The 284582-nt window shown below is 39.7% G+C and overlaps 11 protein-coding genes, 3 long non-coding RNA genes and 3 pseudogenes across 21 annotated transcripts; 2 read left to right on the top strand and 15 right to left on the bottom strand.

Moving 5' to 3' along the window:
• Positions 1 to 16156: 16156 nt before the first annotated feature.
• Positions 16157 to 22054, bottom strand: LOC143742046 (scavenger receptor cysteine-rich type 1 protein M130-like). Its single transcript, XM_077234679.1, has 14 exons — positions 21569 to 22054; positions 20956 to 21264; positions 20529 to 20840; positions 20115 to 20429; positions 19710 to 20033; positions 19316 to 19633; positions 18844 to 19146; positions 18624 to 18695; positions 18182 to 18496; positions 17881 to 18084; positions 17687 to 17782; positions 17071 to 17127; positions 16913 to 16957; positions 16157 to 16575 (listed from the first exon to the last, which is right to left on the bottom strand). Exons 1-14 carry the CDS (start codon positions 21624 to 21626, stop codon positions 16532 to 16534), a joined length of 2772 nt encoding a protein of 923 aa, XP_077090794.1. The 5' UTR covers positions 21627 to 22054; the 3' UTR covers positions 16157 to 16531.
• A 4810-nt stretch (positions 22055 to 26864) lies between these two features.
• Positions 26865 to 27764, bottom strand: LOC143742064 (uncharacterized). The gene is made up of 3 exons (XR_013205338.1): positions 27721 to 27764; positions 27416 to 27619; positions 26865 to 27317 (listed from the first exon to the last, which is right to left on the bottom strand). It is a non-coding gene; the product is annotated as an uncharacterized LOC143742064 (long non-coding RNA).
• A 251-nt stretch (positions 27765 to 28015) lies between these two features.
• LOC143742059 (CD5 antigen-like) lies at positions 28016 to 29504 on the bottom strand (annotated as a pseudogene). The gene is made up of 2 exons (XR_013205335.1): positions 29262 to 29504; positions 28016 to 29094 (listed from the first exon to the last, which is right to left on the bottom strand). The product of XR_013205335.1 is annotated as a CD5 antigen-like (transcript).
• Positions 29505 to 30086: 582 nt separating this feature from the next.
• LOC143741436 (scavenger receptor cysteine-rich type 1 protein M130-like) lies at positions 30087 to 40577 on the bottom strand. The gene is made up of 5 exons (XM_077233784.1): positions 40460 to 40577; positions 39791 to 39874; positions 30794 to 30922; positions 30350 to 30652; positions 30087 to 30211 (listed from the first exon to the last, which is right to left on the bottom strand). The coding sequence occupies exons 1-5, from the start codon at positions 40515 to 40517 to the stop codon at positions 30087 to 30089; spliced, it is 699 nt and encodes a 232-aa protein (XP_077089899.1). The 5' UTR covers positions 40518 to 40577.
• Positions 40578 to 52506: 11929 nt separating this feature from the next.
• On the bottom strand, positions 52507 to 148450 carry LOC143742041 (scavenger receptor cysteine-rich type 1 protein M130-like). 2 transcript variants are annotated; one of them, XM_077234668.1, is made up of 23 exons: positions 148288 to 148450; positions 144179 to 144493; positions 143650 to 143952; positions 143246 to 143560; positions 142452 to 142754; positions 141973 to 142287; positions 141289 to 141588; positions 140310 to 140624; positions 139852 to 140166; positions 139435 to 139749; positions 139027 to 139350; positions 138633 to 138950; positions 135825 to 136127; positions 135635 to 135706; positions 135132 to 135446; positions 134824 to 135027; positions 134630 to 134725; positions 131561 to 131620; positions 131282 to 131335; positions 131111 to 131179; positions 130985 to 131038; positions 130797 to 130859; positions 52507 to 52811 (listed from the first exon to the last, which is right to left on the bottom strand). In XM_077234668.1, the coding sequence occupies exons 1-23, from the start codon at positions 148343 to 148345 to the stop codon at positions 52762 to 52764; spliced, it is 4836 nt and encodes a 1611-aa protein (XP_077090783.1). In that variant the 5' UTR covers positions 148346 to 148450; the 3' UTR covers positions 52507 to 52761. The 2 variants fall into 2 exon arrangements, with proteins under 2 accessions (XP_077090783.1, XP_077090784.1); XM_077234669.1 differs by lacking the exon at positions 52507 to 52811 and adding an exon at positions 129951 to 130609 and having other exon boundaries at positions 130985 to 131035.
• LOC143742405 (scavenger receptor cysteine-rich type 1 protein M130-like) lies at positions 69751 to 74071 on the bottom strand (the record flags this gene model as incomplete). The annotated part of the gene is made up of 7 exons (XM_077235257.1): positions 69751 to 70243; positions 70347 to 70661; positions 70806 to 71120; positions 71799 to 72092; positions 72479 to 72793; positions 72948 to 73250; positions 73744 to 74071. Coding segments are annotated over 7 exons (2199 nt in total), but the record flags the coding sequence as incomplete, so codon positions are not given.
• LOC143742058 (soluble scavenger receptor cysteine-rich domain-containing protein SSC5D) lies at positions 74067 to 77683 on the bottom strand. The gene is made up of 4 exons (XM_077234695.1): positions 77626 to 77683; positions 77152 to 77342; positions 74660 to 74974; positions 74067 to 74450 (listed from the first exon to the last, which is right to left on the bottom strand). The coding sequence occupies exons 2-4, from the start codon at positions 77207 to 77209 to the stop codon at positions 74080 to 74082; spliced, it is 744 nt and encodes a 247-aa protein (XP_077090810.1). The 5' UTR covers positions 77210 to 77342; positions 77626 to 77683; the 3' UTR covers positions 74067 to 74079.
• LOC143742404 (scavenger receptor cysteine-rich type 1 protein M130-like) lies at positions 87158 to 91575 on the bottom strand (annotated as a pseudogene).
• On the bottom strand, positions 108780 to 116711 carry LOC143742065 (uncharacterized). The gene is made up of 2 exons (XR_013205339.1): positions 116637 to 116711; positions 108780 to 115132 (listed from the first exon to the last, which is right to left on the bottom strand). It is a non-coding gene; the product is annotated as an uncharacterized LOC143742065 (long non-coding RNA).
• Positions 148451 to 161480: 13030 nt separating the features above from the next.
• LOC143742061 (uncharacterized) lies at positions 161481 to 164825 on the bottom strand. Its single transcript, XM_077234696.1, has 7 exons — positions 164787 to 164825; positions 164625 to 164681; positions 164152 to 164226; positions 163993 to 164052; positions 162129 to 162191; positions 161862 to 161921; positions 161481 to 161754 (listed from the first exon to the last, which is right to left on the bottom strand). The coding sequence occupies exons 3-7, from the start codon at positions 164222 to 164224 to the stop codon at positions 161708 to 161710; spliced, it is 303 nt and encodes a 100-aa protein (XP_077090811.1). The 5' UTR covers positions 164225 to 164226; positions 164625 to 164681; positions 164787 to 164825; the 3' UTR covers positions 161481 to 161707.
• A 350-nt stretch (positions 164826 to 165175) lies between these two features.
• LOC143741435 (scavenger receptor cysteine-rich type 1 protein M130-like) lies at positions 165176 to 172419 on the bottom strand (annotated as a pseudogene). Its single transcript, XR_013205037.1, has 13 exons — positions 172236 to 172419; positions 171799 to 172111; positions 170908 to 171216; positions 170538 to 170843; positions 168215 to 168529; positions 167821 to 168135; positions 167282 to 167605; positions 166888 to 167205; positions 166436 to 166735; positions 166173 to 166247; positions 165689 to 165988; positions 165367 to 165579; positions 165176 to 165270 (listed from the first exon to the last, which is right to left on the bottom strand). The product of XR_013205037.1 is annotated as a scavenger receptor cysteine-rich type 1 protein M130-like (transcript).
• Positions 172420 to 185755: 13336 nt separating this feature from the next.
• Positions 185756 to 260919, bottom strand: LOC143742040 (scavenger receptor cysteine-rich type 1 protein M130-like). The gene is made up of 25 exons (XM_077234667.1): positions 260773 to 260919; positions 260503 to 260565; positions 206858 to 206903; positions 206369 to 206707; positions 205363 to 205665; positions 204835 to 205149; positions 198903 to 199205; positions 198480 to 198794; positions 198031 to 198330; positions 197571 to 197885; positions 197054 to 197368; positions 196652 to 196966; positions 196248 to 196571; positions 195854 to 196171; positions 189742 to 190044; positions 189563 to 189634; positions 189050 to 189364; positions 188740 to 188943; positions 188549 to 188641; positions 188021 to 188083; positions 187682 to 187756; positions 187522 to 187560; positions 187030 to 187092; positions 186801 to 186863; positions 185756 to 186477 (listed from the first exon to the last, which is right to left on the bottom strand). The coding sequence occupies exons 2-25, from the start codon at positions 260524 to 260526 to the stop codon at positions 186428 to 186430; spliced, it is 4872 nt and encodes a 1623-aa protein (XP_077090782.1). The 5' UTR covers positions 260527 to 260565; positions 260773 to 260919; the 3' UTR covers positions 185756 to 186427.
• On the bottom strand, positions 208946 to 239852 carry tmtc2a (transmembrane O-mannosyltransferase targeting cadherins 2a). Of its 4 annotated transcripts, none has more exons than XR_013205331.1 (13): positions 239462 to 239852; positions 220859 to 221450; positions 216130 to 216961; positions 215930 to 216044; positions 215192 to 215277; positions 214284 to 214468; positions 214050 to 214128; positions 213210 to 213331; positions 211223 to 211304; positions 210489 to 210603; positions 209929 to 209992; positions 209419 to 209722; positions 208946 to 209297 (listed from the first exon to the last, which is right to left on the bottom strand). XR_013205331.1 is itself a non-coding variant. In XM_077234683.1 (13 exons), exons 2-13 carry the CDS (start codon positions 239542 to 239544, stop codon positions 209543 to 209545), a joined length of 2535 nt encoding a protein of 844 aa, XP_077090798.1. In that variant the 5' UTR covers positions 239545 to 239638; positions 239738 to 239848; the 3' UTR covers positions 208946 to 209542. The 4 variants fall into 4 exon arrangements, 2 of the variants coding, with proteins under 2 accessions (XP_077090798.1, XP_077090797.1); XM_077234683.1 differs by having other exon boundaries at positions 208946 to 209722; positions 239462 to 239638; positions 239738 to 239848; XM_077234682.1 differs by having other exon boundaries at positions 208946 to 209722.
• Positions 244979 to 256963, bottom strand: mettl25 (methyltransferase like 25). 2 transcript variants are annotated; one of them, XM_077234686.1, is made up of 12 exons: positions 256635 to 256963; positions 255601 to 255768; positions 255347 to 255465; positions 254667 to 255266; positions 253428 to 253575; positions 250388 to 250482; positions 250095 to 250124; positions 249496 to 249569; positions 247977 to 248070; positions 246980 to 247054; positions 246807 to 246878; positions 244979 to 245240 (listed from the first exon to the last, which is right to left on the bottom strand). In XM_077234686.1, the coding sequence occupies exons 1-12, from the start codon at positions 256837 to 256839 to the stop codon at positions 245145 to 245147; spliced, it is 1776 nt and encodes a 591-aa protein (XP_077090801.1). In that variant the 5' UTR covers positions 256840 to 256963; the 3' UTR covers positions 244979 to 245144. The 2 variants fall into 2 exon arrangements, with proteins under 2 accessions (XP_077090801.1, XP_077090802.1); XM_077234687.1 differs by having other exon boundaries at positions 255347 to 255462.
• Positions 257005 to 260501, top strand: ccdc59 (coiled-coil domain containing 59). The gene is made up of 4 exons (XM_077234694.1): positions 257005 to 257291; positions 257637 to 257982; positions 258106 to 258211; positions 259534 to 260501. Exons 1-4 carry the CDS (start codon positions 257051 to 257053, stop codon positions 259696 to 259698), a joined length of 858 nt encoding a protein of 285 aa, XP_077090809.1. The 5' UTR covers positions 257005 to 257050; the 3' UTR covers positions 259699 to 260501.
• Positions 260920 to 262220: 1301 nt separating the features above from the next.
• LOC143742050 (scavenger receptor cysteine-rich type 1 protein M130-like) lies at positions 262221 to 274592 on the bottom strand. Its single transcript, XM_077234684.1, has 11 exons — positions 274334 to 274592; positions 273449 to 273748; positions 273047 to 273361; positions 272477 to 272800; positions 272083 to 272400; positions 265025 to 265321; positions 264848 to 264919; positions 264329 to 264643; positions 264010 to 264222; positions 263828 to 263911; positions 262221 to 262270 (listed from the first exon to the last, which is right to left on the bottom strand). The coding sequence occupies exons 1-11, from the start codon at positions 274539 to 274541 to the stop codon at positions 262248 to 262250; spliced, it is 2469 nt and encodes an 822-aa protein (XP_077090799.1). The 5' UTR covers positions 274542 to 274592; the 3' UTR covers positions 262221 to 262247.
• Positions 274593 to 280294: 5702 nt separating this feature from the next.
• Positions 280295 to 281150, top strand: LOC143742066 (uncharacterized). The gene is made up of 3 exons (XR_013205340.1): positions 280295 to 280370; positions 280476 to 280709; positions 280824 to 281150. It is a non-coding gene; the product is annotated as an uncharacterized LOC143742066 (long non-coding RNA).
• Positions 281151 to 284582: the final 3432 nt, after the last annotated feature.

Here is a 284582-nt window from a genome sequence, read left to right as displayed (position 1 = left end):
AGGGGGTCTGATTGTTGAAAGACCCGAAACCCCCCGTGATCCTAGGTTACATCACCGATGATATGTCCAGGTGCACCAGACGGTGTATCAAAAAACCTTCTTTCTGGAACAACCAGTGACTACCAGGAACAGTCTGGTTGACCACCAAGTACAGAATGGTGACAGCTGGAGAGACAGCGGACAGCCCGGAGAGACGGCATCGGGGCAGTGAGGGGTAGCATCCCAAGCTGCACCTTCTGAGAAGAAGGAACCCACAAAAGCTACGAATCGACCTACAGGAGATATACCCCTAGGGATTCCCGAGAGGGGGGGCGGAAGAGAATCCCACAGGACGGATCAAAGGATGACGACACATGGCAATGAAAATACGACAACGATAATGGAATGCATATGTGGCAAGATATGCAAGAACCGACATGGCCTGCGGATCCACCAGGCCAAGATGAAGTGTATGCAGAAGGGGGTAGAGTCACAGCGCACAGGAACTACGCCTGGTGAGACGCAGGAGGAGCCAGGCCCGGAGTCACCCCACAGCGCCCGGAGCCTCCAGGTGATGCAATCACCTGATGCACACAGGACATCAGAACATCGTCGGGTGAAGTGGCCCCAAGCTAGCAAGGAGAAGGAGTGGCGCCAGTTTGATCTAGATGCAGATACCATCTTGGAGGCAACTGCCAAAGGGAGAGCTGATCGACGCCTCAAAACGATGACTACAATCATTATCAGCTTAGCTGCAGAGAGATTTGGACTTGTGGAGAAGCGAGCAACGAAGCCCCCCTATACCATGAACAACAGAGCAAGTAAGATCAATCAGCTCAGGCAGGAGCTGAAGAACTTGAGGCAGCAGTTCAAGGCTGCAAGCGAAGAGGACAGGGGACCGCTTGCGGAGCTACGCAGCATAATCCGCAAAAAGCTGATGACCCTGAGGAGAGCTGAGTGGCATAGGAGGAGGAGGAAGGAGAGGTCCAGGAGGAGAGCTGCCTTTCTAGTGAACCCATTTGGATTTACGAAACAGCTGCTAGGACAGAAGCGCAGCGGCCAATTCACCTGCTCTAAAGCTGAGGTTGACCTCCACCTCAAGCAATCCTACAGTGATGAGTACAGAGAGCAAGACCTAGGCCCCTGCAGGTTCCTGATTAATCCACCTGCACCGGCTATGGACTTTGACGGGAAAGAGCCAGGCTGGAAGGAGATCCAGGAGGTGGTCAGAAGGGCAAGGGCAAACTCCGCTCCAGGGCCCAGTGGAGTACCGTATAAGGTTTATAAAAACTGTCCAAGACTACTCCACAGACTCTGGAAGATCCTGAAGGTGATTTGGAGGAGGGGAAAGGTAGTAGACCAGTGGAGACAGGCAGAGGGTGTTTGGATCCCGAAGGAGGAGAAGTCTCAGAAGATCGAGCAGTTCCGGACCATCTCACTGCTGAGCGTTGAAGGAAAGATTTTCTTCAGCCTCATTTCCAGGCGACTGACAGACTACCTCCTGAAGAATTCCTACATCGATACAGCAGTCCAGAAGGGAGGAATCCCAGAGGTACCTGGATGTCTGGAGCATACAGGGGTGGTCACTCAGCTTATCAGGGAAGCCAGGGAGAACAAGGGGGACCTGGCTGTGCTGTGGCTGGACCTCGCAAATGCCTATGGATCCATACCCCATAAACTGGTCGAAGAGGCACTGAACCGGCATCATATCCCGAAGAAGTTCAGAGACCTCATCCTGGACTACTATACCAACTTCCATGTGAGAGTCTCCTCCGGAACAACAACTTCAGACTGGCACAAGCTTGAGAAGGGAATCATCACTGGCTGTACAATCTCAGTCATCCTTTTTGCACTCGCCATGAACATGCTGGTGAAATCTGCGGAGATGCAGTGTAGGGGGCCCCTCTCGAAGTCTGGAGTTAGACAGCCACCCATCCGAGCCTTCATGGATGACCTGACAGTGACCACAACATCTGTCCCAGGCTGCAGGTGGATCCTGAATGGCCTTCAGGAGCTGATGTCCTGGGCTCGCATGAAGTTCAAGCCGGCCAAGTCAAGGTCCCTCGTGCTGAAGAAAGGGAAGGTCACTGATAAGTTCCACTTCTCACTTGGCACCATCAAGATACCATCACTGACAGAGGAACCTGTGAAGAGCCTGGGGAAGGTGTTCAATTGTAGCCTGAGAGACGCAGCTTCCACAAAAGCGACCAACCAAGACCTGGAGACCTGGCTGGCCGCGGTGGACAAGTCTGGCCTTCCTGGCAAGTTCAAGGCCTGGATTTACCAGCACGGCATCCTCCCTAGGATCCTCTGGCCCCTCCTGGTATATGAAGTCCCCATTTCAACGGTGGAAGGCTTTGAGATGAGGATTAGCAGGTTTCTGCGCAGGTGGTTGGGACTGCCTCGAAGCCTGAGCAGCATCGCACTATATGGGCAGAACAACAAGCTGAAGCTTCCCATGAGCAGCCTGAGCGAGGAGTTCATGGTGACACGGTCCAGGGAGGTCCTACAGTATCGGGATTCCAGTGATCCAAAGGTTGCCCAGGCTGGGATTGAGGTCAGGACAGGGCGGAAGTGGAGGGCTGCCGTGGCAGTGGACGACGCAGAGTCAAGGCTACGGCAAAGGGTGTTGGTGGGTGCAGTGGCACATGGGAGAGCTGGCCTGGGAAGCAGAAGAACTCCTCGTTACGACAAGGCAGAAGGGAAAGAGAGGAGGTCCCTGATCCTGGAGGAAGTGCGTGCAGGAGTTGAGGAGAAGCGAGCTTGCCAGATGGCTGGGATGCGTCAACAGGGCGCCTGGACAAGATGGGAGCGAACAGTGGAGCGCAAAGTCACATGGACTGAGCTTTGGAAGGCTGAACCCCACAGGATAAAATTCCTGATCCAGGCGGTCTATGACGTGTTGCCAAGTCCATCCAACCTCTTCTCCTGGGGAAAAGTGGAGACACCAGCATGCCCCCTCTGCCAGAGGAGAGGAACGTTGGAACACATCCTGAGCTGCTGTCCAAAAGCCCTGGGTGAAGGGCGTTACCGCTGGCGGCATGACCAGGTCCTAAAAGCCGTAGCGGATTCTATCTGCAGTGGAATTAGCCACAGCAAGAGCCTTCGCCCAGTGAAGACCACAGCCTTTGTCAGAGCTGGGGAGAAGTCAACACCAGCTGCCCGGGGCACCTCCTCTGGCCTGTTGGCAACAGCGCGCGACTGGGAGCTGGCAGTTGATCTGGGTAAGCAGCTGAAGTTTCCTGAAGCAGTTGCCATAACAACATTAAGGCCTGACATTATACTCACCTCAGAGGCCTCCAAGCAGGTAATCCTCTTAGAGTTAACAGTGCCTTGGGAGGACCGTATGGAGGAGGCCAATGAAAGAAAAAGGGCAAAGTACTCCCAGCTTGTGGAGGGTTGCCGGAGCAATGGGTGGCGGGCAATATGCCAACCTGTCGAAGTGGGATGTCGAGGGTTTGTGGGCCATTCCCTCTGCAGGGCCTACAAAATGCTTGGCATCACAGGGGCGAGTCAGCGAAGGGCCATCAAGTTGGCCACTGATGCTGCAGAAGTAGCATCAAGGTGGCTGTGGATCAGGAGAGGAGAGGCATGGCGTGTAGGGTAGTAGCGCTACCTGGACATAAGCTGGGACTTGATCACCCCGGCTGGGTCGCCTAGGGGAGGGGGTCTGATTGTTGAAAGACCCGAAACCCCCCGTGATCCTAGGTTACATCACCGATGATATGTCCAGGTGCACCAGACGGTGTATCAAAAACCTTGACTTTTGGTATATTTCACCAACAAAAATAGTTCCAAAAAATCCACAGTAGAGCCATTGCGCATCTCAACACATTTCAGTTTTTGAACAAATTTGTCTAATGATCGATTCATAGACTCACTCATAAAAACACTTGTTTTGTCCCCATTCAATGACTCTCCTGTTAAGACAATGGTGTCTCCGAAATCATCTTAGTAGGCACTACATTGGAATTTTAATTAACTTCAAAACCTTTAATATGGGTAGTATAAATGAAATTTGCAAGTAATACATCCACCATGTTGTTTCTGTTATGTGACCTAGTAGATATTAAAGTAATTGCAGTCGCATTGCACACAATGTTTTTTGCCTGTCTTTTTTGTTTCTTTGAAACGGGCCTCTGAATTCCAAATGTAGAAAGCGGTCCATTATGATACTGTATCTTCAGAGAGATGGTGAAAAAAGCTCTGTATGCTGCGCTGTACCAATTTTTCAGACAATTTACTTAATGGCGTCACACTGTTCAGATGTAATTAGGCTTTCTCAGATATTTAATAATTAATGACACAGACAGAGTGGGAAAGAGAAAGAGAGCATGAGAAAGAAAGACCTCAGAGCCAATTAAGGAGATGAAAGGTAAGATGTTTGTCAAAGTGCCTCATATTCCTTCGACAATATGATGATACAGCCCTATTCTGTTTAATGGATTTACTATATTTTTTATATACTATATATAAAAATCTCAACATTTAATGGCTGTGAAGGAGACGTTGTGAACAATTCATGTTCAGATACATGTATTTGACCCACATCAAGGCCCCATTTAACAAGAGACCAGAGCCAAATGGCTAAAAGAGAAGCACCAGTCAAATGTTGCACGTATTGAAGAGTAAAACACAAAAGGAGATGTTGCTGAAAGAGGCAATGCTTTCTATCTTACCTTTGAGCCTCAGACTGCTAAAAGGTGCTTCATCAAAAGCCTGGCGCACCTAAGAAAACCTTGATCTGGCTCAACTGCCATTTCCTTCATCTCTGTGGATATCAAAGAGTCGTCTGCCTCATCGGTCTGCATCCATTCGGTCTGATGGGGAAAGAGAAAAAAACATTTGTTCCTAATGTTGAGCTTACATCTTTGTTTCCATGCATGAGAAATGAACTGTGAAGACCCTACAGTCCCAAGGCAAGTTTATTTAACACATTTCGGTTGTTGATTGTCCCATTAAAATAGAAGGAATGGCATAAAATCAGCCGGTCATTATCGTAAAATAAACCCTGACAGAGCGAGCAAGTAGGGTTTATTATGTTATGCGACAATGTTCTTGATTACAAAATGGATTTGAGCTTAAAGTATTTTTATACAAGAATAAAATGGCATAAGATTGACCACCTGGGTCAAATTTTAGCACCATTCTAAAACAATTTAAACACAGAATGCCACATCTGACCAATCACAATCAAGTATCATTTTAAATTCTAAGAAAAGACAGTAAAAAAGGGTCCAATATAGCGTGTTAATATGAAGGAATTTTCCATATTGATTTTTCACAGGTATTTTGAAATGTCCATAAACTTAATGTCTTTGCATGACCAACCCCTTTTCTTTTATGGAGTTTTTCTTACAATGTAATAATAATGCATGATAATCCAGTGTTTTGTATCTTCTGTTACAAGACACCATCAGATTGTGCAATATTTGGTTCCGATTGTATATGCTTTACGGTCAGTTTGAGCTCATTACTTGCATGACAGAGCCCACATAATGCAAGCTTTTAGCTCAAAGAACATCCTAAGCTACAGTACAAAATGTGAGAAATCTCGGTTTTCATTTTTTCCTCTATAATACAACGCCTCTCTTCCAGCAGGTTTGGAAAGGTGGACACATGATATATCTGATTTTGGCCTACAAACTGATTGAAAAAAAAAAAAAACACACACAAAAACATCTCCATTAACTTCTAGACCTCTCCAGACTGAAAATAGCATGATATCGTTCTGCTAAAAAACAACAACAATGACCGAAAAACAAGTAATGTTGAATTCATGCTAGCATTCTACTCTTACTATTTTTGCTAAAGCTATGGTTCAAGTAGTAAGAGAATAGTATACTAGTATGCGATTGCAAATTCAGTATAAGTCTCCATCAATTATTCTAAGAAGCAATCAAGAATAAAGTATTAGAGGAAGAGTTTCAGGGCACTGTCATTACAATGCACTCTTGGCTCCCATTATAGGAATGATTGGACATCTGTGTGGAAAAAGCCTGCATGCTGTTTGCATCTTGTAAAATCTACATTGCATTTAGTCTCCTAAGATAGAGGCTGCAGGGCCAGCGTGTGTGAATGTGTTCACCTTGTCAGTTTAATTGTTGAACTGTCACTCAACAAGGCAACAAGGGTCCATTTGTATCCCCTTAGGCTGAAGTCTGACATGTTCTTCATTCTAGCCATTTCTGGAAACTAATGCAAGATGTAGCCGATGATTGTGTACTTGTGCCTTTCTGGTGTCTGAGAAACTGGTTTAGAGTGAGAGTGAAAGTGTTAAAATGAATTTTCATCATAAGTCCTAAACTTTATTCTTATATTTCTCAATTCTTCAAGGTTACATAATTCTAAAATGAAATATCATATCAAAAGAAGATATCTTAAAGAATGATAATTAATAATGTTTAACACTTTATTATTATATTATCCATTTTATTGTAATTTTAGTTTAAGTTTAGTTTTTGTTTCTATTTCTTTTTAGCTTTCATTTTTTTAATTTAAATTTCAGTTTTAGCGATTTCAGACATTTATTTCAAGTTTTTTTCATTTCAAGATTTTTTATTTATTTAATTTTGTCATCTAATATTTAGCTTATGTTATACTTTATTTCAGCTTTATTTAAATTACCAAAAATGATTTTTAATAGTTGTAGTTAACAATAACAACACTGAAGTGCCCCATAAATTTCAACTGTATATGGACAAAACACTTCAGCAAACATTCTTCAAAATATCTTCTTTTGTGTTCTACAGAAGAAAGTCAGTAAACAATTCACTGTAAAAAATGGTTTCAACCTAAAAAAGTAAGTGTTTGTGCTGCCTTAAATTCTTGTATGAGGTTGTGAAGTTGTACTAGGTGACAACTTGGATATTTGAGTTGACAAAACTTAAAATATTAAGGCAGCACAAACACTTACTTTTAAAGGGACATTGTGTAGGAATTTCTACCATCTAGCGGTGAATTGTATTTTGCATTCAAACGAATTGTGCTCTCCAGTGCTTCGCTTTTTCAAATGCTTGTTGCATCTACGGTAGCTGTTATGTACCATAAAGCTATTACAGGATGTCTTCTAATAGCACTTCGTTGAGTTTTCCTTCAGGTGAACAGGTTTGTTATTTCAAACAAACTGCAACTTGACACAACGAACAAACGAATGTTACAGTATGAATAATAACAGTGCAAGTCAGCCTTTTTAACTTGCCGGGGCAGTGACAAGCTCCTCACACTGCTCTGCTCCCCCGTTTCTATTGCTTTCAGTTACCCTGATGATTTCACAGTTACTCTGAACGAAAACGCGTTGTGGAAATGCGTTGGCCTAGTACTTTTTGACCCTCCCTGCTATTATAGTTTTTCAAGATGGCGGAACGACATGGAAGCCTCCATGGACCTACCCGTCACATGTATATAAAGATAATAAATTCTTCGTTTACGAGGATAAGTCAGATAATTGGCAGAGGTATTTGTACACCATTGAGGACATATTTATGAATAAAAATAATGATTTTAGATAATAAAATACCTAAAGAAACTATATATAGTCCCTTTAACACGAGGGTGATTAAATGACAGAATTTCCTTTTTTAGGAAAACAATCTCTTTAAACTCAATATAACAATGTTGTTTAGAAGAGAGTCACATAAAATAGTTGAATTCACTCTACATCATCAGTCTGAAGAACAGTTTGATTAGTCCACTTAAACACTGAGTGATGACCTTTGGAAAATCTTTAATTTCTTTTAAAATGAGACATTTACTGTGTTTAGGTAGCACTAGAACACAGTCAAGACCTATTTAAATGAGTATCGGGCCTGCAATTATGCTTCTATTGCATCTAATAACACATCAGGTGGTGGTAATCAGCTGCACTGGTTTGCTGTAGGTATAATGAGGACTTCTCACCAATAAGGTCAAAATAAAGAACACTTTCTAATGTGCATATCTGAACAATTTGTTTGTCAGACTGTACATTTTCAGAGCAAGAAAGAACTGCTTCGGTCCTAATTGATATGATTAGCTGAGCAAGTCACAAAGACCTTGCACAAACTTCAACTGTAACGTTTTGTCTCATATGGTTTGAGTTTCTAATGCTTGTCATATTTATACTCCAATTTGCATTTATCCTTTTCACTTTCACATTTAAACTTGTAGCCTCTTTCTACAAACATTTAGAGCTTGTTTTTGTTGAGTGAAGTAATCCCTGCTCAGGATTTGAGCGGACAGCATTTTAGCTCAGCTGTAAACCTATCCTGTGTTGAATCTGTCATGCTGCCCTGTCTTTGATTTTGCATTAGCGCTGTCCTGATCAGTGTGAGCCAGAGGTTATTCTGTGATATATGAGTGTTGTCATGTTGAGGGTACGTAGTGGACAGGGAGCTCATCTCTCATTATGAGGGTCGTTGCAGTCACCCTGTAACGCTTCACAGATATTGTGGTTCATGGATCAATCATGGAGCTGCAGATGATTTTACTGCTGAAAACGTGTGGATGGAATAATAAGCGGGAAGATAGATAGCAATGCTCTACTCATAACACCCCTGGAGAAAATGTGAACACAATGCTTCCATATGCATGTGACTCAAACACCGCATGTCACCTTATGTAATCATCAGCTAAGAGCTGTCATGTCATTTGAAGGTTTAATTATTAGAGGGCATCACACTTCTGCTTCGTATATTTCACACATTCTGGTTGAGTAGTCACTGTCAACGTGCCTATTCTGACTGCTTTCCTGCACTGACATTATCCTTAAAAAATGCATTGAATACCTCAGGATAAACTGCACATCCTATCTATAAACTTCAATACATATTTATAAGCATGAAATGACTAAATAACAGGCATGAAAATGCTATACATTCGGCCAAATAATAGTTTAGAGCAGATAAAAAAGTGTTCTATATAATATATATATATATATATATATATATATATATATATATATATATAGACTCAGTGTGTATACACACACACAAATACAGTATAATTGATATGTGCCTGGAGTCAATTGTTTTATTTATAATAATGCAATAAAACATGCCAAATTGTGCAGGCAACATTTTTGGCCAGGCAGTCATACAAAGAAATTATGCATGATACATGCGCAAAACTTATTGAGTAATGCCAAGGAGAACTGCTGCTGTAATCAAAAATAAGGGGAAACCAACAAAATAATAATAACTAATTATACCGTAATCAATGCATGCAAATGTTCGCATAGTTAAATAAAAACCATATTCCATTAGATTTAGTTATCCTTGTTTGTTTTTTTGCCAAATCGTTTTGTCAGATAAATACTTTAAGTTAAGTGTTTTGTTCTTACCAATTTGACATACTCATCATATTTTGATGGTTTAATAAAACTTGTAGGGTCATTAAAAACAAATATCCCAAATATATCCTCTGGACATAACCTTTCACCATCTGTATACACATACTCTTCATATATTTTATACATAATATACTGAATATACTGTATATACAATATATTGAATATATACTAAGCTAATTTTCAATTATTAAAACTACTAACTCTATTTTCAAGTATCATTTTTCACTACAAGTTTGTGACTGCTCAGAGAATCTCTATCACTGTTCTCAATGAACATTCTGCTGCTTGTTGTAAACAACTTAATCCATTACCGTCTTTATTTCTTGAAACTCTGGCTCTCGGACACATAAAATGCAGCGCCTACTTTCCAAGCCACTGACAGAGGTGCCGGAGGTGAATGTGTATTGATATGAGGAACCAGAAATAGACATTTTGCCCCTTGGATCAGAGTGCAGAAATCATCTTTCATTAGAGCTCTCTTGGCTGATGTCCTTTGACACACACAACGCACACATACAAACTCATGAATAAACAAGACAGATTCATTTGTGTGTGTGTGTATAAGGAGGGGGGAAACAGTTCAAATAGGGATGCAGTGCAAACAAAGGGCGTGATCAAATATACTGTATAATGGAATCATCATCCAGCTTTTTGAAAATGATCCACAAATCAAAAAGCAAACTTTTTAAAAACCGTTTTCATGTAACACTGAACCTTAACTAAGGCACGTTTTGTAGCAACACCTTGTTCAGATCTTATAGTTTGTGTAGATTGGGGCAATGGGTTTAATGCTGAAGTGTCTTTTTTTAACTATTGAAATATTCAATATCTTATCTTATCCCTGCATGCAAAGACAACAATAAGTAACCAGTTGTAGGCTGATTTCGCTGCAAAAAAAGGGTAAACTGTGGCTCCGTGTTTGTTTGAGCATCCCAACAAGCCTTTTTTTAATTACATTCAGTGACACACTTCAGCTTTAATGATGTTCTAGTAAAGCAGCTAAATTTTTCAAGACATCTCCAAATTTATTTAGCATGTGCCCTATCCAGGCTACTTCTCCGGGATTTGTGAAGGCATCCACCGTATGTGTTATGACAGCATCCCTATCACTTACAGAGTTCCAGCTCTAATTCCCCGGAATTATACATTTGACTTTGACTCGCAATCACTTCACGTCGGCAGCACTAAAACCATTTTTTAATCCAAACACACTGCATTCAGTCAGTCAGCATAGTCTTGGATTGGTTGTCTATTCCCATCACTGAGTCTAATCTGAGAATGCTATGTCGTAAATCGCTAGCAAGAACAAAGAAACGTGATGGTGAATTTTAATGATGGCATTCATTATGTGATCGATGAAGAGTAAGCCATCATGGTAAATACAGCCCCATGTTTCTCTCCTGCTGTCTGCACACACTGTCCTGCTCTCAGAAGCACATAAATGGGCTATTTGTAATACTAAATTGTAGTGGTTTAACGATACCCTCATGTCATGATTCGATACATATCACGATAATGAACTCACCATACGATATTATTGTGATACCATAGGGATGGATATTGACAGAATGACAGACAGAACAACAGACAGAACAAAAGACAGACAGATTCTAATGGTAAAAAAACAGATTATTAAATATTACAATCCCCTTTTCCCCGTGTGAATTGCCCAGTGGCACTCAGTATAAGCTCTGACCATTGGAAATGGTATTTCTATGAATGAATGTTCGGACGCCCACTCCACACATCATGAGTCATTGACTGGGACTTGATGTTCTCAGAGTCAGTGTGGGAGCAGCCAACTGTGCACAGTTAGATCACTGTTAGACACACAACCCAAGTTTGCTCTCACAGGCATGCACACCAAAACACACACACCATTACACAGCTGTACCAGAATTTGAATCAATCTTAATATTTGGCTGTTTAATACTCCTTCACTAAAACTTCCAATCCATTTGGTTTAGAAAAATTGGATAAAGCCCACAGCAAATGTCTGAAATTATTCATTACATATTTAACTTAACCTTTTTTCCACATTTCAATATATATATATACTCTCATCCATCGGTACATGTGACCCATTGCAACAGCACTACAGGCCATCACTTTACCTACTCTGCAAACTCCTTATTTTAACTCTCTAATCTCTTCTAAATAAAAAAGCGGGTGATTCTGGGGCCTTGAAGTATTTAGCAAATATCTTTAGCATAATATGCCCTAAAGTGAGACTGCTAACCATCTGGCACATAATCATCAGGCTTTTAACAGCATGCAAAACATCTGTGGTCAGAGTCTGATGTCCATTACGGGAAGGCAAAGCTCTACAAATGGCTTGAATGGTGACAGGCTGGAAATCTGAGAATAAGGACCATCAAGGGGGAGGTAGATTGATTCCCGCATGGTCAGGCTAAAGCTGTTTGATACTGTCGGCTAGACACAGGTCCCATCTCAATTTGGTGATCAGCGGAGATAAGCCTGTCAGTGGCGTGTGCTGAGCCGGTCCATCCGTAGGTGCCAAATAGAACGATAGGAAGGCCAGTGTGAGCTGGAGGATTACAGGCATATCTTGCCTGCACTGTAAATTTGAGTATGGAAGCAATGTGCAAAAAGACCTTCCAATATAAGACGGCACAACGACCTCCATATCCAACTGATACAAACATAGACACACTATTAAGTCTCTCTGCAAATCACTTTGAACTTTGAAAGGTCATGAAATGAACAGCTGTTTATAAATCCTCCATCCATCCATCTATTATTTCATTACAGGCTGGGAATTTTAATGGAATGTTTAAGCCACGGGGTGTAAAGATAGTTTTGGAGTTGCTTATTGTGGATTTGGCCTCCTGCGGTCTCTATGGAAACCCCCGTCTGCTTCTGCAGTCTCTGTAAGAATTTAATAGGTATACCTGCGTTCCCAGGGTGACCAGACGGCAGATAAAGCTGGTGTCAGTCACAGCTGTTCTTTGAGAACACATCCTTTATTGCCGGAGAACACTCATGATTTAATTGTTTGTGAGTAACACTTCACATTACAATATCATCCAGACCATCACTGATGTTGTAATAATTTGAGCACAATATCTGAATTGCTGTGGTCTATTGACCATAGCAGAGCAACAATGCCCTAGTTCTGAACTTCTTTGGCTATTTTATAGGACAGCAATTGGAGGAATGTGTAGAATTCAATATTATTATTATTTTTTTTAGTGTGTTTTATTTATACAGGATGATGAAGGATGGATAGAGAGAAAAGAGAATATAGACATTACAATCACACATATGTTTGTAGTTTTGATCTGCTCAGTCAGTCACATGTTTCCACCTTGTGATCAAAACATGAATTGCAGCTGAAATTGTGCTGCTGTGACCCAGGGCTCCCTTAAGTCACTTTCAAGCATACAGTACAGGTCAAAAGTTTGGAAAAATTACTGTATTTAATGTTTTGAAGGAAGTCTCTTATGCTCATCAAGCCTGCATTTATTTGATCAAAAATACAGGGGGAAAAAATACTATTGTGAAAAATTATTGAAATTTAAAATAATGGTTTTCTATTTTAATATACTTTCAAATGTAATTTATTTATCTGATGCAAAGCTGAATTTTTTCCCCCAGTATCATTACTCCAGTGTTCCGTGTCACGTGATCCTTCAGAAATCATTCTAATATGTTGATTTGGTACTCAGTTATTATCAATGTTGGAAACGTTTTGTGCTGCTTGCTTAATATTATTTTGGAACCTATAATACTTTTTATTCTAGTTAAAAAGAACAGCGTTTATTCAAAATAGAAATCTTTTCTAACAATATTAACCTTTACTATCACTTTTTTATCAATTTAACACATCCTTGCTTAATAAAAGTATTAATCTCTTTCAAAAAAGAAATAAAAAATGTACAGACCCCGAAATGGTAGAGTATATTTAATCCAAACAAAATATTTATATTTTAAATAAATGCTGTTCTTTTATATATACAGACAAACACACACACACACACACACACACACACACACACACATATATATATATATATAATTCATCAAAGAATCCTGAAAGTATCGCAGGTTATAAAAAAAATATTAAGCAGCACAAATGTTTCCAAGATTGATAATAAATCAGCATATAAGAATGATTTCTGAAGGATCATGTTACACTTAAGACTGGAGTAATGATGCTGAAAATTCAGCTTTGCATCACAGAAATAAATAATATTTTACAGCATATTCAAAAAGAAAACAATTATTTTAAATCGTAATAATATTTCAAAATATTACTGGTTTTTTCCCCCTAAATTTTTGATCAAATAAATGCAGGCTTGATGGGCATAAGACAGATATCTCAAAAACATTAAAAATATTAGGCTAATGCATGGTTCCAAACTTTTGACCGGTACTGTATAATACTTAGTATATATTTAAAAATTAAGGTAAGATTAGATGGGGGAGCAAATTTAGTATTAGTTATTAACAGAACACAAGTAGGCCTACAATAATACAACATTCATTGTGTGATAATGACATTTAAGAAAGACAGGCAACTACATGTTGCAGTTGAACAGCTTGAAACTGAAATCAGAGTAAAGCAGCATCAATCGAAGGGATTTAACAAACCTAAGGCAGTAATGACAAAATAAATGAGAAGTTCTCAAACCTGTAAGATCCATAGGCTGTATATTCATATCTGGAGAACTTTCCTTCAGAGACAATACTTGCGCTGAAACAGGGCAACAAAGGCAGTTATAACAATTTCATTCGCAACTCTAGTCGCAAAACACAAACATTTAACGTTAGATTTCAAACTCTGAAATCTTAGTCTAGGAAAGTCCTTCCCTCATTCTTGTTTACTCTGTTGTAGGTTAGTTTAAAAAAGAGCAGAACACTAACTATTTACGTTAAACTTATAATTGATTAACTTAGCCTAATGAAACTCCAGTGTGGTCACGGTCATAGCCTAATGCGGTAATTTTGCCTCGTCAACTCTTAAAATGTTTTGTTTTTAGACAGGATAATTTAATATAAATTAAATTATTAAAGAGCATAATGATGTTATAAATCGTTAGACTATTTTTATTTTGCTAAACACCTAACTTACTGTTTTCCGTCGGACTCGTCTGCAAACTTAACTCGACAAATCAAATACGCCACATGCGTATCAGCGATTAAAGGGACCGCAGTCATTTTGATCAAAACCATACACTCGTTAATAATTAACTATATATTTTGTTAGTTCGAATACATTCTATTAAAAGTTTGCCGCATCTGTATTGCTAATATGCTATTGCTAATTCAGACTCAATTCAGGGTTTTTCTCCTCTGCAAATGTTAGATGCTCGTAGCTAATTTGTGAAACTTGCGGGGAAATATGTTATCATCATTATATGAAAAATTATAATGGAAACTCAATCATGGACACACATAAATATGCTTTAATCAATTATCATTACATTTTAAATATTACAATTGAAGGAACACTTTTTTGCATCAAGCACTGCCGTTGTATACCAGAAGATGGCAGTAAAGAAAAGAAGATGTGCATAGATAATCTTTATTTGTGGAGGGTTTTTTTAAAGGGGAATTTCTTTAGGAAATTATGCCTAGACCTCAACACACATGTATATACTGTAATATTCCACTTTACTATTTACTTCACTGAAATGATTTACAGAACATGATCAAGCTAGGTATTCATTTCACAATTGATACTCGATACAGAAGCTCTTACATTTCATCTTTTGTTGTTGTTGGCTAGACAATTTCTACATTATGCAATCATATAGCCTATACTTTATGGTTTAAGCAATAGCCCATCGTATGAGCAACTTTATTGATATAATTTGATATTTTTTTTTAGTCGGGGCACTATGCACAACCAAATATTGTAATTAAATAAAATAATCAATTTTATTGATTACAGTTGGAATGTTGGCTATTGGATATGACGTTGCTATTTAAATACTACATCAAGCTCAACATATTCTCTGGTAGGTTCTTTATTTTTGGTTCGTCTCATTGGTCACTTATTTCCACGAAAACTGCATTAATTAGCCGCACTACATTGTGGACCAAAGCGCGGAGACACCTCTCCTCCAGGACCACGGACAGCGACCGCTACAATTCAGAGCAATGTAAAGCGGCTTCCGGGAGGAATGAAGCGAAACTCTCTCCACTGGAAGGTAGGCCTACTCAAAATACGACAAAATTAATCATAAAAAAAAAGATATTTCATAAACTTTCGAGACATGAAATCGACACAAGGAGTCTTCTACATTATTCCTGGTTGTATAAAAATGTTTTGGCAGTATACAAAAATAAAATAAAATAAAAGGATTAATATAAAACATGTTGATTATACACTCCTGGCGGGAAAAATGGCCTAAGCCCAAAATGGCTAAACACATAAGCTTTAAATTGTTAAGGAAATTAGCACATTTTTAAGCAAATACATGACTTAAAGAGCCATTGCTGTCTCAGAAAAACATCAAATACAGAATTAAGTTTTTCGCTGAATAAGGGAAGTTGTGTGAAGTGGTGATGCTCCGTCTTCGAAAATCTGCTGAGAAATATAGGCTACTAATAAATCTCTACCACAGTGAAGCACGGAGGAAGAGACTGTCATTGTGTGGGGAGTCTTTTTAGCTTTTGGTATTGGTTAGCTGCTTCACTTTAAAAAGTAATTTAATGCTTTGAAGTACAGGAGAATATTGCAGAATGCCTTGCTTCCCACAAATGAAGATTTGTTATTTAAAGAGGAATGATCATATTTTATTTTTCAACAAGACAATCCCCCTGCCCAAATTGCAAAGACAACCAAGAAGTGGCTTGAGAACAAGTCGATCAGGATCAAAGTCCAGATTTGATCCCTATAAATGAATATTTGGTCTCGCATTACACTCAAATGAACTCAAAACATTTTTCAACTACTCATGAACAGTTTGAAGCCAATTACATTGAGTTAAACAACACTGAATCTCCATGTAAAAACAAGCTGTCTGCAAGTTGGTGAAGGCTATTGTGATGCCAAGTTACTTTCATCTAAATTATTTGTGCAATTCTTGCTAATTTCCTGGGTTAAAAGACCACTAAATATTTTGCCATTTTTGACTTGGACCTTTTTTTTTCTCAGAAGAGTGTATATTACCTGATATAAAAAGCATCAGGAAGCAAATAATAATGATACAATTATTAAAAGAAGAAACCGTAGAAGCAGTAATTGTAGGCAGTTCACACACTCTCTTTCTGTTCATTTGGCTCCTCTTCAACATTCTCTGTTAATTAAAAAAGATGAAAAAAGAGCAAATGATTTTGCAATATCATCAGAATTTACAGTCTAGACATGCACCAGCCAGTGACTACTTGAGCTGAAAGCAAATGACAATAAGTAAGATGGTGAACAAATTATTTGTTTTAGATGAAAATGGGGTGAACGTTATAAGACGCATCTGACTGAAACCCCCTCAGAGACTCTTCCCTTACAGTTCCAACATTTCGTTCACAAGATATGACATCATCATAATTCTTCAGCATTTCCTCTAAAGATTTACAGCAGATGTCAATATTTGTCATGCCAAAACAAACAGTGAAAAACTAGACTGTAAAAATCACCTTCTCCCATGGGTGTGACATCATCATAGGTCTCATTCATGCGATCTGTGTCAAAATACAGAGATAACATCACTGTCTCTAAACAAGCACTTAAGTGATATCTAATCTCTTACTTCATATTTATTTTGAAGTAATAATTTTTTACGGAAAATTCTCACAATTGGGTATATCGGTGATGGCATCATAGTCCTCTGGAGCCTCTTTATCCATGTTGTCTGCGTCAATTAAAAATAAAGCATACCAATAAAGCATCCACTAAGAAAAGTCAGTTAAAAAGTCAGTTAAAACAGTTAAGGTCAATTAAAAGACTAAGAAAACTCAGTTAAAACAATGTACTGTGTTAATATGAAGGAATTTTCAGTAACCGAAAATTCAGAAAATTACCAGCCCCTTTTCCGTTTTTCTACATTTTTTTCTACATTTTTCTTACAGTCTTAGAACCAGTATAACAACCAAAAAGTTGTTAAATGATAAACTGCATTCAGAAATGCTGACATGGATGTCTTCCCTCACACCTGTGTGCGCTCTCACTGACTGCAGTACAAACACAGCGCTGTGGTTTTCACTGCTGAATTCAGTGGTTAACAGCAGGAAGCCTAACAGGATAAACATTTCTTAACTTTAACTGTCAAAAAGACCTGTAGAATCATTAAATGTCAGGATGGTAAAATAAATAAAATTAACAAATACTTTCATCGCTTTGACTATTCACATATACAGTATAAACAGTTTTGTCATTATTATTAATAATGGTGATCATTTCAGCAGCCTCACCCCTCTGAGTGATGAGACAGTGTCTGTTAACGGGTCTGTGATGAATCTCCTCATAAACGGCCTCAGTCGTCGTCCTGTGTCTCCTCTTAGAGAGAGCTGTGAGTGTAGACAGACAAACTTGCTGTCAGTTCACAACACATGACTGATCACACACTGAATAAGACACAATATGACAGTCTCTGGATCTCTCCTACCTCTCCTCATCACTCTGTTCTGCTGAATCAGTATAAGCAGTGGCACTAAGAGCAGTAAGAGCAAAACTCCCAGTACAACCACAAGCACAGAGAGAGACGCTGCTGGAGGAGTTTGTGGAGGAGTGACTGATGTTGAGCGCACTGTCTGAGAAACTGGACGAGAAGATGATGTTGTTGTGGCAGGAGTAGTGGACACTGACAAATCTGGCAAAACAGACACAAACACATTAAAAATCATGCAAATACACAAATAATATTAGCACCAAAAAGTATGTAAAAAACTAATACTATTTGCTGTGACCTGCACATGTGAGTCCAGCGAGCTCTTTGTGAGAACAGTCAGTTTGGTTCTTCAGGGAGAGAGGACAGTCCCACAGGTGAATCTCATTCCCTCTGCACTCGACTCTGTTCAGCCACACAACACCTTCACCAGCACCAAAGACTGAATTCCCATCAGCCCTCAGTGCGTCTCCACAACCCAGCTGTCTGCAGACCACCTGAGCATCGCTGATGTCCCACAGATCATCACAGACTGAACCCCACACAGCGTTATGATACACCTCCAGCCTCCCAGAGCACCGGCCCAAACCTCCACTCAGTCTGAGAGGAACATGATCTAAAATATATACATATATTTGGAGAATCAGTTATCTCATACCAGATAGATAATTCACAAGTATATGTTTGCAGCAAGTAGGCAAGCATATATTGTTGCTCACATTAACAGAAAATAACCTACTCACTTGAACACTGTCTCTGGTGAGGAGATGCTGAACATGTCAGACACCTCTGTGGTGACTCGGGACTCTGTTTCTCTGAGATTACAAAGTGAAATTCAACAATTATCCAATTTAGATGAAAACTAAACTCTAAACTATAACTTTAACAACTTATGATTATAGATTACTGTAATAATCACTCTAAAATCAATAAATTATTACATTTGGTTACATTAAGTCTTACCAAAGCAAGTGATATTGGCCACCTCATTATCATAACAGTTGTTCTGGCCCCAGGGTAAAGATGGACACTGCCACAATGTTTTGTCATGTTTTCGACATTTAAGATGATCTAACCAATTAGGAGCAGATCTCAGACCCACTGAATAACTGGGTTCACTGCCAGATCTTCCACAGTTCAGCTCTTGACAGATCAGACTCGCTGTTTCTCTGTCCATCTGGTTTATACACACATTACCCCAGGATCCATTGTAGAAAACCTCGACATTCCCTGAACAGCCCTCAGTTAACCTGATCTCTTTAAACTCTAGATAAAAAAAATGTTAAATTCAATTCATTTATTTTTATTTTTGTAAATTAACAAAAATATTATTTGATTCGAAATACTACATTAATATTACTTTATTGTTATATATTGAAAGTAGCAGCTGCTGGTAAATTATTTGCAAGTATTCCTAAAATGTGTTAAATTTTACCTGAGCACACGACTCCTACATCCTCCTTGTGTTGACAGTCATGTTTCCCCCAGCCTGGAGAAGAGCAGTTCCACAGGGACGTCTCATTCCCCTCACACTCCACCTCATCCAGCCATATGGGTCCAGAACCAGGACCAAACCAGGCTGGTACCTGCTGGTTACTGAGGGCCACTCCACACTGCAGCTGTCTGCACACCACATGGGCATCTTTAATATCCCAGGAGTCATCACACACTGTCCCCCATGAGCCGCTGTGAAAAACCTCCAGCCTCCCTGCACAGTCTCCCCCAGAACCCACCAGCCTGATGGACCCGCGACCTGATATTCAGAGAGAGAAAAACACATTATTGATCACTAACAACTGAAGAATCTGCCCAGATGTTGTTGTTCTCACCAAGGCAGGTGATTGACAGCTGTTGTGTGGAGCTGCAGTTGAGAGTTTGTGGAGAGCTGCAGTTCCCCAGATGAGCTTCACTCCCAGAGCACTGGAAGCCCGTCACACACTCATGACTGTGTTCAGGACTGGATGAAGAGGAGCCGGAGAAGTTCAGCACAGAGCCACAGCCCAGCTGTCTGCAGACCACAGAGGATTCAGTGAGACTCCAGGAGTTCAGCATAACTCTCCTCCAGACCTGATGGATGGAAACTTCCAGCTCCCCCTCACACTGTCTCTCTCCAGACAACCGCACCAGACCGTCATGAACAGCCAGATAGGAACCTGAGTGAAAGATGTGGCATTTTAATCAAGGTTGCGTGGTAATTTATGTATTTAATTTTTTTTTCAATAAAATCCCCTCACCAGAGCAGACGACTCCAACATCACGTCTATGAGAACATTCAGCTCGACTCCATGAAGAGACGGAACATTCTGAGAGTTTTGTTTCATTCCCGTCACAATCAAACACATCAGCCCAGATTTCATCACTTCCCTCTCCAAACCAGTCTGATCCCACAACAGACACAGCAATCCCACAATCCAGCTGTCTACAGAGGACACTGGCAGCTCTCATATCCCAGCATGCATCACACACTGTGCCCCACTTATTGAGGAACTGAAGCTCCACTCTTCCAGAACAAGAGTCTGAGCCGTTTACCAGTCTGAGATCTGTGTAACCTGCACAAAGGTTATTGAAACAAAACAAAAGTTTAACGACACTTTATTGATCTCTTTGTGTGTGCAATATAAGTAAAGAGAGGTAAAATATGACTTAACCAGAGCATATTAGGCCTACAGCATTATCATGAGAACAGTGTGTATTTGAAGATGTGGACGTAGGACAGAACACAAAGTGTGACTCATTTCCTCTGCACTGAATCTCTTGTGTCCACATCTGAGCGTATCCTTTTCCAAAACCATCTTCTCCCAGCACCTGTACAGGAGCCCCACAGTCCAGCTCTCTACACACAACCTCTGCATCCTGCTGGTCAAAGGCAGCATCACACACTGAAACCCACGTCTTTACTTTAAGTATCTCTAATCTCCCAGCACACAGATGAGATCCATTGATGAGTCTGGGGAGGCGACCTGTGTGTTTACATTATATAGATAAACAGCATTATAACTGCATTTCATTATTTAGATAAGGACATCAATTCTGTTCAGTTTCTTATGCTAACAAAACATTTAGGAAGATTCGTACCTAAGCAAATGACTCCAGCATCTTCAGCGTGATCACAGTTATGTTCATCCCATTGTTCTGATTTACAGTTATTCAGTGTAGATTCTGATCCAGTACACTTCACTTCATCCATCCATATTGGTCCTGATCCTTGTCCAAAGTGAGCAAGACTAACTGCACGTAATGCTTTACCACAGTCCAGCTCTCTACACACCACTCCAGCATCAGTCAAATCCCAGCCATCATCACACACTGTTCCCCACTGACCTCTATGAAGAACCTCCACTCTACCAGCACAGGGACCGTGACCACCAACCAGCCTCACGTTACCTGCACAAGAATCATTTAGCTATAAAAGTCTAAAAAACTTAATGTATAATAATATAACACATCAAACCACAAGACCATTTGATGCAATTACAACAACAAAAAAGATTCACTGAGAATCTAAACTTTTGCTTCCAGAAGCATTTTTAAAATTGTATTAAATAAATAAATATCAGTAAGGATATATAAACAATCATCTATATAAATCATCTATGCTACACAGGAAGATCCCTATGTTAAATATTAAACTACATTCATTTAATATGTTGAAAGGAACTGTTTGGCCCTTTAACTGAAGGTAAAATACCTGCACTGGTGAGTGTGATGACTGAGGACATCAGAAAGATTGTCAGACAGCTCTTCATCTTCCTCTGATCTGCACTTCAGTACAAACTTTTCATCAGCTCTCTTAACTCTGAAGAAAAAGAGACTCTTGTCTGTTCTGGTGAGAAAGATAAAGGTAGAGAGAGGGGAGGGGCTTCGGACGACTACCAATCACACTCAGAGTTAATCTTAGAGAACATACAACGACAAATCAGCCAATATATCTCCATATCAAGCGAACGCCTCTGTTGATGAACGGTACTCCTCCACCTTACAGACAATTTACTGAGGAGATGATGAACACACATGATAAAGTGCTGACAAAGTCACCCAGCTGTCATGAGAGTGAATGTGGGAAACACTTCAGTGTACATACAGCGGCAAATTCTGACACCTGCAGAAGAGATACAAGCACTGATAACTAACTGTTGACAACAAACACTGATAAGACAGAGAGACTTATCAAAGTTCTAGTCCAGAATAACAATGTACAATATTTCAGAATTTTTATTGAATTTTGCATTTTGTTTGCAAAAAAACATTTGAAACAAAATGTGTTGCAACATTCCCCAATTTCACAATGATAATAATTATAATGACTTAATCCAAGGACAAGGTCAATCTGATTTTAATTGCTGAACAGAAAACGTTCAAATCAATTCAAAACAATACAATTGGACAGAAATATATGCATGATATGTATGACTGTCAAAAAACCCTCTGTAGGACATAATGTGAACAACATGCTCTTCTACTCAGTTCAAAGAGTTATTACATTCTTTTGAGGGAAAGATCCTTGATCACAGCTGCTGTTTGTAAACTTATTTCCCAAAGTGCAAATGTTTTTTTTTTTCTTTTAGCAAAATACACATTATATGTTCACCATCAGTGGGTCTACATTCAATAGGAAAATAATATTTTTATAAGTTGCTGTGAAAATGTTAAAGACTGGAAGCAGTGAAAGTTTAATGGTGAAGCATCTGAAATCATATCAAATTATTCAATTCAATTCAATTCAAATTTATTTGTATTGCGCTTTTCACAATACATATTGTTTCAAAGCAGCTTTACAGAAAGTGCATTTCAGAAAAGTACATAGAAAAAAATACAGTTGGTTAATCATGTAGTAATTTAGGGCATAACATATCGCCGGCGTTGAGTCGTCTCTTCACAGGTGTCGAGTCATCTCTTCACAGGCGTTTAGTCAACTCATCGCAGGTGTTGGGAACTCTGAAGTCTCCGTGAGAGGCTGGATACAAACTGGAGCTGACGAACACCATTTACCTCGGGACTAGCGTCCCGAGATAACAGCAGAAAAGCAAATGGGAAATAATTAGCATAGCTGCTGTTCATAATATTAATGCATTCGATCTGATTCAACAGTAGTATAAAAGGTAAGCATTATGTGAATGCTTGGCTAAAGAGATGCGTCTTTAATCTAGTTTTAAACTGGGATGGCGAGTCTGAACCTCGAACAATATCAGGAAGGCTGTTCCAGAGTTTAGGAGCTAAATGCGAGAACGCCCTCCCTCCTTTAGTGGACTTAGATATCCAAGGAATGACCAGAAGCCTTGAATTTAGTGATCTTAAAGAACGCGATGGATTGTAGGGCAATAGAAGGTCCATTAAATACACAGGAGCTAAACCATTTAGGGCTTTATAGGTCAGTAGTAGTACTTTGTAATTGATACGGAACTTAATAGGTAACCAGTGTAGAGATGATAAAATTGGTGTTATATGATAATATTTTCTTGACCTAGTAAGAACTCTAGCGGCTGCATTTTGCACTAACTTTAGCTTGTTTATTGAGGATGCAGGACAACCAGCTAATAAAGCATTACAGTAATCTAGTCTTGAGGTCATGAATGCATGAATTAACTTTTCTGCATCAGAAACATGTTACGTAGCTTAGCAATATTTCTAAGGTGGAAAAAGGCTGTTCTTGTAACATACCAAGTTGCGGTCTAGTATAACACCCAGGTCTTTTACTGTAGTGGATAAAGTAACAGGACATCCTTCTAAATTATAGTTGTATTGTACGAGGTTTTGTGGGTAGTTTTTTGGACCAATAAGTAATACCTCCGTTTTATCTGAATTTAATAGCAGGAAATTACACGTCATCCAGCATTTTATATCTTTAAGACACTCTTAAGCACGTATGTATATTTAATTATATACAAACGGATTGAATATTTATTTATTACTTTTTTCTCCTTAAATTGCCATGTCTTCATCAAATAAATGTTTCAGTGCAATGGGATCACAAAAACGTGTTTTTTAGTCATATTTTAGTCATCTGAATTTTTTTTATTTTTGGTCGACCCAAACCCATTTAAATTCTAATGGGTTTGGTAAAATTGCAATGCATCAATTAAGCATCTCTAAAATTTCCACACTCATTATAATATTCCTGGAGAAAACATATTAATCTGTTCAAATTAATGATATTAAGGTTTGAACATGCAATACAGACACAGATTTAACTACTGTGACATAACATGTCTTTATTTGTCTTCAAATTAAATAAAACCACTTCTCATAAAGAAACAAGAACAGTCTTCTTTTTAATTAATGATGCATTCTTTATAGTCAAGTCAAGTCATCCTTATTTATATAGCTCTTTTAACAATGTAGATTGTTTCAAAGCAGCTTTACAGAGATAAAGATATAATTTAAGGTAACAGAGATTGGTTTGGTTTTATAGTGGCTCTTGAAAAATGTTTTTTTCCAGCTAAAGTTAGTTTTGATTGATTCACTTCCGTCTAAATGATCATTTGTTATTAAACTAGGGGCCGCTAAGATGACACCGTTCTCTCTAAACAGACTTTAAACGTGAACCTGTGATAGACGCTGATGGCGTTCACATGCGCATTAAGAATTGATTCTATAGTTATGTGCGTTTCAATATATGTGCGCAGGTTTGTAATTCCTTACAAACCATGCCTAAACAAACTACTTGTCTATGAATTTTGATGCAGAATTTTTTTTTTTTATCTTATCACTTTGGGTAGGTACGCGAACCGAAAAATTCCACAATGCTTTATATGTAGAGTGGTATAGGGATACTCCATAGGGAGAGGCTAGTTGGCACTTCAGCACTGCATTGTCATCAGGTCCAGGCGAAAGTCCTTCGTCAGATCTGGAAACGGCCTGGATCCAGCAGGCTGCGGGAAAACCTCGGGATAAACAAAGACACTAAAATTAGCGTAGATGCCATTCTTCTTATGATGTAACGAGTACATCAGGATTTGAGGGAAGTGTTCCCAGTTCCGGCTGACCTAATCTAAGCAGCCTAATATTGAATTATAGAAATCTATAGAGTGTTATGTGAATGCTAGGTCAAAGAGATGTGTTTTTAGTCTAGCTTTGAACTGACAGACTGTGTCTGCTTCCCGGACAATGTTAGTAAGATTGTTCCAAAGTTTTGGTGCTAAATAGGAAAAGGATCTACCGCCAGCAGTCGATTTATATATTCTAGGTATTATCAACTGGCCGGAGTTTTGAGATCGCAATAGATGTGAAGGACTATAATGCGTTAAGAGCTCGCTCAAGTACTGGGGAGCTAAACCATTTAGTGCTTTGTAAGTAATCAGCAATATTTTAAAATTTATACGATGTTTAATAGGGAGCCAATGCAGTGTTGACAGAACCGGGCTACTATGGTCGTATATAACAACTTGCATACAACATACTTTCTTTCAAGTAGACATATTTATTTGTATAAATGAAATATAGATTGATCCTTATTAATGCTAACGTTATTCAGTCAAGAGCATTGAGTGATTTTCTCTTTTTCTTTTGTTGTTTGATTAACATTAATGACGGACAACAGCAGCAGGTTATTAGGCTGCTGTCACTTTAAGGCTGAATGCATGAATCCAATACACTGATACACAGCCGATATTCTCAGAACATTTTATGTTGACTTAAGACATACCCGACTGTGTTTACTTGAATACTCAAAACGGACATTTTGACATAATTTTGTGTGTATTTGTCCCCTCAAGCGCAAAAAGACGCGAAAGAAAGCACAATTCTCAATACTCGAGCTCTGTGTCTGAGAGGCACTTTCGGTGAATGCACAGAAAACCGGACCGAACTGAGCTCACTTTCACATCGTCCCAACTGATCTATTCACTGCTTGCTTGAGTTTAGAGCGCAATGAATAATCCAGTCATTTATATAGATCAGTGGTCATCACGCTTTTGTAGAGTTATCCATATGTCTGGCCTGCTCTTTCTCCAAAAAGTTTACATTTTTGAACATTTTATGAGACGTTTAAGTGTATGCAAACTTATGTCCCGCCAGATCAGCACGTTACAATTCAAATGTGCACATCTACCACACGACATAAGTTCTGTAAAGCTGTAAGTCAAAGTAAAGCTGCTTTGAAACAATCCATACTGTTAAAAGCGCTTTATAAATGAAGGTGACTTATGACTGGATCTCTTCCCAAATTGTCCCTCCATAACATTTTCGTCTATATTTATTCACTGACATAATGTCAATAGATTTTCGTAACAGTTTTTGTGATTCAAAACTGCCACAAATGGATCCGTTTGATTTTCATTTTCACCTCATGATAATGGTAAGCAGGTTCAAAAAATACGGTGGTTTGGGGCAAAAATGCCACAATAAAAATGCCCCCAAAATTCAAGATATGGGTGCAAAAAATGCCCCTGAGTGAATTGTTTAAAAATATCATTTATATTTTTCCGTCATTTCATATTTCTATATTCAATACATAATCTATATGTATACATTATTTTAAACATGTGACATTTTATTGTTTTGCCTTAATTTTTTTTTTTTTCAAAGTTAGGACCATAAATTATTCATTAAAACACAGAGACGGATTAATTTTACTGTTAGTCTCTTATCTTCTTTCATGATTTTTCCAAACATCACACATCATCACACCATGCATCACAAACCAAATTTATCTAGCTCTGCTAAATATTATATATGCTATTTAAATGTATAGTTTTAAACTATTATGTATCCCTACGAGCCCATGGGTCCCCTGTTTTTTCTTGCATAATTGAGAAAAATAACAAAGGACATAAGTCTCTCAAGATGATCAAGTCTCCGTCTAAACTGGCATCAAATCATGAATTTCGTTTTGGTGGCTTATCCTGCGAGGACTCATTTCACACAAGACAAACCTGAGTATGTTTGTTTTATTTGCTCGCCAAAGCAGATTTATTGACACATTCGGTACTTGTGCTGTGTTAATTTTGCTGCACAGTGAAATTGTTTAAAGAAAAAATTACGGATATATTTGTTGTGTTATCTCCTCCCCGCTAATGTCTCTGATCGTGTTGTCGACTCTCTACTCTGAGGATTCTGAGGAAATAACGGTAGCATAGCGTGGAAGAGTTCAATGCTTCATAAGCTCGTATCTTCTAGCAATGCACACTCAAAGCAAAGCATCAATAACAAAAATATAACAGCATAGCCAAAACTTTATAAAATGCGTAAAAATATATAGATTTTAAATTATATATTTTTCCAGCATCATTGGGGCCCTCGCCCAGCCTGGGCCCAGGTAAGCCCGTGCACTAATGTGGCCCTGCCAATGAATAAAGTGATTACACTTTTTGATCTCCACAAATCAGACATACACATTTACTCACCCCTCTGAGTGGAGAAACTCTGTCTATTAGTGGGTCTGTGATGAATCTCCTCATAAACGGCCTCAGTCGTCGCCCTGTGTCTCCTCTTAGAGAGAGCTGTGAGTGTAGACAGACAAACCTGCTGTCAGTTCACAACACATGACTGATCACACACTGAATAAGACACAATATGACAGTCTCTGGATCTCTCCTACCTCTCCTCATCACTCTGTTCTGCTGAATCAGTATAAGCATTGGCACTAAGAGCAGTGAGAGCAAAACTCCCAGTACAACCACAAGCACAGAGAGAGACCCTGCTGGAGGAGTTTGTGGAGGAGTGACTGATGTTGAGCGCACTGTCTGAGAAACTGGACGAGAAGATGATGTTGTTGTGGCAGGAGTAGTGGACACTGACAAATCTGGCAAAACAGACACATTAAAAATCATGCAAATACACAAATAATATTAGCACCAAAAAGGATGTAAAAATGAATACTATTCTTAAGTGAGTTGCAGTGACCTGCACATGTGAGTCCAGCGAGCTCTTTGTGAGAACAGTCAGTGTCAGTGAGGACAGTCAGTGAGGACAGTCCCACAGGTGAATCTCATTCCCTCTGCACTCGACTCTGTTCAGCCACACAACACCTTCACCAGCACCAAAGACTGAATTCCCATCAGCCCTCAGTGCCTCTCCACAACCCAGCTGTCTGCAGACCACCTGAGCATCGCTGATGTCCCACAGATCATCACAGACAGAGTTTCCGATAAGCCTGACGCCTGAAGTAGCAAGAGATAAATAACCGTTTTTTTGTTTGTTATCTAAATGTCATTCATTTCTACCACACAGAACCATTCTCATTAATGTAAAAATGAATAAATGGAAATTAATTAAATGCTTTATGAAAGGTTTATTTAAATAGATAGTTCATTTAAAAATGAAAACTGTCATTATTTACTAATCCATCCATCCGCCAAACTGCTTGTCCTATGTAAGGGTTGAAGGGATGCGGGAGCGTATCGCGTCTCAAGGCAAAGGTAGGGAAATAATACCAATGATGAATAGCCAGCCCATCACATGACTAACACACACAGACATTCACATGATCATTAATACCTACAGACAATTTACTGTCTCCAATTTACCTATCCTGCATGTCAATCCAAATTCATATGACTTTCTTTTCTTCCATGGAACACAAATGGCAAATTTTTGAAGAATATCCTGGCCAGTGGCCACTCTTTTGAACATAATGGAAGCGAGTTAAGGCAGGCTGTCGAAGCACACAAATGACAAAGAATAATAATACAATTTGTTCTGTTGCTCACAAAAAAGCTACTGAATGTCATTTTATAAAACACTCCACAAACCTCATTTACCACTTTATGGTGTTTCTTATTTTGGATCCTGAAAAAAAAAACAAACATCTTTTGTGCTCCACAGAAGAAAGTGATTCTGATTTGTCCTGACTTGAGGGTGAGTAAGATAAGGAAATAATTTTCATTTTGGGGTGAACTATTCCTTTAAGTCAGGTGGATCATGAGTAATATAAAAACAGGATTGGGGTTTGGAGCAGCTTACCTGAACAAATGACTCCCGCATCATTAGTATGATCACACTGATATAAACCCCATTGTACTGATCCACAGTTCTTCAGTGTAGATTCTGATCCAGTACATAACTTGCGATTTGGCCAGATTGGTCCGGATCCAGATCCAAAATAAGCATCATCCAGAACATCTACAGGTTCTCCACAGTCCAGCTCTCTACACACCACTGCAGCATCAGCCATCTCCCAGTCAACACCACACACTGTTCCCCACTGACCTCTATGAAGAACCTCCACTCTACCAGCACAGCGACTGTGACCACCAACCAGCCGTACTCACATAATGTCTTTAAAATGAATAATGAAAATAGTATGAGATAAGATAAAGATACAAACAAATAGAAAGAAAAAAGTATCACACAAATAGGAAAAATATATTATGGAACTAATATGTATTCTAGATTTAGTGGACATTAAATTTAATTTCAGTTTATTAAAAAAATAATCCTCTAACCTGCACACACCAGATCAACACTGGTGTTATCAGAACAGTTGTTTTCAAGTGATAGTGATGTTGGACAGAAGTGAATCTGAGACTCATTTCCTCTGCACTGAATCTCTTGTGTCCACATCAGAGCGTCTCCTTTTCCAAAAGCATCTTCTCCCAGCACCTGTACAGGAGCCCCACAGTCCAGCTCTCTACACACAACCTCTGCATCCTGCTGGTCAAAGGCAGCGTCACACACTGAAAGACAACACAGATCAACAAAATGATGGCTTATTTTAAAGGTATGTAGCAGGACATATTTCCACCTACAAAGCGAATGTCCCGAATGGAGCACTTGAGGTGCATTTGGGGTCTTGCAGAATAGCAATGGCTGCTGCTTGTGAATGTCTGTGAGTTCCAGAGGTCTATCTGGACACAACCTCGGATTTTCATAAGTGTACACTGTATTTAGTTTCCTCTTTAACTGTATGTGTACGTATATGTAAGTATGTGCTACAGTAAGCAAATGTAGGAAATGTTGTGACAGATCAAATTAAAATTGTACAATTATAATTAATTTACTATATCTATTTTATATTAAATTAATTTTAACAGAAGAGAAAGGTAGAAAATAATCATGGAAAATAAAAATCATGACTGCTTCTGACAAGTGTTTTGTATAATAATGTGGAACTTTTAACTTACCTGAACAAATGGCTTGAGCGCTCTTATGAAGACACTCGTCATGAACATTCAATTTTATGGATCCACATTTTTTAAGTGTAGACTCTGATCCACTACAAATTGCAATTTTCATTAAGACTGGCCTTGATCCCAGTCCAAAATGAGCATCTACAGGTTCTCCACAGTCCAGCTCTCTACACACCACTGCAGCATCAGCCAAATCCCAGCCAACATCACACACTGTTCCCCACTGACCTCTATGAAGAACCTCCACTGTACCAGCACAGCGACTGCTACCATTTACCAGTCTCACATTTCTTATGTCTTGGAATGAAAGAAAGAGAGAAAGGCAAAAGGAAAAAAGTGAGTTGAAATGTAAATTGTCAAAATACAATTAAATAAAACTGCTCTGTTGCATTTTGAACTCTTACTAGTACACAGCAAAACAATGTTGTGCTCATGTGAACAGTTGTTTTCCTCTAATGGTGATGTTGGACAGAAGTGAATCTGAGATTCATTTCCTCTGCCGAGAATCTCTTGTGTCCACATCAGAGCGTCTCCTTTTCCAAAAGCATCTTCTCCCAGCACCTGTACAGGAGCCCCACAGTCCAGCTCTCTACACACAACCTCTGCATCCTGCTGGTCAAAGGCAGCGTTACACACTGAAACCCACGACTGATCATCAAGTATCTCTAACCTCCCAGAGCAGCGAGAACCTCCAACCAACCGGACTTCTAAATAAAACAACATATATCAACAAAATGATTTGTTTATTTGCTTTTGAATGACTGAATAATTAAACATTTTAACAATTAAAATCAACTTAAGTATCAGAAACCAATAAGAAACCACAAAACCTTATACACATATATTACCTGAGCAGATGACTCCAGCATCTTTACTATGATCACAGATGTGTTTTTCCCATCCTCCTGATCCACACTTCTCCACTGTTGACTCTGATCCTTTACACATGACATAACTCATCCAGATTGGTCCTGATCCTGGTCCAAAATAAGCATCACCAGGGCCGTTAAGACCAGGGCTTCCGAGGGAGTGTGTGTCAGTGTGTGTGTGTGTGTGTGTGCATCGCTCTTACTGCTGAAGTCATCTGTGACCAATATGATGGCGCCGCAGATTGCTGCCTCGGTGTGGAGCTCTCCAGCTATTGTGTTGTTTTTGTTCGTTTGTCCTGTGTTTAGTCATTATTTTCCTATCAGTTTCACCAAAGATGAACTACTGGACATTAGGAAACACATACCAGAAAACTTCTATACAGTTTTTGACTATTCAGACGTTTTGCTGGACATTCTCGTTGGAGGGGCAGCATTGTTGTTCAAACGCGCGGTCAGACGCAAATGCGGGAAGCGTGCAGGCGCGCTGGTTAAACTCCGCGAGCGCGGCCTGCGCACTGCACTCCCCAGCATTCATCTTGCGAATCTCCGATCCCTTCCTAACAAAATGGACGAACTACTTCTCCTCACAAGGATTAACAAGGATTTTTCTAACTCTGCTGCTCTGTGCTTCACTGAAACCTGGCTGAGTGAAGCCATACCGGACAACGCAATACATCTGCCGGGCTTCCAGCTGTTCCGAGCGGATCGCATCGCGGAGCTAACGGGGAAAACGAGAGGTGGTGGATTGTGTTTCTACATTAACGAAAATTGGTGTTCAGATGTAACAACACTGAACAAGATATGCTCTCCTAACTAGAGACCCATTCCATTAATTGCAAACCTTTCTACTCGCCACGGGAGTTTTCCTCTTTCATTCTCGTGAATATTTACATCCCTCCAGACGCGTGCGTGAGCGCGGCGCTACAACAGCTGGCTGAAGAAATATCTGAAACGGAACAAAGGCACCCGGACTCCTTTCTAATAATTATTGGGGATTTTAACAAAGCAAATCTTTCCCGTGAACTACCAAAATACAGACAGCACGTTACATGTCCCACCAGAGACAGTAATATACTGGACCACTGTTACACTACAATAAGGAATGCGTATCTGTCACGGTTCATTGATTCACTGACTCTTTCTCGCGCTGTGTTTGTGCTGCTCGTTAGTAGGGGCGTGGTCGCTGATCAGCCACTGATTGTCATCAGCGCCAGCTGATCCTGATCAGCGATCTCTATTTATACCCTGGTCTTTCGTCTTGTGTTTGTCAGATCGTTGTTGGATGTATCCTGTGCTGTTTGTTCTTCGTCTGGTGTTCCCGTTCCTGTTTTGGAGTCGTGTTGAGTTTACTGTCTGCCTGCCGTCGTGTTGAGTTCCTGTCTGCCTGCCGTCATCGGAGGATTCTGTCTCATCTCTTCACTTCACGGATTATCGGGTGGCTCTCTTCACTTCACGGATTATCAGGTGGCTCTCTTCACTTCACGGATCATCGGGTGTCATCGCATCACGGACTGTCGGGTTGCTCATCTGCCCCTGCGCTACCATTGTGCTCTGGACTGTGTTTTCTCACCACCTTCATTCTGTGTTCAATAAATCTGGTTTTCTGCACTTGCATCTTCTGTCATCATTCCCCCCGTTACAGAACGATCTGACCCACCATGGATGCAGCGAGAACCCCGGAGCTCAGCGAATTCCTTTCTAGGAAAGCCACAAGGATGGACCAGCAGGAAGAAAATCTAGCCCTGACTGGTCGGGCCGTGCAAGCCTTGGTAGCGCAGGTGACCGAGCTCACCCAGCGCTTCCAACAACTAGCGACTCCCACTGCGCCACCCACACCGCCGACTCTCCCCACGCCCTCTCCTACCAACCATCCACCGGAGCCTCGATTACCTGCCCCTGAGAGGTATAATGGTGAGCCACAGTTTTGCAGGGCATTCCTAACGAAGTGTTCCATGTTTTTTGCCCTGCAGCCCCAGACGTTTGCCACTGAGGAAACCAAGATGGCTCTGGTACTCACCCTGCTGTCCGGACGGGCAGCCCTGTGGGGAACGGCGGTGTGGGAGAATAACGATCCATGCTGTTCCTCGTTCCAAACACTCTCGGCTGAGATGAAGAGGGTGTTTGATCGGGCGGTGGCTGGAAGAGAGGCTGCACGCCGTTTAGCTGATCTTCGCCAGGAGAACCAATCAGTCGCCGACTACTCGATCGAGTTCCATACCCTCGCCGTAGAGTGTCACTGGAACGAGGAAGCGCAGTGGGACATGTTCCTGCATGGGCTGGCTGACCGTATCCAGAAGGAGATCTACGCCCTGGATCTCCCGAAGGATCTCAACGGACTGATCGAGCTGGCCCTGCGGGTGGATGCCCGCTTACAGCGGGTGGAACAGCATTCCCACAGGACCCTGACTCCGGAGACCTTCGGACCCTCTCGAGCCAGTGGCGGGGATACGGTCAGCCCCACCTTCGATCACGAGCCCATGCAGGTGGGTAGAGCTCGGCTCTCCCAGGAGGAGAAGGAAAGACGGAGATCCTGGGGGTTATGCCTTTACTGCGGAGGTACCGGTCACTTCATTAACACCTGCCCCGTAAAAGATCGGGCCCGGCAGTAAGCAGGAGGCTACTGTCGGGCGGGATCTCCACCAGCAAGACCTCCTCTACTTTCCTCCCGGTGAGACTGCAATGGGCAACCCGATTCTACAACTGTCAAGCACTTCTGGATTCTGGGGCCGAGGGGAATTTCATGGATTTGTCGTTAGCACGTAAGCTGCAAATTCCCATCACACCACTCACGAATCCCATCTCTGTCAACGCACTCAATGGACAAGAACTTCCAGTCATAACACTCACCACTGATCATCTGACACTCATAACCTCAGGCAACCACGCAGAGAAACTTTCATTTCTACTCCTGGACTGTCCTCACACTCCAGTGGTCCTCGGTCATCCCTGGCTCACCCAGCACAATCCCAGGGTTGACTGGGGCCATAACTCTGTGTCTGCTTGGAGCACCCAATGTTATGCGTCTTGTTTAATGTCTGCTTGTTCTTCGGTGTCCAGTTCTGTCTTGCAGGAGGAGTCGGTGAATCTGTCTAACGTGCCCGCGGAGTATCTCGACCTGAAGGGAGTGTTCAGTAAGTCTCGGGCTGCTTCTCTTCCTCCGCATCGTCCCTATGACTGTGCTATAGATCTTATACCAGGTACGTCTCCGCCTAAGGGCAAGTTATACTCGCTTTCTGTCCCAGAAAGGGAGGCCATGGAGAAATACATTTCTGATTCTCTAGCTTCCGAATTCATTCGTCCTTCCTCTTCTCCGGCGGGGGCGGGGTTCTTTTTTGTTGGTAAGAAGGACGGGTCTCTGCGACCGTGTATTGATTACCGAGGGTTGAACAACATCACGGTAAAGAATACTTATCCTTTGCCGTTGATGTCTTCAGCCTTCGAGCGGTTGCAGGGAGCCTCCATCTTCACAAAATTGGACTTACGTAACGCATATCATTTGGTTCGCATTAGGAAGGGGGATGAATGGAAAACCGCTTTTAACACCCCTAGGGGCCATTTTGAATACTTGGTCATGCCGTTCGGGCTGTCCAACTCCCCAGCGGTTTTCCAGGCACTCGTCAATGACGTGCTGAGAGATATGGTAGACCAGTTCATATATGTCTACCTGGATGACATATTGATTTTTTCTTCTTCTCTCCAGGAACACGTTCAGCACGTCAGACGAGTGCTTCAGAGGTTGCTAGAGAATGGGCTTTTTGTCAAGGCGGAGAAATGCGCTTTTCATGCACAGTCTGTTCCTTTCTTAAGTTACATCATCTCGTCTGAGGGAGTGCGCATGGATCCTGACAAGGTTAAGGCTGTGATGGATTGGCCAAGCCCAGATTCCCGTAAGGCCCTACAGAGGTTTCTGGGGTTCGCCAATTTCTATCGGCGTTTTATTCGCAATTTCAGCCAACTAGCCGCTCCTCTGACTGCCTTGACCTCCCCCAGAACGACGTTCAGGTGGTCCGATACAGCCGAGGCCGTATTCGCTAAACTCAAGAGCCGCTTCAGTTCAGCTCCCATCTTGATTGCCCCTGATTCATCACGTCAGTTTGTGGTGGAGGTCGACGCATCAGAGGTGGGGGTAGGTGCAGTTCTTTCCCAGCGCTCTTCCACAGACGACAAGATGCACCCTTGCGCGTTTTTGTCCCATCGTTTATCGCCTGCTGAACGTAACTTTGACATTGGTAACAGAGAGTTGTTGGCAGTCAAGTTAGCGCTGGAGGAGTGGCGTCATTGGTTAGAAGGGTCGGGGGTACCTTTTATCGTTTGGACTGATCATAAGAACCTGGAATATATTAGATCTGCTAAAAGACTCAACTCCAGGCAGGCTCGTTGGGCACTTTTTTTCGGTCGTTTTGATTTTTCATTCTCGTACCGCCCGGGGTCTAAAAACATCAAACCCGATTCTTTATCTCGTATTTTTGACCAATCCGAACGCCCGGTTACTCCCGAGTGCATTTTACCTGAGACACTATTTATCTCCACACTCACATGGGAGGTCGAATCGAAGGTCAGGACTCCCTTAGAAGGGGTAATGCCTCCGCCCGGTTGCCCACCGAGTCGATTGTTTGTGCCAGAGGGGGTTCGGTCCGACGTTATTCGATGGGGTCACTGTTCCAGCATAGCATGTCATCCAGGGGTAAACCGCACCAGTTTTTTGGTCAAGCAACGGTTCTGGTGGCCATTAATGGCTCGCGACATTCGGAGTTTTGTTTTGGCTTGCTCGGTTTGTGCCACTGGTAAGACTTCTAATCGACCCCCAGATGGGTTACTCCAACCGCTGTCTGTCCCTTCGAGACCCTGGTCCCATATAGCGCTAGATTTTATCACCGCCCTCCCACCCTCCCAGGGCAAAACGGTCGTTTTGACCGTAGTGGACCGGTTCTCGAAGGCGGCTCATTTTATCCCCTTGCCCAAATTACCTTCTGCCAAGGAGACAGCGGTGGCTGTCTTAGATCACGTTTTTCGTCTACATGGCCTCCCGACTGACGTGGTCTCTGACAGGGGTTCCCAATTCGTGTCCAAATTTTGGCAGGAGTTTTGTAGGTTACTGGGAGCGACTGTCAGTCTATCTTCGGGTTACCATCCCCAAAGCAATGGGCAAACCGAGAGAGCCAACCAAAATTTGGAAAGAGTGTTGCGATGTTTGGTGTCTAAGAATCCTTCCTCCTGGAGTCAGCAACTCTCAGTGGTGGAGTACGCACACAACTCGTTACCAGTGTCATCTACGGGCCTATCTCCGTTTGAGTGTAGCTTAGGGTATCAGCCACCAGTTTTTTCTAGCCTGGAATCCGAAGTCGCGGTCCCCTCCGCTCACGCCTTCGTCCAGAGGTGCCACCGCACATGGACCAGAGCCCGTGAGACTCTGCTCCAGGTGGGGGCACGCACCAAGGCTAAAGCCGATCGCCACCGGTCTAGGCCTCCCGTATACGTCGTAGGTCAAAAAGTGTGGCTTTCTACCAAGAACATTCCGCTCCGCTCCGTGTCTAATAAACTAGCTCCCAAATTCATTGGCCCATTTACTGTCACCAAGATCATTAGTCCGGTGACAGTCCGCCTTAAACTTCCTCCTGCGTACAGGAGAATTCACCCCGCCTTTCATGTTTCCAAATTAAAGCCTGTTTTTCGTTCTCATCTTAATCCGCCGGTCCCGGTTCCCCCACCGCCGCGACTCGTAGACGGGGAACCTACATATTCGGTCAATCGTATTCTGGACTCGAGACGGAGGGGACGCGGATACCAGTATCTGGTGGACTGGGAAGGTTACGGTCCGGAGGAGAGAAGTTGGGTACCTGCCAGGGACATTCTGGATCAATCCCTTATTGATGATTACAATCAACAGGTAGGTCCTCCTGGGAGCGCCAGGAGGCGCTCCTAGGGGGATGGGTAATGTCACGGATCATTGATTCACTGACTCTTTCTCGCGCTGTGTTTGTGCTGCTCGTTAGTAGGGGCGTGGTCGCTGATCAGCCACTGATTGTCATCAGCGCCAGCTGATCCTGATCAGCGATCTCTATTTATACCCTGGTCTTTCGTCTTGTGTTTGTCAGATCGTTGATGGATGTATCCTGTGCTGTTTGTTCTTCGTCTGGTGTTCCCGTTCCTGTTTTGGAGTCGTGTTGAGTTTACTGTCTGCCTGCCGTCGTGTTGAGTTCCTGTCTGCCTGCCGTCATCGGAGGATTCTGTCTCATCTCTTCACTTCACGGATTATCGGGTGGCTCTCTTCACTTCACGGATTATCAGGCGGCTCTCTTCACTTCACGGATCATCGGGTGTCATCGCATCATGGACTGTCGGGTTGCTCATCTGCCCCTGCGCTACCATTGTGCTCTGGACTGTGTTTTCTCACCACCTTCATTCTGTGTTCAATAAATCTGGTTTTCTGCACTTGCATCTTCTGTCATCATTCCCCCCGTTACAGTATCACTCCGTCCCACGGGCAGCTTTGGGGCTCTCTGATCACTGTTTGGTTCATCTTATTCCGACCTACAGGCAGAAACTGAAATCAGCTAAACCGGTGTTAAGGACTGTTAAAAGATGGACTAATGAAGCAGAGCAGAATCTACAGGCCTGCTTTGATTGCACTGATTGGACTGTTTTTGAAGCTGCTACCAACGATCTGGATGAGCTCACAGATACTGTAACATCATATAAGTTTCTGTGAGGATACATGCATTCCTACCAGGACATTCTTATCATTTACTAATGATAAACCATGGTTTACTGGGAAACTCAAACACCTTCGTCATGCCAAAGAGGATGCTTACAGAAGTGGGGATAAAATCTTGTATAACCAGGCCAGAAACAGACTGACAAAGGAGATCAGAGTTGCTAAAAGGAACTACTCTGAAAAACTGAAAAACCAGTTTTCAGCCAACGACCCATCATCAGTCTGGAATGGCCTGAGGAACATCACCAACTACAAGTCACCATCCCCCTGATCTGTGGACAATCAACACCTGGCTGACGATTTAAATTCATTTTATTGCAGGTTTGAAAAGCCCTCATTCACACCACACACCGGCTCAGACCTGCACTTCACACATTCACCATCTCCTCCTGCACTCCCATTACTCCCCCCTCCTGGCATCCAACCTGAGCTTAAGGTCTGTGTGGAGGACGTGAGCCGAGTCTTCAAAAAACAGAAGACTAGGAAAGCCTCAGGCCCAGACGGCATCTCATCTGCTTGTTTAAAAGCCTGCGCTGACCAACTGGCCCCGGTCTTCACACAGATCTTCAATAGATCATTGGAGCAGTGTGAAGTTCCCTGCTGCTTCAAACGCTCCACTATCATTCCTGTCCCCAAAAAAACCCAAATCACTGGACTTAATGACTACAGACCTGTCGCTCTCACGTCTGTGGTCATGAAATCGTTTGAAAGACTGGTGTTGGCCCACCTGAAGGACATCACTGGACCCCTGCTGGATCCCTTTCAGTTTGCTTACAGAGCAAACAGGTCTGTGGATGATGCAGTCAACATGGGACTGCATTATATCCTGCAACATCTCGACAGACCTGGGACTTATGCAAGGATCCTCTTTGTGGACTTCAGTTCGGCCTTCAATACCATCATGCCTGGTCTTCTCACAGCCAAACTGACCCAGCTCTCCATACCATCCTCGATCTGTCAGTGGATCTCCAGCTTCCTGACGGACCGGCAGCAGCGAGTGAGACTGGGGAAACACACATCCAGGACTCTCACCACCAGCACTGGCGCCCCTCAAGGGTGCGTTCTCTCCCCACTGCTCTTCTCCCTGTACATTAATGACTGCACTTCTAAAGACCCCACTGTCAAGCTCCTGAAATTTGCAGACGACACCACTGTCATCGGCCTCATCTGGAACGGTGACGAGTCTGCTTACAGACTGGAGGTTGAACAGCTGGCTGTCTGGTGCAGTTACAACAACCTTGAGCTGAACACGCTCAAAACAGTGGAGATGATCGTGGACTTCAGGAGGAACAGCTCAGCACTCCCCCCACTCACCATCATGAACAGCACTGTGGAAGCAGTGGAGTCATTCAGGTTCCTGGGCACTAACATCTCTCAGGACCTGAAGTGGGACAATCACATTGACTCCATTGTGAAAAAAGCCCAGCAGAGACTGTACTTCCTTCGCCAGCTGAGGAAGTTCAACTTGCCACAGGAGCTGCTGATTCAGTTCTACTCAGCCGTCATTGAGTCTATCTTATGCACATCCATCACTGTCTGGTTTGGTTCAGCTACCAAATCAGACATCAGGAGACTACAACGGACAGTCCGGACTGCGGAGAGGATCATTGGTGCCCCCCTGCCATCCCTCCAGGACCTGTACTCTTCCAGAGTGAGGAAGAGAGCAGGTAAAATCATCACAGACTCCACTCACCCTGGACACCTCCTGTTTGAACTGTTACCGTCAAGACGGCGACTCAGATCACTGGCCACAAGAACATCTCGGCACAGGAACAGTTTCTTCCCACAGGCCATTTCCCTTCTGAACAGTTAACACACCTCCCAAGGGATACGCCTTTAAGTGCAATACTCCCACTGTTAAGTGCAATATCCTACAACTCAGGTGATACTTATATGTAGATTTATTTATTTATAATATTCAAAACACTGTAAATATTTTCATAATCTGTAAATCTGGAAATGTCTATTCTGACTAAACCCAACTGTGATACTTTTATTCTCATATATTTATATTTTTATTCTTTATTCTTATAATTTGTTGTATTATGTTTCATGTTTCTTGTTGTATTTGTATAGTCCACTGGAAGCCTCAGCACCAAAACAAATTCCTTGTGTGTGCAAGCACACTTGGCAATAAAGCTCTTTCTGATTCTGATTCTGATCACGCAGAGCATCTACAGGTTCTCCACAGTCCAGCTCTCTACACACCACTGCAGCATCAGCCATATCCCAGTCAACCCCACACACTGTTCCCCACTGACCTCTATGAAGAACCTCCACTCTACCAGCACAGTGACTGTGACCACCAACCAATCTCACATTCACATAGACTGATGCTGAGAGAGCTAACACAATGAGAGAAAGATAAAGGGATTAGAAATAATGGAAGAGAGGAAAAGAGGAAGAGAAAAAATACATACATAGGGTAAAAAAGTGGGACAACAAAGTTTTCTCTGTATGGTGCAGTGGACCATTAGCTATTGAAATGGCAATGGTGAATATGGAAGCCATAAGACGCCATGTATTAATCTTTTTTCTTTTTAGGTTTTTCATAAAAATGTTTGATCACAGCTTAATTTTCTTTAGGATGTCAAACTAACAAAAGTTACATTTTTTGGTATGGATGTAACAAAAGCCATTTCTATACTGTATATATATACATTGCTTAATCATGGGTAAGTAGATAGTTTTAGCTTTTGTAAAATTATGTTTGACAAATGCAATTAAATAATTTGCAGCTGACAAGAGAACTTGTGTAGTTTTTTGTCATGTGACAAAATTAAGCAGAAATCTAATAATCTGATGATCTGTAAATAACAAATGCATTATTGATTATTATTATACTATCATCGGAGGCACCACATTACAGTCAAACATAATTTTAAGTTTTTGAATAATACAATTTTCTGAAAATAACGTCACTTACTTACCAGCTGTGATGAATATTATAATTGAAGAAAGTAAAATGAGTGTCAGGCATCTCTCCATCTCTCTCTCTGCTTGATTAATTCAACATACAGTATAAGATTCTCCGCACTGATGATACAGTACAGTACAGGCGTCCTCACAGCCCCCTTAATGAGAGAGAAAGAGGTTCAAAACCCTCTAGTCACATTCGCTTTTACCTACGGAGCCCCTAAAGGGACGTGGGGAGAAATTTTTATTTTTAAATCTTTTGCGTTCCCTCGCAAAACTGTTGCGTTCCCCCGAGAAACTTTGCGTTCCCTCGCAAAGATATTTGCGTTCCCACGCAAAAGTTTTGCGTTCCCTCGTGTGTTATTTTAGTGTATTACGCGCTGCTCTCACAGGAGTACTCAATGGATTCAAATCGCTGTTATTTCAGTGTATTGAGCTGCTCTCAGGGCAGGAGTACTCAATAGAATCAAATCGCTGTTATTTCAGTGCATTACGAGCTGCTCTCAGGGCAGGATTGCTCAATGGATTCGAATCGCTGTTATTTTAGTGTACTGAGCTGCTCTCAGGGCAGGAGTACTCAATAGAATCAAATTGCAGTTATTTTAGTGTATTACGCGCTGCTCTCAGGGCAGGATTGCTCAATGGATTCGAATCGCTGTTATTTTAGTGTACTACACGCTGCTCTCAGGGCAGGAGTACTCAATAGATTAAAATCGCTCTTATTTTAGTGTAAGGGCAGGAGTACTCAATAGATTCAAATCGCTGTTATTTTAGTGTATTACTTGCTGCTCTCAGGGCAGGAGTACTCAATAGATTCAAATCGCTGTTATTTTAGTGTACTACACGCTGCTCTCAGGGCAGGAGTACTCAATAGATTAAAATCGCTCTTATTTTAGTGTAAGGGCAGGAGTACTCAATAGATTCAAATCGCTGTTATTTTACTATACTACACGCTGCTCTCAGGGCAGGAGTACTCAATAGATTAAAATTGCTCTTATTTTACTTTATTACGCGCTGCTCTCAGGGCAGGATTCCTCAATGGATTCGAATCGCTGTTATTTTAGTGTACTACACGCTGCTCTCAGGGCAGGAGTACTCAATAGATTAAAATCGCTGTTATTTTAGTGTATTACTTGCTGCTCTTAGGGCAGGAGTACTCAATAGATTCAAATCACTGTTATTTTAGTGTATTACGCACTGCTCTCAGGTTAGGAGTACTCAATATATAGGTTCAAATTGATGTTATTTTTAGTGTATTTTTGCTGTCCAGGCGCACCAAACTTACGTGTGAAGCATGTAACAATATAACTGTAACCTTAGTGCTATTTTGTTGTATGACTTGTCAAAGAAATTGTCTGTTTTAGGGGCGTTATAAATGTCTTTTAGCTTAAAGATCTTAAGGTTTCTACTAGTAATTCTATTTGTTTATATTGCTGCATTGGTAACACTTTACAATAAGGTTTCATTTACATTCCTGGCACCAAGTTTACTCCACAAAAGAAAGTATTCCAGGAAATATTTGATAATGAGGATTTTCATTGTTTAATATCCAACCAAAACTGAAGTTTGCAGTTGAAATACATTTTCCGTTGTTTTTTAATGACTGTCAGTGTACATTGAAACCAAAATCTTTATGCATTTCAATTGCAGGAAGACGTGCACTTCGGGTATTAAGGAGGAACTGGCAGACATTTCGCAAGGTGACCCATGGCATTTGGCCTGGTTTAATGGGAAGCACATTCAAGTTCAACAACATTTTACACGGGATAGTTTTGTAAACTTTTGTCGGAACCAAGTTGGATTCACTGATAATCCACTGTTACTGGTGAATGGGGCCGAACCGACTATCTCCTGCCTCGGCCTTCATCCTCCCTTCACGCCGACAACTGGTGCCATCATCGGTAGTTTGTGCCCACCAATGAGTGTAAGTTGCCTTGTGTGCTTAAGTTATAATTATAGTAGGTAGTCCACAGTAACTCTACTAAATTCATCCATTTCAGCTGTAGCGGGGACAGTTGAGTGTGGCGACGGCAGCTTTCCCGTGAGTGGGCGTAGTTTCAGCGCAGCCAGTGTTTGAGAGCAGAGACTACTGCTCATTTTTTCAGGATTTTGAAAGCTTATTTTATGTACTTGTGGCTTTTTTTATCATTAAAATTTGGCTGGGTGGCTAATAACACCTTTTTCTGTGGTGTGACAAACTCAGAACACATACTTCATTTTGATTTTACAGGGACTTTAATGATACATCTTTCCTCTGCATTTTTTGTGATATGTTGCTGTTTTGTAAATTTATTCACTGGAAATATTTTGTAATAGTTTAAAAGAAGGAAAGGAAATTATATGTGAATTGATTATTTTATTGTAACATTGGACTAATATTAAAAGACCATTCAATAAAAAATATAATTAGTGAAATTATTATTTACAATCAACGTTTGTTCTTTCATTTTGTTCTTAAACAAAGAATCTCCACAACAGTCATTGAATGAAAAGACAGTAAAAGCAAGGTAAAACAGGTGTCCTATGCATTTTCCATTTCAAAATTCCATTATTTTCTAAGGGTGGATTAGGGTTCAGGCTGCAGGATTGCCGATGACTAAAGGAACGTTTCTGTCAGGACCACTGACGCTACGCTTGATTATTAGTAAGATAATAGAAAATGGTATTCTTGTCTATTACCACCCACTTCTACTTGGGGTGGTGATGGCGTAATGGATAAGACACATACCTTTGGTGTGAGAGACCCGGGTTCGAATCCACTGAGAGACACCAATGTGTCCCTGAGCAAGACACTTAACCCCTAGTGGCTCCAGAGGCGTGCAACCTCTGATATATCTAGCAATTGTAAGTCGCTTTGGATAAAAGCGTCAGGTAAATGAATAAATGTAATTTACTTATACCAAAGACGGAAATAAGCGCAGTTACAATAGCTAAATATGTGGGAAGGCGTCGATATATGTGATGATATTGTATTGCAATAGGTAGCCCTTCAAAATCAATACCAAATCAAAACTAGTTAGCAAATTTTTTGTAATGGAAAGGGTTTAATGACAATATGTGGTTTTGGTTACACTTGAAATAGTTATAAAATAGATGAGATGATAACTTCTACCAGGCGCGTCGTTAGACATGAGCATGGGATGTTTTTTTGGTAACACTTTAGAATACGGTTCCTTCGTTAATGAATAACTACACAAGAACCAATGAGTAACACAATATTCACAATCTAGTAACTATTATTAACTAACAAGAAACTCTGATTAACAAACTAGTAAGTAATAGCACACAGATGAAAGTGGTAGTTCACTATTAACTAATCAATAACTACTATTTTTGAATGCTTCCCAGAGAACTACTGAAAAAGATTATTAACAATCTAGTAACTACTATTAACTAAAAAGAAACTCTGATTAACAAAGTAGGAAGTAATAGTGCACATATGAAAGGGGTACTTCAATAACTACTATATTTTTTATACTTCCCAGAGAACTACTGAAAAATTTCATAATTCATACAAAACTAATCAATAACCAATGCAGGATAAATGACTAGCACTACATTAACATTTGAACTGCTACTTTAAACGAATACACAATGTTGTTTACATTATCAATATGTAATAGCACAGCAGACTGTTAATAATTAGCCTATGCTGTCTATTTATCAACTGAATAATTTTAAAGAAATGGATTTTTAAATACAGTAGTCTGGACCTTACTTGTCCTGTGGCCAATTTTCCGGCATTCCTCTGGACTGACATTGAATCACTAGAGTCACGGTGACGACTGGAACATATTGAGTTATCAGCCATCCAAATACCATATAGAGTGAATTTATTATTTAACTTACCTCACAAAAAATGTTTTTATGTATGTCTCCTAGCTCATATATATACAGTATATATATATACATATATATATATGTGTGTGTGTGTGTGTGTGTGTGTGTGTGTGTGTGTGTGTGTGTGTGTGTGTGTGTGTGTGTGTGTGTGTGTGTGTGTGTGTGTGTGTGTGTGTGTGTGTGTGTGTGTGTGTGTGTGTGTGTGTGTGTGTGTCTTGTGAGTGAGAAGATTCTACACTTTATTGGCTTTTCATTAGTAACTACTGTAAGAATCAAGGGAACAAACTAGTAATGACTCAAGTGTTACTACATACTTCTATGGGAATTACTAATTATTTGGATCCGTATTCTAAAGTGAAGATCATGGGAACTAACTAGTAATGACACAAGTGTTACTATACTTCTAAAGAAATTTTCTAAAAGTATACTAAAGTTCACCAAAAATCTCAAACGCTTGAAATGACTTTTGTGTTTGGTTGCACAAATCATGACTAGATCATGTAGTAACACTTGAGTCATTTCTAGTAAGTTCCCATGATCTTCACTTTAGAATATGGATCCGAATAATTAGTAATTCCCATAGAAGTATGAAGTACCACTTTCATCTGTGTAGCCTACTATTACTTCCTAATTCGTTAATCAGAGTTTATTTGTAGTTACTAGATTGTTAATAAACTTTTTCAGTAGTTCTCTGGGAAGCATTAAAAAAATAGTAGTTATTGATTAGTTAATAGTGAACTACCACTTTCATCTGTGTGCTATTACTTACTAGTTCGTTAATCAGAGTTTATTGTTAGTTAATATTAGTTACTAGATTTATAATATTGTGTTACTCATTGGTTCTTGTGTAGTATTCATTAACGAAGGAACCGTATTCTAAAGTATTACCGTTTTTTTTATAGCCCCGGATCTCAAAAAAATTAAATTAATTGATAATTATTATTATTTTTTTTAATAAATTTGTATTTATTTAAAAAAATGACCGGTTCTTTTAATCTATCATTCGGAATCATGTATTAAAGACGATTAAAACGTATTCAAGCAGATCAAAGTTACTGTGGTTACATTTAGAGTGCGCACCAGAGGAGAGAGAGAGAGAGAGAGAGAGAGAGAGAGAGAGAGAGAGAGAGAGAGAGAGAGAGAGAGAGAGAGAGAGAGAGAGAGAGAGAGCCATCGGTTAACTTACAGCTTTAGGGCTTGACTGTCATTGTTATTTGTGGCTTCTAGTGGTAGCTGGACATTAGAGGGGGAAGGTATACTATATACTATATGAAGCGATACTATAGTATAATGTGAGATTATTCAAGATCACGTAAAGGTTTCCCTTCTCTGTGGCTGTCAGTCATTCTCCATTTATGAGCATTTATCTCCTTCAGAGCACTATAATTGTTCTTCACGCACACAGTAACTGAAATTTAAAACTGTTAAAAGAAAAGGCTCAATAAACTATTGCATAGACAAATACTGTAAATACACTATGCATCGACATGCCTTTCCCTTGTGCTTTGAACTTTTCTGCGCGCTGTGACTCCTTGTTGCTTCAAGCGCATCATTCTGCGCTCGGGATGCGCATACGCGCTTTGTGCCTCACTGTATGAGTCTTTCATAATTAAATCATAATACTTCTGCGCAATGAAAGATTATTAATAGCCTTTTTTGTTCTGTTCTGTCCTATCTATCATATGTTGCTGTCTCGTTAAACAGCTGTGCTATACATTTAAAAATGTCTTCATTTTATAGTCGACTATATATAATTGATCTTTCTGATTTTTATCTTGTTTTTCATGAATGTATTTTACAACAATACAAAGAGCAATGTGTAACGTTTTACCAGATTTAGTGCTACACTTATTGTCTCTTTGTTCTCCACTAAATAATGTTTTTTTCTCTAAATGTTCATATTTTATACAATTATTGTTTTTCTAGACTAAATTTTACTGAGTTATCCACTAATCTAGTTTATAATATAATTTTTGTCATAGGTTATTATCATATGTTTTTTGATTTGTTGTTTTTATTTATAATGAAGTTGTCTGTATTAAGTAGATTGTGTTTAACACACAAAAGAACGATTATCAGTTCAACACAGAGTTATAGAAATTCTACTTGATTTACAAAAAAAATGCGTGTGTGTGTGTGTGTGTCTATAAATAGATAAATAGATATAGATAAATATAGATAGATAAATATCTATATACACAGTATATATTCATGTATTATTTAATAGCTGTTACAGTTCTACAAATAAAGCATTGTATCTTTTTACCTATCATTTAAAATGCTACAAAAAATGCACCTGAATGCAGGAAATGAAGTGTTTAATGCCCAACGTTCCCGGGGGGAGGTCCCCCAGACCCCCCATTTATATTATTATTGCGTATTATTATGTGCCTCTGAGTAGAAGTAGTAGTTACCAAAAGCGGGGGTGGGTGGGTGGTGGCGACTGGGCTAAGCCCCCAATGTATCAAGACCCTAGCAACGACCCTGCCCAGCAAAGAAGTAAGTAAATAAATAAAACCAGTAAGAATCTAAAAGGAGGAAGGAATCAAGTTAAACACTGAACTTAAATATTTTGACAGAAACTGTTTGGCCCTTTAACTGAACCGGAATCCTCCTGTACCTTGCAGAGACACTTTACTGAGGAGACACACACATGATAAAGTGCTGACAAAGTCACCCAGCTGTCATGAGAATGAATGTGGGAAACACAAAGTCTGACACCAGCAGAGAAGAGATGACAAACACTGACAACCACCCTGGCTTGAGGAGCACTGGGTGTTAATAATATTCTAAGAAAGAGAGACATAGCAAGTGACAATTTGTGAATAAAAAAACAGAAATATTTCACAAAAAGATTTGTTTTGTTTTTTTCGTACAAAAGATATAATGTGTTGAAATAAAAAATATGTTCAGCCTTCCCGAGTCACCACAGTGCGGTCCCCCCATGACAACCGCCTGGATTGAGCTGAGTAGGGGACATCTCTAGGGTCTTCAAGTGGGCACCTTCCGTCCTCAGTGTTTCGTCGACTAGCCCACGACACCTCAAGAGGGCTCGACAGTGACTCTGGCGTCCCAGATTCACCCCCCTCCGTCCCCCACTCAACTCAGCCCAGCTTACTGACCTCTACATCCCTCTTGCTGCTGAGACCTAATCACAATCTCACAATCTCTCCGCAACCCAACCATACGCGCCAACCCGTTTGACCAAGGCTGTCGAGCCCCACTGGTGCGTTGATATGCAGTTTCAGTGGCAACGGTTCCATATGGCATACCACCTACCGCAAAACACAATATCTGCCACACCACCCGTCATTCACGCAATATACACAGGAACGTAATGACTGTAAATCCTATACAGCCTATACAAATAAACCAACAGACTCTTCAAGTTTTCAAGAATTCTACGAAACCGTAGCATGGAGGCCTGTACACAGCCAGCTAGAATCTTTCCGTCTCAACCACAGCCAGTTGCTGCTCCTTTCTGCTGCTTCAGATAAGTTCTTTACTGTGCGACGCAACTCTTGGCCACTGAATCCGACGTCTCTGAGGAACCGGGTTGTAGAGTGTGCCACAAAACCTCGACAACCCACTTCCACTGGATAAACCTGGACTCTCCATCCTCGCTGTTCTGCTTCAGTGGCCAGATGAGCATACCGCAGTTTCTTCCTCTCATATGCCTCATCTACCGCATCCTCCCATGGCACTGTTAACTCTATCAGTTGAACAATGCCTGCTGATCCAGACCACAAAACAATATCTGGTCGTAGGTTAGTGGGGACAACCTCAGGTGGAAAAATAAGCCGTTGATCAAGATCAGCCAGCATCTTCCAGTCCCTAGCAGCTTCCAGTTGTGCTGGGCGAGAATTGGTGTAAGCACATTTTCTTGGTGGTTGCTCGCCTGGGCGGAGGAATATTGTCTTCTGCGTGTAATGTTTTGCTTGAACAGGCGGCAACTTATTGGTCATACGCTTGCCTTCCAATGCTAAAGCCAAACATCGCAATACTTGGTCATGTCGCCAAGTAAACCGACCTTGGCTAAGAGCCACCTTACATCCTGTCAAAATGTGCCTTAATGTGGCAGGTGATGAACACAAAGGACAAGAGGGATCCTCTCCTACCCAGAGGTTCAGGTTCTGCGGTGATGGGAGAACATCATATGTTGACCTAATAAGGAAACTGATCCTACTCTCTTCCATTGACCAAAGGTCTTGCCAGCCCATTTTGCGTTGTTCCACACTCTCCCATCTCATCCACTCTCCCTGCTTGCCCTGGGAAATGGCCTTTATACATCTCATCCTCTCCTCTTGCTTTCGTACCTCATTGCCTCCCTTACACATTTGTCGCGTGACTCTGCTAAAGTCATTTCCAGTCTGACCTTGGCACACTTAAACTCCTGGGTTAAAGCAGAGACTGTCAGCTGCAATACTCCTTTACTATAAAGTCCCACTCTGCTGAGGCAGCGTGGAACTCCCAACCATTTCCTGATGTATGAACTTATTAACGCTCCCAGCTTATCCACTGTTGTCAAAGAAACCTCGTCACAGTCAGTGGCCACAGCAACCTTGGCAGTAGAGCAAACTGAAAGCACCAGAGTTTTAGTTTGCCTGGTAGAGCACAGCTGTTTATGCTCTTCAACCCTTCCACTGCTTGTCGTCTAACTTCTCCCACTCGAACTCTGTCCTTTAGATCCCCATCATACCATCTCCCAAGACTCTTCACTGGGTTCTCAGAAACTTTTGGTATTGCCTCACCATTAATGAAGAATGTTTTATCTACTACCTTTCCTTTAACTATCGAGATGCTCCTTGATTTAGAGGGCTTAAATTGCATTCGTGCCCATTCGATATTATCTGTTAACTTCCCCAATAACCGATTAGTGCAGGCTACTGTTGTAGTCATGGTTGTCATGTCATCCATGTATGCTCTGATTGGTGGTAGTCGCATCCTAGAAGCCAAGCGCTCTCCTCCTACTACCCATCTTGATGCCCTAATGATTACTTCCATTGCCATGGTAAAAGCCAGTGGAGAAATGGTGCATCCTGCCATTATTCCAACCTCTAAGCATTGCCATGCGGTGCTGAATTTTGGAGTTGAGAAACTAAATTGCAAATCTCCAAAATAGGCTTTCACTAAATTTGTTATTGACATTGGCACTCTAAAAAAATCAAATGCTGCCCAAAGAAGCTCATGTGGCACTGAACCATATGCATTAGCCAAATCCAGGAATGTCACATGGAGCTCCTTCCTCTCCTTTTTAGCTGATTGAATTCGTTGCCAGATAACATTGATGTGTTCTAAGCATCCTGAGAGCCCTGGAATGCCCGCTTTTTGAACTGAAGTGTCAATGAAGCCATTCTTTAATAGGTAGGTTGACAATCTCTGCTCAATAATGCTGAAGAAAATCTTATCTTCTACGTTTAATAGTGAAATAGGATGAAACTGACTGATGCTTGTAGCATCTTTTTCTTTAGGTATAAAGACTCCACCTGCTCGACGCCATGCTCTGGGTACAACCTGCTTTTCCCATGCCACTTTTATCAATTTCCACAGAATTCGTAGAACTCCTGAAGCACTCTTGTACACTCTGTACGGAACTCCATTAGGCCCTGAAGATGATGAAGCCCTTGCCTTTCTCACAACCTGCTCTATCTCTTTCCACTTAGGTGCACAGACCTCCATTTGGTATTCTGGTGGATTGATAGGTGGGATATCTGACGGAATTGACATAGGCTCATGCCTTTTTGCATCTGTATGCGTTTCTTCCAAATATCTCTCTAGCTCAACCCTAGATGCTTTTAAAATGCCATTCTTCTCACTCTAGTGAATAACTTGTTTACGAATTTGAATGGGTCTTTATAGAAATTAGCCCTCGCATGCTCCTTCTTTTTGTAGCATTTCCGTAGGCGCTCAGCTCTGCGTAATGTTGCAAGCTCTTTTATGGCCCTTTGTAAGAGATTGAGTCCCTCCTTCTGACTTTGTTCTGCTTTTTTCCATTGCTTCCTCAGCTGCCTCCTTTCTCTAACTAACCCTTCAATTTTGTCTAGATACAACAGGAGTAGTTTGTACTTTTTCCTTACTTTTTTCCACACCAAACCTCTCACTTCCATATGCGTAAATGACGTCCCCAAATTCCGCTTCTTTTCAACTGTACCAGTTAATCTTTCCAATGCAAAGCATAGATCTGTGTTTACCGTGTCCCATGCAGTTTTCTCACAAGCTCTTGGCCATCTAACTCCAGGCCTATGCCCGTTGAGGTTCATTTCTCTCTTATGCTGGTTAGTCTGACCGGGTTCACAAGAATCAATGTGTTCATCACTAACTGTGCAAACCCTCATCTCCTCTATGACAGGGGTGCTGATATCCTGCGAACTGTGGTTTGCTTCCTGTCGCTGGATTTCATTCGACTGACTTGACTGACTTCGTAGGAAATACTGATCAATGCGAGGCTCTTGACCCTTCTCCCTCAAGCATTTCATTTTCCCTTGATGAATCTTCATAAAAGACCCAGATTTCTAACTTTTATTCATGGGGATAATATGGATAATTTTTCATGGTTTAATGTAAGATTTTTTTGAAAATGTAGTTTAAAAAAAAAATCACTTTAACCACTAGATGGCTATAGAGCTCCACTATATGCTACTTGCTATTTGACTAACCGAAATATATCTTTTCACAAGTTGGATTCATATCTTAATATTTTGAAATCACAATTATAACAAAAAACTTTTTGTCAAAGTTTAGCATTTGCTGTACTGAAACAAGTTTTTCAATAATGTTACATTATGATTATATTCAAACCTGAACATGATGCTACAAAGAGAAATGTTGGAGTCTTTAGATTTTATCATTTATTTCAACCATCTGTTTTTAATATAATTCTATCATTTTAATCAACATTTCAGTTACTAATTGTAACAGAAAAAAAATTAACAGAAATGAACAGTTATATTACATTTTGAGTAAAAATACATGACATGAACATCAAAATGCAATGAACTGAACAGCAATAACAAATGAGCAAATAAAGCAGTAAAAAAATAAAATTTAGTTAAAAAAACAGTGAATGGGGGAAAAAAATCGAACAACTAGGAACAATAATTGGTGGTCTCATCATCTCGTACAGTCTTGTTTACAGTGCACTGCAGGCATTATGCATGGTAAACTGCCTGACTTCAGCAGACAGGGTTGGATCAGTTTTGGTTGTGTGTGTTTGTGTGCGTGTGTTTGTGTGCGTGTGTGTGTGTGTGTGTGTGTGTGTGTGTGTGTGTGTGTGTGTGTGTGTGTGTGTGTGTGTGTGTGTGTGTGTGTGTGTGTGTGTGTGTGTGTGTGTGTGTGTGTGTGTGTGTGTGTGCGCGCATGCTAAATATTTTTTCTCTCATCTTTTCATCTCTCTTGCACTCTCTCGCACTCCCTCTGTGTGTGTGTCTGTATGTGCACATGTGTCAGTGTAACCAATTTATTTTGTGGTGGATCTGTGTGTGTGTGTGTGTGTGTGTGTGTGTGTGTGTGTGTGTGTGTGTGTGTGTGTGTGTGTGTGTGTGTGTGTGTGTGTGTGTGTGTGTGTGTGTGTGTGTGTGTGTGTGTGTGTGTGTGTGTGTGTGTGAGAGATAATTTTGCATTGTGGATGTTTTTTGCATTGTTGAATGTGTGCCACTTTATTTCTGTCTATGTGTTCTGTATTGTTTCTGATTTTCATGATGAATTTTCTATATTTACCATGCGGGGTCTCCAAGGACCCCGAAGACAACTAGTGTCACACTTTTTTCATGCTTACATAAAAACAGATATCATTCCATTTTTAAATTTTTTTTTTTTTTTTTTTGATCTAGAAAGTGTTGAGAGCCGTAGAAAGTTTCATACCATTTGGACAAAGAGAACATTTTTTAAAAATTGAGCAAAAGTCATTTGCGGGTTAAAAAGACCCCGAAGATTTTGTTATAAACACTGAAGATTTCAGCTCAGAGTGCATGACATGTGTTACTTTCTGACGGTCAGAAACTCCTTCTGCAGGACATTAAGTGAACATGATTTTCTGATAATTGCTCACAGCTGCTGTTTGTTAACGTATTTCACAAAGTAAATTCCAACAACTTTTAGCAAAATATAAAAGTCTACCTGCAGTGGTTCTGCATTCAAGTTGAAGGTGCTGTGAAATGTTAAAAACTGTTTAAAAAAAAAGTCCCCCTACAATTTCTAAGGCTACATGATAGACATGTATCAATTCAGAGAAATAGCAAAAAAAAAAAAAAAAAAAAAAAAAATAGATCTGCAAAAACTAAAAAATCTAATATTTTGAAAGCAATGCATTTTTTTCTCAGAAATTATAGCTGAATTAGAAGATTTGAATACAAAGTGCACCATATTAAACATTGCTGGACTGCAGCTAAAACATACACTATATAGGATCTTAAACACCTAAACTCTGTAGAACACTTAAAAACTGAAAATTGATTTACTGCAGGGGGTGTGGTTTGAGTTATAAAGCCCCTCCCTGTTTTCCTGGCTCCTCCTCCACATCATCATAGTCTGTAATTAAAAAACAAGAGCAAATTCATGTATCAACAGGATTTAAAAATGTATTATAATGAACACAATGTTTTCAGTCCATTTAAATTAGCTATTGAGACAACAGAACAAGATAAATTTATAATATAAAGCTATTATAAGGACTACACCAAAATTATTTAGTAAAAAAGTGTCAATAACGTACCAGATATGTATTCCCCGACATTCTTCACATCATCATACTCCTCCTGAACACCCTCTGATATAAATGTGTCTATCATTAATTACATGCAAAAAGTCTTCATACTTCACATGCTACTATAATTTGACAAAAAATAAGTAAAAAAAACATGTTCTAATGCATAACTGTATAATTTGAAACCCACACCTGCTTTATCATTGGAGAACTGTCGTACGATGACGACATCATCATAGTTTTCTGCTAAACAAAATAATGAAAAATTATATATATGTACTGTGTTAAAACCTATCATAATAATTAAAAGAAATAAACCTGTATTATGATGTCCCCGTTCAGCATCGATTACATCATCATAATTCTCTGATGTGATTTGTTGCTTTTCTAGATAATTTAAAGCTCTAGTAGGTAGCTTTCGTAAACAAATATTTGTTAAAACTGTCATTATGTCCTGAAAGTAGAATATGAGAAGGATAATCTGTGAAAAAAATCAAGCTCCTCTGGCTCCTCCCAGTGGTCCTACTGCCATTTGCAGAAATACACCGCTCCCGGTCAGAAACAACCAATCAGAGTCAGGAGGAATGTCTTAGCAGTGTCAATCACGCTCGTGTACGCGCTGATCACCCCTCTCTTGCACAGCGCGAGCGCTTCCCGTCGTTCGTGACTCTCCTGTTCAAACTCGTTCATCCAAATGAACGAATATTTTTTCGAGTCATTTCGTTCATTCAACGAACGAAATGACTCGAAAAAAGATTTGTTCATTTTGAACGAGTCTTTTTCGGGAGTCATTTCGTTCATTCAACGAACGAAATGATTCGAAAAAAGATTTGTTCATTTGGATGAACGGGTTCGAACAGGATCACGAATGTGCATCACAGAACAGAGCAAGGCGAGCATTTGTGCTTATAAAACTTAAAGTTTTTTATTTATTTTTGAAATGACCGATCATTTTACTAGATAAGACCCTTATTCATCGCCTGGTATCGTTTAAAGCCCTTTGAAGCTGCACTGAAACTGTCATTTGGTCCTCGAAACGTTTGTGTCCTATTGAAGTCCATTGATTGGAGAAAAAGCCTGGAATGTTTTCATCAAAAAACTTAATTTCTTTTCGATTGAAGAAAGAAAGACATGGACATCTTGGATGACATGGGGGTGAGTAAATTATCAACAAAAGTTTTTTTTTAAAGTGAACTAATCCTTTAACGTTATCTTAGTAGCTATTTATAACTTATAGAAAGAGTGCAACCTTATAAAGTTACATGTATTGCAAAATACATAATGATTTGAGGACCAAGTTTGTAGTCAAAGTATGGGCAGGCCATAGTCAATGTAAAGCATATTGTTGATGTTTCGTCCCTATTAGTGAATGTTCCATAACTGTTTATAATCGTCATCGGTGGTCCTGCTTACTAGCCTGCGCGTTCACGGCAGGCTCTGCTGTGGGGGAGGAGCTGTGAAGGGAGGGCTGTAGCGTAGCAGAGAGCAAGGGGGACCTGTAAGTTGTGCTTGTTCAAATTTTCAGGCTAAGTCAACATTTTCTGAACACTTCAACATTTCAGAAACTAATTCACAGGCCAAATAGGTAATTAAATTAAGTGAATTTCTGTGATCAGTTAAAGTCACTGACCTGTTGGCGCTTCAGTGGTGGTGACGTCATCATGGGAGTCAGCTGTGACTCCTACTGCAGAATTTGCAGAATTTGAAAAAAGAAAATACACACATACATAAATACCAACATACATACAGTATATACTATTATTACTATACAGTATACATATTATTGCATATTATTGCATATTATTATTAAAAGCTGCTAAGATAACTTTTTTTATCTTAATGTTTTTAATTTAACAAACATACATAGTTTTCTGTATGTATCAGGTAACATTATTATATTTCAGTCCACTAACCTGAAAGAAGCTCATCAGCATCTTCATACCCAGAATACTGTTCGGTAGAACGGACACTTCCTGCTAGGAAGGAGCAGAACTATCAGATACATGTTCACAATCACAAATCAGCCAAAACCTCCATATGCTTTGGATCATATCAGAATCAGAATTCAGAAAAGCTTAATTGCCATGTTTGCTTGCACATGCACACACAAGGAATTTTTCTTGGTAAATAAAGCTTCCAGGGCACACATATAAATACAACAACAAGACACATAATTATAAATTGAAGAATAAAAATATGAAAAGTATAAGACACAGATTAGGTATATTTACAGATATTAACATATTTACAGTTAACAGTATTATGGTTAATTAATAAATATTTCACTAAACAGTGGGGGTATTGCACTTAGAAAGGCCTTATGAGGCATTTGACTGTTCAGGAGGGAGATGGCCTGTGGGAAGAAGCTGCTCCTAAGCCTAGATTGTTCTGAATCGCCATCCGGATAGCAACAGTGCAAAGAGGTTATGGCCAGGGTATGTGGAGTCTGTGATGATTTTATCTGCCCTCTTCCTCACTCTGGAAGAGTACAGGTCCTGGAGGGCGGGAAATCATCATTACAGCAGTCCGGACTGTCCATTGTAGTCTTCTGATGGCTTCTGATTTGGTAGCTGAACTAAACCAGACAACTACTGAAGTGCATAGAACAGACGGCTGAATAAAACTGGCTAAGCAGCTCCTGTGGAAAGTTGAACTTCCTCAGCTGGCAAAGCATTTTTCTCGATGGAGTTTATCTGGAGCTCCCACTTCAGGTCCTGAGAGATGGTAGAGGCCAGGAACCACAAGGCCAGAGTGCTGTTCATGATGGTAAGGGAGGGGAGAGCTGGGATGTTCCTAATGAAGTCCACTATTATCTCCACTGTTTTGAGCATGTTCTGGTCAAGGTTGTTGTGTCTTACCAGACAGCCAGCTGTTAAAGCTGTGTCTCTTCTATATGCAGATTCATCACCATCCTGGATGAGGCTGATGACTGTGGTGGCGTCTGCAAACTTCAGGAGCTTAATAGAGGGATCAGTAGAGGTGCAGTCATTTGTGTAGAGAGGAAAGAGTAGTGAGGAGAGCACACATCCTTGTGGAGCATCAGTGGTGAGTGAGCAAATGTTGGATGTGAATTTTCCCAGCCTCACTAGCTGCTGCCTGTCCGTCAGGAAGTTGGAGATAGACTGATAGATGGAGGTGGGCACAGAGAGCCGAATTCATTTGGACAGGTGGAGGTTCGAAATGATGTTGTTGAAGGCCGAACTAATGGCGCTTTTCCACTGCATGGTACGGCTCGGTACGGCTCAGTACGGTTCGGCTAGCCGCGGCACGGTTCGGCTCGCTTCGCTTTTCCATTGCGTGTTACGACTCGGCGCGGCACGGCGCGGCTTGGTTTGCTTTAGCTCGGCTGCTTTTCCACTGCAGTTAGTACCGCTTCAAAGTGGGTGGGATTATGACTGATCGTTATCATCCGCTCCTCGGCAACCAACAAGAGGAACGTCTGCACTTCTCGTCCACTGACCACGATTCAGCCATTTCTTTTATGGAAGTTTTTTTTCTTCAAGCAAGTAGTTTTAAAACAGGTGCTACAGCGGTGGCTGTTACTGGCTATTTAAATCTAGCGTGTTTGATGTCTCGCAAATACAATGATGATGGTAGTGACGATTCTGTCTGTCTGACCAATCAGTGATCTGCAGTGTTTTCACGTCACATTTTAGTATTGGTACGGTACGCTTGGAACCTCAACAGAGGTGGTACCATTTAAAGCAAGCCAAAGCGAGCCGTACTGTACCGTACCATGCAGTGGAAAAGCGCCACAAGTGAACCGTACCGACCCGAGCCGTACCGTACCATGCAGTGGAAAAGGGCCAAAGCGTGCCGTACCGAACCGAACCGTACCGTACCATGCAGTTGAAAAGCGCCATAAAGTCGCCAAACAGGATACTAGCATACTGTAGTTCCCTGGCTTGTCCAGATGTTGCAGGATGTAGAGCAGTCCCACAGTGACTGCGTCATCCATGGACCTGTTAGCTTGATAAGCAAAATGAAGGGGGTTTAGCAATGATCCTAGGTTGTCATTCAGGTGGGCAAGCACTAGTCTCTCAAATGACTTCATAACCACAGACTTTAAAGCAACAGGTCTGTATTCACTCAGTCCTGTGTTCTTGGGATTATTCGGGATGGGGATGATGGTGGAGCATTTGAAGCAAGAAGGGACTTCACAAAGCTCCAGAGATTTGTTGAAGATCTAGGTGAAGATGGGTGACAACTGGTCAGCACAGACTTTCAGACAGGTGGGTGAAACTTTGTTTGGGCCTGATGCTTTCCTAAACTTCTGTTTCTGAAAGAGCCAACACACATCCTCTACACAGATTTTAAGTGCAGGATGAGTACTAGGAGAAGGGAGAGGGTGTTTTGCAGTAGGTGTTTATGGTTGTGCGGAGAGAAGGTCAGACTGGTTATGGGGTGTGACACAGCCTTTGCCAAAACGACAATAGAACTCATTCAGATAGTCAGCCAGTTGTTGATTCCCAGCGGATTGAGGTGACAATGGCTTGTAATTAGTGATGTCTTTGAGGCCTTTCCACACAAATGCAGGATAGTTTTCTCAGCTTCTCAGACTAGCTTCTCTTAGAAACTCTTATCTATATTTGTGGCTCTTTAATGTGGCATTACAGGTCGCTTTCCTTCAAGCAAAGTGGAAGTGCTGATCATCTCTTCCTTTTTACTACTAGTTACACCATGACATAAACATGAATAAACATCATAGTCCCCAGAATAATAATGATTGAGTTCGGGTGATTTTGCTGCACGTCTGTAATCTGATCAGCCAGATTTTGCACTTGAGGAGTGATCTAAACATTGACCAAAAGGAACAAGGAAATCTCTAGCAGTGAATAAAAATGCTTGCCGTTAATGAAGAGGGTTTCTAAAGGACAACACATCTTTTTTTATCATTGTTATATCCATTCACCAACCTTTTGTTTAAGTAAAACATAATGTACAACATAATCCGCCGCCTGTCGTTTTCCCAGATGACTCTGCAATGCAATCCGCTTTGAACAGCTGGAAACCCAGCAGATGTAACGTGCTGTCCAGGATAGATTTGTTCAGCCAGGTTTAGCCAAACACAGAGCAGCAGAGCTGGAATAGTCCTTGTTGGTCCGAATGAGTTAAGATTTTCATTTGTTTTGTTGGCAAGAGAACTTATACTCGAACTTATACAAACTTATTATAAAATACTCGGCAGCGGGGTTTCTGAACGTTACGAGCGTGCTTCCCTCATTTGCGTCTTTTGGAGCATCTGTATAGAACTGTCGCTGAGTAGAACTCCTCTGACTAAAATGTCCAAAAAGATTGGGGGATGTGCATTGTCTAATGTCCAGCAGTTCGTCCATCATAAATGTTATAGGTAAAAGTTGACTGAAGACAAATCATCAATAAAAGACAAACAATCAATAAAAACAAACACTGAGGAGCCCCAAACCAAGGCAGCCATATGTGGTGCCATCTTCAAGTTCAGCTCATACTAATCTAAGGAAATCCATTCCTAACATTGACTCACATCTGAATATGATACCAACCCTTAATCATCACACAAACAAGGTCACACAGATGAATTTGTGATTTACTCCACTTACCCCTCTGAATTCAGTGATAAGTCTATTGAGCACAACAAATCAAGCACTATGACATTTACTCACCCCTCTGAGTGAGAACACTCTGTCTATTAGTGGGTCTGTGATGAAGTTCCTCATAAACGGCCTCAGTCGTCATCTTGTGTCTCCTCTTAGAGAGAGCTGTGAGTGTAGACAGACAAACCTGCTGTCAGTTCACAACACATGACTGATAGCACACTGAATAAGACACAATATGACAGTCTCTGGATCTCTCCTACCTCTCCTCATCACTCTGTTCTGCTGAATCAGTATAAGAAGTGGCACTAAGAGCAGTGAGAGCAAAACTCCCAGTACAACCACAAGCACAGAGAGAGACGTTGCTGGAGGAGTTTGTGGAGGAGTGACTGATGTTGAGCGCACTGTCTGAGAAACTGGATGAGAAGATGATGTTGTTGTGGCAGGAGTAGTGGACACTGACAAATCTGGCAAAACAGACACAAAGACATTGAAAAAAGTAAATACACAAATATTTTTACCATTTAAATTATTTAAAAATTAATAATATTAGTCATTGTATTGCTGTGACCTGCACATGTGAGTCCAGCGAGCTCTTTGTGAGAACAGTCAGTGTGGTTCTTCAGGGAGAGAGGACAGTTCCACAGGTGAATCTCATTCCCTCTGCACTCGACTCTGCTCAGCCACACAACACCTTCACCAGCACCAAGGACTAAATTCCCATCAGCCCTCAGTGCGTCTCCACAACCCAGCTGCCTGCAGACCACTTGAGCATCGCTGATGTCCCACAGATCATCACAGACTGAACCCCACACAGCGTTATGATACACCTCCAGCCTCCCAGAGCACCGGCCCAAACCTCCACTCAGTCTGAGAGGAACATTATCTAAAATCACAGCCAAGTGGATACATTATTGGCCAACAGAGTTCTGTCAAGCATACAACATATATGACTGTTATGATTTTTATGTTCTTCTAAATTAAATGTACTTACATGAACACTGTCTCTGATGTGGAGATGTGGAGCATGACAGATAGCTTCTAGGGGACTCATGACTCTCCTGTTCTGTAATCACAAGTAAATTCATTAATATATATACACATTTTGTTTATATATTCTAGAATGTTAACTGATTATTGTTGTATTTTTAGAGATGGAAATTGCAATGGAAATCAAGTCTTACCTGAGCAGGTGACATTGGCCACTTCATCTCTGTCACAGTAATTCTGTCCCCAGGGTGAAGATGGACACTGCCACAGATTTGAATCATGTGGTCTACATTTCATTTCATCCAGCCAGTTACGAGCTGATTCCAGTCTTGGTATAGAATTGGAAAAAGCACCAGATCTTCCACAGTTCAGCTCTTGACAGATCAGACTCGCCGTGTCTCTGTTCATCTGGTTCCAGCACACATTACCCCAGGATCCATTGTAGAAAACCTCCACATTCCCTTCACAGCCCTCAGTTAACCTGATCTCTTTAAACTCTAGATGGAAACATGAACACAACCTCTGAGTTCATTCAAACCCATTAATTTCAACCACAAACACATAAAGGTAACATATCATCAGTGTTGGGGAGTAACGGAATACATGTACCGGCGTTACGTATTCAGAATACAAATTATGAGTAACTGTATTCCGTTACAGTTACAATTGAAATAGTTGGTATTTAGAATACAGTTACATTGTTGAGATCAATGGATTACATGACGATAATTTTCTGTTTCATGAGTTTATTCACTCTCCAAATAAATTAAGGCAACTCCATGCATTTCCCAGAAGCCCCAATATGAAAACGAAAAAATGAGCGGTTTGCGTGATCAGTCACAATGGAGTCTGAAGAGGAGAAGTGGGAGCTAGAGGTAGAGATTGAGCTGGGACAACAGAGCCAGGGCAAGAATGCGTTTCTATCTTGGAAATTCAAACAGCATTTCACATTAAAGAAAGAGAAAGGAGAACAAATGTAACTGTTTATAAGTTATTAGTTTTTAATAGTTATTAAATATACGTTTTTTTTATTAGCCAGGGGTAGTCGTCTGCTTTAGTTTTACTAGTCACCTTGCTATTTTGTCGTTGTATCAGGTAGGATACTAGCTACAGGGCTGTAACGATATGCGATATGAAACCGAAATCGCGACACTCAGATCCATGAACCTGTGTCTCGTGTGAGAAGGCAGAATCGCGACACACTCCTTCCAACTCCCAGAGTTATCCTTCCCGTCCAGAACCAATGCTAACACATCTTTAAATTACTATTAGTAATATTTGAAGTTAACATTAGGCTATAAAATACGTAGACCTACACCACAAAACTAGTTGCGGAATAATTATTTAAAATTTAGCAATTGCGTTGGACGTGACATTTGCAGTCAAAACTTGAAATATAAATTCTCAGAAAATGCATTTAATACGAATATATCGAAACGTCTGTTTGTGTATCCATACTCCCTTAATAAAGGAGTCCAGACATTAGAAAAAATCTGTCTACACATGTGTTTTATATTTAATATGAGGGAAATAAACATGCGTGACACAAAAAATATTTAACTTTTAGGCCAAATATTTTTTAGTAGGCTACTTCTGTGAATTAGGCTACTGCGCAAAGCAAAAGTAATACCCACCGGATGAAGAAGGGTTGGCTCTCCACAGAACATAAAATATTTATTTTATTTTATTTTTCTTGTTAGCATTTATGAGGAAAAAACAATGTTACGGACGTGACCACTCTGAAAAGCGGCACCAAGAGACTGCTTTAAAACTTTCACAGAGACATCAAACAGATGCACAAAGCCTTTCTTTAAAGTGAATTTCCATTTGTATTAATTGTATGTTAATTTTAATCAATGTTTCATCAACCAATTGCCTGGAATAAATAAATAAGTTGTAAATATAGCAGACAATAGATATAATGGCACGGAGGCGCCGGTGCGTGAACTGGGGCTAGTCTCATCGATTAACCGAAACTTAGCGTATAAGGTAGGCTATAGCCTACTTGCCTCACAGACATGTCTACTTTTAAACAGAACAATTCAAAACGAAAGAAAAAAGACTGCTCTCTGTTTATGTAATCCGTATGAAATGTGCATTTCTCTCCGGCGCGTTCACTAGGGTGCAGCAAAGATCGCGAGTCAGCATCGTCAACTTCATCTTTGCAGCCGACACTAACATATTCAGTCATTAGGCTACTTTTGCCGGTTCTTTGTGACAGCTTTTAGGGTGCTTTATTGGCAGCGCCACCTTTACATGTTACATGAACGTGTCACCACCTCATCACCGCACCGGTGACCGCAACATACATAGTCTTTGTTCTTCTATAGCAAATTATAATATATTGCACTTTCAGGGAGACATGGGCCTAACACATTCAGCCAGTTGGAACAGAAAAACACACCAGAATAGGTCTGTGGCCTGATGGCCGCATTCCTACACTTATAAAATGCAATTCAATGTGGAAATAATCCAAGTATTCAGAATACGTTACTCAGATTGAGTAACGTAACGGAATACGTTACAAATTACATTTTTGGGCATGTATTCTGTATTCTGTAACGAAATACGTTTTGAAAGTATCCTTCCCAACACTGCATATCATATATACAGGGGTTGGACAATGAAACTGAAACACTGGCCAATAAAGTGTTGGAGGTTTAATGCCTATATATGCCTATATGTATATATATCTGGTGGTTAATCTTCACTGATTTTACATTCCATCAGCAAGAGCAGAATGAGAGAAGGTTGAATTACCAGAGCAACAGCACAGCTGTACATAAAATATTGCAATCTACACACAACATAATGGGTATATCAGACTTCAAAAGAGGACAAATTGTTGGTGTGCATCTTGCTGGCTCATCTGTGATTAGAACAAGAAGTCTTTGTAGTGTATCAAGAGCTATGGTATCCAGGGTAATGTCGGCATACCACACCGTAGGAAGAACCGCATCCAACAGGAGTAACTGTCGATAAATGAGGAAGCTACTAGGATGAGGATATCCAGGTACTAACCTGGATTGTATCCAAAAAACATAAAACCACAGCTGCCCAACTCACTGCAGAATTAAATCCCCCCCTCAACTCTCCTGTTTCCACCAAAACTGTTCGTCGGGAGGTCCACATGAGAAACATGGTCGGGCAGCTATAGCCTTTGGTCACTCGTGACAATGCCAAAAGTCGGTTTCATTGGACTGTGGACAATGTGAAACATGTATTGTCAGTTCACTGTCCATATTCATAGCTCAAATTCTTACCAGAACCAGGACGTATGACCATATTAGTCCGGTTCTGTCAACACTGCATTGGCTCCCTATTAAACATTGTATACATTTTTAAAAGATTGGTGATTACATACAAAGCACTTGTTGTAAACTTCTTCCTTCTTCAGTCTAGAAAAACTCAGAAGCGAAAACCAGGAGACTTAGGGGTATCTTTTAAGCAGGATTTTTTATTTGCTGTAGTCTGCTTCGTCCAAAATCTTACCCAACTCAAGTCTAACTAAGGGAACTTTACATTGTAGTTTATATACATTTCAAGGGGGAGGGATTACATTGTGATGAACAAAGCATGTAAATGAGCTGATACATGAGAACAGAACGGTACAGGACTTCTCGCACTGAGACAAGAAACTCCAAGACAAACAGTCTCAGTAATAAAATAGCAGGTGTTCAAACTTGCTCAGCATGAGTCTTCACCCGGTGAGAAAGGCATGGCCTTCTCGTACTGAGAAGGGACAGTCAGGAATATCCCGCTGGGAACCCCTACCGTTTGCAGAGATTTCCTGGTCTCATCATTTATAAACTTTCTCAATATAAAATACTATTGTATTGGAAATCTAAATTAAACATTTAAATAAAATTTCTAATCCTACACACTATATGGTTTAGCTCCCCAATACTTGAGTGAGCTCTTAACGCATTATAGTCCTTCAGTACTATTGCGATCTCAAAATTCCGGCCAGTTGACAATACCTAGAATATCAAAATCGACTGCTGGCGGTCTTCCTAACATTGTCCAGGAAGCAGACACAATCTGTCAGTCTAAATCAAGATTAAAAGCACATCTCTTCAATCTGGCATACACATAGAACACTATAAATTCCTATTATTCAAATCAGTTAAATGATACATTAGGTTGCATAAATTAGGTCAGCCAGAACCGGGAACACTTCATATAACACATCATCAACAACACATCAAAGAATGAAACAGTCTTTCTATTTATTCCAAGGTTAACTGTAATCAGCCGGACACGGGCCGTATCCAGATCAGATGGTGGACTTGCGCCTGGACACAACCACAACGCATCCCTGAAGTGCCAGCCTCATCAGCCCTGTAAAGGCCTCATGAACACCTCCACAAACTCGTCTCCATACCGGCGTGATGACTCCTGCCCCCAACCAGATCGAACTGGATAAATAATGTGAATGTTCCGATCCAATCTGACTTCTGACCTACAATGCTGCCTGAATCATAATCATACACTGTTCATTCGTTGGCCATACAACTGACCCCCTGACTGAGCCTGGGTTCTCCCAAGGTTTTTTTCCTCCATTCTGTCACCTGATGGAGTTTTGGTTCCTTGCCAATGTCGCCTTTCTCGTCATTGGCTTTTGGCTTGCTTAGTTGGGGACATTTAAATTTATATTTAACAAAATTATTACAACATTATTTTCCTGTTATCTCTGTAAAGTGTGTATCAGCATTATATTGTGTAGCGTATGTAAGGAACTCAGCTTTTTGGAAATATTAATAATCAATAATATCTTGTTATTATTAATTATAAATATTTGGGTCAGTTAATTGGATTAACTTGATGTGGCTGAATTAATATTACAATCAATTAATCAGTTCTTCCAACGAACTCTTTTGATTATTAATTTATTCTAAGAAAAGGGTATCTTCCATGACCACAGAAGAATAATTATTTCTTCGCCTGTACAGTACTTTGAGCCAGTAGCAAAAACCGTGATCATAAAGTGACTTGTATTGCAAACAAAACAGAACCAAATACATATTATGTACAAGTTTTATTAACTAAATGTAGATATTTATATGAATATAAATAAACTAAACAACATACACAAATGAATACATAAATAGGTTAGTGATAGGATGAAATTGGAAACCGGAAGAGGGTCTATGAGAAGAACCATCCGAATTTCATTTTCACATTGAATTGAATACTTGCATTTGTAATGGGAACAATTCTTGAAGTTGTTGAAAATTGAAGTCGTTGATGGTTCCGGCAGTGTCAAGTGGAAGTTGGTTGAGCGTTCTCTTTCTCCAGGAACGCATGGCTGGTTTGGGCAAGGCCTGGGACTCTGTTGAGGCCACGCCGAGCACCCAGGAGAAGTGAGGAAGTCGGAAGGATGGGTGATTGGAGTCGTTGTTGGTTGGAGTCTTTGTTCCAAAACTCTTGAGATTGTCCTTGGTTCTTTGTGAGAGAGTCATCTCTCTCCTGCCTGAGCCCATATCTGGTTGGAATCGAGGCCTGCTGGGCCCTGGGGCCCCCGTGGAGGGGGAGGGGACTCCCCAGTATCACCAGAACAGTGTTGCGGCTGGATGAAAGAACTAAGAGAGGGAGGTCACATGTGGACTGTCTCTAATAAGGCCTGAAGAAGATCCTCCCCTAAGGGTTGAACTCGACCAATCAGAAAGGGGACATGTCTGAGAGGGAAAGTGGCTCTAAGTTGATTTACGGATCTTTGTCCCTAGCATGATTATACCTTCATTAATGCTAAAATAGCTATAACACATCCACACTGCATTCTAGAAGAAGGTGATGTACATCAAAGTGTGAGTCATTAAATGAGGATTAATTAGGTAGGAGGCATGATACAGGTGAGGTTACATTGATCGTTAGTTGGTTGTATACCAGGATACATACCATAATAAATACCTAATAGTACACGAGACAGTAAACCGTTTACACTGTTTCTTTCACAGTTTTATGCATGTTCATTTATAGATCAGTTAGTCTATGATTAATGCAGCAAAGTCTGTTTTAAAGAGGGTTTCTGTTTCATAGTCTCTCTCTTGAGTATGTGGCCACATTCCTCGGAGGTCGTAAAATCTCCTTATCATGCCCTGTAACGTGATACTGTTTCTGCCCTTGTGTTTGTTCATTTGGGCTGTGTGAGGAGTTTCATAAACCTTTGTATATAATGAATAATTAGTATGTTTCTGATTGGTCCATACCCTACACGTATGAACAAGAATCATGATTCTTTCATTCTGAACGCAATGAACACATTTGTGCTAAGATTCCTAAAGCTCGCAACCTGTGACTCATCCAATCTAAATCACCAGCTTAGCGCCAGAAATTCTGGGGTAGATTGCCTTTTTCGACACCTTTTATGGGCCCTTAGAGCATCACCAGAACACAATACACATTCCCCAGCCATGGGTCCAAGCTTCAAATAGATCCTAATCAGCTCTCCTATGTCCAGGAAGGGAGAATAAGAGACCTCTTCATGTCGAAGACATGACGCACACACACACACACACACACACACACACACACACACACACACACACACACACACACACACACACACACACACACACAGACTTTTAGATTAAACTCAGAATATGATCCATTGCCAACTGTATACGATATATTCCTGTGTGTTTGCATGTTTCCCAGTTCATATTCGTCTAGTTATGATTTCCTAGTATATCAGTGGAACTCTAAGTGCCTATATTCATGCATATGAATGCAACTTTGTATTCCTATCCTTTTTACATGTCTTTCTTGGTACCATTGTAATCCTCTCGGTCTAACTGAGTTGGTCAAGGAGATTACAGTAAAAGGTATGATTCTATGTGCACCAGCTTTCTGAAGTAGAAATGACTAATTTTAAACGCCGTCTTAACTTATGCAGATGAACCGTCCTGACAGGACAAAGAAAGACTTTTCCCGCTCACAGAACCCCAAGTCGATTGGTCAGTTCACCCCGGGAGGTGTGAACTCGGACCCCCTTTAAAGTCAGGACCAGCGGTTTCGTCTCTGTCTTCAGTCTTTTTCAGTCTGTCTTCAGTCTGTCTTCAAGTGTGTCCTCTTTAGTCTTCAGTTTTTAGTTTTTGTTTTCCCTTTTCGTATTCTCCTTTGTTAATTTCCACCGATGAGTGAAATTAACTTAGCCTGAACTATTTCTTTGGTAACTTCACTTCCAAGGGACTTTTACTTGCCGCGATTCCGTTCGCCCCGGAAGAACAGAAGAGAACGCTAAGCTCTGTTGAACGACACCACACTTCCTTTTCTCAGCCACTAAAGGAACCATATGCAAGTATTTTATTTCCTATCGAGATCTAAAAGCTGTTACGGTTGTTTGCCCCCATTTAGGGTGATTTTGATTCCTTGTTGGGGACCATTTCCTCCCTCTTTCTATCACTCTCTTATTCTCATTCTCTTTCATTGTTTGTTGCTTTATTTTGTTGTATATTGATTATTGATTATTGATACATACAATTGATCTATTTTTGCCTACCTGTATGGATAATTGATTATAATCTGTTGTATTTAGTTGTCCATATAGATACATTGGCAACGTATCCCCTTTACGGGTAATTCAATCTATGTATGCGATTCATGATCATATTCATGATCAGCTATTAAAATTATATTCCTTTATTTGAGCTAGAATCGTTACAATTGCTACACACAGCAAGACTTTTGACAGAATTAATTGATGAACATGAAAGTGAAGTTGATCAAGGCCTGAACAGTCGCCAGATCTAAATGTGACCCGTCACAGAAACCAGGGACACAAGTCGGCAGCACAACTTTCGAGCAAAATGAGAAAGAAGAGTTTTTTTTCAAAATTGGTGATTTTAAATTTTTTGGAGAATCTGTTAATTGAAATCACGAAGAAGCCTCTCCATGTTTGAGATAGCAGTATTGGTATATTTAAAAGCTTACATTTTGAGGTTGAAATCGGCTTGTTTTCGGAGATTCTAGCATGCAGTAGGGGCGTGGCGTGTCATTGTCTGTGTGTATTTCCATACTGAATAACCCGGCGCTTTTGCCCCCGCCCTCCAAGTGAACCACATGGCTACTTATTATGCTGTGCTCTGGCCGGCTCTCTCTGATATCAAAATTCAATGAAGATGGATGCCGCAAAGATTGTCGCAGACGAGCTGAACCGTCTGGCAGTTACACCGAAAATGTTTTCGCCGCACTTCGTGGGCTCTGGAAACTGAACCGGAAGTATGGGCGCGGCGCGTGCGCCCTCAGTGCTTGAATACGGCGGCTCGGCTCGCTGACAGCGGTGGCTGGCTGTTTCATATGTGACGGAGAATCTAAATAAAGGATGCAGTTAAGACCTTTGCTGCGATGAAGGCCTGCCGTGCGTGTTTCTGAAATGTAAGTTAAGCTTCATTTGCTCTTTAGTCGTTATTTAAGATGCTGAACCTGCTGATGATATAATGTGCTTGCGGACATTTCATTTGTGTGTGTATACGCACATAAGAAAGTGGTGTAAAGAGATTTGCAACAGTAATTTGAGGAGGTGAAATGTGATTATTTGGAAAATTCCAGAAATGACTGCTTAAAGAAAAATGCCAGCAGGCATTTGCCTCCTGCATAAACTTTAATATTGTTGACATTTTGGGCACACGAGCGTTGCGCACTATTTGCGTTATATGTAGGCCTATGGCTTATTGGTCTTTGTGTGTTGTTGCTGGTTTTGCGTTATATGTATATGGCATATTGGTCTTTGTGTGTTGTTGCTGGTTTTGCGTTATATGTATATGGCATATTGGACTTTGTGTGTTGTTGCTGGTTTTGCGTTATATGCAGGCTATATGGCATATTGGTCTTTGTGTGTTGTTGCTGGTAAGTTGCAAATAGAGGGGCAGCACAATTGTTTTTCGCCTAGTGCGGCAGAAGTGCACTCATTCAAAGTGCAAAAAAAGCTGTAAAGCACATGGAGGAGCTTTACAGGGGGTATGGCTTATCTAAATGAGATGTAAATGAGCCCTATTGTCACCCCCAGCAGCAGAGACAGGTGAGAACTGCACAATCTTTAGAGCTCGTTTTCTCCTCTTTGAGCTTTTTTAAGTGCCTACTTTAAAATGGCCACAACTTCTCCAAATATTATCAGATTTCCACATGTTACACATCGTTGGAAAGCTTGGAGATTACACTTTCAGAATCTATGAATAACTCAAAATGCCCCAGAACCGACTTGTGTCCCTAGTTTCCGTGACTGGTCACAAATATCTTTGAGCCACATTTTGGAGGAGCAAGTCAGAAAACGTTTTCCTCCACCAGCATCACATAGTGACCTGGCCACTGTTCTGGAAGAGGAATGGCTCAAAATTCCTCTGGCCACAATGAAGGACTTACTTCTGTCATTCCCAAGACGAATTGATGCTGCAAAAGGAGTCTATTAATAAACTAAACCATACTAATAAATTATATAGATCTTAAACCACAGTTTCAGTTTCACTGTAGAACCCATGTGTGTGTAACTGAGAAATTTTAGATATTCCCCGAAGATATTTTAGATTTTAAATGTTACTGAATACATTTTTTTTCACAAAGCTGAAATGTTTACCTGAGCACACGACTCCTACATCCTCCTTGTGTTGACAGTCATGATTTCCCCAGCCAGGAGAAGAGCAGTTCCACAGGGACGTCTCATTGCCCTCACACTCCACATCATCCAGCCATATGGGTCCAGAACCAGGACCAAACCAGGCTGGTACCTGCTGGTTACTGAGGGCCACTCCACACTTCAGCTGTCTGCACACCACATGGGCATCTTTAATATCCCAAGAGTCATCACACACTGTCCCCCATGAGGCGCTGTGAAAAACCTCCAGCCTCCCTGCACAGTCTCCCCCAGAACCCACCAGCCTGATGGACCCGCGACCTTATATTCAGAGAGAGAAAAACACATTATTGATCACTAACAACTGAAGAATCTGACCAGATGTTGTTGTTCTCACCAAGGCAGGTGATTGACAGCTGTTGTGTGGAGCTGCAGTTGAGAGTTTGTGGAGAGCTGCAGTTCCCCAGATGAGCTTCACTCCCAGAGCACTGGAAGCCCGTCACACACTCATGACTGTGTTCAGGACTGGATGAAGAGGAGCCGGAGAAGTTCAGCACAGAGCCACAGCCCAGCTGTCTGCAGACAACAGAGGATTCAGTGAGACTCCAGGAGTTCAGCATAACTCTCCTCCAGACCTGATGGATGGAAACTTCCAGCTCCCCCTCACACTGTCTCTCTCCAGAAAACCGCACCAGACGGTCATGAACAGCCAGAGATGAACCTGAGGAGAAGATATCGTTTGACTAAAATAAGAATACTGTTATAACATGGTGAAAAAGTGCATAATGCTCTCAGTGTCAAATAAGTGTACCTGAGCAGATGACTCCAACATCTCGTCTATGAGAACATTCAGCTCGACTCCATGAAGAGACGGAACATTCTGAGAGTTTTGTTTCATTCCCGTCACAATCAAACACATCAGCCCAGATTTCACCACTTCCCTCTCCAAACCAGTCTGATCCCACAACAGACACAGCAATCCCACAATTCAGCTGTCTACAGAGGACACTGGCAGCTCTCATATCCCAGCATGCATCACACACTGTGCCCCATTCATTGAGAAACCGAAGAGCTACTCTTCCAGAACAGAAGTCTGAACCGTTCATCAGTTTAGCATCTGTGTAACCTGAATAAAGAACGTAGAGCTTAAAATAAAGTATATTGCAGCTGACAGAGAACATATGGTGTTTTAAATACAAACAAAGAGACAACGAATATCTATAATTTACCAGAACAGATCAGACCCACATTATAGTCACTGGTACAGCTTTGTTTGTGTGATAATGAAATTGAGCAAAATGAAATCTGAGACTCATTTCCTCTGCACTGAATCTCTTGTGTCCACATCTGAGCGTCTCCTTTGCCAAAAGCATCTTCTCCCAGCACCTGTACAGGAGCCCCACAGTCCAGCTCTCTACACACAACCTCTGCATCCTGCTGGTCAAAGGCAGCGTCACACACTGAAACCCACGACTGATCATCAAGTATCTCTAACCTCCCAGAGCAGAGGTGAGATCCATTAACGAGTCTGGAAGCTTGATGACCTGTTAATATTACAGGAATGATAGTGCACAGTAGACAAAAACAAATGCTTGATATTTAAATACAATAAACATACAAACATTTTTCCAAAACAAAATATTCTTTATTTCACAACAGATTAATGGGCAATCAGTTAAATTATTCACCCGAACAGATGACACCGGCATCTGAATTGTGATTACAGGCATGTAGGCTCCATCCTGATGTCCCACAGTTCTTCAGTGTAGACTCCGATCCAGCACAAAGTGTAGCACTCATCCAGATTGGTCCTGATCCTTGACCAAAATGAGCATCACCCAGAGCATCTACAGGTTCTCCACAGTCCAGCTCTCTACACACCACTGCAGCATCAGCCAAATCCCAGTCAAAATCACACACTGTTCCCCACTGACCTCTATGAAGAACCTCCACTCTACCAGCACAGCCACTATGACCACCAACCAGCCTCACATACTTTTTATCTAAGTGACAGAAAAATACAGATATAGACTGTGGGTGCATATAGACACGTGAGCACACAAGTTTGCGTATCACTATATTGTGTACACAAATTTAGAACTGGTAAAGCACACTGGCTCACTACATATTTGGACACTGATTTTTCAATTCCCGGTGATGTGACTAGGTGCTTGTGTCATAAAACCTCACCACTGCTATTTATCAACAACACACATATCATATTTCTGAATTTTTTTATGCTGTTTAAAGAATTCTATGAAATATACTTTGATTGTTGTTATATATATCTGCAACATTTTAGCCAAATATTAATTGTAAATATTTACTAAACTGTTCACCATCTATTGATGTTTATACTGACATATAATTAAATAACGGTTTGTCTTTTCAAATCTTCTATCGCATGTCATGATGATATTGTGTTGATATTGTTTTGGTTTGTGCGATTTGTTTTGCACGTAACAATTTCCATTAGGGTGAACTTAGTGTGCATCTGGTTTTTGGAGTGCATTGTGGGATTTTTAGGGAGCAAACATTCCAGTGAACTTGAAGGATTTTTTGATTGAGACAGACTTTAAAATGGCTGCTCCTTGGTCAGTGTTCGGACTGTAAAACATGAAGCTGACTGAGATGCACCCTATTAGTAAAAGGTATGATATCACTATATTATTTTCACTCACCAGCACAGATCAGCCCCAGGTAATTATAACAGCTGTTTTTGTATAAGGATGTTGGACAGAAGTGAATCTGAGACTCATTTCCTCTGCACTGAATCTCTTGTGTCCACATCTGAGTGTCTCCTTTTCCAAAAGCATCTTCTCCCAGCACCTGTACAGGAGCCCCACAGTCCAGCTCTCTACACACAACCTCTGCATCCTGCTGGTCAAAGGCAGCGTCACACACTGAAACCCACGACTGATCATCAAGTATCTCTAACCTTCCAGAGCAACTCGAGTTTCCAATAAGCCTGACACCTGAAGTAGCAAGAGATAAGAAACGTTTCAATTTTGTTTATCTAAAGGTGTGTAATTCTTGTCATTGTTCTACCACAAAGCACCATTTATTAATGTGAAAGGAGTAAAGTAGTAAAATTACTCAATCTCTCATGTCAATCCATATCATCTGACTTTCTTTTTTATGGAACATAAAAGGGGGATTTTACAGAATATCCTGGTATTCTTTTCAATATAATGAAAGTAAAATAAGAAAAAAAACATTTTGTGCGCTACAGAACAAAGTCAGAGGTTTGAAAATACACAAAGTAAATGATGACTGAATTTTCATTTTTGGTTGAACTTTCCCTTTAAGGCAGTTGAAATATCAGTGATGTAAAAACAGTGCAGGGTTTGGAGCAGTTTACCTGAGCAGATTACTCCTGCATCTTTAGTATGATCACAGTCATAAAAATCCCAATTTATTGTTCCACATTTCTTCAGTGTAGATTCTGATCCCGAACATAACTTAAGATTTGTCCAGATGGGTCCTGATCCTGGTCCAAAATGAGCACCACCCAGAGCATCAACAGGTTCCCCACAGTCCAGCTCTCTACACACCACTGCAGCTTCAGTCATATCCCAGTCAAAATCACACACTGTTCCCCACTCTCCTCTGTGAAGAACCTCCACTCTACCAGCACAGCGACTGTGACCACCAACCAGCCTTACTCTCAAATTGTCTATAAAATAAATAAAGAGGGAGTAAAGACATATGGACAAAGAAAAAGAATGACTAAAAAAGTATAACAATAAGAGAAAAAACTATGATAAAATTTATATTTAGTGTAGATTTTGGCAACATTTGATTTCAGTTTATTTAAAAAAGGCTCAAACCTGCACACACCAGTCCAACATCATTTTCATATGAACAGTTGTTTTCATGTGATAGTGATGTTGGACAGAGGTGAATCTGAGACTCATTTCCTCTGCACTGAATCTCTTGTGTCCACATCTGAGTGTCTCCTTTTCCAAAAGCATCTTCTCCCAGCACCTGTACAGGAGCCCCACAGTCCAGCTCTCTACACACAACCTCTGCATCCTGCTGGTCAAAGGCAGCGTCACACACTGAAACCCACGACTGATCATCAAGTATCTCTAACCTTCCAGAGCAGCGAGAACCTCCAACCAGCCGGACTCCTGAAAGAACAACACAGGAAAAAAAACTAAATTTAAAGTTAGAGAACTTCAATAATGAGTCAGTCATATAATCAATACACCAATCAACGAGAAATCATATTTTCCTTTATCTTCTGAAATAAAAGATATTTATTATGAAAACATATTATACATGTCAGCAAAACTTTTTTCCCAGTCCAAAAGGACTTGAAAGTAACCTACAAAAACAGCTCATTCAAAACAGTGTATAGTTATTGTTACTGTAAAAATACAAATGCATTACATGACTGCCCATATTTCGACATTTTTATGTCAACAATGTCTATGAATGAATGTAGAGTTGAAACCAGCTTCTAAATTTTTTTTTTTAACAAGGTCTCTGATTATTACAGTCTGACCTTAACAGTTTGTGCTGTCAAAAAGAAGCTAGAAAATGGTCACAAAAAATTAAATTATGACTGCTTTTGGAGCAATTGTTTTGTACATTAAGACAGGATTTGTAGCTTTTGCTTACCTGAACAAATGACTTGAGCGCTCTTATCAAGACACACATCAAGATCAGTTAGTTGTACGAATCCACATTTCTTAAGCGTAGACTCTGATCCAGTACACATTGCATTTTTCATCCAAAACAGTTTTGATCCCGGTCCAAAATGAAAATCATACAGAGCATCTACAGGTTCTCCACAGTCCAGCTCTCTACACACCACTGCAGCATCAGCCAAATCCCAGCCAGCACCACACACTGTTCCCCACTGACCTCTATGAAGAACCTCCACTCTACCAGCACAGCGACTGCTACCATTTACCAGTCTCACATTTATTATGTCTATGAAGGTAAGAGAAAATGCTATTGTAAATTTAAATTTTTATAATAAAATGACATGAAATTTGCTTTTTTGGACTTTGAACCGTTACCAGTACAGAGCAAACCAATGCGGTGCTCATTTGAACAGTTGTTTTCATCCAATGGTGATGTTGGACAGAAGTGAATCTGAGTCTCATTTCCTCTGCATTGAATCTCTTGTGTCCACATCTGAGCGTCTCCTTTTCCAAAAGCATCTTCTCCCAGCACCTGTACAGGAGCCCCACAGTCCAGCTCTCTACACACAACCTCTGCATCCTGCTGGTCAAAGGCAGCGTCACACACTGAAACCCACGACTGATCATCAAGTATCTCTAACCTCCCAGAGCAGCGAGAACCTCCAACCAGCCGGACTCCTGAATAAGACAACATAGATCAACAAAAGCATTGCTTATTTATGGGGCTTCAAGTGAATGATTTGTACATCAAAGCAATTTATATCTTATAATAGATAAATACAGTAAAAACAAAAAGGAAACCACAAAAAAATATAACATTTTAAAACTTTAAAAATTAGAAGCCGATCTGGAAGAACATATTAATTTTAATATGTAAAATACTTTACCTGAGCAGATGACTCCAGCATCTTGACTGTGATCACAGTTGCTTTTACCCCATCCTAATATCCCACAGCTCTTTAGTGTAGACTCTGATCCAGCACACATGACAATACTCATCCAGATGGGTCCTGATCCTGGTCCAAAATGAGCATCACTCAGAGCATCTACAGGTTCTCCACAGTCCAGCTCTCTACACACCACTGCAGCATCAGCCAAATCCCAGTCAACACCACACACTGTTCCCCACTGACCTCTATGAAGAACCTCCACTCTACCAGCACAGCGACTGTGACCACCAACCAACCGCACATTCACACAGTCTAAATATTAAGCAGTAACAATGAGAGATGAAATATGAATGGATGAGAGTCCAATTTATAGCATTACTGAGGGACAGCTGGGAAAATGTGATACATACGTCTGAGTATTTAAAATGAATATTCAGACTTCAATACATGTTTAGCTCAAGTAACATCATAGTTATGTTGATTAACAAAAAATGTAGGGTTTAAAGACAGAAATGTGAAGCTTACAATTTTATAAAAGCACTTACATCAATTATCCAAAAATGCATTATTGATTCAGCTGTAAATAGGTCAAAACAATTGCAGGGTTTTTTTTAACCATTATGCTGTCATTTAAAACTGGAAATAACTTTGCACAGAAAACTAACTTTGTTAGTAAGCAATTTGTTCCACACTACGTATAATCATGTTAACACATATTTGTTCACGTCTTGTTTCTACATTATTAAAACAGTGAGTATTTTAACCCTTTCATGAATAGAGGTCACTATATTGGACAGCTATTAAAAAATCATTTTCTTGAATTTGCACCGGTTTTGATAGCATAATTGCACATCAATCTCTACAGTGGATCCTGGTGCATCATCCTATACATTGCCACCAGGTTGCAGGTCGATCAAAAAAGTAATCTGATTGCGTTATGCATGCTATTTGTAATGTGTTACCACCAACACTGCTCATTTCAGATGAGATTAAAAACACCTGATCACTAGGTTTTCTCAGTGGAGGGCTATGTTAGAAATGTGTCCATCTTGAATATAATCAGAATTATCAGCTATAAGGGTAGATTGGCATACTCTACTACACTGGAAGGAGCATCTCAGTGGTTTCCACAGTTGTACCTTGACAGGCTGTGGAGATTTCTGATGGAATCACATCCTCATGTTCTGATATCAAAGATATGCGAAGTTCAACTTGTATGAAGATCAATTGCCTTTGCAATGTTTCGCATTTGTATTTTTGGTATATACTTTATAGTTTTCACATGATTTTACAATATTTTATTGATTGGTTTGTTAAATACACACAATATTGCTGTGTTATTAATTTTATTATGTTTAATATATCTCTTCAGTTTAAACCATAAACGCATGCTGAAAATCTCTTTGAAAAATGTGTAAAAAGAAAAAGAAAAAAAAATTAAAATCTTGTTTTTCATGCCTAAGAGCAATAAAAACACAGGAATAAAAATCATGACTGGTTATCATAATTCATGCATGAAAGGGTTAAAGTTTACAGAACCCCCCCCCCCCCCCCCCCTTTTTTTTTAAAGGGGGAACGAGTAGAAATGTATAATTTAGGTTAAAAAAATGATGCCACAAATTATGTTGATTGAGCTTAAACTATATTAAACCTGGTGTATTATTTTAATATATTTGTTCTCTCTATATAGTTATTCTGTAGCTGAGGTCTTGGTATTGTTTAAGAGACTAACATTGTAACGCTATAAAAAGCCTTTAGGTTTTTTTTTTTTTTGTCTTGTTTGTCATGATCACAAGTTCTTGACATAACATAATACTGCATTTATCCTGCTGGATTATGAATGAGTGATTATTTTTCTTTTTCTTTTTAATAAAAATGCTCATGGCACAAGCTAACATATCTGTCACTAATATTTCCAAATCAATGTTTATCAAATCAGAACTCCAAATGTGTAATCAATTTTACGGCCACCCAACTCGAGGGACAGAGAAGCCTGCATGGTTATAGAATAATATTTGACACATGGCGATTACATCATTTTCAACCAGAGAAAAGGTGATCATTGTATGATGTTTTAATTTTTTTTAGATAACAGAAGATTGAGACAACATTTACAATGTTGATATCACATGAAAAATTAAATTGCAATCACAAGACAAGAAGACAAAAAAACTACAATAATGACCTCTTAGGGTTTCAGCAAATAAATATTAATATTATTTTGATAACGATATATTATAATGAATAAAAAGAAGACATGCAAATCTTAGTTGTAGCTCTTTATAAATTGGAGAGACAGAGAGAGAAAGAGAAATAGAAAAACTGCCTGTTAAACACAGGAGCACATTCAAAATACTGTGACAATACACATGCATCTAAAAAACACTTTACAGAATAGTTTAATTTTAAGATCTTAAATAACATGAAACCCCTCATTTCTAAAAAATAATAATAATAATAATCTTCAAATAAATTTCATGTCTACTTACCAGCTGTTATGAATATTATAATTGAAGAAAGTAAAATGAGTGTCAGGTATCTCTCCATCTCTCTCTGCTTGATTAATTCAACATCCAGTACAAGCTTCTCCGCACTGATGATACAGAAGTACAGGCGTCCTCACAGCCCCCTTAATGAGAGAGAAAGAGGTTCATAACCCACCAATCACACTCGCTGTTACCTTATTAGACAGAACAGAGGAAATCATCAAACAACTTCAGTGACAAATCAGATGAGGCTTTTATGATTATCTCCAAATATATCTAACAGTCTGTGCTGATGAACTCCTCCTCCCCACCCAACACCCTAACACCCTAACACACACACACACACACACACACACACACACACACACACACACACACACACACACACACACACACACACACACACACACACACACACACACACACACACACACACACACACACACACACACACACACACACACACACTTGACTTACAGGAGACAGGAAACTCTCCAGTTTATTTACAGCATCAAAGCCCAACACCTGCAGAGAAGAGAAAAAAGCACTGATAACTAACTAATGTCCTACATGCTGTCTATTAATGTATATATGTTAGCATGATATTCAAATGAAATAAACTTAAGTCTGTGAAATGAATGATATTGTAAAATGGCCTTTAAAAAAAGTAAAAAAATACATTTTGTATTTCTTTCCATTCAGTCAAATAATTGCTTTGCTTAATGTGAAATTGGCCTAATTCCACAGAAGTGGTTTTAGAAGCCCCACACAAACTATAGTAAATATAACCATGTTGTTCACCTTGTGACCAGCAGAGAGAGCAAGCACTACAGTACATATCTGCCAAAGCAACCTGAACTGCACCTTCCTATTTAGTGTTTTTTCTCAGTGTGGATGAGAGCTTTATAAACACTTTTTTTTTTCTTGTGAAATGTCAAGAATAAAATAAAATATTACCAACAAAAAGTTTGGAAGTATCATGCGAGTAATGCCATGAGATTTATAAGCCATTTCCTCATGGGGACTAAAAAAATGTCCCCACAAGGACAAAGATACAAAGGATATTGCATAGACGCATACTTTCATATTCATGTATCTCCCCATCACAGACCGTACTTGAGATTCGCATCCGAAGGGGTGGCTTGCCAACCTACTGTTCCACCATTTGGACTGACCCTAGCTCCGTGTACCTTCACAAAATGCGTGAATCCCTGAGACGGATGGGAGCACTTATCCTGAATTAACTCAATGATTGTTTGCTCTTAGCCCGAACGAAGGAGGAACTATGCGCGCACAGTTCTCTGCTCCTCAGCCGGTTGGAGAGTCTGGGGTTCTGGATCAAGCTGAGCAAAAGCTCGCTGTTCCCCAGCCAGCGCATCTCATTCCTGGGGGCAGTATTTGATTTGTCCCAAACGCAGGTCTGGATTTCACTGGAACGTTCCCTGAAAATTCAGAGACTAGTGGCATCATTCAAAGTTGAGGACAACCTCCCCTTGAAAATATTTCAGAAGCTACTGGGCCTCATGGCAACAGCCCCCTCAGTAGTTCCTTGGGCCTGTTACATATGCGGCCACTACAACACTGGTTATAGGCAGAGGCTCAGCTTTATTCGTTGCACCACACTGGCAGGATCAGCAATGGTTCCCGGAAATAGTTCAGCTTCTATCAGCAGCTCCATAGCCAGTGCCGCTGAGGAGGAACCTTCTTTCCCAAGCGAAGGAGTCAATTCGGCATCTCCAACCCAAGTTGTGGAGCCTCCATCTGTGGCCTCTCGACGGGAGCCTTCACATCTCTCCTGGGAGGTCCTGAACACAATTTCTGAGCGTACCACACTGCTATAGCTGGCCAGTCGACTGGGAACCACGATGTAACAGCAAGCAGATGGTCAGTTCTGCCATCTGATTAAATTACTGGTTTCTAATTTGCAGACACAGCTCCACTCTTCGAGGACTGTGACACAAAGCAAATGGTGTTTGGACTTGATTAAGTTACTGATACTGATTCGCACACGCAGCGTTTCTCTCTAGTGAGTAAACAAAGGAATGCCTTGTTTTACCGACATGTGACCAAAAGGCGCCACTCTGGCTGGAGATCCCGCAGGGATCTGACACCTCACAAACAAGACGAACATTGTGTAACCAGATGTTCAACCACTATTCCGATGTTAAACTCATCAATTCAAAGAATACATACGCACATATAATTCCCCAGAGGGGGGTGGTGAGCAAGAGTTCAAGAGTTCAAACGCTGAATGACCCTGCTACACACACACACATACACACACAGGAACACTGTTTTGTGACCACTGTGGTCAAAATACCTTTCTAAATGTATGAAATGTTTCTCTTGTGTGTTTCACGATCCCCATGTGACCAATTGCTATAACTATAAGCTTTGTGGTGTATAATCAAACTTGATATGCGTTTAATCACGAATAATCATGTATCTTTATCTTACTAGCTCACAGGAATACCTTGTGTGCTATTATTGTGATCAGAGAGACCGAATGGTATGGAATCCTTAACCCAAAGTGCAACATGATGCATTATTTTATTTATATCAGTTTATAAGTGTATTATGACCCAGTTCTGTCTCCTCTGTACATTGCCCGGAGGGGGTGTACTTCGCGAGCAAAGAAGTTTGCCGCCCGGCCTCCTCCCATACGATTGTATCAGGCACGTAAGAAAGGAGTGCCTCTGACTCCTTCAAAACTCGGAGCGCCACGTCTGTTCTTTGCAGTTTCTACGCCAGAGAGAGGTCCACACTTTCCACGATGAACTCCAGCCGGAGTTCTTCGTCGTTTTCTAATTTTGTTTTAATCTAAGTTTCTTTCTATTGATCTACCTCAGTGATGGTTTTCCTTATTTCAGTGTATTCACGAACGAAACGAATTTAAGATTAATCATCTCTCGTACGGGCTGCAGCTGAGCGATCGCAACATCTACCTCCGCCCGGAAGAAACTTAGGACACTCAGCTTCTTTTCAAACCAGCTGCACAAAAGGGGCCATATCAAAGCAAGTACAATCTAAAAGAAATGCTGTTTTAAGGTTGTCAAGATTAACGTTAACTTCCTAGAAAGCCTTTGGGGTCTCATTTTGAAGTAACTATTTGAACTGTTCTGTCCTGAAAAGATCTCTCCCCCTCTCCCTCTCTCTCTCTCTCTCTCTCTCTCTCTCTCTCTCTCTCTCTCTCTCTCTCTCACCCTCCAACTTTCTCTCTCCAATATTTCGTATTGCAATCATTTTGGTAATTGTTTGTTTTTGCTATGCATATTTACTCCTGCGTGATTTAGGTAGTCTATGTAATCCTTATTAAATTCCATAATCCTTTGAATTTAATCTGTCTCATTGTTCGATAAACTTGAAGTCCCTGAAAATGTCGATTTAAGCTACAAGCTCTACTTGGTTTAACTATTGAAATATCGAAAGTGCCTTACACGAAAATATCATTCTTATGGCCACAGGAAAGTTATTGTCGCTGTTACAGGCCGGTAAATTGTTGTGATAAGGAAGTTTTTGCCTCCAGTCCACCGGACGGACAGATTGCGTGATAAACTAAATTTGAATCACATTAAAATTTACCTTGATAATTGAACTGATTTTACTAAACAATATTAATAATTACTACGAGCAATCGTGTTAATGATTCATATATGGTGAGGTTTAGCCTTTTCCCTATTTGGGATAATCTAATTTGTGTATGTGATAATGCATATTCATTATCTTGTGAATAGTATTCCCCCTTTGAGTTAATAATTTCCCCAAAACAAGTCATTGTCGCTCCAACGACCTAGTGGTCAGATTTCTCAGAGAGGCCAGGAGGCTAAATCTGCTTCGCCCCAAAACGGTTTCTTTCTGGGACCTGCCCATTGTCCTTAAGGCACTTTGTGGAATCGTGGCTCCATGTTTGAGCCACTCACGACACCCGAACTTCGGGCTCTTTCGCTAAAGACGGCCCTCCTGCTGGCTCTGGCATTGGTCAAGCTAGTTGGTGATCTCCAGGGTCTTTCAGTGGACGCCTCCGGTCTCGAGTTTGAGTCCAACAACAGGAAAGTCGTCCTTAGGCCCAGACGTGGCTATGTGCCTAATGTGCTTTCCATGGCCTTTAGAGCACAAGTCATTTCAGTCTCTACTCTCCCCTCTGATGAGGGCGAGCAGATGCTACATCCACTTTGGCCTGTTCGGGTGTACATCAACCACTCTAGCCAGTTCAGGCAGTCAGAGCAGCTGTTTGTGTGCTTCGGAGGCCGCTCAAAGTGGCTGCACATTACTAAGCAGAGACTATCCCACTGGATAGTGGACGCAAAAGTGCTAGCTAACAGGTCCTTGGACTTGCAGTGCCCTATTGGGGTGAGGGCCCACTGCACCAGGGCAATGGTTTGGGCTTAGTCTAGCGGAGTGTCTATTGCTGATATCTTTTTACAGCTCACACCTCACACCTCGCTTTGACAATCTCCACATTCTCCTCCTCACCTGAAACTCACTGAAAACCCATGAAATGTTAAGTGTGTACAAAAAAGTAACTATACATGTTTGGTATCATGTGAAGTGTCTCAGTTCGCCTGGTAAAATGGTCTCATTCTTCCAACCATAATGAAAAGCTAAAAGAAGTTATAAAACATGAGAAAAGTGATCTGTCCTTTAAAGGTGTTCCCTCCCCCAGATCCTCCATTCTGATCTCACAGTTGTGAGCCCCTAGGGGACCAAAATCTAATTATAATGACAGACACCACCATTTGGTAAGAAAATGTAATTATCTGGGTTTATAAGGAAAATGGGCCAAAAGGTTTGAGGAGTCGGTAGGTAGACTTCCCACACGATCGCTGTGTGTAGTTTTTCGTTGCCAGGTAAAGGTTTCTTGAATTCCTCAATTTCCGAATTGTTGTTATTATATTTGATTGATGAATTGGATTTGGAATTATTGTTCTAGGACCTGGTCAATAAATTGTAAACATTTGATTTTATTCTGACTGACTCTAAAATTGTTCTCCCAAGTAGATTAACTGGATTCGTATGTTCCCGCAAGTTTGTGTCAGATTAGTGACGACTAATATTTGGCACTAATTAAAGTGTACTTGTTTTGCAGAGACGAGTTTTTTCCATTTAGGGCAGCAAACGCGCTGCTTGACCAACCTAAGTCTGGGTGCGTCTGTTTTACCTCTGTTTTAATTTAATGTTACTTTAGATAAGTGTATGTGGGAAACCACGGGATGGCAAATCCAAAGCTATTGTAAGATAAGTAAAGTTGGTTAATTTACATATAATAGTGGCCATAACTCTGCCTGAAGTAAACGTTACTTTGAATTGAAGAGTATGCAAATTCAAGGGGGCTATATAAAAGTATCTTTGATTGTGTAAGGGTGAATCCGACCGTCTAAGATATTAGCCAATTACCTCTGTTTGGTGACCGAAACTGGCGAGATTGCGAGAGACCCGCTTAAAACGCGAAGACCTCTAAGCGGCATAGCTTCCTAATCTGAACGGGTAAAAACATAATTAAAGAGAAAAAAAGAATGATCAAATATTCTGTCACTCTTAATGATGCCCAGATATCATTAAAACCCTTTTCATTTATGGAGTCAGATGAAATAACAACTTGATACATATGAGAAAATGTATTCCATTTAATCTTGAGTGTTGCGGAAAAGGAAAGACTGTAACACGCAGAGACCTTCACCCACTGATCGGAAGACATTGGCCTGATTGAGGCCGTATTCTTTTTGCCGTATAGAAAACGTACCGAACCGTGACACCACTGTATCGTATCGAACCGAACCATGTATTTTGTGAACCATTACACCCCTTATATATATATATATATATATATATAGGCGACTCACCTTCCTTTTCTGCATTCCTCTGCAGTTCCTATTATAATACTAAAGTAATTAATCAGTTTATTCATTCATAAATATTAATCTTGGGAATTTTTGCCTTAGGACAGTGGGTTGAAAGCGAAGTGGCAGAGAGGGGGAAGGGATTGGGAAAGGTCCAGGAGCCAAAACTCGAAGAACTCGAACTCAGGTCACCGAAATGCCCAGAAGGCTAATGGTGCAGATGATGGGACATTATTTTCAACTTGACTGCATTGTTTTATTCTCCATCATCCAATGCATATTGCCAAATGAACCTTTATGTCATCTATAAATTAAAAATATTTATTGCATTTATGAACAAAAGGCTCTATTGCCTATTGCTTCAATGCTGTACAGTGTCTTTGGGCAGATTGCAGAGGCAGAATGCAAGCAACAGCCATTTTATGATTGTTTGTGATTTTGTCTTAGTGACTTAGAAGTCCTTTTGACTACTAACATTTCAAAGATTTAGGAGCTGGTTTTAGTGCTATTTTTTATTTTTTTTTATTTACTCTCTAAAATGTTGTCCTATAATTATGACTAACATGCTAATTATTTTTAAGAGTTTCTCCTAAATGGGCAAGATAGGACGTATTTTCCGCCTTAAGATGTTTTGTGAATACTGCCCCTAATCTCTTTAAACTCTAGAATTAGATAAAAGATAATCAATTCAATTCAGTTATTTTTATTTGAGTAAATTAACTAAAAAACTATTTGATTACAAAATACTATATTTCTTTCTTGTTGAAAGTTGCAGCTGCTGGTCAATTATTCGCAATGATTCCTAAAATGTGTGAGACTTTACTTAACTGTGGTGAACCTCCACTCTACCAGCACAGGGAACGTCGCCCCCAACCAGCCTCACTTTGCCTGTACACAAGAGTCGTTTATCTACAGTATGAAAGATAAATTATGAAAAAAATAAGTTATAAAATCTGCATGTATAATATTATAACACATCAAACCACAAGATAATTTTATGCAATTACAAAAAAAAAGAAGAAAAAAAAGAATCAGTGTAAATTTTTTTGGTACCATAAGCTATTTGTTTAATAAAATACAAGGAAATACAAACAATAGTCTATAAAAATAAAACTAAGAGAAAATGTATATTACACAAGTCATTGATGGTACGCTGTAAGATCCTTATGTTAAATAGTAAACTACTTTCATTTAATATGTTGAAAGGAACTGTTTGGCCCTTTAACTGAAGGTAAAATACCTGCACTGGTGAGTGTGATGACTGTGGACATCAGAAAGATTGTCAGACAGCTCTTCATCTTCCTCTGATCTGCACTTCAGTACAAACTTTTCATCAGCTCTCTTAACTCTGAAGAAAAAGAGACTCTTGTCTGTTCTGGTGAGAAAGATAAAGGTAGAGAGAGGGGAGGGGCTTCGGACGACTACCAATCACACTCAGAGTTAATCTTAGAGAACATACAACGACAAATCAGCCAATATATCTCCATATCAAGCGAACGCCTCTGTTGATGAACGGTACTCCTCCACCTTACAGACAATTTACTGAGGAGATGATGAACACACATGATAAAGTAACCCAGCTGTCATGACAGTGAATGGGAAACACTTCATACAGCGGCAAAGTCTGACACCTGTCCTGCAGAGAAGAGATGCAAGCACTGATAACTAACTGCTAACAACAAACACTGAGAAGACAGAGACATATCAAAGCTTTTTTCCTGAATAAAAGTATATAACATTACATAGAATTGTATTGAACTTTTGCATTTTGTGTGCAGAAAACAGTTTTCATTCTCCAATTTCACAATAATGATAATAATAATAATGACATAATATCCATGCATATTAGTCAGTCTGATTTTAATTACTAAACAGAAAACTAAATACAAAACAATAAAATTTGACAGGAATATGAAACAAGTAGATAAAATGCATGCTATAGGAACGCCGTGTACTGTATGTCAAAAAACCCTTTTCAGGACATAAAGTGAACAACATGCTCTTCTACTCAGTTCAAAGAGTCATTGCATTCTTTTAACGGAAAGATCCTTGATCACAGCTGCTGTTTGTAAACTTATTTCCCAAAGTACATTCCAACGTTCTTTAACAAAATATATATTTCCACCATCAGTGGGTCTACATTCAAAAGGAACATGATATTTTTTATAAGTTGAATATGCTGTGAAATATTAAAGACTGGAGCAGAGGAAGTTAAAGCATCTGATATTATAACAATCATATACAAATTGATAGAAATGTTTCAGTGCAATTGAATAAAAAAAAAGGATGAGATTTGTAAAAACCTTTGGAAAGAGAAATTTAAACTTTTTGAAAAAGCCATGAAAGCAAAGCATTTTTCTGTCAAAAACTGATTAAATGTAATTGATTTAGTAGATTTCAATACAAAATGTTACATAAAAGATTGGTAGACAGCAGTTGAAACTTAGCATCTGTAGTGGAAATTTTAATAGCCATTGATCCCAAACAGGTATCACAAGAGAAAGAACCTATTCAATGTATAAAAGTATATGTGTGTACGTGCTTGTGCGTGACGTTTCAGGAACATATGGGACAGGACCTCTGACCTTAGGGACGGTCAGTTTGGCCAGTTTATTTCAGTACCAGTTTGTGTCTTTTAGTAGAAACTGAACAGCAGTAAGGACCTTATCTGGGTCTGTGAAAGGTACAGCGGGTGAGGAGGAACCTTGAAAACAGTATAAAGGCTGTCTCATATCTTCCTGTTGGGTGTCACTCTCTTGCACAGCGTAACTTCTGTGTACTAGACTGAACCTATTCTTGCAAGAATAAATACTCATCTTTTTATTAATTTGACTCTGAGTGTCTCTTACGCAGTGATGATGTTTAACAGAATTTTGCCACAACAGCATCAAAGACACTTAAACTCAGCAGAAAACTTAAAAACTTTGAAAGGATTTGAGGCAGTGGGTGTCGTTTCAGTTATAAAGTCCCTCCCTGTTTTCCTGGCTCCTCTTCCACATCATCATAGTCTGTAATTAGAAAACAAGAGAAAATTAATTGATCAATATATGCCTTAAAGAGTATTATAAATGAACTCATCAATATTATCTATCATGATCACAGAAATTGATATTATAAAACGATTATAAAAAAAAAACGAAACGTAAATTAAGTGTAAGGCAAAAAGGTGTCAGTAACGTACCAAACATGTCACTCATATATTCCCTGATATTCTTCACATCATCGAACCCCCTCTAATATAAATTTTATTATTATTCATTACATGAGTTTATATGGCACTAAAATTTGAAGACAAACAAATAAACAAAGAAAAAATTGAGAGAGTAATTTGAATCCCACACCTGCTTTATCATTGGAGAATTGTTGTACAATGATGACATCATCATAGATTTATGGCAAGTCAAAAGAGACATAAATTAAATGAAAAACTAAATGCATCCATTAAATGTGCAAAATTTGGCATTTTGAACAGTGCATATGTATAATTAACATACATATAAATCTATATTGTTAAAACCTGTAGAAATGATAAGAAATAAAGCTGTTAGTCCAACAGTGATTATATCATCTTAATTCTCAGGTGTGATTTGCTGCTCTTCTAAATGAATTAACAGCTAGAAGGAAATAAACAAAAACTGCTTTTACTATTCAGAGGCGCAATAGTTATTTTAATTTAGTGAAATCAGTTAAAGTCAATCCCCTTTATTTGACTCTTCAATGGTGGTGATGTCATTATAGTAGTCAGGTGCGGCTCCAACTGCAGAATTCGATTTTTTTTTTTTTAAAGAGTAGATGAAAGAAAAAAAAGATTGTATAAATCCGTATCTGAATTATTACGTGCTAAATGGTTTGTATCATTTAAACTCAGTTAAGATAACCTGCTAAGTGAATGTTTTTAATTCATTTAACATCCATTCATTTCTGGATGTAGCAGATAAGATATGAGTTATATTGATTTATATTTGAGTCCTCTAACCTGAAAGAAGCTCATCAGCATCTTCATACCCAGAATGCTGTTCTTCTGAAAGTCCCCAGTTCCTTTGAATCTCAACACTAACAATTTATCATTTCAGACAACACACAAAAGTCCCACAACTGGATCTATGTGATTTATTCTACACTCCCCTATGAATAAAGGGATTATGATCTCGACAAATCAGATTATATGAAATTTACTCATCCACCTGAATAAAGAAACTCTGTCTATCAGTGGGTCTGTGATGAATCTCCTCATAAACGGCCTCAGTCGTCGTCCTGTGTCTCCTCTTAGAGAGAGCTGTGAGTGTAGACAGACAAACCTGCTGTCAGTTCACAACACATGACTGATCACACACTGAATAAGACACAATATGACAGTCTCTGGATCTCTCCTACCTCTCCTCATCACTCTGTTCTGCTGAATCAGTATAAGCAGTGGCACTAAGAGCAGTGAGAGCAAAACTCCCAGTACAACCACAAGCACAGAGAGAGACGTTGCTGGAGGAGTTTGTGGAGGAGTGACTGATGTTGAGCGCACTGTCTGAGAAACTGGACGAGAAGAGGATGTTGTGTGGCAGGAGTAGTGGACACTGACAAATCTGGCAAAACACACACAAACACATTAAAAATCATGCAAATACACAAATAATATTAGCACCAAAAAGTATGTAAAAAAACGAATACTATTTGTTGTGACCTGCACATGTGAGTCCAGCGAGCTCTTTGTGAGAACAGTCAGTGTGGTTCTTCAGGGAGAGAGGACAGTCCCACAGGTGAATCTCATTCCCTCTGCACTCGACTCTGCTCAGCCACACAACACCTTCACCAGCACCAAAGACTGAATTCCCATCAGCCTTCAGTGCGTCTCCACAACCCAGCTGTCTGCAGACCACCTGAGCATCGCTGATGTCCCACAGATCATCACAGACTGAACCCCACACAGCGTTATGATACACCTCCAGCCTCCCAGAGCACTGGCCCAAACCTCCACTCAGTCTGAGAGGAACAAATGTCTAAATCACACACAGCAACATCACTGACCAGCTTCTGCTCAACATTTACAACAAAACACACACTGAAACTGATCCAAGAGGTCTATGATTAGATTTATGAAATTGATTGATCCATCCATCCTTCAAAGTGCTTATCATCTGTAGGGTCACAGAGATGCTGGAGCCTATCCAAGCATCTCGGACCGCAGATGGGGAACACCCTGGACAGATGGCCAGTCCATCACAGGGCTCACATACACATACAGTACACATTCACATACTCACTCAAACTTGAGATAATTTTTTGCAAAATTGTCAAAAAAAAAAATTACTTAAACACTGTCTCTGGTGAGGAGATGGTGAGGTAGAACAGGTCAGACAACTCTGAAGAGGACTCTCCTCCACTAAGATTAAAACATGATAAAATGAAGAAAACTGAAGTGAAAATTAGGATATAAAAGCCATAATATCTGTTAAACATATCAAGAATGCCACTTGGGAGTCATGTGGTCGACATGATACTATATCCAGCCAGTTAGGTGGGGTTTCCACCCTTGGTGTAGAAGAGGATTCAACACCAGTTTTTCACACAGTTCAGCTCTTGACAGATCAGACTCGCTGTGTCTCTGTCCATCTGGTTCCAGCACACATTACCCCAGGATCCATTGTAGAAAACCTCCACATTCCCTTCACAGCCCTCAGTTAACCTGATCTCTTTAAAGTCTAGATAGAAAAGGATGTGAATTAAAATAACTGGAATTTCAGGTTTGTGCGAAAATAACTGGTTAAAATCAGCCTAATAATAGTGTATTAAAATGTAGGATGATTTCATGAAAGGATTTCATAAAATTTTTATGAAAAAAACAGTAAATACATCCATGATAAACATTTCCACTAGTACGGTTTACCTGAGCACACGACTCCTACATCCTCCTTGTGTTGACAGTCATGTTTCCCCCAGCCTGGAGAAGAGCAGTTCCACAGGGACGTCTCATTCCCCTCACACTCCACCTCATCCAGCCATATGGGTCCAGAACCAGGACCAAACCAGGCTGGTACTTGCTGGTTACTGAGGGCCACTCCACACTGCAGCTGTCTGCACACCACATGGGCATCTTTAATATCCCAGGAGTCATCACACACTGTCCCCCATGAGCCGCTGTGAAAAACCTCCAGCCTCCCTGCACAGTCTCCCCCAGAATCCACCAGCCTGATGGACCCGCGACCTGATATTCAGAGAGAGAAAAACACATTATTGATCACTAACAACTGAAGAATCTGCCCAGATGTTTTTGTTTCTCACCAAGGCAGGCGATTGACAGCTGTTTTGTGGAGCTGCAGTTGAGAGTTTGTGGAGAGCTGCAGTTCCCCAGATGAGCTTCACTCCCAGAGCACTGGAAGCCCGTCACACACTCATGACTGTGTTCAGGACTGGATGAAGAGGAGCCGGAGAAGTTCAGCACAGAGCCACAGCCCAGCTGTCTGCAGACCACGGAGGATTCAGTGAGACTCCAGGAGTTCAGCATAACTCTCCTCCAGACCTGATGGATGGAAACTTCCAGCTCCCCCTCACACTGTCTCTCTCCAGAAAACCGCACCAGACCGTCATGAACAGCCAGAGAGGAATCTGAGGAGAAGATCTGAGTTTTATCCGGGTTGGAGCTGAACTCTGCAGGACTGATGCTCTCCAGGACTGGAGTTTGCCACTTCTGATATATTCTTTATTTCAATTTTACATAATAAACTAATTTAGAACTTAAATGACACAAGCATTACTATTCAACCTGGAATGTGCATGTACAAGGAATAAATGTTGTGTACTGTATAAGACTTATTTGAGTAGCACAATATCATTGAATCTCACACTAATATAAACTCAATAGAGCAGATGACTCCAACATCTCGTCTATGAGAACATTCAGCTCGACTCCATGAAGAGACGGAACATTCTCAGAGTTTTGTTTCAGTTTTTGTCCCGTCACAATCAAACACATCAGCCCAGATTTCACCACTTCCCTCTCCAAAACAGTCTGATCCCACAACAGACACAGCAATCCCACAATTCAGCTGTCTACAGAGGACACTACCAGCTCTCATATCCCAGCATGCATCACACACTGTGCCCCACTCATTAAGGAACCGAAGCCCTACTCTTCCAGAACAGAAGTCTGAACCGTTCATCAGTTTAGCATCTTTGTAACCTGAATAAAGAACATAGAGGTTAAAATAAAGTATAACGCAGATGACAGAGAACATATAGGGCCCAATCTTGCACCCAGCGCAATTGACTTTGTACACGACGCATGTATCATCGTATTTTGCACCCGCGCAAAGCGGACTTTTTCCTCCACAGACGCACGCCGGCAAACTAGGGAATGAACTTGCGCTCCCTGGGCGGTTCAGCGCAAAAAAGGAGGCGTGTTCCAGCGCAAACAATCCCTAGTGCTATTTTGCAGCTCCAGAAAACAATTGCGCCACTGACCAGAAAAAAACCTAATCTAAAGTCAGTGGCGCGTTGCACGTACATTTAGATGCTATTTTAAGCGAGCATGCTTGGCCATAGTGAAGTGTAGTCCATATGCTTGGAGTGTGAACAACGCGCAAACACTGCAGATGATTCTCTCATCTACACAGATGCATTTTCCTTTTTGCAAATGATACATTATTATAAGGAAAAAATATTAAAACACGAGGGAAATCATTGTTGTGTCCATGACGATGGGAAAAATAGGCATAAAGCTTACGCATTTACCCAAATTATTATATGCATGTTTAACCGAAGCTAATTTGGGTGGGTTTGTCCCATACCCAATGTCACTTCTCTTTCTTTTACGGCCCTGACGAGAACAACGATCTCCTCGGATGTGAACCGATTCAGAAGCGCGCCTGGTAAATGCGCTGTTATAATAGTATTGCGCCATGAAACAAGCGCACCTCGTTCATCATGCTCTTAAAGGGAATGTGATATAAAGCTCTTATCGGTTTGTTTCCCGTTACGCCCAAACCACACCTATGAATAATGAAGCTACTTCAGACCAACCCCTTTTAGATTTGCATCGAGCGCAAGAGTCATTTATCCCGCCGGTTAAATAGCAACAGCGCCAAGATCCACCCACAAAGTTACTTGCGCTTTGCGCTTGACACTTGCGTTTTAGATCGTTAAAATAGGGCCCATAGTGTTTTAAATACAAACAAAGAGACACTGAATATTTATAATTTACCGGAGCAGATCAGACCCACATTATAGTCACTGGTACAGCTTGCTTTGTGTGCAGGGGCGTGTCTAGAAGGGGGGCACGGGGTGGCATGTAGATTTAATTTAAAATAAATTGTAGATTTAAGTATTCTTTACCATTTAATCAGAGATAATAGACATTAAAAAATACTATTTTGTATTTTACACAATTTTAATTGATGTATGCATTCAATGTAATCATGTCCTCAGTGCACAGTAATCAACTTCTGCAAGAAATATAAACCATGAAATGACAAAAACCTCAAAATATTTTTAAATTATGTGATAGACTAGGCTAAATTGCCTCTAATCATACATATAAATCATGTGGAAATATAGGTCTTTTTCTTAAAATTTTCTTCAATTACTCCGTACCTGAAGTCATCTTCCACCCTGTTAGTATGTACTCTTTTGCCTTCCAAATCCAACTGCAATTTCCTTGAGACCATTTTCAAGAAGTGAAATATCTTTTCTTTTACCTGCTGGAATTCAACTGTACAAACGTATGCTTCAGCTCTCACTCCTAATTTTTTTTTAGTTTTTGAAATGTTATCCTGCTTGTCCCACCCTTAAAGTTCCACCCTGTTACGCTATGTTATGGAGAATGTTTGTCCTATCAAAAAAATGTAAAAACAAATATGACATAGTTATAAAAGTTCTGTTCATTTGTAGAAGGTTAGCTAGCTAAAAATGTTGATCACTCAAAGAGCTATGGCTAACTTAGCTCACAATTTTCCACCCTGTTAGATCTATAAACCTAACAGGGTGGAATGTTAAACATATTCGATTCATCAAAAATTGTTTTGCTTGTTTCAAGAAGAAGAAAAATCTAAGATGGCATTAGGGACATATACTATGCAAGAATCTTCTTAAACCAACTAAGGCAACTGTTCATTGCTCTGTTGACCAGTGTAATAAGTTTCTACATTATTTCTCTGCAAAGATTGAGGGCATATACAGCTCTTTAATCACTATCTCTCCTGTTGAGCTAGTTGATATTCGGCCTTTAAATCCTCCGAACACTTCTTTTTCGAACTTCGACTTAGTTGGAGTTGATTGTATTATAAGTACAGTTAAGTCCATGAACTCAACCACTAGTATTTTAGATCCGGTTCCCTGCTCGGTTATTATGAACTGCCTTGCATCAATCTGCCCTCACATGACATCAATTGTAAATGTATCATTGAGTTCTGGAATTATTCCTCCAGATTTAAAAATTGCTGCAATTACACCAGTCCTTAAGAAGCCTGGTTGTGATGTTTCTGATACGTCCAATTACAGGCCTATTTCAAACCTACCATTCTTGGCTAAAGTTCTGGAGCGTGTTGTGGCTACTCAGTTAATTCGTCATCTAGCACTGAACAGTCTTTTTGAACCTTTTCAATCTGGGTTCAGAAAAGGGCATAGTACTGAGACAGCTCTAGTGAGGGTTGTAAATGATCTTCTTATTGCTGCAGATTCAGGTGCATGCAGTATTTTGGTCTTATTAGACCTTAGTGCTGCATTTGATACTATTTGTCACTCTATTCTGCTAGATCGTCTGGAAAATTGGCTGGGTCTTTCTGGTGCAGTATTCAGTTGGTTTCGGTCTTATTTAACAAACCGTGCCCAGTTTGTAAGATTGGGGAATTACAAATCTGATACCGTGCCTGTTCGACAGGGAGTTCCTCAGGGTTCAGTGTTGGGTCCAATTTTATTTAACATCTACATGCTTCCACTTGGGCAGATCATCAAGAAACACGGTCTTGGATATCATTGCTACGCTGATGATACACAGATTTACATTACCACCAGTCCTGATGTTCACTGCTCATTAATAGCCTTACGTAGTTGTCTAGCAGAGATCAGTGTATGGATGCAGAATAACTTCCTGAAGCTGAATGGCTCAAAAACTGAATTGATGCAGATTGGTACAGTGGCGGCTACTCGTAAGGCAGAGCAGATTAGTTTAATTGTTGATTCTAGCATGGTAATTCCCACTTCACAGGTGCGGAATCTTGGAGTCATTTTTGATTCACAGCTAACTTTTGAAGCACATATAAAAAACATCTCAAAAACTGCTTTTTACCATCTGAGAAATGTTGCTCGACTTAGACCTTTTCTCTCTTTTGCAGACACAGAAAGGCTTATACACGCCTTTATTACAACAGGGTAGATTATTGTAATGCCTTGTTCTCTGGCCTTCCAGCTAAATCTCTCAGAAGGCTACAGTATATTCAAAACTCTGCCGCCCGTGTGCTCACTCGTACTTCTCCTCGTGAGCACATTACACCGGTGCTTTCACAGTTGCACTGGCTTCCTATAAACGTGAGAATTGATTTTAAAATTCTTATTTTAACTTACAAGGCACTACATGGGACTGCTCCAGAGTATCTTTGTGAACTCATTAGCCCCTATACTCCATCACGTTCTCTCTGTTCTGTCAATTCTCTCTTGCTACATCAGCCTTCATGTAAACTCAAGACTATGGGGGAACGAGCCTTTTCATATAAAGCCCCGAAGATATGGAATGTGCTTCCTCTTAGCCTCAGAAATGCACCAACGTTGGAACATTTTAAAAAGTTGATTAAGACACATTTATTTAAGACTGTTTTTTAATTGTTGTTTTGCCTTGCTGTTTTTGTGTCTATTACTGTAGCGCTTTGGGTTTAAGAAAAGCGCATTTAGAAATAAAATGTATTATTATTATTATTATAAGAAAAGCTCATTATTGTTTAACATTTACATTATTAACATGTTGTGATATACGTTTATGTCCCTAACAGGGTGGAATATTTTTATGGACAGTGTCTGAACAATCTACCAATAATTATTATTATAGTGTCCCCGAGCTTGATCTATATGTCAAACATCAAACCTATATGTTAAACATGTCACTATTTTGATAGAATGCTAAAAACATGAAAATCATGCCCTTTTTTCCCCAACATTTATGAAGCCAAAATGTCATCGCATACCAGGAATGACCCACATATTACTTTATCTTTTGTTTTATAGACTAAAGGCACTATAATTACAACTCTGTGTAATTTATACTGAATGGGTTTTTGTTCATTTTTACACCGCAACTGGACATCCAAGGTTTCTTTAAGAAGAAACCATGTCAGAGACAGATTTCATGCAGAGAACGTTCACCAACACACACACACATTCAGTGTTTGTGTTGAGAAGAAAGCATGTTAAATGACTAAATAATGCCTAGGTGATGTTTTTTATTTATTAGAACAAAATGTGGTCCAATCCATGTAAAATACAAATTGATTTTCAGGCTCTTGTTCAGTGCCACATTGAACACTTGTTTTCATCTGATGGTGATTTTGGACAGAAGTGAATCGGAGACTCATTTCCTCTGCACTGAATCTCTTGTGTCCACATCTGAGTGTCTCCTTTTCCAAAAGCATCTTCTCCCAGCACCTGTACAGGAGCCCCACAGTCCAGCTCTCTACACACAACCTCTGCATCCTGCTGGTCAAAGGCAGCGTCACACACTGAAACCCACGACTGATCATCAAGTATCTCTAACCTCCCAGAGCAGCGAGAACCTCCAACCAGCCGGACTTCTGAAAGAACAACACAGGAAAGAAGAAAAGAAACTAATTTTGAAGTAAGAGAACTTAAATAATGAGTCAGTCATATAATCAATACATCAATCAATGAGAAATCATATTTTCCTTTATCTTCTGAAATAGGCAAGGCAAGGCAAGTTTATTTATATAGCACATTTCATACACAATGGTAATTCAAAGTGCTTTACATAGAAGAAATTAAAATAATCAAAAGAAATCAGAATAATTAAAACAGTTTAGAATAAAAGATAAAATACAAAAATAATCAAATGAAATCAGAAAAATAAAAACATAAAATAAAATACAGTGCAAACAGTCGGACGAACAGTGGCACAGTGCTCATTCAGTAAATGCACAGCTAAACAGATGTGTTTTGAGTCTGGATTTGAATGTGACTACTGTAGGAGCACATCTGATCTCTTCTGGAAGCTGGTTCCAGCTGCGGCTGGCATAGTAGCTAAAAGCAGACTCGCCATGCTTAGAGTGAACCCTTGGTATTTCTAGCCGATGTGATCCTAATGATCTGAGTGATCTGTTGGGTTTATATTCACTGAGCATATCTGCAATGTATCGAGGTCCTAGGCCATTGAATGATTTATATACCAGTAATAATACTTTAAAATCAATCCTAAATGTAACTGGCACCCAGTGTAAAGACCTGAGGACTGGTGTGATGTGTTCATATTTTCTGGTTCTGCTCAGAATCCTAGCAGCAGCGTTCTGTATGAGCTGCAACTGTCTTATGGTCTTTTTGGGAAGGCCAGTGAGAAGTCCATTACAATAATCCACCCTACTGGTGATGAAAGCATGCACAAGTTTTTCTAAGTCTTGACTGGAAACAAAGCATCTAATTCTTGCAATATTTTTCAGGTGATAATATGCTGATTTAGTTATTGCTTTGACATGACTACTGAAACTAAGGTCTGACTCCAGAGACACACCCAGATTCCTGACTTGATTTTTAGTTGTTTGACCCCTAGACTGAAGGTATGCGTTCACCTTGAGAACTTCATCTTTGTTTCCAAACGCAATGACTTCAGTTTTGTCTTTGTTTAACTGAAGAAAGTTTTGGCACATCCAATTGTTTACTTCATCAATGCATTGGCAAAGGGAGTCAATGGGGCTGTAGTCGTTAGGCGATAGGGCTAAGTAGAGCTGTGTTTCGTCTGCAAAGCTATGGTAAGCAATTTGCTTCTTTCTCATTATTTGGCTCATTGGGAGCATGTACAGGTTGAATAGGAGTGGCGCAAGAATTGAGCCTTGAGGGACTCCGCATGTCATGGATGTCCACTCAGACTTATGGTCTCCTATACTCACATAATAACCTCTGCCTCCTAAGTATGACCTGAACCATTTTAGGACTATCCCAGAAAGCCCGACCCAGTTTTCCAGCCTGTCAAGAAGTATTTTGTGATCGACAGTGTCAAATGCAGCACTGAGGTCGAGTAGTACCAGCACTGATAATTTGCCTGTATCAGTATTTAAGCGAATATCATTTATTATCTTTATGAGCGCGGTCTCTGTACTGTGGTGCAGTCGGAAACCAGATTGAAAATGGTCAAAGTATTCATTCGAGCTTAAGAATTTGTTCAGCTGATTGAAGACAACTTTTTCAATGATCTTGCCTATGAAAGGAAGATTTGAGATCGGTCTATAGTTGTTTAATATGGTCTTATCCAGATTGCTCTTTTTCAGGAGGGGCTTGACAACAGCAGTTTTCAGGGAGGTCGGAAAACTCCCAGAGAGAAGTGAGGCATTTACCACTTCTAGGAGATCTGCTTCTAAGCTGTGTAACACATTTTTGAAAAAAGATGTGGGAAGTGCGTCAAGGGCGCAGGTTGATGTTTTTAGTTGCTGTACGGTTTCTTCCAAAATTTTGCCATCAATTTCTTCGAAATCAGACATAGTGACTACTTTCTCGTGCTGTTGTCTGATCTGCCTGACCCCAGCGCAACTCAAGGATGAGCTGATCACCTTTCTGATATTATTGATTTTCTCAGAGAAGAAAGAACCAAACTCACAGCACTTTCTCACTGAGAGCATTTCACTGCGAATCTGGCTTGGGGGGTTTGTCAGTCTCTCTACAGTATCAAAAAGAGTGCGCATGTTGTTTATATTGCTGTTTATAATATTCGAGAAAAAAGTCTGTCTAGCTTTGCTTAGTTCCTTATTGAAAGCATGGATGCTGTCTTTGTAGATGTTATAATGGACTACAAGTTTTGTCTTCCGCCACATGCGCTCTGCTTTTCTGCATTGTCTTTTCATATTTTGCACTGCTGTTGAGTTTCTCCAAGGTGCTTTTTGTCTGCCACTCTTCTTCCTGACTTTCACAGGAGCAATATCATCAATTACACTCTTAACTTTTGAGTTAAAAGAATCAAGGAGAAAATCAACAGAGTCAGCAGATATGCTTGGTGTTAAAGATATAGCATTCATAAATAGTATACTAGTGTTCTCATTTAAGCATCTCTTCTTGACAGACACAGATCTAGCTTCAATGGTAGGAGAGATCAATATATCAAAGAAAATACAAAAATGATCAGACAGTGCTACATCCTTAATAACAATCGATGAAATGTTTAGACCCTTACTGATAAGTAAATCTAGAGTGTGTCCACGATTATGTGTGGGTCCATGTATATGCTGAGTCAGATCAAAAGTTTTTAAAACAGTTTTGATTTCTTTTGCCATATTGGTTTCTGCATTATCTATGTGAATGTTAAAATCTCCAGCAATGGCAAAGCAGTCAAACTCTGAGGAAATTGTTGATAACAGTTCTGTTAAGTTTTCAGCAAAAGCTGGAGAGTATTTTGGAGGCCTGTAAACAATGATAAGTAAAATGCATGGAGCACCTTTTAACACAATACCCAGATATTCGAAAGACGGGTAATTCCCAAATGATATTTGCTTACATTGATAGACATCTTTATAAAGAGCAGCTAAACCTCCGCCTCTTCTGACAGCTCTGCAGACACTCATAAAAGTAAAGCTAGGAGGGGCTGTTTCATTGAGGACTGTTGCACTGCAACTTTCTTCTAGCCAAGTTTCATTTAGCAACATAAAATCCAGGTTGTATGTGGTTATTAAGTCGTTGACTAAAAGTGATTTATTTTTAAGTGAACGGATGTTTAAAAGTGCTAACTTAACAGTCTTACTTTTTGTCCCCACAGCAATCTTGGTATGTCGTGTAATAGGCACCAGATTAGATGGGTTTGCTGTACGGCTTTTGAAGGCCTTAGACTTTCTATCATGTAATCGAACAGCAATAGAAAAAGATACAGGCACACTGGGTTCCCGCTTGTTCTGTAAACATTTGAGAAAGTTATTGTTATCATAGCGGGGACCCGACACATATCACTGAGAGCTGGTATCAGTTGTTTTTGGTTCACCTCGAGCCGCTGGAGGGGGGTGTGGGCCCTGGCGCTGTGGCAGAGGCCGAAGAGCTCTCACAGGAGGAGGGGGAGGGCGAGCTGGGCCCGCAGGCTTTGGTGGTTGTGGGGCCTGGCGTTTTTTGGTTGGTATCTGGGGGCTCGCAGCAAAAGAGTGGGATAGTCTAGTGCCAGCATGCACCAGTTGTTCCATTTTCTCTGAGAAGCACAGAAGTGGAGATGCTGGAGAGAGTGATAATGTTTCCGGTGAGAGTGAATTTTGCTATGGTGTTATTGGAGGCTGTAATATGCTGTCCTGGTTTCCCTGGCTGTTTTCCAGAAAGTCGTCCTTGGGTGCTGTATCTTGGAGCATTGCTGGTATGTCACAGTCTGTCTGTGGTGAGCTCTGTGGGCAGGGCTCAGCTGAGATTGTGTCCGTGAGCAGAGGTTGTTGTAGCTGAGTGGTGTTATCACTGTCCTTGTCTGATGTGTCAACCGCATGTCCATTCAGGGGCTGAAGTGAAAACCTGTGGTCATTCATACTGTATCCAGGTGTGCGTGTGCCATTCAGGTTGAGTGGATTGGCACACATTGCAGAAGGATGACGGAGGGAGAAGTAGATATTGTCCTTTAGCACTCTTGAACCAAGTTTGTTTGGGTGGTGGCCATCCTGTTGAAACAGTTGCCTCTGACTCCAGAAAAGATTGAAGTTGTCAATAAAGTTCACTCCTTTTATATTGCAGGTTTTTTGCAGCCATGTATTAAGCCCAAGCAACCGTGAAAACCTGTTTGTTCCTCTTGCTGGGAGTGGTCCATTGATGAATGTTTGAACTTTCAGTCTTTTGAGTATTTCAAAAAGTTCATTGAAATCCTTTTTAAGAAGTTCCGACTGCTCTTTATGAATATCATTCTTCCCCACATGAATGATGAGTCGATTAGCAGTCTTATGTTTCATCAGAATGTTCTGAAGTTCCCTGTTTACATCAGATGTTGTTGCTTGTGGAAGGCAGCACGTTGTTGTATCCCTGCTATTAATGTTTCTGATTACGGAGTCGCCCACTATCAGAGTCCTGGGCTCGGCTGCACTGTGAGCTGAGTGCCGCTGTCTGCTCGACATTGAGCCCCAGTTAGCATCAGTGTTAGCTACTGGCTGATTCTGTCTGTGTGCGATCACATTCATCAAATTTGGGGATTCCTCATTCATTAATACTTCAAATCTGTTCTCAAGATGTATAGGCGGTGGTAGGAGACCAGTGTTTGCAGTCCTTGTCAGAGCCGTATCTGGGGTAGAGGATGCTACTGCAGTAATATGTGATGCTCGTGACAATCTGATGTCTCGAGAGCCTTTGGGTCTCGCACCCTGTTTGTGCCATCGATTAGTATAACGATCGGCTTGTTTCTCTACACTCAGTATGGCCTGTCGAGAAGCACTAGATTCATGGGACTCACCGGCTGTATGCTGAGGACGTCCATGACGAAGATCTGTTGTGTGTTCCGTCTGGTTTGGTGGTCCCGCAATTAACTTTGTTTCAAGAATTGCAATCCTTTGTAAAAGTCTGTGGCAGTTGGAGCAGCAAGTAGATTCCAGAGGAGGCATTTTCTTATCCTTATGAATGTAGGCAGTTGTGTTTTCTCTTCCCCGGAATGTAAGCTTTCAGTGGGAGGCTGGTCGAATAAAATAATTCTGCTTTTTTGTAGTAATCCAAGCGTTTGAGCACTGTGCTGATTTGCTGAGGTTAAAATTAGGTGATAAAAGGAGATAAAATATAGAAATATAAAAGCGATAGAGCAAAGCGCGGAGCAGTAAGCGAGAGCGTCCGAACAGTAGCTGAGCAGGAAGTGCAAGTGTCTTTAATAAATAAAAGATATTTATTATGAAAACATATTATACATGTCAGCAAAACTGTTGCCCAGTCCAAAAGGACTTGAAAGTAACCTACAAACACAGCTCATATACAAAACAGTGTTTAGTTATTGTTACTGTAAAAATCCAAATGCATTACATGACTGCCCACATTTCAACATTTTTATGTCAACAATGTCTATGAATGAATGTAGAGTTAGAAACCAGCTTCTAAATTTGATTTTTAACGAGGTCTCTGATTATTACAGTCTGACCTTAACAGTTTGTGCTGTCAAAAAGAAGCTGGAAAATGGTCCCAAAAAATGAAATTATGACTGATTTTGGAGCAATTGTTTTGTACATTAAGACAGGTTTTGTAGCTTTAGCTTAAATGAAAAAATGACTTGAGCGCTCTTATCAAGACACACATCAAGATCAGTTGGTTGTAGAACATTTCTTATCAAGACACACATCAAGATCAGTTGGTTGTAGAACATTTCTTAAGTGTAGACTCTGATCCAGTACATACTGCATTTTTCATCCAAAATGGTTTTGACCCCAGTCCAAAATGAGCATCACCCAGAGCATCTACAGGTTCTCCACAGTCCAGCTCTCTACACACCACTGCAGCATCAGCCAAATCCCAGTCATCTCCACACACTGTTCCCCACTGACCTCTATGAAGAACCTCCACTCTACCAGCACAGCGACTGTGACCACCAACCAACCTCACATTCACACTATCTATTAGTGCAACAGATGAATAGCAAACCAAGAGAAAGAGGGAAAAACTAGATTTAAAATAATCTCTGATAAATATTACTAAATGCACAAAATATAGATTATATGGCATATATATATATATATATATATATATATATATATATATATATATATATATATATATATATATATATATTATTTTCCTCCTCGGCTTGACTTATAAATCTACCAGTGGTGATGAGTTTTAGCAGAAATATCATCATCAAACATCTCCCCATAATCTCTTTCAGCTCTATTTCATCATCTCAGAACGCAACGAAGTTTATCCTCTGCTCCCTCAAACACACTGAAGAAACTGGCTCCTGTCAGTCCCCTAAAGAGAGAGAGACTCTCACAGCTGCCAATGACACTCACTGTTACCTTATTAGACACAACAGAGGAAATCATCAAACATAATCACTGACAAATCAGAGGAGGCTTTTCTGATGTTCACCATATATATCGAAAAGAAAGTCAGTGCTGAAAAGAACTCCTCCTCCATATTGAGACACTTCAGAATGGACGCACACACACACACACACACACACACACACACACACACACACACACACACAAATTTGTGTCAATTTTACCCATTCTGGTATAGTTTTTATTATTTGTATTATTCATTTTATAAATCCTCAATTTAATATGATGTTTATTCTAAGAAAATAAGTTTTTAAACTGTTAAAACATGTTCACTATAGCATATCATTCACTACAGCAAATTACCAGCCACGGGCATGTGCACTAAATGTAGCACACACAAGATGGCAGCAAAACATTACTTATTTTAAAGACCTGCGGACAATGTGCATTTAATACTGCAATAATAGATGGCAGCAAAACACATATTCCAGAAACGAGATGATAAGCGTTTTGTTCTGGTTTTACGGCAGGAGAGAGCATCTTTAAATTTGAACTCTTTCTGGAACCGAAATTGTTCAGTTTTTTCTCTTAATAAAATTCTGTTTGATTGTTTTCGGTCGAACAGAAATTTGGTAAGCCTGATATTAAACAATTTATGTCCTACAACAGTCACCAATATGATTGATAGATTGATTGATTGAGGGCTGAGTGATGGGGAAATTGAGAATTTAAGTTAACAACCATTCTAAGTGACAAAACGTGGATTTATCAACAATAAATTAAGATAAGGCAATAATGACATGATTTTAGACTAAGTAATTAAAGAAAAATTAAAGAAAAAAACTGATTCAAGTTAGATACATATTTGGCCTTCTGTAAGGCAATTAAAACAGATGTCCATCTGCAATCCACCAGAAGCAAAATCGTGCAGATGTAGCATGTGAACACACACACACACCTACACACACACCTGAGCATATGAGCAGCGATCTGCTGCTTTAGGATATAGTAAGATTACCGATTCATCTCAGTGATAAAGGATGTGGTTTGTAAGAGATGAGAATGACACAATAATGAAGCGCCACGTATAGGATTTACATCAAACTTCGCTTATCAATACATACATAACACACGTGCATATACACCTATAAATTACTCGCATATCCATGCAGGCCCGGGGTGGGTAATCGAGAGAATCGGGAGAATTCCATAGACTGTAAAAAAACCTGCATTGCTGCAGTAATTCAGGCAAAAGGAGTCCCAACTAAGTATTGAGTGCTGTACATGCTCATACTTTTCATGTTCATACTTTTCCGTTGGCCAACATTTCTAAAAATCCTTTCTTTGCATTGCTCTTAAGTAATATTGTAATTATCGGAGATACTGAATTTGGGATTTTCATTAGTTGTCAGTTTTAATCATCACAATTCAATGAAATAAACATTTGAAGTATATCAGTCTGTGTGTAATGAATGAATATAATATTCAAGTTTCACTTTTTGAAAGGAATTACTGAAATAAATCAACTTGATGATATTCTAATTATATGACAGCACCTGTATGTGCGAGTGTTTATAGGTGTGTGTCTGCGTGCAGCGAGTGTATATGTATGTCCGAGTGTTTATAGGTGTTTATATGCATAGAAGTTTATATGCGAGTATTCTTTGCAGTTCACTGGTTCTGCAATATGACATTATTTTTTCTATTTTTCCTCAATTAATATGAGGTAATTAAAAATTCATGTATAATAATTATGCAAAAAAATAGATCATATGAAAGCACATTAAAGGATAAAATAAAATGGTGCCAGCAGCATCTTGAATATTATTTTTATGTGAACAACTTTACAATTGAATAATTAACTCAAAACAAAGATATAAGTACAGAGGAAATAGTAAACAAAAACAAACTAAACCTAGTAAAGCTTTAGACCCAGCAAATAAATAAATAAAACCAGTAAGAAATCTGAAAGGAGAAGGAATCAAGTTAAACACTGAACTCTACTTACATTAAATATTTTGACAGAAACTGTTTGGTCCTTTAACTGAACGGGAATCCTCATCTACCTTACAGAGACGCAGGCACGTGCACAGGTAGGGCTCAACCTGTGCAGAGCACATGCCCTTTTTGCTCTTAAAGTGCCCTTTTTTGTTTTAGTGGTGGTGGTGTTTTTTTTCTTCTTCAATAAATCAATGCTATTTGTCACGCTTTACGTCTGTCTGTCTGTTTTTAAAAATATTTAGCCAAAAGTTCTTAAAAAGAGCTTGTGTAAATCTTGTTCGATCCTCAAACTGTCAGTAAACCTGATAACTCCGCCCCCTCTATCGTGACTGAATGAACTGAAGCTCCGCAGCAGCCGCACCGCAGACAGCAGTTGAACGAAGTGTTGCAAGGGTAAATAAAGATCTTGTTGTTTGAATAAGTACTGAACAAAGTACTTTGTCTATAAAAGCTCATATTTTATTTATTTGATGTCTGACTGAGACATGTGGGACCTGAGAGAGAGGTCTAGGCTAGAATTTGCCATCTAGTAATAGCCAATACATAGCCTACACTTAAATAGCCTGTGCATACAGTAGCATTTCATCTTTTATAAAATGCAATTTTGGCCAAATGTATTTTACAACAGGAAAAACTGAGCGCCTATATAGCTACAACAAACTTAAGCCGTTGATGAAAATGTAATGTGATGCCGCCGGCACCGTTTTAATGACGGACAAAATGCACATTTGCACACATTCGCTGGTCAAAACCCCGTAACTGTATTTGAGTTTGACTTTTGTAAAATATTAACAATATATGCATAAGTAATCAGTGGCGGATCTAGAAAATTTTACATGCGGGGGCAAAGGGGTGGCAAGAGGTCTTGGCAGGGTGGCAGGGGCAGACGGTGGGAATCCCTATATGTGAATTGCTTTACCAAAACAAACACAAATACAACGTATTATTGTTTAATCATGCCCTTACACACTACAAAGGTTTTTAATTCACAACAGGAATATGCCCAGTGCAGTGTTCAAACAAAACAAAACCGTGCATCTTTTAAAAAGTAAAATTATAACAAGCAAAATGAAAATATAAAAAAAAAATGTACAATAATTGTGTCCAGGGACTTTTAGCCTTAATGGTTAAGCTCCAGCTACTTTCTTCAACTACTCTAGCCTGCAAAAGTCCATATGTGAAAACCTCTGGTTATCCTTGTATTAGGGGTGGAACGGTACACAGAAGTCACGGTTCGGTTCATACCTCGGTTCAGACACCACGGTTCGGTACGAATTCGGTACAATGGAGTGAAAAGCAAAACAAAAATGCAGAAGGCATTTTTATAAATGTCTTAAGCCTTGTATTTGTTAAATAAGTTTTATTAATAAAGGCATAGAACCAGTTTATTTGTAGTGCACTGACAATAGTTTTATATAATTTAATTAGTTTATTAATTAAATTAATAAAAAGACAAAGACCTTGCAATATGTTTGGTATGTTTGAATGAATTTAAAATTAATTTGCCATATTTCAGATCAATATATTTTTCTTAATTTTAATTAACCCTAACTTTATTCTCATCTGAATTATAAATAATTGATTTCTGTATAAAATAATACTAGGCTACCATTAAAAACCACATTTGATTTTCTTTTTTTAATCAATGTAGAATGTGTAATTTAAAAGTAAAACTGTGTGTGTGTGTGTGTGTGTGTGTGTGTGTGTGTGTGTGTGTGTGTGTGTGTGTGTGTGTGTGTGTGTGTGCGATTTTGGTTGGGTGACAGTTGTAGGTTACAGTTTGACAAGAGAGTGTGACAAAAGCACAATGTTGTGTTTTATTGCGAGTGTACACAAATATATGTAAACACTTTGCAGTTTGCATTATATGTTTACGGAGTATGTTTTTGTTTCTACTGTTCGATCGCGCCCGCGCCTCTCTCTCTCTCTCTCTCTCTCACACACACACACACACACACAGTTTGATCGCGCCCGCACCTCTCTCTCTCTCTCTCTCTCTCTCTCTCTCTCTCTCTCTCTCTCTCTCTCTCACGCACACAGTTCGATCGCGCCCGCGCTTCTCCCTCTCTCGCGCGCGTACACACACAGTCCAGCATTGCAATATTGACATTGCAGTCTGTTCAATATGCTGCGTTCATACCAAACGCGAATTGAGCGAATTTTATCGCTATTTAGAGTTTTATTTATTTGTATACCGTGTATTCTACGTGTAAATTCGTGCACCGAACCGTGACGCCCGTACCAATACGAATAGGCTACTGCCCACATAGCAATTTTTCTCTGGCCCAGCTCCGGCCCACACAACCAGCTTTTGCTTGGCCCACATACCGCAATGAATGACGGTCCTAGTGTGGACCAGGTCTGGATTCCAGACAAGGGCCACACATGGGCCATAACTAGGGGTGTAACGAGATCTCGTTTTACGAGATCTCGCGAGACTAAAACGCCACGAGATTTCTCGTCGAGGTGAAAAGTTGTCTCGTGAGTTGTCAGTGTGATGGAGCCTGAGGGTGAACTTCGTATTGAAGATCCCCCTGCCACTTTTAGATCATTTGTGTGGCAACATTTTGGTTTTCCTGTGGAAATAAGAAACGGCAAAAAAGTGACAGACAAGACGAACACAATATGTAAACATTGTAAGAAAACAATGCCGTACACCGCGGCTAACAGGAGCACTATGCAAAAACACATACAGAACCACCACAGCGCTCTACTAAAACTAGCGACACCTGTGACGAAAACATTAAAAGGGCAAACAACTCTAAATGCCTTTTCATCTCTGCCACCGTCAAGTGCAAAAGCCACGGCAATAACGAGAGACATCGGAGTTTTCATTGCAGCTGATTTGAGGCCATTTTCTGTGGTGGAAAATCTGGGATTTCGGCGACTACTCCACACACTGGAACCGAGGTACACAATCCCATCACGCACGCATTTTTCTCACACTGTGGTCCCAAACCTCTACAAAGAAGCCAAAGTCAATGTTGTACAGATTCTGAAAGAGGCAGAAAGCATCGCCATTACGACTGATGGTTGGACTTCTAGGTGTACGCAGAGTTATATCACAATTACAGCCCATATAATCAACAGCGACTGGGAAATAGTCAATTTTGTACTGCAGACTCGCCCACTTTTTGAGTCACATACAGGGGCAAACATTGCTGAAGTTTTACAAGCAGCTGTCGCTGACTGGGAGATTAATAAACCAAACCATAGCATTGCAGTTGTGACTGACAATGCCCGTAATATGGAAGTGGCTGTGCGTGAGGCAGGATTAGAGCCGCACATCAAGTGCTTTGCACACACGCTAAACCTCGCTACCCAGGCTGGCCTCGGTGTTGCGCGCGTCACTCGGTTGCTTGGGCGAGTAAGACGAGTAACAGCTTTTTTTCACCGGAGTTCAACGGCTGCCGCGTTATTCATCTCAAAACAGAAGCTGCTACAACTGCCACCGCACAAATTAATCATGGACGTTACCACCCGATGGAATAGCACTTTAGATATGCTGGTTCGTTACCTGGAGCAGCAAGCTGCCATATCAGCAGCTCTTACCAGCCCTGAGATGAGACAAAGTGCCCGTAACATTGATACTCTGGACAGCAGCGATATTTTGAATGCCGAAGACCTTGTGAAGCTGCTGAACCCTTTAAAGACAGCCACCACAGTCGTATGTGAGGAGAAGAGCCCCACAGTGTCTCTCATTGTGCCACTGAAGAGCATGATTGAACAGAACATGGCGCCAAATGACGGCGATTCCCCCACCGTGGCAGACACAAAAAGAGCAATCCTCAGTAATATTTCTGGGAGATACAGCGGAGATGCATACAATTTTCTGTTAGAGAGCACTGCGCTGGACCCTAGATTCCATACTCTACCGCAGCTAGACCACGACCAACGCGAGTCTGTCTTCCTGAGGGTGCAGAAAAAGGCAGAACAATTGCAGCAAAATCAGGTACATCAATTTGAATTGCTTTACTCCGTTTGTAAGTGTGGAAGTGTGTGTGATTTTTTTTTCCTACTAGATTTATGTTCCCAGTACCAACTGAAAATGTTTAATGATATTTGCAAAGTGTGTGTGTGTGTGTGTGTGTGTGTGTGCGCGCGCGTGTGTGTGTGTATTAGAAACATGACAGCATCAGACTTGGGTGTGTTTGTGTTTAGAGGGAGAGGGGGGACTGATTTGCTGCTTAAGCTTAAAGCCAGTGTTTCTGCTGTTTAAAGACCACAGGTGAGAAGAGTACAGAGAGGAGAGAAGAGGCAGCAGCTCACTGTTCCACACATGGAGGAGAGGAGGCTCTGGGAGTCGAGTCAGAAGAGGGAGAACCTGCTTCCAAGAAGACAGCGCTTGAGGTTCTACTAGGGGACTCTTTCTCTAAGACAGACAAGTCCAGCAGAGGGACTGAGAAGGAAATTGATCTCTACAGAAGAGAGGCCACTATCCCTCTCAGTTGCTGCCCTCTGAAGTGGTGGAGAGAAAACAGATTTAAATTTCCTTTGCTGTCTCCACTTGCCAAAGCATACCTTTCAATCCCTGCTACCTCTGTTCCAAGTGAGCGTGTTTTTTCTTCTGCAGGAGACATAGTTACTGCCCAAAGGTCTCAACTGCTGCCAGAAAAGGTCGACATGCTTGTATTCTTGAAAAAGAACATGACCATATCTTAGGCTGTTCTGTGTAGTTAATTTATCTCTTTTTCATGCTTGAAGGAAAATTTTGTTTCTGTTTGCACTTGTAGCTTTGAGAGAGCAGTACTTTGATTATGGATACACTTACTGTTTGCATTTAAAGTGTATTTCTGTTACTATATATTTATTTTATTTATACTGTTTTATATTTTTTTCATTTTATTTTTTTATATAATTATTTTTTATGTTCGATTTGTGGAAAGGAGTTAGATTTCTCATGTGGAATCGCACAAGGGAGAAGCCAGTTGTTAGAGTTTATAGCAAAATATTTTGCAGTGTTTGCATGTCCTTTTGCTGCATAGAATTCATTAAAATAGAATTCATTAAAATATAAGTAAAATAACATTCATTACAAGTTGATTTCAAAATGCACCTAAATTGTTTTGCATTTTGTGATTTTCAGTTGAATAAAAGACTATTTTCTATTCATATATTTCATCATTGAGGATTTCTTAAAATTGTGTAAAAATCTCGTCTTGTCTCGTTCTCGTGAACCCAATCTCGTGATGTGTCTCGTCTCGTGGAGTAAGCGTCTCGTTACACCCCTAGCCATAACTGGACCAAGTCTCAGCCAAGTTAATTACCCATAACTGGCCCAGATCAAAATGTAACATTTGAACCAAAACATAACCTTAAGTAAACCATATCAACACCAGTATTTAAGCAGAAAGGCCAGAACTGAGCCACACCGGAGACTGAAACACAGGTGAACTAAACCTGGCAGCCACAATATGGGCCACAGGTGGGCCATGACAGATCCACAATATGGGCCACAGATGGGGCATGACAGATCCACAATATGGGCCACAGGTGGGCCATGACAGATCCACAATATGGGCCACAGGTGGGCCATGACAGATCCATATCTCAGCCACCTGTATGACCATAGCTGGCCCTTTTATGGTCTGGACCAGATGAGTTCCATGTAAGCCTCAACACCACCATAACCAAGCCACTTACACACCCCTCCCAGATAAATAGTAACAACAAGACAGTATTCTGAACAAATATTTATTTTTGTTAAACATCAAAGCATTGGCATCTGACATTTTTCAGTTGTACAAACAACTATCTAAAATTGCTCTCCTCTCTAAGTTCAGCAAAAAATTAATAAAAACAAAAATAAAACAAGTGCCGTTTTTTTTTAAGTTTTCCATGACGTTTCACTTTAAATGTTACTTGATCATCCATGTTTCTTGTCATCAAGTTTCATTGCTTTGCCTAATGCTAGAACGTCCATGTTTCTGGTCACGAACAAGATTCACTAAACATTTAACACTAGAACATGATTCTAGTCATCAACAAGTTTCACTTCACAAAACACTTCGTCCACGTTTATGGCAAGGAACAAGTAGCACTCTTCAAATGACTCTGAAACAGTCATGATTCTGTCACTGAACAAGTTGAACTTCTTGTTCAGCATACGCAACCAGGACGTTCCCTTTCAGTCGAGAACGTCAGACGTAGTCGACGGTCGACTGAATTGGGATCACCCTTTGAACACGCCACTAACGCTGCCACCTTCCAGTGCCTAAACCAAAGCCTCCTGATGCCCCCGCAAACTTAAGGCGGGGAAGGACAGGGCTTAGGCCAGGGAAGTCACTGCTGTTCCTACAGGACCACTGGGAAAGCGTTCCCCGTACATTGGAAGGAAGGGACGCTGCGGAAGCCACATCCAACCCAGAGGGAGGTAACGTGGAGAATACGCATATGAACTGGGCGGAAACCGGGCAGTCTAACATATGGAATGTCACTGGGGTAGCTCCAGCCTAAGACGGGGGGAGAGACACCGGACAGTGACGGGAGAGAGACTCTGCCGAGGGAAGACACGGGCTCACCGCAGGGAGCCGTATCGTGGAAGAATACACATATGGGGTCGCCGAAGGGACCGCAACATATGGACCCAGCCTAACACAGGTTCCACACTGCTTACGAGTGGTAGGCCTAACACCAGACGTTCCGCACGTCCGACGTCGGAGGGGTGTGGAGGAACTCAACAGGGTTCAATTTTAAGGGAACTCAACTGGAGTAGAAAGGCGCGCGTATCCAGTCCATAGGAGGGGAATGGCGCAGCAAGCCGACACTTGAACCGGGCTCACGGTGAAACTGGCTTCATGAGAAGGGAGCCCACGGGAAGCAGCGGTTCAACTAGGTGTCGTCCAGCCCCCAACTCTAGAATCTGTTTTAGCAAAGCATATCGTCAACGCCCAGGCGGAGCACTTTACACTCATCATAGAGGACCTCAACACCTAAGTGGGCATGTTGCATCTCGGATCTTTGCCGAAATGAAGGCAAGCACTAAGTGCAACTTTGCATGGAAACAGCATTCCCTCTCTGCTGAATTCCAACAGATATTTGTAGAGCTGGTCTGAGGTCTATGACTTGCATTCTGTACACGTCCAAGCGAACGGACAGAGAAGCCAGGGCTGGATCTGCCTCCTCCAGGGCAGCGCTTGCAGGCTCACCACCTGCTTTTATTACGGGAGAGGTAGGAACCTTGGGCACAATCCGAGCCGGGGTCTCAGCTTGTGAGAGTTAGCCGGCCCAGACTCCAGGCACAATACGTTGACCGAAAGCGAGCAAGTCCCTACCCTCTAGTAGAGACCAAGCGAGCAGGAGAACTGATATAACAGATTTTTTAACTCACTGCCTGCAGTGGCTCAGGGGCGGTCTCTGCAGTGCAGTCGCACCAGGGACAAGGCCCAAGAGGATAAAGAGGGACACAAGGATTTACAAAACCTTGTTCCTCAGGAACCTGACGATCAGAACGTGCTTCTGCATACTTCTGCAACACGATGAGCGTCGTTTAAACACAGAGGCAACATCATTTTGAGGGTGAAGGAAAACAGCCTACTGCAACTCATTTTGCAGGAAAGAGAGCACTGAAGTGATCGAAAGCTTTCAGGATCTCCTCTGGAGAGAAGACGCACTCAACGACTAGGTTCCACTTCTAAAGGCGTAAGCACGCTACCCAATTCTAGGGGGTGCTCGCAGAAGTGATGGTAACTATCACTTGTTCTTGTGATAGCCACCTTGAACCTCCACGTTCAGATGTCAGATCGCCCGGAATCTCTGGGGGAAGAACGCGTGTGCCATCGTGCCCCGTCCCCGAAGAGTTTTCAGGGGAAGTCAGGAAGGCTGTTGATGGGAACCAGGTCTAGTTGGGCCAATAAGGGGCAACTATGAAGACCTGTTCCTCTCCTGACTTGGCACGTAGGTGCAAGCGACGGGCGCAAAAGACAGGAGCATTGCTCAACACAACCTGTGAAGATCACTGGGCTTCAGGAGCGTTTTCTGCTCAGCACTTGGGTGTGACAAGTTCACTGAGCTTCAGGAGCATTCCTGCTCAACACCTGAGTGTGATAAACTCACCGAGCTTCAGGAGCATTTCCGCTCAACACTTGAGTGCGACGAACTTCACTGAGCGACAGGAGCATTTCTGCTCAGCACTTGAGTGTGACAAGTTCACTGAGCTTCAGGAGCATTACTGCTCAACACCTGAGTGTGATAAACTCACTGAGCTTCAGGAGCATTTCTGCTCAACACTGCGTGTGACGAATTCACTGAGCTACCTGTGATGAACTCACTGAGCTACAGGAGCATTGCTGCTCAACACCTGAATGCGATGAACTTCACTGAGTTTCAGGAGCAATTCTGCTCAACATGAAGAGTGATGATTTCACTGACTTGAGCAGGCGCAAGGCGACCATGAGTCGCAGTCACTTTTAGAAGGCTCACTGGGGTTGAACGCATTTCTGCGGGCCCCTGGGGCAGCTGAGACCCAAAACCAAAACAGGTTTACCCAAACACTGGCGGAAAAATAAAACCGGGGGGGCAACTGAGCGGCCCCGGAATGGTCATGACCCAGCCGGACCCAGGGGATGGAGTCTCCACTTGCCCTGGCTATAACTGTCGTGAGGCTCGATGGCGGCACGATTGAGTAAGCGGGAGGAGTGGAACAAGGCGCCCTCAGAAGCGTCTGACTCCAAGGAGGAGGTGACGGGTGAGTTTGTGACATGCCGTGGAAGCTTGCGCAACGGTCGCGATGTCTAACAACTAGAGGCACGAATGCCCGTGTAGTCGGGGGTTGCCCAGGCCCCCGTTAAAACACGCCCTTTGTACATGGCCCCTCTGTTGAAGAGGGTTTGGCAGCAGACCGGGATGAACTATAGTCACACAGGGTGAGCTGCTCTGCCACGGTCACCTCGGGACCCGATCGTGAAGCTAGCGCTGAAGCGGTCACATATGGAGGAAGCCAAAGGCTGCGACTACCATATACCGCAGGAGCCTCTGAAAGTTCTTTCAGTGGGACCCTTTCTCACTTCAACACCAGCTGAACACATTCTCATTGGAGAGACATGTTAGACCGAGTACCTCTCCAAAACTGAAAAAGAGATACTCAGCCCGTGGGCGAGATTACTCTCTTCCAGTTGACCTGAAGACCCAACGGGCTCTGGAGCACTCGAGGGGAAGGACACTGTACTGATACTCCACCGTTAGACGGTGCGGGGGGTAGAGATCTGAAGCACATGTCTTTCAGGTCAAAGCTGCAGACCAATCTTGGGCCAAGATGGTCACGACTCACCACCTAGTAGCACGAAGAGCGAGTTTTCGACTGGCCTTCGTACCGGCTGGAGGGCGGCTATATCAAATCCTTCGCCAGCAGGATAAGATAAACACGCACAAGTCAGGAGCACTGCTCAACACTCGGTGGGATGAATATCACTGAATTTTCAGGAGCACGTCTGCTCAACACCTAATGTGATGACTATCACTGACTTGAGCGGGGTAGCCGAGGCTGAGGTGAGGCAGCAAAGTAGAGAGAGTGGTGTAAGTGTGCTGTGCAACACTTACCTGTCTCCACAAGCGGCAGGGGGCGCGTGAGAAGGCGGATGACCGGGTCCTCGAACGCACCAAGCTGCCTGCTGGCGACCAAGGGGGAGCTGAGGGGTGTAAGGCTATACAGGGTCACACCCGCCAGACTGGCCCTCTTGGGACCCAGGAACAGATGAAATTGCTCTCTCTTTTAAGTGTGGGTACCGCTTGCTCCGCTTTTTTTTTTTTTTTTTTTTAGGGAGCCAGCGGCGGAACAGACACACACACAAACAAAAGGCTCCACCCGGCCCTCACCCGGGGGGAGGGAGTGATCGTGCTACTCCAAGAGCATCTCCTCCATTCCTGGGCGGCCTGCTCCGGAATGCTTTCGCTGTCGCTTGCCACCTGGCTTGGCAGCGCCTGGAGCGGACTGGGCGTCTCTACTGCGGCCGGCTCCATGCTAAAGCCTGGGTCGAGGCTGCTGCGGAGGGCCAGCAGGAGCGGCGGCCGGGGAACGCCCACGGCGACGAGCAGGCGGAGGAGCTGCCACCGGCGGCGGGTGGAGGCAGCAGCTGGCCACCGGGGCAGGATGTGCCGGATGACCTCCGTCTGCGCTTGAGCGGCAGAGAACTGTTGGATGCAGTTCTCCACCGCGTCGCCGACCAGCCCAACCTGGGAAATTGGGGAGACCAGGAACCGAACCTTGTCCGCATCCGCCATACCAACCAGGCTGAGCCAACGAAGGCGATACTGGACCACGAAGGTGGACATCGCCTGACCGATCACGCACGCTACGACACCCGTGCCCCGGAGGGTGAGGTCGGATGCAGTGCGGTGCTCACCTATGAGCGCACGGTCTGGATTACCCTCGTGCATGCCATGGGTGCCCTAGCCTGCAGCAACGCCATGGCATGCAAGAGGAAGCGGCTTGCCCACAGGCTTTGTAAGCTCTGCCCGTCGGAACGGACAAAACCTCACAGGCCTTAGGGAGGAGACGAGGATCCCCCCAAAAGGCAGCGGCCACCGGACACAGGTGCACCTGTGTCGACAGACCGCTCCAATGGAGGGACACCTCGCAACCCTTCACCGTTCCTCCATCAAGGGTACTGAGGGGGAAAAGCTATTCAGGGAGTTTCTGGCAGAGAAAGATGCTGTTCACCACCTGATAAGCTCTCCATGCATTTCGGGAAAGAAAGGCACTGGGGCGGCGAGCTGAGAACCAGCGCGGCCCGCCCCAAGATACCAAACTCCAGATTCCAACCGAGACTGAACGGGACACGGTGGAGGTTCCACTCGAGCCCGGCAGCCTCGGCGGCCCGTTTCAGCATAGCTGATAATTCTGGATCCGGCTCGGGAGACATTGAACTCCCGGAGGGAGACAATGCAGCCGAGTCATCATCTCTAGAAGTCAGCTCACCCTCCGATGCTGCAATCGGCGTCCTGTCCTCCAGGGGAGCCCCGAGTGAAACCGCTGGCCCACCCATTACAGATGGACCAGCAGACAACACAGGAGGCTCCAGTGGTTGCAGTGGAAGGGAGGAGTGAGGAGCCCACAGGGAATGGTTACCGGGCGGGACATCCAACACTATCCTCCGGTCACCCATCCCACACAGCACCCGAGGGTGGGGCATGGTAATGGGGACTCGCTCTCCGCGAACGAAGGCGAGTCTCGCCCTCAACACTGCGACAGTCATGTTCCCACAGTGAAAACACGAGCTGTCCACAAAAGCTGTCTCAGCGTGCTGTAAGCCCAAACACGTGACACAACAGTTGTGACCATCAGAGAGAGACAGGGAACGACCGCACCCAGAAACGCACGGGCGGAATGACATCTTGAAAAAGACGCAAACGCACCCGTGTTGCTCTTTCAGAAAATAGGACCGTCACCAGTGCCGGAGCACACAGGGGAATGACCACGGCAACACTGAACAGAGAACTGAAACAGTGAAGCACTCACTTTTCCGCCCTCTAACCAGCCATCAACACACACAAACATTTAGAAATTTGTTGCTGTTAAAACAGCAGTTGAGAGCTCAAAGCTCGCGATCACCGCTGCACTCGCGGTGTAGAACACCAGCACTGGGAGAGTCTTCCTGAAGAACACCGACACACTCGCTCGTTGTAGACAACAGCACTCTCAGAGACATCAAACGATCGGCTCCGAAGCGAAAGGCAACTAGTGCGTGCATCCACTTCCGTATTTATACCCGCGCCGCGGGGGCGGAGTGTGTGATGCGAATCACGCACGCCAATTACATTGGCTCGTTCAATAGTACTCGAAGACAGGCTCTCTAGCGAGATCCCAATTCAGTTGACCGTCGACTACGTCTGACGTTCTCGACTGAAAGGGAACTCTGGACTGAACACCCATGCCTAAAGCCTGTTAACCAGTCATATTGTCCTTATGCAATTTGTTCTTCATCCTTTCTTTTCGTCCACCATCTCTGTCTGGGGCCAGATACAGCCATCTTTTAACGGTGGAATCAATGTCTTTCTCTGTGGCATCAGATGTTAGACGGTTACGTCTCACAGCCGCTGAAAAACACAAGCACACATGGTGTATAATTAACTTATGCATTATCAGGTAATGTGGATATTGAATAAAATGCAATATTACATCAAAACCTGAACCCAGATTCAAATTAAAATTTTACAGGCGAAAAAATACTACAGGCGAAAGATCATTTAGGATCATGTTTATTTTTACTTTTTTTTAATTCAGTGTATGTTTTTGTTATGCAACCTTGAGCTTGTATTGAGGCATACATAAAATGTTCTCTGCCTCCTTCACTTTCTTAATCTCTAATATAGTGAATTCATGCTCAACCATGCTGGTTCCAGATTTGTTTTTTCCATTCATGCTTTAAGCATTTAAGTGAAGAGAGAAGAGAGAAAAAAACCTTTGTAAGGTCAATCTCCACTTGATTTAAAGGATTTTTTTTTTAAACTGGACAAAAAGACAAAAGGTACAAGACTGTGTAATTAAAGGCTTTATAAAAAGAACTGCAATCCCATGTATCACAACATAATCAAATTAAAAACAGCATGACCGTGTAGTTTTTCAAAAAGAATTCCACTTTCAAACTATTATTTAAAAAATATTAATATAAAAATTCATCTTAAAACTTGAAAATCTATTAAAATATTTTTTTTATATTAAAAGTATAAATGACTAATTATATTTGTAAGGATCCACCCACCAGCCCAAGAGGAATAAGTGGCCTGGTCGAAGGTTTAATGTATATTTTGTCTTTTACTTGCACTTCTACATTATTTAGGATTTCATTTCATTTTTAGTCTAGCTCCATGTTCAATCTGACTCTAATTTCAAGTGATCATTTAATTTAGGCAATCTTACTAATTAAAAACTGATCACAAAAATCAATTGTATGTTAATTTAGATATTTGATTATTCTGGAAATCCGATACTTTCATATTCATAATTTGTTCATTAAGGACCTACCATTGCTCAGAAATTCACTCTGTGAACAGTGAACGCACAGACACAAACTTGCCAGTTCTGTAACTTACTTAGATAATAGATGGTGATTATAATACTTTTAAATACTCAACTACTCAATGCTCAATACTGTTTATTACTTATTGTCAACTTAATTTAAAGGTTGGATGTTCAATGTCAAAATTCAACATATATTACACAATACGGATCTTCATAAGTATTGTTAGAAATTTTCCGGTTCCGATTATGGTTCCATTTAAATTAACTATTATAAAGTGCTACCACCAGACCCGGAGATCGGCTGAATGGATTTGAAAATGGTAAAACTCAACTTTTTAACTCTAGGGAAGTTGGAAAATTTGCCTATTTTCAAAAAAATGAGTGTTCCTTTAAGGATTGGTGAAGGGACAGATGAGCAAATGGTCTTTCTCCCAGATCTTCCCGTCAAGATTAGAACGTTTATTGTTTTGTTGGATGCCATGCGTGTTGCCAGAGTTCCTGAGTTTTGGATTCACAAGGAATTGATTTCATAAGGAAATTGTTTCACTCCTTACATATTGGGAATAAATGGCAACTTACCAATCACAACATCTCGTATCTGTAGGCGTAGGAAGCTAATCTTTCCATTCAATCCCCTCATGTTAACTTTCCTCGCCAAGGTGTTGGTAAACAGACCATGCATGATTCTCCAAACAGACTCCTGCACGTTCGCCCCACCTTTAAGAGCCAGTGTGTTTACCTGAAATCATTTATGTAATTAGTTTTAAGCAGTGGTTTAATATTTTAGAACTTTAATCACTAAATACAAAGATTATTATAGATGAAATTGGTCAAAATATTCTCTCTCTTTAATATATATATATATATATATATATATATATATATATATATATATATATATATATATATATATATATATATATATATTAGGGCTGTCAAAATAACGCGTTAATTTCGATTAATTAATCTGAGAAGAAATAACGCGTTAAAAAAAAATAACGCAGATTAATCCATTCCGTTTTGACCTTTGCGGAGCCGTTCGAGCATTCATGTAAAAAGAAGGAGGGAGACAAGAACGCGCTGCTTGGATCATTGTTTGGAACATTTACTTATAACAAACGGAGTTCGTCAAACTCTAAAGTACCACATCAATGCAAAGCATCCAGGAGTGTGTGCTTGAGTCGGTGAGTGTGTCTGAGAGAAAGCGCGCTTGTGTGTGTCTCACGCACAGAAAAATCGCGCACCAAAGAGAGGACACAGAAACAGACAAGACAGAGCACGTTACTTATGATATAAAAAAAATCTCAGCTCTCAGATTCTGTTAATTTTACGAAAAGCAAACAATACCGTTTTGGAGCTTGTAAATGTGACATGACAGATCCCTATAGCGGTGAACCGATCATCTCTAGCTAATAGTAAATAAACACGAATGACCAATGTTGAAAGATACACTAGGGCGGCCTAAAACTTACCGAAATGTATATTCCTCGATCAATCTGTGTTTTTCAACCGCGAAAAGAGGTCAATAAAACAGCTGGAGAACAATTATGTCACATAACATTTAGCCCTAAGTTACCTCAAGAAAGCCATTTCATGACCATATAGCATGTTATAGTTGGCTATAAAAAAAGAGCTATAGAGAGTATTTTTCAAAATTTATGTAGCCTACTAGTATATTACGTATGTATTATATTTTTACTTATATCAAAGTTGTTATTTGTAATAAACACGCATTATATTTAATTTGAGCTATTTTTAACCTTAAATACTACCAGCTGATATGGCTCTCTGTATTTTTACAGCATTGGGTGAGATTTTTTTTTTCTTGAGAAAAATGAATGCCTATCTTGTGTACCTAATATTTATCCAAATGAGTCAATATTGCATCAAATCACAATATTTAAATTAAATTGAAATCGTGAAATTTGTGTCAAGCAATAATAATAAAAACGTAGCTTATCAGAAATTGTACCACGTAAACATTGTAAGATTGTGTATGCGATTAATTTAGATTAATTAATTACAGAGTATGTAATTAATTAGATTAAAAATTTTAATCGATTGACAGCCCTAATATATATACTTAAGAAACTTTTTGTGTGCTCCTGAGAAACTGTTTAGGTGCTCACACATTACAATTTCTGGCTAATCTACTGTAAACCATTTACGTTGTGTGTGCCATTTTACTGTGGGAAAAAGGAGAGCAGAGATGCAAATGAATTAAGAAAGATGGGTTTCATTAAGGCCCCAATGTACTCATGGATAAATTTTTGTTCGTTCAGTGTCAAAAAGAAGTTTAAAATGTGCGATCAGCGGTATCCAACTTATTTTTTAACTTAAAACACTTTCATCTTATGCTGAAAACTTTGAACTGTTATAATCTTATTATGATGTCATTATCAATCACAAACACAGTAGTTTGGAAAGAAAATATTTTTACCTTATACAGCAAGCTGGACCTTGAAACATGTTGCGTTTATGCATATATATATAGTCCTACATGATAGAAAGTTTAAAGACCAGCAATTTTACAGTATTAAAAATGAAAAACTGTGTCAGTATTTTATTTCATCAGAAGTACAATTCTGTTAATCTGAAAGGTGAAAAAAAAATACACCAAGAATTTTGATTTTTGGGTGAACTATCCCTTAAAGCTATTGAGAGAAAAATAAACTTATTTGGAAAATAAAAGCCAACCAACTAGGATTTAATGTTATAAAAAGAAATGCTCACATACCAATTGCTTATGGAGGTCAGGAGTACTCCGCAGATTGTCCTCCATGTTCTGTAGAGAAGTGAGATCTTTGAGAGGCAACAAATTTCGATCTAGGCCTGTCTCCTGACTTGATTGCATACACTGGAGGGTCTTAAAGATAATTCGCATTTGGTCCATAAGCATCTCCTGTTTTGTTAATATATTACGAAGAAGAACTAAGAGGAAAAAAAGAAAAAGACAGACAGATTAGTTTTTTTGTTGTCCAAATTGTACTTGCCACACACCTATAGAAAACATAAAATGTCTACATTAAAACAAAATTTTAATTCAGAAACCTATAAGCAAAATTATTTACCAAAACACAATTGGTGTTGACATTATTTAATAAGTATAAAAACAACATTACACATGCATTCACATGGGACACAGCAAGCAGGGAGCACTACATAGCTATCAATTTTATAGAAGTGTTTTGTGCAGATGACTATGAGCATGCACCGATTAGGGATGGGGATTTTTGGCAATTTCGATCATCGATAGGTTTCAAAATTGATTAATCGAGTACTCATGGCGAGGGGCTTGTGCAAGGCCGTAATGGAGATAATAAAAATCTGTTATGAAAATGAATGTTAAATATAAAAATTTGACATGCAAACATGTCTATCAAACATGAACACATGATTATAACAGTTAGATTGTGATGTAGCAATGTTATTAAAAAAGAAGCATCTAAAAAAGAATAGCTGCCTGAGGTAAAGCTGACTTTATGCCAATAAACTGAAACCCGTTTTATGACACTTCCTATAATATTAATCAGATAACTTGGATACATAGCATTGACGTTAACATTACAACTTATCTGTATAAAAGGATGCATATGCCAGTGAACTAAGTTATGCACTAGCGAGAGAGAGTGAGAGATGCAAGAGAGCAATATGACCGTCTCAAATAACTCAATCATTGTCGGGCATTACACTTGAGCATGAAACTAAACATGTAATATGCAGCACAGTCAGCATAATAAATGTTAATATCCCAACGCATCCTATATTAGATTTAGATGTAGCCAACCCAGACATCACTATGTACTTCGAAGCCATGCATTGCTCTCTTCTCACGTCTATACTTTGAACCTCATGCTGTTGCAAGCTAAAAAAATAAGAGCTCATGGTGCCGCTCAAAGTTGCTGTAACTAATCAGATTTTTTTCCCATGATTATCGTTTTCATGATCGATCATTGCTGTCAAGGCTGAGTACTCGATCGCTGTTGCACATCTCTAGCACAGATTGCGGAAAATCGCTGACCATGTGAATTAACCAAAATCAGACGATCCTAAGGCTAATCCCATGACACACTATTAGTGCATTCTCTGTGTGAGAAGGGCTAAACACTAATATACTCACACATTTGGTGACTGGATGTTTGCTCGATGTCCGTGGTCTGGTGTGGCTCAGGGAGCCTTGAAGGTTCGGAGTGCCTTTTTTTATGGATCTCTTTACTTTTGTGGGCTGGTCTTCTGACCTCAACGTTGGCATGGCTTAAAAGGGTCTCAGTGCTTGATTTACTTGATGTACAACTCTCAGAGAGAACATTCCAGCCTGAGGATAACATAGCAATGCTGTTCTGCTGACTTGATTGGATCTCAGGAGTGCTGTGGCAATCGGCATACAAGTCAGGACTGTAGCAACTTGGGAGAAGATTGGGACTCTTTTGGCCATGTGGACAAAGGTGACGACTGCTTTGGCCATGTGGGCTAACATCAGGGCTTCTTTGGCCATGTGAATGAAGGTCAGGACTGCTTTGATCACGTGAACAAAGGTCAGTTCTGCCTTGGCCACTAAGGTGGAGGCTGTCTACTGCAGGAGAAATCTGTTCCCTAGAGATCACTGGAGCATTAGGCAAGGCATACCTCCTGCAAAGTACAACAATTCTTAGTCCTTTAACAGCTTTGATAAAATGCACTGTAATTTAAAAAGGCTGATGCTTCTTACTTTTTTTGGACTTTGTTCCTTTAATGCCTTTCATCTCATCATTGCGGTGGTCAGGACTACCGTGGAAGAGCTTAAGGCAGTTTGGCTTTCCTGGGTCTAATTTGTTGGCATGTCTAGCAATTTTCGGAGCATCAGGTATAGAATACCTTCTGCTTAAAAGTACAAAATGTCTTAGTCATTTATCTGCTGTGATAAAATACATTATCATTATAAAAAGCAGAAGCTTCCTACCCTTTTCTTGATTTTGGTTCTTTCAGGTACTCTTCCATCGCATTATCATCGTCGTCGTCTTCTCCAGGGAAAAGAATGTTCTTGGGTCTAACATCACATTTATCAATTTCAAGATAGGCTTTTATTTGTAAATGTGGTGAAAAACAATAAACAAACAAACTAAAACCTTACATTCTTTTTCTTTGAAATGCAATTGGTGAGTCTCCTCCATCGGTCTGATGTGATCGGTGTGATCAACAGCTAGAGGAAGTTTACGTCTAGCTTCCTTGTAGTCATCTGGAAAAACAGCATCACAAAAATAAAATTACAAAGTAAAACTGTGATTTTAACTATAACATATTACTTTTAACTTATTACTTATAACTATTCAATTTGAAGAAAGTGGTGGCAAAACAACTCACTTGACGTGAAAATAATTCTGGCCTTATGGGGCTTCCAGTCATCTCCAGGACTCTCCTGTGATTTCACAGCTTTGGTTATATCAATCTTATTTGGAGGCCACATGCAATCTCCATTATTAATCCAGACTAAAGGCACAACTTCTACCTCATTTGTCTTGTCAAAGACAACAATGTGAAACATCTAAAGAGACAAGAATGACATTCCTCAGCCAACTATTATACACAAGCGTCTTCAGAGTTATTTCTCTTGATGCAGGAGTGGAACAACAACAAATCTGTTTCGGAATGGCAATCTCACATACTTCTGCAGCTTCTTTCCTGTCATGAAACACTTGACCTTTGTGGAGAGGTTGGAAACCACATAAATTCCCAACTCTTTTGAATCAATAGGATATTTAAAGAAGTGTTCCACCTGTTTATACTCATTGCCCACAAGATATACTGCACCTTTATCCTCAACAATGTTTTGGACTAAAACCAACTTATTGTCGATTCTGACACAAGAATCTCTCTCATTGAGCTTCACAACTACATCATCAATCGCAAGAACTTTAAATTGACGAGCTTGTTGCGAGAAGCACTCCGGTACTGGCCCATCCGTATGTTCTTTATCCAATTTTTTAATTGCCTCTTCTACATCACAACTGTAGTTGCTATTTTCTATCTCTGACAATCTACGCATCACCTGAGTCAAAGGATTGCAAGGCCCTCGTACCAGTTTTTTTAGTTTTCCTAAGAAATTTTCGAAGGGAAATCCTGATATTAGATCTAGATTGCCATGGATTTTGACATCTTCACTGAGGTGCACTGAGGCCATGAATATTGTAAACCAAAAACTCTTCACCATAAAGCTGGCCAAAGTGTTCAACAAATGAACGCAACAGAGTATTTGCAAAGTCATTCATCTCCATACAAAATTCTGGACTTGCCAAAATGTACACAGCTACAGACAAAAGCATGAAGTTGTCATAGATTTGAGGCTGTAAAACACCATTCAGCACAACTGGACCAGTGTATAACAAAAATTGGCGTAGCTCTGTTGCTTTCCACCTACATCGATCTGCCAGTGCCCGAGGCCTTCGCGCAAACTCACTGGGAATGTAACTTCTCAGTGCAAGAAGTCTATCTGACACCATGCAAGCTTGAATGGATGATATGCGACAGTGCAAGGGACCGATGGTGCTGATCCACAAGTCTAAAAGACGCCGCATTACACCCAGACAAACCAAGTGCATGTAATCGTGAGGGAAACATGTGACCATGTCAATGCCAATGTCTGTAAGAGGTGACTGCTGAATGTGGTGTTCTTCATCAGTTGCTTGCCTAAAACTCTCATCAGTTCTGCGCTTTGCATTCACCTCAGGAAATGTCATTCGATTTGATTTCCAGACACCTGTTTGGTGACACTTGTCACATCCATGATATCCAGTGTGTGACTTCACACCTCTGATGAAGGCTCGGGCAGGGGTATCGCACATAACAGAAACAACATTCAAAAAGAATGTTTTCTGGTTGAACAGAAACCCATCCCTCAACATTTTAGCTCGTGAACCAGATCATGAAGATAATCAGCCAAAGAATTTGGCTTTGAAGTACCACAAAAGAGTCCAATCAACACTGGTGCCTTAGTTTGACCTTGCAGCAAACCAAGAATCGGCCAAATCTGTGTACTAGTACTCTTGAAGAGTGGTAGTCCATCAAAATTCAACTGTATTTTGAAGACATGTTTGTCTGCCACAGTATGCCACACGTTATCAAGGATTTTCCTAACAGAATTCAGAATTCCACAATAATGGAACACACCACCAGCTATACTCCTAATGTTGTATCTTGTTTTTGTTTTCAGCAACGTTCTTCCATCCTTAGGCAGAGAGGAATGATGGACTTTGAGAATGGAAAGAAGTGCTGACAAAGCAATTAATGAAATTCCAAATTCAATTGCCCAATCTACTAGTGAACTTTCCAAATCTCTCTGACCACAAGGATCTCGAAGATCAGACTGGTCCTCAACAGAAGCTGCAGCCTCTTCATGTACTTCCTTATCCTCAACATCTTCTTCAATATTCTGGTGGTCACTTTCTTCATCCCTAATTTCCATGTCTGATTCCCCCGAAGAATCAACACAAACACTTAACTCTGAATCGTCCTCCACCTCCCCCTCCCTATGTTCCACATAGTCAGTCAATTCACGGACTAGTTTTAGTGCCCTTCTTCTGGAATTGCTCCTATCATTGTACTTCCATACCTTATCCATACCGTGACTTTACAGAAACCTTTTGTTCTTCATCCTAAAAACAAACTAACAAAAAAAACAGATTATTTTGTTTTTAATAGACTATAATAAAATACCAGAAAAAGATAAGCTTTTTTAGCCTCTGCTTGCATTCTGAAAAAAAGTCTGTAACAATACAGTTGGAATTGCTAAAGCAAACTAGCTTTAACAATGAAATGATTAGCAGTTTGATGATTAATTAAAACCACTAATTAAAAACAATTAATCATCATTAAAACTCAATACATAGACTGTATTGATGATGCAGTATACTGTATATTTTCGATGCCTAATTACAAATTGTTTAGTTCATTTAAGATACTTATTATTACTTATTACATTCAAAGTGAAATAGAATAAAATAACGAATACCCCTTTTTCGAGCATTTACTCAATTTCAACATGACAAATTCCAAAATATTGGTCAAACAATTTTATTTAAATTGTAAGTTAAAATTCTGGCCTATTTCTGTCCACAGGGCATAATTCTATTAAAAACTAATTAAATCTAATACATTTTAGCACCACTAATTAGTATAAACAAAAACAAGCCTAGATTTTTTTATAGCTGCTCTTACTAATGATTTTAACACATTTTATTGGTGTTTTGTGGTACAATATCTGTGTTTTGTGGTACAATATCTGTGTTTTGGTGTTGTCCACCACCAGAGTTTTCACATGTCGTGCCATATCTCAAACATTATTTATCACAAATTAATAAAAAAATATACATATGAATTAAATGTTACCTGAACTAATAAACTACATGCACAGATGAAGCATACCGGTATATGCATTTTGTACTTTATTTTGATTAATTTCTACCTGTCCCATGGTTTAGCTGTCATTACCAACACGCTCTTCATAAAGGCACTTTTTTTAACTGTTTTTACTAGCAAGTAAAACCATGTGCTCCTACTAGCATAGTGGAGCACATGGATTTCAAGCTTCAAGACTGATACTTTGATGTCCAGAAAACTTACTTTTCTAAACTACTTAAATATACTCTTTATTCTTTGTGTTGGTCATGTACACTTATTATGCGTCATACCATATGTGTTGCATTTCTGTATTTTTAAACATTTTTGGATTATATTTATCACTTTAATAGTTAAAACGGTGTACATTACATGTAGAAAGCTAGCTACACTTGCTTAGTCATCATCTTTGCTAGCAAGGCTAGTTTTTTGACAAAAATGTCATTACAGCACAGTCATTACCAGCACATTACAGCTTGTGCTGGTAATGACAGGTTGTGATGGTGATGACGGCAGATACATTAAACATACTGTTATTTAAGAATTTATAGCTGGTGTTTTTTTTGTTGTTGTTTTTGGTCTGAAGTCACTTGAGTTCTTAAATTACAATAGGTTATGATCAGTGATTTGTCATCACCGCAACAAACTGTCATTACCAGCAATGTCATCACCATCACCATACATATTTTTGCCAATAAATTATGTATAAATTACAAAAACATCCTATAATTATATATTTTTGACAATGTTGGACAGTCTGAATTATCACTGTATTAAAAAAGTTTTGATGTACGCCATTCACTTAAAATAAGCTTATATTCCAAGCCAGGGTAGACACTTAGATGACTATAATTCATCTTGCAAGTAAAAATCAACAATCCCATTAAGTTCAAGATAAAATAGATTCCATGTGAAACCAGAAAATGTTTTAAAAGCACTGATTTATCATTTAGCCTAAGTTTGATTTTTTACATATATTCGATGATGTGATGGTAATGACACATTTACTTGACATAGTTAAAAAAATGACAAAAAATCATAAATTCCCTTATCTTATGGTCTCAACCAAGCTCATAACATTGTTCCTGACTTGAGGACTGATCATTTGATGTATACCACTTAAAGTTAGTCAAATTTGGGATTTTAATTTTCAGAATTGCAGCAACCCAATTTGGCCCTTGATCTGAGAAATGCCCATTATAGTTTTACAGAAATTTGTTCCAACCACAAATACCATAACATGCAACCCTTGCATCATCTGCCAAATATGATTACATTTAAGTGACATTATTGACTGACTTTTTGGACATGTTAGTTTATTGTATTTAAAACACCTAGATTAAAACTGCGTTTAAACTAGGTCATTGGCGTGCAAATTTTAATTAGAACAGTTTACTATAATTTCGATAGCATGTTCACACATCAATTAATCATTAAGTCCGTAAAATGACTTAAGTAAACTTCAATGCTGTTTTCACTTACCAACACTGCTGCCTTTTTCCCGGTTCAGTGCAAATTGACCGTTACTGAAGTCTGTGCAAGACTGCAGCGCCCGCCCACTTTTTCGACATACAGGTTCCGGGAGTATTTTCATTCACTTTTCTCTTTGTAGATTTGTTGCTTTAAAGCGTTATACGCCATGAATCATAACAACCAGCTAAAGCTTGAATCACAACGTGTACAATATTCGATCTGAAAATAAAAAATATTTGACAATTTGTTAAAAAATACAAAAGTACGAGACTATGTGTGTTAAAGCCAACTGGGTAAATAAAACTACAATCCCATGAAGCACTGCAAATGATAATTGCGCCTTTTGGTCAATTTTGCTCTGATAGGTCAGCTTCGCATTTCCGGGTTTTTGAAAGCCTCAAAAAAAAACTCGGCGCGATCATGCGGATTCACAAGCCTTCACCTGCCATCACACGACAATGCATAAAAGGCTCCATTACCTTGTATCTTACGTCTTGGTTTTTGTAAAAATAGGCTAACGATTGCGTCATACACGCGACTCTCTGTCGCACAGAAGAGAAATGACCGTACAGACAGAAGTAGAAGCTCGCGCGCAATCGGGGGACGTGGAGGAATAAAGTCGAGGGAGAAGCCCAAGATTCGGAAGGGAATGATTCAGATTCCTCTTGGCACAGCTACTAGAAGACGTACAAATGTCAGTCATGTTGCTCACGTCAAATCTACGTCATCAAGCTCAGTTTGTGAATGCACAGTGCGCTTGGCAATCAGGAAGTGAGTGCTTCTAATTGACTTAACTTTTCTCCGTTGAAGTCTGAGTCGATGTGTCCATTTCTTTTACTGTCTATGATACAAGCTATGTGTTTCTAGAAAAATCTGTCATAAATGTTATACGTTTCTATCATTTCTCAAATAAATGTAATCTCTTTCAATCACATATATGTTCAATTTGTGATCATCTTAATTAACTAACTGGTAAAAGAGTAATCATCATGAGTAACACATTTCATAGTTACTCTGATAAGACTGTGTGTGGTGTTGAAATTAAATTATGTTTTATAGTTTCATTTTAATCTGTCAAGATTAGGTATAATATTGAATGCAGGATTAAATCATATCTCATAGTGGAAAAATTATGAAAAGAAAAGTCCTGGTATACAGGACTTTGGCTACAGTGTATGGATATACTATTCTACAATATATATATAATATCATCGCCTGTCATATATGAGGCATGAATATAATTTTACATATAAACACACATATTTAAATAAGCAACAGCTTTATGTTATGCATTTTAAAAATATATTTTCAAAATGTATTTCAATATATTTTACAGCGTTTCACATATATGTGAATATATTACCTTTCTGTATGGGAAAACATTGGGATTTTACTCAAAAATATTTGAAAAGGATTTTAAATGTGGCTCAAGATCGGCCATACATATATGGCGCACATATCTATATTTGACATCTGGGCCAAATACTCCATTTGACATCTGGCCCATGTCTTGGGTGCCGTCTTAAATCCAGTGCCATCTCTGCCAAACCCGGGCCATGTTTGGCCCACATGCTGTATGCCAGTTCCGGATGAATGCCAGCTGTGCCATACACATGCCAAATCTGGGCCAAATTTGTTTGCTGACTGGGATGTAGCTAATAGCCTATATAACAAATATAAAATCAGAAAGATGTATCACATGCACACACACCAGTTATGTTTAGACTACTTAATAATCCTAATTGTATATGTTATTTCCCCAGTTGTAACCTAAGGTTTCATTGCTGTGATATCTGAGAGGAATTGGATTTGCTTAGCTAATCAAATGATCGATCTCCTAACTGGCACTGTATTGTGTGTTGTAACGTAACGGCGACCATCAGTAAACGTTATTGATACAAACAATTTATATTTTTTATTAAGCTGTATGTCTGTACAAAAATCAAAAATAGGCTAATCAAAGGGAAGAGTGTTCTTACAAATCACGAGGGAACGATTTGACCGCTGATTTTGGCTAATGTAATAGACTCGCTGTTTTTGCTGATGCTGGATCGTCTTTAGCATGTACACTGCATTCATTAAAAATGCAACTAAGTTAAACGTGTGTTTAACTACACCTGGGGAAACTCACTTCACCTTTAGAGGCAGCTCAGTCTCTCCAGTCGGGTTGCAGGGCCACCGCACCGCAGCAGACTCGCTGTGTGTGTGTGAGAGAGCTGAGCGAACGCCGCTCTGCACGTTTGAATCAGGGACGTACTAAGTATTTGAGGGGTAGGGGGGAGGGGCTTTAATACAAATTAAATTGTTCAATTTTGGTAAATTTATCGTTTAGTTCACTGTTTTGAGAAAGCTTGCGAGTTGTTTTTTAAAGTACAGTTTTTGGATCATCAAAGTTAGGGGGGCAGCTGGGGGGGGCAAGGCTCTAGAGTGGGGGGGCATCTGCCCCCCCTTGCTCCCCTGCAGATCCGCCCCTGTAAGTAATACAACAACATATAATTAGTTTTTACCATCGGAAAATCATAAGCACAGGTGCGCCCCCTCGCTGTTTCATACTGAAACTACACAAAGCGACTGAGTGATCCTCGTCGTCACCTAGGTATATATTTCTAAGAAATTTTCTTCTTTGATTTATGATTGTTGATACACTTAATTTATTAACATTTCATCTTGTTATGGTAATAATATTAAATTATGGTTAATTCAAGGCTGTTGATATGCACGTATTCACTATATAGTTTTTTTAATCTATAGTATTCTATACTGTCCGCTCGTCCTCACATGTATAAATGTAGTAAAACATGGTTTTACTAGAGTAATGTTGTAGTAGTAACTAGGAAAAAAAACATTACAGAAGATCACTGTGAAATCTTTATATTTTATCATGCAGAATGTAATTCATGGTTTAATTGATTCCAATGCTTAATTTATTTGATCCAAAATACAGCAAAAAGAGTAATATTGTGAAATATTTTTACAATCTAAAATAACTGTTTTCTATTTAAATATTTAAAAAAGTAATTTATATCTGTGATCAAAGCTGAATTTTCAGCATCATTACTCAAGTTCAGTACTCTTCAGTGTCACATGATCCTTCGGAAATGCTTTTCACTGCAACTGTACTTTTCACACTATTTTATTTATTTATTTTCATTGCTGGCTTATTTTAGGGAAAGTGTAGTGAACAAGGGACTTTCAAGAGACCAACATTACTGGTCCTCCACAGTATCAAGTTTTTGCCAGGTAGATACATGTTGGATATGCTATAGTTGTATGGCTATCATTGTATGGCTATAGTTTCTTATAATCTGGAAATGAGTTGGACATAATTATTTAAATTATATTTCAAAATAGTTTCTCAAAAATACTTGACTCATGTTTATGTGTGACATTGAGAAGAGGGGAAGGTAGAGCAATGTTAACCAAATAATACAAATTAGCTTATGAAACCAAACAGAATAGCTAAAAAAAAAATATTTTATTGAACTTTGTGTGTGCAAAGCAGAGAAAGAAAATTATATATATATATAAATAAATGTGTGTATATATATATATATACACATTTTTTTTATAACTATAACATTTATTTAAAAAAATTATAACTGATATAACTATTTTTTGTTCTTATATGAATTTTGATTATTGGTGGGGGGAAAAAGGGAGGGGGGTGCCCTTTTTCAGTTTCAGCACATGCCCCTCAAAAGGTCTGTGCACGGCCCTGCAGAGACGTGCACGTTACTGAGGAGACACACACATGATAAAGTGCTGACAAAGTCACCCAGCTGTCATGAGAGTGAATGTGGGAAACACAAAGTCTGACACCAGCAGAGAAGAGATGACACTGACAACTACCCCAGCTTGAGGAGCACTGGGAGTTAATATTATGCTAAGAAAGAGAGACACAGCAAAGGACAATTTGTGAATAAAAAAACAGAAATATTTCACAGAAATGTATTGTTTTTTTTTTCTTTTTCTGTACAAAAGACACAATGTGTTTAAATACAAATGTTCACCCTTCCCAATTCCCCCCCAATTTCATGCACATAGTCAGTCTGATTTTAACCCTTTAATAGATAATAATAGAAAAAGACATCAATTCAAAACAAATACATGAAACAAACAGAGTCTCTATACAGTATATTAAAAAGCTCTGTTATAAACACTGAAGATTTCAGCTCAGAGTGCATGACGTGTTACTTTTTGACGGTCAGAAACTCCTTCTGCAGGACATTAAGTGAAAATGCTTTTCTGATAATTGTTTACAGCTGCTTTTTGTTAACGTATTTCCCAAAGTAAATTCCAACAACTTTTAGTAAAATATAAAAGTCCACCTGCAGTGGTTCTGCATTTAAGAGGAGTTATATTTTTATCAGTTGAAGGTGCTGTAAAATGTTAAAAACTGTTGTGGTCTAGGCTTAAAGGTAAAGATTTTTTTCCCCCTCAAATTTCTAAGGCTATATGATAGACAATTCATGAAATAGCAAAAAAGAAAAAAGCATGGTCTGCAAAAACTAAAGAAATCTAATATTTTGAAAGCTGAATTCAACATAAAATATTGCTGGACTGCAGCTAAAACATACAGTATATAGGATCTTAAACACCTAAACTCTGCAGATCACTTAAAAACTGAAAATTGATTTACTGCAGGGGGTGTGGTTTGAGTTATAAAGCCCCTCCCTGTTTTCCTGGCTCCTCCTCTACATCATCATAGTCTGTTATTAAAAAACAAGAGCAAATTAATGTAATCATCATGATTTAAAAAGTATTATAATGAACACAATGTTTTCAGTCCATTTAAATTAGCTATTGAGACAACAGAACAAGAGAAATTTATAATATAAAGCTATTATAAGGGCTACACCAAAATTATTCAGTAAAAAAAAAGTGTCAATAACGTACCATATATGTCACTCATATATTCCCCGACATTCTTCACATCATCATACTCCTCCTGAACACCCTCTGATATAAATGTGTCTACTGTTAATTACATGCAAAATGTCTTCATACTTTACATGCTATAATTTGACAAAAAAATTTTTAAAAACCCTGTTCTAATGGATAAGTGTGTAATTTGAAACCCACACCTGCTTTATCATTGGAGAACTGTCGTACGATGACGACATCATCATAGTTTTCTGCTAAACAAAATAATGAAAAATTATATATATGTATTGTGTTAAAACCTATCAAAATAATTAAAAGAAATAAACCTGTATTATGATGTCTCCGTTCAGCATTGATTACATCATCATAATTCTCTGATGTGATTTGTTGCTTTTCTAAATAATTTAATAGAAAATAGAGAATAAACAGAAACTAATTCACAGGCCAAATAGGTAATTAAATTAAGTGATTTTTTGTGATCAGTTAAAGTCACTGACCTGTTGGGCCTTCAGTGGTGGTGATGTCATCATAGTACTCAGCTGTGACTCCTACTGCAGATTTTGATGTGAAAAAGAAAAAGAAGTGAAAATGCACACATACATAAATACCAACATACATACAGTACATACTATTATTACTATACAGTATACATATTATTGCATATTATTATTATTAAACACTGCTAAGATAAAATTTTTTATCTTAATGTTTTTGATTTAACAAACATACTACTTTTCTGTATGTAGCAGGTAACCTTATTATATTTCAGTCCTAACCTGCAAGAAGCTCATCAGCATCTTCATACCCAGAATGCTGTTCGGTAGAACGGACACTTCCTGTTAGGAAGGAGCAGAACTATCAGATACATGTTCACAATCACAAATCAGCCAAAACCTCCATATGCTTTGGATCATATCAGAATCACAATTCAGAAAGAGCTTAATTGCCAAGTGTGCTTGCACATGCACACACAAGGAATATTTCTTGGTAAATTAAGCTTCCAGTGCACACATATAAATACAACAAAAAGACACATAATTATAAAAATAAGAATAAAAATATATAAGGTATAAGACACAGATTAGGCATATTTACAGGTATTAACATATTTACAGTTAACAGTATTATGGTTAATAAATAAATATTTCACTAAACAGTGGGGGTATTGCACTTAGAAAGGCCTTATGAGGCATTTGACTGTTCAGGAGGGAGATGGCCTGTGGGAAGAAGCTGTTCCTAAGCCTAGATTGTTCTGAATCGCCAGCCGGATAGCAACAGTGCAAAGAGGTTATGGCCAGGGTATGCGGAGTCTGTGCTGATTTTATCGGCCCTCTTCCTCACTCTGGAAGAGTACAGGTCCTGGAGGGTGGGAAATAATCATTACAGCAGTCCGGACTGTCCATTGTAGTCTTCTGATGGCTTCTGATTTGGTAGCTGAACTTAACCAGACAACTACTGAAGTGCAGAGAACAGACGGCTGAATAAAACTGGCTAAGGAGCTCCTGTGGAAAGTTGAACTTCCTCAGCTGGCAATTCTTTTTCTCAATGGAGTTTATCTGGAGCTCCCACTTCAGGTCCTGAGAGATGGTAGAGCCAAGCAACCACGAGACCACAGTGCTGTTCATGATGGTAAGGGAGGGGAGAGCTGGGATGTTCCTAATGAAGTCCACTATTATCTCCACTGTTTTGAGCATGTTCAGGTCAAGGTTGTTGTGTCTTACCAGAGAGCCAGCTGTTCAAGCTGTGTCTCTTCTATATGCAGATTCATCACCATCCTGGATGAGGCTGATGACTGTGGTGGCATCTGCAAACTTCAGGAGCTTAATAGAGGGATCAGTAGAGGTGCAGTCATTTGTGTAGAGGGAGAAGAGTAGTGAGGAGAGCACACATCCTTGTGGAGCATCAGTGGTGATTGTGCAAGTGTTGGATGTTAATTTTCCCAGCCTCACTAGCTGCTGCCTGTCAGGAAGTTGGAGATAGACTGATAGATGGAGGTGGGCACAGAGAGCCGAGTTCATTTGGAGGTGTGGAGGTGGAGGTTTGGAATGATGTTGTTGAAGGCCGAAACTAAAGTTGCAGAACAGGATTCTAGCATAGGTCCCTGGCTTGTCCAGATGTTGCAGGATGTAGGGCAGTCCCACAGTGATTGCGTCATCCATGGACCTGTTTGCTTGATGAGCAAACTGAAGGGGGTTTAGCAAGGGTCCTAGGTTATCATTCAGGTGGGCTAGCACTATAGTCTCTCAAATGACTTCATGACCACAGACGTTAAAGCAACAGGTCTGTAGTCACTCAGTCCTGAGTTCTTGGGATTCTTCGGGATGGGGATGATGGTGGAGCATTTGAAGCAAGAAGGGACTTCAGAAATCTCCAGAGATTTGTTGAAGATCTAGGTGAAGATGGGTGACAACTGGTCAGCACAGACTTCCAAACAGGTGGGTGAAACTCAGTTTGGGCCTGATGCTTTCCTAAACTTCTGTTTCTGAAAGAGCCAACACACATCCTCTACACAGATTCTAAGTGCAGGTTGAGTACTAGGAGAAGGGAGAGGGTGTTTTGCAGGAGGTGTTTATGGTTGTGCGGAGAGAAGGTCAGAGTGGTTATGGGGTGAGACAGCCTTTGTCAAAACGACAATAGAACTCATTCAGACAGTCAGCCAGTTGTTGATCCGCAGTAGATTTAGGTGACAATGGCTTGTAATTAGTGATGTCTTTGAGGCCTTAAGTTTCCTCACAAATGCAGTATAGTTTTTCCAGCTTCTCAGACTAGCTTCTCTTAGCTACTCTTATCTCCGTTTTGTGGCTCTTTAATGTGGCATTACAGATCGCTGTCCTTCAAGCAAAGTGAAAGTGCTGATCATCTCTTCCTTTTTACTACTAGTTACAGCATGAAATAAACATGAATAAAAAACATCATAGTCCCGAGAATAATAATGACATAGTTCGGGTGATTTTGCTCCACGTCTGTAATCTGATCAGTCAGCTTTTGCACTGCTGTGCTCACACAGGCTTGAGGAGTGATCTAAACATTCACCAAAAAGAACGAGGAAAACTCTAGCAGTGAATAAAAAGGCTTGCAGTTAATGAAGAGGGCTTCTAAATTAGGACAGCACATCTTTTTTATTATTGTTATATCCATTCACCAACCTTTTGTTTAAGTAAAAACATAATCCGCCTCCTCTCGTTTTCCTAGATGACTCTGCCATGCCATCCGCTCTGAACAGCTGGAAGCCCGGCAGATGTAACGTGCTGTCCGGGATAGATTTTTTCAGCCAGGTTTCCGTGAAACACAGAGCAGCAGAGCTGGAAAAGTCCTTGTTTTTCCGAATGAGTTAAGATTTTCATTTGTTTTGTATGCAAGAGTGTTTAGATTCGCCAGGTGAATACTCGGCAGTGGGGTTTCTGAACGTTACGAGCGTCCTCGTTTGCGTCTTTTGGAGCATCTGTATAGAACTGTCGCTGAATAGAACTCCTCTGACTAAAATGTCCAAAAAGATTGGGGGGTGTGCATTGTCTAATGTCCAGCAGTTCGTCCCTCATAAATGTTATAGGTAAAAGTTGACTGAAGACAGGGCAAACCATCAATAAAAGACAAACAATCAATAAAAACAAACATAGAGGACCTCCAAACAAAGGCAGACATCTGTGGCGCCATCTACAAGTTCAGCTCATACTAATCTAAGGAAATCCATTCGTAACATTGACTCACACCTGAATATAACTCTAACCCTTAATCATGACACAAACAAGGTCAAACAGATGAATCTGTGATTTACTCCACTTACCTATGAATTCAGTGATAAGTCTATTGATCACGACAAATCAAGCACTATGACATTTACTCACCCCTCTGAGTGAAAACACTGTGTCTATTAGTCGGTCTGTGATGAATCTCCTCATAAACGGCCTCAGTTGTCTTCTTGTGTCTCCTCTTAGAGAGAGCTGTGAGTGTAGACAGACAAACCTGCTGTCAGTTCACAACACATGACTGATCACACACTGAATAAGACACAATATGACAGTCTCTGGATCTCTCCTACCTCTCCTCATCACTCTGTTCTGCTGAATCAGTATAAGCAGTGGCACTAAGAGCAGTGAGAGCAAAACTCCCAGAACAACCACAAGCACAGAGAGAGACGCTGCTGGAGGAGTTTGTGGAGGAGTGACTGATGTTGAGCGCACTGTCTGAGAAACTGGACGAGAAGATGATGTTGTTGTGGCAGGAGTAGTGGACACTGACAAATCTGGCAAAACAGACACAAAGACATTGAAAAAAGCAAATACACAAATATTTTTACCATTTAAATTATTTTAAAATTAATAATATTGGTTAGTGTATTGCTGTGACCTGCACATGTGAGTCCAGCGTGTTCTTTGTGAGAACAGTCAGTGTGGTTCTTCAGGGAGAGAGGACAGTCCCACAGGTGAATCTCATTCCCTCTGCACTCGACTCTGTTCAGCCACACAACACCTTCACCAGCACCAAAGACTGAATTCCCATCAGCCCTCAGTGCGTCTCCACAACCTAGGTGTCTGCAGACCACCTGAGCATCGCTGATGTCCCACAGATCATCACAGACTGAACCCCACACAGCGTTATGATACACCTCCAGCCTCCCAGAACACCGGCCCAAACCTCCACTCAGTCTGAGAGGAACATGATCTAAAATCACAGCCAAGTGGATACATTATACATTATTGGCCAACAGACTTCTGTCAAGACAGAAACACCTACAGTGGGACATGTCTGTGGAGTGAGATTAAATTCTCTTGGTTCCCCTGAATTAAATCACATGCATACAACATATGACTGTTATGATTTTTATGTTCTTCTAAATCAAATGAACTTACCTGAACACTGTCTCTGATGTGGAGATGTGGAGCACGACAGATAGCTTCTAGGGGACTCATGACTCTCCTGTTCTGTAATCACAAGTAAATTAATTATAATATATAAACATTTTGTTTATATACTCAATAATGTTAACTGATTATTTTTGTATTTTTAGAGATGGAAATTGCAATGGAAATCAAGTCTTACCTGAGCAGGTGACTTTGGCCACTTCATCTCTGTCACAGTAGTTCTGTCCCCAGGGTAAAGATGGACACTGCCACAGATTTGAATCATGTTGTCGACATTTCACTTCATCCAGCCAGTTACGAGCTGATTCCAGTCTTGGGATTGAATAGAAAAAATCACCAGATCTTCCACAGTTCAGCTCTTGACAGATCAGACTCGCCGTGTCTCTGTTCATCTGGTTCCAGCACACATTACCCCAGGATCCATTGTAGAAAACCTCCACATTCCCTTCACAGCCCTCAGTTAACCTGATCTCTTTGAAATCTAAATGGAAACATTAACACAACATCTGATTTCATCCAATATATACAGGGGTTGGACAATGAAACTGAAACACTGGCCAATAGAGTGTTGGAGGTTTAATGCCTATATATGCCTATATGTATATATGTATATATATCTGGTGGCCAATCTTCACTGATTTTACATTCCATCAGCAAGAGCTGAATGAGAGAAGGTTGAATTAGCAGAGCAACAGCACAGCTGTACATAAAATATTGCAATCCACACAACATGGGAGGCATAGTTTTTAGGTGGATTTGAATATATATTTAAACAATCTCAAAGACAATTTTTCTGATCAAGTTTTAGATATTATTTTGTTAGAAATAGTGATTTAAAACCCTCAGGTGCTCCTCATTTGGGTGTAGCACTTGTTATCAGAATTGACCAGACACCTAAAAATGAAACTTCCTCCACCCCAGTAAAACCAATGTAATTTTATTTTTATTCAATGATATTTTTAATTTTGTATTTTGAGAGGATTTTATAGTACTTAATATTTATGCAATAATTATGGTTAATTTTTGACATTGAAAATAACTTAAAAAACATTTTTTTTTTTTAAATATTTTTTAAATTAATGCAGTATTTCAGATTAATACAGAGACTAGGCCTTGTAAATCAAATTTTCTGAAGTCAGATTAGCGCCATCTGTTGATATAAAATAAAATAAAACATGTAATTTCATGGTGTTACCACTAGATGCCTGTATAGCTCTCTATGGAGAGGCTTGTGAATTCTCTAGTTGTTTTTGGACAAAATTACTTACTTTTAAGATGTTGATTAAAATGTAATTTTTTTTAGCAATTCTCAAGGTTTATAAAAAATAAAAATAAAAATTGATGTGAAGTGTACACGTTTTTGCATTATTATTACTACAGTCAAACCTAACTACAGAGAAAGCATTTTGCTACAGGTAACATTAAAATTCAATAAAAGGAATGCTTTATCACAGCTTATTATTATTTATATATTCTTATAATTATAATTAATACATTTTAGATATTATTATTATAATAATAATTACAGCTTTTAACGTCTTAACCTCTTAATTTTAATCTCTTATTTCAGTCTTCTGACTTAATTATGCTGTATTCAAATAGCCCTACCAGTTCATTTGTGTTTATAATTGTGTGTGTGTGTGTGTGTGTGTGTGTGTGTGTGTGTGTGTGTGTGTGTGTGTGTGTGTGTGTGTGTGTGTGTGTGTGTGTGTGTGTGTGTGTGTGTGTGTGTGTGTGTGTGTGTGTGTGTGTGTGTGTGTGTGTTGTGTTTCACTATTGATGTTTTATAGTTTCACCCCTTCATTGCTGAGCACTTTGATTCTGATTTCTCATTAATTTCCTAAGGGTCGGTCATTTTTGACTGGAGCAAAAGTGTAATTAATTTTTTACGACCACTTAGCCTGCTCGAATCATGCCCTCAACTTTTTTGTGAGTTTACATTCCAAATGACACAAAAGTCACAAAGTTTCGTAATTTTTCGATGAAGCTGTGATTTTTAATCATTCAAAACAGAGAATGTTTCAGTCAGAATTGACCGAAGAGGACCTGACGCAATCTGTTACACATTTGAAGATTTACTGTATCTTGAGTATTGTTGTATTGTATTGTGTCTTCTGTTATAAAGATGAAGATTAGACATATTAACAAAAAAATCTTATATAAAACATATAAAATACATATATATATAAAAAAGGGCCTCATTGATTAAATTTGCCTGGGGCCACTCAGTGTTAGTTCGCCTTTGGCCAAACCTTTGGTCACTCGTGACAATGCCAAATGTCGGTTTCATTAGACTGTGGACAATGTGAAACATGCATTGTGAGTTCATTGTCTTTCCCACATACAGTGTGGAGAAGCCCTAGAGAGGCTTAACAACCTACTGTTGTGTGCCCAGAGTACAGCACAGGGGTGGATCAGTGATGGTTTGGGCTGCAATATCATGGCATTCCCTACTGTGCTTTATGGGCACGTCACTGCCAAAGACTACCGAACCATTCTGGAGGACAGTGTGCACCTAATGGTTCAAGCATTGTACCCTAAAGCACATTGTGCCGTGTATCAGCATAATAATGCTACACACAGAAAGACTTGTGACAGAATGAATTGATGAACATGAAAGTGAAGTTGAAAACGGCCTGAACAGTCACTAGATCTAAATATTTTTCAGCCACATTTTGGAGGAGCAAGTCAGAAAACGTTTTCCTCCACCAGCATCACATAGTGACCTGGCCACTGTTCTGGAAGAGGAATGGCTCAAAATCCCTCTGGCTACAATGAAGGACTTATATCTGTCATTCCCAAGACGTATTGATGCTGCAAAAGGAGTCTACTAATAAACTACAGCATCACAAATTATTGTGATCTTAAACCACAGTTTCAGTTTCACTGTAGAACCCCTGTATGTGTAACTAAAATGTTTTAAATACTCCCAGAAGATATTTTAGATTTTAAATGTTACTAAATAATTTTTTTTTGAAATGTTTACCTGAGCACACGACTCCTACATCCTCCTTGTGTTGACAGTCATGTTTCCCCCAGCCTGGAGAAGAGCAGTTCCACAGGGACGTCTCATTCCCCTCACACTCCACATCATCCAGCCATATGGGTCCAGAACCAGGACCAAACCAGGCTGGTACCTGCTGGTTACTGAGGGCCACTCCACACTGCAGCTGTCTGCACACCACATGGGCATCTTTAATATCCCAGGAGTCATCACACACTGTCCCCCATGAGCCGCTGTGAAAAACCTCCAGCCTCCCTGCACAGTCTCCCCCAGAACCCACCAGCCTGATGGACCCGCGACCTGATATTCAGAGAGAGAAAAACACATTATTGATCACTAACAACTGAAGAATCTGCCCAGATGTTGTTGTTCTCACCAAGGCAGGTGATTGACAGCTGTTGTGTGGAGCTGCAGTTGAGAGTTTGTGGAGAGCTGCAGTTCCCCAGATGAGCTTCACTCCCAGAGCACTGGAAGCCCGTCACACACTCATGACTGTGTTCAGGACTGGATGAAGAGGAGCCGGAGAAGTTCAGCACAGAGCCACAGCCCAGCTGTCTGCAGACAACAGAGGATTCAGTGAGACTCCAGGAGTCCAGCAGAACTCTCCTCCAGACCTGATGGATGGAAACTTCCAGCTCCCCCTCACACTGTCTCTCTCCAGACAACCGCACCAGACCGTCATGAACAGCCAGATAGGAACCTGAGTGAACGATATGGCATTTTAATCAAGGTATTGCAAGTTCATTTATGCATTTAAATATTTTTTTCAGTAAAACCCCCTCACCAGAGCAGACGACTCCAACATCTCGTCTATGAGAACATTCAGCCCGACTCCATGAAGAGACGGAACATTCTGAGAGTTTTGTTTCATTCCCGTCACAATCAAACACATCAGCCCAGATTTCACCACTTCCCTCTCCAAACCAGTCTGATCCCACAACAGACACAGCAATCCCACAATCCAGCTGTCTACAGAGGACACTGGCAGCTCTCATATCCCAGCATGCATCACACACTGTGCCCCATTCATTGAGAAACCGAAGCTCCACTCTTCCAGAACAAGAGTCTGAACCGTTCATCAGTCTGAGATCAGTGTAACCTGAATAAAAAACAGAAAGGTAAGGAACTGTATAATGCAGCTGACAAAGAAGATATACTTTATCAAATACAAACAAAGACACACTGAATATTTATTATTTACCAGAACAGATCAGACCCACATTATTGTCACTGGTACAGCTTTGTTTGTGTGATGATGATACTGAGCAAAATGAAATCTGAGACTCATTTCCTCTGCACTGAATCTCTTGTGTCCACATCTGAGCGTCTCCTTTTCCAAAAGCATCTTCTCCCAGCACCTGTACAGGAGCCCCACAGTCCAGCTCTCTACACACAACCTCTGCATCCTGCTGGTCAAAGGCAGCGTCACACACTGAAACCCACGACTGATCATCAAGTATCTCTAACCTCCCAGAGCACAGATGAGATCCATTAACGAGTCTGGAAGCTTGATGACCTGTTAATATTACAGGAATAACAGTGCACAGTAGACAAAAACAAATGTTTGATAGTTAAATACAATTAACATACAAACAGTTTTCCAAACAAAATAGTCTTTATGTCACAACAAATGAATGGGCAATCAGTTAAATTATTCACCCGAACAGATAACACCGGCATCTGAACTGTGAGTACAGGCATGCATGCTCCATCCTCCTGACCCACAGTTCTTCAGTGTTGACTCCGATCCAGCACAAATTGCAGCACTCATCCAGATTGGTCCTGATCCTGGTCCAAAATGAGCATCACCCAAAGCATCTACAGGTTCTCCACAGTCCAGCTCTCTACACACCACTGCAGCATCAGCCATATCCCAGAGAAAATCACACACTGTTCCCCACTGACCTCTATGAAGAACCTCCACTCTACCAGCACAGCGACTGTGACCACCAACCAACCGCACATTCTTTTTATCTAAGTGACAGAAAAATACAGATAGAGACTGTGGGTGAATCTCTGTAAACACACTAGTTTGCGCATCAGTATAATGTGTACACAAATTCGGCACTGGTAAAGCACTCTGGCTAAATTCACATTTGGACACTGATTTTTCAATTCCCGGTGATATGACTAGGTGCTTGTGTCATAAAACGTCACCACTGGTATTTATTAACAACACACATAACATTTTTGTGACATTTTTATGCTGTTTAAAGTACTATGCCATGAAATATACTTTGATTTTTGTTATATATATCTGCAACATTTTAGTCAAATTTTAATTATAAATATTTACTACACTGTATGTTTATACTGACATTTAATGAAATAACGATTTGTCTTTTCAAATCTTCTATGTCATGATAGATTTGATATTGTGTTGATATTGTTTTGGTTTGTGCGATTTGTTTTGCACGTAACAATTTCCATTAGGGTGAACTTAGTGTGCATCTGGTTTTTGGAGTGCATTGTGGGATTTTTAGGGAGCAAACATTCCAGTGAACTTGAAGGATTTTTTGATTGAGACAGACTTTAAAATGGCTGCTCCTTGGTCAGTGTTCGGACTGTAAAACATGAAGCTGACTGAGATGCACCCTATTAGTAAAAGGTATGATATCACTATATTATTTTCACTCACCAGCACAGATCAGCCCCAGGTAATTATAATGTGAACAGCTGTTTTTGTATAAGGATGTTGGACAGAAGTGAATCTGAGACTCATTTCCTCTGCACTGAATCTCTTGTGTCCACATCTGAGTGTCTCCTTGTCCAAAAGCATCTTCTCCCAGCACCTGTACAGGAGCCCCACAGTCCAGCTCTCTACACACAACCTCTGCATCCTGCTGGTCAAAGGCAGCGTCACACACTGAAACCCACGACTGATCATCAAGTATCTCTAACCTCCCCGAGCAACTTGAGTTTCCAATAAGCCTGACACCTGTAGTAGCAAGAGATAAGAAACGTTTCAATTTTGTTTATCTAAAGGTGTGTAATTCTTGTCATTGTTCTACCAAAAGCACTACTTATTAATGTGAAAGGAGTAAAATGGTCAGATTACTCAATCTCTCATGTCAATCCATATCATCTGACTTTCTTTTTTATGGAAAATAAAAGGGGAATTTTACAGAATATCCTGGTACTCTTTTCAATATAATGAATGTAAAATAAAATAAAAACATTTTGTTCTCTACAGAACAAAGTCAGAGGTTTGAAAAGACACTAAGAAAATGATGACTGAATTTTAATTTTTAGTTGAACATTCCCTTTAAGGCAGTTGAAATATCAGTGATGTAAAAACCATACAGGGTTTGGAGCAGTTTACCTGAGCAGATTACTCCTGCATCTTTAGTATGATCACAGTCATAAGAAAACCAATTTACTGATCCACAGTTCTTCAGTGTAGATTCAGATCCTGAACATAACTTGCGGTTTGTCCAGATTGGTCCTGATCCTGGTCCAAAATGAGCACCACCCAGAGCATCTACAGGTTCTCCACAGTCCAGCTCTCTACACACCACTGCAGCATCAGCCATATCCCAGGCAAAATCACACACTGTTCCCCACTCTCCTCTGTGAAGAACCTCCACTCTACCAGCACAGCGACTGTGACCACCAACCAGCCTTACTCTCAAGTTGTCTATAAAATAAATAAAGAGGGAGTAAAGACATATGGACAAATAAAGAAAATGAGGAAAAAAGGTATCACAATAAGAGAAAAAACTAAGATAAAATTTACTAATATTTAGTGTAGATTTTGGGAACATTAAATTTGATTTCAGTTTATTTAAAAAAGGCTCAAACCTGCACACACCAGTCCAACATCATTTTCATATGAACAGTTGTTTTCATGTGATAGTGATGTTGGACAGAGGTGAATCTGAGACTCATTTCCTCTGCACTGAATCTCTTGTGTCCACATCTGAGCGTCTCCTTTTCCAAAAGCATCTTCTCCCAGCACCTGTACAGGAGCCCCACAGTCCAGCTCTCTACACACAACCTCTGCATCCTGCTGGTCAAAGGCAGCGTCACACACTGAAACCCACGACTGATCATCAAGTATCTCTAACCTCCCAGAGCAGCGAGAAGCTCCAACCAGCCGGACTTCTGAAAGAACAACACAGGAAAAAACTAAATTTAAAGTTAGAGAACTTCAATAATGAGTCAGTCATATAATCAATACATCAATCAACGAGAAATCATATCTTCCTTTATCTTCTGAAATAAAAGATATTTATTATGAAAACATATTATACATGTCAGCAAAACTTTTTCCCAGTCCAAAAGGACTTGAAAGTAACCTACAAAAACAGCTCATTCAAAACAGTGTATAGTTATTGTTACTGTAAAAATCCAAATGCATTACATGACTGCCCACATTTCAACATATTTTTAGGTCAACAATGTCTATGAATGAATGTAGAGTTGAAACCAGCTTCTACATTTTATTTTTAACAAGGTCTCTGATTATTACAGTCTGATCTTAACAATTTGTGCTGTCAAAAAGAAGCTGGAAAATGGTCACAAAAAATTAAATTATGACTGCTTTTGGAGCAATTGTTTTGTACATTAAGACAGGATTTGTAGCTTTAGCTTACCTGAACAAATGACTTGAGCGCTCTTATCAAGACACACATCAAGATCAGTTGGTTGTAGAAATCCACATTTCTTAAGCGTAGACTCTGATCCAGTACATGCTGCATTTTTCATCACAAACAGTTTTGATCCTGGTCCAAAGTTAACATCATACAGAGCATCTACAGGTTCTCCACAGTCCAGCTCTCTACACACCACTGCAGCATCAGCCAAATCCCAGCCAGCACCACACACTGTTCCCCACTGACCTCTATGAAGAACCTCCACTCTACCAGCACAGCGACTGCTACCATTTACCAGTCTCACATTTCTTATGTCTATGAAGGTAAGAGAAAAAGCTATTGTAAATGTAAATTGTTATAATAAAATGAAATGAAATTTGCTTTGCTGTACTTTGAACCGTTACCAGTACACAGCAAACCAATGCTGTGTTCATGTGAACAGTTGTTTTCATCTAATGGTGATGTTGGACAGAGGTGAATCTGAGACTCATTTCCTCTGCACTGAATCTCTTGTGTCCACATCTGAGCGTCTCCTTTTCCAAAAGCATGTTCTCCCAGCACCTGTACAGGAGCCCCACAGTCCAGCTCTCTACACACAACCTCTGCATCCTGCTGGTCAAAGGCAGCGTCACACACTGAAACCCACAACTGATCATCAAGTATCTCTAACCTTCCAGAGCAGCGAGAAGCTCCAAGCAGCCGGACTTCTAAATAAGACAACATAGATCAACAAAAGCATTGCTTATTTATGGGGCTTCAAGTTAATGATTTGTACATCAAAGCCATTTATATCTTATTATAAATAAATAAAGTAAACACACAAAAGAAACCCACAACAAATATAATTTTTTTATTGAAGTCAACATTTTAAAACTTTAAAAATTAGAAGCCAATCTGAAGCGCATATGAATTTTAATATGTAAAATACTTTACCTGAGCAGATGACTCCAGCATCTTTACTGTGATCACAGTTGCTTGGACCCCATTCTGATGACCCACAGTTCTTTAGTGTAGACTCTGATCCAGTACACACGACAATACTCATCCAGATGGGTCCTGATCCTGGTCCAAAATGAGCATCACTCAGAGCATCTACAGGTTCTCCACAGTCCAGCTCTCTACACACCACTGCAGCATCAGCCAAATCCCAGTCATCTCCACACACTGTTCCCCACTGACCTCTATGAAGAACCTCCACTCTACCAGCACAGCGACTGTGACCACCAACCAACCGCACATTCACACCATCTAAATATTAAGCAGTAACAATGAGAGATGAAAGATGAATGGATGAGAGTTCAATTTATAGCATTACAAAGGGACAACTGGGAAAATGTGATACATACGTCTGAGTATTTAAAATGAATATTCAGAGTTCAATACAAGTTTAGCTCAAGTATCATCATGTTGATTAACAAAAAAATAAGTATGCTGACTCCCTCCTTTTATTAAAAAAATGTAGGGTTTAGAGACATAAATGTAAAGCTTATAATTTTATGAAAGCACTTATCACTTATCTTAGCAATTATCTGAAAATGCATTATTGTTTCAGCTGTAAATAGTTAAAAACAATTACAGGGATTTTTACCATTATGTTGTCATGGAAACAACGTTTAAAACTGGAAATAACTTTGCACAGAAAAGGTTAGTAAGCAATTTGTTCCACACTATAATCATGTTAACACATATTTGTTTACGTATTGTTTCTACATTATTAAAACAGTGAGTATTTTAACCCTTTCATGAATAGAGGTCACTACAGTGGACAGCTATTAAAAAATCATTTTCTTGAATTTGCACGGGTTTTGATGGCATAATTGGACATCAATCTCTACAGTGGATTTTGGTGCATCTTCCTATAGATTTCCACGAGGTTGCAAGCCGTTGTGTTCCGATTTATCAATAATTGTAATTTGTCGAATATCAATATCCAGCCATTTCTTCTATCCTAGGAGACTCTTGCAGGTAAAAAAAATAAAATATTTGTAGCATCAAGCAATATCTAATGAGTCATATCACAGTTAAATTTTCCAAGTTTTGATTTTAGATTGGGAGAATTCTGATTAATCATCTGTCCACTAGTGGACCTCATGCATCAATGGCTATATTTCAGCTACAATTCATACTTATACTGTGAATGTTGTTTTTGAAAATACTTTATCTGCAGTAACTTTTTTTGACTGTAAATAAATGCAACTAAAAATAAATTTAAAAATAAGTTTGTATTATTAGAATATAATTTTCATTGACATCAAAAAAGTATTACATAATGTATGTGACTTGTAATGCATTACTTTACTCATTTAAAAAAGTAATCTAATAACGTAATGCACGTTACTTGTAATGCATTACTTGTTAGATCAAAAAGTAATCTGATTTCGTAATGCACGTTACTTGTGATGCGTTTCTTTACTCGTAACATCAAAAAGTAATTTGATTACATAATGCACATTACTTTACTTGTTAGATCAAAAAGTAATCTGATTTCATAATGCATGTTGCTTGTAATGCATTACTTGTTAGATCAAAAAGTAATCTGATTTTGTAATGCACATTACGTGGGTTTCTTTACTCGTAACATCAAAAAGTAATTTGTTTACATAATGCCATTACTTGTAATGAATTACTTTGCTTGTTAGATCAAAAAGTAATCTGATTACGTAATGGATGTTAGTTGTACACTGTAAAAAAAATCCCGTTGTTTTTACGGAATAAAACTGGCAGCTGTGGTTACCAGAACTTTACCGTCAAAAATACAGTATCAACGTTATTGATTTTACAGATTTAACGTAAAATTTACAGTAATAAACCGTATTTCATAATCTGATTTAATGTTAATTTACCAACCCATTGAAGTATTAATATCTGTTTTGTACCATTGTAATACACTGACAACCAACAATCACCACAGCAGTGATGAGAGTCACGTGATAAATCAAAGCTTATCACAAGCAATCTTCCACAAGAAAGTTAATACTATTACATATAAGCTGCACAGTGTCATTCGCACAAACATTAAACACCATCACGGTAACACACATGAAATTATAGAAATGCAATAAACATTAATTTAACAACATTAAATGTGACATAAAACCCTAATGTACATAACTGATTAGAAAAGAACTAAGAAAACTAAGAAGAAACATAGTTATTTCAATAAAAATACATAAAATGTGAAGTGTCACGCGGGGAATTGTGGGAATGTCAATTTACGGGTTTTCACTGTAAATTATACAATGAGTTGTTCTTTTTCACTTTCAAAAACTGTAAATTTAACGGTATTTTACAGTAAAATTACATTAATGTACCGTTAGATCTATCACAGTTATTTACCGTATACAGTAAGGAAACTTTCTGTTAACCAATTAACAGTTTTGCACTGTAGCATTTTTACAGTCTTTTACCGTTAAAATCACAATCATTTTTTACAGTGTAATACATTACTTTACTCGTAACATCAAAAAAGTAATTTGATTGCGTTATGCATGCTATATGTAATGCGTTACCCCCAACACTGCTCATTTCAGATGAGATTGAAAACACCTGATCACTAGGTTTTCTCAGAGGAGGGCTATGTTAGAAATGTGTCCATCTTGAACATAATCAGAATTATCAGCTAATAAGGTTAAATTGGCATACTCTGGTAGAGCATCTACTAGGAGCATCTGAGTGGTTTCCACAGTTGTACTTGACAGGTTGTAGAGATTTCTGATGGAATCACATCCTCATGTTCTGATATCAAAGATACGCAAAGTTCAACTTGTATGAAGTTCAATTGTCTTTGCAATATTTCGCATTTGTATTTTTGATATATATTTTATAGTTTTCACATGATTTTACAAAATTGTATTGATTGGTTTGTTAAATACAGACAATATTGCTGTGTTATAATGTTATTATGTTTAATACAGTATCTCTTCAGTTTAAACCATAAACGCATGCTGTCCACTCAAGTGGACATCTGAAAATCTCTTTGAAAAATGTGTAAAAAAAAAAAAAAAAAGTAAATTCTTGTTTTTCATGCCTAAGAGCAAAAACAAAAACACATAGGAATAAAAATCCTGACTGAGGTTATAATAATTCATGCATGAAAGGATTAAAGTTTACAGAAAACCCCTTTTTTTAAAGGGAGGACAAGTAGAAATGTATAATTTAGGTAAAATATTATGCCACAAATTATGTTGATTGAGCTTAAACTATATTAAACCTGGTGTGTTCTTTTGATAAATATTTGTTTCCTCTAATAATTCTTCTGTAGCTGAGGTCTTGGCATTGTTTAAGAGATTAATATTGTAACGCAATAAAAGGCCTTTAGGGGGTTTTTTTTGTCTTGTTTGTCATGATCACAACTTCTTGACATAACATAATACTGCATTTATCCTTCTGGATTATGAATGAGTGATTATTTTTCTTTTTTTATAAAAATGCTCATGGCACTGCTCAAGCTAACATGTCTGTCACTAATATTTCCAAATCAATGTTTATCAAATCAGAACTCCAAATGTGTAATCAATTTTACGGCCACCCAACTCGAGGGACAGAGAAGCCTGCATGGTTATAGAATAATGTTTGACACATGGCGATTAAATCATTTTCAACCAGAGAAAAGGTGATCAATGTATATATGATTTTTTATTTTTTTTAGATAGAAGATTGAGACAACATTTACAATGTTGATATCACATGAAAAATTAAATTGCGATCACAAGACAACAAGACATAAAATCTACAATAATGGCCTCTTAGGGTTTCAATAAATAAATATTAATATTATTTTGATAACGATATATAATGAATAAAAAGAAGACAGTCATGTCAAACTTAGTTGTAGCTCTTTATAAATTGGAGAGACAGAGAAAGAGAAATAGAAAAACTGCCTGTTAAACACAGGAGCACATTCAAAATACTGTGACAATATGATTACACAGGCATTTAAAAAAACACTTTACAGTATAGTTTAATACCTTAAATAACATAGCCCTTAATTTCTAAAAAAAAAAAAAAAAAAAATTCTTCAAATAAATGTAATGTCTACTTACCAGCTGTGATGAATATTATAATTGAAGAAAGTAAAATGAATGTCAGGCATCTCTCCATCTCTCTCTGCTTGATGAAATCAACATTCAGTAGGCCTACAAGCTTCTCCACACTGATGATACAGAAGTACAGGCGTCCTCTCAGCCCCTTAATAAGAGAGAAAGAGGTTCATAACCCACCAATCACACTCGCTGTTACCTTATTAGACAGAACAGAGGAAATCATCAAACAACTTCAGTGACAAATCAGAGGAGGCTTTTATGATTTTCTCCATATATATATATATATATATATATATATATATATATATATAACTGTGAATGAACTCCTCCTCCCCACCCATCAAGACTGAGGGGATGCAGAAACACACACACACACACACACACACACACACACACACACACACACACACACACACACACACACACACTTTTCACTGACTTATAGGAGACAGGAAGTTCTCCAGTTATTTACAGCATCAAAGCCCAACACCTGCAGAGAAGAGATAAAAGCACTGATAACTAACTGTGATATTAGTGTGTACATATGTTAGCATAATATTAACACTTAAAACTCAACTATTTAAATTAAATACTATTGCCAAATAGCAAAAAAAAAAAAAAAAAAAAAAAAGTTAAAGAGGCAGAAAAGACATTCTCTTTAAAATGTATTTTTATGAAACAACATTTCATCACTTTCTCAAGATAATTCTCATATTGCACCAGTGGTTTGTTTCAAATGGCCCACAAAAACAAAGTGAAGTGAACAACAAGCTCTTGTTTTAAGACAAGTGGTTAAAATAAGCTCAAGGTATTTTCACGTTTTATTTAACAATATAAAATACAACAGTAATATACTCTTGTGATTTTTTTAATCGTCGTGTCGTGTCCGAGGAGCACTAAAACAGTTTAAGCAAATGTGCCGAGGCTTGTGTCGAGGCTTTGAAACAATCTGACACCTGTCTCCACGGTGACCCCTAGTGGTCAGAACATTGTAAATGCAACAAAAACAATAGGTTACTGTCATAAGCCCGGTTCTCTGAAAAATCGAGTGGAGAGACAGAAGCGCGCAGCCAATGGCAGGTAAGGCCCCGCCCCCTTACCGGAGGACATATAAGGCCTGCAAGTGCTGCTGTTCTCCAGCAAGTATATTCGCTTCTCGTGCAGCAAGTGGGGCAAAGCTGGTGGATCTCTCCACTCGATGTTTCAGAGAACCTGGGTTACGACAGTAACCTTTTGTTCTCTTTCATCTTCTCGTGTTCGAGATCCACCTATGGGAGACACATGGACAGCTCCCCGATTGCCCAATACACTCACAGTTAGGTTCTGTAAGCCAGAGAAAGACGGTCACCCAAAGGGGAATTGCCTGACACGTCCCATAATCATGAACCTACAATACTGACGCACACATAACTGCTGTGTACAGGCAGGACATCAAACGTGTGGCACACACAAGAGAAGGAAGGGTTAAGACGATCCCACCCCCAAAACAGAATGTACTACCGAGATTCTGGTGACATCCAGCTGGTAGTAACGCACAAACGGCAGCAGAGCAAATGTCCTGTAGTGATACTCCCCTGAACAGAGCACAAGAGGAAGCTATGAAATAAAGAGCTCGTCACTCTTCCAGAAAGCACTGGTCCTAGCTAAATATGTCTGTAAGGCACGGACAGGACACCTCCTGAACCCCCTGAACGTGGGTGGAGAACACACAATGTCCACTGAACACATGGGCTGGGCAGGGGGGTGGCCGACCCCTCCATAAGAAACCCTCCGTCTCTTGAACAGGGGCTCTCAACTCAACTCAATTTTTATTTATAAAGCACTTTCAAAACCATTCAAATGGACCAAAGTGCTGTCCATAAATAGTAAATAACTCTAAAATACATAACATAAAATAACATCAAAACATAACACCAAGAAAACCAAACAACAAATCACTCACAGTTCTCAGACCTAATCACACACCAAAAGCTTGATAAAATAAACAAGTCTTCAAGTCCTTTTTAAAATATATCAATGCTTGTCGAGGATTTTAAAGATAATGGCAACACATTCCAAAGTGCAGGAGCCGCAACAGAAAAAGCGCAATCTCCACTACGCCTCAAAACAAGACCGATGGACGATTAGGAGCATGCTCTGAGAGGAGCGTAGGTGACGTTGAGACTGATAAGGGATTAACAAGTGCTTTATATGCTAAGGAGCTCGATCATGCAATGCTTTAAAAACAAACATTAACACCTTGTATTGTATTCTGTATTTAACAGGTAGCCAGTGAAGGGATATCAATACAGGTGTTATGTGATCCCGTTTTGTGGTATTTGTTAAGAATCTCGCTGCAGATTCTCTCTTCCTGCCTAGATTCTTATAGGGCAGGAATATTAATTTATTAATTGACACCATGGCCTTTAACTTCACACATCTAGGGCGGAGTCAACACACGCAGAGGGGAAGGCACGCAACAGCGGCACTTCACTACACAAACACTTTCAAAATAATAAATACATGGCACTTCACAAAGGGTTTGATATTAACCGTGGCATTAGATGTGCCTCCTAAGGTGATTAAGGACTTAGATAAGATCCTTTATGACTTCATATGGAGAAAAAAGCCACATTATTTAAAAAAGGAGGTAATAGGTAACACCAAAGAGCATGGGGGACTTGAGGTCTTAGATTATAGTACACTTAATGACACTTTCAAAATTAAATGGTGGATAGAGTTTTTGAAGTATAGAGAAAGTCTTTGGAACGTATTTCCTAATTATATATTTAATACTCTTGGAGGCATAGATTTTTTGTTGAAATGAAATTTTTCTGTTGACAAAATTCCTGTAAAACTGGCCAGTTTTCACAGACAAGCCCTGCTAGCATGGAAATTGGTATATAAGCACAATTTCTCACCACACAACTATTTCATATGGAATAACAAAGACTATTGAAAAACAAATCACTATTCTATCATACTTGGTTCAATGAAGGGATTATATTAGTAAGACAATTGGTAAATTCAAATGGATATTTGTTATCATACTGAATATCTGCAAAAATGTAAATTACCAGTTAAACCGAGAGTTTGCTATTGTTCTTGAAGCAATTCCAAAGAGTGTGATGTTACTCTTAAAAACGCTGATTCAGTGGAAATCAACATGGACAATCTTTGTGGTAAAATCTTCATTGATAATGTTGATGTTTTAAAACAAAAATGTAGTAATAAGATTATAAGGAAGGCTCTTGGTTCTGTGTCTTTTCCTGCAGCAAGATTCTTTTGGTCTTCTTTATTTGGTGATATCTCTTGGGTTAAAGCATGGAAATTACCAAATAAGTTTTGTGTCAATAACAAAATTAAGGAAGTGTCTTACAAAATACTTCACAGAATTTATCCTGCTAAGCATGTTTTGGAAAGATTTAAGCTTAATATTTCATATACTTGTGAATTTTGTGCACTAGAAAAAGAAACAATTTTGCATCTGTTTTTTCATTGTATTTACTCAAGATTGTCTTGGAAAGATTTAGAAACCTTTATTAATAGAAAACTGAAGTGTATTATAGAAATTTGTGTTTTTGATGTGCTTTTTTATACTCAGAATGACCATTTGGAATGTAAAGAACAACATATTATACAGTTATTTGTTTTATTAGGAAAATACCATATACATAAAAAGAAGTGGAAGTTTTTTTTTCCTGGCAGCTAATGTTAATGTAATATTGTGAATATGTATTACCTCTTGTTCTTGTGGCATTCAATAAAAATAATAATAATAATAATAATAATAATAATAATAATTAAATGAATAAATGCAAAAAATAAACAAATAAATAAATAGGCCTACATACATTAAAAATAATAACAATAATAATAATAAATTTTACCATGTTCACACAGAAACTGTTTATCATTTATTTTGGTCATGTTTCTATATACACCTGAACAACTATGGAAAAATATAGACACATTTTTTTAAAGATAATCTCCAGCAAGATATATCCATAACCTTTAAAGACATTATTTTTTAATACTTTGATTTTGACCCCACTAAAAACAAAGCTTGCTTTGTGATATATTTAATTTATTTTCTAGGCAAATTTTTATATAGGCCTACATAGGTAATGTAAATTCACCAACAACAAACCAGTTTTTCTTGTTTTTGAAAGAATTTAAAATGTACCATAACACTATGCCATCCTCAGTAAATAAGAAAGCAAGTAAAACAACCTCAATTTGTAATGACTTTAATTTGTTCACTCTAATTGATTTATAAAACAATATCTACTGTAATATTTTTTCTATCTTCTATTTTTCCTTTGTTATTCTATTATTTTTTTAGCAAATCATTGTTAACTTTTTTTTCCCCTGTTTCAACATATTGTTGATATATTTTGTGTATAGTATAAAAAATTGTATATCAGTAATGTCATATGTACGATTTGCAATTATAATATATATATTTTTTTAATTTCTATTTGCAAACACCTTAGCTGAATGGATAAAAGGTTCTCTTTGTAAGTAAGTATTATATAATTACAGGAAAAAAATACAGAGTATTAACTCCGTATAGCTATGTTGTTGTTGTAAATTTGTAACTCTGAAGTTCTAAAAGAGAAACAAAGGAATTTCTGCAAGAATGTAATTTTCGAAACGGCAACAGCAACCAAGAGTGTCAAATTAACACCAGATCATACTTTACCACCATGGGTTATCAATTAATCATATTTATAAGCTGCATTTTCACACTGTACATTCCTAAACCCTGGGTTAATGTCCTTATTTGCATATTTGCGTTGTCGGTGTCATTGATTGAAAGAACAACACAGTATGTTTACAGTATGTTGGCTCTAGCAATGTGCAACCATATTATACAGGCTGCTCAGCAAAAAACAAAAACAAAAAAAAACATGTAATGCAATTGTGTATACATTTATTAATAGCATATTTACTCAATATTTGCTCAAGCATCCTGTTTTGAGTTGGATACAATGTTCTGATTCTTAAATAGCCAAATGATTAAGGCTTGGACGACCCGGACCTGGTTCCCCGAACTTATACTCCTCGCGACAGCACCTCCCTGGCCCATTCCTCGGAGGAAGGACCTCCTTTCTCAGGGACGGGGCACCCTGTGGCACCCTTAAGGCAAATGATTAAGGCTTTTTTTTTATAAGCATTACATAAGACCATTTTATTTCTTTATTTGTTTTAATTAGATACTGTTGTGCTCAAAAGTGTACATAACCCTTGCAGAATCTGCAAAAATGTTAATTATTTTAACCAAATAAGAAGTATTAAACAACTTGCTGTCCTGAATAATCTATTTCACATAACAGATGTTTATTAGCAGAATCTATTAAAATGTCCCCGTTCAAAAGTTTAGATACCCATGAATCTTAATATTAGTTGATGCTACCTGAGTGAACCACGACTGTTTTTCTTTTTTCCATCATTCCCTTGTTTGTCAATTGAACAATTAAACTGCCCACTGCTCTTCAAAAAATCCTTCATGTCCTGCACATTATTTCTCTGGCACATAAGGTCTATATGTAAACATCTGTTATGTGAAATAGCTTATTTAGGACAGTACTACATAAAAAAACAATACATTTTTATGATCCCTGTTATTTTGTTAAAAATGAACATTTTCACAGATTCTGCAAGGGGTATGTAAACTTTTGAGCACAACTGTAAAACAGAACAGGGAAATAGCTCCAACTCCAAGTAAGTAATACGGCACAAAATCAACAATGTTCAGAGAAAGAAATTACATTAGCATGAATTAATAAATGTATCATGTTAGTTTTTATGATTGTTAAGATGTGTTTGTTAAAGAAAAGCAAAAACTGTATCTATGTTATACCTCTAAATTTCAAAGCAATCCTTTTTACAAAATGCAACCTCATCAATACAAACTAATTTAAAAACTATAAAGTAGCGATTCAACCGAACTCTAGAAGCTGTAAAATTTCATGAACCAAGGCAGTGGGTGTGGACATTGAGTCATACAGTCATGCAGTCATTTTTGACTCCTCCTCCACATCATTATAGTCTGTTATTAAAGACAAAAGCAAATATATCACGTTTAATGTTGTATTTAATATCTAAAACTGAGCCTATTAAAATCAGCAAATGATTACTCAAAGATTAAAAAAGAGACAAACACTTACCCAACAGGTTTCTGTCATCTTCATTGCTGTTCTTCATATCATCATACTCCTCCCGATCTCCCTCCGATACACATGTGAAATAAAACCTCACATTGTAATTTGTAATACAGAGCCTGTGTCACTGATGATGTCATTGATCTCTTTCACCTCATTACTGTGTGAGATCATTAGATTTACTCCAGAAAAGTCATGATGATTCATTAATGGTAAACTATAAACGCATGTTCAATATAACTCATCCGTTACACCTTGAGAGTCCTGTTCATTAATGATGACATCATAATTTTCTGGCGTGTCCACCACACACACACACACACACACACACACACACACACACACACACACACACACACACACACACACACACACACACACACACACACACACACACACACACCAAATGTTGTATTTTATCTGTACTGAGCATCAATTTTAAGGGACTATGTTATTATATACATATACATACACATAAAACAATAAACCTAATACCGGAGTTCTGTTCACTGGTGGTGATGACATCATCATAGCTCCCAGGTGTGTCTTCAACAAATTTAACATGAATCAGATGCCATCACACTAAAAACAAACTTGTATATGTATATTTTCTTCATTTCATATACACTGAACAAAATTATAAACGCAAAACGTCTACGGTTACGTATGTAACCCTCGTTCCCTGAGTAGGGAACGGAGACGTTACATCGGATGACGACGAATGGGGTTTCGCCCCACCTCGTGGGTATAAAAGGAGGACGCCGGCAACATGCAGATATGTTTCTTCGCTGAGGAGCCAAGACTGAGCTCAGGCGATCCCCGCGGTACAGCGGAAAGTGGCAGGCAGACGTAACGTCTCCGTTCCCTACTAAGGGAACGAGGGTTACATACGTAACCGTAGACGTTCCCTTTCGTTGTCACTCCGAGTTACGTCAGATGACGACGAATGGTGTTACCAGTCTAATCACGCCACCTTCTCAGCTGTCTTCCAGTGCCCTGCGTAAATCTGAGATCCCTGTCGTGAGACTGGCACGGACGAAGGACTCCTATTTAGCACAGGAATACCAAGGTACACTGGGAAGCATATCCCAAGCTTAGGGGAATATGCAATTATTGCCAACCCAGAGGGGGGGGGGGGACTTAGAGAATACACATATGACCCGAAGGATGCATATGGAGAACACTGGGGTGTCCAGCCGCAGGTGGAAAATTTCAACCCCAGGGGTGGCAAGGTGGCTTGCCAAGGGAAAGACACATGCTCAGAGAGGCTTACAGTGGAAATACACATGTGGGGGTCACTCAGAGGAGGGACCATGCACACGGGAGGCACCTAGCCGACGCACAGGCAGAGACACTGGCGCCGACGTCAGGAGTGCTGGAGGAACTCAGGGCTTTCGGGGAAGCTCACCTGAGGAGAATATCGCACGTCTCCAGTCCGTGGAGTAGAATGGCGAGCAAGCGAAGACACCTGAGCGGGTCCGGTACTAGCTAGTTGAAGCGAGTACATGAGAGGACACTGGCTCCACTCGGAGATTATAGAATCTGGCGAATGTATTAGGTGTCACCCAGCCTACAGCTCTGCAGATGTCTGTTAGCGAGGCGCCATGCGCTAGAGCCCAAGAGGATGCCACACTCCGGGTGGAGTGGGCAGTCACACCAAGGGGGCACGGTCGACCTTGCTGCTGGTATGCCAAAGCAATGGCGTCCACTATCCAGTGAGACAACCTTTGCTTGGAAAGAGCCTTTCCCTTCAGCTTCCCACCATAACAGACAAAGAGCTGGTCTGAGGTCCTGAAACACTGCGCTCTGTCTACATAGGCGCGGAGAGCGCGTACTGGACAGAGCAGTGCCAAGGCTGGGTCTGCCACCTCCGAGGGCAGCGCTTGCAGGTTCACCACCTGGTCCCGGAAGGGAGTGGTGGGAACCTTGGGCACGTATCCAGGCCGGGGTCTCAGGATCACGTGAGAGTAACCCGGCCCGAATTCCAGGCACGCTTCGTCAACGGAAAATGCATGCAGGTCCCCTTCCCTCTTGATGGAGGCCAGTGCAACCAGGAGCGCTGTCTTGATTGACAGGATTTTAAGCTCGACTGATTGCAGGGGCTCAAAGGGAGCACTCTTCAGGGCAGTTTGAACCACTGAGAGGTCCCAAGAGGGAACGAGAAGAGGGCGAGGAGGATTTAGTCTCCTCGCTCCTCTCAGGAACCTGATGAACAGGTCGTGCTTCCCCACCGACTTACCTTCGATGAGGTCATGGTGTGCGGCGATAGCGGCAACATAGACCTTCAGGGTGGAGGGAGACAGCCTTCGCTCCAACCCGTGTTGAAGGAAGGAAAGCACAACGCTGATCGAGCATCTCCGGGGGTCTTCTCGGTGAGAAGAGCACCAGCTGACGAAGAGGTTCCACTTCAACGCATAGACGTGTCAGTGGACAACGCTCTAGCGGAAGTGATGGTAGCCACCACCGGTGGTGGTAGGGTACTCAAACCTACCTCGAGCCGTCCAGGAGCCACACGTGGAGGCTCCAGAGATCGGGGCGAGGGTGCCACAGGGTGCCCCGTCCCTGAGAAAGGAGGTCCTTCCTCAGAGGAATGGGCCAGGGAGGTGCTGTCGCGAGGAGTATAAGTTCGGGGAACCAGGTCCGGGTCGTCCGGTACGGCGCGACCAAAGTGACCTGCTCCTCGTCCTCCCTGACCTTGCGCAGGGTCTGCGCAAGAAGGCTCACTGGGGGAAACGCATATTTGCGGCCCGGCGGCCAGCTGTGCGCCAGCGCATCCGTGCCGAGCGTGCCCTCGGTCAAGGAATAATACAGGGCGCAATGGGTCGAGTCGTGAGAGGAAAACAGATCTATCTGTGCGTCCCCGATCTGGTCCCAAATCAGCTGAACCGACTGGGGATGGACTCGCCATTCTCCAGGGAGGGGCTGAAACGGTGAGAGCTCGTCGGCTGCACAGTTCAGAGCTCCGGGAATGAAAATGGCTCGAAGCGACCTCAGATGCTTCTGTCTCCATAGGAGGAGGTGGCGAGCGAGTTGTGACATACGGCGGGAGCGTAGACCACCTTGATGGTTGATGTATGCTACAGTGGCGGTATTGTCTGAGCGGACTAGTACGTGTTGACCCCTGAGCAACGCCCGAAAGCGGTGCAGGGCAAGGCTTACTGCCAACAACTCGAGGCAATTGACATGCCATAGCCGCTGGGGTCCTGTCCAGGAGCCCGCAGCAGCATGTCCATTGCACATGGCGCCCCAGCCCGTAGTGGAGGCACCTGTTGAGACAACAACATGCCGAGAAGCTCGTTCCAGGGGGACACCCGCCCTGAGAAAACTGAGGTTCGACCACGGGGTGAAGAACTGACGGCAGGTCAGAGTAACTGGTAGTCGGAGCGTGCCATGTTGCCATGCCCACCTCGGGACTCGGTCGCAAAGCCAAAGCTGAAGCGGTCTCATATGAAGCAATCCGAGCGGCGAGACCGCGGCTGCAGATGCCATATGCCCCAGGAGCCTCTGAAAAAGTTTCAGTGGAACCGCACTCTTGCCCTCGAATTGTCTCAGGCAAGTCAGCAGTGACTGCACACGCTCGCTCGTAAGCTGCGCGGACATGGCGACCGAGTCGATGTCCATACCGAGAAAAGAGATCCTCTGCACGGGGCAAAGTTTGCTCTTCTCCCAGTTGACCCGAAGGCCCAGACGAGCTAGGTGCCGGAGCACTAGGTCCATGTGTTCGCAAACCTGATCTCGAGAGTGAGCTAGGATCAGCCAGTCGTCGATATAACTCAGGATGCGAACCCCGTGTTCCCGGAAGGGAACAAGGGCAGCCTCAACGACCTTTGTGAAGATGCGAGGAGACAGGGCTAGCCCGAAAGGGAGAACCGCGTACTGGTATGCCTGCCCCTCTAAAGCAACCCGTAGGAACGGTCTGTGTCGAGGAAGAATGGAGACATGAAAGTAGGCGTCCTTCAGGTCGATCGCTGCAAACCAATCCTGGGGCCGTATGCATTCGAAAACGCGTTTGGCAGTGAGCATCTTGAACGGCAGCCTGTGAAGGGAGCGGTTCAGCACGCGCAAGTCCAGGATTGGCCATAATCCTGGTTTTCTTGGGGACCGGTTTTCTTGGGGACAATGAAGTAGGGGCTGTAGGAGCCGGACCTCATCTCGGCTGGAGGGACAGTCTCGATTGCACCCTTCGCCAGCAGGGTGGCAATCTCTGCTCTCATGATGGGGGCATTGCCACCGACCAAAGTGGAGCGGACTCCCCTGAAGCGGGGAGGAGACCGTGCGAACTGAATCGCATAGCCGAGCCTGACGGTCCGCGCGATCCAGCGGGACAGACGGGGAAGCTCTAACCAGGCTCCCAGGAACTGAACGAGCGGGATCATGCGAACCACAGGCGTCCCCCCGGAGGGACAGTGAAGCGGAGTAACTGGCCCAGACGTGGACGGCATAGTGGCCCGATGTGGGGGCACAGTTAGCAACCACGCCCTGGCAGAGGGGGCCAGGGGAGGACCAGGCTGGTCGTCCCGCGGGGGCCTGCTCTGCCAGGGGTCTGGCGACAGAGGGGGACAAGGGCGAAGCGGTCCGTGGACGGCACGCCATGTCAATCGCCTCCGGGACAGAGGGGGGCGAGGAGAGCACGGCTTGTGGGCGGCGCTCTGTGTCGCCCGAGAACTCTGTGAGCTCAGGGAAGAGGGGGTCGTTTCTGTCATTAACCACTTTAGGGTCCTGCCCACCCGTGGGTGAGCAGCGGGGAGCGGAGAACAAAAGATTCTCCCCCGGCCCTCCACCGGGGGAAGGAGTGGTCCTGCTACCATCTCCTGAGAAACGACCATCATCCCTGAGCAGCCCGTCTCAGGAGCGCTGCTTGGCCCGGCGTTTAGCGGGGGGCGGGCCAGGAGAGGGCTGTGGCGCCTTCTTGAGGCTTCCTCCGCGACCGGCCCTGGGTGGAGGCTGCTGCGTGGACCGGTCGGGAGGGGCGGGAGCCCCAGGAGGGCGCCCTCGGTGGTAAACAGGCTGAGGCTTCTGCCCGGCCGGGCGGGTGGAGGCAGCAGCGGGCCGGCGGGGCAGAATATGTTTAATGGCCTCAGTCTGTTTCTGGGCAGTTGAGAACTGTTGGGCAAAATCCTCAACTGCACCGCCGAAGAGGCCGGCCTGGGACAAGGGGGGCGTTAAGCAGACGGGTCCGCTCGGCGTCCCGCATGTCAGCCAGGTTCAGCCAAAGATGTCGCTCCTGGACCACAGCAGTGGACATCACCAAACCCAGGGAGCGCGGTAACCTTCGTCGCCCGGAGAGCAAGGTCGGTCGCGGCGCGCAGCTCATCGAAGAGCCCTGGGTTTGTCCTACCCTCGTGCATGTCTCTGAGCATCTGGGCCTGGTAGACCTGCAGAGTGTTGCCTTTTGTGTACATAGAAAAAAGTCTTAGATCTTTGAGTTCAGCTCATGAAAAATGGGGGCAAAAACAAGTGTTGCGTTTGTAATTGTGTTCATCGTAAATATATATATATGTGTGTGTATGTGTGTCTATATATGTCTCACGTTCTAGTTTCAGTCCATCAGTAATAACATCATCATAGTAGCCCAGTGCGATTTCATTCGCCTTGTCTTCAAAAATCAAAACAGAATATTTGTAGGACTTAATGCTCTTGTTGGCCATGAGGCCATGCTTGATCAATCAATGAATTATGTGACCAGTTTACAAGACAAAAATGGGCCTATAATGTAAAATCAGTGAAAGGATTTTAGAGACAAATACACACAGAAACATACCTTACAAATATATGATCCCCTACCTCCCAAAACGTGTGTGTGTGTGTGTGTGTGTGTGTGTGTGTGTGTGTGTGTTTGTATAAAAAACAGAGCTGCATGTGCATGTCTGTTATCTGACATATGTTCACATTCCCAAATCATTTAAAATAACGCACAAAAGGTCCCACAAATATGACTCAATGTAATTTACTCCCCTCACCCCTCTGAATAAGGTGATTTCTCTGAAGATTTCCACATCAGAACCTATGACACTCACCCCTTTGGTTGATGGAACTCTGTCTATTAGTGGGTATGTGTTGAATCTCCTCATAAATAGACCTTTACTTAATATCCTAATGAATTTTGGCATAAAAGAAAAATCGATCATTTTGAGCCATAATTAGCTATTGCCACAAATATACCCATCTTGTGACTGGTTATGTGATCCAGGGTCACATATGTCAATAAAAGCCTAAATGCAATGTGTTATAAAATGATATAAAATAATCGTGCCTCTTGGTAGTTGCGTGGAAAGTCAACGGAAAGACAAAAATCTCTCCGATTTTCTCCTGATCTCCTTTTTTTAAATTTTCGGGTGAACTAAGCCTTTAAGGAAGATCCATTATGTCATGTACATATATACATTTTCACCACCATTACATTCTTTGCCTAAATAATTGACACATGTTTTATTATGTGTGTCTATGTAGGAATTCTTGAAAGACAAATCTCAGCGTGAGGAGGCTCTGAAGAAATACAAGGAAAAGAAAATGGCAACATATCAGCTGTTGAAGAGCAAAACCAAGAATGGTCAGCCCAACCTCAACCTGCAGATGGAGCTATTGCTGCAAAAGATTCAAGCTCAGCGCAAATAATTCAGCATCAGACTCAAAAACTGTTTCAAGTTGTTTAAAGTATTTTAAAGTAAAAATGCACCATCACACAATAAACTGCACAGTTTGGGTGAGTGTTTTTTATTTTATTTTTTGTGTCTATACAGTAATATATATTTTTTTTATAAAAGGTTAGATTATGCTCTACTTAAATTAATTCAAGCTGACAGTACACTAAATAATATTACTATATACTATGGCAATAAATTTATGGAAAAATGTGATGCCTAATAATAATCTAAGAAGTGGTAAATCCATTTTATCATTATTTTTAAGTAGATAATGCTGTTTTTTCAACTTCTTTAAACATTTATAGTGTTTTGCATCATTTTCTCATGTCCTCTAACTGCTTTTTTAAATATATATATATATATATAATTTGAGACAAACGTAATGAATGAATGACTGAATGAATGGTATCTTTTGTTTATTAGGTAAAAAATATTGATATCAAAATAAAAAATAATAGGCCAAATATTAAAATACAAATACTACGAAATTTGTTGCAATGCATGTAACCTGTTTTACAAAAATATTTCAGATAACGAAAACATGAATCTTTAACAGCAGTTTAAGAAACCCCCATTTCTCCAGTAACTGTAATATGATTTGATGAAGAGGCAGTGGGTGTGGTCAGTGAGTCATATGGCTCTTCCTCCTTTACTTGACTCCTCCACATCATCATAGTCTGTTTTTAAAAACAAAATTTTCATTTTAATAACTACATCAAGATGTAGTTTAAATGAGAAACATAACAAATAAAAATGAATGTATATAAATGTTACAATAACCTACCCAACAGGTTTCTGTCATCTTCATTGTTCTTCACATCATCATACTCTTCCTGATCTCCCTCTGATTCACACATGAAAGAAAACCTCATATTGCAGTTTGTAAATCAGCTTGTGTCACTAATGATGTCATTGATCTCTTTCCCTCATGACTGTCTGAGATTATTAGATTTACTCCTGATAAAGTCATGATGATTCATTAATAGTAGAAATGCATGTTCAATGTTAGTGGATGAAGGGTGATAATGAAATGCAGTTCTGTGTGACTCACCGGTTACATCTTCAAAGATCTGTTCATTAATGATGACATCATCATAATGCTCTGGTGTGTCCACTACACATGAACATATAGACACAGCAAACATTGCATTATATCTGCATTATATTGCATTATATCTTACAATGTAATGGGATTAACCCATAATACAGTTAGGTCCATATATATTTGGACACAGGCACAATTTTTCTTTTTTTCAGGTATTTACCAACACATATTCAAGCTATAGTTATTTAATGGATATGGGCTGAAAGTGCACACTCCCAGGTTTAAATTGAGGGTATTTACATCCAAATTGGAGGAAGGGTTTAGGAATTACAGCTCTTGAGAGAGCCCCCCCCCCCCCCCCCCCTTTTAAGGGACCAAAAGTAATTGGACAATTGAATCAAAAGCGATTTCATGGACAGGTGTGGGCTATTCCTTCGTTATTTCTTTATCAATTAAACAGGTAAAAGGTCTGGAGTTGATTCTCAGTGTGGTATTTGAATTTGGAGTATATTGCTGTGAACATACATCATGCGTTCAAAGGAACTCTCCATGCAAGTAAAACAGGCCATCATTAGGCTTCAAAAACTAAATAAATCCATCCGAGAGATAGCAGGAATATTAGGAGTGGCCAAATCAACAGTTTGGTACATTCTGAGAAAAAAAGAATCCACTGGTGAGCTCAGCAACATAAAAAGGCCTGGACGTCCACGGAAAACAACAGTGGTTGATGATCGCAGGATCCTCTCCATGGTAAAGAAAAACCCATTCACAACATCTAGCCAAGTGAAGGACACTCTCCAGGAGGTAGGCGTGTCATTGTCAAAGTCTACAATCAAGAGAAGACTTCACGAGAGCAAATACAGAGGGTTCACCACAAGGTGCAAACCATTCATAAGCATCAAGAATAGAAAGGCCAGATTAGACTTTGCCAAAAAGCATCTAAAAAAGCCTGATCAGTTCTGGAAAAGCATTCTTTGGACGGATGAAACTAAGATCAACCTGTACCAAAATGACGGGAAGAAAAAAGTATGGAGAAAGCTTGGAACAGCTCATGATCCAAAGAATACAACATCTTCTGTAAAACATGGTGGAGGCAGTGTGATGGCATGGGCATGCATGGCTTCCAGTGGCACTGGATCACTGGTGTTTATTGATGATGTGACAGAAGACAGAAGCAGCCGGATGAATTCTGAAGTGTATAGGAATATACTGTCCGCCCAGATTAAGCCAAATGCAGCAAAGTTGGTTGGACGGCGCTTCACGGTACAGATGGACAATGATCCAAAACACACTGCAAAAGCAACCCAGGAGTTTTTTAAGGAAAAGAAGTGGAATATTCTGCAATGGCCGAGTCAATCACCTGATCTCAACCCGATTGAGCATGCATTTCACTTGCTGAAGGTAAAACTAAAGGCAGAAAGACCTACAAACAAACAACAGCTGAAGACAGCTGCAGTTAAGGCCTGGCAAAGCATCACAAAGCAGGAAACCCAGTCTTTGGTGATGTCTATGAGTTCCAGACTTCAAGCAGTCATTGCCTGCAAAGGATTCTCAAAAAAATATTAAAAATGAACATTTTATTTATGATTATATTAACATTTGAGCCCCTGAAAATGGGGGTACTGTGTATAAAAATGGTTGCAGTTCCTAAAATGTTTACTTGATATTTTTGTTCAACCCCTTGACTTAAAGCTGAAAGTCTGCACTTCAAATTCATCTTGATTGTTTCATTTTAATTTTATTCTGGTGGCATACAGAACCAAAAGTATGAAAATTGTGCTTGTGTCCAAATATATATGGACCTAACTGTATCATACATCACAATAAAAGGATTATTGTAAATACACCAAAAACAATAAAAAGTAAATACCATTTTTGATTGAGTTCTGTCCACTTGTCATTACATCATCATAGCTCTCAGGTGTGTATTCTGTAAATTGAAAATGAGACAATATATATATATATATATATATATATATATATATATATATATAATATTTCTTTCTATTATAGAATAACCGAGTGACACCTGTCTCACGATCTGGTTTCAGTCCATCAGTGATGACATCATCATAGTATCCTGGTGTGATTTCCTTCATCATCTCTTCAGCATCAAAACGTATATTTTGGGCATTTTTTTAATATTTTTGGGAAACAAAATAAATGTAAAATATAATTAATATAATTGCAGGCTTTGGGTAATGAATGTTAGGTGTGTCCCAATTGGTAGGCTGTGTCCTCCGGTGGTCTCGTTTAAAGACTGCATACCTCATCAAGGATGTCTTATTTAAGAAAAGTAACCGTAATAAAACTGACTGTTATTCCTCATGAGATGTAAAATACTGAAACGTCTTTCTTACTTTGCAATCTAACGATTATTTTTCTTAAATGAGACCGCCTCAATGACGTATACAGTCTTCCAATGTGACCTCCGGAGAACGCAGTCTCTGAATTGGGACACAGGCGGGTAATAATAATGAATCGTGTGATCAGTTAACTGACCTTTCAGGCCACTGCCATTGGTGACATCATCATAATATGCAATCTTGAACTCTTTTTCTAATAAGATACAAGTTTTAGTATTGTGAACAGTTGAATAAGTGTTAAAATGTGTTTACATTTGTAAATCAAATTATTGATTTGAATCTTCTTCAGCTGTCTAACCTGAGAGAAGCTCATCAGCATCTTCAGAAATCCTACGTTTTAGGCCTATTAGCAAACACACACGTGTCCTCACATGAACCCATGAATCCTGACTGCCTTCCAGAAATGCACACAGGAGGAGACAAACACACACACACCTGCAGCTAGACTTAAAAACATATGAACCCCTCCTTATAACCCTCAAAATACACACAGGAAGAGACACTCACTGACACACACACAAACACACACACACACACACACACACACACATAAACACACACCTGCAGATCTTTGGTTTTCTGTTCGGAATTCTGTGGTTTAAAGCCGGAGGTTTAACAGGACTAATAATAGATGAACAACAAGTGTCTGACAGACTCTCTTATTAATTTCTCAGGAGGTTTCACGGCTCATGTCTCACCTCTCTGAGTGAAGTGATTGTGTCTGCGTTGAATCTCCTCATAAACGGCCTCAGTCGTCGTCCTGTGTCTCCTCTTAGAGAGAGCTGTGAGTGTAGACAGACAAACCTGCTGTCAGTTCACAACACATGACTGATCACACACTGAATAAGACAATATGACAGTCTCTGGATCTCTCCTACCTCTCCTCATCACTCTGTTCTGCTGAATCAGTATAAGCAGTGGCACTAAGAGCAGTGAGAGCAAAACTCCCAGTACAACCACAAGCACAGAGAGAGACGCTGCTGGAGGAGTTTGTGGAGGAGTGACTGATGTTGAGCGCACTGTCTGAGAAACTGGACGAGAAGATGATGATGTTGTGGCAGGAGTAGTGGACACTGACAAATCTGACAAATCTGGCAAAACACACACAAACATTCAAAATCATGCAAATACACAAATATATTAATATTATTACTATTATGATGTGAAAATGACTACTATTGGTCAGTGTTTTGCAGTGACCTGCACATGTGAGTCCAGCGTGCTCTTTGTGAGAACAGTCAGTGTGGTTCTTCAGGGAGAGAGGACAGTCCCACAGGTGAATCTCATTCCCTCTGCACTCGACTCTGTTCAGCCACACAACACCTTCACCAGCACCAAAGACTGAATTCCCATCAGCCCTCAGTGCGTCTCCACAACCCAGCTGTCTGCAGACCACCTGATGTCCCACAGATCATCACAGACTGAACCCCACACAGCGTTATGATACACCTCCAGCCTCCCACCGGCCCAAACCTCCTCTCAGTCTGAGAGGAACATGATCTAAATCACACACAGCAACATCACTGACCAGCTTCAGCACAACGTTCACAACAAAACACACTGAAACTGATTGCTAGAGGCCTTTAAATTTGTAATGCATTTTTTAATGTGGAATAAAAATGATTTAGTGTTGAAATATAAATAATTTTTAGATGAAAAAAACCCCCAGAAATATCAGACTTACTTGAACACTGTCTCTGGTGAGAAGATGGTGAGGTAGAACATGTCAGATGACTCTGAATAGATTCATAATTCTCCTCTGAGATAAAAACATTAAATTATGATAATAATATAAGATGACAACATTACAAGATTTTATACTATATTAAATTTAGGGTGTTTAAGACTATTTTGAAAAAAAGATTTAATCTCTGAGACATAAAATATTCATATTTAAATAAACATGACCACTTCAGACCATATTAAATCAGTAAAATATCATCTTACCTGAGCAGGTGATTTTGGCCACTTCATCTTTATTGCAGTCATTCTGTCCCCAGGGTGAAGATGGCCACTGCCATAAAGAGGAATCATGACGTCGACATTTTAAATAATCAAGCCAATTATGAGACTTCAGTCCCTCTGAATTACTGGGTTCACTGCCAGATCTTCCACAGTTCAGCTCTTGACAGATCAGACTCGCTGTGTCTGTGTTCATCTGGTTCCAGCACACATTACCCCAGGATCCATTGTAGAAAACCTCCACATTCCCTTCACAGCCCTCAGTTAACCTGATCTCTTTAAACTCTATACATGCAAAAGGATGAGAATCAACTTTAACTTTCATCCAACCCCAATACATTTCTACCACTGAATGGTACATATATATATGGGTGAAAAAACATTTTTGATTTTAAATGTTACTGAATAACACATTTTCACACTAGTGTACTGTTTACCTGAGCACACGACTCCTAAATCCTCCTTGTGTTGACAGTCATGTTTCCCCCAGCCTGGAGAAGAGCAGTTCCACAGGGACGTCTCATTCCCCTCACACTCCACCTCATCCAGGCATATGGGTCCAGAACCAGGACCAAACCAGGCTGGTACCTGCTGGTTACTGAGGGCCACTCCACACTGCAGCTGTCTGCACACCACATGGGCATCTTTAATATCCCAGGAGTCATCACACACTGTCCCCCATGAGCCGCTGTGAAAAACCTCCAGCCTCCCTGCACAGTCTCCCCCAGAACCCACCAGCCTGATGGACCCGCGACCTGATATTCAGAGAGAGAAAAACACATTATTGATCACTAATAACGGAACAATCGGCCCAGATGTTGTTGTTCTCACCAAGGCAGGCGATTGACAGCTGTTGTGTGGAGCTGCAGTTGAGAGTTTGCGGAGAGCTGCAGTTCCCCAGATGAGCTTCACTCCCAGAGCACTGGAAGCCCGTCACACACTCATGACTGTGTTCAGGACTGGATGAAGAGGAGCCGGAGAAGTTCAGCACAGAGCCACAGCCCAGCTGTCTGCAGACAACAGAGGATTCAGTGAGACTCCAGGAGTCCAGCAGAACTCTCCTCCAGACCTGATGGATGGAAACTTCCAGCTCCCCCTCACACTGTCTCTCTCCAGACAACCGCACCAGACCGTCATGAACAGCCAGAGAGGAATCTGTGGAGAAGATTTCGTTTTACTAAAATATTGCAAATCTGAGAATATACTTTACATCAAACTATACATTTTGCTGTACATTTTAAATAAATGACTGGAAGAATGTTATCTCTCAGTTTGAAATGACACATGTATTGAGATTAAATATTGTATTTATACTTTTTAATCTTGCAATCAGCACAATATCAGTGAATCTTCCCGTAATATGGACTCACCAGAGCAGATGACTCCAACATCTCGTCTATGAGAACATTCAGCTCGACTCCATGAAGAGACGGAACATTCTGAGAGTTTTGTTTCATTCCCGTCACAATCAAACACATCAGCCCAGATTTCACCACTTCCCTCTCCAAACCAGTCTGATCCCACAACAGACACAGCAATCCCACAAATCAGCTGTCTACAGAGGACACTGGCAGCTCTCATATCCCAGCATGCATCACACACTGTGCCCCATTCATTGAGGAACCGAAGCTCCACTCTTCCAGAGCAAGAGTCTGAACCATTCATTAGTTTGGCCTCTGTGTAACCTGAATAAAGAACAGAAGTTAAAATAGTGTATAATGCAGCTGACAGAGGATTAAGAGAGACAGAATATTGATAATTTACCAGAACAGATCAGGCCCACATTATTGTCACTGGTGCAGTTATTTTGGTATGCTGGTGATGTTGAACAGAAGTGAATCTAAGATTCATTTCCTCTGCACTGAATCTCTTGTGTCCACATCTGAGCGTCTCCTTTTCCAAAAGAATGTTCTCCCAGCACCTGTACAGGAGCCCCACAGTCCAGCTCTCTACACACAACCTATGCATCCTGCTGGTCAAAGGCAGCGTCACACACGGTGTACCAGGAGTCCCCATGAATCACTTCTAATCTCCCAGAAGACAGGTGAAGCCCATCAGAAAGTCTGGGATGTTTATGATCTGTTCATATTAAATAAAACCATACAAAATAGATTTATTCAGAGTCGCAGGTTTAAGAGTGTGTTTAACAGTAACAACATATACATTTAACTAAATAACATGTTTAATTAATAATAATAATTAATTCATTACATTTATTTAGCCCTTTTTTACTGGGTACTCAAAGCGCTTTCACATATGGAAGGGGGAATCTCCTTGGTCCTCTTATTGGGGGAGAGGAGACAGTGATGAAGCCAATGAGTATATATGGGGATGATTAGGAGGCCATGATGGACAGAGGCCAAGGGGCAAATTTGGCCAGGATGCCGGGGTTACACCCCTACTCTTTTTCGAAGGACTTCTTGGGATTTTGAATGACCACAGAGAGTCAGGACCTCGGATTAACGTCTCATCCGAAGGACGGTACTCTTTGATAGTATAGTGTCCCCGTCACTATACTGGGGCGTTAGGACCCACACAGACCACAGGGTGAGCGCCCCCTGCTGGCCTCACTAACATCTCTTCCAGCAGCAACCTGGTTTTCTCAGGAGGTCTCCCATCCAGGTACTGACCAGGCTCAACACTGCTTTGCATCAGTGGGCAACCGGTCTTGGGCTACAGGGTGATATAGCGGCTGGCGTTATGTATTATGCCAATTAATAAGAAAATGGCAAAATAAATAACATATTTGGGGTAGATTTTTGCCCAATAACGTATTGCAAAATACATCCAATTACCAAAATAATAAGAGTGAAATTCACTAAGAATCAACTGTGCATGTTGTTTGTGCAGGTTATCTGATTAGCACAACCACACAAAAACATGCACAAAATCAGTGCTGAAGGCAATTTGCACAGTGCAGTTTGGATCTCATGGGCCGGGTCTGAGTTCTGTATTGTGGCGTATTTGCTGTTGTCATGAAAACTAGAATGTAAGGAGTCATGAATTGAGAAATTAAAGTTTCCTTGATCTTTTGCCATATAAGAGGTCATTTTACTATAGAAATATCCTGTTTCAGAACTCAAAAGTTCCTCGTTAATCCAAAAAACAGCTTTTATTAAAACCAAGCTCAGAAAATTATTAGTTTCAGATTTTGTCACATTATTACGTCATAGTGTGACAAAAGAATCATGAAAGTCTCTGCACAAGATCAATGCCTACTTCTACATCGCCTCTTTAGCCTTGCGCACTGATTCACGCATGTCATGTAAATGCGACACAGATGCAAACACAGGATTACTCCTGCAACAAAACAATAGAGATATCTCTGAGGATTACATTTGCAGTTACAATTGCATTGCCATCCTTGCGAGCCTAACATTAAGAAAGTGTGGATGAACTTTATTTTTAATGAAATTCCAGTCAGATTGAGTCTGTAAAACAAGGTGTTTGTTCACTTCATTTTACAGCTGATTCATTTGTAATCAAGACACAGTTCGACCAACTTCGATGCAGGCTTTTCAGACGGGCTGAAAATAAAAGATGATGCAGTGCCAACTACATTGGATCCGACAGAAATGTCGCAAAACAGAGGACAAGAGTTACTTAACTCTTGAAGTGTTCTCATAACTCTTGTATGTGGCATGTCTATCAAAACAGGATAGAAAACAGAATAGCTTATTACTGATAAATTAGAATGTTTTTTAATGTAAGAATCATTAAAGAAGTTGACCTCAGAGAATACTATAAAATAAAAAAAAATAAAAAATTCATAACCCCTTTAACACAAATATATATAAAGATTAATCTACCCTCTTTTTTCAATGGTAATAGTGTGATTAAACTGCACCGGGCAAACAGCACAAAGTTTTGTGAAAAGCCATCAGTAATGAGCCTTATTTAGACAGAAAGGAGGCATGTTTGCATGGAAAAGAACAACGACTCCGTTAAACAAGTCAAAACATAGTGCCATTTTGGTAATGAATGAAACCGTTTAATTGGTTTGTGGATGCTTCGAAAATAAGACGCAGCTTTTTGCACTGATAGTGAACTGTTTATTGTAAGTGTTTTGAAGATCAATCTCACTGACCTGAGCAGATGACTCCAGCATCTTTACTATGATCACATGGACCACTTAATGATCCACAGTTCTTCAGTGTTGATTCTGATCCATTACACATGACTCCATTCATCCAGATTGTTCCTGATCCTGGTCCAAAATGAGCATCACCCAGAGCATCTACAGGTTTTCCACAGTCCAGCTCTCTACACACCACTGCAGCATCAGCCAAATCCCAGAAATCATCACACACTGTTCCCCACTGACCTCTATGAAGAACCTCCACTCTACCAGCACAGCGACTGTGACCACCAACCAACCGCACATTCTTTTTACCTAAGGGACAAGAGAGAGACTAGGAATAAATAATAAAATATTATTATTCTTATATTATTTTAACTCCTACTAGCACACAGCAGCCCCTGGTCATCATCATGAGAACAGTTGTGTTGATGTGATGGTGATGTTGGACAGAAGTGAATCTGAGACTCATTTCCTCTGCACTGAATCTCTTGTGTCCACATCTGAGCGTCTCCTTTTCCAAAAGCATCTTCTCCCAGCACCTGTACAGGAGCCCCACAGTCCAGCTCTCTACACACAACCTCTGCATCCTGCTGGTCAAAGGCAGCGTCACACACTGAAACCCACGACTGATCATCAAGTATCTCTAACCTCCCAGAGCAGCAAGAACCTCCAACCAACTGGACTCCTGAAGAAGAGAATACACATAAAAAACATTTACTTCCAAGTCTTGAATGTGGCATGCGTATCAAAATGAAGTGTTTGAAAGAGAGGGTCAAAAACAGGATAGAAAATAGCTTATTACTTCTAAATTAAAAGGTTTTTTGATGTAAAAATCTTGATAACATTATAAGTGGACCTCAGAGAACATTATAAATGTTTAAAAAAATGCAGTTCAAGACCCCTTTAACACAAATATACCTTTCATGTAAAGATTAATTTACTGTCATCTTTCAAAGATAATAGTGTGATTTAAACTCATGTTCTTTATCAGTTCATGAAACCTGATGCATTAACTATGTTAGCAAATCAAACCTCTTTGTTATCCGTTACAAAACATTAAATATATGTTATGTCTCATGAAAAAAAAACTGGTACACTATCTGACAACAAATCTTTTTGTTGGTCAGCCATTAAGCACAATTTGTTCAAGCTAAAAGTAAGCCAAAACATGGAAGTCAAAACAGCTTTAAAACAAGATCTATTTATAAATAAGAGGTTAATTTAAGGCAGGTGACTCATTAGTGAGGTTAGGTTTGAAGCAGTTTACCTGAGCAGATGACTTTAGCATTTTCACTAGGACCACAGGCATGTCTAACCCCTAATGATGCCCCACAGTTCTTCAGTGTTGACTCAGATCCAGCACATAACACTACCCATCCAGATTGGTCCTGATTCTGGTCCAAAATGAGCATCACTTAGAGCATCTACAGGTTCTCCACAGTCCAGCTCTCTACACACCACTGCAGCATCAGCCAAATCCCAGTCATCTCCACACACTGTTCCCCACTGACCTCTATGAAGTACCTCCACTCTACCAGCACAGCGACTAGTACCGTTTACCAGTCTCACATTCACACCATCTAGATATTGAACAGAGTAAATGAGAGATAAACGATTGTCACACAGACAAAAAAAATGATAGAAAAAAAATAACAAAATTATTGATATTATTATTATTTTTACTCAAAGGAAATTTGTTCAAACCTGCACACACCAGTCCAACATCACTGTCATGAGAACAGTTGTGTTGGTGTGATGGTGATGTTGGACAGAAGTGAATCTGAGACTCATTTCCTCTGCACTGAATCTCTTGTGTCCACATCTGAGCGTCTCCTTTTCCAAAAGCATCTTCTCCCAGCACCTGTACAGGAGCCCCACAGTCCAGCTCTCTACACACAACCTCTGCATCCTGCTGGTCAAAGGCAGCATCACACACTGACATCCATGACCGATCATCAAGTATCTCTAACCTCCCAGAGCAGCGAGAACCTCCAACCAGCCGGACTCCTGAAAGAACACATACAATTTAAATGATAAGATAATAATAATACTTGTCTTGATGTATAGAAAATAGATTCTAAAGATAATATGGCATTTTATTTTTTTTATTTTTGAAACAACCTTTTTTGAGCAAATTTTTATACAGGAATGTTGAGAATTATATAAATATAATTGAAAATTAAGTTTGTCACACACCCACATTAATTCTTAGAACTTTGTGTGTTTTTGTTTCACTGTTTGGTGTTAAAAAAAGTGTTAATGTGTTATGAGTAGCAAAGAGTTCATTAACAGAGGGAGTACTACGCAGGAAGAGTTGAGACAATTATTCCATCATTGTGAAACAGTAAAAGTTCAAAGAGTGATTTAGATTCTTAGTGTACAAGTATGAATTAAAATTTAGTTAAAAGTGAACAATGTTCAGTGATGTAATAATGAAGTCTGATTTGGAGCAACTTACCTGAGCAGATGACTCCATATGGTCACAGTTGCTTTTACCCCATCCTGATGACCCACAGTTCTTCAGTGTAGACTCTGATCCAGCACACATGACAAAGCTTAACCAGATTGTTTCTGATCCTGGTCCAAAATGAGCATCACCCAGAGCATCTACAGGTTCTCCACAGTCCAGCTCTCTACACACCACTGCAGCATCAGTCATATCCCAGTCATCTCCACACACTGTTCCCCACTGACCTCTATGAAGAACCTCCACTCTACCAGCACAGCGACTGTGACCACCAACCAACCGCACATTTGCACTGTCTGTACAGTACATAGAACAGAGAGAAACAAGACATGAAGAAACATAGGGAAAAACAGAGAAAGAAAGAGAGTGATAAAATAATTCACACTTTTTGCAACAGGTGAATAACAAACAAGAGAGAGAGAGAGAGAGAGAGAGAGAGAGAGAGAGAGAGAGAGAGAGAGAGAGAGAGAGAGAGAGAGAGAGAGAGAGAGAGAGAGAGAGAGAGAGAGACAGAGAGAGAGAGAGAGAGAGAGAGAGAGAGAGAGAGAGAGAGAGAGAGAGAGAGAGAGAGAGAGAGAGAGAGAGAGAGAGAGAGAGAGAGAAAGGGGAACATTCTGTGTCAACTCAATGGTCCTGCCGACGGCTCTGACTCAACCAGAGGTCCACAGCTAAAAAAATAGATTTTGATATTGATATATTTACTGAGTAATCCAATATTTTGTACAGGTGGTAGAAAATAAGAGGGATGAGATTAGAAAGAGGGCACCATTAAAATGTTTTATTTACACAGAGATTGGTACAAAATAGTGGATTACTCAGTAAATATTAATCAATGGAATTTAATATTTTAACTTATTACCATTTAACTTATTACCATTTATTCATAACCATTTATGTATGTCTTCATTCAGAAAAATATAATCAAGGATGTTACAGAAATTAGTTTGATTTGACACGGAATGACCCAAAAGGGAAAGAGCTATTAGAAAAAGAACAGTAACACAGAAGAAAAAAGTAAGAAAACCACAACATAAATCTTAAATAAACATTTTAATAAATGCACAAAATATAGATAATATGCGGCAGTTAGCCAAAAAAGAACATCTCTATAAACCTACCAACGGTGATGAGTTTGATCAGTAACATCAGCATCAAACATCTCCCCATCATCTCCTTTAGCTCTATTTCATCAGCACAGAATGCAGCACAAGTTTCTCCTCTGCTCCCTCAAACACACTGAAGAAACTGGCTCCTGTCAGTCCCCTAAAGAGAGAGAACAAGCTGCAAAACTTTCCAATCAGGTTCATCATTACCGTATTAGACACAACAGAGGAAATCATCAAACAACTTGAGTGACAAATCAAAGGAGGCTTTTCAAATTTTCACCATATATATCGAAAGCGTGTCAGCGCTGAAAAGAACTCCTCCTCCATATTGAGACACTTCAGTAAGGACACACACACACACACACACACACACACACAAACACACACACACACACACACACACACACACACACACACACACACACACACACGCCAGAGAAAAAAAATAGTCACATCATACAGGAGACATTAAAGATTTCAGAGAGGAAGCACCCCAGGATATTTACAGCATTAGACCCAAACACCTGCTGATACAGATACTGATAACTGCTTAAAATTAATTAAAATGTATATAAATCTACAGGAATAGTACAGGAATATATATCTTTATAAATAACTACACAACATCATTGTGTGCCAAATGTAAGCTATTTTCAAAACTTTTACCCATTCTGCCATTTAAAAAAAATAATAATAATTGTATAAATTTTACATTCAATAATAATGTTTATTGTTAGAAAAAAGCAAAATCATAAGTTTAAACAGTTTAAAAAATGTTTACTATAGCATATACACTTAAGGCAAGTAGGTCTATACAGCAATTAGCAGCAATGGTCATCTGAGTTAAAGGGGGCATTGCGTTACTCACACACAAGATGGCAGCAAAACCCTTCTTATTCTAAAGACAGGAGGACAAGGCCCACTTTTCACTGCAATGCATTAGTCTTCCGATAGAGGGCAGCGATTCAATCTTGATGTTTTATGACAGGCGAGATCATGTTTAATGCTGGAACAGAAATTGTTCGGCTCTTTCTCATAATCTTGAATGACTCATTCTGGCCGAACAGACTTTTTTCTGGTAGAAATGATTTAGTAAAAAGGCTGTAATTAAATAATTGAAATCATATTACAGCAATCAATATAATAGCCTAGTGCTTTATAGATTCAGGGCTAAGTGATGGTGGAGAGATTGAGAATAAGTTCTGTTAACAGCCATTATACAGAAAGTAACAAACCATTGATTTATTAACAATAAATTTAGAGATGGCATTTTTTAATATCTGCATAATGACAATTTAGATTTTAAGTAATTAAAAAAAAAAAGTTTAGTTTGTAGGCTACAGAGCGGAGGATGGGCCCGGGATTCATCAGAGCTGCTGGATGCTGCATGGGAGAACGGGAAAACAGACACAATTTAGTAGTCCTAGCTAGTCGTGATTCTCACCTTTATCACTTCATACCACCTAACAACTGTGCGCCACGGCTAATTTCCATAATGTTTAAACTGTAATAGAATGAATGAATAATAATTAAGACTGCAATTTGACATTCTAAAATAGCAGAGGGAATACATGATAAAAGACAGTGTTTCGGAAAATCAGAACTTTGCAATTTATGTATGAAAAGGATTAGGGCCTTTTGCAAGGTCAATTTGTAACATTCAACAAAAAATGGCCGAAGAAGGTACTTACATCAGGAGCTGCTATGTTAAGACTGTCTTAAGAACTAGTCTGACCAAAAGCAATTAATTAGGGCTAATCAGTCTTACTTTTCAGATTCAAGTTAGACCAAATAAACTTTTTATGTAACTGATAAAAAAAAGTCCAGTCTTGAAGAGAATAATGGGACGACTACCTTGTAAGTAAAAGAAGTTTATTCAACCAGCCCCAGGTCTTAAATCAGCTGCCATAATAACTTTCAGCTGATCATTCAGACTCGCCTGTCTGTGGACAAACACACACATTAGAACCTGTAAGTTATTGTGAAAATTATTATATAAATACAAGGATAATAATAATTATTATTAAAATAACAGTATTCGATTTTAAAAGTATTTAAAGGAAATTAAAAGTATTTGCCAATAACAACAGCAGCACAACATTATCAAATATTTGATGTTCATGATTAAAACATTCATTTGACTCCTATAATTAAATAATTATAAATATTATGCGTACTTAAATACACTATTATTAACAAAAATAACAACAACTAATAACGGGTCCATGATTTATATAAAGAAAACATTAATTTGACTGTTTGATATAGATTACTTTTAGCCTTTCTGTAATGCTTGATTGAGATTGGTTAATCATGGCATTCATTTTGTTATAATATTGCTGCATAATGAGTGCTGACCCAGGCAAAAAGTTTCCTACATACTAGTGTTACTTTAATTTCTCTCATAATAGGCCTACTCTGCTGCCTCTTCTCACTTCAACACAAGTTAGAATAATTAATTAGCCAAGTTGTTAAAAAATTATTTAAAGTAAAATCAAAATGTCAATGTATTTATTTAGCAAGCAGCTGTGAAATAAGAAGAATCCTAGCAAACACAGAACAATGGCACAACGTATAACCTTTTAACAAAGTTTTAACAACATGGCCAAAATGTTGCTATGCGTTGTGTGGTGAAGGTTGTTAAAGCGTTGTCACAATGTTGACATTGAACCACCGTTCAGGGCCATTGCTCAAGGTTGTTCCTATCCACTGGACGACATGTAGCCTACTCTCATTCTTTATAGAGCGAGGATACTTGAATATTGCGTTTAATTTACATCAAATAAATAAGATACATAATTATTCAAACACAACTTCCTTGTCTAATGTGACATTTATTTGCTCTGTCTAACTGAAGGGACATCATAACGTTAGCTGATAATTCATGGAGTTTGCAATCTTGTGTAAATTACAGTACCAGTAAGCTGATCATTTATGGAGTTTGCAATCTTGTGTAATTACATTACAGTACCAGTGCTAACGTTAGCTATATTTCTAGTATTCAGATATCCTTAATCCTTACCTTTAGGAAAAGCGTTGAACATCTTCTGTTCAGGTATGACAAATATTCTAACCTTATGCCAAAAGTTATAAGGCATAATGAAGCCATAATGACTTTAATGATGAGTAACCTTAATTGACATTTCAGCACTCCTTGAACAGACAGCGACTGAAGCGCGTAGCCTGCACGATAATGTTTTTCCCTTTTTTGAAAACGCACAGAATTTTTTTTTTTTTTTGTAACCGCTCGTTGCTTATTTTTTCCTTTGATTTGTCTGCTATTTATACTATCATGTCTGCTCATGCTAGTATAGTCGCATGAAGCTCCGATTTGCTTTGTTCTCTGTGCCTGTTCATTAAATGTTCTGATCTACCTTTGCCTTTTATGTTTTAGGCTATTTATTATACTTAAAATAAGTGTGTGTATTCGTATATTTAGTTCCCTTTCGAGAGGTCTCTCCTATTGCGTAATGCTTACGCTATGGGAAAACTCCTTTTCTCGAGAAATATTGAAGTCTTTATGTAAAACGCATTGCAGCTGCACAGCATACAGTAATGAGCGAGGCAGCTCGGTCATTGGCTGTGCTGCGGCAACTTGCACGAACCAATGACGGGGCGACTCTGAACCCGCTTCCAATGAGCGTGCTTCGCGTCCACGCGCGTCAGAGCCCGCCAGGATGGGCGTGGCCAAAGGCTATATATTGGGCGCCCCGTCGTCTGAGTTCTTTAGATTTAATCTCCTTCAGCAAAGAACCTTCTCTTCGCTGATCCTCCTGATTGTTGGAGTCTTTCGCCGCCGCCATCGTCGACAAGCCTACAGCAGGACTGCTTCGAGGACGCCGGCGCCTTCAGCCGCCTTCGATCACCCTTCTGCTAAGCCATCCGGCGCGCATCGCTATATCCTTTTTGCAAAGCTAATCAGTGTTCGCCCCCGCGACACTTTTATTCTAAAAGAGCAATTTTCAAGGCGTCAAATGCCTTCCTGCGCTTCGTGTCGAGGCCCTCTCCAAGACGGGGATCGCCACATCATCTGCGCCCGCTGCCTGGGACCGGACCACGCAGAGGCTGCCCTTACTCGAGGCGGATGCCCCGAGTGTGACGCCCTGGGCCTCACCGAGCTGCGCGCTCGCTTCGCCGTCTTCACCGCGAAAGAGCCCACCTCTTCCGTGCTGCCATCTCCTCTGGTCGAGCCGCGAAAGAAAAAACGCCGCTCACAGAGGCTGCCTGAGCACGTGGTTTGCAGTGATGTCACGCCGGGTCAATCCCCGCGTGCTTCACCGCCACCCGAAGATTCCCCGCCGCCAGTCCAGTTCACACAGGCGGACCAACACCCCTCCAGCGGAGCGATGGGGCTCGTCTCGTTTGGCGCGTCAGGGGATGACGATGACAAGGATGACAGTTTTTCCTGCGATGCTGCATCCGATGACTGGCCGGGCTCGTCTTTCGACCCCGCGCCGTCGACACTAGCGGGCACGAGCGCGGGCTCCAGCATGGACTCAGAGATCGTCCGCGTTCTCTCCAAGGCCGTGGAAGACCTCGGGCTCGATTGGTCTTCCCCGGAAGAACCCGCCCGCAGCCGACTGGACGAGTGGTTCCTGCAGGGGCGCCGACAGGCCCCTCGACAAAGACCCTCCCCCTTCTTCCCGGAAGTTCACGACGAACTCACGAAGTCGTGGAAAGCCCCGCACTCCGCTCGCCTGAAGCCCTCTTTTTCTTTGTCGCTCTCCTCCGTGGACGGCGCAAAAGAAAGAGGCTATGAGGGGACTCCACCCCTCGAGGAGGCCGTGGCCAACCACCTGTGTCCACCCTCCAACGCTGGATGGAAAGCTAAGGCTTCTCATCCCTCGAAGCCTTGCCGGTCCACGTCAGCTCTCGCCGGTCGCGCATACGCCGCCGCCGGCCAAGCTGCATCAGCGCTTCACTCTATGGCTGTCCTACAGGTGTTTCAAGCCAAACTTCTCCGCAGTATGGACGAGTCTGGACCCGAGCCTGAGGCATTTAAGGACCTGCGCAGCGCCACTGACATAGCGCTGCGAGCCACAAAAGCCACCGCCCAATCCATCGGCCGTGCTATGGCTAACCTGACTGTCCTTGAGCGCCATCTGTGGCTGACGCTAACTGATATGAAGGATGCAGATAAGGCGTCTTTCCTCGATGCGCCGATCTCCCAAGACGGCCTGTTTGGACCAGCGGTGAAGGAGTTCGCCGAGCGCTTCACCGAAGCCCGTAAGGACTCACAGGCTATGCGTCACTTCCTGCCTAAGCGATCTAGCTCGTCGCAGAGCCGCCAACGGCCGCCTCAACAGCAGCGAGCTAAGACGGCGCCCCCCGTTTCTCAGCCCAAACCTGAAACGGATTTTCGACGCCGCTCGCGCTCGGCCAACAGGAAGCAACCGCCCGAGCGACGGGAACCTCGGCCCAGGAATGTGCTGAACCCAGAGCCTCGTAAGTCCTCCTAGCCACAGGGAGGAAAAGGGAGAGCGCGTGTCTCGCAAAAGCCGGACCGTTCTCTCCAAAACGCCTAAAGCATTACCCAGTTCCCTTACAGGCGGCTGGAAATGTCTATACAGCAGTCAATGTGCCAGCCACACAGCTCGCCCACCTGCAAACAAACGCCGTTTTTACGGCGACACACAGAAATCAGAGCTATTTTCTGCCTGTGTCATTAAAGGGTCACGTGTCCACACCAAAGTGCGCATTCCCACTTTTCAAAACTGTCAACGCAGTGCCAAATGTTGTCCCAGCTCAGGCTGGACGCCCCATAAAGGTAGATTGTGTGCCAACTGTTACGTATGCACCACTACACACAAGCACTGTTCCCACAGTTATAAACACTTCCCCAGTAAAAGCGGGAAGTTGTATAAGAGTAGCGCGTGTGCCCGCTGTTATGCACGCACCCCAACTCACAAACACTGTTTATATTGCCAAAAACCCCCCGCCACGAGCGGGAAGTTTTATGAAAGTGGCGCGCGTGCCTACCACAGTATATGCACCCCCACCAATAAGCACTATGCACACAGTGTCAAACATTGCCCCATCTCACTCTGTGAGCATTACAGCGAGCGTGCCTGTAATCTCACACGCACCCCTGCACTCGGCATTCAGCAGAGCTGCTCAGCGCGCGTCCGCGCCGCTGAGAGCTGTAAGCTCGGTGTTAACACAGAACGATTCGCTGACGGGAGCCATACGTCACTACGACACGCCCCCAGCCAGCAGTCAGCCCATATCTGTGCGAGCGAAAGCTTGGGAAAATATCCCCGACATGCCGAAGTGGGTTTTGAACATAATAAAACACGGTTACTCGCTTCAATTCGCTCGCAGACCGCCCCGCTTCACAGCGGTGGTAGAGACGAAAGTGAGAAAAGATGTTTCACATGTTCTACGCACCGAGATGCTCAAACTGATAGAGAAAGGCGCTATAGAAACAGTCCCCCCCTCTATGAGCGAGGCAGGTTTTTACAGCCGCTATTTTCTCGTCCCGAAAAAGGATGGCGGTCTCTGCCCCATTCTAGATCTCAGACATCTGAACAAAGCTTTAATGATTCGTTCGTTCAGAATGATAACTACCAAGCATATCCTCGCGCAAGTTCGCCCGAGGGATTGGTTTCTGTCAGTGGATCTGAAAGACGCTTACTTTCACATTCCAATAGCGCCTCATCACAGGCCGTTTCTGAGATTCGCTTTCGAGGGACAGTCATACCAGTACACAGTACTACCATTCGGCCTGTCACTGGCACCCCGTACATTTACGAAATGTATGGATGCAGCACTTTCCCCCCTGAGACAGCGGGGAGTGCGAATACTGAATTATCTCGACGATTGGCTAATACTAGCACAATCAGAGAGCCAGTTAGTGACACACAGGTCTTGGATTATCAGTCATCTAGAGTGCCTAGGTCTAAAAATCAATTTTGCAAAGAGCATGCTATCCCCCAGCCAGAATATTTCTTTTCTGGGAATAGTGCTAGACTCAGTGCAGATGACGGCGCGCCTCTCATCAGAGCGCGCGCTCACTATCCGGCGCCTTGCAACATCGTTCAGAGCGGGCGCGCACGCCCCCGTCAAGCGGTTTCAGAGGATGCTCGGTCTCATGGCCTCAGCATCAGCTGTACTCCAACTAGGATTGTTGCACATGCGTCCTCTCCAACGCTGGCTCAAAAGCCGTGTCCCCACTCGTGCGTGGCGCTCGGGCCACTTTTTAATCAGGGCAAATCACGGCTGCATAAAAGCCCTGACGCCCTGGAAAGCTGTCGACTGGTATCAGTCCGGCGTGAGTTTGGGTGTAAACACAAGGAGAAAAATGATCACGACAGATGCCTCCAAAATAGGCTGGGGGGCCCTTTACGAGGGCAGGCCTGTCTCCGGCTTGTGGTCAAACCCGGAGAAGCGCCTACATATCAACTGTCTGGAATTGAAAGCGGTCGCTTTGGCTCTCAGAGCCCTGCTCCCGTACTTGAAGGACGAGCACGTCCTAGTCCGAACGGACAACATGACGGTAGTCTCGCATATAAATCGTCAGGGTGGACTCAGATCGAGCTCCCTGCACTCGATGGCCAGGGAGCTCCTCCTATGGTCCCAGCGCAACCTGCGCTCGCTGAGAGCAGCACATGTGCCAGGCGTTCTGAACCAGGGAGCGGACATGCTGTCCAGAGACAAAGTTCTCCCAGGAGAATGGTCTCTCCACCCCCTGACGGTTCAGTGGTTATGGCAAACCTTTGGCAGAGCAGAGGTCGACCTCTTTGCCTCCAAGGAGAATACGCACTGCCCCCTCTTCTTTTCAAAGAGCACGGACGCGCTCGCCCAAGTCTGGCCGAGCCGCCCGCTGTATGCCTTCCCTCCAGTTGCGATGCTACCCCAGGTCATCAGTCGGATCAGGGAGGAGAAATGTGCAGTGCTCCTGGTAGCCCCACTCTGGAAAAACCAGACGTGGTTTCCAGAACTGATGCAGATGATACAATCTGCCCCATGGCCGATCCCACTGAGGCTAGATCTCCTCAGGCAGGCCAACGGGACGATCCTCCATCCCCGCCCCGATCTGTGGGCCCTCCATGCGTGGCCCCTCAACGGATTCCCGGGAACCTCCCCAGTGGAGTGTTGAGAACCATCACTGAGGCACGAGCGCCCTCTACGAGGCGCTTATATGCCCAGAAATGGAAGGTGTTCAGTGACTGGTGCAAGCCCAGGAACCTGAATCCTGACACATGCGAAGTACCGAGTGTGCTCGTTTTCTTACAAGAGCTGTTGGAGGCAGGCCGCACCCCCTCCACGCTCAAAGTATATGTGGCTGCCATAGCGGCATCACATGAGCCGGTCGAAGGACGCACACTAGGGAAAAACTACCTAGTTGTTCGTTTCCTGAGGGGCGCCAGGAGGATAAATCCCCCACGCCCCCCCTCGGTGCCGATTTGGGACCTGACCACGGTCCTGGACGCACTTAAGCGTGCCCCGTTCGAACCCCTCCGAACTGTGCACCTTAAACAGCTCTCGCTCAAAACTGCTCTCTTGCTGGTTCTCGCCTCGGTCAAGAGAGTGGGCGACCTGCACGCGCTGTCATCAAGCGCTTCCTGCCTGGAGTTTGGACCTAACGACAACAGGGTTGTCCTCAGGCCAAGGCACGGGTATATTCCTAAAGTGCTCTCTACTCCTTTCAGAGCACAGGTGATATCTTTGGCCGCGCTATCGTCCCCAGCAGACGAAAGTGACGCCAATTTACTCTGCCCGGTCAGGGCACTCAGAGTATATTTGGAACGTTCTGCCCCGTTCAGACAGACAGAGCAGTTGTTCGTATGCTTTGGCGGCCGCACTAAGGGTCTGGCTGTATCAAAGCAGAGAATATCGCGCTGGATAGTTGATGCTATAGCACTGGCTTATGAGGCCAAGGGCCTTCAGTGCCCCTTGGGCATCAGAGCTCACTCTACGAGAGGCATGGCCTCCTCGTGGGCGTGGTCGAGTGGGATACCCATTCAAGATATTTGTGCGGCTGCAGGCTGGGCCTCACCGTCCACATTTATCAGGTTTTATAACCTACAGGTCCCCTCATTGCACTCTAACATACTGTCGGTCTAACTATGCATAGGCTGAGGTGTGTACATGCTGAGCATTATCTCCTCCCTCATAAAATCACATCTTTGCATCTGATATGGAGGATTTTTCATACATAACAGTACATAGAAATGTGCTTGTGTGTATATTTGGACGCCCTTTGGGCCATTCCACGTTGTCCCTTTATAAAGCCCGCCTGCGGCTGGCTCGTTGGATAATTACTTCGCTAAAAAAAAAAAAAAAAAAAAAAAAAGCTCAGGCACCGACCTCCGGCTTAATAGATGCGAAGTCAGCACGCACGGCGTTTTACATGGCGTTCCCATAGCGTAAGCATTACGCAATAAGAGAGACCTCTCAAAAGGGAACGACTCGGTTACTAACGTAACCTCGGTTCCCTGAGAGGAGGGAACGAGTATTGCGTAATCTGCCGTGCTTGTGCTTGGTCAATTTGCTTCAGTCGATTGAACCTAAAGAACTCAGACGACGGGGCGCCCAATATATAGCCTTTGGCCACGCCCATCCTGGCGGGCTCTGACGCGCGTGGACGCGAAGCACGCTCATTGGAAGCGGGTTCAGAGTCGCCCCGTCATTGGTTCGTGCAAGTTGCCACAGCTGCCTCGCTCATTACTGTATGCTGTGCAGCTGCAATGCGTTTTACATAAAGACTTCAATATTTCTCGAGAAAAGGAGTTTTCCCATAGCGTAAGCATTACGCAATACTCGTTCCCTCCTCTCAGGGAACCGAGGTTACGTTAGTAACCGAGTCGTTATTTTTTCCCCCACAAATGTATGGCTTTTTGGAAGTGCAATTTGATTTACCATAGTTTTAATAAAGTTGAATTACCTAACCTTCTATGTCATTTTTACTCTCGCAGGTGTTGATTATAATTAATTTAGCCTACTGTTAGATCCATAAATAATAATAACGATAAACACTATTTAAAATGCATATCATTTTCTAACATCTGACTAACTAAAAATTAAGCACAAAGTATAACATGCTAAATGGGGGATATCTATATATAGCATAAAAAAATAATAATTATATAAAGATAATAAAAAAATAATGTTTTTATAAAAATAAAAATTATATATATATATATATATATATATATATATATATATATATATATATATATATATATATATATATATATATATATATATATATATCAGAACGTCACGCAGTTGCTGAATGTAGCGCAACTACAGCCCTGTTGCGGCTTACAATTCTACGTTGTTATAATGTTGCGAGCACGTAAACAGCGACGCTGTCATTGCAGAAATGCCACGTGCCACAGACGTTGCCACAACGTTGATGTGTTTGCTGAATGTACAGTTAGCTGGTCATTATTGCAAAATAAACCTGGAGGCTGATCAACGAAACGTGGAGTCCACATACAATCCGCCTGTAGCAAAAGTGTGGCGATGTAATATGTGAATGTTTGATACACACACACACACACACACACACACAAACACACACCTGAGCACATGAGCAGCAGCGCGGATCAAACTCAGAACTGTCCAGCTCTGCAACTTTCTGAGCCATTACTGCTGTCTCTCCCAGTCCCAGACGAGACTCTTCACAAACTGACCAGAGAGAGAGAAACAGAGATCACAGGATGGAAATCAACACACCAGACCAGAAGACCACAGGTCCAACAGTCGAAGATCAGATATGCAGAATTTTTGTAGCCCAAAACACAGAGACGCTAAAGCAAAGACAGTGAGAGTGGAGGATGGAGGACATGAGGCAAAAAATGAATAATAGTCTTTCACAGCTGCAATACTATCAACAACCACAATTTAACTGAAACCTAAGTTTTTTTGTAAATTGACCATTAGTATAGCAGCTGTGAAAGAGACCTACAGCACCAGCAAACAGACTGGAGTAGCTTGAGCACAGAGATACTCTTGACCACAAATCAATATGTGGATTGAGCATTCAGAATATTTTATATAGTTCCTTCTGCTTGAAGTTTGAGTACATATGTGCCGAAGACATTGGCGAAAATGACGTCAACACTTTTTGTGTTTGAGGACTCCATGGATAACGATTTTTATATTGCACAAACTTTACATTCTATCCCCTAACCCTTACAAAAAAAAACATTCTGCATTTTATATTTTCACAAAAAATTGCTATTATGATTTAGAATACTGAAACTTCAATGATTGAAATTGTAGCATACCTTTTAGAAATGTACATTACTATAACTCATCTGTATCCACAAGATGTCAGTAAAAGACTGTAAAATTCAACTGAAATGTGCTGGATCTGTTTGAACTGTCGTGAGGGGCTACCAAGGTCATTTTATCTGTCTATATAAATCAAAGCATAATCTCAAAGTCTCCAACATGTTTAAATATAAATCAGCAACGAATTGTTTCAAGTTATATTTTGTCAGTGTAATACTTTAGACTGCATACATTTTGAAGTTTATTTTTTCTGCTTAATTTGGATTTAACAGAAAACAGTCATAACATAAGAAAATCACAATAGAGATCAATTAAATATAAAAGTCAACCATATTTAAAAAAATATTTTAAATACAACCACATCAAAGACAGACAACAGAATAATCAAGATAATGAATACGATATTCAAAAAAAAAAGTCTGTTTATTCTTGGCTTTAATTAACATTCTGTATATATTCAGAGCGATTCAGGAATCAGGAGTAGAAAAACATTATGCTCTCTTTTTTCTCTTTATGATTTTTTTCTCTTCAGAAATGCTGTTTGCTTAAATATTCAATACACACAATTTGCAATGTTTAGGAATCGTTATGGGTAAGATATGTACTTATTGCATCCTACAATGTAATGAAATTGATTTCTTGTTAGGACAGTTGTTTTCTACTGGTGTCAATGTACAACTTCACAACACAGACACTGAATAACATTTATGCAAACATCAAATTGCAGGTTATTTATTAAGGTTTTCTAACATATTTTCAAAAATGTTCAGAAAACGTATTTTTTGCAACTGCAAGACATTGTAACTATCATGTTTTTTCACTGGAAGACTCTTCTACATCTCAATTATTTGACAGGAACAATAAGAGGAAATAAATGTTGAAATGTCAAAAGATTTAACCCTGATTCAAAACCCTGAACTGTGGCAATCATGGTAATAAACAATGCGTACTAGAAATGATTCAAAGGGATCTCTAAAAGTATCGTTTCAACATTTTGCCAAATATTTCAAGAATTTTGTTAAATGAAAAATTAATTCCAGAAGCTTTGATGAACAGTGGCAGTGTGTGTGGCCATCGAGTCAGACAGTTTCTCTCTCATCGTTTGACTTATCCTCCACATCATCATAGTCTGCATTAAAGAAAAAGCAACAGTTCAATTTTGTGATTGCAATTAATTATCAGCAAATGACTATTAAAATTATTTTATAATTGTCTTTAATGTTATTCTAAAATATGTACTAAATAATGAGACATGTTCAAACTTTTGACAGTGTGTGTGTGCGTGTGTGTGTGAAGATGTGACAATTACAATGGTATGGGAAATTCAGTTTTGATGAATGAACGGATGATGAAGAGGTCAATTCGTAAATTGTGAATCTTAAACATGAAAGATATTACAATATATTGTAGTTACAATAAGTGTAGGAATCAAGACATAAAGCTTACCCTTACCTAACAAGTTTCTCAAATCTTCAGTGATACTCCACACATCATCATACTCATCCTGATCTTCCTCTTTACATATAAAAAATACAGGTTGTGTCATTATTTTATCATTGTTTTATAATTATAATAATAAATAAAAAAATTACATCTGATGAAGCCATGATGATTCAATAATTGGTAGAAACGCATGTTTGAAAATTTGAATGTAGATTAAAAAGGAAGTTGTGTGACTCACCCATTACACATTGACAACACTGTTCATTAATGATGACATCATCATAATCCTCTGGTGTGTCCACTACACACACACACACACACACACACACACACACACACACACACACACACACACAGCACACACACACACACACACACACACACACACACACACACACACACACACACACACACACACACACACACACACACACACACACACACACACACACACACACACGTTCTTAAATATAACATAACATGGGTGGAAAAATTTGTAAAATTGTAAAATAAAATAAAAATCTCTAACTATTAACTACTATAGTATATATAAGGAGTTGAGGCAAAAGTCGTAGTTAATAGTGAGAATTTATGTATATAAATTATATATATTTATATATATTCTCACTATTAACTATGACCTTTGCCTCAAACTCCTTATCACTGCTTATTAATAGTTAGTAAGGTAGTTGTTAAGTTTAGGTATTAGGGAAAAAACATTTTTCAGTACCACTGGTAATGACATCATCATAGCCTTCTGGTGTGTCATCTACAAATTGAACATGAAATCAATGCCATCATGCTCAAAACAAACTTGAATGTATATATTAATATGTAGACTGTAGAATAACAGAGAGAACTACAACTACAGTACAGAAGTGAACCAGCACCTGTCTCACGAACTGGTTTTGGTACATGAATGATGATTTCCTCATAGTATCCGGATGTGTTTGCATTCACCCTCTCTTCAACATCAGAACAAAATATCAAAAGATAATTACAGAAATAAAATGCAGGAAGTGAGGTCTTTATGATTTTAATCATCTGGTAATCAAATTACTAGTTTATAAAGCAATGTCATATTATGCCACGTCTATTCAAAAGATCAGACTCAATTATATTAGCATTGCATATTGGGGTGCACATTTACAGGTCATACATTTCCTGGAATTTGTGAATTTAACGGTTTAATATATATATATATTTTTTGTTTGTAAATCACCTCTAACCTGAAAGAAGCAAATCAACATCTTCATAGATAGAATTCAGTTCTTCAGAGATGAGACTCCCTCCTGTTAGGAGAGTAGAACAGAAACTGAATGAATCCTCTTGAATCCTTTGGGTCATAAAACTCTGTCATAGTGAGAGCAAGAAAACTATAACCTGCAAAAAGAAATTCTTTTTTTTTGTTTGGGCATATATGCATCAAATTGAGCATTATGTTAAGTTTGAATGGCACTGCAAATACTATAGGGAATAAGGGGTCATCTACTTCACTTCATAGGAAGTGGAGAGGGAAGTTGTCCCATCTGTAATTGTGCATCACCACAGTACTTGAAGTTTGATTTAAATAAACACCAGGGAATTAAAAAATTTAATTAGTCCCAGCCAGGTGTGGTTTGTACACGACTGTTCATGAGTACAATGTGCACAAGAGGCAACAGTTACAATGCAAGAGGTGAAGTGAACATTTTGTAGGGACCCTTTGGTCAGAATGCAGCAATTAAAGTATTTAACAATCTCTGATGTTGCCTCACCTGTATGAGTGAATTGATTGTGTCTGTGATAAATTTCCTCATAAACTACCTCACTTGGAGCCCTATGTAGTCCAGTGTACCAGTCAGAGAGAGCTGTGAATGTAGACAGACAAACCTGCTGTCAGTTCACAACACATGACTGATCACACACTGAATAAGACGCAATATGACAGTCTCTGGATCTCTCCTACCTCTCCTCATCACTCTGTTCTGCTGAATCAGTATAAGCAGTGGCACTAAGAGCAGTGAGAGCAAAACTCCCAGTACAACCACAAGCACAGAGAGAGACGTTGCTGGAGGAGTTTGTGGAGGAGTGACTGATGTTGAGCGCACTGTCTGAGAAACTGGACGAGAAGATGATGATGTTGTGGCAGGAGTAGTGGACACTGACAAATCTGGCAAAACAGACACAAACAAATTTAAAAATCCTGCAAAAAGACAAATATTATCAGCACTAAAATGATCCAAAATTAAAAAGATCCCTTAGTGTATTGCTGTGACCTGCACATGTGAGTCCAGCGTGTTCTTTGTGAGAACAGTCAGTGTGGTTCTTCAGGGAGAGAGGACAGTCCCACAGGTGAATCTCATTCCCTCTGCACTCGACTCTGTTCAGCCACACAACACATTCACCAGCACCAAAGACTGAATTCCCATCAGCCCTCAGTGCGTCTCCACAACCCAGCTGTCTGCAGATCACCTGAGCATCGCTGATGTCCCACAGATCATCACAGACTGAACCCCACACAGCGTTATGATACACCTCCAGCCTCCCAGAACACCGGCCCAAACCTCCACTCAGTCTGAGAGGAACATGATCTAAATCACACACATCGCAAAGACAGACACATTATTGTATACCAACAAAGTACAGTACTGTCAGAACAGCAACACCTACAGTGGGACATGTCTGTGGTGTGATATTAAATCTTCTTGGTGCCCCAAGCTAAAAATTACATACATACATAACATATGGCTGTTATGATTTTTATGTTCCTCTACATCAAATGAACTTACCTGAACACTGTCTCTGATGTGGAGATGTGGAGCATGACAAAAAGCTTCTAGGGGACTCATGACTCTCCTGTTCTATAATCACAAGTTAATTCACAAGTTAATAAATAAAATTTGTTCATACACACAATAATCTTAATAGATTACTGTTATATTTTTAGAAATGCTTGCAACAGTGTTACCTGAGCAGGTGATTTTGGCCACTTCATCATTATTACAGTAGTTCTGTCCCCAGGGTGAAGATGGACACTGCCACAGATTTGAATCATGCGGTCGACACTTCACTTCATCCAGCCAGTTACGAGCTGATTCCAGTCTTGGGATTGAATTGAAAAAAACACCAGATCTTCCACAGTTCAGCTCTTGACAGATCAGACTCGCTGTGTCTGTGTTCATCTGGTTCCAGCACACATTACCCCAGGATCCATTGTAGAAAACCTCCACATTCCCTTCACAGCCCTCAGTTAACCTGATCTCTTTAAACTCTAGATGAAAAAAGACAAGAGCAATTCTGGTTGTGTTAAATCTAAAATTTACAGATAACTGGTTAAATAGAATGCCAATGCATGATGCAGGCACTAATAACTATGGGGGGCAGTACAAGCCTAAATCCATTCTTCTACTCTCACACACATACATTCTCTTTTCACAAATATACATTATTAGTCTCTCTCTCTCTCTCTCTCTCTCTCTCTCTCTCTCTCTCTCTCTCTCTCTCTCTCTCTCTCTCTCTCTCTCTCTCTCTCTCTCTCTCTCTCTCTCTCTCTCGTGTGCGCATGTGCGGAGTGATTGTGGGGAGCATGTCAGCGGAAGAGTGTGTGGCGGGGAGTGTGTGTTTCTGGGTTTATTTCTTTTGAATATTGCTTCGGATTAGAGGACAGAGAGTCGGAGTGCTGACTTCTGTCAGTATAGCTGATAGAGATGGACTCAAACTCCGATGGTTTTTCCTGTTTGTCTGCCCGGCATGCGTGCAAGTGTATACCGGCTGACGGATCAGACCTATTGAGAACGTGTTGGTCGCTATTGGCAGAGAAATAGGTGCACAAAACATCATGTCTGCTTCTAGAATGAATAAAGCAATTGTTGTCTTTCTGAAAGAAGTTGAGATGGTCAATCATTTAGTGGAGTGTGGTTTGACTGTTCAGGATGTTTTTGTTCCCGTATTACCCTTGTCTAACCTTTCGAAAAAGGTGATGTTGTCAAACGTCCCCCCGTTTATCTCTGATAAAGCGCTAGAGAATATTTTAGCGCGTTATGGAAAATTGGTTGGGTCGATTAAAATGATTCCTCTGGGTTTGAAAACCCCAGAGTTGAAACATGTCATGTCATTCAGACGTAAGGCTCTTATGATACTGAGTGCTGAATTCGCAACGCTTGAGGTGTCTGTGAAATTAACGGTGCTTGGAAAAGATTATACGATCTTTATCAGCACTGAGTCCATGAAATGCTTTGTTTGTAGAAAATATGGTCACATTAAAACAGCCTGTCCTCTGGTTAAGGAGGCTCAAAATGCAAGAAATGGAATTGAAACTGATTCAGGGCAGGTTTTAAATGGTTCAGAGAATAATGATCCGGCTAACGTGACAAGTGCAAGCGCAGCGCCCGATCCGAGCGCTGAAAAACCCACACTCGCTGAAATCGGAGAACAGTTGTATCCAGGCTGCAATGTTGATGTCACTGCGACTATTGCTAAAATATCTGATGCTGAACAGAGTGGAACAAACGATAGTGTGGAGGCTAATGTTGAGTTAGAGCAATCCAGAGAACAAGATGTGCCTAAAGTGAGTGATGGTTTGAGTGAGACACAGGCCTCAAGTAACGTGTCTGACAATGATATTGAATTGTTGACTGAAAGGACAAAATCTCAAGTAATTGATAGTGATTTGGACAGTGATTGTTCAGATTCGATTGCTGATGAATTGTCTGAAACTAATTCACAGGAAAGTACTGTTGGGAAATTTACAAAATCTCAATATTATACTGTGGAACAACTTAATGATTTTTTGAATGCTACAAAAAATCAAAGAAAGCCAAAGATTGAAACGTTCTTTCCTGATTTAAGGCTCTTTGTTGAGTCCTCTCTAATCGCTATGAAGAAAGCCAGTTTAGAGGAATTAGATCAGCCTAAGCGCTATCGACTGAAAAAGTTTGTGAGTGCTGTCAGAAAAAGACAAAAAAATTCAAAGTCATGATGAACAGGAAATATTGGATTTTTTCACTTTTTTAATCCTGATGGTGTCCTTTAACAACGGATCCTTAAATATAAATGGTTGTAGGGATACAAAAAAGAGAACTACTTTATTTAAGTACTTACACCTTAAAAAAACAGATGTAATTATGTTACAAGAGACACACACCGATGCATGTAATGAGGCTGACTGGATAAACGAATGGTCCGGTAACATTAGCCTTAGTCATGGCACAAATCTGAGTGCTGGTGTTGCGTTTTTAATTTCAAAACGTGTAAAAAATTATCCAGACTTTTTAGAAATAATACCTGGACGCCTATTACGTGCTGAGATAACAATAGACAATAATAGTTTTTCATTTTTTAATATTTATGCTCCTAATATTGGAAGTGAACGAAATGTTTTTTTTGGAAAACTTTCTGACGAATTTATGAAATGTCCTCAGGATAACATTGTAATAATAGGCGGTGATTTCAATTGTACTGTAGATCACAAATTAGATCGAAACCATGAGGAACCTCATCCTGGTTCAGCAGATGTTTTTAAATCTTTAATTAACAGACACAATCTGGTAGACTTGTGGAGGGATGCTTATCCTCATGTTAAACAATACACTTAGTTAAAAATTAATTCAAATATTGTCTCTGCTGCAAGACTGGATTATTTTTATGTTGAAGAGTCTAGCAAAGGAAGATTTTTTGGTAGTTGTATCTCAGCAACATCTATGTCAGATCATCATTTTATTTCTATGTCTATGTCTGTTCAGTCGTCTAAACCCTATCAGGCACACTGGCACTTTAATAGCAGATTACTGCAAGATCACATATTTGTGCACTCTTTTGACCTTCTGTGGAGATCTTGGAGGGAAGAGAGATATAGTTATACATCTTTAAGTCAGTGGTGGGATTTGGGCAAGGTGCAGATAAAGAACTTTTGCCAACAATACACTGCACATAATACAGAAAATCTGAAAATGAAGATATTGGAACGAGAAATTCTTCAGCAAAGCTACAATAACAAAGGAGACAGATTATTGTCAGCTGATATCATTAAAGAGAATAAAAGCCTTTTGAAGGATTTAATGGAAGAACAGGAGAAGGAAACTCTTGTGAGAACAAGATATATAAAGCACAACGAAATGGATGCTCCAACTGCCTTCTTTTTTGGACAAGAGAAAAAGCCAAAAGAGCATAATTTTTTTCATAAACTGAGACTTTCTAATGGCAGTGAAACTACTGACCAGCGAGAAATTATAGCTTCTGCTATATCTTTTTATGAGAACCTCTATCAGTCAGAACACTGTGAGGAAGCAGCAGCTGAAGAACTTCTTCTAGATCTTCCACAGGTGTCAATGACAGAGGAGGAGGAGCTGGAGGGATTCCTGACGTTCTCTGAGCTCTCGAGTGCTGTCCAGGGGCTGAACAGCGGCAGATCACCTGGGTTGGATGGTCTGTTTGCAGAGTTCTACAAGAGTTTTTGGAAAGTGCTTGGACAAGATTTGTATCATGTTTTTCTGGAGTCTTTTAACCAAGGTAATCTACCCTTGAGCTGCCGAAGAGCGGTGCTGACATTAATACCCAAAAAAGGGGATCTTGGATACTTGAAGAATTGGCGTCCTGTCTCATTGCTGTGTACTGACTTTAAAATACTGTCAAAAGCTATAACCAATAGGTTGAAGAAATGTATGGCAACTATAATTCATGAGGATCAGTCATATTGTATCCCCAAAAGAACAATTTTTGACAACCTATTTTTGCTAAGAGACATCATTACAGTTGCCAAAAAATATCAAATTGATATTGGTCTCTTATCTCTCGATCAAGAAAAAGCTTTTGACAGAGTGGACCATTTATACTTACTAAAGACTTTGAAAGCCTTTGGATTCGGTCCACAATTTGTCTCCTGTGTTAAATTGTTATATAATGAAACATCTAGTATGCTGAGAATTAATGGCTGCCTGACTAGACCTTTTGCAGTAACCAGAGGCATACGGCAAGGATGCCTTCTTTCCGGACTTTTGTACTCCATATCGATTGAACCTTTTCTATCATCTTTAAGGAAGCGCATGCATGGACTTGTTGTTCCTAGATTTCCAGAAATTCCACCTGTAAAACTCACAGCATATGCAGATGATATAACTGTATTAGAAATACTGATGATATTTCTGCTTTGATTTCTTGTTTGGAAATCTTTCAAAAGGCAACATCTGCTAATATTAATTGGGATAAGTGTACATCCCTGCTACTAGGTGAGTGGCAGCATATAGACCCTCCTCGGCTTCCACAGCAATGTAAATGGATTAAGGATGGTTTTAAAGTTCTTAGGGTATATTTGGGAACTGACCCGTACATGGAAAAGAATTGGGAAGGTCTGGCTGCTAAAGTTACAGGGAGACTACAAAAGTGGAGGTGGATCCTTCCAAAGTTATCCTATAGAGGAAGATGTTTAATTGTTAATAACTTGGCAGCCTCAATGTTGTGGCACAGGTTTACAGTGCTGGATCCTCCTGAAGAGCTACTTGTCACAATTCAAAAAAGTTTTGTCAATTTTTTTAGGGGTGGTTTTCATTGGCTTCCTCCTGGAGTTTTATATCTCCCAGTGATTGAAGGAGGACAAGGACTCATAAATTCACAAGCAAGAATTAAAACAATGAGACTTCAGACATTACAGAAATTGTTATACTGTTCAGATAAGATAACCTGGGTTGCATATAGCTTGTCTATTCTACAAGATATGGGAAGAATCGGAATAGATAAGCAGTTGTTCTTAATTGAAAAATCTTTTGTCTCGAGAGTAAGTTGTTCTCTTTTAAAATTGTATGCGTCTGTTTTCAAAGCTTGGCAATTGTTAAAGAATGTGAGAAAGGAGAGTGAACATTATGGTGTTTTAGAACCATTATTCTTTAATCCTCTTTTTAAAACAAGCTCATCGATTTCAAGTACGTTTTTAAAGACTGGAATAGCTACTGTAGTAGATTTAATGGACTCTATAAAAGGTCAATGGCATACGACTAGATCAATAGCTGACCAATTTGGACTTAGATCAGAAAGATATGTTGAAGGGTTAATTGAGGATCTTAAAAACTCTTTTCCTCAATCTTTTTTGACATTTTTAAAAAAAAAATTTTAAATGGTGAAAAGTCTGTGACTTTTCCTGATCTTATAGTAGAAATACATTATGAATTGGATGACGATTTAAATAATACTTTGTTATTAAAGGGATTTAAGGATGTTTTTTTTTTCAAAATGTGCAAAAAAAGATGTTGTATGGAATGTGTGTGAAATCTTTGTTTTATGCTCAATTGAAAAGACGTACTGATACTAAATGGAGAGAATATTTATCTATCTCTTCAGAGATAACTCCATCATGGAGGTCTTTGTATAAACCCCCTATTCCTAAGAGATCTGGAGATCTCCAATGGAGAATACTCCATTGTGCTGTGGCAACAAATAGTTTTGTGTCAAAATTTAATGCAATGGTTTCATCTACATATCCGTTTTGTAATGTTCTTGATACTACTTTCCTTTTTTTTCTGATTGTTTTAGATGAACTCCCTTGTTTGAACTGTTGCATAAAATATTCACTGAACTTGGGTTTATGTTTATGTACAAAAAATCTGTTTATTATGGGCTTGAAGTACAAGAAGGAATGGAAAGCACAGTGCACTCTTGGGAACTTTCTATTAGGGCAGGCGAAGTTGGCAATTCTAAAATCCCACACATGTAAAAATGAGGGGGAAAATATTGATTTGGTTGGAATGTTTAAAGCATTAGTAAAGTACCGGGTTGCGGTAGAATATGCCTATTGTAAATTAACAAATAATATGGATTTTTTTGATGCAAGGTGGAGTGTGAAAAATGCTCTTGTGGTGAGAAATGTGTTTGGAGAGTTATGGTTTAATTGGTAGTGATTCTATTTATACATTATTATTATTTAAAATTTTTTGTCTTTTCTTGTCTTTCTGTGTGGTGCAAATATTGTTAAACTTTATATATACTAATGTTTAAACTAGCTGTTTTATTAAAAGAGTTTTAAAAGTCAAAGTATCTCTCTCTCTCGCTCTCTCCTCTATATATATATTTGGCCAACATTTCTACTAGTGTACCTGAGCACACGACTCCTACATCCTCCTTGTGTTGACAGTCATGTTTCCCCCAGCCTGGAGAAGAGCAGTTCCACAGGGACGTCTCATTCCCCTCACACTCCACATCATCCAGCCATATGGGTCCAGAACCAGGACCAAACCAGGCTGGTACCTGCTGGTTACTGAGGGCCACTCCACACTGCAGCTGTCTGCACACCACATGGGCATCTTTAATATCCCAGGAGTCATCACACACTGTCCCCCATGAGCCGCTGTGAAAAACCTCCAGCCTCCCTGCACAGTCTGCCCCAGAACCCACCAACCTGATGGACCCGCGACCTGATATTCAGAGAGAGAAAAACACATTATTGATCACTAACAACTGAAGAATCTGCCCAGATGTTGTTGTTCTCACCAAGGCAGGTGATTGACAGCTGTTGTGTGGAGCTGCAGTTGAGAGTTTGTGGAGAGCTGCAGTTCCCCAGATGAGATTCACTCCCAGAGCACTGGAAGCCCGTCACACACTCATGACTGTGTTCAGGACTGGATGAAGAGGAGCCGGAGAAGTTCAGCACAGAGCCACAGCCCAGCTGTCTGCAGACAACAGAGGATTCAGTGAGACTCCAGGAGTCCAGCAGAACTCTCCTCCAGACCTGATGGATGGAAACTTCCAGCTCCCCCTCACACTGTCTCTCTCCAGACAACCGCACCAGACCGTCATGAACAGCCAGAGAGGAATCTGAATGAAAAATGTGACATTTTATTATCATATTGCAAGGTAATTTATATAAGTAATTTTTTTTCAGTAAATCCCCTCACCAGAGCAGACGACTCCAACATCTCGTCTATGAGAACATTCAGCACGACTCCATGAAGAGACGGAACATTCTGAGAGTTTTGTTTCATTCCCGTCACAATCAAACACATCAGCCCAGATTTCACCACTTCCCTCTCCAAACCAGTCTGATCCCACAACAGACACAGCAATCCCACAATTCAGCTGTTTACAGAGGACACTGGCAGCTCTCATATCCCAGCATGCATCACACACTGTGCCCCATTTACTGAAGTACTGACGTTCAACTCGACCAGAACAGATGTCAGGACCATTGACCAGTCTGAGATCAGTGTAACCTGTATAAAACACAGAGATTACTTAAACAGTATGATTAAAAATTGTTTATGATTTTCTCAATAAGTTGAAAACTACAGTTCCATTACCAGAACATAATAGTCCAATATCATTCTCATGAGTACAGTTGTATTTGAGAGTAGATGATGTCGGACATAAAGATATATAAGACTCATTTCCTCTGCACTGAATCTCGTGTGTCCACATCTGAGCGTCTCCTTTGCCAAAAGCATCTTCTCCCAGCACCTGTACAGGAGCCCCACAGTCCAGCTCTCTACACACAACCTCTGCATCCTGCTGGTCAAAGGCAGCGTCACACACTGAATTCCAGGTATTTCCATGACCCATCTCTAATCTCCCAGAACACAGATGAGGTCCATTGGCAAGTCTGGAATGTTTATGATCTGTTTTTATTACATTCAAAATGGTACAAAACAGAGAAAACAGTTATTCAGAGTGGCAAGCATAAGAGAGTATATTGTATTTAGCAGTTACATTCCCTAAATAACAATAATTGCATGAAAATTACATAACATCAGTTTTGCAAGAAAGTTTTTTGTAATTTATGATGTTTATCACAATACAAAAGTACACTATGCCATTCACCTGAACAGATGACTCCAGCATCACTATTATGACCACATGCATGTTTACCCCATCCTGCTGATTCACAGTTTTTCAGTGTTGACTCAATTCCAAGACAAAATAAAACGCTTATCCAGATTGGTCCTGATCCTGGTCCAAAATGAGCATCACCCAAAGCATCTACAGGTTCTCCACAGTCCAGCTCTCTACACACCACTGCAGCATCAGGCATATCCCAGAAAAGATCACACACTGTTCCCCACTGACCTCTATGAAGAACCTCCACTCTACCAGCACAGGGACTGTGACCACCAACCAACCGCACATTCATGACATCTAAGAGAGGGTAATAGATATAGAGAGAGAACAGCATTTATCAACCTTAAAATAATATAATAGATCATCAGCGTGTTGCTTTGTGATGGGTTCATATACAGTATATGTGTACTGCATATTTTCTCTCTTTTAATTCAGCTCTTACCACCACACACCAGTTCAACATTGTTGTCATGTGAACAGTTGTTTTCATGTAAAAGTGATGTTGGACAGAAGTGAATCTGAGACTCATTTCCTCTGCACTGAATCTCTTTTGTCCACATCTTGTCTCCTTTGCCAAAATCATCTTCTCTCAGCACCTGTACAGGAGCCCCACAGTCCAGCTCTCTACACACAACCTCTGCATCCTGCTGGTCAAAGGCAGCGTCACACACTGAAACCCACGACTCATCATCAAGTATCTCTAACCTCCCAGAGCAGCGAGAACCTCCAACCAGCCGGACTTCTAAAAAAGCAATAGAACAGAAAATGATCAGAAAAAAAAATCAATGAAAAATTATGTATTCAAAAAGAATACTGGTGTGTACATATACAATTTAAATGTACACAGTATGTTATCGAATAAAATGAGGTTTGGAGCAGTTTTTACAGTACCTGAACAGATGACTCCAGCATCTTCAGTATGATCACAGTTGCTTTTACCCCATCCTGATGACCCACAGTTCTTCAGTGTAGACTCTGATCCAGTGCATAATACAACATTCATCCAGATTGGTCCTGATCCTGGTCCAAAATGAGCATCACCCAGAGCATCTAAAGTTTCTCCACAGTCCAGCTCTCTACACACCACTGCAGCATCAGCCATATCCCAGTCATCTCCACACACTGTTCCCCACTGACCTCTATGAAGAACCTCCACTCTACCAGCACAGCGACTGCTACCACCAACCAACCGCACATTTGCACCATCTGTATATTGAACAGAGAGCATGAGAGATGACGAGACAATGAGAAAAAAAGAGAAATAAAGATTTTTTAATCTGGGGATTTGAATCTGAAGGGAAAATTAGTTTCAACCTGCACACACAAATTCAACGTTGTTGCCATGAGAACAGTTTTTTTCATCTAATGGTGATGTTGGACAGAAGTGAATCTGAGACTCATTTCCTCTGCACTGAATCTCTTGTGTCCACATCTGAGCGTCTCCTTTCCCAAAATCATCTTCTCCCAGCACCTGTACAGGAGCCCCACAGTCCAGCTCTCTACACACAACCTCTGCATCCTGCTGGTCAAAGGCAGCGTCACACACTGAAACCCACGAATGATCATCAAGTATCTCTAACCTCCCAGAGCAGCGAGAACCTCCAACTAGCCGGACTCCTGTAACAACAACACAGTTCATTTAAAAAGTTCATTGATCAATGTTTTTTTTATATTATTATTATTGTAAGGCCGTCTAACTCGATCCAATGGCGGTATTCGAATTAGCGGTGAAGGTCTTTGCGTGTTACTGTCTTTTCTCGTGGCAAAGTATTTTTGGTTAAATGCAATACATTTTCTCATATGTATTTACTCGTTACTTCATCTGACTCCATAAATGAAAGGTTTTAATAATATCTGTGCCTCACTAAAAGTGAGCGAATGTTTGACTATTCCGTTTAACTCTTCAATGAAAACAATGTCAGAGTCAGTTAAAATAATCAAATGTAACAATTTATTATGTCAGGTAAATGTATCATGCCAATTTCATAATCAATTCAAAGATAATCGATAAAAAACATCAAATGCTCTGGAATAGAGAGAAGATGCAAACCCGACTTTAAGAAATACATGAGGCTGAGAGGTCTTCCTCTCAGCCTCGCAGACCGATCTGAAGTACAGAAAAGGCCCCGAGCTCTCGCTGCGTTTCATTATATACCCAGACCTCATTTCAGATCTAAACATCATTCACAGTGGAAATTTACCTGCTAGTAACCATTTGCTAACAGTGAGACATTTGCATTCAGAGGTAGCACCTCTGGGTGTAGGGAGACCCTTTGTCTAGAGGCCAACACCTCCTTGTGTGCTAGTTATCCATAAAATCTCAAAAACCTTATTACCCTTTGTTTTACTTATTTGGAAATAGGACATTTGTACCAGTCGCACTGTGACATTTTAAATAATACTAAACATGAAAATACTCTGTGATAATCGTTCACATTAAAACTACATTTTCTTGGGTGCATTCAGGTGGGGGTGAGGGGAGATGTAGATGAAGTTGGTTCGGAGGTGAGACTTTCGTCTCAATGGTGCATGAAGGCCAGTTCAAATGGTAATCTCCAGAGAGGTCCTTTTGTCCTCTCAGTGTCTGGTCACCCCCGAAACAGACTGTCTGGAATTTCCTAAATTATCAATTCTTACAGTCCCGACTTTAAGAAATACATGAGGCTGAGAGGTCTTCCTCTCAGCCTCACGGACCGATCTGAAGTACAGAAAAGGCCCTGAGCTCTCGCTGCGTTTCATTATATACCCAGACCTCATTTCAAATCTAAACATCATTCACAGTGGAAATTCACCTGTAAGTCACCATTTGCTAGCAGTGGAAAATTAGCATTCAGTCAAATGGTCGAAGGTGTTAACTCAAAGACACACCCTGCAGTATTGGAGGGTGTGGAAGATATTTCTTAACTTCCTAAGAACTTTATTACCTTTTGGGTTTACTTCTTTGGGAATGAGACATTTTTACCAGTCGTACCGAGACATTTCAAATAATACCAAATATGTATAAAACTAGATCATAATCATTCACATTAAACCATTTAGATTCTTGTGTGAGTTTGGGAGATCTCTGCCAGGATGAAGAATGGGGGACAGAAATGTAGATTAGGATGAGGGAGGTGAGACCTTCGTCTCAATAGTGCATGAGGGGGGAGTTCAAATGTTAATTTCCTTTGTTTTCTCAGAGAGTGGCCCTCTCTTAAAGTCCTTCAAGTTTTTCCAGTCTTACATTATTTATATAAAAAATTATATATATATAATTTTGACCACCAACCAAAGGTGTGTGTGTGTATATGTATATATCAAATTATTCAACCCCACTGCAAATCAGGTTTATTGGCAGAATTTACAGACATTCAGCAGTTTGCAATGAACAAATCAAACAAATGTAATTGAAATAGCCCAACACAGCAAATGTTTCAAGTGGTTTCCCCAAATTCAACTGAAAATACAACTTTTAATGACTTCTGCAGTCTGAAAATTATTTACCAAAACAGGTATTGTCTCAAGCACACCTTATGCAACTAATCAAGGGCTTCATTAGTTGCACCAGGTGTGCTTGAGCTACAGTAGAACACATGTAATATCTGAACTGGCTAAATTTGTAGAGCGTGACGTTGAGTTTGACTGCATGTTAGAAATATGGCCAAGTCAAAAGAATGGTCCAAAAAGTTAAGATAAGATTTCATCGCCCTTCACAAACAAGGAACAGGATACAAAAAGATAGTGAAGGAACTAAATGTTCCTAAAGACACCATTGGAAGCATAGTTTGCAAGTTCAAAAACGGCTGCAACCAGATTTCTGAGAAGGCGGGTTAAAAAAAAAAAACTTTGAGTGACTGCAAAAGACCTGCAGCAAGACTTGTTGGCAAGGAACTGAGGTTTCAGCTTGCACAGTAAGGCACGTACTAAACGCAGATGGTTTCCATGCCAGTACTGCAAGACGTGCACCACTACTGACCCAAAAGCACAAGAAAAGTCGGCTCCAATTTGCCCAAAATCACATAAGCAAGTAACAGAAGTTTTGGGATTCTGTTCGGTGGACAATGAAACAAAACTGGAACCTTTTCGGCCCTATGGGTCAGCGGTATGTCTGGAGGAAGAAGAATGAAGCATATGCAGAAAAGAACACTCTGTCTACAGTTAAGCATTTTGGGGCTCGATGATGCTCTGGGGCTGCTTTGCATCCTCGGGCACAGGAAACCTGCAGTGTGTGGACGGCAAGATGGATTCATTTTTGTACTATATATTAGGAAATCCTAGGAGAAAACGTCATGCCAACATTTAGGAAGCTGAAGCTTAGGTGTCAGGACAATGATCCCAAGCCTACCTCAAATTCCACCAAGGCTTGGTTGCAGAAGTCCTAGCGGATCCTGCAGTGGCCATCATAGTCACCTGACTTGAAGCCTATCGAAAATCTCTGCTGGGATTTGAAGGCGGTGGTTGCAGCACGCAAACCCAATAATATTACTGAACTGGAGGCCATTGCTTATGAGGAATGGGCTAAGATTGCTCAGAAACGCTGCCAAAAGCTGCTGTCTGGTTATACATCTCGTTTGCAGCAGGACATGACAGCAAAAGGGTGTTCTACTAAGTATCAGATGCTTGCCATCATAGGGTTGAATAATTTTGAGACTGCAGAAGTCATTAAAAGTTGCATTTTCAGTTGAATTTCGGGAGAACACTTGAAACATTTGTCGTGTTAAGCTATTTCAATTACTTTTGTTTGATTTGTTCATTGCAAACAGTTGAAAGTCTAAATTTAGCCAATAAACCTGATTTACAAGTTGGGAGTTGAATAATTTTGATTCCAACTATAAAATTGTATACTTGATATATAAAAAATAATATTTGATAAATTATTAAAATTATATTTGAATGGAAGAAAAATGCGACAAGTTTTATACTTGTATTTTATTTTTAATATAAAGCAACTAGAATCTTAAAACCTATTAAGAATGTTAAAACAGATTTGGAAATAATAAGCAGCATATATGTTAAACCTATAGTCTTTATGTGGTTATGTCACATATGTAAACAAGAATAAAGTCTGGTATTTTTGAGAAATCGTACAGCATGAATGCAGTGGGTTAATTCTGTTAATTCTGACATATTAGCATATAGCAACTAGTGAGTATATTGTTTAAAGTCCGCATAAAATGGAAAATGTGACAGTCTATTCTTCCCTATTGTGACATATATTACAGTGCAAAAATCTTCGGCATGTTAATATTTTAACTAAAAAGAAAAACGTTTTTAAGCTAGTTATTTATATCTTTTGCTGTAGTTTGTCAGTATGAAATATCAGTTTACATTTCAAACATTCCTTTAGCCATTAATTGTAATCCAGTGAGATTTTTGTATTCACAAGGAGTCTGACAACAGCCGGTATGATCCACACAGAGATCTGATCTCACCATCGAGCAGAGGTGGACAAAGTACACAACTTCCTTACTTGAGTGAAGGTAAAGATACTGGTCAAATATTACTCCGTTACATGTAAAAGTTGTAAAGACCGATTTTTACTTAAATACAGAAGTACTTGTTTTTAAAAGTACTTAAGTATCAAAAGTTAAAAGTAGAAACGAAAGAAGGTTAAATTAATGATTGATGGTTCGTTCAGGTCAGGTCTGTCAAAGTGCACATAGAAACTTGGGATTTCATAATTTCAGTCTTAAAACTCTGCAACTCACGTGAACTTCTTGTGTTATGTGCTTACGGATTTAATGTCTTAAACTGCTGATCTAGTTACCATGTTAATTATCCTTGTTTGCCATCATCACTCAGGGTTGTTTTATACATTAAACTTGTGGCCACAAGAAAAAAAAATGGTTTCCTCAACAATAAAATTAAAATACTCTACATTTTGTTGAAAAGGGGACACTTTTAGTAATGTAATATTAAGGTGAGGTACTGTACAAAGCAGTTTACCTGAGCAAATGACTCCAGCATCTTCAGTATGATCACAGTTGCTTTTACCCCATCCTGATAAATCACTCAAACATAGTTCAACTGCAAGATCCTACAACCTCATGTCTACAACCTATATATGTGATAGGTTATGCCTAGATCACACTTAACTCATGCAATTGTTATAAGTATTGAATGGTTGACAAAGTGTTTCTTGTTTCCTACCAGTATGATCGTCAGTTCCTAATTCAGAAGATGACGTGAATGAAATCTATGTAAAATGTATTGTTTTATTATAATAGGAATCATGTCTAAACTTTACTCTCTGTAATTCATAGTGAAAGGAGAAGAAACAGCCACATCAGAACTAAAGACAGTTTCTAATTGGTCAGAACTCATCTGAGAGGCTGGACAGGCTCCTCAGGTTAAAATCTTAGGACACAAACAAAGGATCAGACGACAGACTCAGATCAAGATCAGAGGAACATGGGTTAACAGTCTCATTCGAGCCATTCAACTACTCTCGTCTCAATTTTCTTCATTACTTAATTTCCTTTTCTTTCCGTTGATATAAAATGTAATAACCCTGCATAAGAAATGATAGAAGGGTTAAAATTAATGATTGATGGTTTGTTTAGGTCAGGTCAAGTGCACATGGAAACTTGGGATTTCATCATTTCACTCCTAAATCTCATTCTTTCCTATTGATATTTCTAACACATAAAACTAATATCTAACACAAAAAGTCTCATTTATGCGTTTTATAAGCGTTTTATCGTATTTAAAGAGAAGTGTTCTTGTGTTATGTGCTTACAAATGTAATGTCTTAAACTGCTGATAGTTAAATTGGTAATAAAGAGTGTTTTCACTATAGTTTGGATATTAATATCCGCTGCAGAGCTGATACAGGTGAAACTGGAAAAATTAGAATATCATGCAACCGTTCATGTATTACAGTAATTCAAATTATAAAGGTGAAACTAATATATTTAGTATATATATAACTATATACATATGCATGATTATACTTTTCAGAGGGCCGACATTTCTGTATTTAAAATCCTTTATTTTTTTTTTATTGAATTTTACATGTCATATTCTAATTTTCTGAGATTTTGAATTTGGGGTTTTCATAAGCTGTAAGCCATAATCATCAAAATTATCGTATTTCACCTGTAGTTACCATGATCACTCAGGGTTGTTTTACACATTAAACCCGTGGCCACAAGAAAAAAAAAGTAGTTTCCTCAACTATAGAATAGAAAATACTCTACATTTTGGTGAAATGAGAACACTTTTAGTGATGTTATATTAAGGTGAGGTGCTGTACAAAGCAGTTTACCTGAGCAGATGACTCCAGCATCTTCAGTATGAGCACATTTGCTTTTACCCCATCCTGATGACCCACAGTTCTTCAGTGTTGACTCTGATCCAGCACACGAGACATAACTCATCCAGTTTGGTCCTGATCCTGGTCCAAAATGAGCATCACCCAGAGCATCTACAGGTTCTCCACAGTCCAGCTCTCTACACACCACTGCAGCATCAGCCATATCCCAGTCATCTCCACACACTGTTCCCCACTGACCTCTATGAAGAACCTCCACTCTACCAGCACAGCGACTGTGACCACCAACCAACCGCACATTCACACTGACTGTATATTAAATAAAGAAATTAACAGATGGAGAGATAATAATGAACAGTCAGAAAAAGAGAGTTAAAAGAATCAAACAGAGAGAGAGAGAGAGAGAGAGAGAGAGAGAGAGAGAGAGAGAGAGAGAGAGAGAGAGAGAGAGAAAAAAATCTTTCACACAAAGTGTCAAAAGATTTGACAGATTTTATAAAAGTAAAAGAAATCCACTCTGACCTGCACAGACCAGTTTAACATCATTGTCATGAGAACAGTTGTGCTGGTGTGATGGTGATGTTGGACAGGAGTGAATCTGAGACTCATTTCCTCTGCACTGAATCTCTTGTGTCCACATCGGAGCGTCTCCTTTTCCAAAAGCATCTTCTCCCAGCACCTGTACAGGAGCCCCACAGTCCAGCTCTCTACACACAACCTCTGCCTCCTGCTGGTCAAAGGCAGCGTCACACACTGAAACCCACGACTGATCATCAAGTATCTCTAACCTCCCCGAGCAGCGAGAACCTCCAACCAGCCTGACTCCTAAAGGAATCCAGATCATTTAAATTATAAAAAAAAAAAAAAAAACTTGTACGGTTGCATACAAATATTTTATAGATTCCTATATCATATTTTAAAAAGTTTGAGAAAAAAATGTTAAAGAAACGTCATACAATGTCATACATTTGCATGTCATACATTCGTATTTATTTATTAGCAAGTAAGATACAGAGAAACAACAGAGTGAGTGTTTAAACAGTTGTGATTTGAGGTCAGTAAGATTTAGTTTGAAACAAAAATTGATCAAGATGCATTCGTTTGTTTAAAATGGCTGTAAAGTCATTTAGAATGTTAAATATTTCTGTTACAAATAAATGCTTTAAACTCAAAAAACACATCCGCAATTCATTAAGCAGCACAACCTGTTCAACTGTGCTGAAATTCTTCATGAGCACCAAATCTAAGATTTCAGGAGGATCATATGACACTGAAGACAGAGGTAATGTCTGCTAAAAATGTAATTTTAAAATATGTTAAAATAGAAAACAGTTATATTAAACAGTAAAAAAGAAGAAAAAAAAGTACCTTTTTTCTGGGCAGCTACTTTTGAAAAAAAACATTCTTACTTACCCTAAACTTTTGAAAGCGGTGTATAAAATTAAATTTTTTTACATTTTATGATGTTGGTGAAAAGCAGGACTATTTTCAGTGATGTTATATTATGGTGCAGAATGTAGCAGTTTACCTGAACAGATGACTCCAGCATTAGTATGATCACATGTGTTTTTACCCCATCCTGATGACCCACAGTCCTTCAGTGTTGACTCTGATCCAGTACACTTGACAATACTCATCCAGATGGGTCCTGATCCTGGTCCAAAATGAGCATCACCCAGAGCATCTACAGGTTCTCCACAGTCCAGCTCTCTACACACCACTGCAGCATCAGCCATATCCCAGTCAACACCACACACTGTTCCCCACTGACCTCTATGAAGAACCTCCACTCTACCAGCACAGGGACTGTGACCATCAGCCAATCTTACATTCACACTTTTCTTTTGTGCAACAGAAAAATGACAGACTAGGAGAGAGAAAGAAGGAATTAAATGAACAATAAAGCACAAAATATACATAATATGTGCCAGTTAGATGCAAGTCAGATGCAATATCTTATTGCATTTAAATGTTTGAATTGAGACAATTTCATCCTTAACTGAAAGTATAAACCTACTAGCGGTGATGAGTTTGATTAGAAACATCAGACTCCACATCATCGTCTTCTGCTGGACGCACACCATTTCATCAGCTCAGAGAACACAGCACAAGTTTCTTTTCTGTTCTCAAACACACTGAAAAAAGAGGAGAGCCCTACAACTTTCCAATCAGGTTCATCATTACCTTATTAGACACAACAGAGGAAATAATCAAACAACTTCAGTGACAAATCAGAGGCGGCATTTCTGATTTCTACCATATATATCAAAAGCGTGTCAGCGCCGAAGAGAACTCCTCCTCCATATCGAGACACTTCAGTGAGGATGCACACACACACACACCTGCCAGAGGCAAAAAATAGTCACACATCATTTGGGAGACTTTGAAGATTTCAGAGAGAGGAAGCATGTTATATACAGCATAAGAACCAAACACCTGCTGATACAGACAATGATAACTGCTCAATTCAAACATCATTATATGCAAAAAAATATATTTATGTTGAACATATTTTATAAATGTATATTTTAAATTTACAGGATATAATTATATATTAATAACAACAAAACAACATCTTTGTCCCAAATTAAAGCTAAATTTGCAACCCTGTTACCCATTCTAACATATTATTATATAGTTTTTATCAATTTTAATGTTCATTGTTTTAATGTTCATAAACCCAGATATCAGTTGTAAATAAAAAGGTTTCATTGACTATAGAAACTACAGAGAATTTAGCAGCCTTTGGGCAACAGGCATGTGCATTGATAGTGGCAAAGCGTTACTCGACCACAAGATGGCAGAAGAACACTTGTTATTCTAAATACAGGAAGACCTAATTCAAGGGGAGCCCAATCCTGTTCCTGAAGATCAACCCACCCATCAAACCCTGATTGAACACACCCAGGGCTGGCCCGTGGCATAGGCAAATGCTAGGGGCGCCACTCAATAGGGGCGCAAAAATGAGTGAACGAGTGATTTTTTTTTTAGATTTTTCTTTTTACTAATACTATTTTAAAAACAGGCGTCGGAGTAAGACGAGAGTCTACCTCGGGAAGGCATTCAACAATTTGGAACTTTTGGTGGCACTAGACGACAATTTTCTTTTCTTTACTTTACGTGGAGTTTGCGTTGGGGTTTGGAATGGACTACAAGCCGGTCTCTTTGAATCCATCTTCTACCTTTGACGCACGAGTTGTCTTCGCTGATGCGGAGAATGGCGGCGCCGGCGAAAACACAAACCTGCGAGACATAGCCTGGTGAGCGTGAACGCGCATGACGTCACGCCCAGTCTCAAATTCGAACCCGAATCCCTCTTATTTATTTTACTGTACAGGATTATAGAGGCAATTGCAGTGATCAGAGAAGGGCTCATTCAGTCCATCAGGCAATTGTTTATGCATGTATGGGTTAGAAAACGTGTATTTTTAACATGAATTGTTGCGCAATGCACCTTTAAGCTAACAATTGTTCTGAGTTCTCCAGAGGCCCCAGACAGTGTGATTTGTAACAATCACGTCAGTTTTTTAGACGCATTCACTATCACTTTTATTAATTCATGTTTTACTCTACAGTTGTGCAGTTTAGAGGGGGATATATGGCATTTTTTACATTTATTTGCCAAAATTATTAATGATATTTATATAGGCTACATGTTTATTAAAAGTAGCAACGTTTTATGTGAAATTAACATTTATCCGTTAATATAAATCCGTTGCTATGATAAATAATCATGAACACAATGACACGGCGAAATGGGCTGTGATGCATGGGGCACCAGGTAAAATCTTGCCTAGGGCAGCAAATTGGCCAGGGCCGGCCCTGAACACACCGGTCTGTAATTATCAAGTGTTCCTGAAGATCTTAATTCGCTGGTTCAGTTGTGTTTGCTCAAGGTCGGAACTGAACTTTTCAGGAAGGTAGACCTCCAGGAACAGATTTGGCATCCTTGCTCTAATGTGTTACTCTTCCAGTAGTTTGAGGTCAGCAAAACATTCATGAAATGAGCTGATAAACGTCTTGTCAGGAGAGCGTCTCAATGTTGAACGCTTACTGCAACAGAAAATGTTCAGTTCTTTCTTATCATAAAAATTCTGAATGATTATTTGGTCAAACTGATATTTTATTGTGGTAAAATGTTGTGGTAAAAAGTCTGATTAAACAAATTAAGCTCTATGGCAGTCAGCGACAACATAGTGCTTCATAATAGATTCAGCGCTGGGTGTTGAGAGATTTTAAGTTCTATTAACAACCCTTACAAGTGACAAATCGCTGATTTATCAACAATAAATTAACAAGAGACATTTTAAATATCTGCATAATGAATGACAATATATGACACTTCAGTTGGTAAGAGTTACCGGTGACATGTTTAGCCTTCTGTATACGCAAGACAGTTCATCCTGGTCACTGTTCTCAGAAGAATACAATCCAGTTTGTTGCAAACACCAGCTCTCCTGCGTGTGTGAGAAGAAGAATTCAGAGGCTATTACACACTTTCAAGTGCACTTTACTGTTCTCTTACACTATTTACTGTTCAGTACAGAACTTCACAGAGGCTCCATCTTCATTCCCAACCTTTAGACCAGTTTGACTTTTAACCAACATCTGTCCACAGAAAGGGCTGAATATTCAGAGAAATCCATCTCAAACTAGATCAGACATCCACAGATGCAATATCTGCAGAGGTTACAGCAACAGATCAAGTTCCAGTGGCTCGTAGACCCTGTTTCTGCATGACATTCCAGAGTTTGTGGAGGTTGGACTGAGTGATGAGGTCGTCTGGTTTGAGCTGCAGCGCACGGAGGTAGTTGCTCTCAGCTTCCTTCAGCTTCCCATTAAGATGGAGGATGGCCCCGAGATTCATCAGAGCTGCTGGATGCTGGGAGGACCAGAAAAGCAGACACAAAAAGAGAGAATCATGGATGGATTATAGAATGTGGTTCTAGAATGAGGTAAGAAAAAAAAACCTGGACATTCTAAAAGAGCAAATGCAGCAAATATAAATGGAAGACTTCAAGCAAGGTAACTACTTACAAAAATATCTTAAACATCTAATCTAACAAAACGTCCGGAGAAGGTACTTACATCAGGTCTTAAATCAGCTGCCTTCCCATAATACCGTTCAGCTGCCTCATTCAGACTGGCCTGTCTGTGGACAGACACACACAATACTAGAACCTGTAAGTTATTATGAAAATTATTAGGCATACGTAATAAATTATTAATATTGCTGCATAATGAGTGTTGGCCCAGGCAAATAGCTTTCTACATACTAGTGCGACTTTAATTTCTCTAATAATACTCTGCTGCCTCTTCTCACATCAACACAAGTTAAAAATAATGAATTAGCTAAGCTGTAAGTAAAATCATTATGTCCATGTATTTATTTGGCAAGCAGCTGTGGAAGAAGTAGAATAATGTAAAGTCAGCTAGTCATTCTCCCAAAATTGACCCTTGTTTCATCATAGACGATGAAACGGGTGGAGTCCACCTGCAATCCGCCTGAAGCAAAAGTGTGCAGATGTAGCATGTTAATGTTTCACTCACACACACACACACACACACACACACACACACACACACACACACACACACACACACACACACACACACACACACACACACACACACACACACACACACACCTGAGCATATGAGCAGCGCTGAACACAACGTCAAACTCAGAACTGTCCAGCTCTGCAGCTTTCTGAGCCATTACTGCTGCCTCTCCCAGACGAGACTCTTCACACAGAAACTGACCTGAGAGAGAGAGAGAGAGAGAGAGAGAGAGAGAGAGAGAGAGAGAGAGAGAGAGAGAGAGAGAGAGAGAGAGAGAGAGAGAGAGAGAGAGAGAGAGAGAGAGAGAGAGAGATGGAAGATCACAAGATGGAAATCAACTCAAACACAGCAGTCGAAGATCACATATGCAGGAAGCAGGACATGAAGCACAACATGAAGCACAATGAACCTCTGCTGCTTCAGGACATACGTTTACTGATTCATTTCAGTGATAAGAAAGGACATGGTTTTGCAAGAGTTGAGAAGGAAGGGGCTGTTTATTTAGTCAAACATGAAGCACATTCGGATTTATTGTGGGAATTAAATATTTTTTTTAATTAAATGTCATTTCCATTTATATTATATATATTATAATTATATTAAATTTAATAATAATAATAATAATAGCAATAATATTAAAAAATATGTATTTTATTTAAAAATATATATTTAAAAAAGTTAAATTAATTATTAATAAAGACCACATTTAAGGAATAAAGGCCATATTTAAGGAAGACTCTATAAAATAATATTTCAAGTAAATTGAGCATTGATCAATAACTTTAGATCATTAGACATTAGGATTTGAATCAGATCCTACCGTAATGCATATAGCAGTTTCCTCTAGTAGGATCCAGCTCTATTGCATTCAGGAAGTAACGCTCTGCTTCAGACTTCTGTCCCTGTGGAGAAATTAAGAAATAATTACAACTACGCCCACCGTTACTATTAAAGGGACATAGTCGTAACCGGATCCTTTAAATTTGCCCTATATATGATGTTAGATGTTATCAAAGTGTGGGAAAGTACACTGGTGTGAGTGTTTCTCCATGTTTGATGTGCAATTGTCTCACTTTTTCTACAGTTCAGTGCTGATTGCTTCCATGTTGGTGTTACCTTTGCAAACGTTCTTGTCATAAGCAGTAAGGTTATATTAGACTTGCTTCACTGAACAGTTTTGTGGCAAACACTTCAGATAAGAGGATAAAGAAATACCTTGGAAAGCCGTAGCATTTCATGCTCTCATTGGCTGCGGTTCCTGAAAAGCATTCAACTATGTCCAAGAGCGTTTATCAAATGTATAGGCCTATAATACTTGAAGTCAGGGTTTCAAAAACCACTAAATACCTGCAGATTTGAATCCAAAAAGGGTAAATACAAAAAAAGCTATTGTTTAAGCCCCAGACCTTGATTTAATCTGTTGACTAAAGCGTTAAATTAGCTTTTAAAGACATATTTTCAATGTAAAACAAACCTTATAAACTTCAAGTTCAAAACAGACTGCTAAACTCAATACGAAGCTAAACGGAAAAGGAAACAGCAGTAAATGTCCTGAATCTTTTACGTTTTGGCCATCAAAAATGGTCTTGTGAGGTACATCATGACAACTTCAGTCATTTTGTCTGATGCTGTTCTGAGAATACACTGCAGTTCTTTAACAGGTGGTCAAAAGTTCACCAATAACCTGTTTTCAAGAAGGAAAAAGTAATTAAATTAAGCACGGTGCTTGAGGGGTAATAACCGGTTTTAATCTGTATGTATTAAGTGGACAGGCCATGTGTGGGTTTGGGGGGGGGTTGTTTAAAGTGAGCAAACAGGTTTGAGGCAACAGTCTGTACTCTTGACCAGCCGTGCCAAGACACAAACCCAAATCAGATTAGGAGGAGGATATGAGATATCACGTCCTGGGGGGGATGCAGCTGCTCGACCTTTCTTCATCACCCCTTCTCCATTTACATCATGGTGATCAGAGAGGAAAATATCACAGGGAGCAAGGGTTATTTCTTATGCATGGAGAGATGGGGTAGTGAAAGGGGTGGAATAAAAATGTGAAAATCTGAAAAGACAGGTTTCATTATTAACAAAATGATGTTGCAGTTGACGTCTGAGAGATGTTTTTGTGTCAGTGTTCCTCTCAAGGATGAATCAATTATTTCTTTCCTCAGCACTAAGAGTCTCATGAAGGGTCATCTGTGGCAAATGATTTTGATAACCAGATATCTTTGGATACTTCTTACCACTTCATCTCCCCATTTGTAGATTCAAATTAAACTAAATGCATTTAATATTTAATTACGCTTTCACAAATCTATTTAGCTTCAGGTGTTTACATTCATATTGAAAATGTAATAGCAACCACAGTGTGTCAAAAATATAGCAGCAAAAGTCTGAGACCACTAGTGAAAAAGCTTATATTTAACCTATTCTATTTAATAATATATTAATATTATTATTTAGGTAAAATAGAAGCATTGTCACTAGTGGTATAATATAATATTATTATTATTACTAGTAGTGGTGGTAGTAGTATTATCAATAATGATAATAATCATAACACCAACATGGATGGATGGATGGATGGAATGGATGGAAGGGATAGAATGGGATGGATCGTGGATGGAAGGGAAGGGATGAATGGAATAATGGATTCATTGATAAAAAAACAAATAAATAAACACCATGTCAATTGATTTGTTTTCAATGTGGGCTCAGACTTTCAGGGCTCAGACTCTCACTTTTGTGTTTGTGAAAGAAGAAAAGCTCACAAACACAAAAAAGGTAATAATGTAATAGTCAAGTTGACTCACCATGATAGACAGCAGTTTTCCATAGGTCAGGTGGGCAGGAACATGGTCAGGTTTGGCCTTCAGTGACTCTCTGTACCAATGTCCCGCCTCCTCAAGATTATTCAGCCTCATATACGCTTCACCTGAGGGCCAAAGTCAGAAGGACATCCAAAATTACCTAGAATTCCCTGGACTTCATGCCGACAAATCAAATGCAAAGAAAGCATATGTCGTTGGATTAGTTTGAGGAGTTATGGAAAAACTTTCCAAATATGCTTAGAGCTGATTCACAGACATTATTAAACCTCTGGAGCACTATGTTTGAAATTTATAGAGAAAAATTTTCGAAACAGCCTGATAACCCAAAACAAAAGTCCATCATGGTATGAGACTGATAATGACAGTATCATACAAGGGACAGAAACCATAAGCGTAACTGTAAGCAACTGAGCTTTCAAAAGACTACAAGTTAAACTTGCTATATTAAGGTTATAGGTTTGATTCCAAGGAAATGCATACACCTAAAAAATTCTAACTCTAAAGTCACTTTGGAAGCGTCTGCCAAAGGTATAAATGTAAACTCATCACATCTCCAGATACTGATTCAGTAATGCAAGGACATATTATCTATGTATCAGATTCCAGTCACATCTACAGACGTGACAAGATGTGACAATTATTTGGGATGGTTTTACAAATAAAGGTTCATTTTAAATATTTTATAATATATTTCAAAGTCACCTTTATTTTTATAACGTTTTATACAATAGAAATTTCAAAGCAGCTTCACGGTAATAAACAGGTAACATAACTAATGATTCAGACGTCATCAAATATGAAATATGAGGAATAAACACTGACCCATCATGTTGTACAAACTCTGCGGTGCGAACTGTCGTGGCATCTTTTGAACAGCCTCTTTATAAATTGAAAGCGCCTCCTATACGACAAACAAAAACAGCCTGTAACAATGTGACAAAAAGAACTGTAAAGTATAAACATCCAGCAATTCATACAAGAACATTATTGGATTCATCTAAACTGGGTTATGCATGTAGATTTCAATCAATACTCAATGAATGAGCCGAGCTGTACCTCATGCTGGCCCTGCTCATGAAGCATCTTGCCCAGGTTGTACAAGCAGCTGGTGACGGAGCTCTTGTGGGCGTGAGGGTCCTTCAGATTCTCATCAGGGATATCCGCGCAAGTGTGGAATGTGCGCTTGGCCTCTTCGATATTCCCCTGGGAGACCAGGATGATGCCCACGTTCAAGTATGCAGCTGTGAAAATCAGGACACAAGTAAGAGACTGACTCTGATGGTCAAAATTATTTGTAAGTAATTACATACAAATACATAAGTATTTGGGCACCATTTTAGATTATAAATTGACACCAATACAGACACTATATATGTAAAAAAGCTAATCAGAGACTGTTTTTTAAGAAAGTTGAAGGGGTTTAATGTTGATAGATCACTTCTGAAAACTTTTTATTCATCCTTTGAGTCAATTTTAACCTTTGCTATGATTTGCTGGTTTGGCAATTTGAGTGTAATTAACAAAAAACCACTGGGAAAAACTGTAAACATATGTGGGAAAATAATTGGCACTGATCTCAACAGCATTGAGCATGTGTACGAGGCCAGAGCTACACGGGCAATGGCCATTTTGGCTAACATCACTCACCCACTACACTCTGAGTTTTGCCTCCTACTATCAGGAAGGAGGTATATACATAACGAAAACGTGCCAGGTCCAACAGATACCTGAGATCATTTGTACCATCAGCTGTTGGGTTTCTCAACACACTATAGGTACATGTATATTTTTGTTTTTATCCATTTATTATCTCATGTTTTTTTTTGTTTTTGTGCGAATGTGTATGTATTGGCTACCTGTTGTGAACCAAATTGCCCCTTGGGGACATTAAAGACATTTCAATTCAATTCAATTCAAATGAAATCAAAATGATGAAATAAGTGAAACTGAATAGCTGAACTCACAGGCCAGAGTCGGTCTGCTCCCGATGGCCAGTTTATAGTAACGCAGAGCCTCAGAGAAGCGCTCACTCTCCTGTAGCAGCAAACCACTAGATGAAATAAAATTTAAAAAAAAAAAATCACACACAGGTTTTAAGCTTGAGAAATGATCTGTGAAGCAATATGAACATATAAGTTTGTCCAAGGACCAGAACGTGGCAATGAAACATGGAGGTTTATTCTCCTCTCCAGGGTTAATGAGTGTTAGAGGTGTTTCACACTTCCCTTCTTGCCTGCAAATCAGGACTAATGAAATCCCCGTCACACACACAAGCCCTAAGAGAGAGATACGGCAAATACTTGCACTGCTCCTCAACCTCCCACTTTAGTTTTCTGAATGCTAAGTATGACTTTCCCCTCACAAAGTCTTTTTGAAAGGGGGGAGCACCTTTATAAAAATTATATGTACAATAAAATAGTTAAAAATGAACAATATTATAGCACATTTCCATTTTTGTACATCTGTTCATGTCTGGTGCCCTGCAAAAGTCATGTTCAATGGATTATGTCAGTTTCCATGGAAAACTGGCTCAGATAAAGTGCTGTATGACCTTGACAAAACCAAGAGAGAGAGGGAGAGAGAGAGAGAGAGAGAGAGAGAGAGAGAGAGAGAGAGAGAGAGAGAGAGAGAGAGAGAGAGAGAGAGAGAGAGAAAGACAGTGTGGTGTAGGTAAAAAAAAAGTTCAAAGTTATTGTACTCACAGGTTGTAGAGCATATCAGCCATATTGCCCCGGTAATAAAGAGCATTTCTATACGCCCTCTCAGCCTCAGCCATCTTGCCCTGGTTCTTCAGGACATTACCCAGGTTACCCCAAGCTGAGAGAAACATGAAATCTCACTAGAATATTTATTTTGTAGATAATATATCAGATATTGCAGAATACAAACTCTTTAAACCCACCTTTTGCAGGGTTGACAGCAATGCCAGACCTGTACAGCATCTCTTCACTCTGCCAGTCCTGGTTCCTCCTCACAGTCTTCAGGCTGTAGAGAAGCACTAGGCCTGTGGCACAGGTCAGCAGGAGCGCTTTGGAGCATCTCAAACTACAGCGCATGAACATGCTCCTAAACCCGACAGTCACGAGCAGACAGAAGCCCATACTGGGGATGTACAGCACTCGCTCGGCCACTACAAAGCCCACATAGAAGAACATGTTAGTGGCTGGGATGAAGGGCAAAACCAGCAGCCCGAGGGAAAAGACCACCACGTTCTCTGTGGCTGGGAGGGATTTTTGAGGGGTTTTGAGAGGTTTGTGATAACCATTACTTTTAGGAGAGCTCGAGTCCCTGTAGTGATTGTCATTGTGATTATGACTGTATCCGTTAGTTGCAGACTTTCCATTGCTCATATAGGATTTTCCATTGGTTTCACTGATTTTTGAGGACTGTAGCAGTGGCCTTCTCAGGCCAAACCATGCCAGGAGAGCAAATCCTGAGTAAAACATAACAGACTGAAGGTTCCTCCAATCAGCGATGGCTTTGAGCAGAGGAACGGCATCCATTGACCAATCAAAGCTAAGTTTGTCAGGACAGAGGAGGAGCCAGGCATTGACAGCTGGCAGGTACAGGAACGTAAGCGCTCTGGTCAGGAAGTGAGGCGAGTCAGCTGCTGGGTTGTCTGAGTTGGAGAAGTTTGGCGGCTTGTTGCCCATCCAGTAAAATCGAGCTGTGAGCAGAATCATTCCCCAACCAACCAGCCAGGCTAAACTGACCAACAAGTGCATGTTCCTCCTCTAGAAAATGAAGAGAACAAAATGGATCATTTTACATTTCGACTTTGTTTCTAAAAAAAAAAAACAATGTCATTCCCACCACATCTAAAGTTATGTATTGTGTTTAATCGCATTTTGAAATGGAAATGATGATAATGGAAATTACATGAACATTTCAAGAAAAAATGCCCAACAATTTTGTCTTTCTAAGTCTATTCTGAGGAGTTAAGGCTAAGCTCATAGCTAGCATTTTATGTATGATAATGATGAAGGCATGTTAAACAAATGTTCCCAAGACAGCTTAATATAACAAATTTACATTTACAATAAAATACAATACAAATTTAATGTAACAAATTTAAAAAATGAAATAAAATAAAATAAATAAAAAGACATCCCATGGTGCATAAAACTACCTGAAGAAAAAAACACCCCTTTGCATTTATACTGCATATAACAGTCTTTTGAGCGAAAGAGAGAAACATCTTTTCTTGTATAATTGCCTCTTCGGCACAGCATGACTATTGACAGAGTGCATTCTGGGGAAATCAAGCTCAAAGACTGGGGAAATTAGATGCCATGAATATCGATTCTTTATTTCACACACAATGGGTCAGAAACTTATGGGCTAAAGCCACGATAGATCCTCTGCTTCCACTAAGTGACACTTTAATCTACAATTCAGATATGGTGGAACTGAATGAGCTCTATTTCATCACCTGTTTTTGTTCATGATCTTTTGTACCAAACTGTCAAAATCAATCTTAGACTGGAGATACCATAAATACCTTCCAACTAAGATGTAAAGGACAATCATCAGACAAGAAGCAGTTATCCTCAATGTCATGATGGCAGTTTTCTCTGCTTATAAAGTTTGTGCATAAGGTCATGTTTCAACTTAGTAACTAAACAAATAAAACTCATGCATAAAACAGAACAAATGGTCTCAGCATTTCATGCAAATCCAGACAGAAATAGGCTGGGCATTGGAGGATGTTGATGAACTGAACTCATTACGCTGCAGTTCTTAAAGAGGACAAAGGAGGAGTTTGTTTTAGCTGCTGCTTATCACTGCACTCACAAAGAGGAAAGTTGTAGGTTTACAGCCTTCTCCATTGGGAAACCATCAAAATCTAATCAGAATCTTTCCGTTTTTAACATCAAGAAAAATATAGCAGCATCATATAATATCTCAACCAGTAAACCTGCTGTAGTCTAAACATTAATACCTTTGAGATGCATGATAGGTGTTAAGGAAATGTGAGATCCACAGCATCATTTCACAGCCTAATTTCCTGTCACAGCATAAATGCCGCCACATTAATCAAATTGCTGACGGTTTATGAGAAAATTTCCCGCATGCACAGCATTAAGACAAATGAGCCAAAATATTGTGTGTCATCGTTGAACCTTAAATAGACTACGAAGCATTTCTTGTGAAGCTGGAAAGATTTATTTAACTCTAATCAGTCATTCAATTTTTTGTATTTCCCCCCTTAAAGGAATAGTTCACTTAAAACTGAAAATTCTGTCATCATTTACTCACCCTCAAGTTGTTTCAAACCTGTATGAATTTCTTTCTTCTGTTGAACACAAAGGAAGATATTTAGAAGAATGCCTGCAACCAAAGAGTTGATGGACCCCATAGACTTACATAGTAGTTTTTTTCCCTACTATGGAAGTCAATATATGTAAATATCTTCCTTTGTGTTCAGCAGAAGATATAAGTTCATACAGGTTGAAACAACTTGAGGGTGAGTAAATGATGACAGAATTTTCATTTTTAAGTGAACTATTCCTTCCAATCAAACTAAAACTCTCTCTTTTTTTCAGAATAAAGACCAATTCACACTGCACCGACAGACGCTGACCGATGCGGACAATAACCAGATTACAGAGCGTCACTTCTCAGACATTCAACCAGATGAACAGCAAACATGTTCAATCAGCAAAAATAAGCGCCAGCCAGAACCCGACAAAGTGCCATTTGTCAGTGCGAATTGGCCTTAAGACAGGTTGACTGGTGGTGTGGAGATCCTGCTATAAACCAGCAGCCATGTGCACCATTGCTATGGAGAAAAAGGGCAGAACGCATTCCAGACAATCACCCCAAGCTTTATCTCATCTCAGCCCGATTAGAGAGCAAATTAGATGAAAAATTGCCCTCTATCTGCATTGTGCGCTCGTATGGCCAACCTCAAAACTAATCTACTGAGTATTGTTTTAGACTCACACCGCATTCAGCTCAAATCAAAGCAATATCATATATCAGGGGTGTTTGTAGCCTCTAGAATATCAATGAGGGCACCCTATCTGTTTTCATTACCCTGATACGCATTCATTACTGCATGAATGTAAAGTCTGAGACATGTGGCATTAAATATACAAAGTCAGTGCCTCCTCGTTGTTCAAAAACCATTTCGGAAGATCCTTTGGGATCTTTTATTATTGACTATTCCTTCTGCATTTAATGAGGCCCCTGTGAAACACTGAAAGCCAATGAGCCGGTTTTCCACCACGGGAATAAGAGTGAACGAGAAAGTGCTTTGATAAAGAGAAAGAGAGGAAGTGAGGGCATGGTTTCCTCTCTTCCTCCTCATCCTCCTTTTTCTCCCACTGTTTGCGTTCCCATGCTCTAGTGGCCGTCTGGAGAGTTTGTAATCGTTCGCTGTCGCCCCTCTCGCGCACCTCATGATTACCAGCAAGAAAAGCCGGAGACACGGGCAGAGAGGCCATGATAAAGAGCCCAGATGTGCTGTGGGGTTGGCATCAGTATACAGAGTCTGGACTGGTAAGATTACTCTTGCATTATTGTCTGAAATAGGGTGGAGGAGAGCTGCAAAAATTCTCATTTATCATCATATTGATAAAAAGTGACATTTAAAGATTTGTTCTGCATATTATACTGAACAGGTCATGAGTGTAAGTGTGATAATTCCCACAAAATCATTGTACAGCTAAATGGAATCAAATGTGCAGTATTACTATAGTAAATGGAATTTGCCATCATGTAATACTTGCCATTTGTCTGTTTAATAGGGTAATTCATCTTCTTCATCGTAATTCAGGTTAGGACACAGTAAAATACCCCTTTTATATGAAAACTTTTGTCTATTTTCAAGGTTTGCATAGACACTAATCACATTTTTTTTTTTTTGCGAAAATTATTAAAACAATGATGATGCAATAAATATTTTAAGTGCCCACACATTCATGAAAAATCACACAGATATAACTGTTTTAGAAATGTACTGCACCTCAGATGAAACTAATAATAGGACTGATAAAAAAAAAAATTGTTTTGACTGTTTTTTGCCATAGAGACTTACCTGACTGGTCTACAGGTCTTTACTTAAGTTTTATTATAACGTTACACTAAAACATTTACATTTTCTAGGGTAAAGGCCCATTCACACCAAGAATGATAACTATAATGATAGCTATATTAGCGTCCACAGATATATTAGCACGCTACAGTTTTGTCATCTGTCACTTTAAATGTTTGAGCTCTTTAAAGCAGTATGGATTCTGATTGGCTGTCATTGTTTTCATCCTTTATCAGCTAAAAAAAAAAGAGCTCAGAAAGTGATTTAAATGATATCGTTTCTCCGTGCCATTTGTCATTATAGTTGTGGTGTGGACTCTGCTATTCGTTTTATATTTAGAAAGATTTTTAGAGCAATATCTTTCATTATAGTTATCGTCCTTGGTGTAAAAGAGCCTTTATTCTCAGATTTTCCAGCATTAAAAAAATACAGGTTTTCTAAGATGGATAGGAACTCTTGAGACTCTGAAATTATGTTAGTATAAGAAATTTAGCCTGTTCAGATTCAGGACCTTGTTTCTATCACATTGGTGCCGCTATTGCATTTTCATTTGGACTTGGAGCAGATCCACACAATGAGAATCAGATCTCACCTTCAGTATCATCATCACTATTTGCCGGAGTCGCAGACGATGCACAACACAGAGGTCATAAACGGCTGACAAGGCCAGAACAGTCACTCCCTGTTCCTTCCACAGCAAGGCCGCCGCAGCAGCACCCAGACTCCCGGCCAGCCACAGCGTTGCCTGCCACACAACCCCGCTCGAGTGCGATGCGTTGGGCCTGAGACGGCAATATTGGGTGTAACAGAGCAGGGACAATAAGAAGCAAAACGCTGCTCCCACATCTGCTCGCCCCACCACCCCAGCTACCGCTTCGGTGTGTATGGGATGAGAGGCGAAGAGCAGTCCCGCCAGCAGGCTCCACGGTCCTCCACCCAGTAGAAGGCCACAAAATGCAGTGAAGAGTGCAGTGACACAGCAGTGCAGGCCCACGTTGAACAGGTGGTAGCCCCGGGGGTCCAGACCACCCAGGACGTAGTTGAGGCGGAAGGAGAGGGTGCAGAGGGGGCGGAAGGACTTGTGGCTGCCGCTGTGGGTGAGCAGAGTGCCCCAGAAGTCATCGTACAGGATGTTCGTCCATGGAGTGTCCGGTAGGAGGTCTTGGTTGGTTTTGATTGCTCGGCTAAAGATGGAGAAAGAATAAAGAGGTAAGATGAAAAATAGGTACCATATTGCATGAATGAAAAAAAAAAGACATTTAAAATAGCATTAACAATAAAAGTGGCATGGAACTTCTCTGCTTCACACACATTTTTAATGTTTATTTATAACAATTAATGGAGGATGCCACCAGATCAGACCCAGCATCAAACATCTTTACAGTTTTAAAGACATTACCTGACTCCATTAATCTGTCTATATAACACACTTCACAAACAGTAACAAGAAAGATTTCAATCATCACTTGGATCCCAAGACTATTACCATTGGTTTTTTTTTTGTAACAAAACAATTAGTCAAAATAAAATAATATATTATTGATAATAATAATATTCAATTTATACATATCTTTCCCTGTTATAAGAACGGAAATTGGTAACAGTGCCTGTTTCACCATGCATTAAATAAAGCCATCACTATCCTGCTATCCAGTCAGTGACAGTAGCACAATATATATGCGCTTTCTTAATGTGTTCTCCAGTTTAATGTATTCTTTTCATTCATGATTGGCAATGATGTAGGAGGGCAGCTGCTTTAAATATTTAAATTACAATGATTTTCAAAGGGCAAGATTGAGATGCAAGGCCATAGGGAATTGAACACATATTGCTCAGAGTACAAACGAATAAAAAGTGAGGCGAAATAGTTTTATCCTAAAAAAATAAAAGTGATATTTTTTTTAAATAAAACAAAAGAAAGTCAGAGGGGAAATCGTACAATAGCTAGAAGGAAGTAATGTGGAGTGCAATAAACATCTAACAAAAATACATAAAAAAAGGAACAAATACCCAAGAAAAAACTAAGAATAATACGTTTTCAGTCTGTGTTGTGTAGTGGCAGTTAATACATCAGGCACTCAGTACAAATGGAGCAGTTTCCTGTGACCCATATCTCTGTCTATAGAGCTCTCTGTGACTCCATGAGAACGCCTGCACTTGTTTTCAACTCAGGAAACACAATGCTGGGAAAGTGAAGAGATCGACGGCCATCATCACGCTATGACCCCTGCAGTGAGGTCTCAGCTCGATCATCACATATCAGATGATGCATACCACAAATGTTACTGTTACTACAAATAACACCTAACATAAAATAACCATCACTCTTAATACTTTCCTCACCCATTTTAAATGAGTGCCAATGGGTCATTATTCGCCAGACATTACAACCATCTGCTTTGCCCTTTGTGAAATTCCACGCAGTAGATCATGAAATGTTCATAAATGGACCACAGTGTTTGCAAACAATTGAACACTTATTAACACTTATCTGGAATTATGTTGTGTACATCTGTCTATAATGTAATCTTGTTCTAACTGGGCCACAGCAAATCAGATTACTGTGAATATAGTTTGGTCCATTAAGAGCAGCTTTACTCTGAGGTCATGACTGAAGGTATTAGCAAATACTATGCATTGCTGTTAAACTATTACAAACACACTCAGAAGCAAAGATGTGATTGAGAGAGAGACAAACAAACGTACCCTGTGTGTTTAGATTTTGTGTGGTCCAATCAAATTTAGATAACCAAAGATGCTCATGGGTAGACGGCTGTGACACTGACCACTTGAGCGTCTCCAAAATATTTAAGTTTTAAAGCGAGGTCTGCGCCTCCACTTGCCATCCCTTATTTAGTCCAAAGATAAGCAGTGCCTAAGAAAACTGGTTGTTATGTATGAGGTTTATCTGTGGACCATGAGAAGGAAAACTACTCAAGACATGACGGCCTTCCTAAAATTTACGTTTTCCTAAAATCCGAAATGTGTCATTTGTCACCATGAGGAACTGGAAAAATGCAGTTGTATCTTGGAGTATCTATCCTTGCTCAGTGGCAATACACTTTACACCACATACATTTAATGTTTTCGGCTTCCAGTGTTTATAATCTCTATAAATCACTTGTGAGTCGTCCTACAAAGCCACTCAGTCACTAAGAGTTCAGAAGGTTAATGCAGTTAAATGAGAGGGCGGCTGGATGTGCAGTCATTATTCTTTTCCAACGCAGCGGGTGCTATGAAAGTAATCAGATTAAGTGTGTAGTTTAGGGTATAAGGTGAATTTATATACTGACTGCCTATTAAAGATGAACAACATATTGTACACAACTAGTTGGTGGGTCGCAAAAACAACTAATCAGTCCTATATAATTAGACCAATTCCAGACAAACTTGAAAATGCTTTATAATAAATTATTAATAATAAAAAAGTAAATTTAAAAAAAAATTAGTAACAACAGCAAAAGTTAATATTTCTAAAATGAAATCAGAGAGGCTATTCGACCAGCTACAGATTAGCGCACAGTACTGAAGTGGGATGAAGAGCGATTGAATCCCTGCACAGGGAAACATGCCTGTGGTGTTAATCTGACGCTAACAGGATTACAGGCAAGTCATAGAGCCAGAGTATTTTAGGGGCACAGTTGTGGGACAAGGTCTTAATCACTTTAAACCTGTTCCAACAGAGATGTGTGCAATCCTTGTGTTTGTGCTTTTAACAAACTCACTAATGAAAAGCAATTAGGTGGTTAACTTGTCTTAGAAAATAAATGAACTAAACAACTGCTATTGAACATAAAGCGTTAACTGTAGATACTGATGTTTTTCCAACAGATTCAAGCAAATCCCATTTGCAGTCTTTGCAGCCACATGTTGGCAAGTAATCATAAAATTTCTATAGAAAACAATTTTGGGGAAAATTGGCATCAGCTTTAAACAACACACTCATAAATGTCACTGCATTCACAAATGACGGATTTGTTTCATTTAATTCATACTGGCAAGAGTTCTCCATTTGTTTTTGCAGAGACCAAGTGTAAAAACACCCATTAGGCCATAAAGCAAAGCCTAAGATGGTTTTAATATGCTATGGTACACAACATATGATATAAATCATAAACTCATTATAGCAGAAATGCCCGATTCTACTGATCCTATCTCCCATATGGCTTCTGGCTATAACATCACCACAACAAATCACTGTGCACTCCACTTTCAATCAGCCTCAATATCACCCGTCATACGTCTGAAACACAACATATACATTACCAGTAAAATGTTTAGATAAAAATGACCAAATGTATGTTTCTTGTGATCTGAAAGCTTATGCTTAAATGCTTGAAATTAGATTTGTTAGCAATATAAAGTGTCTACGTAAGAATAAAGCTTCTGACTGGTCACAACATGTATCAAATTGAAGTATGTGAATTATTTCATAATTAATAATTGTATTGTCTTGACAGACAGTGCAGCACTACACAGTTAAAGGGAATCTTTTATCCAGCAATAATAAATTCAATACCACAATTCATCAATATACATTCATGTTAAAGGCATCTACTATAGGGTCAAGCCGTTAATGCCAAACTGAAGTAAAGAGGCAGTGATCAGAGCCACCAGGCACTCACAGCTGGCCAGATGTTTAGGCCAACTCTGGCATGAGCTTTTAACTAGTCCAAGATCTTGATTAAGATGTTTCCCTCTTGTCTACTGGAACCCATTCATGAGCGCAAAAATGTATAACAGCCAATCAGCGAACACATACTTTTTTTCCACCCATCAAAGATGCTGGCCAAGTGGGGTGGAGCAGGAAAACAGCAGTGTCCTTCAGTGCTAGACTCTTTCATCTGCTCAGAGAATACTGCCTGATTACTGTAGATCAACAACAGCTAGCAACTACTAGAAGTTCTACACAACACACACACACACACACACACACACGTAAAAAAAAAAAAATAACCAAACTAATTGGACATATGATTTGTTTTCTTTTAAAAAAGGAGTAGAATTTCCCAGATTTAAAACCCCAAATAGTATTTTTGTAACAAATATATAAATAAATACAGATATACTGCATCCATTTTGCTTTTGACTGAAAAGAACACAATTTACATTTTAAACTCAAACAGACCCCAACTCAAAAACGTGTCATGCACTGATGGGCCTGACCCAAACAGCACTGATTTACAATCATTTTAATGATCTGAGCAGACCCAATGAGTATCTGTGATACTTCTCACTTTGACAATTGATCTGAGAGCTTCCTCACTACACCAGAACTGACATTGATCTCCAGCAGGAGCCATCTGGGCTAATCCCAGAGCAATGTCATGCTAATGGTATAGCCATTTCACTCAGCACAAAGAAGCCTTGTTAGCTCAATGATGGATGTAGTCCATAAGAAGCCCAGTGGTAGAGGAAGCCACAGAGAAAACTGCAGTTAAAGGAAATCAATGTCTTATAAAACCACTGCAGTCCGGTCAATCAGGCACATCGCCTGGCTCTACTGAGGATTTAAACTGGAGTATTTCACAACTTTAAAGCTCTGACAGTTTTAAACAATCAAGCCTAATCAATTAATTAAAGTAGCTGTGAGCATGTATTTCATGCTCAGAAAACTTATAGAAACTACTACCATAAACATTATATTATGTTATTTTACTGTATATTATATTATCTTTTAAATATTTTCATTTTAATAAATTGAAGGACAACAAAAATACTTTCCAGCATCTGCAAACCTGCTACTGTAAAAGCCTGAGAAAGCCCTGATTTCCTCACTTCTCATAGTCCAGACCCTGTAGAGTCTCACCGTCTGAATGCTGTGATGGATGTGGAGCTGCACATCTGGAAAAGTGTGAGCTTGAAGTGTTTCTTGGCCCTCTATTGAGATCCTTTTAATGAAAATATATATGCAAGCCTTCTCTATATAAAATGTGAATGGAGCACAAATGCTCTTACCAGGCAATGACTGGAGCCTTTAACAGTGATAGTTTTCATAACATACATGGCTGCTATAAAATCCAGTTAAAACTAGATTTATAGGGCCACCCAACAGTGCACCAGTGCCTTGATCCGGACTGTATTGCATTTCAACACAAATGCATGTTCAAAACCTACATTACAGAAACATAACTAGGCAGTGAAATATTATCAGCTGCATATCCTGATCCACATCTTCTGTTGTCTGGATAGGCAATAATTGAGTCTAAGGAGTTAATTAAAAGCTAATGTCTACAGTGTCTGCTCAGCGGTGATAAATGTTGGCCTTGATTAAATTCTCACAGTGCCCGTTTCTCCCAGCGACGAACCACGTCTGTCTACTCACTGCCTTATCACACAAATCAAAAGGTAGGCAGAAGAACCACCCCAGGGACTGATGCTAATTTGATGGTACTTTTGAGGTCTGGTGCCTCTAATGATCATAGATGGTTTGACTCCATTCCCCATAATATTTACATTTATTCATTTAGCTGACGCTTTTATCCAAAGCGACTTACAATTGCTATATTTCAGAGGTCGCACGCCTCTGGATCAACTAGGGGTTAAGTGTCTTGCTCAGAGACACATTGGTGTCTCACAGTGGATTCAAACCCGGGTCTCTCACACCAACGGCATGTGTCTTATCCACTGCGCCATATAAGATTAAGGGATACTTAAACATATAATGCATTCTGTAAGTAAATAAACTAGCTTTTTTCTTTCTTTTTTTTAATCCTTACTTTAACTAACTGGTACCAAGTTTTCAGTTCCATCAAGATTAAATACAGATGTAGGTATAACCTAACACAAATTTTAAAAAGTATGTTAAAATAAATGCCATTTGGTTTTATGTTTAAATCTAATGCAATGACATTCATACAAAAAGTATCCATGCTATAGTAATTTTTACTCTAGTAAACAAATTCTCACTCTGTCTGTTCCAATCTTACTCTGGTTTTGCATCTGTATGATACATGTCTTGTGTTATCAGCACGAGTAAGGTAAGCTGGATGTCACCGTGACCTAAAAACTCCCACCTGCTAGAAGACAGCTGAATGCATTCAGACTACAGTGGGGGACGAGAGTGAAAGTGAAGTGTACAATGCCACAAATGAAGAACAGCAGGATCTTTGGGTGCTCCTTCACTGTCTGACCGACACAGACTAGTCATTAAAAGACACAAAACTCGGAAGAAACAAGACAAAACAGACAATGAAGGCAAAAAGAGAAAAGCCTAGACCTATTGATCACATTCTATTCTTCATCTGTGTTCTTCATCCATTCCTCCCTGACCTCTCTTTGTAACAGTTTTCAGGATGTTCACTAATTGGCAAGCGACCAGCTGTGTCCGGCAACTACCTATTCCTATAAAACGCCACATAAGCAAAGCGAAAGCTCACAAGGCATGTACATGTTCCAAATCTGCCATGGTTTGAATTAGTTTATGTAATCTGACTTTTGTTCCACTATGAAATCTTCAGTGAGCAAGGCAAGAAAGAATGGACATTAGCTGCATCCCAAGCTCCCAATTCAGACGCTTCATTTGAATGGCAAATGCAAATTCTTATTTTCCCGGTCTACGAAAGGATAGAACGAGTGGATGCTTCACAGCCTAGACTATTCCAAAATTCATAACCCGTCGGTGAAGAAATGATTTTTTTTTTAAGAGAAAATACCGGATTCCACTTTTGAATGCAAGTGTTGGGTTTCAACTTACTCAAATACAACGCTCAGGGAACAAACGCTACAAATATAAAATAAAAAAACTTTTAAACTAAAGGTTCAAATGTTGACATTTCTCACTAAATGCAATTTTATATACTTCATAATCTTTATTATGTACATTAATGGACAAAGATAAACATATTTAGACAAGTAGTGAACTCGGTTTTGTTTACAGACAGGTGAATATAACTTTCAAAAAAAAATTACAAACATTATGCCGGTTGTCATTATGCTGCTTGTGTTAATTCAGTTTATCAGCCAAATATTTGAGTTCTGAGTATTAAAGGGATAGTTCACCCAAAAATTTAAATTCTGTCATCATTTACTCACCTTGAAGTTGTTCCAAACCTGTCTGAATTTATTTGTAAGAAGATATTTTGAAGAATGTTGGTAACCAAACAATTTCTGGTCTCCATTGACTTCCATATTATTTTACTACTATGGAAGTCAATGGGGACCGGCCTCTCTTTGATTACCAACATTCTTCAAAATATCTTCTTTTATGTTCAACTTGTGGGTAAGTAAATGATGACAAGTTTCATTTTAGGTGAACTATCCCTTTAAGGACAGATAAACACTTGGACTTAATCACTGTATTATGAGAGGAGAATGAAAGGCAGCCACTGTATGAGTACAGTATGTGTCATTGTTGACTACCCAAAATTCCTTGCATTTGGCCAATAGTAGTTTGAAACTGCAAATATTTCATTTATATTTAATAAATATTATTTTATTTTCAACTTTAGAGAGGCCCACTTTTCATGATCCAATCAATGCCTGATGGATAAAATCTGCTCTACATTTATCATCACATTAAACACCTGGTTTTACTTGGAAGTGTGTCACATTATGGATGTAAAATGGGTTGCGGACTGCAACCTATATTCACTTCGAGTTGACAAGAAATTGATGGAAGATAATGACTAAAATAGGGAGGAAACGAGACAGACAGAGGAGAGAAAGATGGAGAAAGAAAGATATTACCTGCTGGAGAGACGTATACTGCTGGATCACAGTAATCTATTACCTCATGCATGGTGAATATTTGCTTCATATTGAGTGGCAGAAATGTCCATTTCATCAAAAACTGACAAGATGATGTCTGAGAATGAAAGTCATACCGGAGAGAAATTCAGACACTCAAAACAGATAAACACAGCAGGCAGCAGTTTATCTAAATCACACTCTGAAATATGGTTTCTTTCCGTTTATTGAAATCAAGTGAGGCCAGATAAAACACAAACTCCAGGGCCTGATGGTGTGATGTTACTAGAGCCAGACACCGCATGAGTAATAATACTATCTGTGAGCCAGATAAGAGAAAAACAGCATTGAGAAATGAGCAGGGGCTCCTTTTTCAGCCCATGATTTGAAAAATATGTCTCAAATCCTATTAAAATCGGATGGAATGTAAACATTCAAGGGACAGATCAAACCCTTTCCCTTGCCTCATTATTTAAAAAAAACTATATTTCAAAATAGGTCAATCAAAAACAATCACTTTGATTATGACATCACAACCATGAGCACATTAACATATGCAAATGACCTCGGTTTTGATCGACTGGGTGGTCGTAAGTTTTAAGGAAGCTGTGTTTTCTTCCCTATTGTCATGTATATATCCGAATAAAACGGCTTCTTAAACAAGAAAAAATGTCGGGCAAGATTTTATTTTGTCCATCAGGAATTGATTAAATCGTTGAATCATTGTAGTTTGCAATTGCTGTGATCTCATGTGAGTGACAGGTTGTCCCGACCTCGAGGCAAAAAAAGGCTTTAGAGAAGAGATGTCGCTGCAGTGGAGGGGAAGGTAGAAAATGGTCTTACTACTAAAAAACATTATATTAGAAGGTAGAAAACACCAAAACAATTATATGCGGACAAAAGCTCCTCACGGTCTATCTGACAAAATTGTGCATGCAAACCCTCCATCCCTGTACAATAAATTAACTGTATCATCTGACCGGTAATGGCATTGCATAGCAATGAGAGCGCTGCAGACAGTGAACCTAAACAAGTCCTCGTATCACTGCGATCTTTCTTTACACGGCAGGCGAAACGCTCTATGCGCCTCTTATCTAGGGGAAACACAGGAAAAGCAAACAGATTGCTTCCGGACTCGTGATGAATTACAGACCCCAAAAAGATTTGAATAGGAATGAAATATGACCCGAATGTGGTTACTAATGTTGCCCAATTGCTCCGAAGCAGAAAAAAGCTGAAACACAAAGCAAACGACATCACCCCCTCCCTACATCCGCAGCATATCATTAAGATAATGTAGGTTGAGTGATGTACTACAAGTGATATGTATTAAATGATAAAATTGCAGTTCTCCCTCAGGAGGTTACTTGCATATGAAAATTGAGATGCTTTCTTTGTTCTTTTGAATTCGAACCCTCAATTCTTCGGAGTGTCTTTTTACACAACAAAGACATCCATATCAGCAACAAAATCAATATCTCTCTGAATGTGCAACATTCTCTCCAGTTACGTCCTAAAGAAACCGAGGGTCTCTAATGGGAAACGCATTAATGTAGACCGCCTGGCTCAGCGCTGGAGGGGTGCAGGTGTGAGAAATACAGCAGAGACCCTTTAAAATCATAACATTTCCGTCCAGACTTACTTGCTTTTCTTTTCACGAAGTGAGAGGATATAAAAACATCTCCTCGAATTAGGGACTCAAAAATAACGTGACTTTTGAAGCAGCGGTAATTACCTAGCAATACAGTTGAGCTTAAGAGCGTGGACTATTTGGCTGAATAGACCAAAGGCGATGAAGGACTTAGCCGCCACGCTCTGTGACACGTCCTAATGAATCTCTATTGCACTCATAAAGCAGCTGGGCCTGTAGATGTGACATTTTAAGTAATTTAAAAATCCATCCAGGAAGGCAAAATTAGGGGCTTTAATACGATGCAGGTAGGATTGACATTATATGCATGAATAATATCAAGCACAGTGAAGTATTTTAGCACACGTAAAGCTGACCTAAAAAAGAAAAACTCTAGCACAGACTTCATGAAAAACAGAAAGAAATCTCTAAAATATGAATAAATGGTATGCAGATTGCGCATGATTTTCTTGCATATAAAAACCAAAACTACTTTACTGAAGAAATTAAGAACAATCTCAACTATTTTTGTTTATTATATAGATATTATATAAGCTGAAAAACTAAACTCTTGCACAGACCTCTTTATGAAAAATCATATTTTGCATATTTTTGAATAGCATACATGCAGATTATGCTTTTTTTTTTGCACATGATAATTATAAGTACTTACTGTGCAAATTAAAAACAATTTCAAACTATTAAAAAATATATTGTTTACTATTTACATCTTTAAAATGATATACAAGCCATTATTTACAGTGGGATCCAAAATTATGGGGTTCATAATGGAATTCAAACCAGGAAAATAAAGTTTTAGGATTTTGATGAATGTCAAACATTTTGTTGTAAATCTAATGAGAAATACATAAGATTCCGCATTGGTCACTTAATCACATTTGTGTCACTGACCATAATTCATAATAAAAAAAAATGTACTAGACAAATGCAAAACAGAAGCATTTTCCTTGGTGGTCTTGGACTGTTTATCTTTGGTCCTGCCAATAAAATAGCACAAAGATTAAGGAGGATCAATACGAGAAACAATCAGCACTGTTTGACAGGGCTTGGGATTTGATTCAGTCGACTTTCTCCCTCCCAACAGATGACAGGTAGCACACAATCCACAGGAAACATGATAACCCCATGGTTAACCTGTCAACCAGGTTGCCCAATTATCACTGCAGGACACTATGTTAATGGATCCCCTTTATATCCACACCCACCCACCCACACACACACACACACACACACACACACACACACACACACACACACACACACACAGAAAGAGAGCTTAACTGATTATGACTGTCATTAATCTCTGCCTGAGCAGAAGGCATCAATTTATTAGAGGATTTGTCAGTCAGATGCAATGACATTGAGAATGGAGGATTTATTTTTGTGTGCTCCCCTGATTCCAAATTGGCACAAAGGTGGTAGGGAAGTGTTTCGAAAGAGAGAACAAAAGAGAGAGGAAGACAAAGACAGGAGGCAGAGAGTGCTGAGAGCAGGAGCTGCCGAAAGATGATACACAGTCGTCATCGATCACACAGGCAGCAAACAGCTCCGAATATGTGTAATCTGCGGGGGCTTGAGAGGGTTTGAATTTCCCCCTACTGTGGTGAGTTTTTATGCCCATCTATGTGTTTGTGGGAGAAGGCAGATGCCAGTGCAATGTGACACCAGTACAGACAGAGCTCATAATCACTGGGATAAAATGTGTGTGGTCCCTCAGTCCGAGGTTTATTAAAAACTATTATGAAGACGAAAAAGTCTGCAGAAAATAGGGAAAAAAACTATAAATATGCACTACAATTTAAATAAATTGAAGAGAATATAACTTTTTATTAACTTTCTAAAGTAAATTAAGCAAGTAAATAAACTCTGCTATATTAGTAATGTAAGGGATAAAGAATAAAACCAATAGCCTGAAACTAAATTAAAAATATATGAGTGAGTGAGTGAGTGAGTGAGTGAGTGAGTGAGTGAGTGAGTGAGTGAGTGAGTGAGTGAGTGAGTGAGTGAGAATATAAATCTGATTTGGGGACCAGAGCCGATAGACTTTCTAAGGCCGTGAACTGTGGGAACTACACATTCAAATACACATTCAAAATATTTTCTGGATTTTAACCATCAGCAACCATATTCTGATGTCTGTTGAACATTAACCTGGATGGGAAGTTATGCCTCAACTCTAGAAGACCTCAGGATTGAGGTTTTCATCATTTGTGAACACCCCATAACTCAACAACCGCTCTGCAGAATCCTTTGATCCACACTTATGCTGGTACGACTTCTATGAGGGAACGTAAGGGGGTTCTCGTTTCCCAAAAGTTACCTAATAGTGGCAGTGATGGGAGCAGTCAGAGTCTGGAGTCCAAGCGCACAGTACAATTCTGCTAAATGACGCACAGTAGCAAACTAAGAGAGAACCTAAAGAAGCAAAATTTGTGCTCCATCCACTCATGTCTAAACAAAACATTACAAATGTCCTTTTCTGCTAAAAGACTAATTTCTCTGATGTTTCTGGTAACAAAAGGCCACATCCCATGGCAGTATATCGACACCAACGCTAGTCAAGCTCAATAAAGGTGACATCCTCTTAGTTGCAACACTGGCTACCTTCTTTCAAGAAACTCAACCCTTAACTCTGCCAGTATGATTCCCCTCAGGGAGGCCGGTGTCATGGCCAGCATATGAGGAGTTTCACCCTGATTGTCGATTCAGACAGTGTTCAAACGAGCCGAGTTTGCTGACAGCTCCTCAGAGTTGGCCACAGAAGGATAGCCAGTGCAAATCTGCAAGTAATCAAAGCACCAACCCCCAACACACAGCATAACATCTACACAAACTCCCATAGAGTTTGCAACTTTGCATAAATCAATATTGTGGATTTGAATGTATAACTTACATGTGTTCAACACTGGTGGAATAATGTGGCATATAAGGGCTCGAGGGGAGAATTCAGAGTGCTTTACAATGCAACCACTTCCACTGGCAAGAAAATCAAACCTTTCAGTCACTCACTCTGAATCTCATTCACTCTGCCTCCGGCTCACTATAACCACTCAAAATGATTTTAAAATATATTTTGGTTCTTTTGATAAAGCCCATGCATCTGCCTCTCCTACATAAAATATATCATCTCTGTGATGTACTTGTCTGGGTTGTGTGGATAAACTACTGTCTTCAGCCTCCAAACATCTCAAATTACCCTCTTTAAATCAGCAATCCTTCACTTCCTCTCTTATGTTGTGTCCCACTGCAAACGGAGCAGAATGACAGCAGTTCGGTTAAAAGAGTCAAAGAAGTGCTAATTATTCAGGTGGCAATGTGGGTATTTAGGATTGTAATGGGTTTAATGAGAAACACATTGAACCGAAAAAAAGAATGAAGACACTAACAGTCTGTGACAAAAGTCACAAAGCAGTCTAATATATATATATATATATATATATATATATATATATATATACATATATATATATATATATATATACATACACACACACACACACATATACACACATATATATATATATTAGTGCTGTCAAACGATTAAAATATTTAATCGCGATTAATCGCATTAATGCCATAGTTAACTCGCGATTAATCGCACATTTTTATCTATTCTAAATGTCCCTTGATTTCTATTTGTCTCATTATTTTTTCTAATTTTAATGCTCTTATCAACATGGAAAAGTGGATCAGCAGTAAGTTTGTTCTTAGCTGTGGTATCCATGTGCTTCTGTCTGAAGTCATCCATTGTAGAGCTTAGATCGGGCCCAAAAAATCAAGCCCGACCCGAGCCCGTGCGCATTGTGTCCGAGCCCGGCCCGACACATAAACTGTAATTATGAGCCCGAGCCCGATTTAAACCCGTCCATTTTTTTAATACGTGGGTCGTTATAACTGACGTTCTCAACTACTTTCTATGTTACTTTCTCCCGCCCGCAACATTTTTGTCCCGCTCCCGCCCGCAAATAGACTCTTTTTTTGTAGGCTACCTCCAAATACTTTCACCTACGTGTCGCCACCATACACATCAGCATAAATGCTCCTGATAAATTATTTGTTATTAAAGCATTAACACACAAACCACTGTTATAACATAAAAGCAAGCAGGCTACTGAGTGCATGGTTTGGCATTACTGAATGCGCGCAAAGTGTGCTCCCTTAATAATTCCTAAAAAGCTGACATCAGTTCATCGCAATCTCACACATCTGTTATTATCAATGAAGCTGACTGCACAATGTATCTTTCATAATATATACACTTTGTTTGTTATAATTTGAGGATTTGCCAGTATACAGAATTCAGCACTGAACAAAAAGTCAGTTTTGAGCAGTGAGGGGAGTCTATTTTAAATGCTTCTGATTGGCCATTGCGTTCAAGAAATCAACACATATGTCTGTGATTGGCTACATCCCTCAACGCTGCAAACATGTTATAAAAAGAAACTCTGGCCTGTAAATTGTTTCTATTTAGTTTTAGTTGTTCTTGTTGCTTTTCTGCAACATATGAATAAAAATGTATTAGTTTTTATGTTTTATTCATAGATATTTCTAGTTTGCGGGAGTCCCGCGAATCTTTTTATTCTCCCGTATCTGCACACAGAGTGAGTGCATTACCGCTCGAGCCCGCCCTCGCACACGGCCATCAAATCTAGTCCCGCGCCGCACTCTGTTGCGTTGAGAGTGCACGTCTCTAGATCGGCGTCTCGCGCTCGCGCCATCCACTCAAAACGTAACGTTAGCCTACTACTCTTTGGCCGGCGCGCAAGCCCAAACAAGTACGTGCGGCGTGCCTGTTGTTTTGTTTCCGGTCTAGCTATCCGGTGTGATGTTGTAGTTGTTCTAACGTTACTAGTTGTTGCAACAGCATTTGATAAAAATACAAAGTTTGCTTGGCCAAAAAGAGCGTTAATTTGCGATAAAAAAATTGACGCCGTTAAAATGTGTTTGCGTTAACGCCGTTAATAACGCGTTTAACGCACAGCACTAATATATATACATACACACACACACACACACACATATACACACATATATATATATATATAAACTATAATTTCTACCAAGTTCTAAGTAGTAAACTTATAAAGTGCGTTGCGCACGATTATAATAATTCCATAAGCATGTTTTTTTGATGAATGAGATATGGATTGGAGAAATACATACTGTAAATTCATTATTTTGTCTTGAATTCTTTCCCAGACCACCAATGGGCACATACCTACTTTTAAATTGATTAAAAAAAGACAATTTCAGGACATTTCAGTCTGACATTTTAAAAGGCATGAGAGCATGTCTAGAACATATGATTTGATAAAATAAATGGTCTGTTGCCAACTAATATCAAGGCCTGTAATAGCAAGGACTGACATCTTAAATAAAGACAAGCTAGCTCACTTACATATTGTTATATTTTTGTGGATGGCAATTGTGTGAATTTTACTTCATGATTTATGTCAAATCTAGGCCTATACGGGTAACAAAACAGCTATCAATCATTGCAAGACATGTGAGCGTGCACAAAAACCTCATTCATGCAATCAAAATGCAGCTTAAAAATGTTACACAAGCACTTTTTTGATTTGTAAATTAATGGTTATTTAATCATTAATAATCTGTACATCTGGCAAGACCACACAGACGGCCATGTGTCAAAACTCAGAGTGTTAGCTCTATTTGACACAATCTATCAATCACAACACTTGCACACTGGCGCATAATGAAACACTCCAACTAAAAGCCTTAAAGTGCTATACGGTGTCTCATTGATAAAAAAATACACACCCATCAAACTGAAAGCAACAATGAAGGTACTATGAAATGTTTAACATTCTCTGCTTATTTACAGGAGATATCAGTCACTTCAGAAAAAGTAGCATTCATCTCCCTATGAAGCTTCTCAGAAATACACACCATTGAACTGTTTAAGCATGCGTTCGTCACACAGCTGGAAGCGAGAGGGATGTTTTCTTTGTAAATCTCCCTTGAGGGTGCATTTCTAGGGTCACATATTTAAGGACTGTTACAGATGCCCAAAAGAAGAATGAAGTGGCCAGCACTATGACTGGGTTGAATTAAAAACCTTATTTCTTATGCAAGTCTGTCGCTCGACTAAATGTCCTTTTACATTTTCATACAGTTCCAAAAGTCAATTGCAACCACAGTTACTGTAATAATAAAAAGCAGCAGCTGCCCTACAAGTAGAATATGCCACTAAAATCCCATACTGATCAAAAACTAACTTAAATATTTAGGGAAACGTGTCGTCAGCCATGGATATGGACACGGCTGAACCTGAGCTAATCAGTGAACGACATCCTCTGGAAATCTCTTCACTGATACAGTATAACTAGCACTCAAAACAAACAGCAAGATGTTATCTCTGCAAGGCAAGCCACGTGAAACTCATCCAGAGGGCAAAAACCATGTAAGCGAGGTCTTATTACTCATGGTCAGAGTCATGGAAAATGCTTTAGAAAAGAACAATTGGCACAAGATCACATAGCGACTCTCAAACATCACTCTCAAGACATGTAAAAATAAATTTCCCCCAGTAGGATAACACTGGCTGACGTCCTCCGCCTTCAGTCAAGTTGCACATTTCATACCAAGAATGCTTGACTCGGTTTTTTTTTATTGCTATTACCGTTGGCGCATGGAGTGCGGACAAGCCTCCGTACCATTCCAAGGAAAAACACTTGACGTGATTAAGAAAACAGAGATGGAGCGCGGTACCCAAGAGCTCTGGAAGCCCAAGACTGCAACCGCACTTCAACAGCTGGTGTATGACCACAGTCAGAGACAGAAAACAGTCCCAGGAGTTGAGTCTGGAATCACAGAAAACCAATCACCAGATTCTTTGATTATGCCTTGTGCACACAAACACATAAATCAAAGCAACTTAAACCCCAGGGACCGTGTGAAGGACGCAGGACGGTTGACCTTTATGCGCGAAGGTCGATTTGATGAATGACTCCGCAGGGTCAGAGTACTGATTGGGTATCTGTGGTCACTCAAGAGGGATAGAGAAGGATGCATGCACGTGTGCCTCTCTTGGGTTTAAATTAACACTGGGTCTCATCTGAAAAATAAAGGTCACAGGCTGGGATTTAACATTTACAAACACACATCGCCTCTACAAACAACTGGTTCGAACTAAAATTCGAGCTTAGGTCACTGAGTAGATCAGCACATGCTGAATATGTAGATGAATATCTGCCCAGGTGGGAATCAATGCATTGCATTTGATTGGCATTTTGGAGGTCAATTTGGGGTTTTGGGATTTGGAGGTCAATATGTTGACAATAGCAATATTTGGGAATTTATTTATGCACAAAATTGGAATGTTGCATAAAACATTTGCGAATACAGCATCATTCCCATCCCGTGTGGTCAAGAGAACAAAATCGTTACTTCCTGGAAATTGGCACAAAATTATCCGTAACAAAAATGGAAGTTGCTGCAATTGGGGAAACCACTGTGGCTCTTTTTGTAAATTATATCATAAAACACTTGTGCCCCAGAGTGCAGATAAAACACAATAAACACCGTCACGTTATCTTGCATTCTGGAGGCGGATGCCTGGTGTTTGAAAGAGTTCTGGGAGGTACTTATACTATGTATTAATTTTGATGAGGACTTTGGCTCAGGCATTTCAGAATGACCAAACGAACATTTGAGATGCTGTGCAATGAAATTGCCGTGCAATAAAAGTGTGCCGGTTAGTCCAATTATCCAATCACATCCCCTGTGGAGGCAAAGTCAAAGAGTTTTTCCTTGCATATTGAGGGATTGATTTATTATTTATAAATGTGAATTGTAGTTGTAGTTCATGCGCATATCTTCTTATCAGATAAAAACATTCGCCTCAAAGGAGTGCGCATACATTTTTATGTAGCCAACATTTTTTGAATTTATGTGTTTCCATCCAGCTTTTTTTATGTGATATCCCAAGATTCACATAAACATAGGTGGATGGAAACAGCTAATGATGAGATATTAAAAACAAACAAAAGAAAGCATAGCATGAACATTGATGTAGTCCCCAACCCCATATAGGTTCTTTGGAATGATCTGTAAACCCAAATAAAATTCCACCTGGGAGTGTATCAATTAATCTTAACAGAATCAGAAGCAGCTGGACATGTTTACACAAATTGTCACTTCCCTGTTGCTTTAACTACTAGCCTATACTAAACCCATCATTTCATGGGTCATTTCGCTGAGGTAAATCCACAGAAAGACGTCCAGGGTTTTGTCTGATAAAGCATGCTTTAAAGGTCTTCTGCTAAACGAACTGATATGTCTGTTTGATTAAGACACAAAATCTGCAGTGTTTGCAGCACTCTGGGGAAATTTGTTACATTTTAGCTGTACGTACATGTTTGTACAGCAGGCTACCTTAAAAAATTTGTTTCATGTTGATTAAAATGAATAAACAAACCCTAACCTGAAAAAATATTTACTGGAGTAAAAAGTGACAGCCCCGGTTTCCACTATAACAGAGGCGCGCGACGCACAGCCAACTTCTAACGCTAACGACAACAAAAGAATGATAATATTTCACAATAATTCCTAAATATATGTTACGTGCATATATTTTGAGTGGAACTATTTTGTAAATAGGCATTTAGTAAGAGAGACGTTACATTTAGCAAGCTGTTTTCATGAAGTTAAATGTGCTGTTTTGACAAGCTTCTTTGTATTTACACAATAAACAGCGCGTGAAACCTAATCATACAGTAAGGTGTCTTTATCTGTGCGATGACATGTATGAGTAAAAGCACGTTTATTTAACCATTCAAGTCTCGTTGCTGTCATTATTGTGACTAACTGTTAGGATGTGATGGAGGACTGTACCTGTCATCATAGCAGAAATCAGCGCTCAGTGTGTTCAAATAAAGGAGCAGAGCCACAGCACTGCACACCAGCTCCACTATCATCTCTACGACACACAGGAGAAAAGAAAGTCCAGGAATGAATGACACTGATCAGTCCCTGTCTCTGTTTGTTGTTGTCCTCATTGTTTTGCTCCTGCTGCGAGATGGGAAGAGTTTCAAAAACAACCATCGCTCGTCTAACCCATTTTCAGACCAAGGCTTTGGATTCAGCTCTCAAATTTTGTTCGTAGCCTACTGTGTGATTTCGCTAACAAACGGAGAGGAATCGGTTGCTCCTCATCCAAGCCGTAGTGAAACATCCCGTTGCAGTTACACCCTCCTATCAAACACAACACGCGTTTGATATTTGGAAATACTGCGCATGCGCAGAAATCAAGCATCAGCATCAGTGCACTGAGAGCCCGAACATAATAAACTGCAACTGCTTTGGTTTGCAGCATTTACATCTGTTAAGAACAACTTAAAAATGAATAAATAAATAAATAAATATTTATATTACACCAAATTCATATCACATTTTGTGCGCCGTTCTATCATTCAAATTTGAGAGCCAGAAATTATAATAAACTACAAGTTCCAATCTTTTAGATGCCACAGACCCCTAAATATTATTATCCTTATGTGATATCGAAAAATCTAAAATTAGTTTCTATTAAGTAACATCATAATATATTTTCCTAGTCACGTAACGTAGCCTACAGTTAAATACATTTTAATTGTTTAATTTGAAATATATTTTTATATTCTTTTGTATCGATTAATAACAAAAAATTGTTCATTCATTTATTTATTTACTTAATTATATTTATTTATTTACTTATTTTTTTATTACATTTTTTCTCTAGACTTTTCCACGGATCCCCATGGATCACCTATTACTCTCCCCTGGTTTTGAAAACAGTTTGTAAACCCCTGTACTAAACCATAAAGATATTTTTATCTAATAATAATTTTCTTTGCAGGAAGTGTAGAAGATGAATGAGATATTTTTGCGCCCTGTGGCGAGTTATGCTTTTAGCATGTGAATCTTTCTGAAAATCCCCACTGAGGAGCAGCTGGGTCAAAAGCTGCTCAGAGCATGTGTGAATCTGCAGGAGTCAAACACAGCAACAAGAGCGAGAGGAGATCATTTGTATCCCAGTGTAGTCACTCCACTCCTTATCCACCCCGCTGACCTCAAGCTGTTGACCCTTGACCATCAACCCCACTGGGAGGACAACTGCTCCTTTCAGGGATCAACCGACCTTATCAGTTCTGCATTCTGCTGCGGATACAAACCGTCAGATGGAATAGATGTTAAACTCAAAAGTGCACGATTAAAAAAGCAATGGGGGAATAGCTAGTTTATACTCTTATAAGTGTGTTCTAGAGTAAACAAGACCATGTCAAATGCAAATAATATAGTTAAATAAAGCATAAAAATAAAATGCATGCAACAGCTTGCATGCGAAGATATTCATAACTTTTGTTTCTCATTGGTATACTTTTCCATCACAGCTGATAAAAATCAAACAGGAAACAGTCATGATGGGCAGTGCCACAGTCTGAACCACTCCTGCTCTGAAATAGCACCTGCTTGATTTAGACCAGCACAAAAACACACAGAGATTACCTGTATTAAAATAATAAATATAACTTAACTTGCCTTGGCAGTCATACTCCTATGTTTATTTTGTTCTTCATCCTCAAAAGATACTTTCGATAAAAAGTAACGCATTATACTTTTAAAAGTTACTTTCCCCAACACTGGCCATGCATATGTTTATATATTTAAAATTTGTCATGTTGACCTATTTGTAAAAGGCAGCTTGCCTAATGAGAGTTTTTGTTATAGTTTCCATTCAGCACAACTCTAGGCTGTGAGGATATTATAGGAAAATGTTTCCAGGGCAAAACATTTGAATCTGAAACCTTTCACATCGCTGTCCAATTTGTGATAGGAAACACATTACAGGAACCTGTTTACATTTTCATCCACAACTGAAAAAAATATACAGTACATCACTGATTTCTACAATCATCAAATTTGGATTGAGGCCCATGATGCAGAGGATACACTGAGAGAACTTTATTCATGTACGACCTTCGGCCAGACATGAATTTGTTCCTTAAAATCCTGTTAACACTTCAGACAGTGAGGCAAAAAAGAAGCTGATTATTTTCAGATGGAGCTCATCATGCGTCATTGTATATGAGATTGGCATATGTTTGCGTGTGAGGGAGAAATAGAGACGAGATTGAAAGAGAGAGAAATAATAACAGAATATTTTCCATCTGTTCATCCTGTTTAGTCCCTTTGAATCACTGATGAAAAGATAAATCGCACCTCTCTTTCCTTCCAATTCCCCTCACTCTTACTCTCCCCTCTCCTTCGTTTCCCATACAGTTCCCATATTAAAGCACCGATGCCTGATAAGGAGTATTGTGTGGTTCCTCCGCTTACCGGAAGCTTCACTGGCTCCCCATTGACTTTTCCCATCATTTCCCCCCTCATCCCGTTCTCACACAGACCTACCAGAGCATTGATGTCCACACAGCTAAAACATTGCAGAAAACGGGTGCATCCTGGGAGGAAAGAATTCCATTAATGTCTAAAATTTGAGTGTTCGCACACATTCTTGTGTTTAAAGTCCCCATGAAATGAAAATGGACAATTCTTGTTTTGTTTATGGAATATTGCAGTATTTATTATAAATGATTTATCCATGCATATAGTTTTTTTTTTAATGAATGTGCCTTAATTTAATAACTTTATTCAAAATAAATCGCTTTCAGCGACATCTCTTCTCTTCTCATATGACGTGTTTTGAAAATCCGTTTCATGCCGACTTCAAAAACACAAGATGCAGCGCACCAGAATTCAATTCACATTTGGAACAGCGTAAGAGGCCGTTCACACCTATGGTTTTGTAACCCCGAAAGCAATCGATCTAAAATGTTTACACAGAAAAACAAATTAAAAGCAGCACAGATTAACACAAAAACGGATTCTTTCAGAACCTTAAAGGTTAAGAAATGTTAGCTTCTTCTTGAAGTCCATCCAGCTTTGGTAAATGTGTTATTTAGGCTATATCCTGAAGTCACGAAGTCAGTGAAACGCAACATGGTTGTTCACCACAAGTCTTCAGGGGACAGCAGCTGTTTTGTGAAGTGAAAAAAGATTTGCCACATAAGCAAACAAATCAGATGATTGTTTCTGCTTTAAGTGATGGAAAACAAATTGTGTTTTTGATGATCTACTAAAAAGGAAACTTGTTTTGTTCAGAGTGAAGCTGGACATTACTGGTGACGATAGAGAAGTATTTCCTCAACCTCCCTTGCATGCAAAGAAAAAAAAAAGAAGCAAAATTTCAGGAAATAAGGGAGTGAGTAAGCTGGTTTCCCATCGCTTTGCTATTTCTGTCTCAAAGAGATGTTTTGGAGTGCATCATGTCATTATCCTGAAGCTTTTCCTTTCTCTAATTTAGACGCAGAACAGGATATGGCACAATACATCCGCTAAAAAGATAAATTCATGATAGAAACATATGCGACTGGTCAACAGACTAATTCTGGCAAAGTATTAGACTGGCCACAACAAACTCTATGAAGTTCAGGCTCAAGTGCTGCAGTGTCAATGTGTAGCCATGCTTATCTCCACACAAACACACTAATGGCGTCTATTTTTTCAGAAATAATGGCAGAGAAGTTGCATTGTTCTGGTCAAGTGGTGCCATGATGAATGGATGTGGAGCTGTTAGAGAAGGAAAAGTCATTAGAAGCAGGAATTGCATGCTTAGGCTTAGCAATGTGGCCTACTTTCTCTGACAGAAACTTTCCTCAAATATTTACACTGCTGTTTTCAATAAACAATGACTTATAATTAAAAAAAAATGTTTTAACGGAGTCTGTAAAAGCTCATTTACACATTAAATAAGTCACATTGATTTGTTAATGTTTCAGCAGGAGTTTTCAGTAACCACTTTTGCAACTTGGAAGTGCATAAGTGCATACAAACCATATTGCTCAAAAAGTATGACAGACAGACCATAATTATCAAGACCCTAACAGGGTCTCCTTGCAGGTTATTTCCTTTTAAGATAGAAGCAAACACATAAATAGTAACACAAAATATAGTAGTTTGAGCAAGTAAAACAAATGCAATTTGTGCCCTTAAGTGCTGCTAGTTCTCAAAGGGTCTTAATCAAGCAAAACACACTGAAGAATCAATCAAGTTAAGACAACAGCAACCTTGAGGTGTTTCATTTATGAATACTAACTAAAACATGCAAGACATGAGAATAATGGTCAGTGGGCAACGGCTAAAAATAATGAAGAGCTCAATGTCTGATTAATATTAATGGTGTGTTAAATAAGTGGAAGCACAAGACGTCCCAAGTGTGACTGATGTCCTCGTATGGCTATAGGCTGATTTATAAACCAGTCAGACTAATGAACACTAAAAGCAACGTTCTACATCCCATTGATCATTATATCTTTCTGCTTAAAGCTGCAGCCAATCCGGAGACTAATACAGCCAGGTTTTTGGAGCAGCTGGAATGAATTCAAAACTGCTTTTAATTTACTGTGAACCAACCCTATTTTAACATCATTTATATTTTAGATCATTTTTGTAAAATATAATTACATAGTTTTTCTCGATTGCTAAATCACTATAACTGATTTGGTTGGCCCAATTTCCCAAACTATTCATACAAATCATTTCTCGAAACAAGGACACGTCTCAAAAATATCGGTTTTCACAGACGCTCCAATTTCTGCAAAACTCTACACAAAAACACCCTAATTTTACACAGGTTTAACCATGCTCTTATTCAGAAAACGCAAGTACACAATATAATTAACTCTAGTTATCAGAATGCGAACTCAAATAGCATACATTTATCCATGTGTAAACATTAAGTAGCACAACTGAATACACACCAATCAGAATCTCAGGATAATATAAATAGGGCCATGGGTGATTGTGTGCTTTGGAAAGTGAATCCTAGTGGTGGGATACAAAGGAAGAGAAAGAGGAGGGGAAAAGAAAAAAATGTTCCTGATGAAATACAAATAAAGTCCATTGGCCTACAGGGTCATCAGTATAATGTTTTGTGTTGCATATAGAGTTCATATTCAATTATTTTGTATTTGAACTTGTATTTCTAGTGCTTTCCATCTACTGTAAGATCTCTTGACTGTAATGAAAATAAACTTTCCTTAAAGCTTATTCTTTGAATTTCTCTGTATCTGCACCCCTCTATTTATGTTGTATACTGCAATTCCTTCCTGTAATTCCTAGACATTGACTTGCAAAATGATTTGTGATTGCCAAAAGGATGTTTTTCTAATAGTGTTTTGAATTGATCTTATTAGTGTTTTATAGGCAGTGGAGGAGTCTGTGTATTTGTCCATGTTTGTGTACAGTTTTGAGTTTGTGTTCATGAAAATGGTGAATTGTTTCATGAATTGTGTGTTAGTGAGTGAGAAAAAATTGTAAAAGAGCATTTTTATTGATGGTTTGAAAAATCAACAACAATTAATTTCGAATCTGTACTTTAAAAACAAAATATTTAATAATGGAAAATAAAAACTATAAAGTTGTATCAAAATAATACATTAAAATTAAATCAATATATTACACTAAACAGCTTTGGTATTCAAATTGTAGATTCCTTTATACCAACAACTGCATAACATCTCGGGGACCGGAGGGGGTCAAAGAGCTGAACCAGCGCAGAATGAGAAACATTCTCCTGTAAGGAAAGGAGACAGTTAAAAATTAATTGTGACACTCTAAAATCTGAAGAGACGCTAAAGGGACATGGTGATGGAAAAAATATGAGATGGGAGGAAACCATGTCCCTTTAGGGGCTCCGTAGAAATCCATTTGCAATTTCAATATTTATTCACTATTATTTATTTATTCAATAGCGTTCCTGTAAAATTTGCCCTAAAATACCTAAAAAAGGCATACCCAAAATAAATTGCAAGCTGTTCTTGAACCATTTGGAGTATATGCAAGTAAGTAAAAAAAAAAGTCTGCATGCATGATGTTTTTCTCAATATAGAAATCAGGGATAATGACTTACAATCAATCAGGCTATACTGGTCTCGCTGTATGGTTTTGATTCACTAAAAATAACCGACTTATACATATTAATTTTTCGCAAGTGAGACTACACTGGTTGTGCTGTATATTTGTTGATTCACTAAAAAGAACAGACTCATAAGAGTCCTTAATTTGGGAATCAGACTAGATGGTCATGTTGCATGTTTTTGATTCACTAAAAACAATTGGATCATAAGATCAGGTCGTTCAGGAATCAAATTATACTGGTTTTCAACTCTGTCTGAGCTTGTATATAACCAGTAAGAGTATATTATTTTTGTATATATATATATATATATATATATATATATATATATATATATATATATATATATATATATAATTTATGTTCAGTTCCAAGAATATCCGTAAGTATAAAAGAGTATTTTGTTCAGGTCCAATAATCACCTTAACTGAAGATTGTTTTAATCCAAATTAATCCATATTACAGCTTTCTATAATCACTGACCAAAGCACATTAATATTTTTGGCAGAACACCCTGAGTACCATGTTATGAAATGGTTTATACAGGACAAAACCATCCATAGGCCAAATTGTAAAGCATATCCTGATTTCAATGTGGTTCATAGAGCCGTCGATGTGAATCCTTATCATGTTGCCAAACCCTTTAGTGTCTGACATACACAAATCATAGACCTCTGTAGAAAAACGCACAGATCTGACACAGGAGAGGTTTTACTTGCTTTACATTACATGACTGATAAGTGAACCCTGTAAGATTATGTGGAAATTACTCCCACAGAAACTTGCTGTCACTGTTTTGTGACGATAAACAAAATGATTTTGTCATGCTCTGAATTTTCAGTCTAACAATCTTCACAGGCGGCTGAGTCTGATACTCCTGACTGTCGTCGCGAGGAGGTTTGAGGTTTTATGTTCAAAGCCTGGTGGGCAAGAGGGAAATGGAGGTGTAACATAAAACCTCTGAACTCCTGTATGCTAAAATCCTTTAAAAACATTTTTTGACTGTTTTGGAGCTGCTATATGTGGCTAATGTCTGTTTGTAAAAGTTTTTGATTAGAGAAATGTGTGCTGTGGCTCTGAAGTAAAGCCTGAAACAAAAGCCCCACACCTCCAATTATATGAGGATTACCATCTTAACATGGACAAATAGGGGTCGAATATAAAACGGTGGGTAAACTGGACAACTACTATGTTCTCTACGCTAACAATTGTTTGCTTTTTTACCTGCTCTTTCAAGTAGCAAAGTCGGTCCAGGAGGATGAGACCCTCTATACATGGAGCCAAGGTTACTTTCAACTGAGGAAGATGAAAACAGCATGAGAAAGACTGATATAGCAGTGTCAGAATGAGGTTAGCAATGAAAAAATAATAGATGTACAACTTTCTATGACACTCACCATGTTAAAAGCAACCATCTCATTCATCCTGGGTGTGTAGCGATCATGATAGCTCTGAATATCATCATCAGATAGCTGAAGAAAACAAGAGATATGGACTCAATGATTTTAAATCAATAAAGGAACGAGATCATGTCCTACTTACCAACCAGGACATAAAGAAAATCTATTCTATAAAAAATTAAATATTACAAAATAAACATTAATAATATTAAATAAACATTAAACGTATTATTTTTTATTTAAATAAAAATATATCTATATAATCTGCGCTGTAGTAAGCACATATATACACACACACTTAAAGTGTTTTAACTATATATACATTACTTTGTAACATGTAATTAAAATAATTTTCTATTTTAAATACATATGTAATATTTTTCACATAAAAATAAAATATACATGAATATTAATTTGAAAAAACATATTTATAAACGTAAAATTATAAAAATAAAATTACAAATATTACAAAATAAACCAAGATTTAAACAAATAAAATAAATTATAATTTTTTTTAAAATACAAATTAAACATTTTTAATTTAAATAAAAATTATACATATAGTTGTATAAATACAATTTTAATAATTTTCGATTTTAAATACGTTATATTTTATTTATATACCAATATACATGAATATATTATATTTCATGTATTTATATAAATTGTGCATTAATAAAAGTGGTGTGCGTGTGTGTATGTATATATAAATATTCACATGTAAAAATGTTAGAAAATTTTAAATCAAATATTTTTCTATATATATATATATATATATATATATATATTCTCCCCAAAATCAGGTCACACTGATATCGCCTGGGCTTGCTGATGCCTTTTTAATAGTCTCTTGCTCACTGTACCCATATTTCCCTACTTGTCAAACATACTTTAGCCTGTTTATCTCATTAGTTTCATTGTGGTGTAATTCAGATGCATGTGGGCAGCAGACTGACACAACATTAAACGTAATATGAGAACAATTGGTTCTTACTTTAGTCTCATCCAGATCCAGCTTCCTAAGTGCCCGCCTCACATAGTCCACAAACGACGAGGCTTTGGAGTACACGTTCCCAACACGTTTCTCACTGCCAAAAGGAAATAAAACACTGCATCATATAAAAAATAAACTAACATAAAGTTGAACTGAATTATGAAGTAGTTTAGAGACTGATATTAACATACACACAGTAAGTCACATGCAGAGGGTGAACTTTGCACTCCTTGTTGACTTGCACATTACCGTAACCTGATGGTGTGGCTTTGACTCACAAGTTTAATAAAAAATTGAAAACAGGGCTTTAGGGTTTGACTCATGAGCATCAGTCACCATTGCATCAGATCTGCTCTGTACAGTCATGATCAAATATCTCGATAAACATTTCTCAGCCTCCGCAAAAGGAAGGAAGGACCGGAGGGAATCTGGAGCCTCTTTATTCTCTCCTCTAGTTTACTAAAGCTCTCCGACGACTAAAACAAAGACAGGCGCTTGTTTTCTGTCTAATGAGCAGATGATGTGGTGAGAGTGCTGTCGATGAGATATCTGATCCTGGTGTTTGTGAGGGGAACGGCGTCAGTGAGGGAGCTTAATATTTGTCATCGTGTGCGTTTCACACTGAGAGTGGCTCATCAGGGGGTCTGGGGTGTGTGTTTAATTTTTATGGAGTGTTTTCAGATATAGGACATTAAACTATTTTTTAGGGTTCTGCATTGCACTATAATAACCGCCAAACCTCTAATACTTGGTTTAAGTGCTCCTGTTATGCTATTTCAAAGGTTCCTAATTTTGTTTTGGAGGTGTCCTTCAGTGTGTTTACATGCAGCCAAGGTCAAAAAACACTTTAACTTTCTCATATACATTGCAGCATCACCTCTTTTCTCACTGTGTCTGAAACGTTCGATAATAGATTCCGTCTCTCACAACCCTCCTTTTCGAGAACCTACTCTGCTCTGATTGGTCAGACGGCCTAGTCTGTTTTGATTGGTCTATTGGAAACTGAAGTTGGAAGTGCATGCAAGGTGGATTTGCTTTCACAGCACAGAAAACAGCATCTTCTCAACATGTCGACAACACAAACTAAACTCTTCCAGTCATCATCTTCAACTTCAGTGTTTGAGGGCGGGTCAAAGTAGACCTTGTTCGCCGGCGGCCAATGAAGACCATAGGCTGGCATTATGCGAATTTGTTACAAACCTATGTACGTTTATGCATAAAGTAAGACTGGAATGACTAATGACTCATTTCAGGCGTACACTTGCACTTTGATCTTTGAAACTATACAGAACTTGTACATTCAGAAACAGCTACTGTATATAACACACTACATGAAAGATACTACCCCAAAAAGCACAATAGGGGCACAGTAGGGGTACATGCATCTAAAAGCCATAAAACAAACAGAGCTATTATTAATAATATCAGGCACACCACAGTAACAAAACAAATCTAGTATGCTATAATTATGACACAAAATCAATAATTTTTGATTTTAATAATTTTAAAAGCAAAATACCTTTTAAAGCAATCGTAGTGATCCTGTAAAATAACATGGAGGACCGCCCGATAAAAAAGTGACTCCATAGGCAGCTGTAACAGTCAAGAAACCCTGTTAACATCAGTCCAAACTATTTAGTTTCATTTCAAAACTGATTTTGATGTTTTTACTTATTTATGCAATGCATACTTGTGTTTGCTTACTTATGTGTGTTTTTAATCACATCATTTGAAGTGTTTCTCCCATTTGTGGCAAGTTTAAAAACAGATTGTGTCATATTTTTCCATTACAATTATGTCATTCAAACAATCAACTGTGCAGAAGACAGCACAAAGAGATTGTACGCGCTGACCGCTTCACCTCTGAACTTCCGTTCATTTTTAATCGAGAAAAAAATCGAATTAAAATACACAGTGCATCTAATTAAATCACATAAATATGCATAGTCGCATATGCTGTAAGTTCTGGCATTCAAGCCTGACCAACACATTATGATCAGCTGTGCAAACAGCTCTGGTTGCAAGAGACTGCGCTCCTTATATGCAAATCTTACAGGGGAATTGGGATTTTAATTGAAATATTCATATTAATATGATATGACACAATCAAGTACTCACCCCTCCTCCGGCAGACACCCTCTCCAGAGCCTGAGAAGGGGAAATTAGTTTGTGAAGAGCTTAATATTAGTCAAGCCTGCTGGAATCAAGCTTGAATGTGATAACTAAACAAATGACATGAGTTGATAGTCGCTTTTAGTTTAAAAGCAGATACACTGTGTTCATCTTACAAAAAAAAAATCACCTGATTGTAATAAACAACATTTTTACAACATCTATCTGATAAGCAAAGGATGTGGTTGATGATGCGTGGGCAATGTGAGATGTTTTAGTGACGTGTGAGGCAGACTTACGAGACATGCTGACATCCTGGCATTTCGACCACAGAAACAGGCCTGATCCTTCAGATACTGACTCATGGGGAAACCACACACACCACTGACACACCCTGACCCACACCGAAAAAACAGAGAAGAAAATCAAACATCTTTTTTACATTAACTACCGTTCAAAAGTTTGGGGTCTGTAAGATTTTTATTAGACTTTTATTCAGCAAGGATACATTAAAATTGATCCAAAAAGATTCATATTTCAAATAAATGCTGTTCTTTTAATCTTTCTATTTTATCAAAGAATCCTGGAAAAATATAGTTTTCCCACAGTTTTCCACATTGATAATAAGAATTTTTTCTTGACCACCAAATCAGCATTAAAATGATTTCTGAAGGATCATGTGACACTAAGGACAGGAGTAATGATAATGAAAATGTAGCTTTTATCATAGGAATACATTACCTTTGAAAAAATATTAAAATATAAAAGTTATTTTAAATTGTAATAATATTTTACAATATTGTTTTTTTATGCTATTTCTGAATAAAAATATAAACAGACTGTAAAATATAACGGACAGAATATATAAGAGACTTCTTTTAAAAACATTACAAATCGTATCAACCCCAAATTTTTTAGGGTATGTCAAAACTAAAGCAGATTTCTAAACACTGAACATTTTGTGGAAGAACCTGTTGAGCACATGCCATTCAAAACAGAGTTTGAGGCCTATCCATGGTGCAGATAAACTCTGTTTATACCAGATATCATGCTAACCTAAACCATGCCAAACTAACAGGATCCAGAGTCCGGCTCAGGCCTGAAATGTGTGTGTGTGTGTGTGTGTGTGTGTGTGTGTGTGTGTGTGTGTGTGTGTGTGTGTGTGTGTGTGTGTGTGTGTGTGTGTGTGTATATAGTGAAACAAACGTGTGTGTGTGAGTGAAAAAGAATGAGGTGTGTATAAAAAAAATGTACAGAGAGAAGGACTGTGTGCAGAAGTTCAGTGTGATTTCATAACGAAAGGTATGCCTCATTGTGAGTGAACTTTAACACTGTCTTGATTCGACCAATCGCTGTGGGGCTTTAAACTCAGGATCTTCAGTATGATTTTTTGGGTTCCCCAATATAACAGGGTTTAAAGCTAATGAGTGTAATTTTTTTGATGAAAATACTAATTTTAGACGCAGAGTAGCCATTCAAAGGTTGACTGCTTAACTAATGAGGTTTGTGGGCAGGACTTCCTGTTTCCTGTTTCAGTAGGAGACATCGTATAGGCTCTTTTTGAATTGAGTCTGAAAATGCAGGCCCTTTGCAGAGATATCATAGAAAAAGTATTAGGCTGTTAATTCTGATCAGGCAAGCAAAACTCAATGCAAAATCTTTGTAACTCTGTGGGGTTCCACTAATGGCACAAAAATTACACACTTCGCCTTTAAACGCACAGCATGATGCTGTAAACATGCCAGCTTTTTTAGACTAAAAGGCACATTGTGTATATCCATTGTGTGGAACTGCATTTGTTTCGCTCCGTATTGTTTCTTCTTCAGAACAAACGTGCTTGTAAAGCGAGCCGCTGAAGCCCTGAAAACTCTGACATCATCATGCTGAAAATGCCACATGTTGTACTGACTCTTCTTGATTTAGTGAGATCAAACAGACAGTGTGTGGAGAGGGAGAGTGTTTGTGATGTCAGTCCAACATTTGAACACACTTCATGTGTTTTAGCTCTTTCCCTGTAGCAATCGAGAGTCTGTGATGTGATCACCAGGCTTTAAAAGACTGATACATTATTGTAGTCCTGCTGTGTAGCATTGGACACTGACTCAATCGACAGTAATTATGTGATCAAAATTTCATATTTTGCAGGCTCTCAATCCTTACTGCAGTGTCTCCTCTAAGAAAAAGTATCCAAGAGAAGGGAAAAAACAGTGAGCGACCGAGAGAAACCACATGGTCTCTTGGGACTAGCACCATTTCTTAAAGGGATAGTTCGCCTAAAAATGGCAATTCTTAATGTCATCTGCAGAATATCAAAGATATTTTGAAATCATCTCACTGTTTTTTGTCCATGCAATGAAAGTCACCATTATATCAATAATAATAACAAGCATTATTATTAAATAATAAAATTATTAATGAAAAATTGCATTTATTTAATAAACAAACAAAAACAATTAATTATTCATTGAAAAATGAAACTTTTATAAGTAATAATGAAAATAATAATAATAATTATTATTATTATTTTGTTATAAATGTATTAATACCTGTTTTATATTTAATAATACTTTGTTGTTGTTTTACATTATTTGACCCAGAATTGACTCAGGGCTGCAAAAATGTCAAATTTAATTAATTATTTAAAAATATGAATATTTAATAATAATAATAATTATTATTATTATTATTATTATTATTATTATTATTATTATTAAGTATTCATATTTTAAATGACATAATAGTTATATTTATAATTAAAAAGAAAAAATATTAATAATACTAACAAACATTATTATTACATAAATAAACAATGAAATTAATGAACTTGTTAATTAAATACTGAATTTATTTAATAAATAAACAAAAACAACAATTTATAATTTGACTCAGGATTGGCCCAGGGCTGTAAAAAATTTCAATTCTTTATTTAACTAATTATTTAATAATATTGATGATTTGGATATATAATTTTAGAGTGTTATGTTATTATTGTATATATTAATTATTAGGATGTTACAAGTACATTATTATTATTATATTATTAATAATATAAAATTATACATTTATTTAATAAACAAGCAAGCAACAACACCAATAACTCTTTATAAAATAATTGGTACATGTTATAATAATAACAATAATAATAAATTATAAGTAGTATTTTTTATTATTATTATTTTACATTTTTTGACCCAGGATTGGCACAGGGCTGCACATTGCTGGAAAGAACATTATGCAAGAACTAAAATTACACACATCTTATCTTGTTTGAAGATTTGGGCACCCGGTTCGACAGAGACTGATGTGTTCACGTGTGTGTGGGACAGGAAGTGTTCTTACCCTGTCTGTCCTCATCAAACTCTTCAGAAAGCAGGTGGTAGCAGCAGCCCACACTGCAAACGGCCCGCAGCTCCTGTTTGGCCCCGAACATCCGCAGAGTGCTGGGAGCCAGATCTCCACACGTATGCAGGCCAACCAGAACTGCATCCTGGGTACCGGCCAAAGAGGGGGAGAGAGAGAGAGAAAAGGGTAATTTGGTGAAATCAACACAGACCGTTTGCCATCTCTCATTGATCATAAATAATTTGCTATGGACAGATCCAAGTCCCTCTCCATTCTTGAGCTCAATTTCACCTAATTAACATGATTAGGATAATCGCAGGCGTCTCGCTGAGCTGTAATAGCAATGATACAACTTCTGCTCTATAATCAAAGCCCACAGCTGGACAACTATTGCAGCATAGCGTGTCTCTTGTGCTATTATATGAGTTTAGTACACATAAATTATGTGTGATCCTTAGAGAATATCATATGAAATGAATTCACAACACATTCGCAATGAAAAAAAAATTTGTATCATGGACCAAATGCTTCAAAATGTATGTAAAAACACAGCTTCAGCTATATAAGACTCATACTGTGTGAGAAAAATAGTAAAAGAGATATAAAGATAAAAAATATACAATAAAAGACAAATTATTTATTTAATAATAATAGTTTATTTATTTATTAGTAGTTGTAGTAGTTGTAGTAGTAGCAGTAGTAAAAATTACAATTATAATATAGTTAAATTGAATTTAAGTTGACAAAACTACAAAATCAATTATTTACATAACTCATTATTTACTACTAATAATAATAACAAAACTTATTAAATAATGAAGGAAATAATTCATTTGATAAATGAACAACAATAAATTATCATTCATTATAAAATAAAACATTTCATCATAAATAATAATAATACTTATCATCATTATCATTAATAAATAATGAATTAAATAAACAATTGGTTCAATAAGTTGTACAATTTGTACAACTATAGATTTAATAAATTAAATAATTATTTAATGTAATTTTATTATTATTATTTTACATTATACATATTGTGTATTATTTTTTAAATGAATAATACATTATTATTGTTGTTGATGATGTCATTTTATATTTTAACCAATTTTCTCCCTTGGTTAAAACCCCTTAATAATTCTAAAATGTATTATTAATTATTTTACAGTGAATTATAAATGATTATTATTCCACTAGTTTTCTCCCCCGTGTGTTCTGACATCCACTCACCTCCAGCTCTGTGATCAGCGTCTTGAGTTCAGTTTCTGCAGTGACGTATGAGGTCAGAGGGGAAAACAGGCTGCTGTCGCTGTCGTTCCTCCTCCCCTCCCTCTCTTTCCTCTCCAGGTTGTCCCTCTTCCTCCTCTCTCGTTCCTCCAGGCTCAGCTGGCTGGGGTGGACACGAGGAGAAGCGTCCTCTATGACGTCCAGAGACAGCGTGCTGAGGAAGCTGCTTCCTGCATCCCGATCACTGGGGTCTAATGTGACATTATCTGAAGCGGATAAATCACTGGAGACTTGTTTTGATAAATCACTGGGTTCCTCTTGAGCCACAAACCTTCCTTTTTCCTTTGTAATAAAGTTTTTGTTGCCATCACTGTTCTCACAGTTTCTGCTGTGTTGTTTACTCCCATCCTCACTGTCCAAAGCTTGATTCCCACTGGCTCTGTTCTGTTTCTGATAGGCTTTGGAGAACTTCTTCAGTTTCCTGTTCCTCTCCTGAGCTCCATGTGTGTTGGTGCTAGAAGAGTCGATACCGAAAACTTGTAGGTTAAACTGCATGGATAGATAGGAGCACAGGTAGCCTTTCCCAGAACCCACGTCTATCACCTGAGATGCAGAAACTGACGATGAAAAAGATGCAATTCAGAACAAAAAATTGAACTAAACTCAATTTGAAATGTTGTTACCTGTTTGACCCGGCAGCATTCAGCCAAACTAGCCACAACCTCAGACATTGCCTGCACCTCATGGGCTTTCTTACAGTTCATAAACTCATCTGGAACGGGAACTTTGTCTGGTGACTCTGCTATGGAAATTACAGACAATGCATGAGATATATAACCTTGTAATAACCTGAATGCGACATGCATAATAATCTCAATAATGATTCAGAGTGGAATGCAAATGTGCTTTTCAGTGCTTCTGATCTGACTGCAGTTACCCGCTATAGTGTCTCCATATATCAGTGTCAGATTCTCCATCAGCTCTTGCAGCTGCATACAGACCCCCAGACCCGGGAAACTGTGGGCTTTAGCTGCCCTCAGCAGGGCTGATGTGTCCACCAACTTCTTTGAGGCATTACAGAAACCAAAGGTGGTGTTTTTCTTCTCTAAAAGCAAAAACACTACTATGAAATACAGCTGATTTAATAGAGTCCAATGCACTTTAGTTCAATACATAATACATATATAATATTATACAAGTACCAAGGAGCTCCTAAGGGAATATGATATAAAAAATATAAGATAGGATATAAAAAGTATAAGATTTAAAAGCATTGAAATATAGTTTTTTTTTCAATGCTCACACCTCATATTAATTTCACAAACGGTTTGCGAACGAACGGAAAGTTTCTTGGGGGAACCCAAAAGCATTAAAATATAATTTTTCCTCACATCTCTTTTTTTCAACCACTGAAAGACGTCAAATGAAGGCTAATAAGTGTAAACTACATGTAAAAATAACTCTACAGAGGAGACTTTTTTACAGATATATGCACTATATATTGCAAACTTACATATCTTAAATGACTCTTATTAAAATATATTATCATTATTACTACTATAAAAACGTTAATTTGTATACAAATCAGTTGTTAATTTTAACCTTTAATAACGTGCTGACAACTTTTTTTCTTTAAGAAAAACGAGCATAGTAATTAACGTACTAACTATCAATGCATATCCAAATTAATTGATATTGAATCGAGATCGAAATGAGTGAATCGAATAATTCTCACTCAAAAGTTGGCAGCCCAGTTGTAATGTACTGAATAAATAAATGTTTATATTAGTATGCTATATCAAATTAATAATTTTAAATATGAATCAAATTAAATGATACTGCTGCAGACCATTTTGTGATTTTACTCCACAAAATAATGTAGTGTTCTGGGTAAATGTTAAAGAAAATTTGCATATATTTGCACAAATTATGCAAATAATAAAAAGGATGACCAGATTGAGTCCATCTTACCTTCTACCGCCCCCACGCGATCATCAGTGGAACTGATAGAATGCAACACTTCTTCAGGACTCACACACATGAACGTGCTCCAAACATCACGCGTGAAAAAGTCCACTGTGTGTGCATTCAAGATGCTTAGCGATATGGAGAGAAAGCGCTTAACTTCTGCTATTTTCCTTTTTAAAGTGTCAATAGGCAAGTCATTAAATGCCATTATTCACGACACAGAAAAGTGAGAATTTCGCGTGAGAGCTGCAGCTGTTGACACATTTTCTGTATTTAAGACATAAGTAGTCAAATCAGGATATGATTCCTCTGAGCGACCAAATGGGCGGCCATTTTGAGTGTACAAGTCAGCGTTTTGTTATGAGCGAATAGAATATAATACATTGTCCTCACACAAATGGTGCTTATTTTGATTAGTAATGCCTTGCGACCACACGTATTCCGTACGTCATCGTTGTGCGTCTAGACACGAGAGCATCCGTCTTGTCCACATACTAGCGTCAATCATGGCACCGTTAAAACAAAACTCAAAAAGTCAAGGTCCGTTTAGAGGAAAACACTTCAATAACACATTTTCACATGGTGGTTTATCACACAACGCTAAAAAAAAAAGAAAATGGGTTCCGGAGAACAAAGTTTTTGATGGTAGTTTAAAAGAGGGTGAGTAGTTGACTTTAAATCCATCAACGTACATACTTAATATTTTTGTAAATATATTTCGATGTAGAAAACACTCATTAATTAAACACATTTTCAATAACAAATAAAGATGTCTGATATTACATCCTTTAAAAATCAAGTGTACAATAACGTGCTTAGTTCTTTGATATGTAATCTATGAAAAACGTTTATACAATTTTCTAAAGAAAATATATTTAATTTGTGAATAAATTGCAATAATGTATATTTGAATAACGTAATAGATCCGTAATAATCCATAATAAAGGACTCAAATTGTTATGTATTCTGTTTGAATCTCATCTCTGTCTCATGTTTCTTCATCAGGTCAGGGTTTTGCCTTCAAAAGGAAGGAGAAAGTAAGACATGAATACAATAAACTTCTTCGAAAGGAGAGGAAGAAAAATCAAGCATCAAAAGTCCAGTTAGAGGAGAAATATCCCGAGCATCTGAGACATCTGTACCTGGCTGAAAAAGAACGACTAGATGAAGAAGAGCAGGAGAAAAAGAAGAAAAGATGTGAAGGAAGAGCACTGGATAAAGAGACAGAGTCAGATGATGAACTAAACATGGGGTCGGATTCTTTACATTCTCCTGAGAAACACGTCTTCAACACAACGACTGACCAAACTACCACCCCTGATTCATCTAATAAACCAGCACAGTCTGACAGGTACAGTAACAGATAGTGTGATATATAATATATATTTGTATATGTGTGTGTGTGTGTGTGTATTATATTCAAATAATAGTCCATTTGCATCAGTAAAGCCACATTCCTGATTTGTGTCATCAGCTCCCACAAGGCCCCGTTCATCCAAAGGAAGCATAAAATGTCTTCGTATCAAAAGACAAAGCAAGAATATGAGAAAATGAAGGAGGAACGTGAACGAAAAAAAGAGGTGAGGCAAAAGAAACTGGCCAATATAAAATGATTACATCTAACAAATGTATTCTCCATGCAAGAGCCTACAAATGCAGTCCTTTTAACCAGTATGGTGGAAATGTTGTACAGTTTTCTATTTCCTAATGAATCTCCTATGTGATGTCATTAAAGGGATAGTTCACCCAATAATGAAAATTCTGTCATCATTTACTCATCCTCATGTTGTTCCAAACCCGCAAGACTTCTTCGTAACAGAGATTTCTGTCCCTCCATTGACACTCCACGCAATTACCACTTTGTAAGATTGTAAAAACTTTACTTGAATTTTCTGAAGAGAAAATTATATGATGAATGGATTTAATTTAGGTTTTTATTCACATATAGACATTCATCTTACACATCAGTTGTGGTAAACATAAGCTCAAGCTTGTGAGAATTAATAATGAGGTTCATTCTCGTGTTACGCAGCACGTTTGAGCTTCAGCAAGAACCAATGAGGTTTGTTCTCGCGCGTCAAGCAAGTTTGGTTGAGTTTCTGTTTATTTTCGCTGATCAATGTTTATATGTGAACCTGGACCACAAAACCAGTCACATGGGTAGTTGTTTTTAAATAGAGATTTATACATCATCTGAAAGCTGAATAAATAAGCTTTCTATTGATGTATGGTTTGTTAGGAATATTTGCGCGAGATTCAACTATTTGAAAAACTGGATTCTGAGGGTGCAAAATTGTCTTTAAAGTTGTCCATTTATGTTTGTGATTGTGATGCATTCACTCACAAAAATAAATGTTTTACATATTTACGGTAGGAAATGTACAAAATATCTTCATGGAACATGATCTTTACTTAATATCCTAATGAATTTTGGCATAAAAGAAAATTCGATAATTTTGACCCATACAATGTATTGTAGGCTATTGCCACAAATATACCCGTGCTACTTGTGACTGGTTTTGTGATCCAGGGTCACATCTCACCGTGAGGAGGCTCTGAAGAAATACAAGGAAAAGAAAATGGCAACATATCAGCTGTTGAAGAGAAAAACCAAATGTGAATAAAAGCCTAAATTCAATCTGTTCGTCATTTAAAATGATCGTGTCTCTTGGTAGTTGCGTGGACTGTCAATGGAAGGACGGAAATCTCTCAGATTTCTTTTAAAATATCTTACAGGTTTGGAACGACGTGAGGGTGAGTAATTGATGACATTTTTTTAATTTTTGGGTGAACTGAGCCTTTAAGGAAGATCCATTATGTCATGTACATGTATACATTTTCACCACCCTTACATTCTTTTCCTAAATGATTGACGCATGTTTTATTATGTGTGTCTCTGTAGGAATTCTTGAAAGACAAATCTCAGCGTGAGGAGGCTCTGAAGAAATACAAGGAAAAGAAAATGGCCACATATCAGCTGTTGAAGAGAAAAACCAAGAAGGGTCAGCCCAACCTCAACCTGCAGATGGAGCTATTGCTGCAAAAGATTCAAGATCAGCGCAAATAATTCAGCATCAGACTCAAAAACTGTTTCAAGTTGTTTAAAGTATTTTAAAGTAAAAATGCACCATCACACAATAAAATGTGCAGTTTGGGTGAGTGTTTTTAACATAGTGTATAACTGTCTTTATAGTAATATTTTTTTTAAATAAAAGGTTAAATTATGCTCTACTTAAGTTAATTCAAGCTGACAGTACACTATAAATACTATTATTAAATACTTATAGCAGTAAGTTTATGGAAAAATGTGATGCCTAATAATAATCTATTAAGATGTAAATCCATTTTATCATTATATTTAGGTAGATAATGCTGTCAGCAGCTGAACTGCCTAACCGTTTTTTCAACTTCTTTAAACATTTATAGTGTTTTGCATCATCTTCTCATTTCCTCTAATTGCTTTTTAAAGATATATATATATGTAATTTGTGACAAACGTAATGAATGAATGGTATCTTTTGTTTATTAGGTAAAAAATATAATAGGCCACATATTAAAATACAAATTCTACAAAATTTGTTGCAATGCATGTAGTAACCTTTTATACAAAAATGTTTAAGATAACGAAAACATGAATCTTTAACACCAGTTTCAGAAACAGTAATATGATTTGATGAAGAGGCAGTGGGTGTGGTCAGTGAGTCATATGGCTCCTCCTTCTTTATTTGACTCCTCCTCCACATCATCATAGTCTGTTTTTAAAAACAAAAGCAAACTGATCATTTTCATTGTAATAATTACATCAATATGTAGTTTAAATGAGAAACATAACAAATAAAAATGAATGTATATAAATGTTACAATAACCTACCCAACAGGTTTCTGTCATCTTCATTGCTGTTCTTCACATCATCATACTCCTCCTGATCTCCCTCTGATTCACATGAGAAAGAAAACCTCATATTGCAGTTTGTAAATCAGCTTGTGTCACTGATGATGTTATTGATCTCTTTCCCTCATGACTGTCTGAGATTATTAGATTTACTCCTGATAAAGTCATGATGATTCATTAATGGTAGAAACGCATGTTCAACGTTAATGAGTGAAGGGTGATAATGAAATGCAGTTCTGTGTGACTCACCGGTTACATCTTCAAAGATCTGTTCATTAATGATGACATCATCATAATGCTCTGGTGTGTCCACTACACATGAACATATAGACAGAGCAAACATTGCATTATATTTTACAATGTAATGAGGTTAAGCCATAATATCATACATCACTATAAAAGGATTATGGTAAATACACCAATAACAATAAAAAATAAACACGATATTTGATAGAGTTCTGTCCACTTGTCATTACATCATCATAGCTCTCAGGTGTGTATTCTGTAAATTTAACATGAGACAATATATAATGTGTGTGTATATATATATAAAGATTTTAATATATTTTAAATATTTCTTTCTATTATTAAATAACAGAATGACACCTGTCTCATGATCTGGTTTCAGTCCATCAGGGATGACATCATCATAGTATCCCGGTGTGATTTTCTTCATCATCTCTTCTGCATCAAAACGTGTATATTTTGGGCATTTTTTTTATATTTTGGTAAACAAAATAAATGTTAAATATACTGTTGCAGGCTTTGGGTAATGAATATTAGCTGTGTCCCAATTCGGAGGCTGCATCCTCCAGAGGACATCAAGAATGTCTTATTTAAGAAAAGTAACCATAATAAAATTGACTGTTATTCCTCATGAGATGTAAAATACTGAAACTTCTTTCTTACTTTGCAATCTGATGGTTATTTTTCTTAAATGAGACCGCCTAAATGACGTATGCAGTATTTAAATGTGACCTCTCGGAGAACGCAGCCTGTGAATTGGGACACAGCAGGGTAATAATAATAAATCATGTGATCAGTTAACTGACCTTTCAGGCCACTGCCATTGGTGACATCATCATAATATGCAGTCTTGAACTCTTTTTCTAATAAGATAAAAGTTTTAGTATTGTGAACAGTTGAATTAGTGTTAAAATGTGTTTACATTTGTAAATCAAATTATTGATTTGAATCTTTTTCAGCTCTCTAACCTGAGAGAAGCTCATCAGCATCTTCATACCCAGAATGCAGTTCTTCAGAGACAAGACTTCCTGTTAAAGGAGAGCAGAACAGTCAGAAATATATTCATCATTACAAACAGATTGAATCCTCATTTCTCGTTTGGATCATAAAGCACTTACAACACAACACAAATATTAATTACTTACATTTTAAAAGCATTAGAGGCAGAAATCCTACGTTTTAGGCCTATTAGCAAACACACACGTGTCCTCACACGAACCCATGAATCCTCACTGCCTTCCAGAAATAAATACAGTAGAAGACAAGCACACACACAAACACACCTGCAGCTAGACTTACAAAGATTGAAACCCCTCCTTATTACCCTCAAAATACACACAGGAAGAGACACTCACTGACACACACACACACACACACACACACACACACACACACACACACACACACACACACACACACACACACACACACACACACACACCTGCAGCTCTGTGGTTTTCTGAGAGGAATTCTGTGGTTTAAAGCCGGAGGTTTAACAGGACTAATAATAGATGAACATCAAGTGTCTGACAGACTCTCTTATTAATCATATTAAAGGGATACTTCAGCTCTGGGAACATGAATGTGTATTTAATAGTGATCATTTATATAGTAGAAATGTGAAATTATTTTTTAAATTGAAGCATTCTAGACTGAGAAAAGGCAGAAAATGTATTTTTTACTCATGTGGCTGAAAGACAACAACTCCCAGAATGCACTTGCTTTGCTGCCCTTACGAGGCCAGGCCACTCCCAAACCACACCTACCGGTTACAGGCGGCAGTATCCGAAAAATTTCTCCACACATTATCTAGGCTAATACATACTCTAGTAACAGTAAAGGTTTAAAGGTTTATAAAAAGAACCACAACCGATGGGAGTTATAACTTTTATATTAACTTAAAATTAATATTAACACTTTTACACTCAAAGCTCTTCCAGAGCTTCGGCTGTTTCCTTATATTCATTCACAGTATTGTCAGTCAGGAGCTGGATATTTCCGTCTGATGTCCTGGACAACACAGGTGGGCAAAACGAGACGATAGTCTTTACCAAGTCGCTCGCCTTGCTGGAACCATTCCATAAAGTGACGATAGGCTGTTAGGCGATATTGTCTACAAAACAGTAAGCACAACGTTAGCAATGCGAACTATTTGCACACAGTATACTATCATAGATGTAAATATAACAACAATAGCTCAGCTGACTAACGTTACGAGGGAAGAACATTGTGATAATGCCGGGTGTCCAAACTCTGTACATTACGTCTTGGTAAAAAAAAGAAAAACAAACCAAATAACGTTACTCACTTTACACTAAGCCGTCCGTTTGTCCCTGCGGGCTTTGGCTGGCGTTTCCAATTTATCTCGTCCAGAAGAAAATGGGATCGTTGAAATTCGCGACAGCAATAGGACTCTCTATCTGTTTCCATAGGCGCACAGCGTGAGCACTGACAGCTCCAGTCCGCCCCAGCTGGAGTCTGGCCGGGCTCGAGTCAGGTCTTGCTCCCCTGCTGCAGCAGCTGCTCCGGCCGCATCTTGTTCCTCCATCTCCCGCAACTGTTCATCGCTGTATTGCGGCTCGTACAGGTAGCCGCGAGCATCAGATTCGCGCAACTGATCTTCGAAATCCCCTTCTGTCATTTCAACTTCTAAACTAACGTTACCTTCCGCTATCGTGATTAGCCCACTATACAAACTTTATACACAGAGCAAGAGCCTGTTAGCTTAGCTTCTACAGAAAGATGGCTGACAATATCTTACTTTCTGTGAGTGAGATCCCGCCCCATATGGGCGTAGTGAAAACATGCGGAACTAGCTACTAGTACTGGCTGTAGTTTTAAGCCTCTGGCCCAAAAATCCTCCGATGACGCAAAATGACGATTTTTGCGTCATCGGAGGATTTTTTCCAGACTAAAAATACATAAATCTCTCATATCAGGGGGAAATGAGGGGGGGAAGCAAGGTAATTCGAAAATACTACTGGTTTTCTACTAATACAAATCTTAATGCTAAATCCTGAAGTAACCCTTTAAATAAGTTTCACGGCTCATGTCTCACCTCTCTGAGTGAAGTGATTGTGTCTGTGTTGAATCTCCTCATAAACGGCCTCAGTCGTCGTCCTGTGTCTCCTCTTAGAGAGAGCTGAGAGTGTAGACAGACAAACCTGCTGTCAGTTCACAACACATGACTGATCACACACTGAATAAGACACAATATGACAGTCTCTGGATCTCTCCTACCTCTCCTCATCACTCTGTTCTGCTGAATCAGTATAAGCAGTGGCACTAAGAGCAGTGAGAGCAAAACTCCCAGTACAACCACAAGCACAGAGAGAGACGCTGCTGGAGGAGTTTGTGGAGGAGTGACTGATGTTGAGCGCACTGTCTGAGAAACTGGACGAGAAGATGATGTTGATGCTGATGTTGTGGCAGGAGTAGTGGACACTGACATATCTGGCAAAACAGACACAAACACATTCAAAGTCATGTAAATACACAGATATTATTCACTCTAAAATAATGTGAAAATTACTAAAATCAGTCAGTGTTTTGCTGTGACCTGCACATGTGAGTCCAGCGAGCTCTTTGTGAGAACAGTCAGTGTGGTTCTTCAGGGAGAGAGGACAGTCCCACAGGTGAATCTCATTCCCTCTGCACTCGACTCTGTTCAGCCACACAACACCTTCACCAGCACCAAAGACTGAATTCCCATCAGCCCTCAGTGCGTCTCCACAACCCAGCTGTCTGCAGACCACCTGAGCATCGCTGATGTCCCACAGATCATCACAGACTGAACCCCACACAGCGTTATGATACACCTCCAGCCTCCCAGAGCACCGGTCCAAACCTCCACTCAGTCTGAGAGGAACATGCTCTAAATCACACACATCGACATACACATACACACATTATTGTATACCAACAAAGTACAGTACTATCAGAACAGCAACACCTCCTACAGTGGGACATGTCTGTGGTGTGATATTAAATAATCTTGGTGCCCCAAGCTCAAAATTACATACATACATAACATATGGCTGTTATGATTTTTATGTTCTTCTACATCAAATGAACTTACCTGAACACTGTCTCTGATGTGGAGATGTGGAGCATGACAAAAAACTTCTAGGGGACTGATGACTCTCCTGTTCTGTAATCACAAGTTAATTCACAAGTTAATAAATAAAATGCGTTCATACACAATAATCTTAATAGATTACTGTTATATTTTTAGAAATGCTTGCAACAGTCTTACCTGAGCAGGTGATCTTGGCCACTTCATTATGACAGTCATTCTGTCCCCATGCTGAAGATGGACACTGCCATACAGAGGAATCATGTTGTCGACATTTAAGTTTATCAAGCCAGTTTTGAGACTTCAGTCCCTCTGAATAATTGGGTTCACTGGCAGATCTTCCACAGTTCAGCTCTTGACAGATCAGACTCGCTGTGTCTCTGTCCATCTTGTTGTAGCATAAATTTCCCCAGGATCCATTGTAGAAAACCTCCACATTCCCTTCACAGCCCTCAGTTAACCTGATCTCTTTAAACTCTAGATGGAAAAGGATGTCCATTATAAATATTTTAATTCAGGATGTGCTAAACCTAAATCATCACCAAAATAACTGGTTAATACAAGGCTAATGCATGCTGCAAGCACTGTTAGCATCTGAAAAATATACTTAATTATATTTTTATAATAACGTATTTACTACTTTATTCTGCTTGGTTGTGATGATGAACCTGGTCAATGATATCATCACTAGAGTGCCAGCCTAGTGCTATTTGGAATTTATTTGGTTTGCTGTTTGCAGGAATAGTTGAGTAGGTATAGTATGTTGATAATGAATATGTGGAGGTACAATTCCAACATTAAGTGTTTAACTTGTTAATGTTTTGATTGATGACTGAGAGCCATTGTTTGTTTTATTTTATTTCTTTATTGTACACATGTACAGATTATAGCACATGAATGATCTACCTGTTTTGATCCAGGGTTATGGAGGTGGGTTCTGGTAGTGCGCATAGCCAGAACGTACCATGTTTCAAGATGGAGAGAGACATTTGTGTTATGAGGAGTTAAATGTGTGAGTTTTTGGTTGTATCTTATGTATGTTTGTATTATGATTATTGTGTGTCTGAATGAGTTCATGAACATTAGTTATATTTATGTGCCAATGTTTGGCGGTGGACTTCAGGAGTGTTATGGGGAAAGGTTCCACCCCGTGGCAATGGTTCGTCCCACTAGGTGTTTGGCGGGAAACTTAGGTATTTAATCCTTTGTCTGATCAAGATTAGGAGAGGGTGGCATCCTGTGTATACTATGCCAATGATTGAACATGTTTGAGGTGAGACATGCTGATAATTGTGTGGATGTGCCACTAGGCATTGTTTAGTGCCAGTTTTTGCTGCTCACAGCATTTTTTTTCTTTTTGTTTTTATTATCAGTATACGTTGCATTAAGTTTTCTTTTTCTTTTTTCTTTTTTTTTTTGTACGTCATGTGGACTGCACCTTATGAGCTGTTGCTTCTCAAATAAACCTACAACGGGCATATTGAAAACCTCTCCCTTGTACTGTGCCTCCCTAAACCTCTACCAGGCCTCTCGACAATTCGCTACATGACACATGGTGGCAGCGGTGCTTCCAGGCCAATAGGAGGCTAGTACAGAGGTAGGCTGTAGGTGTGGGTGGCCAACAAATCCTGTTTTGGGGAGTTGGGTGGCATGAGAGACTGTTTATTTAAACAAAAATGCCGCCAAAGAAACAAGATGCAGCGAAGGCGAGAGATGAGTCTAAATTTCCGGGGGAGGCTGAATCAACGTGCACAATTCCAGACCAAGGTGAGGTTGTAGCGGGGAGTACAACGGACCAGCTTGTGAATATGATGCAAACATTTTTGCATAAGCAACATCAAAGAGAGGATCGCTTGGAAAGGGAGGCACAGCGCCAAGAGCATAAATGGCAGATGCTTCACCATCAGTTTACACAGCTACAGTCGGAAGTTCATCAAGACCAACAACAACGACAGTCATTGGCTGCAACAACATCAGCAGGTACAGCTGTGCATCGGCCTTCAGCCATTCGTTCAGCTCAACAGCCCTTACAGGATGATGACTCCGCTTCAGCAAGTGCGATTCCAACTGAAGGACAAGGATCTGCAATGCCGTGTTTTCAAACTCCGAGAATGCTTCCTTGGACTCATGATGAGGACATAGAACATTATTTAACAACTTTTGAACGCATTGCTCAGGCATGCAGATGGCCAAGACAAGACTGGGTATTGCATTTGTTGCCTCTCTTATCTGGGAAGGCGAGAGCAGCTTATGTGGCCATGGAGCCTGACAACTCATTAGACTATGATCGGGTCAAACAGACTATTCTTGACAAGTTTGAAATTAATGCCGAAATGTATAGACAACGCTTCAGATCCTACAGTGCCCGAGAAGATGAAACTCCAAGAGAGCTGCAAGTGAGGCTAAGAGACTTGTATGAGAAATGGATTAATCCTAAGAATCGAACGAAGGAGGAGATCGGTGACCAGATAGTTTTAGAGCAGTTCCTCAAGTTAATCAACCCAGAGACAAGAACATGGGTGAGACAGAATAACCCTACTTCATATAAACAAGCAGCAGAGATGGCAGAGACCTTTATGGTGGCAAGACGATCAGTGTATCAACCAAGACGATGGCGGAGCGATAACAACGGCCCAACCGGTAAGTCTGGGGATGGTTGGGGTAGTGGTCTGAGCAATTTTGGTTCTAATACTGGTGTATCGCAAATAAGTTCGGGTACGAACAACAGTAAACATCAGGGGGTAGTTAATCAGTATAAGGGTAGAGCTGTGATGGTTTGTCATGGATGTGGCCAGCCTGGTCATAAGAGAGCAGATTGCCCTTTACAGAAAGTTACTAATACGTCTTTGTTATGTACCAAGATCTTCTCCGGAGTTAAATGAAGTTGAGTCAAATACAGACACGGTAATTGATGTAAAGTTGGGGACTAAATTCTTTAAAGCTCTAGTTGACTCTGGTTCAAGCCAAACGTTAGTAAGGACTGAATGTTTGGGTGAAGGTAAAGCACTGATGCAGGACAAATTGAGAGTTCGATGTATTCATGGTGATGTAAAGGAATACCCCAAGACTGATGTGGTAATTGAAACAAATGGTCAGGCTTATTATCTGTCAGTTGGGGTAATGGACTAGGCGCCCTATCCAGTTATTTTAGGTAGAGATGTACCTGTCCTTGTAGATCTTTTGCAGAATGACAGTGAAATAGCTGAAGCTAGGGTGGTAACAAGAGCACAGGCTAAGCATGAGAAGACCTTTAAACAGCTGCTGGAAGATTTGCCTTTTTGTGAGAGTCCTAAAACTAGGAAATCTAGACGTGAGAGGCGTCAGAACAAAGTTGAGGGTACAGAAATGGTCGAAAAATTGCCTGAACCTCACGTAGATGATATTGAATGTATTCCTCATGATATAATAGAACTTCAAAGACGAGATAAATCTCTAGAACCCTTGTTTGAGAAGTTAGACAGGGGAAACACTGGGTCAGCTTTGCTTCAGAAAGATCGTTTAGTGCTTAAAGATGATAGGCTGTACATGGTAAGTGCTGAGGGAGAGAGGTTGGTGGTCCCAGAATCCATGAGACTGAAGGTATTGCAGTTGGGTCATTCGGTACCGTGGGCAGGGCATTTAGGACAACAGAAAACGCTAGCCAGAATTGCTAGTAGATTTTACTGGCCCAGACTGTATGTGGACGTTATGGATTTTTGTAAGTCTTGTCCAGAGTGTCAGCTGGTGAGTCCAGCTAGAAAGGGCGATAGAGCACCGTTGGTGAGTCTCCCTATTATTGACATCCCATTTTCTCGCATTGCTATGGATATTGTGGGTCCGTTAGAAAAGAGTAGTACAGGAAAGCGGTATATTCTGGTTGTGGCAGATTATGCTACTAGATATCCAGAGGTTTTTCCTCTTAAAAACACAAAGACGAGACAGATTGTGAATGCCCTTGTTCAGCTCTTTTCTCGGGTAGGCTTACCCAAAGAAATAATTACAGACCAGGGAACCAACTTTACTTCCAGACAAATTAAGCAAGTGTATTCAATGTTGCGTATACAGCCTATTAAGACCACTCCCTATCATCCTCAGACAGACGGCATGGTAGAAAGATTCAATCAGACATTGAAATCAATGTTGCGCAAGTTTGTGGCTGATACAGGTGCAGACTGGGACCAATGGTTGCCGTACTTGATGTTTGCCTATCGAGAAGTTCCACAATCGTCCACAGGCTATTCACCCTTTGAACTGCTCTACGGGCGTCAGGTTCGTGGACCTTTGGATGTCTTAAAGGAGGCCTGGGAAGGAGACAATGCAGGTGAAAAAACAAACATTTTGTCATATGTCATTAAAATGAGGGAGAAGATGGACTCGATGGCAGAGTTGGTGAGAGTCAATATGACTGAGGCGCAACAATGTCAAAAACGATGGTACGATCAGTCAAGTAGGAAGAGAACATTATGTCCAGGTCAAAAGGTGCTATTGCTTCTTCCTACATCTGACAGTTCATTACTGGCCAAGTGGCAGGGGCCATATGATGTGATTCGGAAGCTAAGTGCTACTAACTATGAGATCTCTCTACCGGATCGCAGGAGGAAGTCTCAAGTTTTTCATATTAACCTCTTAAGACCGTGGCATGAGAGAAAAGGCTCGTGGTCAGAGCAGCTGTGGGCAAGAAAGGTAGACGAAGAAGAGGAACTGGAGGAGCAATACTTCCCAGTGGATACAAATTCAATTACCCTTCCAGCAGTAGATCATCTTACACCTAAACAGCAGAGAGAGTTCTTGAAACAAGTTCCAGATAATCTTTTCAAGGATCAGCCGGGAAAAACAGATCTTCTACATCACGATATTCACCTTCTGCCAACAGAGCCTATTAGGCAGACTCATTGTAGAGTGCCCGCTCGCCTGATTCCTGCGTTGAAAGAGGAAGTGAAAGTGATGCTTGATTTAGACATCATAGAGCCATCTAGGAGCGAATGGTGTAGTCCGGTGGTACTTGTACCAAAAAAGGATGGCTTACTCAGGTTCTGCGTGGACTTTTCAAAGCTTAATGCAGTATCCAATTTCGATCCATATCCCATGCCAAGAGTCGACGAGCTAATTGAACGACTGGGCAAAGCGAAGTATTTAACAACTCTCGACTTGTGCAAAGGATATTGGCAAGTGCCAATGGCTGACTCTGCTAGAGAATTGACTGCTTTCTGTGTTCCTTCTGGATTATATCATTTTAAATACATGCCTTTTGGCCTGCAGGGGGCAGCAGCAACATTTCAGCGCTTGGTGGACCAGGTGTTGAGAGAAATGGACAGTTTTGCAGCAGCTTATATAGATGACATTGTCATTTTCAGCGATTCGTGGGAGGAACATCTAGAGCATCTTGCTGAAGTGTTCAATAAGATCCATCATGCAGGTCTGGTGGTCAATGCCAAAAAGTGCCAGATTGCCAAGCAGGAAGTCTCTTATTTAGGTTACGTCGTGGGAGGAGGATCAATCAGGCCTCAGGTGGATAAAGTGCAGGCTATCTTGTCATGTGCACCCCCTACCACGAAGAAGAGTGTTCGATCATTTCTGGGCTTGGTGGGCTGGTATAGGAGATTTGTTCCCGATTTTGCCAGCAGAGCTGCAGTGTTAACTGATCTTACAAGGAAGAGTAGCCCCATAAAGGTCAAGTGGACATCAGAGTGTGAGCAAGCTTTTCAAGATTTAAAGGCTTGTCTGTGCAAAGACCCTGTCCTACAGAGCCCAAACTTTGACCTTCCTTTTGTAGTACAAACAGATGCATCTGGACTGGGATTGGGTGCAGTACTGTTACAGGGTGATGGACAAGACATCCAGTGCAGTACATTAGCAGGAAGCTGTTTCCTCGTGAGACTAACTATTCAACCGTTGAAAAAGAGGCTCTGGCCATTAAATGGGCCCTGGACACTCTAAAATATTATTTGATGGGTAAAGACTTTGTTCTGGAGACTGATCATAGGGCTTTGCAATGGATCAATAAAATGAGAGACAGTAATGCAAGAATTGCACGGTGGTATCTTTCTCTCCAACCTTTTAAGTTCAAAGTCCAATATAGGGCTGGAACATTGAACGTTATTGCAGACTTTTTATCACGCCGCTCTTGAAGAGTGGCTGTCTTGAGGAGGGGGGTATGTGATGATGAACCTGGTCAATGATATCATCACTAGAGTGCCAGCCTAGTGCTATTTGGAATTTATTTGGTTTGCTGTTTGCAGGAATAGTTGAGTAGGTATAGTATGTTGATAATGAATATGTGGAGGTACAATTCCAACATTAAGTGTTTAACTTGTTAATGTTTTGATTGATGACTGAGAGCCATTGTTTGTTTTATTTTATTTCTTTATTGTACACATGTACAGATTATAGCACATGAATGATCTACCTGTTTTGATCCAGGGTTATGGAGGTGGGTTCTGGTAGTGCGCATAGCCAGAACGTACCATGTTTCAAGATGGAGAGAGACATTTGTGTTATGAGGAGTTAAATGTGTGAGTTTTTGGTTGTATCTTATGTATGTTTGTATTATGATTATTGTGTGTCTGAATGAGTTCATGAACATTAGTTATATTTATGTGCCAATGTTTGGCGGTGGACTTCAGTGAGTGTTATGGGGAAAGGTTCCACCCCGTGGCAATGGTTCGTCCCACTAGGTGTTTGGCGGGAAACTTAGGTATTTAATCCTTTGTCTGATCAAGATTAGGAGAGGGTGGCATCCTGTGTATACTATGCCAATGATTGAACATGTTTGAGGTGAGACATGCTGATAATTGTGTGGATGTGCCACTAGGCATTGTTTAGTGCCAGTTTTTGCTGCTCACAGCATTTTTTTTCTTTTTGTTTTTATTATCAGTATACGTTGCATTAAGTTTTCTTTTTCTTTTTTCTTTTTTTTTGTACGTCATGTGGACTGCACCTTATGAGCTGTTGCTTCTCAAATAAACCTACAACGGGCATATTGAAAACCTCTCCCTTGTACTGTGCCTCCCTAAACCTCTACCAGGCCTCTCGACAATTCGCTACATGACATTGGTTAATAAAAAAATATTTTAAAAAATCGATGGCAGCGCTGTCTATCAGACCATTGATAAAGTAAGATGGTCTTTGTTGTAAAATATGACCCATCCACTCCTGATTATCCTGGTACTTATTTTGAAAAAAATTACCAGCTGCACATTATCCCTTTATACATTTGAAATTATATATTTAAAAATCAATCAAATCACTTTACCGTTTACCTGAGCATATGACTCCTACATCCTCCTTGTGTTGACAGTCATGTTTCCCCCAGCCTGGAGAAGAGCAGTTCCACAGGGACGTCTCATTCCCCTCACACTCCACCTCATCCAGCCATATGGGTCCAGAACCAGGACCAAACCAGGTTGGTACCTGCTGGTTACTGAGGGCCACTCCACACTGCAGCTGTCTGCACACCACATGGGCATCTTTAATATCCCAGGAGTCATCACACACTGTACCCCATGAGCCGCTGTGAAAAACCTCCAGCCTCCCTGCACAGTCTCCCCCGGAACCCACCAGCCTGATGGACCCGCGACCTGATATTCAGAGAGAGAAAAACACATTATTGATCACTAACAACTGAAGAATCTGCCCAGATGTTGTTGTTCTCACCAAGGCAGGTGATTGACAGCTGTTGTGTGGAGCTGCAGTTGAGAGTTTGTGGAGAGCTGCAGTTCCCCAGATGAGCTTCACTCCCAGAGCACTGGAAGCCCGTCACACACTCATGACTGTGTTCAGGACTGGATGAAGAGGAGCCGGAGAAGTTCAGCACAGAACCACAGCCCAGCTGTCTGCAGACCACAGAGGATTCAGTGAGACTCCAGGAGTCCAGCAGAACTCTCCTCCAGACCTGATGGATGGAAACTTCCAGCTCCCCCTCACACTGTCTCTCTCCAGACAACCGCACCAGACCATCATGAACTGCCAGAGAGGAATCTGAGGAGAAGATCTTATGTTTAACTGAAATATTCCAAGTTTGAAAATATGCTTTATATTTATAATACATTTTACATAATAATAAATGAATTCAGAAAACAATTACAAGAGCATTTTCTTTCAGTTTGAAAAGACACTACACATGTTTTGAAATTACACATGGTGAGATTAAATACTATTTTTATATTTTTTTTTTAATCTTTCAGCATCACAATATCAGTGAATCTTCCAGTAATTTGGACTCACCAGAGCAGACGACTCCAACATCTCGTCTATGAGAACATTCAGCTCGACTCCATGAAGAGACGGAACATTCTGAGAGTTTTGTTTCATTCCCATCACAATCAAACACATCAGCCCAGATTTCACCACTTCCCTCTCCAAACCAGTCTGATCCCACAACAGACACAGCAATCCCACAATTCAGCTGTCTACAGAGGACACTGGCAGCTCTCATATCCCAGCATGCATCACACACTGTGCCCCATTCACTGAAGTACTGACGCTCAACTCGACCAGAACAGATGTCAGGACCATTGACCAGTCTGAGATCAGTGTAACCTGGACAAAGAACAGAGAGTTTAGTTAAACAGTGCAAAACATGCAAAAGAAATGGTTTTAAAAAAGTTGTTTGAAAAGCTCCATTACCAGAACATAACAGTCCAATGTCATTTTCATGGGTACAGTTGTATTTGAGAGATATTGTTGGACAAAAAGATATATAAGACTCATTTCCTCTGCACTGAATCTCTTGTGTCCACATCTGAGCGTCTCCTTTTCCAAAAGCATCTTCTCCCAGCACCTGTACAGGAGCCCCACAGTCCAGCTCTCTACACACAACCTCTGCATCCTGCTGGTCAAAGGCAGCGTCACACACTGACATCCATGACCGATCATGAGGCACTTCTACTCTGCCAGAACAGAGAGATCCCCCAACCAGCCGGACTCCTTAAATAAAAAAGGGACCATTTTAATGACATTTGCTTTGCTTCTTGACCTATTACTTAATAAAACTAAACAGTTTATTCTGACTAGTTATTTTTTTTTAAATTGTCAGCAGTTTATTTCATGCATAAAATTAATTCACACAAGCTTCTTGCATTTCACAAGTTTGCACTTACAAATAATTATCTAGAATAAAAGAGTATGCGTATTTGATTGGTGTGCTGTCCGGGGGAGAGCTCATGGCCCGAACACAGAGTACACCCGCTTTTTTCATTTAATGAATAACAGGAGAAAAACGATTGTAAGATAAATGCACCCAGGGTGTTATTAAAATGCATGTAGTCTATGAAATGCACAACCTTTGAACAATATATGTGTTTCGTTCGCAAAAGGGATTGTCTGGGACAAAAAAAAAAAAGCATGTTGCACACAAATTGTTCAGCACGTCACATTACTTCACCCCACACAGGCAACCAAACAACCACCTGATGTAACATTGAATGTGGTGAGAAAATTTGTATTTATTCTGGAATTCTGTGGAAAAAAAGGTTAGTAATTATGAAATAAGCATGGATGAGCTAAGCTTACCAGAGCAAATGACTCCGGCATCATCAATATGTTTAGCGTTTATTCCCCATCCATTGAATCCACAGTTCATCAATGTAGACTCTGATCCAGTACACAGTAAATCAGAAATCCAGATTTCTCCTGATCCTTCTCCAAAGTAAGCATTCTTTGGTGCCCTTAAAGCCTCTCCACATCCCAGCTCTCTACACACCACTGCAGCATCAGTCATATCCCAACCAACATCATCCACTGTTCCCCACTGACCATCATGAAGAACCTCCACTCTACCAGCACAGGAACTCTTACCACCAACTAATCGCACTGTTTCTAAAGGTACAAAGGGCAGAGTAATATAGAGAAAAAAGAAAAACAATTGTTGTACAATATTACTCATTGATTTTATGATTATACTTGTATAGTTCATATGTCGTTCACCTACCAGCACATACAACGCTCACATCATTGCCATAGGAACAATTGTGTGAAAGTAAAATTGGACAGAGAGCAAACTGATACTCGTCTCCTCTGCACTGAATCTCTTGTGTCCACATCTGAGCGTCTCCTTTGCCAAAAGCATCTTCTCCCAGCACCTGTACAGGAGCCCCACAGTCCAGCTCTCTACACACAACCTCTGCATCCTGCTGGTCAAAGGCAGCGTCACACACTGTGTTCCAGGTGTTTCCATGAGGCACCTCTAATCTTCCAGAACAGCGAGAACCTCCAACCAGCCTGATGCCTGAAATGATTATGATACCAAGCCATTTCAAATATTAAGACATTTAAAAAAATCCCCAAAATTAAAAAGTAAAGAAAAGTTCAAGTATATATTTTAAGTATATTTTATGTAGTAAATATACTAATATCAATGTACTAGTAAATGTATTGTAAGTGTACTATTTCAATACTGCTTGAGACTAAATTGCAATTTTAAGTATTTTTCTGAGAAGTACATAAAAAGTTGACTGAAAGTACACTTTCTTATTTTTTAGTTTAAAAGAAGTGTACTAATAGCACACTTGAATGTATTACTCTTTCGTAAAGGAGACCGTTGAGTGTTGTATAGCTTTGCTTATGTTTGGTAAGTCAAAGAGATTTTTTACGGCAAAATTAAACTTGCTACAAATTAAAAGCTGTTTTGAAATCTTCAACTTATTGTAAACTATTTAGAGTAATGTCAAGAAAAAAAGAGTACTGTTGTTTCAGTCTAGAGTAACATTTGTGTCAGTACTGGTCCTACTTCATTTGGCACCCTAGTTGGTTGACTATTAGGGGTGTAACAATATATTGTGTCACAATGTATCGCAATACAAAAACAATATTTATCACCCATAGCGACAATGTATTGTATACAGCAACAGTAGTTCCCTCAAAATCAAAGTTTAGATTAATTCAATTTAGCATCAAATAGGATTAACCCAGAAGTTCACACATTTGAGCTTCCATGTTTATTAATTATTATTATAAAAATAAAAAAATACATTATTTATTAAAATACAAATTTTAATATTTACAATATTTATATATGCTATGAAGAATATGAATATTTATAATATTTTACTTTAATGGTGTCACCACTGCTTTGTGAATAGGGGAGAAGGACCAAGTAAGCCTATTCAAGTTAATTCATGATGTAATACCGAATCTTGCAATACTTTTTGTTAAATATCTAGTCCATTTTGGTTTTCTTTAAAGTGTCATTAGATTCAGTATTCAGTATTGTGTATCAAGCTGAATCGTCACATCATTGTATTGTAACACCCCTATTGACTGTCACCTAGGTTGTACAGCCCTGGATTTGGTGAGCTGTAATACTAATAGAACATCAGTTTTAATATTGTACATGAATTTATTTTGTTAATTCATTTTCTGGTTTATTTTTAACAAGTGATTGACATTTAGAGTAAATTTAGTATATGAAATTAATGTTTGCTCATTCAGGTCATGCATGCGCTCTCATTAAACATGCATTAACCTGATCACAACATTAAACAAAATTTTGACTTTAAAATTTTGAAATAAAAAAACTGTTACTGTCGAAAACTGTTACTATGTAGATTATTTATATTTTTACACAGTCTTACAGCTACTGTCACATCAAGATAGTGGTCATGTACAGTATGATTGATATAACATCGAGCCGATAGATAGGTTCTAATCGGTTAAACTGTGTACACCTGTTGGTTTCCACTATTTATAAACTTTGAACATTAATTTTAAAATCTAGCACATATTTTTGATAGAATACATCAAATAAATCTGATGGTGAAATCAGAAAACTAACCTGAACAGATTACTCCAACATCTTCACTGTGATCAGTACTACAGTCATGTTCACCCATTTTTAAATGTGAGCAGTTGAATATTGAGGACTCTGATCCACTACAGAAAACATTATCCATCCAGATTTTTCCTGATCCTGGTCCAAAGTGAGCGGCACGCATTGTATTTGAAGTATCACCGCAGCCCAACTCTCTACACACCACTGCAGTGTTTGTCAAACCCCAATAATCATCACACACGGTTCCCCACTGACCGCTATAATAAACCTCCACTCTACCAGCACAGGAATTATTGCCACCCACCAGCCTCACGCTGCCTGTAGACAAGATACAGAATTGATTTATACAATTCACAGTGAGAGAAGACAAACAACAACAGACTTTAAGTCAGCAAAACAGATGAACAGAGAAAATGACCATGAAGTACATTTACATTTATATGAATTCAAATATTACACATACAAAAGTGGAACTTATTTTATGACCATTTCATAACTAACACAGAGTCAATCACTACAACATTAACTCACACATGATCCTGTGTGTGTGTACAGTACATACCAGCTGTGGCGAGTCTGATTACAGATGACAAAAAAATGAGTGTTAGATAGCTCTCCATCTTCACTGATCATACACTCTGCTTCATCAACTCAGAAGTGAAAGGTTCAAGAGAGACAGAGACAGGAGGCTCTACAATCACCAAACAACAAGCCAATCAAAGTCACTTTTACCTTATTAAACAGAAGAGAGGAAATCATCAAACAGTTTCACTGACAAATCAGGAGACGTATTTATGATTCTCACCATATTTATTAAAAGCACGTCAACACTGATGAACATGACTCCTCCTCTCCCTTATAGAGACACTTAACTGGAGAAACATGCAAGATAGAGGGGCGACAAAGTCACACATACAGGTAAATGATTTCAGGGACATGAAACATTCCAGTTTATTTACAGCATCAAAGCAGAGCATTTGCAGATATACAAATACTGATAATTAACTGCTTCATGTTTCTCATTTTGAGTCCATGTTTAGAAATATTAGTTGGATACAAACAGAAATCAAATGTGTTGTTTTAAAGATTAATTTTAACTATAATATATTCAGAAGTAGCCATATTTGCCATCAGTGGCGGTTCTAGACCATTTCAACTGGGGGGGCCAAGCTGGGGCCAGTTGTACTGTTAGAGGGGCCAGTTACATTTAGACCTTATTGTTGTCATATCATTTTCTGCACTGCACTGCAGGCATTAACAGGCAAAATACCATGTTTATAATCATTCAACAATGCATTTCCATTTCCATTATATTTTTACATTTGCCTTACATATTCAGAATTAGTCACAGTAACTGTAATTGACATGATGTCCTTCTTTCTCTTCATTTTGGTGAGAACTATAGAGCAAAAGCAATGGGGACCAAGAAAGTTATTAATTCATTTACTGAAAATAACTGACTTGTAACTACTAACCGTTTACAGGGTTCCTGCACACTTTTTAAAATCGAATTTAAGGCTTTTTAAAACCTGAAGAAATACAAATTCATACCGTACATTAGGGGTGTGCAATATTGACAAAAATATATCTCAATATTTTCAATGTTTTGTTGATGATTAGATGATATTCTACTGATTGTGTTTTTGTTCTGGTGCCATGGCTGGTTTAGGCCTGTTGTTGACAGCAGACTCATGAAGATATTCATATTTTTCATATTCTATGCAGTGGTCAGTTAACAGCAGGGACCGAAATTCTTTTTTTAATTAATTTATAATTCATTTAATTTGCCACCTTACATTGATTTCCAGGGGCATTTTCACCTATATATGGACATTCTTTCTAAACTTATTTAGAGTTATGAATCACCTTTTATGTCAAATACTAAAATTCAAATTATACAGTAATTATACTTATTTATACAATAATACTTAATTATACAATAATTATACAGTACCACTGTTACCAGTCAAATTAAATCATTTAATCAAAATCCATTTTTGCAGTGCAGTCTAGAGGTGACACAAAAGCGGCATTAATATATTTAAACTCCATTTACAATTGCATAAATAAAGCTATGAGATTTTTTTTAAATCAACATTTAAACATGAAATTATTTCTAATTTTAACGTTTTAATTAAAGCGTACTTTAAAAATGAAACTAAAACCGCCAGTAGGCGGCGGCAAGCCACAGTCTTAACAAGCGAGTTGAAGGATCCATTCATTCAACCGATTCGTTCAAACGGCTGATTCATTCGGGAAAGGAGCAAGTGTTTCCTTCAAATCGCGGATTTCAGTCAAGAAATCATCGCTGTCTGTTGCATTGAAACTCTGCTACGGTTTCATTTTGAAATTCTAGTCGGCGAAATAAAGGGAAAACAATATTGTGTCTAAAAAGTAACGCCCAATGGTAACTTATTGTTAATTTAACTGCATGTTGTATAAGATCAATATCACAGTTGCAATTGTGGACGGGAAAACGGAACTCTTGCTGATGTGATATTCTAATATAAGAACATAATATGATATAAATATAAGACATAAACTAATTTGGGGACATAGCCTACCTATGAACCGCACACAGCAGTGAAAGGACGAGAGACAAATGCGAAGTCAGCTCACAGTGCCTCGTATACAGTTAAAACATTGATAACAATATCATGATAGACAATACACATCGCACACCAGATACGCACATAAAGAATGAACTTGCAACTGAACTGACATTTACCAGCTTTCTCCTTCTCTCCTCTCTCGCGTGCAGGAGACAGACGTTATTCTGCCGCGATTCCCGCGAATGTGATGCGAATTGTCACGTGAACAAGCAAATCCACAAAGATAGAATAATAAAAAAAAATACGCATACAACGATAACAACGATAGCAAAAAAACAGTTTTGTAAAAATTATTTCACACTCCACATTTAGGGGGGCCACAGGGGGGGCCAAGCTTGTTGTCACAGGGGCACGGCCCCCCTGGCCCCCCCTCTAGAACCGCCACTGTTTGCCATGTTTGTCATGCTCTCCAAGTGCACAGTAAATGTCATTTCACAAAAGAGTGTAAGGAAAAGAGCATGTTAAAAAAATAATAATAGTAAAAAAACAATAAAGTATGCCTTTACCCAGTTCATCATATTCAATACTAGACCAAGTTTGTGTGACAGATGGGAATAATGTGTTCTACCAGTAAGGCATAGAAATCATTTGAGTAAGCAGTAGAATAAACAGTTAATGGGTTCATATTAAGGTAATTTTGCCATTCTCCGCAGGGAACTTCAGGACTTTTTTGCATCTGGTCTGTGTCTTTCTTTTTACACCGCGAGTGTGACCATAGCGCTTCTCTCTGATTGGCTGCTCGGCTTGTTGTTGTTTCAGACCTCAGCAGAGTGTGTCTACTTTTGCCACCTTTGATTGTTAGATACCTCCTTGACTTAAAAGTTGTCTCTGGATCAAAAGTGGATCAAAAAAGTTAATCAAAGTTGTCCTAAGACAAGAACGGGTATTATTCAAAAGTCATATATAACTTTAATGAAAGGTCTTTATCCACTTCAAATGTTGACTACTGTATTATCACCAACTTGTATCAACTGCAGTAGCATTATGGACTTAACATATTAAAGCCACAGATGCCATGTCACTTAATGTTAATAGCGCCTCTCATCAACTGGCTATTTTTCTAGACAATTTGTTCAAAAAATGTGTTGCTTTTTAGGTCAGATCTTGTCACCGCTGCCAGTTGAATGACCCAATCAAGACTGTTGTGCCAGTCTTGCATTCCATTAAGGTACTGCTTACAATGTTTTAGCATACTGATGAAACTAACAAGCTAGTCTCAAGCTTGTGTACAGTTTTACCAGCATTTGACTAATACTAATTTTGTGGCATGCAGGTAAAAGAAGCTTGGGAGGTCATTGGTTTGGATCTGATTGGACCTCTGCCAGAAACGGCACGCAACAAGTAGTATGTCCTTACCATGACAGACCTGTACACAAAGTGGGTGATTGCAGCGCCCCTGCAATCTACGACAGCAGCTGAGGTGTCTGCAAAAATAATCAAAAAGTTGTACTTGTTCGGCACGGTCAGAAAAATAATTACCGACCAAGGGAAGGAGTTTGTCAACAAGGTGAAGTTTTGTAAAGGTTTAATTGTTTTCCCCCTACTCTAGTCACTCTCAACATATGTGTTGTTGTCTGCAAGTACTCTAGTCTTGCAAATTTAACTGATGATCCTTTTGCAGCTAAACAGCAGCATTTTCAGTACGCTGAACATTAAACATGCTGTCTCCAGTGCTTACCATCCCCAGACCAACGGACAGGTAACTCTTATACAGGATATCTGTCCTGGAAGAACTATTGTTGTCTTACGGTTATTCACAACACAGGCTCATTAGAAAATCGTTCCTGTGGCAATATTTATACATGTCACTGCAGTTTCCAACAGAAATTAACTCTAGAGGCAGTAAAATAGCAAGCACTTTTAATCATTTTTATACACAATTATGATTACAAGGGCTGATTATGGATCAATGACTTGTTTTCACGTGGCTCCTTGCACAATATTATGTTATGACCTCAAAACCCTTTTTACCATAGTGCATGATTTGTAAACTAGTAAATTCTGAAGTTTGCATCACTTAACCAGCTCCATATGGTCCATATGAGCCTGGGCTGGTTATTCATCAACTTTATAAATGCATTGATATATACAGGATGAAAGAACCAATCAAAACATCAAGCATGCTCTCAGAAAGTATGTTAATGACAACCACAATGACTGGGACCTCCACCTTCCTGCTGTTGTGTACGGTATCAACACTGCAAAGCAGGTCTTAACACGTTATTATATTTATTATATCTACAGTTAGATGTCGACGGGAAAACTGAATTGATGAATTTATTAAATATTTAATGTTAAGGGTGGAGTTTTTCATTTAATACACATTTGATAGTAAATGGGAAGCTTCCTATGTGATCAGTACTCCACTAGACACAGTCCATACTTCCTACTCTTCAATCGACACCCACATCTGCCAGAGGTCATAAATGCCTGTCCCATGGGAGATGATTTTGAAGTTACTGACCCAGAAGATGACATCGACACCAGAGTCAATAAGATGAAACTTCTCAATGAAACGGTTTGTTTTTGAATAATAAAGGTTAATGAAGTGGTGAATTTCTCAGAATTAGACCTAGGCAGAGGCTGATCTATGCATTTTCTTTGCTATGATTCTGCTTTATTTGTAACTAATGTCACTGTTACACTGTATATTTAGAGATGTGGAGAATGTAATTTATTATTTTTTTTGTAGGTTTTTCACAACATAGAGCACGCACAGGGAATGCGACAAAATGCATTTCAAAATCGCAAGCGGAAGTTTGTGCGAGTATGTTCAGTTCAGGCTGGTGATGATGTTCTGCTCTCGGGGGACCCAAGAAACGACGGATAGGAGACACGTTTACGAGTCACCACGAAGGACCATTTACTGTGGCCAGCATCTCTTCCAAAGGGGTGGCTACTATTGCGAAAGGGTCAACTTGTCAGAGGGTCAATGTGTCAAGACTGAGGACATACTACAGATTAAAAAGTAAGAGTGTTTGTTAAACTTTGTACAAAACAGTTTACAATTACATGCTAGATTCAGAAATATTGGATTTCTTTTTTAAATTCCACAACATTTCTTGTTACTAATTGTCACGTATTTGTCGATCATCAGATGCACCAACTGAGAGGATGATTCTTCAGGACCACTGTTACTCAATATTTGAGTGGCAGATAGAGCATCCATATGCTTGTTCAGGAGCAGAGTGGGAGAAGGACTTGGGCCCTATTCAAGATGAACTGGTAAGCATTCTGTCTATTTAGTAAAACTTTGCATATTTAAATAGCCATTACTTAATCATGTCAAATGCTCTTTGTTTTTATTTAAAGTATGTGTTAGACAAAAATCGTCCATCAGGAGAACTGATCATAAAGCAAGGCAAATGTTGCCTCACCCGAGAAGACTTCTGGAGCCTGGGTTTAAGCCAGTGCATGGAATCTAATGTGCGTATGTTCAATCTTAGTTTACAGCACAAAAAAACGAAATTCCCAGATAATGCATAATGTTCCACAAGGCAGCTTTCACTGGGATGTAATTTTTTTTTTCAATTAATTTCAGATCGGAAATGCTTGCCTCAAGATTGTGGAAGAAGCTGCACAAAGACATGTACTTCATACTATTATATCTTCTTTTAAAAAGTACTTATTTTAATGTATTCATGTTCAGTAACTTATAATGTTCTTTCCATAAGGGAAAAGATGTTCACATTGTGGGCGTGACGTGGAGGAAGTGACGTGTTTGGCCCTCAGACGTTTCCGGTTAGTTATCACGCACATTCAAAACAACCGACGAGAGGCGTTTTTGTATGGCAATTGTTCGATTATTTTCTTATTCATTAGATAAAACACGTCCAAATTTAAATTAGGAGCGTGCTGTTCGGTTGTTGGCTGTTCTCTCAGGCCCGGAACTAACTTGCTTTCGGAAATCAAAGCGTTTAGATTTCCGAAAACCAAAAAACACCGTGACGCCTGGATTGCGGCAGTGAAAGTAACACCAAAAACTTTTCCTCTGCGGTCGCCCTACTGGTTGGAAGCGGAATTGTCCATTAGCGCTGTCGTAAATAATTTAGCCTACCTTTGGAATCAACAATGGCCAAAGACAAGGTAGAGTATGATGCATGATTTTATGAAAGACATCACAAACTAAGAAAAACTAAATAATGACATTGATTGCTTTTTTATATATATTTTTTTATTTTGTGTAACAGTAAACTTGAAACGGTATAACAGCAAGATAGTTTTACACAAGGATAAGTAAACTTGCCGTTTCTGGTAGCTGAAATATAAACAAAACCAAAAGAGATATGGATGCTGCATATGAAGCATGCAGGTTTTCTTTCATATGGGTAATGCTAATATTACTAATCTTACTCCTTTCATACTTTCTACATGTTTAGTAGACTAAACATTTTAACTCAAACATATGCGATTTGCAAGTCATCGATTACAATGCTCAAATCGGAACGAGAATGCTAGCGAATAGCATGCTAAACATTTAAGACTAGCATGTTAGTGTTTACTAGTTACCAGATTGATAATTCTCTCTTCTACTAGCATTACTTGATTCATGAAGATAAATGGAGGACCAGATAGTTTCCGTAACATAGCCAGGCAGACAACAAATTAGAAAAACTAGGGATAGTAGGCAGGGGCGAAAATTTCATCAAAATGTTGGGGGGGGAGTCGGGGGACAATAAACATAACAATTCTCAAGAGCAATTTTTGAAGGGGACACCAATAATACAGGCAAAATTGTACTTGCAAGGATACGTGTACACAAGGGCTGAACGATATTCTGTTTTAGCATCGACATCGCGATGTGCGCATGCGCGATAGTCACATCGCCGGAACGTGCGATGTGAAGAAGGGTAGCACCCATGGATGTATTAAGAGAACGGTAGCACACAGTAAACACAAGTTTGTTGTATGGCTTGTTGCTGGGGTGACATGCACGTTCCGCGTGCCTGCACAGTGATTGGTTCGCTGTGCCACTGCTCACCGCTCACAGCCAACATTCTCTGGCAATCCTGTAGCTAAAAAAGAGCGACGAAGAGGATCCGCTGCAAGAAAAGGGACTTCTTACCAAAAAGAAAGTTGTGGCCACAAAACTAGGAAACACCACCAATTTGTCTGATCACTTAAGCCCCTTTCACACAGCGCGTTGATCCCGGGAAATTGCCGGGATATTGCCAGAACGCCTTCTGTGTGAACGCAAACACGACCCGGGATTGATCCCGGGATCGATGCCAGGTTGGGGACCTAGTAACATTGCCGGGATCAGTCCCGGAACGCACCCTGTGTGAACAAAAGCCGTAATCAATCCCGTGTCGTTATGATGACGCTGAAGGGAAGTGAAAGCAGGCTAGTGAAACGGTACGTAATGCACTAGTTTATGATC

This window comes from Siphateles boraxobius, unplaced genomic scaffold (assembly GCF_051911475.1).
Source record: "Siphateles boraxobius isolate OS27281-9 unplaced genomic scaffold, OSU_SipBor_1 19, whole genome shotgun sequence".
NCBI lineage: Eukaryota > Metazoa > Chordata > Actinopteri > Cypriniformes > Leuciscidae > Siphateles > Siphateles boraxobius.
Note: the sequence above shows the minus strand (reverse complement) of the source record. Positions and strands in the feature narration are given on the sequence as shown.

Coding starts and splice junctions, on each gene's coding strand:
- LOC143742046 (XM_077234679.1), bottom strand. CDS start 21,626: ATGAAGAGCTGTCTGACAATCTTTCTGATGTCCTCAGTCATCACACTC. Junction 17,128..17,686: donor CTGTCTCATCACTCAGAGGG/GTGAGGCTGCTG, acceptor TAATTGACGCAG/ACAACATGGATAAAGAGGCT. Junction 16,576..16,912: donor TGTCACACCCATGGGAGAAG/GTGATTTTTACA, acceptor TTTAATTAACAG/AGAATGTTGAAGAGGAGCCA.
- LOC143741436 (XM_077233784.1), bottom strand. CDS start 40,517: ATGGAGAGATGCCTGACACTCATTTTACTTTCTTCAATTATAATATTC. Junction 30,923..39,790: donor AGTGGAGGTTCTTCATAGAG/GTCAGTGGGGAA, acceptor ATTTTGGACCAG/GATCAGGACCAATCTGGATG. Junction 30,653..30,793: donor TGCTGGAGTCATCTGCTCAG/GTAATATATGTG, acceptor TGTTTTATTTAG/AAGTCCGGTTGGTTGGAGGT.
- LOC143742058 (XM_077234695.1), bottom strand. CDS start 77,209: ATGGAGAGATACCTGACACTCATTTTACTTTCTTCAATTATAATATTC. Junction 74,975..77,151: donor TATAATATTCATAACAGCTG/GTAAGTAGACAT, acceptor CTTAATATTTAG/ACTGTGTGAATGTGCGGTTG. Junction 74,451..74,659: donor TGCTGGAGTCATCTGCTCAG/GTAAAGTATTTT, acceptor TGTCTTATTCAG/GAGTCCGGCTGGTTGGAGGT.
- LOC143742041 (XM_077234668.1), bottom strand. CDS start 148,345: ATGGAGAGATGCCTGACATTCATTTTACTTTCTTCAATTATAATATTC. Junction 139,351..139,434: donor TGTTGGAGTCGTCTGCTCTG/GTGAGGGGGTTT, acceptor TCGTTCACTCAG/GTTCCTATCTGGCTGTTCAT. Junction 135,028..135,131: donor CGCTGGACTCACATGTGCAG/GTCACAGCAATA, acceptor CTGTTTTGCCAG/ATTTGTCAGTGTCCACTACT.
- LOC143742061 (XM_077234696.1), bottom strand. CDS start 164,224: ATGATGAAGGAAATCACACCAGGATACTATGATGATGTCATCACTGAT. Junction 164,053..164,151: donor GAAACCAGATCGTGAGACAG/GTGTCACTCGGT, acceptor TTCAATTTACAG/AATACACACCTGAGAGCTAT. Junction 162,192..163,992: donor ACAGAACTCAATCAAAAATG/GTATTTACTTTT, acceptor GTTCATGTGTAG/TGGACACACCAGAGCATTAT.
- tmtc2a (XM_077234682.1), bottom strand. CDS start 239,544: ATGATAGTGGAGCTGGTGTGCAGTGCTGTGGCTCTGCTCCTTTATTTG. Junction 216,045..216,129: donor TGCTGTCAACCCTGCAAAAG/GTGGGTTTAAAG, acceptor TGTTTCTCTCAG/CTTGGGGTAACCTGGGTAAT. Junction 209,723..209,928: donor CAGCTGATTTAAGACCTGAT/GTAAGTACCTTC, acceptor TGGTCCTCCCAG/CATCCAGCAGCTCTGATGAA.
- mettl25 (XM_077234686.1), bottom strand. CDS start 256,839: ATGGCATTTAATGACTTGCCTATTGACACTTTAAAAAGGAAAATAGCA. Junction 255,267..255,346: donor AATGCTGCCGGGTCAAACAG/GTAACAACATTT, acceptor TCTGCATCTCAG/GTGATAGACGTGGGTTCTGG. Junction 249,570..250,094: donor GGGTGTCTGCCGGAGGAGGG/GTGAGTACTTGA, acceptor TGACTGTTACAG/CTGCCTATGGAGTCACTTTT.
- ccdc59 (XM_077234694.1), top strand. CDS start 257,051: ATGCCTTGCGACCACACGTATTCCGTACGTCATCGTTGTGCGTCTAGA. Junction 257,292..257,636: donor TGATGGTAGTTTAAAAGAGG/GTGAGTAGTTGA, acceptor TTTCTTCATCAG/GTCAGGGTTTTGCCTTCAAA. Junction 257,983..258,105: donor AAACCAGCACAGTCTGACAG/GTACAGTAACAG, acceptor TTGTGTCATCAG/CTCCCACAAGGCCCCGTTCA.
- LOC143742040 (XM_077234667.1), bottom strand. CDS start 260,526: ATGAAGATGACAGAAACCTGTTGG. Junction 196,967..197,053: donor TATTGGACTATTATGTTCTG/GTAATGGAACTG, acceptor TGTTTTATACAG/GTTACACTGATCTCAGACTG. Junction 187,093..187,521: donor TGATGATGTCATTACCAGTG/GTACTGAAAAAT, acceptor GTGTGTGTGTAG/TGGACACACCAGAGGATTAT.
- LOC143742050 (XM_077234684.1), bottom strand. CDS start 274,541: ATGACTGATGCTGCAGTGGTGTGTAGAGAGCTGGGATGTGGAGAGGCT. Junction 272,801..273,046: donor TGTTGGAGTCGTCTGCTCTG/GTGAGTCCAAAT, acceptor TCTTCTCCTCAG/ATTCCTCTCTGGCAGTTCAT. Junction 264,223..264,328: donor CGCTGGACTCACATGTGCAG/GTCACAGCAAAA, acceptor CTGTTTTGCCAG/ATATGTCAGTGTCCACTACT.